Source organism: Myotis myotis, unplaced genomic scaffold (assembly GCF_014108235.1).
Source record: "Myotis myotis isolate mMyoMyo1 unplaced genomic scaffold, mMyoMyo1.p scaffold_m19_p_2, whole genome shotgun sequence".
Lineage (NCBI taxonomy): Eukaryota > Metazoa > Chordata > Mammalia > Chiroptera > Vespertilionidae > Myotis > Myotis myotis.
Window position 1 is genome coordinate 72488556 of NW_023416324.1, and position 288358 is coordinate 72776913.

At 40.8% G+C, this 288358-nt stretch overlaps 2 protein-coding genes, 1 non-coding gene and 2 pseudogenes across 4 annotated transcripts; 2 read left to right on the forward strand and 3 right to left on the reverse strand.

Annotated features, from left to right (window-relative positions):
• Positions 1-37040: 37040 nt before the first annotated feature.
• On the forward strand, positions 37041-231324 carry DCDC2 (doublecortin domain containing 2). The gene is made up of 10 exons (XM_036352857.1): positions 37041-37441; positions 41468-41522; positions 98046-98122; positions 98254-98385; positions 104733-104879; positions 106863-106917; positions 121488-121650; positions 202857-202957; positions 224352-224654; positions 228401-231324. Exons 1-10 carry the CDS (start codon positions 37149-37151, stop codon positions 228503-228505), a joined length of 1431 nt encoding a protein of 476 aa, XP_036208750.1. The 5' UTR covers positions 37041-37148; the 3' UTR covers positions 228506-231324.
• LOC118677504 lies at positions 157208-189719 on the reverse strand (annotated as a pseudogene).
• LOC118677892 lies at positions 225184-225347 on the forward strand. Its single transcript, XR_004974609.1, has one exon. It is a non-coding gene; the product is annotated as a U1 spliceosomal RNA (small nuclear RNA).
• A 16905-nt stretch (positions 231325-248229) lies between the features above and the next one.
• On the reverse strand, positions 248230-267690 carry NRSN1 (neurensin 1). 2 transcript variants are annotated; one of them, XM_036347167.1, is made up of 4 exons: positions 267523-267690; positions 265654-265727; positions 259862-260059; positions 248230-249896 (listed from the first exon to the last, which is right to left on the reverse strand). In XM_036347167.1, the coding sequence occupies exons 3-4, from the start codon at positions 260048-260050 to the stop codon at positions 249498-249500; spliced, it is 588 nt and encodes a 195-aa protein (XP_036203060.1). In that variant the 5' UTR covers positions 260051-260059; positions 265654-265727; positions 267523-267690; the 3' UTR covers positions 248230-249497. The 2 variants fall into 2 exon arrangements, with proteins under 2 accessions (XP_036203060.1, XP_036203062.1); XM_036347169.1 differs by lacking the exon at positions 267523-267690 and adding an exon at positions 267208-267344.
• Positions 267691-282716: 15026 nt separating this feature from the next.
• On the reverse strand, positions 282717-283437 carry LOC118675562 (annotated as a pseudogene).
• Between the last annotated feature and the right edge of the window lie 4921 nt (positions 283438-288358).

The window sequence follows — 288358 nt, forward strand, 5'->3', positions numbered from 1 at the left end:
TAAAGTAGGATCCCACTTTGGTAAATGTGCATTTACGATTATACGGAGGCCATGGAGAGAGAAGTGCACAGACTTGCAGTCACACGGCTGGGCTCCATGTCCTGCTTCTGCCACTTCCCACCTGCATAGACTTGGACAAGAAGCTGAACTTCATCAATGCCATGGGGATAAGTATTGAACTCACCTCAGAAGACTGCTGTGAGATTAACTTGGTTAACACATGTAAAATTCTCCAAGCAGTGCTGAGCACTTGGTAGACACTCAAGAAATGTTGGCTCTACCTATACCAGAGAGAGAATGAGACATTTTACATCATAAATCCCAACTAACAGTGGCCATTCTTTGGGGGCTGGGATTACCAATAAATTTCATTCACTAATTTCTACATTTTGTGTACTTAAGTTTTATAATCAGAAAAGACAATATGGCATAAAAGTATATAATCCTATCTTTGGATTCTAAAATGTCTTCAATTTGATGATTTTAGGCTAAAAAACAAACAGTAACAACATCTTTCAATGAAATTTTGCTGACTTCTTTAAAGAGATAAGGTTTAACAGATCTCTCCACTCCCCCAAATCAGGCAATGAATTCTGCTCTGGAATTCCATTTCCTCGGTTTTGGAATTCTTGTAATTTCTGTGACTGGTACAAAATTCTGCTTCCTCACCATCTTCTCCAAAGGCGTTCTGCCTTCTCTCATTTTCTTAGTCCAAGCAAGGCCATTGCCAGAAATCTGTACTAAATTGCCCCATTATCCAGCCCCCAAAGCCACTCTCCTATCTGAAAGGCAATTGCATTTCTCATGAAATAATGATGACATCCTGTCTAAAGAAAATAGTGCAAACTGAGCTGTCCTTTGTGTTTATTTATGAGTGCTACAGCGACCTCAAATGGCATTGTATGTGTGTGTGTGAGGGGGACAGGGGGGATCATTACTAAAGAAAACGGGGAATTACAGAAACCCATGGAAAAAGGGATTTAAAAAGCATCCCTTGTTTCTCCACTCAAAATCTATTATTAACATGCAAGTATAGTTCCTTCCAGTCTCTTTCTTTATGCATTATCACAGGTTGCTGTAGTCATATTGCAGACATAAGTAAGTAAATTGCCTCTGCCCCCCTGGCATTTTATCATTTTAATAACTGCATAAAGTTTTCTTGAGGAAATAACTTATCATTTCTCTTTTAAAAGTTATTCAGATTATTTTCAAGTTTTAGCTGTTATAAATAATTTTGTAAATGAACTTTTTATGTATGTAAAATTGTTTCAGTATTTTCATGTGAAGAGTAAAAAAAAAAAAAAAGAAATTGCTGTCGTAAAGGTAATAAGCATTTTAAGTCTTGGGATGGATGCTGATATATCACAACCAACCTTACCTACATTGGCACTGACATCATAAAGTGATACAAATCTTTAAGAAGTCACTGTCATGATTATTATTAATTTGTAGGCAACTTTGTTCCAAAAAGAATTTGAAGTGGTTTACAAAAGTAAATACAGCTAAACAAATATTTTTAAGAAAAGGAAAGTTAGGGTGAAGAGCAGAAAAAAGAAAAGCAACAACTAGCACTTATTGAATATTTATTGTGTATCAGGCACTGTGTTAAGTCCATCATCTACAATCTCATTTAATTCCCACAGCAAAGAGGAAGGCATTATTATGCCCATTTTACAGATTAAAAAACACGGAGGTCTAGAAAGCTAGTAGCTTGCCCATATTCAGAAACCCAGTAAGAGACAGGCTAGATAGTCAAACTTCAGAATTTGAACTGGTGATTATTATGCTGTACTTCATTTGAAGCTACGCTGAGGTACCTTTATTAGGGGTGAGCCAAAATAAGAGTCTGCTTTCCAGTGATCTATGCAAAGAGGGAGACAGGTGATATTAGAAGATTCAGAGTGCTGAAAAGGTAATCACAAACCAATTTCTTCCAAGTGTGAGCTACCTATTGCACCACAGTCTCTCTAGCAATGGATCATTTTATTTTTAAGTGTGTATACTTAAAATGCTCACACCAGTGTATGCTATATCTTTTCATTTTCATATCAGAAGTTGGCATCTTTCCATAAGTGTATTTATTTCTTTGTCTTCCTTTGTGAATTGGTTAGTTCTTGCCTTTGCCAATTTTTCTACTGTTTTCCCTTACAATCTTTATGATCATGCCTTAGAATAAAGATATTAAGGTTTCTAGAAACTCTGCAGCAAATATAACCATCTCCTATTTAATTTTGAATTCAGATCATTTTACATCACTTTATGTTCAGTAGTCAAGTATTTTCCATTATAATTTTCTTTCTGTCACATGGAAACTACCCCTTCATCTTCTAGAAATTTGAAAAATATTAGAACTTATGCCATGAAGATTTTCTGTGATACAATGTCTGTTTAATTCATCAGGAATGTATTTGGAGCCATGGTGTGAGATGAGACTCTATATTGATTCTTCCTCTTTATTTATTACCATTATTTATTTATTACTTTATGTTTGTTCACTTCTGTGTAGCCTGTTCCAACAGGGTTACTTTTACTTACTGTTGTTTATTTATTCTTTCTCCTCATAATGCATATTGAATTCATGTGCATGTAATATGCACTGTGGTGAGGCTGTTGATTGTGCTCCAGGGAGCTGGATCCTCTCATTACATTACTGTTTCATCACTGGTTATGTCCTACCAGCTGACAACACCAGTGCTCCCTTAATGGCAGTCTCTTCCCTGCTCTTTAGAATTTGATGTGTTCTTGCCCGAGTTTACATTTAGGTAAAATTTTTGACTGTTTTGCCAAGACTTCTCTTTAGTTTGAAATTGCAATTGGTTTTGAAAGCAATTGCATCTTCACGTGTTTAGTTTTCTCAACACAGTGGGCCTTCTCTTTCTCCCAGCCTTCCCTTGCATCGCACAGTAAAATGTGTGCTTTTATCTCTATCGCCACATTTGGTTCCCCTTCCTCTTATCCCACTTTAGTTGCCCATCCAACCATAACACAATAGGACTTTTATTTACTGCAGAGAGAAATCTCAGATCAGTTTCATTTAATTAAACAATTAGCTAACGAAAGTGTTGCCTACCAGGCCATGGCGGGAACTGGAAGGGTCGAGTTCTCTGAGCCATTTGTTTTATCTGGTTAATAACCACTTAGAACATGAGAGTCATGTGTTCTTTTTCAAGTTACTTGGCTCAGTCTTCAGGGTCAAATATTTGTTAAGTCCCCAGAGCAGGGTCAGGACACGACTGGGGTAGAGGAAATGCAAAACTGAAGGAGGCACTCGCTCTCACACACCCTGGGTGCCTCACTCTACTCACCCTGGTCCTGGCCCTGCCCCAGAGGACTGGCTGTGTGTGCCAGGTGGTATTGGGCAAGCAGGGGGGAGTGGAGGCCACCCCCACAACCCTGCCTCGGAGCCTGAGGGGTGGGGTTCACTGTCCCCAGCTGTGAGGAGCTCTTGGCCCTGCCTGACAGTTGGGCTCCACCTATGCTTATCCAGGTCACTTCTGCATTTTGAAAGCAAGGGATCTGCAAGCCAGAACAGTCTGTCAGCCTGATGCCCATCTGAATGCTCTTACAGGCTCCCGAAAGCCAGTTGACTTCAGTTTGAGAAACACATTGAACTGCTTCATTGATCAATGGAGTTGCGACCTGCACTCTGGTCTTTGCCACCCTTAACTGCCTAAAACAGCGGTCGGCAAACTGCGGCTCGCGAGCCACATGCGGCTCTTTGGCCCCTTGACTGTGGCCACGAAGTTTCAATCGTACTGTACGTGCGTGCCCACACGTGGTATTTTGTGGAAGAGCCACACTCAAGGGGCCGCAGTTTGCCGACCACTGGCCTAGAACAACCACTGACTCAGAAGTACCCAAGGAAGCCTAGAGCACAAGACCCAATTTACAAATCCCAGAAGAGCAGGAGATAAGCAGATGAAAGCAGTTGTAATAAAGTACATTATAAAACCCACACAAGGCAGAGGTAAATGTGAGGCCACTGTGTGCTATTCAAACACATACCGAAAAAATGCTTTTGGTTTTATGTTGTTTATGTTTAGTAGATGTTTCAATATATCTATGTACATTTTTATCTTCAGTTTATGCCTTTTGAAATAAATGCTAATCATTAAATCATCAAAAATGAAGAGGAGGGTGAGGAGAAATTTATTTAACTGTCTTAATTAAAATATAGGGTACATTCTCATTGGTTAGAAATCGTTCTAAATACACATCTAAGATAAAAAAATTCAGAATGAGAGATGAAAGGAAAAAGACGAGAAGGGTGTGAAATGGGTGAAGAAGTGAAAAAGTACAAACTTCCAGTTATAAAAAGTCATGGGATAGAATGTACAGCATGGCGACTATAATTAGTTACTAGTCCTGTTTTGCATATTTGGAAGTTGCTAAGAGAGTAAATCTTAAAAGGTCCAATCATAAGAGAAAACATTCTATAATTACATATTATGACAGATGTTAGCTAGATTTATTATGGTGATTATTTCTGCAATATGTACAAATATTAAATCATGTTGTAGACTGAAGTGAATATAATGTTGTATGTCAGTTATACCTCAATTTACAAAAAGAAATATGTGGAGCTAGTAAGATGGAAGGGAACGTCAGAGAGCATAAAGGAGACAAGAGGAGCAAGAGGCACACTCAGTAGGAGCAGAGCCACGAGGGGCAGAGAGGGCTGGGTTTCTCACATTAATTCTTCAAATGGTCACAATAATTTATGTTTCTAATCCTACCCTATGTCATTAAAAAGTCAAGACACACATATTGCTCCCCATTTTGAAGCAGCCATACTACTCTTTCATCATAATGCCATTTGTTTCTGAAATAATATGCTATGAAATTAAATAGCTATGCCAACCCATACAAGAGACGCTATTCTAGATTTTCCCACGGTCTGAGTGCTGTTGTAAGCCATGTGACAATGACAGCTGTGTTCGCTGGCAGTCGGTATTGACTCACATCTGCAAATGCTCTCAGCCAGAGCCATCTACTGCCCATTCGGAGCTCATATCCAGCACTGTGTGGGGTTCACTCCACTGTGGCCTCATCTCTTGTCATTTAACTTGTGTCCTAGAAAATGATTTTGACCTAGCGTGGTAGACCAAATGTATAGAAGTGATTGACCTGCCACCAAATATACATATACATGTATATATATGCGTATATATACATACATATGTATATATACACATATTTACACATATACACGTTTATAGATATAGACATAGCTGTATATTCAAGCTTTAGGGCACCTTTAGTTGCCTCCAAAGAAAATACTTGAGGAGAAAAAAATTAAGTTCAGCAGGCAACTTGATATTTTGAGGGGCATCAAATATCACTGGAGCCTTGGAAGTCTGATCCACAATTGCATGAGCAGCAGCTGGAAGAGCGCGTGCCCAGACACAAGTCCTGATTGAGGGGATTGGAGGGAGCTGGAGGCCCTCTTCTCAGAAACCTTGCTCTGTGTGGAGAGCTAGCTGGTCCAGCTGCCTCTCCCAGCTCCAAATGCCATACGCTGTCTTCCGTGTGTTCCGTGTACTGAGAAAGAGCCTGAGCCTGGGACCTAGGAAACCATCAACAGTATTTATTGAATAAATAACTTCATCAAAAATTTTAAAATAGTATAGGCATTTAAAAAGTTAAACATCAGTTACCTAGAATGCTCCCTCAACAATCTGGAATTCTCCTTGTTGTCTGACTATTGCACATGAAAGAGATGACACTTTATCACTGGCGTTGCCTTCATGCAAGACCCATTCATTTTTGTAAATATATATTGCATTTTTAATTGAGATACAATTGACATATAACATTGTGTAAATTTACAGTGTACGTACTGATTTGATTCACTTATGCATTGCAATATGATTACCACCATAGCATTAGCTAACACCTCTATCTCGTCACATAATTATTATTTGTTTTTTTGTGGTAAGAACATTTGAGATCTAGTCTCTTAGCAAATTTGAAGTATATAACTCAGTACTGTTGATTTTCTAGTTACAAGTTCAAGACCCACTCATAATATTGGTAGAAACCACTGCAAATGGAATTGACTTTTGAAAGATGAACAACACATTGAAGGGAAGCAGAAAAAAAACAAAACAGAAGGAACCTTAAGTTTTGTCTTTCTACCCAATAAACAAATTAAAATAACTATATCATCCAAGCACTATCAAAATTACGCTAAATTGATATGATCCCAACACTAGTCCATAGGAAACCACAGTGTAGGTCAGTTACCATATTTAATATCTGTACAAACAATATGGAGAACTTGTTTAAAAGATAATCTGTGTCCTTCCTGCAGAGAGTTTAATTTGGTAGGCTTGTTTAAAACACCTCAGGAGATTCTGTTCCAAAAATGTTAGTTTTGGAGATGACAAAGCAGTGCTATCTAGGCCAAATGCTAAGCAAAGCAGGGCCCATACCCACAGCCTCTGAGTCAGCTCGCTCATTGAGTAGCACAGGCGTGTTCTCCCTATTTGTTGTAAATTAACAGGTTTTTCTTTTTGTTGTTGTTAATCCTCACCTGAGGATATTTTTTTCCATTGCTTTTCAGAGAGTGGAAAGGAGGGAGGGGTAGAGAGACAGAGGAGAGAGAAAAACATCGATGTGAGAGAGACACATCGATTGATTGCCTCCTGCAAGCCTCCCAACTGGGGCCCGGGATTGCACCTACAACCCAGGTACGTGCCCTTGACTGGGAATTGAACCCGTAACCCCTCGATGTGCAGGCTGACACTCTAGCTGCTGAGCCACATTGCCAGGGCTTAGTAGGTATTTGTTTTGTCTTTCATTGTTAACTTAAGCTTTTAAAAATTATATAACACTTGCTGGAGGTTGTTGAAAATGTTTTGAGTCAAATTATGGGGTAGACATACAATAACAGTCTTCCAAATTAGCCATTCTTACTGCCACCTTAAAGATGAGGAAACTGAGGCTGATCCATGATAAGAAATATGTCCAAGGCCACAGGGCCGGTAAGTGTCTGAGCCTGGTTTCAAATACAAAAGCTTCAACAACTTGTATACAACTAAACAAGTCATAATTTTCAGCTGTTCAGTAAGAACGTATATGCTCAGTGATTTTGAATATTTGCCGCAGACAATGAATTGATTTCAGATAGTGCTAAGGTTTTTATAATAAAAAAGGCAGTGTTAAGATTTAATAAGAAGCAACATCAATTTAATAACATCTTTCAGGAAGCATACAACTCTACCGTGAATCCACATATTGAGTGTAAAATGACTCACAATTTTGGAAATGTGAAAAAGCAAACAACAGAAACCCCCAAGCAAAAAAACGCGAAGCACATTATCAGGCTGGTCTGACTACATAGCCATTGGCTTACACTGCCACCTGCTGCCAGAAGTGGTAATTGCAGAAACCCTGAATGGCCTGGTTTTTCCAGGACACGCTTCTGAGGGTTAAAACCTCTTTATCACCCCTCAGGTGTCTAACAGAGTGAACACCAGTATCAGATATAATGTGCGGAGATAGAATAAAGGTGGAAACGAGAATAAAAATACAATATAAGAGGATAGAAACTAATGAAGCTGGGAGAGAAAAAGAAGAGCAAAGTAGGGAGGCGGTGTCACGTCACCCACGATTAGTATGTGCCAGCTATTTTGCATATTTTATCTCCAACCTATTTGATCTGTCTTACACAGGCTGGCCTATTTTATCCTATTTTTTTTTTCAAAGAATCTTTTGTTTTTATTAATCTTTTGTTTTAATAAATCATTTAAATGTTATGTTTTAAAATAACAAAATGTGATATTGTTAAAATCACATGCCTATGTCATGTGATTTTAAATAACAGCATTTCGGCCGCGCTGACTGCTTAATAATGCCCGCACAGCACTTAGAGCAGACTCTGGCAGTGCCGCTTCCATGCTCGCCATGGCTGATAGAGCCCCACGGGTCCCCCCCCCCCCCCCCCCACACACACACACACATTCGCCGAGACTTTGTCCTTCCAGCTCATGGCAGTGGCGACCAGCCAGGAGCAGCCGGGGTCCTGGAGGGGACGGCGGGCTGGGCTCAGGACCAGATGGGAACCTCTGCGCTCTAGTCGGAGAAATGGGCATCTAGGACCAAGACAGGGCTCCCCTGGCAGCTGAATGCGACCCGAGGGCCGGTGCACGCCCAGATCAAGGCCGCTCCAGACGCGCTGAGAGCGAAGTGCGTGGCGCTGCGAGGCCACCGCTGGGACGCCTGGCCCTGGCCCTGCGCGGGCTGCAGGCGCTGCGTTGGCTCCTGGAGCGCAGCAGGCAGGGCCTCAGTGCTTAGTGCCGGGCAAGCGCCTACCTGGGGAAGGTACCGAGGGGAAGGAGGCTCAGGCCCCTTCTGCACACACCTGCCAGGTGGGGATGCTCTGCCACCCTCAATCTTCTACTGACTTGTTAATGCAGTCATGTATTTCACAGTATGTGTTGAGCATAAATGATATGCTAAGTATTATTTTAGTTTCTAGGGATGGAAAGATGAATAAAACAAAATCCCTGTCTGTAGTGAGTTGAATAGTGGCCCCCACATTTATGTTCACCAGAACCTATGAATGTGACTTTATTTGCAGGTAGAGTCTTTGCAGATTTAACTGGTGAAGGATCTCAAGATGAAATCATCCTAGATTTAGGGTGCACCCTAAATTCGATGATTAATTTCTTTATCAGGGAAAGGAGAGGGTGCTTTGGACATGGCCCCAAACAGAAGAACACTGTGTGAAGATGAAGGCAGAGATGGGAGTGATGCCGCCACAAGCCAAGGAATACCAGAAGCTACCAGAAGCCAAAAGAGGGGAAGAAGAAGTTTGCAGTAGAGCCTTCAGAGGGAGCATGATCATACTGACCTCTTGATTGGGGTCTTCTGGTCTCCACAACTGTAAAAGGATAATGCTTTGTTTTAAGCCACCCAGTTTGTGGTACTTTGTTATGGCAGCCCTAGGAAATTTATATACTGCCTTATGTAGCTTAAATTCTACTTGATTGGGGCCCATAAAATTTGCGCCCTCAGTCCTGCCTGCTGATTATTTTTCTTGTCCTCTCGCAGTCCCCTCTTATTTTCCCCAACCCCTCCGTTAGATCTTCACCCACATCCTCAAACCTCTTATTCCAGCCACGCTCTATTCTCTTAGCAGATGGTCTATAACTAGCAGTCACTTAGGTATAGAGTTATGTTACAGTGCCAGGAAATACTGTGATACAGACCCCAATGAAATAAGACATGTTATATTTCATGTTTTCCTCTCGCTTAACTTGCTGTAAGTTCTGGCTTTTATGGCTCTTTTACTATTTGGCTTCAGCATTCAGATCGGATCATTGTCCCAAAGTATTTTGAGCCTCAGTCTAGGACAGTGATGGCGAACCTTTTGAGCTCGGCGTGTCAGCATTTTGAAAAACCCTAACTTAACTCTGGTGCTGTGTCACATATAGAGATTTTTTTTTATTTTTTCAACCATAGTAAAACAATGACTTATATTTTTGATATTTATTTTATATATTTAAATGCCATTTAACAAAGAAAAATCAACCAAAAAAATGAGTTCACATGTCACCTCTGATACGTGTGTCATAGGTTCGCCATCACTGGTTTAGGAGAAGGAAATTGTCTTCCTTTGGAGCCTCTGATGCATTGCTTGAAAGTAATCATGTTCTGGTCATTCTTCATCCCTTCAACAGATATGTGCCAGGCACTGTATTTGACTCTAGGAATACAAAAAATAGAGAAGTGATACTTAGCCTTGTTATATTGTAAATCAGAAGACGCCTTAATCAATAAGCCAAATTTATTTGGAATCCTTTTCATTTCGCTAGTGCTAGTGGGCCCAGAGGAAATCTTGCTTCTCAAATTCTGGGGCCCAATATGGTGGACATCTTCCTTATTTATACATTTTTCAGCTCTTTGTCTTCCAAATTTGGAACAAGACTTCCAGACCTTCTGAGAAAGAAGGCCTGTGTGCAAGGACAGGGCTGTGAGACCATATCTCAAGGCCTGGCCTGGCGCCAGCACTGACAACTCTGTCTGGGGCATAGTTTATGGCTTCTCTGGAATGGGAGTAGTCTTATTTTTTCCTATTATTTAAGCAAGCAAACATTTACAGAAGCCAGAATAGCAGGGTTAAAATTTTAAACAGCAGTTTTTACCCAAGATGGAGGTTACTATGCTTCAGCCTCAAGCAGCTTACTAGTACATATCAGACACAGACATTAAAACATGATTATAAAAATACTTGTTTAATTTAACCTGTGAAGAGTACTATGGACGACCAGTGCAGGATTATTTGAGAACTTGTAAGAGGTAAACCAACATGAGAGATCAGGGAGAGCCTTTCTTAGGAAGAGACAATTTGGCTGAGACCAGAGGATGCATAAGCATTGGCCAAATGAAGACGAGGGGCTAGGAAAAATTTCCAACAAAGGAAAAGATGTGTGAAAAGACTGGTATTTTTGGTCATTGGAAGAACTATCAGAGGTGGCTTTGTTTGGGCATAGTAGATGAGGAGCTCAAGTGATTCTAAATGAGGCCAGCGGGGCAGGCAGGGGCTAGATCCTGCTGGGTTTTGTCAGCCACGTTAAGGAGTTTTCCCTTCATTCTTTGAGAAATGGGGAAACTACTGAAGGGTTTTGAACTAGGGGAAAGGATTTCATTTTGGCTTTATAAATGATCACTCTGGCCTCTGTTTGGGGACCGGATCGTAGGGGCTAAAAGTGAAAGCAGGAAGGCCATGGGGAGGCATCTCTAAAAGAGCTAATGGGGCATTGGAGAGGACAGGTGACATGGATGTGGAGAGAATAGAATATTTAGGAAGTAGAGTGGATAGTACTTGGTGACTGATGAGAGGAAGAAGGTGTATTAGTTTTCTGAGGCTGCCATAAAGATTTTTACAGATTAGGAGCCTAAACAACAGAGATTTACTTTCTCACAGTTCTAGAGGCTAGAAGCCCAAGGTCAAGGTGTTGGCAGGTTTCATTTCCCCTAAGGCCTCTGTCCTTGGCTTGCTGTGTCCTTGCATGGCCTTTTTTATTCTGCACATGCACATCCCTGGTGTTTCTCTGCATGGCCTCCTCTTCTTTTCCTCTAAGGACACCTGTTAGGTTGGATTAGGGCCCACTCTAATGACTTCATTTTAAGCTCAATTACCTCTTTAAAGGTCCTATATGAAATACAGAATGGGGGGGGGGCAAAAGTGGGTTTACAGTTTTGAGTACGTGAAACACAGAGTTTATTCTTGTGTTATTATTTATTAATATTGGATTTTTTCCCATGCCAACAATTGTAATCCAACTTTTGCCTCACCCTGTACAGTCACACTCTGAGTTACAGGGGGTTTGGAATTCAAAATATGAGTTTGGGGATATAATTCATTCAATAACAAAAAGCAAAGATGAAACCCATGATTCTAAGAGAAGCAAAATTGTGACTTATGTGCTGAGTTAGGGAAACCTGGAGGAAGAGGTAGTGAAAAGGAAAGTTGGGAATTCCTTTTTGGACCCGGTGAGTTTGAGATTGCTGAGGAAATATCCAACTGAATAAACAGATATGTTGGCTGGAGCTGGGAAGAAAGTCTAGGCTGGAGATACAAATGTGGGGGTTTTCTTATGCCAATAATAAGAGAGGCGGTGGGAGTGCACGAGATTGCCTAGTAGCAGAGTGTGTGAGAGATCACAGGCCCCAAGACAACCAGCCAGCACTGGAGGGTGGAGGAGAGGGCAGTGCAGAGAAGACTGAGGGGTTGGGTCCCTTGTCCGTGTTTAGCCTGTGCTCACCTAAGCAATAGTAACCCCAATGAGATAGTGGAATTACCCCCAAAGCATACTGCTTTTGACTGTAGTGGTGGAGGTAGTGGTGGCTGATGATGAGAGGACTAGAATTCATTCCAGCTCGATTTCCATTAAGCTCCATAAGGAAACAACCCATAGGTCTCCTGAAGAAAATGCAGATTCTTGAGGCTGATGTGGGAGGAGGGTTCTCTGGGATAGGTCTGGCTCACCATCCCTCCATCATTTCCCTTGGGGCTCTCTATTGCTGCCATCACCTCTTATTCCTTTTTAGAGCTCTGGCCTCACCTAGATTATTTATTGAGTTTACCATTATATACTAGTATTGTACTAAGCACTATAAGTAATAAACTGGAAGGAAAATGTGGGTGCAATATTGTATTTTGGTTTCACTTGCCCATATTTATTCTTCTCAACTGCTAGGTTTCCTCAGGGCAATAGTTTCCAACTTTTGTTTAACCACAAAGGACTATTTGTATGATTTTTTCCCCAAAGGATCCAGAAATTTCTACCATATCACATCAGATGAAATGAACTTGTATGCCTGTAATAAATGTCTACACACTGAGTTTCATTTTAGTGAGTCTAACATGTTTTCTTGTAAATAAATGTTCAGTTGTTAGTAGATCATTTCTAAAATGTTGAAAATGGCTTTCAGACTCTTCTATTGTCACAGAGCATAAGCTTCCCAGGCTGGGGATCCTGGTCCTCAAAGAATTGCTTTCCTTTGGTTGCCAGAAGGGGATGACCATGCCACAATCTCTCCTCTGTCTTCTCTCCTGCTCTCAACGTACCTGTCGCCAGCAGGCATGTTTTTCCAATGGAAGTATTTCAGACCCACCTGGAGTTAATTTAAACAACTGCACTCTCTTTGTATTTCCCCAATGGACAAGAAGATCTGAATTTATATCTCAATGGCAGCTAACAAATAAAACACTTACACATATTTTCTATCTTGAAAACAATGATTAAACATTGTAAATACAGCATGTCACATTATATGACAAAGTATATAATCCAAAAGAACATAGTCAGACATGAGACTGAGTTAAGAATCATCCTTCCTGAATTTCCGACTTTATTACTGGAATTTCAGCAAAATGTATTTAGTTTTCATTTAATAAGTACCATTTACAAGTTGAAGGTTTACATATTGGGTATGAATGAAAATGATGATAAAATATTCCTTTTTTGTAATATCTAATGTTTATATTATTTTTAAATGTATTTTTATTGAGTATTACAGATGTCCCCTAATTTTCCCTTTGCCTCCCTTCACCTGGCTCTGCCCCACCCCAGGCCTTCCCCACACTATTGTCTCTGTCCATGGGCCATGCATATATGCATATAAATTCCTTGGTTAATCTCTTCCTGCCCTTCCTCCCCACTTCCTTTCGAGATCTGTCAGTCTGTTCCATGTTTCCATCTCTTTGGACCTCTTTTGTTCATCATTTTATTTTGCTCATTAGATTCCATATATAAGTGAGATCATGTGGAATTTGTCTTTCTCTGACTGGCTTATTTCACTTAGCATAGTGCTCCCCAGGTCCCTCTATGCTGTCTCAAAGGGTAACAGGTCCTTCTTTTTTACTGCTGCATAGCATCCCATTGTGTAGATATACCACAGCTTTTTTATTCACTCATCTGCTGATGGGCACTTGGGCAGTTTCCAGATCTCAGCTATAGTAAACTAGTAGCCCGGTGCACAAAATTCATGCACATGAAAAGGGAATTAATTGCCCTAACAGTTTGGCTCAGTGGATAGAGCCTCGGCCTGCTGACTCAAGGGTCCCGGGTTTGATTCCGGTCAAGGGTTTGTACCTTGGTTGCGGGCACATCCCCAGTGGGGAGTGTGCAGGAGGCAGCTGATCGATGTTTTTCTCTCATTGATGTTTCTAACTCTCTAGCCCTCTCCTTTCCTCTCTGTAAAAAATCAATAAAATATATTTATTTTAAAAAGGGAATTAATTAGCAGAGATATTTTAATATTGCTATTTGCCCTTTCTCTATAATAGAAGTGTGAGAAATGAAAGGAAATTAGTAAAATGTATATGAAAATACTATATAAATTTATTAATGAATAAACAGTAACAAAAGGATATAACAACAGAGGCATGATATAAAGACGACAAAAACATGATATGAAAACAATAAAAACAACAGTGATGCAAACAATGACTGATAAAGTGATTAAACTTATTCTAATATCTCTCTGTACACCACATTAAGAGTGAAAACACTTTCAAAGTGCTTGACTAATTTCCCGCGTGATAAAGTACTTAGAACTTTAACTGTAACATCACATGCTCTTCAAACTCGAGAGAAAGCAACATATAACTGACCATGTGCAAAAATGGGTTCAGATAGGAATATGCCTACTCTGTCTAGAGTTTGTCCTTGTGATTTATTAATAGTCATCACAAATGCTGGCATCAAAGGAAACTGTCATCGAATCAATTTAAATGGGAGGCCAGTGTCAGATGGGGACAAATTAATTCTTGGAATCAGAACAGCCTCTCCCTCTGCAGATCCTGTTAATACTTCAGCTTTGATAAAGTTAGGTTGTAATCTTTTGATAATAAATCTGGCACCATTACAAAGACCCCATTTACTATTGAGATTTCTCAATAGCATGATGATTCTACCCACTTTCAATTTTAATTTATGACATGGCATTCCCAAAGGAGTAATGCTATTAAGAAATTCAATGGGAAAATTTTCTTTTTCAGCATCATCTGTGGAATCAATGGAATCATCACTCAAATGTGTGTGAAAATCTCCATCGAGTATATCCAAATTTTCTTCATTTAATTTTTGAACATACTCATTTTTTGGACAAAGAATTGCATGTTTAGATATATTTTTAATATGATCTATACAATGGTTCTCAACCTTGGCTGCACATTAGAATCACCTGGGAATCTTTTTAAAATCCTGATTTCTGGGCCTCATCCTCCAGAAATTGTTTCTTTGTTATGAGGTGGGGCCACAACATCAGTAACAAAAAAACATAATTAAAACTTTATTGTGGGGAGCCACTACAGTGTTTTGGACAGGTTCAAGCCTTGGACTGAGGAGAGGGCATAGTCCTCTCATTGCCAAGTGCAAGTCCCAGCTTGGAGGGCAGGGCCCTCCCAGCACAATTATAGCTAACAGCTGTAGTTGTAAGCTTGAACCTATGGTCCGAACACATGGCCCCATGTGCCTGAGTGATGTAGGCTTGATAGAGTTCAGGTGCATGTAGTTGAGTAGGATTGAAACCCAGGAGAATGTTGTAAACATTTTGGTCACGCCCTTACTTTGCCTCGAAGGATCTGCTATAAAATAAAGGCATGGCTGTGGGCGTGGTCGCTGTCTCTCAGAGAAGCATCATCCCACGGAGACCAGGCTTTCATTCTCTTGCCTTTCTTTTCTAAGCCTTTCAGCCGCCCCCACTCAGGTTCAACCCGTGCTGGCTCGAGGCTCACTTTAGAAAGATAATCTTTGCCGAAACCGGTTTGGCTCAGTGGGTGGAGCGGCGGCCTGCGGACTGAAGGGTCCGGGGTTCGATTCCGGTCAAGGGCATGTGCCTGGGTTGCGGGCATATCTCCAGTGGGAGATGTGCGGGAGGCAGCTGATTGATGTTTCTCTCTCATTGAAGTTTCTAGCTCTCTCTCTCCCTTCCTCTCTGTAATAAATCATAAAATATATAAAAAAAAAAAAAAAAAAAGAAAGATAATCTTCCACACTCCCAGGGCAGATTCCTGCCTCAAACCCTGCCCTTACAGGAAACAGATCCGGGAAACAGCTTGGGGGAGGGCGAAGCTGTTGCCAAGACAACCCCTGCAGGACTGAGTTCCTTCCGGTTGGTCGAGATTCTGATGGTCATGATGAACACCACCCATGGTTTTTATATAAGTAGATAATGCTGTTATGAACATAGGGGTACATATATTTTTTCTGATTGGTTTTCCGGATTATAATATTCTTATATCAGGATTTTTAAACCTCAGCTCTATTGATATTTTGGACCAGACAATTAGTGGTTGGGAGTGAGGGCTGGCCTGTGCATTGCAGGATGGCTAGTAGCATCCCTAAACTCTGCCTCCTAGGTCCCAGGTGCACCACTTCCCCAAGTTGTGACAACCAAAAACATCTCCAGACATGGCCGCTCTTGTTTGGGGAGTGAACATCACTCCAGATGGAGAACCACTGTATTTTATAAGAAGAAGAAGAATCCATAAACCCCAGGACCACTCTATTGCTTTAGAATAAGCAGTTCTCAACCTGTGGGTCGCGACCCCTTTGGCAGTCGAATGACCCTTTCACAGGGGTCGCCTAAGACCATCCTGCATATCAGATATTTACATTATGGTTCATAACAGTAGCAACATTACAGTTATGAAGTAGCAACAGAAATAATTTTATGGTTGGGGGTCACTACAACATGAGGAACTGTATTTAAAGGGCCTCTGAGAAGGTTGAGAACCATTGCTTTAGATGATATGTTCCTTTATGTGTAGATAGCCATTTTATTTACACATGGTGGATAATAAAAGTGCAAATCCAGTGTTACCAGAGTCCAGTTCTGAATGTCGTTTTATTTTTCTTCATGTTTTTATGACTTAAACGTGTGTCCTGATTTATTTGTGTCAATTATCCAAAACCAAAAGCCCAGCTTTTAAAATGATGTTCCTGTTTACACACAGCACCTGGAGCGGTGAGTGGGCTTCTCTGGAGTCTGGTCCCTGATCCACGGGCGTGCAAGGGATAGCTTTCCCATGTTTGAAAATTTCTAGGAAATGTGGCCACAGGAGGGAGCACTATTCCTCTGCTTGCTTATTTATTTATTTAACTATTTTAATAGATGCTTCTTAGAGTTAAATGATGCAGGAAGTTTCGAATCTGGAAATCAGAAACACCGCTAGTATATTAACCAGGATTTTCTACAGAAACAGAGCAATAGGATAAAAGGAGGTTTATTCCGGGAAAGTGGCCCACATGGTGATTAAGGCTGAGAGGTCCACGACCTGCCATCTGCAAGCTGCAGGCCCAAGGGAGCTGGTGGTGCAATTCAGTCTGAGGGCAGGAGAAGGAGATGAGATGCCCCTGCTCAACAGTGAGCAGTAAAACAAAGTGGTGAATTCCTCTGCCTTTAAAAATTAAATTTATTGAGGTAACATTTTTTATATCAGGCCCTCAAGTGATTAGATGATGTCCATCCACACTGAAGACAACAATTTACTGACTCCACTGATTCAAGTGCAAATTTCATCTGGAAACACCCTCACAGACATCCAGAAATAATGTGTAATCTGGGCACTCTGTGGCTCAGTCAAGATGATAAAATTAACTAACCATCACAACCATACTCCACATTAAGAATCTAACCACATCTCCATTATTATGATCTATGCTCATGCCCACCAGTCACTGCGTTTATTTTTTAGTTCTAATTTTGGAAATCAGTAGTGTAAGATAGCATCCATAGAAGAAGGATGGCTGCACCACACAGGTGTTTTAAAGAACTCGGAAGAGAGGTATTAAAACTAACATCCTCTCCTTTGAAGAAAACACATGGTATACGGTGACATTTGACAACTGGTACAGTTGCATCTGTATACACTATCTGCAGGTATATTGAGAAGGTGTTAAGTCTAAGGCAGCATTTTTTCTTTTTATAAAGATTTAGTGTCTGTCAAAATGTTTAAAATTTTGGCTTGTGAAGGTGGCCTTAAACGTGTACATCTGAATGCTTACAAAATAAACATATACACACTTCTTACTGTGATATGCTTGAATTGGCTCTAGGCAATGGCTAAGAGTGACATAACAAAACGATGAAAATGTACTTTAACTTAGAGTGGGGGAGATAGAGTTAAACACAGTAAAACCTTGTAAGACATGGTGTGGCATGTGTTTAATTGTATCATTTTACTCTTTAAAAAACCCAGCCTGGCCTAGCATAAGCCACTGTGTTTCCTACTCCTTCTGCCACCATAATGGAAGTCAGGTTCAAATAGGGATCATATAGGATCATGCGAGAATTTGATTTCACTTTTCCAAGAGGGTTGGGAATGTTCTAGACCTTCTCGGGTTTACCAAACATTGAAAAAGCTTTGAGACTGACAGACTGCATCCATACATCTTTAACATAACCCTAAAGTCTCAGGAAAGGTCTCACAGGATCCAAATTATAATATAGGATGGCATAACTTAAGCTTACCAGGAAGTGTGGGGAATGGTTCCAGATGTAGGTGATGGGTAGTTAGCTAGACCCCACTTTTGTTTCAACCCTTCTTATGGGGAATGTTTCTAAATGATGTTATTCTTTTCTGCAACAATAAATGAATTTTTGGTAATCTGGGTCATGATTCTAAATGTAGTTGCTTATTGATTAACTAGGGGCCCGGTGCACGAAATTCGTGCACTGGGTGTGTGTGGGGGGGAGTGTCCCTCAGCCCAGCCTGCCCCCTCTCACATACTGGGAGCCCTCAGGCGTTGACCCCCATCACCCTCCAATCACAGGATCGGCCCCTTGCCCAGGCCTGACGCCTCCGCCAGAGGTGTCAGGCTTGGACAGGGGACCCCCATCTCCCCCCGATCACTGGCTCTGGCCCCCGCCCAGGCCTGAGGCCTCTGGCCCAGGAATCATGCCTGGGCAGGGGACCCCCATCTCCCTCTGATCGCTTGCTCCACCCCCTGCCCAAGCCCCGACGCCTCTGACCCAGGCTTCAGGCCTGGGCAAGGGGACCATCATATCCCCCCAATCCCCGGCTCCGCCCCCCACCCAGGCCTGATGCCTCAGCCAGAGGAGTTGACCCTCATCACCCTCCGATCACCAATCACCGGATCGGCCCCTTGACCAGGCCTGAGGCCTCCGGCAGAGGTGTCAGGCCTGGGCAGGGGACCCCCAGCTCCCCGCGGTTGCAGGCTCCGCCCCTGCCCAGGCCTAACGCCTCTGGCCTAGGCGTCCGGCCCAGGCAGCGGGGACCTGCAGTTGCAGCGGGGGGCGCCGCGATCGTGGGCTCCGCTTTAGGCCCAGGCAAGGGACCCCTAGCTCCTGGGACTGCCAGCTTCGACCATGCCCAGCTCCCATTGCTGGCTCCTCCCCTACTTCCTGCTATCACTGGCCAGGGCGGAAAAGGCGCCTGATTCTCCGATCATGGCTGGGGGGCAGGGCAAAGGCGGCCCTGGGGCCGCCTTTGCCCTGCCCCCCAGCTCTTAGCTCCCCCCTGGGTTTCCGATCACTGTCAGTGGCAGGGGGCTTCTTCCTGCTTTCCCTTTCGCCTCCCTGCATTGTGCCTAAATATGCAAATTAACCGCCATCTTGTTGGCAGTTAACTGCCAATCTTAGTTGGCAGTTAACTGCCAATCTTAGTTGGCAGTTAATTTGCATATAGCCCTGATTAGCCAATGAAAAGAGTAGCGCCGTACGCCAATTACCATTTTTCTCTTTTATTAGTGTAGATATACTAGCACTAGGCCAGTGATGGTGAACCTATGGCACGCGTGACAGAGGTAACACGCGAATTCATTTTTTTGGTTGATTTTTCTTTGTTAAATGGCATTTAAATATATAAATAAATATCAAAAATATAAGTCTTTGTTTTACTATGGTTGCAAATATCAAAAAATTTCTATATGTGACACGGCACCAGAGTTAAGTTGGGGTTTTTCAAAATGCTGACATGCCGAGCTCAAAAGGTTCGCCATCACTGCACTAGGCTTTACACCTGGTAAACTTACTTTTGATTTTCATAACATCTCACAATCAAAGTTGGCTGATGAGAGTGAGAGATGATGGCTGGATCCCGAGAAAGCAGCCACTGGCGTGGCCTCCTCCTTGCCAGGGAGGCTGATTTTGGAGGCGGAGAAATGGTGGTGGCAGCCAGGGCATAGACTTGTCGTGAAGATCAAGTGGGGTGTTCCAGCTGTAGATGTAACGCAGTGGCCCGATTTCTGAGTACCGACTCTACAAACTGGAGGGATACTACTTCCAATCCAAGATACCTCTGATTGCATAGGCACCATTATTTTACGTATCATGAACAAAGAAAAATATTTGAAATAAATGATGACACAATGCTTTCTCATAACATACATTTTAAACTTATTGAAAGTATCCTTTTAGACTTTTTAGATGGGTTTTTATCATATGACATTCTTATACATAAGTTGGAATATGTAGACAAAATATTGATTAAGGCATTCCTAAAACGTATCTTTGTTTCAATGTTAAGTCATGGGGTAATCTTAAGAACATTTACTTTAGAAGTCAGTGAAATGAAACTTACCATGTGAGTTACTCATCATGTACATGTCCGGGCTCAGGTGTGGCAATGTGAATGGTATGGCCAGGTGCTTCTCGCTCATGAAATACAAAGTAGTTCAAATTACTCAAATATTTTGTCAGGGACAAGTGTCAGGCTTCTTTGACTACAAGGCACATCCTGATTTCAGAGATTTAAAGATGTGAAGAGAATGTGCATTATGGGATAAATGTAATGTGGTGTTTTGTTTCTTCCTTCCTGTCCTGTTCCTTCGGGCTTGAGCAAATCCTGATATTAACTTGTTTTGTCATTTGTCTCTTTCAGGTTAAAATTACTCATGGGAAAGACCAGTCAGGATACAGGGTGTGCTGGGTTCTTATTAGGTAAGGTTTTAGTGCATTTAAATCTAATTGTTCTTAAAGCCTTTTCATTTGTTCACATAGATTTTTTTTAAAAGAGCTTTTCAAGCCCATATCCGATATGGTTTTACTGCAACATCTGAAAATGTCATTGGGAAATGATCAAATAGGCCATAAAACTGAGGGTTGAAAAATGTTATGTTGTGCAATCATTGACACTTCTGTAGTTTATCATTAAGTTAGAAATCAATATACATGAGTAGAAAACATTAGGGTAACTAGTCTTAATTAGTCTACCTCCTCTGTTGGTCATGGTCTTCTAAGTCTGATAAGAATTTTTTAAAATTAGAATTTCTAAACTTTGAGTGACTTTAGAACATTATAGTTCACTAAAGCAGATCTTTCCATTAATCCAGAAACTGGACTGCGGTTAACCAATAACTTCTGTATCAGTGACATAATTTCCTGCAAAGTGGTGATTTTGTAATGGTTAACTTCTCTCTTAGTTGTTCACAGCAGGGGGTAGTTTACTTTTATCAAAGTCTTCTATTTATTATAATTCACTGTGGCTTAGACATTTTACCTAAAACAAAACAAAAGCCTCCCAGGTACAATGAGCTAGTGCTGTTCCACCTCAGCAATGTTAGTGAACCAAGGAAATCTTCCAGTGACAGTGGAGTCAGAGCCAGCTGTCCAAGCACACTTGTTGCTGTAAAAGGATAGTGACTTGAATTTTGGAATTAAAAAAAGTAAAGACAAGAAATTTTGTTCTGCATTTGTGTAGAATTAAGGTCAGTGGAGATACTTAGTCTGTTATTAGTGTGAAAATATGAAAGCCTCTAAAATATTGGAGACAGGTTAAAATCCAGTTTCATTGCATTGTTCTGTTGCTCCAAGTTAGAATCACAAAGGGATTAGCAGTTTACCAACAAAAATATCATTGCTCTAATTTTTTAGATATGCATTGCTCTATTTTTTTTTAAACTTTATTGATCAAATGTGGGAAGGAGAGAGAGAGAGAGGCATCAATTTGTTGTTCCACTTATTTATGCATTCCTTGGTTGATTCTTGTATGTGCCCTGACCAGGGATCGAACCCATAACCTTGGTGTATTGGGACGATGTTCTCATCAACTGAGCTACTTGGCCAGGGCTCTAATTTTTTACTTTAATAAAATCTGATAATAATTTGGATAGGCAGCACATCCTATTATGGAGCCAGAGTACCTTGAGTTTTCTGGGTGTGGCGGGAAAGGCATTAACTGCTTGCTAAGTTTTGGCTTCATTTTTTTCATAAACACTGCTTCTGGCTTATATAAATAGGATATTATATCTACTTGATTATACAAATAAATAATTGAGAGCTGAAAGATAGGAAAACAAAACTTATTTTCCCATAGTAAAACCTTTCCTAAAATCTTTGGCAGTTTATAGAGTCAAGCCAAAAAAAAAAAAATGAGTAAGTCTTAACTCGGAATCTAAGAAAGTCTTGCTTCTGTTGAGACTGACAAAAATAATTTAATTGTAATGAAGGGGATGGCCTTAAGTGTTGGAAGGATTTTCAGTTTAAGTTGCCTAGTTTCCTAAAAGCTTTTTTCTCCCCATAGCTGGACTGTTAAGTCACCATGCAGGAGAAGTTGCTTTGTTTAAATAGCTTTTCTGTTCAAAGAATCATAACAAACTCCTTGTGAGAGACAGTAAATTGGGTCATAAGTGGAGTCACTCATGAGAAGTTTTAATATTACATCTACTTCCAGCTGTCCTGAGGGCAAGTAGAGTCATTCTAGCAGCTTAGTATAAAAGCCTAAGTGACCATTCGACCATTCAGCCCTTCGACCACTGGACTGGTTGCTATGATGTGCACTGACCACCAGGGGGCAGACGTTCAATGCAGGAGCTGCCCCCTGGTAGACAGTGCACTCCCACAGCGGGAGTGCTGCTCAGCTGACCAATGGGCAACAGACACCAGACTCACAGCTGGTGAGTGCAGCTGCTGTGGCGCAAACCTCTCCTGTGGAAACTCCCCCTGCGCACCCCTCCCCAGTCTGGACTGGGACCAGGGTTGGGACTGGCCCTGGGACTGATTGGGTGTGAGCCTGCGGCTACTTCTCGGTCATGGATGCGCTGGTATTGCCCTAGGACGGGCGTGTGTAGATCACAGAGGAGCAGCAGCGAGCCTACCAAGTGGCAGTGGTGGCAGGCACAGTGAGGCCAGGATGAGCAGGAGTGGCGTGGTACCTGGCCTGGGCTTGGGCTCCTCCTTGGCCACCTGCTGCTTTGCGCACTATTACACCCCTCCCCTGCAGGGATCTGGCCAAAACTGGCAGTCCAACACCCCCAAGAGGTCCTGGATTGCGAGAGGGTGCAGGCCAAGCTGAGGGACCCCACCGGTGCAAGAATCCGTGCACTGGGCCTCTAGTATATGTATGTATATGTGTGTCTGTTCAGAGCAGAAGGGAGAGGGAGAGAGAGATAGAAACATCAATGATGAGAGAGAATCCTGCACGTCCCCTACTGGGGATCAAACCCCCAACATGGGCATGTGCCCTGACCAGAAATCAAACCGTGACCTCCTGGTTCATAGGTCAACAATCAACCACTGAGCCACACCATCCAGGTTCTAGTGCTACTTACACCTCCACAGGGGCAGGAATTATTTAAAAAGCCAAGCTCTTTGCTCTAGTCCTCACTTATCATAACTGATTACCTCTCACAGGTTCTGGTTTTCCGTTAGATAATGTAGTACTTTGTTCTTTGGTTTTCAGAAACTAAAGTGTATAAGAACTAAGCAAATTGATGATACAAATGACGGGTACATTGCAGATCCACTGAAACAAATCAAAGAGTGAACAAATTGATAATTACTTCAGTGAATGATAAGCTTTAATTTTAGCTTCAGTACGTTCTAAGACCTCTAGGTCTATTTGCTTTTCCAGAAAGGAAGTAAATGGGTAAAACTATATAACAAATGTGTAAAATGCAAAGGGTGGTGATTGTCTAGAATTGGCACTACTGAAATTACAGATAAGGGATACTTTGAGCTGAATGTGTACCCCCCTCCCAAATGCATATGTTGCAGTGCTAAGCCCCTTTACTTTGGAATGTGACTATATTTGGAGATAGGTCTTTAGATAGACAATTAAGTCAAAATGAGGTCATTAGGGTAGGCCCTAATCCAATGTGACTGGTGTCCTTATAAGAAGAGGAAATTAGGACATATGTGTGGAGGGAAGACCCTGGGAAGAAATAGGGAAAGGACAGCTTTCTACAAGCCACAAAAAAAGGCCTCAGAAGAAATCAACCCTACGGACACCCTGACCTAGGACTTCTAGCCTCCATAATTGAAAGACAATAAACTTCTGCTGTTGAAGCTACCCAGTCTGATTTACTTTATGGCAGCCCTAGCAAACTAATACAAATAATATATAAAAACTATTCTACAAATAGGAAGAGTCCCTCCACAGCAACTTCTCACTTTAAAAACTCTGATGTTATGCTGTTCTTTAAAAATGTAAATATATAGTATTTTATATATCAGGGCTAAATATTTTAGCTTCAGAACAATATAATCATATATTTATTGTATTTTTTTATTTTTGTTGTATCTTATGATCATACTGAAAAAAAGATGTTTTGTAATACAAAGAATTTGTAATTTGAAGATTTTAAAAGATATAACAATTAGAAAAGAACTAATAGATATTTTTTCAAAATATAACAAGCACTAGAATTTATAGTTAGCTGTCAAATGCTCTACAAGTGTTATCTCATTTAGTTATCACAGGGTAAGGGACAGTGGGTAGATGTGGGGTGGTGGCAGGTGGAAGTACAGGAGAGAAATACATTCTCAGATGCTGGAAGCCGGTCCATCCTTGCTGCTTGACACAGTAGCTGCAGGGAAGAAACATCTACACAGCATATATTTCAAGGGACCTGGGGTATATGGCATACTGTTCTTAATATGTTTGCTCCCCTTCTTAGCACTATGTGTTTTAACCAAGGTCACCTCTCCGAGAAAGGTTGTTTCCCCAGGTGGGGATTTTTCCCTGGAGTTAGGGATTAATAGGACTAAGGAAGGGAATAAAACCCCTTAACTAAGTGCCAGGCGGGTAATTAATCACTTTAACTATGAACAATCATGCTTAAGCTACATAATCTTTACTTAGGATAATTTCCTTCAGTTACTTCCTTGTAGCTTAACAGAACAATAGAGTAGTGACCTTGGAATGGAGATAACAAACGCCCTAACCTTTGGAATAGAATGGATAGGATTAAAATCAACTGGTATAAATACAGATGTAACAGGAGAATAAAGATAGAACCTGGCTGGAGAACCTGGCTAGAACCTGGCTAGTGAACCTGGCTATGCTGGTCAACTGAATGCTGCCTCTGTGCCTTTCCTTCTTCGCCAATTCTGTCCACACCTTTGGGAACTCCTGGACCTGCTGGGGCTGGAACCCAACACTCAGACATTCTTGCTCTGTGCCAGGTCAGACAACCCTCTGCCAGCACCTGAAGGCCATCTATGAAGAAGAGTCATGCATGTGGCACATAGAAGCCAGCGGTGGGACACACAAGGTCCCAGGGCTCCGAGAGGATCTGGGCTGATCACTGACAGTGTCCATCCGCCTCAGGTAGCAACTGGTTTCAAGACTAAACCAAGACGAGGCTGTTCTCTCTCTTTGCTGTATCCTACGAGTCTGGCCATTTGCTTTGTGTGTATTGTTGGGAATTGACCACACTCATCTGCACAAGTGAAGAAGAAAGATTTATCTTACAAAATAAGAGGTAGTATTTATTTGGTGTGTACTATGTGCCAAGAACTTCTCCAAGCACTATACATTCATTAACTCTTTTAAGCCTATACAAACAGGGTTTGTGGCTCAATTTGTAAATGAGGAAACTCAGGCTTAGAATGTTAAGTAACATGCCCTTGGTAGCACAGCTGGTGGAGCCAAGATTCAAAACAGTTTACAGGTTTCATGTATAAATAAAACAACACAATCTATTTTGAAGTACATTGACGTATTCAGTGAAAAGTTAAAATCAATGTTGACACCATCCCTGTGAAATAGATGCAAATCTTTCTAAGTCCAAGAGTTAAATAATTTGATGGATGCAGTGCAACGTGTATGCCTTTTAAAACACAACTCTAGTCAGCAGTTTTCTTAATTTCTTTCCTATAATAAAAGTCTATTCTTAACAAGAAATATTGAGTGAGTCCATTTCAGAGGTCAGATTCATTGTCATCTGGAATATAGGGTTTTGGTCGCATGCACATACTCTCTAGTGTAGGACAGAGCAGTCTTTCTAGATGGAAGCTTTGTGCCTAACTGACCTGTGGCAGCTCCATTGATCTCTGACATGTTTACTGGCTCCCGTGAATTTGACTCTCACTGAAAACCTCAGGCAATCATTCTCTTCCTTGCTGTGAAATAGTTGTCTAGAGACAGGGAGTCCTCCAGGGGGCTGGTTAAATGCCTCCAGAAGGCACGGGGTGCTGCTGAGTGAGTCCCTGTGAGGATTTCTGTGGTTTATAAGAGGCCTTATTGGTCAAAGGCTCTCATTAATCACGCCCCTTAGAGTGGCAGTTCCAGAAGTGTTTGGGAAGGAGTCATGAAGATGCTGCATCTCAGCATCTCTGGATGGAACGCTCTAGTGCAGAGTTGTTTCTCATCCTTAAAAACCCAACTGATATTTAAAATAGCTACTAATAACTTGTCTTTTTTACTCTTACATGGTTCTCTTCATTTTTTTGCATACACCTTTCTCCCTCACTCTCACAGCTCAGAGCCCTCTATTTTCCCAGACATATCAGGCCAGGGGATAAAATTAGTCAGAATTAGTAAGGCACAGCTTGGCAAGCTCCTGCTTCCCATGAAAAGCACATGCGCATCCCATACCCACCCTCAAAGTTCCCCCAGTTATGAGTTCCCAGGGAGAGGACCCTTAAGTCGGCACAGCTTCAGTATGTCCCTCGCCCCCTGCTCTAGCTCCTATGGGTGCTGTAACTACGGAGACCTCCACTGCTTGCGAAGCCAGGTGTGGCCCCTGCACATCTTTCTCACTGTGGGGTGACGCAGTCCTGGCCAGGCACCACAGCATGGTGCCATGTTAGGGTCCTCGGGGTCTAAGGTGGCACTGCCAAGGTGACTCTGCGCCCCCCCCCCCTCTCAAATTATAGTTTACACACGGTGTGAAAGAAAGGCTGCTTATGCTTAATGCTTTAGAGAGCTTGCAGTGAAATATTCAATTCAGGTTTTCCTTATAGCCTGAATGGCTCCACAGGGATGGGAAGCTGACCAATGAGAACTAAACCTGAGTCTGCCCTTCTCCATCCAGGCTTTGTTACTGGGACCAAGTTTATTGCTCTTACTACCTATTACTTCAGGATGAGTATTCCCGCCCCCCGCCCCCCTCAGGAGATGCCCCTGCTTCTCACAAAAGCACATTCCTAGTGGGCCCACCTAACAGCCTGGCAGACATGCTCAGATGTAGGTGAATCCCTGGAGTGGACACAGAGCTGAGGCTCAGGCTAGGCTAGAACATCCTTCCTTGGCCCCCTCCCTCCTTCCCTCCCTCCCTCCCTCCCTCCTCCCCTCCCTCCTTCCCTTCTTCTTTCCCTCCCTCCCTCCCCCTCTTTTTGATCGCTCTCCTTCTACACACATACATACTAGTATATGATATTCATTCACTCAGTGAGCACCAGCTGGATGCCAGGCACTGCTCTAAGCACTTCAGATGGAGCAGTGACAAAATACACATTGTCCCACTTTCCTGGACACTCTGGAGTGGCAAGGCTGCGAACAGGAAATAGAATAGGCTGCTGTGATGGACAGTGACCAGGGGACATTTTACATGGAGACAGTAACTAGGGGCACTTCACGTGGTGTTATTAGAATCCTTTCTGATGAGATAGACATTTGGCTGAGATCTCAGTGACAAGAAAGACCCTACTGTACAAAAACCCATTATCTAAGCATTCCGTGCACACAGAAGATCAGTATTTTTATCTTTATTTATATTATACTAGAGGCCTGGTGCATGAAATTTGTGCACTCAGGGTGTGTGTGTGTGTGGGGGGGGGGGGTTGGGGGAGGAGAGTCGCTCAACCGGGCCTGCACCCTCTTGCAGTCCAGGAGCCTTGTGGGCTGTCTGACTGACGGCTTTTAAGCTGTCAGTCGGACATCCTTAGCACTGCCACAGAGGCAGGAGAGGCTTCCACCACCACTGCTGCACTCGCCAGTCATGAGCCCAGCTTCTGGCTGAGCGGCGCTCCCCCTGTGGGAGCGTATTGACCACTAGGGGGCAGCTCCTGCGTTGAATGGCTGTGCCCTGGTGGCCAGTGCACGTCATAGCGACCAGTCTTTCTGCTGTTCATTCTATTTGCTTATTAGCCCTTTATTATATAGGACTAGAGGCCCAGTGCATGAGTGCAGTCCCTAAGCCTGGCTGGTGATCGAAGTGCGAGCGTCTGGCATGGAAGGGCAGGTACCAGCTGACCTCTGGGCCCTGGGCAGCACCTGGGCTCCAGGGCCCCCGCGTGCTCCCCTCTGCCTGAATCATGGCACCTAAATTCTCATGGGGAGATGCGGTGAATGCAGCTGGATGCCATAGGCTGGGGCTCAGCGTGGGCCTCTGGGCTACCCAGCAGCGCCACACAGAAGCCAGAAGCTGGGTGGGCAGTGCGCTCTCTCCCGGCCGGCCTCACAGACTGGCCCCTGTTGGTCCTGGCGGCTGCAGCCTGGCTCACCCAGAAGAGGCCACAGGGGTGCAGGGCACGCTCCTTGCAGGTGCCTGAGCACAGGGGCTTCCCCTGGTGTCCCGGGGGAGATTAGCAGGGGGAGTGAGAGCGAGCTTAGCGAACAACCCACATTCTCACCACACTTCTGTCCCCATCACCCCCGCCCCCAGGTAGCTAGTGAGAGGTCACATTCCCCCCGCCCCCCAGCCCACACCCCCCTTCCCCACCCAGGAGCCGTGGGAGGTTGGTTGCTGCCAGCCACCCCCAGTTTCCCATCCCAGCCCAGGGCCCGGCCCCGATTGGGCAATCAGGGCCTACCAGCCACTGGTTGCTGTCTGTAGGGTGATTGGCAGGGCAATCTATTGGGCCCTCACTTGCACCCACCTTGGCCTGGTGCCGCCCGCTCACCTGCTCCACCATCCTCACCATCCTGCTGTGGTTTCACTCTCATTGGGGCCCATCAGGGCTGGCAGCACCTCCACTGCCGCCTGCTGCCAGCATTGCATCACTGACTCCCACCATGTTCTGCACTGCCCCCTGGTGGTCAAAACATGTCACAGTGAGTGGTCGAACTCCTGGTCAAGGGGACAATTTGCATATTAGGCTTTTATTATATAGGATATTTAATCTGACTCTAGAGCTTTCCTTGCCCCCAAAAGATGTCAGGAGTGGGAAACCATGCCTGGCTGGCTTATTTTACTCACCCAGGGATGATATTGGAGGCCAACTGGAGTGAGGTCAGAGGAGTGACCCCATCACACAGGACCCTGGGCTGCAGGGATCCTCTGCAGATCCCTCCTGGGCTCAACCACACTCCCAAAGTGCTGCATATGGGGTTTCTTGGCATATGGTTTTCAGGTTTCTAACCTTACCCCACAGGGAGGGGAGCTCCAGGGAAATCCCAGTCCAGGTGCGGAGCCTCAGTGGGGAGAAGGCATGGGAAACCCTCGTGCCCCTTGGTCTCAGGGAATTCCAGATCCCACATAATTAAGCTCTACAAGAGGAAGAACAGGGATTCCTCCAATCACCAGGGGGCATTTCTGATAGAACAGGAGCATAAAACCTGGATTCCCCAAGATGGTCAAGGGACCCAAGGAGCTCTAGCACCCCCATGAGGGCATGAGGGTCAGGGGCCTCACAGGCAGCCTCACTGACCTGTCCTGGGCCTCTGCCATGGAACATCACTGGCCTTCAGCACAGGTTTCCAGCAGGCATAGGCCTTCTCATGTATCCTGAACAGGCCTGGAGAGCTGACTATTTACCTTTGGAGTCTTCCCAGTTTTATTCTTTTACTAGAGGCCTGGTGCACAAAATTCTTACATGGGGGGCGGGGGTGTGCCTCAGCCCTGCCTGCACCCTCTTGCAATCTGGGACCCCTCTGGGGATGTCCGACTGCCAGTTTAGGTCCGAACCCTGCAGTCAGACATCCCTCTCGCAATCTGGGACTGCTGGCTCCTAACCGCTAGCCTGCCTGCCTGATCGCCCCTAACCACCTCTGACTCGGCCCCCGCCCCCGTGGCTTCACCCGGAAGGATGTCAAGACGAACGTCCGAAGGTCATTCGGCTGTCCGGTCTAATTAGCATATTATGCTTTTATTATTATAGATACTGTCTTTCTCATCTTCTTTTCTTCACAAGGATTCCTTTTATTTCCTCTCCCTCTTTACTGTATCACATCTAATCAATTCTTCAAAGCCTATTTGAAGACACCTCCTCTGGGTGGTCCTCCTGATTGTTATTGCTCCCATTAATTTTTTCCTGCTGAATGCCCACAAGCACCTAGAATCTTACTCATACACTCTGGGTGGTTTATCTTTTTCTCCCCCCTTTTCCCTTCTCTTCCACCCTTCCTTCCTTTTAGATAAGAATAAACTTATTTATCTAAACTCTTTTTGAAAAAAAAGAATTATTACTAATTTCTAATATATAACAATAATATTTTAAAATGTATGTGAGGGGTATAAAATATTAACAGTAATATTATGACATGTACAATTCAGTAGTTTTAATATATTCACAATATTATACAATCATCACTGCTATCTAATTCCAAAGCATTTCCATCACCCCCAAAAGGTACCCTTTACCTTCCAATTTCCCCTCCCACTATTTTCTGGCAACTGCCAATCAACTTTATGTCTGTATGGATTTACCTTTCTGGACATTTTATATAAACAGAACCACACAATACAGTATGTGTGACCTTTGCATCTGTCTTGTTTCCCTTAGTGTAGCGTTTTCATATCCATGTTGTTAATGCATCAGTACTTTCAATGAGTGAATAATATTTCATGGTATGGATGTTCCAGTATTTTTGCTTCTTACTGGGTAAATTCCAGTATCTTAAATCTTTGCAGGCCTGTTTTTGTTTTTTGTCTGTTGTGTTTTTGTGCTGACTTTCTCAGCTATCTGAGAGCACTTCCAACCCAGAATCACTTTAAATTTAATTCTCTGCTTCACAGTTTTTTAGATGGTGAACTTAGAGTAATTAGGTTCAATAGCTCCTCTGGAGTCAGCTGTTATAATTATGAATTAACAGGGGGAAATTCCTGATCACTCCCTCTCACCTCTGCCTTTAGCACAAATACAACTCAGGTTCACAAGAGGGTCTCTTCTTAAACTATGCATCTTGGGAAGGACCTACACTCTCTTGTACCTGCCTCCTTGTGCAGCCATCAACACGACAGTCCCAGGGCACCAGGGCATGGACAGGCATATTTAGTGTAAAAGCTGATTTCAGTGCTTGCTTACCCACCAAGGTTTCTGTTTTCACTCAGCTTTCTGCTTTTCTGAATTCTTTTCATTCTTGCCAAATTGGCAATGCATTTTTTAAAATCTGACATTTTTTATTGTTTTAAACAGAGAGTGATTCAGGATATTTAGCTCAGCATGTTGTTGGAAATGGACTTCTATCACTATTCTTTTTAAAGGGTCGCTAAAGGCAGAAACCACATATATTGTAAACACGTATATTCCACAACAGCATCTGAAACAATGCTAGGCATATCATAGTAGCTTTTCAACTCTCCTTAAGGTGCCTTTTTCGTGTCCATACCACCCTTCACTCTCAGATTAATTCATTTAACAAATATTTATTCCATACCTGCCTTTACCATGACACTAAGTGCTGGAAGATTCAGGCAAGGCACTACTGCCTTCTGCAACACAGAGAAAACAGAAGCACTTTATGTGAATTCTCTCAACTTTCTTTCTCTCTACCTCTAAACTTGCCATTTTAATAAGCTGCTACTTTTTTTACTGATATCAAATTTCTTAACGTAAGATTGCATATGTTTTCCAAAAGAATAAAATAGTGACTTAGAGAAATGTGATTTGGTTTATGCAGAATTTAAAGGTAAATAGGTATACATTTCTTTGGGGTTTGCTTTAAGACAGGAAGCAATCCTATATAGTACTAGTAAAAGCCTAATATGCAAATCGACCAAACAGCAGAACAACCCGTGGAATGATGGGCAGGTCCCAAGCCCCCATCATCCCACCAGTCGCTTCCTGCAGAGGGAGGCAATCACCGGGGTAATCTGGAGGTGGAACTGGCGAGTGGGCAGCGCCAGGCTGGCCAAGGCAGGTGCCAGTGGGGATCTCCTAATCGCCCCACCGATTGCCCCGCAGATATGCCCTGATTGCTGGCCAGGCCTAAGGACCGCACCTGTGCATGGTTTCGTGCACCGAGCCTCTAGTATAAAAATAAAGGAAGTTTCAGTAGTTATTGTTTTAGGAGATTGTGATTGCTCATCTCGCTCCAACTGGCAATAAATCAACTAAAGTAGGAAAATATTAGTCTTTATTATTCTTAACTTCTTAGCCAAGTGGCAATGTACAGAACAGCATTTTTGCTAAGCTCTAAACCTAGGTAAGGCTTTCTGACATATTAAAGCAAGTAGAATCTACATGATTTGGTTGTATTGGAGATGAGAATGGTCTCCTTATTACAGTCACTTTTAAGCATTTTAAATAGAACCACCTGGGGAAGGCATCCCAGTTCATGGTTATGAAGAAGTTTAGCCATTTATTACCACATGCAGTGTGTTAACCTCACAGGGGCACTAAGGGATATCAGAAACAGTCACCACTGTCCAAGTGTGCATTCAGGAAACAAAGTCTCCAGAAGCTGAAGTTCTCACCCTTTTGGGGGTTGAGATATGAACCCAATTGTAAAGGTGATGACACTCTTTGGAGAAAACTAGCAGACTATGTCCGTCATTTCATAAATACCTCGATTGCCTTGGGACACTATGGCCATTGAGGCTGGGAAGAGAGCCCGCTGTCCCGTGTAGGTGCTCACCTCTGCACCTGGCCAGGCATTTTCTGTCTAAAACTAGGCCATCAATTTTAGAATCTCTTTGGTTATGAAATATCTTTTTATTTTCTGATATGAAAATATGCTTCCTTCTAGAGGAGCAGTTTCTGATTTTTTTGAAGTTTTTCTTAACTTATAAACTTTACATAGTTTGCATTCATTCACTCATTAAATAATTATTCATCCTCTTTACTAGGCACTGATGAATAATATACATACATTGATGAATAAAACGTCCACAGTCCTTTCTTTTATGGAATTTACACATATAAATACATAATTCTACAAAGATTAAACACATAAGTATACAAAGTCTCAATCAAACATAATTGTACAAGGATTTATAATGACAATTAGTAAGAAGTCTGAGGAAAATATATATAATATGGGCAGGGCTATTCTGATCTGGGGAGAGGGATAGAAAGCTTTCCTGGGGAAATGACATTTAAGTTGGGCTTGAAGTATTATTTGGAAGGAGCCAAAAAAAGATGTCAAAGGGGGAGAAGCAGCCATCATGTATGTCCGAAGGAATATTAAAGGAAGTGGGAGGATAAGTCTTGACTGAAAAGCCAGAGGGAGAGTCCTGTGAGAAGAGATGGGAGTCACAGCAACAAGGGCAGCATCATACCCAGGGCTTTGTAATCAGCGTTGAGGATGTTGGATTTCCTCTTAAGAAAAATGGGAAGGATTTGAAGAGTTTTAAACTTGAAAGTGACTCAAATACATCTGTGTTTTTCACCAATCTTTCAGGCTGGCTGTTCTGTGGAGAATGGATAGTAGGGAAGCAACACTGGAGACAGGGTGACCTTTTAGGGGATGAATTTGCCTGGAATTCAGAAAACGGAAATGGACTTGGAGATAAACAAATAGATTCTTGAAATATTTAAAAATAGAATTGATAAAATTTGGTGATTGACTAAAGAACCCTTATAAACCAAGGGTGCAATGTGGTCTGCTTTCAGTGCAGTATTAGGTTAAAATAATAGTTATTTTGGAAGAAAAATATAACTGGAAGCATTTCAGAGATTTACTCAGGCTCCTGAGGAAATGGCAAATATATTCATGGTATTATTTTTAATGCACAATAAATCTTCTTTAAGGGTCCTCTTTTGCTATCTCTCACTCTCTATGGCTTTCACACACTTAGGAAGGAGCTTAAAAACAAACCTCGCTCTTGCCGCTCATTCCTTTTATGTGTGTTCTCAGAGGTCCCCCAGCATCTATCTGAAAAGGCTTCTCATTGCAGCCCTGCTCTTCATAAGCAGGCCTGACAGCCGCCGTGGAGTGCCTTGTGAGAGTCAATTGTTAAATTTCCAGGAATTTTAAACATGGTCTTTATTAAAAATTAAATCATATATTCTGTTTCAGAGAGAAGTGTGTGTGTGTGTGTGTGTGTGTGTGTGTGTGTGAGAGAGAGAGAGAGAGAGAGAGAGAGAGAGAGAGAGATTAACCAAAGAATTTATATGCATATATGCATAACCCATGGATGGGCAATAGTTTGGTGAAGGCCTGGGGAGGGGGTGGGAACAGAGTGGAGGGGACCGATGGGGAAAAAGGGGACATCTGTAACACTTTCAACAATGAAGATAAAGTAAAAAAAAAAAAAAAAAAAAAAAAAGATAAATTATTTAAATGTACAATTAAATACATTACATTTAAAACATTGAACATTTGCCCAGGCCAGTGTGCTCAATGGTTAGAGCTTTGGTCTGTGCACCAAAGGGTCTCAGGTTCGATTCCAGGTCAAGGGCACATACCTGGGTTGCAGGTTTGATCCCTGTTTCAATTGGGGCCCATTTGGGAGGCAACAAATTTATGTTTCTCTCACATCGATGTTTCCATTTCTCTCTCTTTCTCCCCCCAAACTTCCACTTTTACTAAAAACCAGTGGAAAAAACATCCTCGGGTGAGGATTAACAAAATAAAAAACAAACAAAAAAATTTGAACATTTACCACCACATCCAGGATTTAAACATGGTCTTTATTAAAAATTAAATTGTATAAATGCACAACTAAATACATTACATTAAAACATTAAATGGACACGTAATGAACACTTATCACCATATCACTGTCTATGAGGCAACTGGATAAGTGGGTCTGGGCTCCAGAGACAAATCTGGGATGGAGATGCTGTAGTGGGAGTTAGAACATGGATTTGGGGCAGCTTCATGGACTGGCAACAGGTGCCTCCATATAGAAGGAAGAGGTGCTAGGTTTAATGCTCTGCCTTTGCCTTCTTAAAATTATTAATTTTAAAACAACGTGTTTTCATTTTGCACTGGGCTGATCTAGCTGCCATCCATCCCTCAGAAATCTATTCTGTCTCATTCACCTACTTGGCGGCACTTATGCAAATATTCCCCATTGGTTCCCTCAACACACACATTCTTCCCAACCAGCTCACAAAATTTCCATCTATTGTCCCTCTGTAATGCTTCCTTCTCTTCGCTCTTCTTTGGAAAATTGTTAACTTGCAAGGCATTAACATGTTAAGTAGCTTTTAATACCAATGTTTCTGCCCAGATTGCAATGTTCCACATGCTCACCTTTCAGTTTGGTATTATGTGGTGGTGCAGGTGGTTCTGGAATCAGAGGACTGGGTTTGAATTTTTGCTGTGACCTGAGGTAAGTTTCTTTGGTTTCTCTACATCTCAATTTCCACGTTGGAGAAAAGAATAGTATTTACCTCTGAAGGTTATCAAGAACACTGAATTAGGTAATCTACGTAAAGTGCCTAATAATGCCTGGCACGTGGTGAGTGTTCAGTTAATGGAAGTTATTATAAAGACTATTTTATTCATATATGATGACTTAGGAACACCCAATAATCAAATTTGCACATGACACATAGTAGCCAGGTCTTAGGAGGAATAAATGGAACCCTGGCATTGATGAGCTGGAAGATTCATTTTTTTAAAACGATTTTCCTGATCCCACAATATGTTTGCCCCAGAGAGAACTTCATACTCTCAAAGCTCCTCGTTCTTCCCTATCTCACCCACTCACGGATCTAACCTCCACAACAGCATGTGTGTGGGCCCCTGGGCAGTGTTGGCTACTCCAGGACAGAGAGTGGGTTGGCAAAGTGTACCTGCCCACCAATTGCTCCCAGCTGCAGGCAGCGCCCGGGTCCATCACTAGCAAGTTGCAGGCATTGAAGACTCCTTTCCTCAACTGTCTCTGGCCTCTATGACTGGGTCAACTTGAAAGAGTACCCGGACCCAGGCACATTTGAGGATGAGCTGCTCCTTTATCGTTGCTTTCTGGACAACACGCTGATCTTGTCCCCTGACAAGGCTTGCATGTGTAAGGAGCCTGGCTGGCTCCCCCCGCCTTTTCAGATAAACCCCTCGGCCTAAAAGTGGCCGTGCACCGGTTCTCTCAGGCACGAGCGGACCAGAAGCAGGATTGGATTAGACAAGCAGCTGGAGGATGGACTGAAGGAAGACGTGCTCTCCCTCTCCGCCAGCAGCTTCAGCTCCTCCTCCTCCTTATGCTTTAACACCTGTCAGTTTTTAGGACTTGCTTCTTTTTACTCTTTGCTAGCCACTGTGTGTGGGCAAAACGTAGCCATGCAGCCTTTCTCAGCATAAAGCTATGCGTGTCGTAGGCACTCAAATACCGCAGGTTAGACTCTTCACCAACGCCTGTTTTCCCAACTCCTACCTAGCACAGCGCCTGGCAAGGTAGGCGTCCACTTAGGATGCCACCAGGCCTCCCTTCAGCCCCCAACCTCTCTACTTCTCTAGAGCCTGTGCCCCAGGCGGCAGCAAAACCCAGGGGGAGCCTAGGCCCAGTCCACTAAACCTGCTCCCAGCGCGGCTGCCGTTGCTATGGAAACGGCGGGAACTAACAACTCGGGTCCCAGCGGGGTGAGCGGGGCCCTCGGAGGCGCTGGCAGAGGCAGAGCAGTGTGAGTGACGGCCGCGCCTCCGCGGTCACTGCAGAGCCAGCGGAACCCCCGCCCCGCTCGCTGTCCCAGCCCCACGGGACCTCCGCGTCGCTAGGGACAACCCCATCCCCCAGCCCTGCCTCGGTCTCCCGCGCGCCGCCCGCCGGGTTCAGAAGGTGCCCCTGGGAGCTTTGCCAGAGGGAGGGGAGGCGCCGGCCACGGCGGGGGGTGGGGGTTGGGGTGGGGGTTGGGGTGGGGGCGGCGTGTCCTGGCCGCTCCAGTTTCCTGTGTCTCTTGACGCACCTTTGTCGTTCATTATTCGGCAAAGAAAAAATCTGGGTAATTCCAGCCAGAATCTTAATTGCCGTAAGAGCAAGCAGGAGATTGAGAGGTGAGGGAGCAAGAAGAGAATTAAGCTGTTTGCAAAGAATTACGCAAACAGGATGGGAGAAATTGAGTTTCATCTCTTTCATACCGAGCGCGCCCCCACCTCGCCGCCCTGCGCCCACGCGGCCGCTGTCCCTGGTGGTCACACCTGGGCTCCGCCGCGCGCGTGGGAGCAGGTGCGGCGCGCAGGGCGGCGCTGATTGGCCCGCGGCCCGCGAAGTCCGTGACGGCGCCGGGAGCGCTGCCGCCCGTGGGGCTCCGCGGGGCGCACGCCGGGCGCTCGGCCGTTGCTCGCTCTGACCTGGTTTGTCTGTTTCGCGTCCTTTCAGCCGGCGACCCGGCCAGCGCGGTGCGGTGAGGCCACGGGGCAGCGGGACGCCGGGCTGCAGCCGGGGCGTGGCGGGAGGATGAGCGGCACCGGCGCCAGGGCCAGCCACCGCACGCAGCCGGTGGTCAAGAGCGTGCTGGTGTACCGCAACGGGGACCCCTTCTTCGCGGGCCGCCGCGTCGTCATCCACGAGAAGAAGGTCTCCAGCTTCGACATCTTCCTGAAGGAGGTGACGGGCGGCGTGCAGGCGCCCTTTGGGGCCGTCAGGAACCTGTACACCCCGCGGACCGGGCACCGCATCCGCAAGCTCGACCAGATCCAGAGCGGGGGCAACTACGTGGCCGGGGGCCAGGAGGCCTTCAAGAAGCTCAAGTGAGTCCGCCAGTCCCACCGCCCGCGCTTTCTGGGTGCGGGAAGGTGTGCGGTTGGCACCGGGAAAGGGATGACCCCCGGTTCCCCCAAACCTCAGTGGGTGGAGGGGCTGTGACTGTGCGGGGTTGGTTGGTGCCTCTCAGCTCCTGTGGTTGGGGTTAGGGTTTGAAAACGTGACTGGAAAGGAGTTTCACTTGGGCGTCAATGGGAACATCTTAAAGCTGATGTGTAAGGAACAGGAATCTCAAAAAACAAAAGTGACCAAACGGATACTTGAGCATTTTCTTTCTTTCGTTCTTTTTTCCCCCTCTTTCCTCTTTATTTATTTATTTTTTCCTTCTTTCCCTTTTTCTTGGAACCTGGCTTTTAGTTAAAATCATTTTTAAGTTTTAGATACTATATAGTCACCAGGGGAGAAAATTGCTCTCTGCCTCCCTCCCCTCACCCCGTTTAAATTCTTTCAACCTTTCCTTCCCAGTAGAAGTGACCACACCCCACTGTGACCGTCCTAGGACCGCTCACAAGCTGCACGGTTATGCTATTGGCATCCAACTTGGAAAACTTGACTGGCTTACCGGGTCTACAGGTCTGTCTCTAAGTACCTAATGGCTAGACCCTCAAGGACAGGGATCATTATTGCTGCTCATCCCAAGTTCCTGGCAAGGAGCTCGCTCAGTGACTGAGCAAATTGTGTTTAGGTCTCGGAGGGGAACAAAGATGATCAAAGCATGACTCCTTGTCTTTCTTTAGGAGTTTACAGTAGCAGGAGAGATCCTACACGCACACCAAGAACTTCCTGTAGAGCATAAAGGAAAAGTGCAAATAGAAAAACAACTCAAGTTATGTGGGAGTTCAGAGTTGAGAGAGATTATTGCTGGTGTAGGTGGGTATTGTAGGGAGAATTTAATATGCCATAGGTTGTTTTCTTTTTTACAGCTTTATGGAGATTCAGTTCATGTCACATGAATCTCACCCATTTAAGTGGGTCTTAGTATATTTATGGAGCTGTGCAGACATCGCCACAAATTAATGTTACAACATTTCTATCACTCCCAAAAGAAACCCTGTATTTCCTAATTCACCTTCACCCCATACTCGGGTAACAACTAATCTGCTCTGTGTCTTTATGGATATGTCTGTTCTGGATGTTTCATATAAAAGGAATCATACTATATGTGCCCTCTTATGTTTCTGGATTCTTTCACTTCACATAATGTTTTTCAAGGCTCATCTATGTTGTAGTATGTATCAGTTCTTCATTTTTTTTATCATTGTATAGCATTCTATGGTATGGATATGCCACATTTTGTTTATATCCATTAATCAGTTGGTGGATACTTGGATTGTTTCACTTTTGGCTAGTATGAATAATGCTTTATGAACAATCATGTACAAGTTGTCATTTCTCTTGTGTATATACGTAGGAGTAGAATGGCTGGATCGTAAGGAAACTCTATATTCCATAGTTTTTAATATAATATTTTAATTAAAATTCAGCTTGCGCCTCAGGATAGCAAAAAAAAAAAAAATCTTCATCATAAAATCTGTGCTTGTGATCTCTGATTTTAACTGTATATAAATATTTCCTGAATATCGCTGAAGTTGTCTACGGTAATGTCAACCTTTCTTTCCTAAGTTTGTTTAAATTGAGTTCTAGGTGTTCTGCTTTTGTTATGCCAGACAATCTTTTTATGGGAGGTGAGGGATCCATTTGGATATAGTTTTCTGTTCCCTGAAACCTCCTTTAGTAGATTTGTCTAACTTTGTAGAAAAGAACTAAACGAAATTGCGTGTTTCAGAGAAAGTTAGAACTTAAAACTGAAAATCAGAAGACTTGAGGATGAGCTGTTTATCAGCTCCTTGGTCGGCCACTTGACTCGGCTCATCAATTTCCTCACACAGAGAGGGAACATCATCATATCTGCCTCACAGTGTTATGATAAAATGTAAATGCTATGGATGTGAATGTGTTTTGTAAAGACCAAAATGTTACATAAATATAAAGCATCACTGTGTCCAGTTTCTTTCATCAGATACTTTGGTTATTTTCATTAAATAATTTCCACATAAAGCAATGTCATGGGATTGGACATCTGCTTCAGAATCTACTAACAGTTCAAAATTGCAGACTCACTTTAGTAGTTCATATTCTCTTTTGTTTATGTGGCACCAGTTCAAAAAAAAACAGGTACAGTTTCAAACCAAATAGAAGGTGCACTTCAAAATTACTCTTCATATAGAGGAGATTTGCATGGTTATTCTTGCTTTTAATTCATACACACATGAAACTGAGCTTGTTATGACAGTTTCCATGGTTAGTTTTCCATGCTGACAGGTGAATAGCTAATTTATTTGTGTTAAAGTAGTGGTATCCTTGGTTATACTAATGGAAGCCAAGAAGATAGCTGAAACCAGTTTGGCTCAGTGGATAGAGCGTCGCCCTGCAGACTGAAAGGTCCCAGGTTCGGTTCCGGTCAAGGGCATGTACTTGGGTTGCGGGCACATCCCCAATAGGAGATGTGCAGAAGGCAGCTGATCGATGTTTCTAACTCTCTATCTCTCTCCCTTCCTCTCTGTAAAAAATCAATAAAATACATATATATTTTTTAAAAAAGATTTAAATGCTGAATATATTGAAAGCTTAGCAGTTGTAAGTTTATATAACAGATGAACTACCTGGCAGAACAAAAGAAAGTCCAAAAGATATCAAAGTGTAATTATATCATTTAGAGCCTAAATGATGATGGGGAAGATAGCAATGGTGGGAAAATATTTTTCAAATGAAAATGATCAACTTGCTTCTTCAATTACTTTACTCAGATATTTTTCTAATATTTTTGAAACCATAATAAAACCTTTGTTTTATAGAAGAGAATTCTAGAAATTGTTATTTTCTGTGCATTTTTGGGAGTTGACTCTACTAGATTAATCTTGTGGATCTGAGATTACTTTCTTGCGCGTGACAGACTTTTTATTTTATGTCAGAAATCAGCCTGCAGATTTGCAAAAGAGCCATTTATTGCTAAACAGAGGGAGTATTTACAATGCCTTAGGTAAATACTGTTATGTGAGGGAAACATATGATAATCTCCAGAGGTATAGATTAACTAAATCATTCTACCCAAACAAGCAAACAACAACAACAATGAAACTTAGCCAAAATTAATTATAATATAAACATTTTGGGGGAATTCAGCAATTATGGTAATTGAAGTAGAGAATCTACCTATCTATCTTTCTATCTGAGGTTATAAATTAAATGTTAGATTTATACTTATTTTTATATTGAAGCATTTATTTAGCACCTTCTATGTATGAAGCACAGTGGAACCAGAGCACAGTGATGGACTTACAGCTTGAAGTTGACACAGATATAAAATTTTCAGGTTGTGCTTATGCTATAGCTAAAGAATGATTACGATACTTAATGTCTGTAGCAAATTGTAATGGAATAACAGGGGTCTCCAAAGGTTAACTAGTCCACCCATTTGTCTGTCAGCTGAACCAATTACTAAACCATCCCATGTGGCTGAGCATTTCTGTATCATTAAAGTGCTCTCTTAGGGAAAAAGATTTCCCAGACTTTCACAGTTGTTACTCTATTGCATGCTATCTGTACTTTTTTTAAAAAACCTAAATTCTGTGATTACTGGAACTATTAAGCAGCTTTACAGACAAACTATTCTTTATATCTAAATTACCATAAGAATTAGAAATACCATATACATAATAAGTAGCTAACCATTGCGAGGGAGAGTGGGGAAGTTCCCCAATGGAAGTATGTATTTCTAAGACTTCAGTTACATTGAAGTTTAGAGTACACATCTGTCAGCTCTGGTTGATGATGCTGAAATAATTTTCCACTACTATAATTACTTTTAATTAGTAGCTATTATTTTTTTGCTGTAGGTTTAAGTATTTCCTGTAGTTTGCTTTATTACTTAATAATTTTAAAAAAAGAAATGTGTATAACTGACTCAAACTCAATAAAAAAAACCCTTATTGTTTGTTTGTTTTTCCCTGCAGTTACTTGGACATTGGAGACATCAAGAAAAGACCAATGGAAATTGTTAACACAGAGGTAAAACTAGTAATATTTTGAAGCTTTAAGCAAATAGCAGTGCCACTTTTGTGTTTCTTATGATGTGTGCAGAGACTTAGATGCTATTCTAATCATAACAGATTAGTTGTCTAATGTTTATAAATGGGATGTTATATATTTTAGGACAAAGCTCACTCTTTCTTTGGAGCATTATCAGAAGTGAAGAGACTGAGTAGGTATCCTAAACATGTATGATTAGACACAACATGTTCTTGTGTTTAGCTAAGTGTTTTAGCTATGTGTTCTCTGATTGAAATCCAAAGAAACTTTCCTGGCAAGTGAGAGGAGATTCTGAACACCGTTATGCCAGTCTTTACTAAATCTACAGCCCTGTCTTCAATTGCTTCTGCCACCCTGTGTCTGAGATTGCCATGATCACCTGACTGCCTCAAGGCTTCCAAAAGACCCTGTTGATTTTCCCATGATGTCAGGAGAACACCTCCATTTTCATTGGCATTGACGTTCACTTGAGCGTAACTACCAGAAGCTTGCATGGAGGTTGGAAACGAGTCTTGTGAAACAGATTTTTAAAACACTACTTTCTATTTAGCTTCTGAATCCCTAGTGGAATTTTCAGATATCCTGTAGGATGTATTCTATAGTTTGTGGGTGAAAAATAGATGAAAACAAAGTTAGGACAACAGCCTTCAATGTCCCAGTGAGACAGGGAAAATTATAGGTCAACCCAGACTGTTATTCTGTTCCCCAGCCCAGCCTTCCCCTCTTCCCATTTTGACCCATGTAGACAAGTGCTTCCAAGGTGTGTGGTGCCAGGCAAGAAATGGCTGGTAGAAAAAGCATTTCTCTCATTTGTAGTGCAGAGCCCTATAGAGACTCCTCAACTCTTGCCGTTTCCTCTTGAATCATGTTTATACCCAACATAGGTCTCTCTAGAAAACACACACACAAAACTTAATAAGCAAAAATTCTAATTCTGCAATATTTGAAGAATGTGAAGTTAATTTCATTATTCAAATAAATTGTAGAAAGAGGTGCTAATCCCAGACATTGTTAAATATAATTAATGGCCCTAGCTGATTTGGCTCAATGGATAGAGCCTCAGCCTGCGGACTGAAGGGTCCCGGGTTCGATTCTGGCCAAGGGCACATGCCTGGGTTGCAGACTCGATCCCCACTAGGTGGCCTGCAGAAGGCAGCCGATCAATGATTCCCTCTCATCATTGATGTTTCTATCTCTCGCTCCCTCTCCCTTCCTCTCCAAAATCAATAAAATATATATAAAAAAATAAATAAATATAATTAATGTTTATAAGTTAGGTTTACAATGTGTGTTAAACTGCTTATTAGTGAACGTGATAAGCTTTTGACTTAAAGTAGACAAAGGTATATGTTTTTTTTTTTTTTTTTATTAAGCTTATGTTGCCACTAAAGAATGAGCACTAGTTAATATCTATTCAAGTAGTAAAAAAAAAAAGAAAAAAGGAGAGATTAGTGAATTATTTCTGGATATAATTTTGTTTGAAGGATACACAACTATTTGAAGTAGGCTATCTTGCATGAAATTGGTGACTGTACACGAATATCTGCAATGGGATTTGAGATGTGTGACTTCTCCCAAAATGTGAGCATATATTTACTCTGGATTCCAGTGTCTTTGATGAAGAGATTGTGCCGGGCAAAGCACAACAGGTGTGCAATACATTTTTTGGATATACTTTTTTAAAAAAGATTATGATTAACAATGGAAGCATTCACAAGGACTTGTGTTAATTTGCTAAGTCTCCTTACACTCTGGTGTAGTAGCTATTGTTTTCTCTTTACTTTGGACCTATGCATGAGCCACACAGACAAGCTTCTGATTTATGAACAGACGTCACAGTGAAAAACCCACTGCTTATCTCCAACTAGAAGACTGTATCTCTTCTACTTTATTTCTTCCTGGTAATTCCCTCCCCTTCTCCTTCTCTCTCACTGCACCAGCACTGCTGTAGCCTTTCATTTCTTCTCAGTCCTTCCCCATAAAGCCTTCCAAAGGGGAGAAAAACAAAGAAGTAGAAGAAATTTGGGGATGCAAGGGGAATGGGAAGAGGTGGTGAAAAACTCCTTGTTCATGCTCTTCAGCACCTTCCCTCACCGCCCCAAGCCCCATGCTCCCACTTGCTCCCTGGGGCCCTCTCTCCCACTGTTGTCTGCCCAGACTTTCCTCCCAGTCTAGACAAGCAGTATGTCCTCTTGGCACTTTGCATTCCCAGTCTTGATGGTCAAAGCAGAGATTCTCCTCCACACCATGGATATTCCCAAAGCTTGCTTGAGCAAGGGGACCCCTGACTTTCATTGCCCAAAAGGGAGAGTTTTGGGTTTCTGGCATCTCAGAATGGAACTCTGAATGCATTTTCTCATAGAGATACTACTTTAACTGATGGTTCTACAGTATTATTATGGCTGTTTTAGGATAGAGCACAAATTAAAAAAGGCTTTTGTGGGCTGCTCTGAGAACCTAACTATTGTGTGTGTAATTCTTTGTTGTGTGTAATTCTTACTGTGGAGAGATACCTCTCTCTTTTCCTCAACTTATTTATATTCCAACTTTAGAATTCAGTAAATTTTTAAGTTAGAAGGTATCTGTATTCAACATTTGAGAACAGACTTGGTCAACACTGGACTTCCACAAAAGTTTTAGATTCTGTTTTATTATTATTATTATTTAAGATGGTGATTTCTTTTCAACGTTTGTGTCTACTGAGAAAAGATTACACACCTTGTTAAATACTGTGGATAACCACTATTCTTTGGAGTAAGATAACATATTCTACTCCCAGTCACAGGGAAGGATTCACAGAATCACCTTTGAAGTGGGTTTAGGACATAAGCTATAGATTTGGAGGGTTTAGAGTTGTTTCAGTGCAATAGTAGCACAAACAGTATTTATTCCAAGATGCTTCAGTACGAAGGTGAGTAAAAGTACTTATCAAAATTGGGGGAATTTCTCTCAAACCTGAGGTAATCTAGTCCTGTTTGAATTTTCAGTGCCAGGCTGCATAATAAAACCCACCATACCAGTATACATGATGCAGTTATCCTAACTGCTTAAAGCACAGTAACTCTAATGCTTTCCAGAACATGTTACTGTAGAAAGGCCTTTACAGTTAGATGGGATATCGTACAACATGTGGCATCAGGTCCTGGCCACCGTGGCCAAGGTGGCAGGCAATGCAGCAGTGAGGACTAGGAGTTGGCAGCATTCCTTCCCTCCCAGAGCACTCTCCCCCAAGTGTATACCGCATTCTGGTTGCTGTTTAGTTAATAATTTAGACACGATGTTTATCCACTTGCTGACTGCAGGTCACTGTCACTAGAATGTGCATGTCACCTTGACATGTGAAGGTCTTTTTGTGGTTCCTTCCTTGCGTTTCTGTCCCATGAAGATCATCTTTGAAGACACACCGGCAGTACAGCCAGTGCCCTTCCTCTTCCTCCTGGAGAGTGGTGCATACAGAGGAAGGCAGGACTCCAATGGGCTTCTTCCACTAACTCAGGAGAAGCTCAGGGGCTTCTTTGGCCAACGCGCCTGGCAGTGGGAGGAAAAGGAAGAGATGGATAAAAAGAGGGAGAAGAAAAAGGTGACAGGAATAAGACAAATGGGAGATGACTCTGTGGGGGTTTGTCCTGGCTCTGGAGACAGCAGTGTGTGCTCAGAGCAGACTTCCCTTGCCTCTCTCCACACCTGGCTTGGTTCTACTAACATTCAGATAAAGAGATCTTCCAGAGACCCCTGCATGCTCGCCTCTGCTCCTCAGTCATTTTGTACAGCTATCTTCCTGCTTCCCCTGCACCACAGAGATACTTTTCTCATCTTCTGACCTTGGTAGCTCATCCCTTCTGTACGTCTTTCCAGTCCTCTCTTTGCCTCTCATTCTCTGATTGCATGATGTATAACAACTATTACAGGGCACAGATGCTGGGCTAGAGGTATTCTCAGAGGACTGAGAAGGTACAAATGTGATAGGCGGTGTGTGTCAGCTGGTTTGAAATGGTTTTAAATATAACTGAATTTATTTTTGGCCTGTTTCTTTTAAAGTTTTGAGAGTGTTCTTTTCTACACCTTGACTAAGGGGGATTACTTAATACTTTTATGTGTGAGTGAGTCGAAGCCTATCTCTGACTAAAAGAGTGAAAATTGACTTGGAAGGGAAGAGACAAAGGCTGTTTTGCCATCATCGAGTTCGGACGATAGACACCGAGCAAGCCAGCTGCAGAGTTAGCAGAGAGCAGTGCTTCTCCCACAGTCGGGCAACAGCTGCACAAGGCCTCGAGGGCCCCCTGTTGAAGGGATTATTGCTTTTTTACTGCTGACACTCACAGCCCTGCTTTGCTGTAACCATATTTTACTGGGGATCTTTAAGTGCTGAACTGCCCTCACTTCATCACAACCCCTACTTAGCCCCATTTCTCCTAATCTCACCTCAAACCTAAAGCAGTCCAGAACTGCTCTCTGCTTCCCTTGCCCTCCACAGCTCCCGTCAATGAGAACCCAAACCTCACTGAAGGTGATCCCTGCCTCCCTCTTCTCAGCATCATCCGGTGGTTTCCCCAGTGCCACCCTTGCTGTAGTGAGGCAGCAAATCTGATTTTGGTGGGCTGCGAACGGCGGGTTTGCTCCTGTTCCTGGTGGCCTGACGATCAGGCGTTAACATATGCAGCAGAGCTGCCAGGTAGACTGTAAGTCTCCAGGAGGTCTGTTCACTCTGGATAGTACCTAGCACGAATAGGCTGGTGATCATTTTAATTCTCTAGTTTTGAATATTTCTTATCACACAGTTAAGGGAGATGCCTGTCTGCCTCGTGCATGCCTGATTATTCTGTAGTTCATATATGGGTGGGGTGTCTCAAATAACTCTATAATTATCATGGCCACTACCTGTTCAGATTTTGTTTTAGGGATAAAATCAGTTGTAGTTAAACCTCTGTGTGATACATTTATTGTCGTGTTAGTATAATTTGGAGCTATATCACAGGACTGCTGTTCACTCAACAAGGATTGATTGTGTACCTGCTGTATTCCAGGCACTGGGCTTGTCCTTGGGAACCAGACAACGTGGCCCTGATTGCATGGAGCTTGTACTGTTTAGTCTTCCTCGCCTGCTGTGCTTCGATTTTAACTCTTCCAACATTGATCTTTGTAGCAGAACTTGGTATAAAGTAGACTTCTTTGATTGAGGAGTCATATTTTGAGGGCTAAACAGTTTTTGAACTTTACTATTAATGGGTCAGGGAATCATGGGACTAATTTTTGAGGAGTAATAATCACCTAATTTCTGGAAAAGTAGTTCCATTTTCCTGGAGTTATAAACACCTAAACCAATTATAACTTGAATTAACAGCTGTGGTTGTCCATCTCCTTATGATCAGGATAAAATTAGCTTAAACCTGCATTACCTAGCCTTTGCAACGTCTAACATTTCCCCCAGGATTTCTGTGAATTTCTGCAGGGATTCTTATCTCATTCATGCTCACACCTCATGAGCTTCTGTTTCTAAAATATTAGCTGAGTTTATGGACTGAATTGTTCCCCTACAGGCTCTGTCTGTCTAAGACCCCACCAACTCAGAGGTAAAATCTTTCCATTGATGTCCACACAAATACTTTATTCACACAGGTTTGTGTGTGGTGAAATTTACCTGTGGTTTGTCAAAATGGAGTAGGTTTTGTAGGTTGTACAGTGGTGTCAACAACTCAAAACTTAATATCAGACTTTTTCATTCTTAAAAATACCTTGGTCTTATTTGTCAATTCAGTTTTCAGCTTTTGGTCTATTTCTTGCCCTCCTCTCTCTTCTTCTCCTCTGTTCCCCCAACCCCAGCCACTCCACCTAAAGTTTCTATTGATTTCTAGTACAGAACAATTTTATTTTGTTAATTTTTCTCAGGGTCAGCAGAAAGGGGTAATTTTTACCCCTTTCCTCACATTTATATTTAAACTAGTGGCCTGGTGCACAAAATCTGTGCACATTAAAAGGGAGTTAATTAGAGGAACTATTTTAATATTCCTATTTGCCCTTTCTCTATAATAGAAATGTCAAAGATGAAAGAAAATTAGTAAAATGTATATGAAAATCTTCCTCCTGTCAGAGTCTGGGGCATGCTGTGGGACCCAGAGTCAAGTCCCCACCCACCCGTGTGCACCTCGCAATCACATGAGACCCAGACCTGGCCGACCCCACCCCCATTGGGTGAGATTCAGACCAGGCCATCCCCACCCTCGTCAAGCCCTGCTGGGCAGGGAGCACAGCCTCAGGTTCCCCATCAAGCCCCACTGGGTGTGTGTGTGGGGGGGGAGCGCAGCCTCAGGTCGCCCGGCCTGGTCCTGGGGTTGGGGGGCACAGCCTGAGGTCCCCTGTCAAGCCCTGCCGGGAAGGGTGGGGCACAGTCTCAGATGCCCTGCTCTGGCCTGGTGCCACACAGCCTCAGGTCCCTGCTGATCACTCGTTATGGCTCCTTACGTGAACCCCGCCTCTGCTGTGGGCGCAGCCACCTTTTGTTATGGGAACCCTGCTTCCACTGTGGGCGCAGCCATCTTGTGATGGAGTGAGGGAGTGAGGGTCAATTTGCATATTAAATCTTTATTATATAGGATATGCCAGTCATAAACACAATGCCAGGCAAGAAGAGAGAACAGAAGGTCATGCTCACCTTATTCTAAGTGATCCATACACAGATAAGTGTGCTGTATATAGTTTCGAGAAGTGCTGCCTTGAAGAGGAACCTGCACAATGAAATCTGAAGTAATACCCCAATGAAGGCCTTCTCAAGGAGGGGGAGCCTCCTTGTTGGAGAAGCCTTCAATAGAATACTTTTTAATACTTACCCCTCACTTTAGATTTTCATTTATGGAGAACATTGTTTCTTAGTGGGTTGGAACACTGCTGGAATACCTTGGAGAAGAGGAAAGAGAGGGAGAGTTTTTTGAAACCTCAAAACTTTGCCTTGTCAGCATGGGTTTACTTCTGTTTGGTTACTCCAGTGAATGTCTGTAAGGTTTTGAATATCGTTATTAAAACTCCACATTTCAGTTTAATCATTAGGCATAATCTCTAATGAAACATACTATCAGATATGCTACTTAAAGGCTTTTGGTTGGGAATGGGATTCTAGACATTAAATTGGGTGTTAATTATTAACTTTATTGCAGAAAGGTATGGGGCTGTGTGGTTTAACTCACTAATCTTTAGCCTGGGAATTCTAGGTTCAAAGGGGGAACTACTAAATAGTTAAACTCATAAGTATTTTTTTCTTTAACTTGGGAAAAGATTTCCAGATTATGTTAGTCAGGTTTGCTAATTTCTTGAAAAATCAAAGAAATAAAACCCACTTTTGTGAGTTCTTTCAATAATAACCGAAGCCCCTCTCCACTTGTTTATTTTACACCTTTCCCCCACCTCTCTAATGTAACAGCTAAGGAAACTCCCCTCTTTAAAAAAAAAATCTGGTGAAGACTACTAAACACTCATTAAAAGAGTTACATCTTCTTTCTATTATAAATTATAAATATATTTTTCTGTCTTGCATAATTCAGTTATATACCAAGATGATGGAGATCAATGGAGATTGATTGAACTTACAAAATACCCTCTAATATAAGGTTTTGTGAGTTAGATTTTCTGCCAGAACCTTCCTGGGGAGCCCAGAAGGACCAACACCCAGGTTGTTAACCCTCTTCCCTGGAGGAAGCAGTGTGTGGGAGAAAACTGGGGGAGTGAACGGCAGCAGTCCATGTTGGCCCCTTCCATGTTGCTTTCTCAAGTTTCAGTGTCAGTAATAAGCATGTAGTGCTGTGATTTGCTGGTACTTCTAGCCAGAATGTTGTGTGTGTGTGTGTGTGTGTGTGTGTGTGTGTGTGTGTGTGTGTGTGTGTGTTGATTGAAGCAACACCATGAGAATAAAGGGTTTGGAGAATATTCCTGGTCTGGAGTCTGGATTCTGCATTTAGAACTGAAGGCCACTTAGCATCCTTCACAGATGTAGCAGCCATCCAAAGGGATGTTTTAATTTTTTTCCACATGTGGTGCATCCAGAAAGGGAAAATCCAAGAAAGGGATATATTATAGGATAAGAAAAGTGAAACTCAGAGGAACCAGTAGTAAGAAACAAGTACCTAGCCCTAACTGGTTTGGCTCAGTGGGTAGAGCGTTGGCCTGTGGACTGAAGGGTCCCAGGTTCGATTCCAGCCAAGGGCATGTACCTTGGTCGCAGGCACATCCCCAGTAGGGGGTGTGCAGGAGGCAGCTGATCGATGTTTCTTTCTCATCAATGTTTCTAGCTCTCTATCCCTTTCCCTTCCTCTCTGTAAAAAAAATCAATAAAATATATATTTTTTAAAAAAACGAAAAAAAAGTACCTAGATTCATCTGTGGTAATACATTGAATTTTCACTAGAATATAGGAACTGACCAGTTTAGGCAATTTAAATTTTATTTCTCTCTAATTTAGAATAAATTATCTCTCTCTGTGTTGTGTTTCAAATTAAATCCTTGGGCTTTTTTTCTGGTGGAGTAGCATTGTGAGAACACTGTGCTAATGAAACCAAGGTCTGGGCTTAGACCTCACAGGACTCAGTCTCTGGCCCCAGACTAGCCCCCAACAGTCTACAGAATGTTGTTCTTTCAGGGGTGGCATTGGTTAAGGCATGCACAAGAGTGTATGTGTAGTTTAGCTCTCAGCGATCACCATACTGGAAAAACATATTGGATAGTCTTATCTTTGTGTACAAAATAATATTTCAATGTCCTTCAGAATGGCTGGATGGAGGCATTTGTTAAAGCCAGGGCTATTTATTTGCCTTTGGTTGATTTCATCATGAAGGATGAAGGTGGTGTGCCTCAGTGTTTAGCTTGGTCAACAATGAAAATTCCCATTTGTCATTGTGAAAGGCTCCTTTTTAAGCAGCCAGCCAGATCCAGCTCAGATGTCACCCATGATTACATAGTTTGGATGTTTGGTTTGTTGAAATAAGGTTGATTTCAGCCCATCTGTTAGCTGGGGGCAAAACTGAGTGGTAAGGGGATTGTGGGAAAGAGAAAACTAAATTGACTTGTTATATTTGCAATGTCTAATGTTTAACTGGAACATTTCTCTCTAGGAAATTTCTAAAGGCAGTCTATGCTGCTTTGTGTGTGTATCTGTGCTTTCTCACCTCCTGGCAGTAAGTATTTTTTTTGAGCTTCAAAGATTTATGGACCTCCATGGCCATCTTTGCTATTTCAAATGATATAACTAATATCACCCAAGTTGCATTTTGTAAATTTTGTGCTAATTGATAAAACTCCTCATTCACAGCCTGTTTTCCTAGAAGTGAGCAGATAACACATATTCCAGTACTACCAATTTTGCATTAGCTAGTATGGGGTTTTCCACAGCTGGTTTTCAAAAACTAGATTTAAAAAACAATCTGAAATACAGTTTTTAAATTACATATATATATTTTACTATAGCAAAGACATTATTTTAGTATGGTTTTTGCAAATGTATAGCTTGTTTCTCATGAATGCTCAATTGGCTGATATTTAATTTAGTCAGGTGGTATATGAAAATTGGATTAAATTACCTTTCTCCCAGCTGGCATTTCTCCTAATCAGATTGCTAGTCTCTTGTGTTATTCTTTGTTTCAAATATTTAATCAATGATATTGATTAACTTTGTCTTTGTCAAATAGGTTGTTCTCACCTATTTGTCAATCTAAACACAACCATGTGTGTATGTAATGAAATGTAGGCAATGAAATTTGTTGCTGGGAATTTTCAGCAGTTTTACTTAATGACTCATATTTATTTCTAAACTCTTCCCCTTTCCCACTTCCCTAATTCATTGCTTATAGTATTTATCTGTATTCAAATTGTAATTCTCCATCTTTTTAGGGATTGAGTTCCCTTTGTTATTTATTATAATACTAGAGGCCCAATGCATAAAATTCGTGCAAGGGGCTCAGCCCTCAAAGCCCCAGCTTCATCTGGAAGGTCACCAAGAAGGACGTCCAGAAGGTCATTCAGCTGTCTTGTCTAATTAGCATATTATGCTTTTATTATTATAGATCAAGTTAGTGGAGTCCTATGCATCAAATTTGATGTCAAGAGGATCTGTCCGATGCTTATTAAAATGTATTCATTCATAGAAAGACAATCTTGGTTAGACTTCTGCATTTTAATCTGCAGCAATGTTCCCCAGACACCATCTGATAAGTCTGAATTATAAAATCATAATGGCTGCCTTCCAATGATTCTAATGGATTATAGAAGATGACTCTGCAATAGCTTGGGAAGGGGAATCTGGAGATGGATTGCTTTATGCCACTGCTATTATTTTAGGCTTCCTTGCATGTGTTTGAAGCTCAAGAGAATGACACTAATCACATATGTACAGTTCCTTTTGGTAGTAAAAAAATAATATCACAAATTATTTCATTAAAAATATTTAAGTACTTATTTATGTTCCAGGCATCATGCTAATTGAATTTACAGTGGTGAGGAAGTCAGACAAAGTCACAGCCTTAATGAAGCTTGCTGTCTGTTGGAGAAGTGTGCTGTATCGGAGAGTACAGAGGCACGTGGTGCTAGGGGGCACTACCACAAATCAGGGGAGTCCTCACAAGCTTCCTGGAAGAAATAATGTTTAAGTTAAGACTTAGAGGGGATGAGTAGATGCCAGCCAGGGCAACGGGGCAGCAGGGGTGGGGGTGGGGGGTTGTGTCCCAGGCAAAGAGAACAGCATGTATGGATGTTTGCAGATGAGCGAGCAGATGGCACATTAAAAAAATGTACACTGAGTTCTGTTTGGCTGAGTATGGGAAGGTTTTGGGATGGAAGAGTGTGGTAGAGATATGCAAGAGATGAGACTTGGAAAAGAGAAAGGGACCAAGCCATAAAGGGTTTTAAAAAAGAGTTTTACCTTTTTCTGCAAACCAATTGAAAATTATTTAAGAACTTTCAGCAATGGATTGATGTGATCACTCTTGCTGCCACAGCAAGGTTGGAGGCTAGGAGACCACTTAATGGAGGCTGATATGGTACTCCTGATGGGAGAGGCTGTGGAGGTGGTAGAAGGATCAGATTTGAGAGACAGGACTTAGTACTTGGCAGGATGTTAGTGATGAGTGAGCAGTTGGGTGAGTCTTGGATTTCTGGCCTGAGACACTAGATAGATGAGACAGGAGGAAGTTGTTTTTTGATAACAGTGACAGTCATATCAAGTTAGTGGGGTCCTGTGAATCAAATTTGATGTCAAGAGGATCTGTCCGATGCTTTGATGTGTTAACTGTTTGAACATCAAGCCAGTCCAAAGGTTGAAAGATGTACAGAACCAGAACTCGTTGTGTGTGTGTTTCTGTACTGTGTGCTTGGTAGGGTTTTAGGCACTTTATAAAGATTATCTAATTTAACCCTCACAGCAACCTTATGAAGTAGGATTGGTTATTCCCATTTTATGGAGGAGGAAGTTGGTGACTTAAAACATGGTCCTGCAGAGCTCATAGTCCAGACAGACTGTGTGTTAACGTATGTGTGTTAGTGTTTAAAGAATTAAATAAAGTTGATCATTGAATATTTTCTTGTTCTTGAATGAGCATGTGGAGGTGAAGGGACTTATTTATTATACTTTAATTTAATGATGATAGGAAGGATAATGAATATATATATATATATATATATATATATATATATATGAACTGAACCCAAAAAAGGGTCACTGTTTCCTAATTTCCTTTGTTAAAAAGTCACCATTAATCACAAAATCTTGCCTAGAAAATTTTTTAGTTGTATTATTCTCAATTTACTACATTGTTTTTACCTTTGCTACTATTCCCTGTAGGATGGGATATTTATGCTGAATGTTTCCAATACAGCACCTCTAATGGTTTTGGCATGTCTGCTTATAAGAGGGCTCCCACAGGAAACCAAAAATATTTTTACATGGAAATTTACTATAGAGTGTGAAGAGATTAGAGAAAGAGATATTGAGCCAAGAATCATGAATTATTTTTTGTTTATTTTTATCATGTTTACTCTCAAAGGACTATTTGGTTTCTTTAGTTATTCTGACCAGAGGGTTTGAGTAACATATAGCAAGTTACCAGACAAGCAAAACAACTTGCAGAATTGGAGGAAGGGAATAGGAAAGGCATCATGTGTTGGAGACAAACTGAATTTTTTCACCAAGATCTCAAGGAATAAGTCACTTGACCTCTGAGTCTCACTTTCTTCATTTCAAATATGGAAATAATAATATTTTCTTTAAATAATTGTTGTGAAGATTAGAAATACTGAGACATGTACTAAGCCCCTAGCCTTATGCCCGACATATAGTTAGAACTCAGTAATTGGAAATTATGCTATGCTGTGCTGATGCTCATAAGAGTCATGTGACTTGAGTAGCTGTAAGTAGAATAAAACACCATTTATTAGCTTTTACAGCCTTTGGTCAAAGGATAAAATGTACATGTAAGTGCTAGTTCAACTATAAAACCCTCTGTGATGCTAGGTGATACTTAGTACTCCTTCTGACTGGAGTGACCATAGAGTAGTACTTTGATAAATGGTTGAGATTATTATTATATAAATGAGGAAATATACTAGTAAATAAATAGCATGCAATAAACTTCCATGTGTGACTGAATCTTGGAGTTTTTTTTTAAATATCGAGGATTTACATAATTTTACAAAGACGAGATATAGAGAGATTAAAAAATATACATGTGAATTAGCCAGTATATTTTCAGTAATCAAAAGAAAATTTCTGTGTCTTATTTTAGCAGAAAAGAGATTTTTGAAAAATACGTTAGATATCCTTTATAACCTCTGATGGAGGAGGAAAACTCAGTTCAGCGAATGAGCCAGAACCCCGAACACATTTTGTTGTTAAGGACAGTACTGCCACCAACATCAAACAATGGAAACATTCAGTTTCTTAGATCACTGCCCCAACTTTTCACAGTGGATGCTGTAGGCAGTACGTGTAAAAATTGGACTTCGTTGCTATCAAGGGCACAACTTTTACCTTCTCTGCTTTGTTGCATTACTAGTACTGGTGTAAAAGCTCTGAGTTGGACAACTGAGCCAACCAACAGTCATGTTTTGAAGGCTTAACTGCATTAGGGCTAATATGGTAAACGTCAACCTTTTTACCTTCTGTGGGTGATGGTGGGATCTGCTTCCCTCCAAGTTTCTTGTGGTGGGAACTCTATTCTAGCATCGTGCAGATGCTAGAAAGCCAACATATGACAAATATGTACTACCCTTCCTTGATGGTCCAACATTAGCATATATTTTCTTTCTGCCAAATCAATGCTGATGTTTCTCAGACCTCTGAAAACTTCCTATCCTCTTCTTCTAAAGGAGGTTAATCACATTCTCCTTAGTTACTGCATCCTGTTCCAAGTCAGGATCTCTGAAAGACGTTTGTTTCCTAGTTCTTCTAGTTCATCTCAATATTTTGCAACCTATATGCTGAATTGTAAATGTAACTATTATTACCTATATAAGTCAGTGGGGTATAGGGAGAGGGAAAAAAGAATATTTACATGACACTACAAGAAAGGAATTAAGAATCATGAGACTGGAGATTGTACTCATGACTTCCTTTTCTACTATGTTTTCATCTTTCCTTTTTACCTTTAAGTAGTACATCTGTTTAGGATTCTTAACTGGTGGGTGGGGTGGCCCATGTATTTATTCTGGAGGTATCTGAGCTCATAGGATTCCTGATATCTTCCATAACTTTATTATTTTTTAAAAAAACTATGATTCCATATGACATACAAAAGAGAAACTATATCTACAGTTTTTAGAACAATAAAATTAATTCAGCTTCAGAAATAGAACAGAACAAATACAGTTAGAGTTCCTTGTGTCTCTCCTCAGTCTCATTTCCTTCTTCTTCCCAACATCTAAACACAATCTTGAATTTTATATTTATCCCTTTGCCTTTCTTTATACTTTTATTCCAAATCCTAAACAGTATGCAGCTAGGTTTGTAAATTTATGTAAATGTAATCACATTCTATGTATTCTTTTACAACATGTTTTTGTGTTTTTTTGCTTATACAACATTATATTTTGTAATATTCGCCCATGTTGTGGGGAGCTGTGCTTCTTCCTTCTCCTTGCAGGGCTGTATTCCACTTTATGCACATAACACCATTCATTCTCCAATTGATGACATTTGAATTTTTTTTCTAATCATTTCTTCCCCTTTCTTTTTCTGTATTACTACTGTGAATATTTTGTACATATCTCAGTTCACAGGCACAAGAGTTTCTGTCTAAGAAATATATACCTATGCATGGAAGCAACAGTCTAGGTGAGATTTTGTGTCTCTGAGCCAATGTCTATTCATTCCTCAGTGGGCTGAGTATTTCACTCCCCCCAGGGCATATTTTTCTCTGGTGAATATTTGCAGTTCTCATTGAAAATATTTTGAGCAATACTCAAAAGTATTTATTTGTGACATTATAGGATTCTTCAACAAGAGTACCAGTCCTCCTGGTACCAGGGGCTGTTAGGTCTGGTAATTGGCTTGGGGTTTGACAACTGGTAGTTTAAGCCCAGCCTTTTTTTTTTTACAAAATCTGGATATTTTTGTTATAAAAATCAAGTAGTGGGTTGTACAGTTCTTTTAATCTTAGAAATACCATGATCATTTAGTCAACATCATAGGTCCTTGCAGATAAGTTCATTGTGGTTACCACATTGACTGCTCCCTCCTATGGTTACTGTGCCTGCTTTATTTTTAGGGAATAAGTACTGCCTCTTCTACTGCCACCCCAGAATCCTGATACCTCATTGAAACCAGAGAACCCATTTCAAATGCAGCATCTTCCATCAACATGCCTGGTCTAGAGAGAAAATGCTAGAACACTTTCAGTGTTGTTGAAATAGCATTCCTCACCAACGTGTTTCTCAGGGCCTCATGAAATGGAATGTGTTTGGGATCCTTACTTGAGTTCCATCGAGAGGAAATTAGTGGGTAGAACAATCATAAAAATATATGCTCCAATTTCTATCTTAAATCTTTGGATCCCTTCCTCTGAGTCAGCTGTCAACTAACTTCTAAAGGACCAGACAGTAAATATTGTAGGCTTCACAGGCCATGTAGTGACAGTTGTAATTGCTTAACTCTGCTGTTATAGAATGAAAGCAGCTATTGATAATTTGTGAATGAATGGGAATAGCTGTGTTCCCATAAAACCTTATTGGAAAAGAGAACACAGGCAGAAATTGGCTTATGGACCATAATTTGCCAAATTGCTCTACTTTGTTTCATTAGGCTCATCACTAAGTTCCAGTTTTAATCAACTAGCTAAGCAAAAATTTAGGGCTTTTCTTAGTGACTCAAGAGAGTATATTATGCCCAGAATCTCTAGTAATTACACCCATGGTGATAAAAGAATGATACCTCATCTAATTTTAGTCTCAAGTAAAGAGGTAAGTGAATACATTACCAGGGACTGTGGAATTATTTTTTTAAAAATTCCACTAAACATGGTTCAGACTTCCCCAATGAGCAGTAACCATAAGCAAGAAGGAAGTTTTGTTTGCAGGAGCTGCTCCATGCTTGGTTTCTGTCCTGTGTCTCTTCCACAGAAGGTTACTGCTGCCCATCCAGTTTTGAGAGTAAAAACCTACCTCATCTTCAGTGTGTAATTAATCACTCCCATCAGGTATAACTCCTGAGTATCTGAAATTCATCCATTTCTTTCTACCTCTACCACTACTACCATCATAATTCAAGCTATTTTCATATGCCTGATCCACCTCAACAGTCTCCCACCTATTCTCCAGTACCCATTCTGCCTCTTCTGCATACTGTTTTCTATTTGTGGAAACAAAAATTAAAATTCTTCAGTGATTTCTGTAGAGATAAATACCTTAACCTGTAAGACCTTACATCAATGTTTCTCAAACTTCAGGCCATGACCCTTTAGTACATTGAAAATCAATTTAGTTGTGATAAATCTATAATAATAAAAGTGTAATATGCTCATTCAACTGGACATCCTCCTGGACGTCCTTCTTCCAGACAAAGCCGCACGGGGTGGGGGCCGAGGCAGAGGCAGCAGAGGCCCCTTGGCTGCGGCCGGTGGCAGCAGGCGGGGCTGGAGCCAAGGCCCTTGCACAAATTTCATGCATCGGGCCTCTAGTATAAATATAAACATAAATATAAACAAAATGAGTTTGAAAGATACTGTCCTATGTGTTCTTGGATCTTCATATTCTTCAAGATCCATTCTTCTAACCCTTCCTTTTGCTCCATTTTCACATGACATTCCCTTTCAAGAGGTAGAGTCTATTTTTCCTTCCCATGAACCTGGATTGAATTTTGGGCCACCTGGAAGAATAAAATGCAATGGAAGTGACATTCCATGACTACCAGCCTTCCTTCTGTCCATAGTGTATCCAGCATACCTCTTACCTCAAGGTCTTCGTGCATTTCTGTTCTCTCAGTTTGGAATATTTCCCCCCATTCCTTCCTTTTCCTCATTAGCTCATACTTAACCCAGCTCAAATGTCATTTCCTCAGGGAAGCCCTCTCTGCTGGATCTTTCTAACTGGATCACACTCCCCTTGGTAGGCATTGAGCCTTTCTGCTTTGTAGCACTTGTGACAGCTGAATATACCTTTGTGGGGTTGAATAGTTGATTGCAAACAAGAATGTGTCAGTTTCATTTGTTCTTTAAAGCACATAAGAATTCTTTCCTAATTGATCTGAAGTATATTTTCTTCTTCAGAAGCAAATACCTGTCAATTGTTACTTAACTAAATTAATCAAAACTTCACATGGAATTATAAAATAAAGCTGTTTATGTCAAGTCATTTGCACTGTACGAGGGCACGTCTGCTTCTTTCTTGTGATGTTCCAAAGTCCTTACGACACTGTGCTAGGTTGCTTATCAAGAAGAAAGTGGCAGTTATTTTGGAATTTGTGATGTAAGACAGGTAGGAAGTGCTGATAAAAGTATAAGGCCAATTAAAACACTGGACTGGGACTTGTTCGACTTATTGACATTGTGTAGAAGCAGTGGTGTGATACATATTGTAAGGCTGTGTGTAAAGGGAAAGCTGTGGGAATTACATGTCACCAGAGGGAATTCTCTTCCTGTCTTTAGTTATATATGAAAGATTTTATAGAGCAGGTGAGACCACAGTAGTTGTTTGAGTAAAAGAAAGAAGAGCCGGGAACACAATAAGGCAAGCTGATATATGTATCACTGGAAAGGATAAAGAATGGGCATTCGATTTTTGCCTTTTATTTCAGAATACCTTTTCTCCCCAAATATTGTATTTGCAGAGTAGAGAGAATGGTCCAGTGGTTTTCAGTGTAACTCACTTTAATAATGAAAATTCCTAGTTTCTAAAACTGTAATTTAGGTCTTTTGGGAACACAACTGGGCACCTCTGCGCTACAGAAGGGTTCATCACAGGATGAAAATAGATGTATTAAACCACAGCCCAGCCTTCTCTTATACAGAATGAATAGTGTCCGTTTAAAACCTTATTCCTTGTGGATGCTACTTCCCGCCCCACAGTGGCTGTGGCTCTCCACTGTTTCCTTCCAAATCCCCTCCATCCCTTTTGAGCTGTGGGATCCCATCTGCCCACAATAATCAAGAAAGAGATGGACTAGCATAGAATCAAGAAGGTAGCCTGCTTTCCAAATTAGCAAAGCAAATTTGCATGATAAAAATTCTTAAGTGTTCGTGGTGGTCTGTTTTAAAAGGCCAAGTTCTCAGATAGGTTAGGAGGCCAAATTCCTCCTCTTTCGAAGCTGGACAGAATGACTTTTCAGTGTGAGGTTGCCCAACCAATACTGTTTACAAAGGGTGACCCTTTCCTTCGATTATTCTGCTCCCCCTGGGTGTGAAGATTGCCGTTTATCTCTTGATGCCTATGTCAAGTTTTAGAGTCTTCAGAATGGTATGTCTGGAAGTTACTTTCAGCTCAGGGTTGTTTGGTAGTTGGTAACCTAGAAACCTAATTGCAACAACAAGCCATCCAAACAGTTATTCTTCTGAGTACTCATAATGAAAGTAATACCAGGAGGGATCAGCCAGGAATTGACTAGATAGCCCTTGCAAACAAAATTGGCTGCTAGTTTATAGTTATTGCTAATTAGGGTACAGTAATTCTGAAGCATGTTTAGTGGAACTTTAAAGAAAATAATTACACAGTCCCCGGGAATGTGTCACGGAAGATTTCAGTGGGAAGGAACACTGCATGAAGTATCATTCTTTTACGTTTAAAGGTTTAAGTAGCTGTTTTCCCCTGTCTCCATATCTAAGAAAGTGAGAGAGACTGGCTTTCATAAATAAATATGCTTTTTATCTTTTAGTATTTCGTATTATGTAAGTACTGTAATTAAATGGAAAGGAATAGCATGGGAACTTGAACACACGTAAGCCCCTTTCCCCACTGTATTCATATGTTTCTTCATTATACCAGGTAAATGCAATGTTGATGGAATAGAAAATAGTTCAGGGAAGACAGTGTTTCACGTGGGACTGATTTTGTGTCAGCTCATGGATCCCTTAAATTATTTGTATTGAATAAATACAATTAAGGCACAAAGTAAGCTAGGCCTCTTATTGGAAAACATAGGTTAATCATGGGAATAGGTTGATTCCAATTTTGGGTTGATAGAAGCAATCCCTCTCTAGCTCCCCTCTCTGTTTGGAACATTAGATGGCTAATGTTAACTTTTGCCCCAGTTGTCTGTCTCCATAGTAATTCTTAGTTCTGAGTTATCACCATTCTTCCTTACCTCACCTTTATAATTTTGGGATTGCAGGATAAAAATAAGGAGTTGAAATGCAGTGGTATTTTTTCCAACTAATCCTTCAATGCATCTATAAGTCTGTAAAAGATTTAATTGAACTTGTTTTTCTTTTTAATATGATACTTTATGCTCAGGCAAACAAGCAAACAAACTTGATAAAGACTTTCCAAGAAGTCTGTCTTATGTGCAGAGTGAATGAGAGTAAACTTTCTCCTTTAATTGTGTTATTTTTTATTTTGCATATGCCTCTCTGCTTACTACACAAGTATATATATTCTGGGTAACTAAACTTATTTAGCCTGAATGATCTTTCCAAACCTTGATTCATATGTTTCCATCAGTAGGGAACATTATTATTTGAATGCTTCAGTTTAGCGTTGTTTCATTGAGATGGTATGGCAGAGTGGAAAGAACATGGATTTAGGGACCAAATAGGCCTGAGTTTTAATCCTAATCTTGGGACATAAAGTATAGTTTTCTCCTTGGAAACTGGAAAAAAACTTATATCTGTCTTGACACTCTAGTCATCAAGAAATACTAAATGAATATGTGTCAGATACTGAACTGGGTGATTGGGGTGAAAAATGAGAAATATGTGGCTCCTACTTTCCAGGCATCAGCTTGTTGTCCAGGCAGAATGACAGATGTGCACAGACACAACAGTAGTGCAATGTGAACATGTACCAGAGTGTTTAAGGCCAGTGTGGATGAGCATCCCAAGGGGAATGCAGTTAGTATTACCTGCCAAGGGGATCCGGAAAGGAGTCTCCAGAGAGGAGCTGGGTCTTGGAAAATCAGTAGTTCACTAAATTTACTGAGGATGAGATGAGAAGGCCAGGAGCAAGGGCACAGAGCATAACATTTCATTGGTGTGCTGGCCACTAGTTTGGGCAAAAGACCTCGCTCACGGAGCCACATGTGGCTCTTTGGCCCCTTGAGTGTGGCTCTTCCACAAAATACTACGTGCGGGCATGCACGTACAGTGCGATTGAAACTGCCTGGCCCATGTGCAGAAGTCGGTTTTCGGCCTGGGCAAGTCTATTTTGAAGAAGTGGCGTTAGAAGAAGTGGGGGGTGTGGGTCGGGCGACAGGAGACTCCGAGCAGGCAGGCCCGCGGGATACGCAGCATGGGGGAGCTACATTGTTTTGAGGTACGTTTGCTGAGGTCGACCCCTTCCAACTCTCCCATCCACACTCATCTATCTGAAACAAGTATACAAGACGAGTGTGGATGGGAGAATTGGAAGGGGTCGACCTCAGCGAACGTACCTTAATCAGATTGAGGACGTTTTTAGCAAAGGCCAGCTTAGGAGTACCCTAATTAAGTTAATAACAATGTACCTATCTATATAGTTTAAGTTTAAAAAATTTGGCTCGTACAAGAAATTTCAATCATTGCACTGTTGATATTTGGCTCTGTTGACTAATGAGTTTGCCGACCACTGTGATAGGCCATGCACCACAAACTTGACAGGAATGCACTTGGGCTTTAACAAGTCATCAAAGTAGTGATTCTCAACTATTCTCCCTCTGCCCAAAGATATTTATGTCAGTTGTGGCCTTTGTTAGTGGAATTCATAAGCATTGCAGGCATAGTCAGGTGTCCAAAGCACTGCCAGTTCAAATACCCCTTTTAGCATATTTTACAGAAATCTAAGCTCTTTATTGCCTGGAGATCTAAGAACCCCTAAAGGTAAATCTACACAGGGGAATCCACTTTGAAATCTTCAGTTGTTGACAAGTCATTGCCAATGGACAGGAGATTAAGCATTACTTTGCTACCTGAGCAGGGGAGTTTATTGAGTTTCTGTATATACAGAGGAGAAAGTATTCTTCTTTTGGTTCTTGAACAAATAACATTTATAGACAGCTGTGACACACATACCCTTCTTGTTCAGTTTTCAGGGACTATATGCTTCATCAGAAAGTAGTGAAACTAGAACCATTTTCCTTGAAAATGGAAGAACATTAATCTAGATCTCATTTTATTGTGCTTGCCATTTTAGCCATCTATTGAGGAGTAACAAATGTTGGACATTAAAGTGTAAATGAAGCAAAATATATATTAAGCAGAAACCAATATATGCAAGGGGAAAGACTAATTAGCACATTGATTAGTCTTTTTTTTTAAAAAAATATATTTTATTTATTTTTTACAGAGAGGAAGGGAGAGAGAGAATTAGAAACATCGATGAGAGAGAAACACCGATCAGCTGCCTCCTGCACATCTCCCACTGGGGATGTGCCCGCAACCCAGGTACATGCCCTTGACTGGAATCGAACCTGGGACCTTTCAGTCCGCAGGCCGACGCTCTATCCACTGAGCCAAACCGGTTTCGGCACATTGATTAGTCTTTTAAAAATGCTTTTACTTAAAGAATATTTATTTTGCTTATTAGTAACATCCTATATCTTCATCATTAGTTTATAGTGTTAATAGATTGATTAAAAGTGAATTGCTACAGTGAAAACTAATTATATACCAGTATATGAAATTCAGACATATCAAATACTGCCAGTTCCTAAAGACCCTTAAGATATTTGAAGAGATTACTTTGAAGTAAGCAGTTTAACAAAGCAGGTCACCATAGACATTAATACAAAATGCTGGGGTTATGTTGCTTTATGGACTCAGTTTCCTTGACTGTGAATTGGTTATGACAACACCTGTATTAATGTAGGTTTTCTTGTAATTCTCTTCAACTCAAGTCATCAAACACACACTGTCCAGTTAATTGTCAGCTCTGAGAGTCCAGGAGCCCTGACTGACCTGTTCATGGTCATAGGGAGGACTCCATAGATGTTTGCTGTGGTTGCTCGCAATGTGCCAGGTCCCAGGCTACACTGGAGGGGTGATGATATTATAAAAAGAATCCCTTGATGCACATAGGGAACCGTATCTCTGGGGAGAGAGCAGTCAACAAATACTACTAGCAGAGCGCTGTATGGCATGTGTTAAATAAATAAGGATGTAAGTGAAGGTTCTTTCGGCATTCTTGTTTTTTTCTGTTCGTGGTTTCTATAGATATGAATGATGGTGGGATATTTTTTCTTATGCTAGATAAACTTTGGTTTCTTTTCTATTCCTTTATAGCTAAAATATGTCAGTCATCTCTTAATAATATTTGTGCAAATTTCAATTTTAAGGATTATTTATAGAGAACTTTAAAATTTGTATTTTTTGTTTACTGTCCTGGGAGCTGTGAGAGGATGTCCTTTTATTGGTTGATATGTTCTACAATTGAAGACTTATTTTAACATTAGCTTGATTCAAGATTGTAAATATATTGGCAAAATGAAAAAAAGCTGATTTAATGAATTTTAATTTTGAATGATGTTTGGAGTAGCTAGCACTTTGATTATCCATATCCTTTCTCTTCTCCATCAATAGGGAGCATTATAAGTTTTGTGTAGGTGTGTTTGCTAACAAAATTACAAATTATGCATAAATACATATGCTTCTTCAATTACCTCAGTTGAGCAGAACAGAAATTCTTCCATTCTGACTGCTAAATGTACCTTGGAATTACAGAACATTTTGTGGAACACATTTGTTGAAAACTTCTGGTCTAGAACATGGTGATAATATAACTGAAATTTTTCATTCATTCTTTGTGCAACAACCTGTGGAGATGAGGGTACTAGGACTCTCTGGTGGTGTCCTCAGGATATTGTTACCATACTGAACTGGGTCCAATTACTCAGTAGTTGCCAGCCAAAAAGACAACTTTAAGAAGATTTTATGATAAGGAACGTACTTTATTGCATGCCAGCAGACAAGGATACACTGGGTGGGGGGCGGGGAGGGGCGTAGGGGGTGGTGGCAGGAGGGTCATTTCCTCAAAGTGGTATGTCCCCAAACAAAAGATTGGATCCGTCTTTATTCAGGGAAATCATGTGTAAACATCAAGGTGAGCTTCATCATCACATGTATAGGTGGGGACATTCCTGTTCACTTGCGTTCTAAAACATGCCTGTACATACATTGTATGTTCAAAAATGGTGGTAAATCTTCACCTCTGGAAGAGATTTTAGTATTATAATGAGGGCATAATGGAAAAATTCATGAGGAGGTTAGTAGAGGGTCCTTCGGGCCGCTTGGCCAGCCCCAGGAATTTGAGCCAGATTAGCCCCTAGGTCTGCAAATCATCCTGGCACCTCCCTGAGAAGGCAGGTGTGGACACTGTCAATGTCAGGAATGGCCTAGGTATGGGAGAAAGTTGAATCCAATCCCAGCCCTTTTGTTAAACTCTTAGCAAATTACAGGATGTGGTTATGTCAACTTTATAACATTTAGGGTGACTAAGTGGGTTTACAGGTTAATCTAAGTAAAGCTGTGAATTCTAAATAAAAGTCAGTCTGTGCTCGGCTACCTGCAAGGCCGTGTGTGTGTGTGTGTGTGTGTGTGTGTGTGTGTGTGTACACATTAGGTTACAATATGAGGGACATCTGTCTCACAGAGTAGATGGCAAAAACCCCAACTGCATTTGCAGATAGGAGCCCAGGTCTAAGCTATCCTTCCAAGGTGGCAGTTGAGTTGATTGAGGTTTTAAGACTTTTCAAGTTCCTCCACGGGACATCATAACATACCTTCCATGCTGATTCTCCTATCACCAGGAAGACTTTATTATTTGCTAGTGGCCCGGTGCACGAAATTCATGCACATTAAAAGGGGATTAATTAGAGGAAATATTTTAATATTGCTATTTGCCCTTTCTCTATAATAGAAGTGTCAGAGATGAAAGAAAATTAGTAAAATATATATGAAAATCAGAGTCTGGGGCACACCACGGGACCCAGAGTCAAGTCCCCACCTACCCACGTGCATCTCAAAATTGCATGAGACCCAGACCCGGCCGGCCTCACCTCACTGGGCTAGATCCAGACCCGGCTGGTCCCACCCTTGTCAAGCCATGCCGGGTAGGGGGGCGCAGCCTGAGGTCCCCCAGTCTGGGCCGGGGCAGGGGGCGTGCCTTGAGGTCCTCTCTCAAGCCTTGCCGGGTAGAGGACACGGCCTGAAATTCCCTGTCAAGCCCCACCAGGAGGGGGGCACAGCCTCAGGTCCCCCACCAAGCCCGTCTGGAAGGGGGGACGCAGCCTCAGGTCCCCCGTCTAGCCCCATTGGGTGGGGGCTCAGCCTGAAGTCCCCTGGCCCTTCACTGGGGTGGGAGGTGTACCTTGAGGTCCCTTGTCAAGCCCTGCCAGGCGGGGGGGGGGGGGGGGCATGGCCTGAGGTCCCCTGGCCTGGTGCTGTGGTGGGGGGCATGGCCTGAGGTCCCCTGTCAAGCCCTGCTGGGCGGGGGGTGCGGCCTCAGGTCCCACGGCCTGGCGCCAGGATGGGGGGGCATGGCCTCAAGTCCCCTGACCCGGTGCCAGGGCGGGCAGCACGGCCTGAGGTCTCCGTGCCTGGCACCAGGGCAGGGGGCACGGCCTGAGGTTCCCCAGCCTGGTTCTGGGGCAGGGGGAACAGCTGAGGTCCCCCAGCCTGGCGCTGGAATCGGGGGTATGTGGCCTGAGGTTCCCCATCCTGGTGCTGGGGCAGGGGGAGCAGCCTGAGGTTCCCCCAGCCCAGCACTGGGGTGGAGGGGGGGGGCACACCTTGAGGTCCTCTGTCAAACCCTGCCAGGTGGGGAGTGCAGCCCAGGTCCCCTGGCCTGGGGCCAAGGTTGGGGGCACAGTCTGAGGTCCCCTGTCAAGCACCATAGAGCGGGGGGCGTGCAGCCTCAGGTCCCTGCTGATTGCTCCTTAAGGCTTGTTACGGGAACTCAGCCTCCACTGTGTTACAAAAACTCTGCCTCCACTGTGGGCACAGCCATTTTGTGTTATGGAAACCCCTGCCTCCGCTGTGGGTGCTGCCATCTTTGTGGCGGAGTGACTGTCAATTTGCACATTCCCTCTTTATTATATAGGATTGTAATGAAAAATTTTTTCACGGAGTAATTAAAGATGGTGGCCTGCAAATTTGAGGAGAAAAAGGGGCAGAGTGTGAGGAAATGGACGTCTTGCTCCCTCACTCCTAGATTTGGAGTATTTGAGTTTGGACCTGGTGGCTCTGGAGATTCTGGTTTGGGATTATTCCAAGAAGCGAGGTTCACTTCAGAGACCTCCTGATTCCAAGACTTTCCCTGCAAAAAGCAGATTGGGAGTAAAATGAACTTGGCCTTACTTAATTGCTTTCGATGTGAAATCCTTCTCTTTCTTGCGTGATTTTTTGGAAATATTTTAATTACCAAATGTCAAGGCTCTTTAATGAACTATACTCACCTAAACAATCCAGATAGAAAAGGAAGCAAATTACGAGAAGGATGGGACAAAAGACGAAACAAACTTTGATGTTCTTGCTAACAATTCCAAGTGAGACACCCAGTATCAAGCTTTTTTTTTCCAGGTCTTAGTGAGCCAAATACAAATTTAATTTCTTCATGTGGTTTCCCTTAAAAGAGTTGCCCTCGCCTTCATTTTCTGTTCTCGGGTGAATGTATTTCATGGGGGGCAGGCTGGAGATAAGCTCACAGTGGGCTAATTACCTAAGGAGGGTAGTGATGCCATTGCTAGTCTTGAACTGTTCCTTTTTTGAGGTTTTCTTATGCTTTTAATTAAGAAAACCCCTCACTGACCCTTGTGCATTCTTCTTTATCTATCTACATCACAGGCTTTGACCTTCTGGTTGGTGAGGTTTTGATGTGGAAGAAAGGTTCTTTTGACCTAGTTCTACCATAAGGAAATGCAAATATTTTCCCAATTAAGCTAGGGTTCACTGGTTAACAATGAACCATTGTTCCTGCTTGTTCTGAGCTGGTAAGCCTGTTATGTGAAAAAAAGACCTCCCTCCTTTTGCATATTAGTAACAAAACCCGTGACTGATCTGCAGGAGATAACTGTGTTTTCTTCTCTGTTAGAGTGGCTCAAGAAATCATTTAGTGTAAAATTTAGCTTGTCTTTTGTTGTTCTTTTTAACCTGTCTCTTGGATTCATAAAGCAATATAGGGTCAGGTTTCTTTGAAACTAAACCCAAAGTCAAATGCAATCACAGTGTGTAAATTTATTCTAGTTACAAATAAAAACTATTGTTGGGTGTCTCAGGAGGTATTTTTTATTACATTTTAAATGGAGAGTTGGTTGTGGCTGATTATTGGGAGAAAACAAGGTGAGGGAGGTGAAAACAGGACAAGGGAGGCCTCCTATGTTTCAGATGTTTAGTTAATGATAAACATTACATTTGTTTGACTTTTTATTTTGAAATAATTGAGACAAAAGTGCCAAATAGTAGTAGTCTGTGCTACTGTTTGAGAATTCCTTATATACCCACTTTACCCAGCTTCCTCTGTTGACATCGTATATAACCATAGAGTAGTTATTGAAAGCAGGAAATTAAAATTGATGCGATCACCTAATGTACAAAATTTAGTAGAATTTTGCATATATATATATATATATATATATATATATATATATATCCTGGATCCAATATCCAATCTGGGTTCTCACACTGCATTTAATTGCCATGATGCCTTAGTTTCTACCTATGTTACTGTTCCTCTGTTTTTCGTGACCTCAGGAACTTTGAGGGTCAGTTATTTTGTAGAATATCCTTCGATATGGGTTTATCTGGTGTTTTCTTGTGATTGGGTTTATTTTTTGGCAAGAATACAGATAAATGATGTTGTGCTCTGCTCAGTCCATCATATCAGGGAGTACAGTGGGAAAAATATAATTACAAACAAAATCTTCTCTCAATCCAAAAATCCTCTTTGGTGTGAATTCTCTGACTTTTCTCCACTTTTCTCCAGGTTTTTGGTCCATTGTCATTCAATTTGTTCGAGTTCTTTATATATTAAGGCTATTAGTTTTCTATGGTTATATGTTGCAAATATTTTCTCCTACTTTGCTGTGTTTTGACTTTGCTTATGGTGTTTTTTTGGTCATGGAAAATTATTTTTTATTTTTATGTTGTAAAATTCATGTCTTTATTGGAGTCATAATTAGAAATCCTTTTCATACCAATGGTAAAGAGAAATTCACCCATGTTTTCTTTTGGTACTTGTATCGTTTTATTTTTTACTTTTATATCACTATTCTGTTTAGAGTTTGCTCCTGTCTATGGTGTGAGATGTAGGTCCAATCTTATCTTTTGCCAAAGATATCTAGGCTGCCCATCTGCCTTGACATCAGTTATTAAAGGCCCATTTTGTCCCAGTGATTTAAGATGCCAACTTTATCATATACTAAATTGGCAATGTACCTAATTTGGTCTATTTCTAGGTTTTCTATTCCACTGGTCTATTGGTCTACTCATGCACAAGTACCATTCTGCTAAAATTAATTTTTAAAATTATATTTTTAAAATTATATTTTTAAAATTAATAATCAAAATAGTAGTTTAGAATAAGTAAAAAAACACATTAGAGTGAAGACTGTATTGCCCCTAAGTAAAAGCATTCAAACAATTGGATTTTATTTTTTAAAATTATTTTCCAGGGTTTCTCCATATAGATCTGTCTTTCTGTATGTATATATGTAGAAATTTTTATTTTTCATTTAGTTAAATTTGTGGATACATAAATCCACAAATGTGGATAGATATGTACAGAGTTGTTATAGAATACACATTTTATTCAAAGTTTTTATTATATTTCACTTATATTGTTGCTCATATTTTCACATTTATGTAGCATTTGTTGTCATTTTTATAGTAATGTATACTGTTTTATTGAGTTGTTGTTATAAGTTACTTAGTACAATTATATTTAGATAATTTCCCTTGTTTTCACTATGTAATATTCTAATCAACATCTTTATGTATATAGTTATTTCTACTTCTGAATTATTTTATCAGGGTAAATTGGTGAGACGTTCAGTGTCAAAAAGCACATATGGCACATTTTATGCTTCCAGTTACATAATTTGACAGAGTTTTGAAAAACTATTATATTAATTTAAAATGTTATCAGTAATGTAGTTTTGCCCTAAATTTTCTAGCATCGGAAGTATGTTTTTAATTATTTTAAAGAATATGTAGACGTTTACATTTTCTTAAGACATTTGAATTTGGGAGTATGTTGGCATGTGCTTCTCTTACTTGTTTGTTAAAAATGGTTCAAGCAATCTCTTTGGAAACAGAAGAGTAGGATAGTAATTTAGTAGGAAATTATCAGGGTGCCAGTTACACTGGTGCAAATGTGCCGATTTGCTGTCCGTGGTTCATTCTTTCTTCTCCTTTGACAAGCAAACCTACTCTGTGCCTCACCTGGTCCACAAAGTCACACTTGAATCCCCTCCTGGTTGGGTTCCACTCACTCATTTATGCCCCATACATGTGACCTCAAAGTCCTGCCCTTGCTTAGTTCCTTGAGTAGAGCTGCTTCTCTGCTTCCAGGGAGGCTGGAAATCCTTTTTCTCCCTGTCCTGAACGCTTCCTACATATCCTGGCTGTTACATATGCACAGTAGGAAGCTTGTCCTGAACTTATTCTCTGTCTCCTCCAATGACTAGTAATACTAAGCAGAAAGAGTCCTCTCTACTTCTTTACCTCCATTTTCAAGTCCTTAACTCACTTCGGTAGGGTTTTTTCCTGCATTCCTCTCATCATGCTCTTGTCAAGCTCTCCAAAGGTGTCTGTGTTGACCAACTCAGTGTCCTCACCTTTATCTTCTAGCAGCTGATCCTTCTTTCTTAGCTTCTGGAACATTGCATTCTTTTGGTTCACTTCTTACTCCTCTGTCCACTTTTATTTTATCTCCTTTGAAATTTTTTCTCTTGTATTGTCCAACTTCAAGGCTTGGTCCTAAGCCCCTCCTTTTGCTTTTGACTCCCTTTCTTGGTGAGCCCATTCAATCTCATGGCTTCACATACCACTATATGCTGACTGCACCCAAATTTATATCTCTAGCCCTGACTTCTGTGAGCTCTAGCCTGCCTACATGGATGACAACTCTACTTAGAGGTCTCATAGACACCTCAAATGTAATGTCCAAAACTAAACTCTTTTTTTTTTTTTTTTTTTAAAAAGATCTAATTGGCTTTCTTGAGTGACTCATGAATTAGGCAGCATTTCATCTAGCAGTTAGCCAAAACTAAACTCTTGATTTGACAACTAGTGCAAATTTTTCTTCTGTTTCATAAGTAGCAGCTACTTTGTACCTGACTGCTTAGGCTCTCTTGCCCTCACTATCCAGATGCTTTTTCCAGCAAGTTCTAATTTCTACCTCTAATACATATTTCAGCTCTTCCTACTTTTCTCTTTCTCCTTAGTCATCCCCTATGAAAAGCCACCACTATTTCTCACTTGTATAACTCAATGGCTTTCTTTTTGGTTTCCTTGCTTCCAATCTTGCTTTCTCCAATCTGTTCTCCATATAGCATCCAGAATGATCTTTGAAAGTATCTGCAGTGGAATCTAATTGCATTTAAGCTAAAACCAAGCCTTCTTCCCTTGGCTTATGAGGCCCTGCACTGTGCCTGCCAGCTTGCCCTTCTCTCTCTTACCTACTACAGTCCAGGTGCTACAGCTTCCATTTTGTTTCTAAACATGCTCAGCTTTCTTTCTTTATAGATTTTGCACATCTGTCCTATCTCATGACTGCTTCATTTTCTTCAGAACCCTTTTCATAATTAGTGATTACATATAATTTTAATTTCTTATGCTTTCTTTTTGTTACTGATGCCCTCTACTATTCTATGGGCTTCGTGAGGGCAGGGATCTTGACTGATTTACCAACTAGGGGCCCAGTGCATAAATTCACGCACCTTCAAAGGAACTGTGGGCTGTGAGGCTGCAGTGGACACAGGGGTGGGTCTCAGGCCATCCTCCGTGCCCCTGCCTGGCCCCTCCTGCCACGGGCCCCTGTCCTTTTTCTGCTGGCAGCCCCGCTCCTGCTGCCACCGCTCCCGTGCACTGACAGTGCCAGCCCTGCTCACACCCACTGATGGTGCAGAGTGAGTGGGGCCAGCGCCAGCAGCGGGTGTGAGTGGGGCCAGCGCTGTCAGTGGATGTGAGTGGCAGCTGCTGCCCTGATCACCCCTCAGGAGCAGGGGGAGGTAGAGAAGCCTTCAGGGGCGATCAGGGCCGGCAGCTGCTACTCGCACCCACTGGCAGTGCCGAGTGATTGGGACTTGTGCCAGGTGCCAGTAGTGGGTGTGAGTGGAGGCTCCAGCACCGGCTGTGGTGTGAGCAGTGGTTCTGGCGCTGGCAGTGGGTGCGAGTGGGGCCATCGCCGGCAGCAGGTGCGAGAGGCGACTGCCAGCCCTGATTGCCTCTGAGGAGACGGGGAGGTGGAGAAGCTCTGAGGGGCGATTTGGGCTGCCAGCTGCCGCTTGCACCCGCTGACAGTGCTGAGCGATTGGGACTGGTGCCGGACGCTGGCAGCAGGTGCAAGCGGTAGCTCCGGCACTGGCTGTGGGTGCGAGCAGGGCTGGCGCTGGCAGTGGGTGTGAGTGCCGGGCGGGATTGTGGTGCACGGGAGCAAAGAATTTTCAGTAACCACCAGAGGCTTGCCCCAATGACAGCGACTGGCACCCTGTCTTGATCTGGTGCCCCTGCTCACCTGCTCCACCATCCCACCACAGCCGATGCCCGCCATGTTCTGTGCACACCTCCTGGTGGTCAGTGCACGTCATAGCAACCAGTTGTTTGGTTGTTTCAGTTCTGCCGTTCAGTCTATTTGCATATTAGCCTTTTATTATATGGGATGAGCACTCAACACTTGCCCCAGTGCCTGGCACAGAGTAGGTAACTTTGACAAGTGATAGATGTCATTGAATGAATGGACACTTTATGCTGACAGTAGGTAAACTATGAGATGCTCAGATAATTGTACTGCAGACAGCTTCAGCTTTCAGGATGTGGGGTGCCTCTTAGTACTTGCCTCTTCCTTTGAAAAAAGAGTGTCACTCATGGACAGCTTTCTTTCTTCTTGGCATTGGGTGCTTCGTGTGTCCTCAACTATGGCAGTAGTGGCAGGTGGTTGATGTCAGTGACTTGATTCCTGAGAGGTTCCTTCATTCGAAAGTGCTTACTAAGAAGTGACAGAAACACACATTATCTGTGATGATTTATGGAGCAGGGCATGTGAAAAAAATCATAGGTAGATATGTATCATTTTATAGCCTGAAATCCTGTCCTTAAAGCATATTCCTGGAAGACAAAGTGTATTTCATCACTATTTCTATTAGATAAGTAAAGTAATTAAACAAAGATGGGAAAGGAAGACATGAACTTTTGAGGCTGGATTAATTTGAGAGGGAAATGTGCCTAAATTCTAAAATTCAGGTTGTAGTCCTAGTCCAAGAAAAACAAAGTATTTTTAAAAAGTCTCAAGCATGCAGCACTGGAACATCAGATAGTTTTGGTTAAGATAGTGATATAGGGAACTACCTTTAAACCAGTTAGAACAATGGAGTCAGTGGTCTCATGGATCTGCTGTAAATAGCATGAAGTATTACAGCCATGTTAGGGAGCCTTTGAAAGATTGACTCTTGTTAATTCCAATTTAATTACGGTCATATTTGCCTTGGGAAGCATATGGTTCTTTATGTGGTTTCTAGTCAGCAGTTGAAACTGAAGTTTGTAAATGATTTTTATCAAAAACCTAGTTAGCCTAGTCAATTTTACTATAGTAGTTATGAGAGGATATGTATATCAGGTGTAAATAATGATGTTCTGTTCCAAATCATAGAGATACCAATTACTGTTAGTAATTCTTTGACACTTAGGATTAGCCAGGTCATAATTTTCACAGTTTAATTTTAAAACCTCTGACTCAAAATTCTGCATGCCAACCCTAATTTTTTGAGAACATGTTATGCCTACTTAATATTTCTTAAGGTGTAGGTATGTGAAGAACCTTGAAGAAATAATAAAATTCATTCAAGTGACAAAAACACAGTATTTGATGATGAAAAATACATTTATTTTTTAATGTATACATGTACACTGATAGTCCGACAGAAAACTTTATGTCTCTGTTTGATATTATCAGTGGGACTTTGCTGCTGCATCACTGATGACAGAGATTTTACATCAGGTTTATATTTTGTGACCTTCAGAGATATGCACGAGCTACTACTTTCATCCGTCAGGCTACTCCTATTATGAGACTTAACAAAATTCATCACTGAGAACAAAGATTCACAAGCGTATGTGGATGAAACCAAAACACTGGTCGGATCTAGGGAGAGTTAAGGCAGGGAGAGTTAAGGCAGAGGCATAGAAATTGCTCTTCCTCCTCTCTCGTCAATCCATGTCTATGGTCTTTAAGATAACTTGTTATGTAAAATTATTTATCTAAGATGCGCCTACACTGAATTTACCTGAAAAATAAAAAAGTCAATATTAAGAAAAAAGTTGTAAATGGAAGATTATAAGAGAGGGTTTCGCGTGCCAGCAAAAGTTACTGGTGTGCCATGTTTGGCACTCGTGCCAGGGGTTGCCCACCCTTGTGCTAGGGCTTGAAGCTGCTTCCCAGTCCAGTGCCAGTGAATAATGCTATGCCACTTATTCATTCCTTTACTCCTTTACTGTCTCTCATGCTCACATTCCACCCCACACATAAGCTCAGTGAGAGTAGAGGCCCCTGTCTGCCCTCTTCAGTACTGAGTCCTCAGCATGGGGCACAGAGCCAGTGCAATGTGGGTGAAAAACTAATAGTTGCTAAAAATGTTAGTGGCACTTTCCTTGCTATCAGTTGCTGGGTTAATAGTGTTCTTGGTATTTATGAAGGACTGGATGTAGATCATGTACAGTTGGCACATTCTTCCGTGGGAGTGCTGGGGGCCAAATGACTTATTTAAATGCAGGTGGAGGCTGCATTCCACCCACATGGACTGCCCCTGCATACTCAACATTGCTAACTTTCATCTTGCGTTGTTATGTAGACACTTCCGGCGGCTCTGCATCTTTAGTGGAAATTTTACATTCCATTGCCTAAGTTGGTTTGGTAACCCAAATCCTGTTTGGGAAAACAAAACAAACAAAAATGACAATGGTGAAAAGTAAACATAGCTAGTGCATTAAGAAGGAATACAAAAGAAGAGAGACAATTAAAAAACTTATTTTTTAATGCTTGGTTAGTGGTATTTCCTGTAATTTCTCCGAAGAATTCTCCTGGGTTAATGGGTTATTTTTTAACTTAATGGGGGTCATATTGTTCTTTTAGCATAGCATTACGGAAGCTCATGTAGGCTTCACTTATGAATGCCTTAAAAATGACTCAAGTCCTGTTCAGTTTTTCTATAAGATAAAGCAGCTATTGTAAATAATTACTTTGGAATAAAGTTAAGCTTAGGATTAACTGATTTTAAAAAAGCAGCCCACAAAGTACAATTAAGAGGAAATTAAACCAGAATGCCAATAGTTTTTAAAAATGTGGTATGCTGGAAAATTGATTTGATGGTTCAAAACTGATGAAAATAGATGGTCATTTTTTAAAGAGAAGAAGATTTAGCAATATGGACATTTTATTTAAATATATGCTTCTACTTAAGAATTCCCAAGAAGGATGTTTCTTATCACGGGCATCTTATTTTGGGGGTCACATTTTTTGGTAGATGCTATTTTTCAGAGCAGTTTTAGGTTCACAGCAAAACTGAGAGGAAGATACAGATTTTCCATGTGCCCCCACATGCACAGCCTCCTCCATTATCGCCATCCTCTGCCAGAGTGGTACATTTGTTACAACTGATGGACCCACATTCAGCATTTGTTTTGAATTGTTTTCCTGGTTTAATTTAGAGAATAGTTCAAAAGACAGATCTGCAGGCTGATGCTAATGTACCCCGTATTGGCAGACAAATAACCCTCTGAGTAAGATGAAAATACTCACCTGGCAGGTGAATCCTAACCCTTCCTGAGGGAATCAGGCCCTGGACTGGGTACAACAAACATGGGGACCTGCAGGGGACCCAGGTACAGAAAAGCAGTTTCATCAGCTCAGAGAAACTAATTGGACCCTTCTGGGAATGTCCTGAACAGCTTGTTCATTATAATTAGAGACGTCTTTTATAACTAGGTTCTCACTGAAGTTTGAGTAGTTGGGATTTTTTATTATTATATAACACTGTTGATGAAAATATTCTCTCCATAATATTTAAGTGGCTATACTGATTTTGTCACCTTGCCTATCTGGAATTTCTACGAGTTTGGGGGGTTAAATGATTTCAATTTTAATTAAATTGGGGTTCCATAAATTATGCTGGTATAATCATGTAAAGAATACTTGACAGGTACTAGCCAAGGGGAGAGAAGCTTGAGTAGTCTTGAAAAGACACTGAGATCACTGAATAAGAGGGCAGTCTAGATATGCCAACATACAAATGTTTGTATATCTTCATTGATGTATAACTCAAGAAATGTCTTATTAAATGGGTGCAAATATGTGTCTACGATGCCAGTTTCTGTCTCGAGCAACATTAACAGTAGGAATGAACCCTGGACTGGGAATCAGGAGTGGCTTCATGTGACTGCTTCTTTGTTCATTGTGTGCCCTTGAAGGATAAAGAGGCTCAGCTTTTCCAACCTAAACAGCTGGAATAATACTAACCTCATAATGTTATTTTGATGAACAAATGTCACTATAAATAAAAACATTTTATAAATTTTGATGTGTTTTGCAGTGGAAACTTATTTGAAAATAGACTGACAATGTATTATGAAAGTCAAGGTAACATTTGGAAAATATTTGATACAGTTCTGGGCATGATCTATGTTCAAAAAACTGGTTCTAATTTTGTTTAATTAAAATATTAACTGAGTGAATTCTGTGTCTAAAGCACCACAAATAGATCTTTGAGTTATAGATGGGGCTCTTTACTAAAATAACAAAAAAGAGGCGGTCCACATAAATACTGATACTATAAGGCAGGGGTCCTCAATCTTTTTAAACAGGGGGCCAGTTCACTGTCATTCAGACCGTTGGAGGGCCGGACTATAGTTTAAAAAAAAACTATGAACGAATTCCTATGCACACTGCACATATCTTATTTTGAAGTAAAAAAAACAAAACGGGAACAAATACAATATTTGTATTTGCATGTGGCCCGTGGGCCGTAGTTTGAGGACCCCTGCTATAAGGGAATATGTTATGAGAAATGTTGCATGAGATATTTAGACAAATGGTATGGAATTTCTGAGGAAAGAGTTATATCCAGCTGAGTGAAGAATTTTGAGAAATGAGGTCTGAGTGTGGTAGAATGGCCCCAACTCAAATATGATCTCAAATATTCAGCTGTAAGACATGTTAACTTTATATGAAGGCAGTGGCAGCCTTCGAAGGTGTTAATATAGGGAAGTCACATGTTTTCACCTGTGCTTCAGGAAGGCTGATTCAGAAGTAGGTAGATGAAGGAGGAAAGGTGCTGGAGGTAGAAATACAGGTTCGAGCATGCTGGATGTAGGTTATGGCAGGATTTTTAAGGACCTTGACCCTGGGCCATGGGGTGTGTAGAGGAGGAGACAGATGAAGCAATTTTGAGGAGGGAGAAGCTATTGGACTTCATTATTGTCTGGATGTAGGAGTAGTGTTGTGTCTTGTGTTATATATTTTTCAAGTGCCTTAAAATTGCATACTTATGCAAATTTTTAATAATGCAAAAGAATTCTTGTATTATAGAGACTGCTGAATTGAAGAGTGCTTAGGTATAAAATATTTTACAAATCTTTGTCTTAACTGTCTTTTTAAAAATATATGTATACTAGAGGCCTGGAGCACGAAATTCGTGCACTCAGGGAGGGGGTCCCTCAGCTTGGATTGCAAGAGGGTGCTGGCCAGGCTGAGGGACCCCACCAGTGCTCAGTCGAGACCAGGGAAGGGATGCAGGAGGTAGGTCAGCCAGGGAGGAACCGCAGGAAGGCTCCAGGGTGTGTCCAGCCTGTCTGGCTCAGTCCCGATTGGCCAGACCCCAACAGCAAGCTAACTTACTGGTTGGAGTGTCTGCCCCCTGGTGGTCAGTGCACATCATAGTGAGTGGTTGAGCTGCCTTAGCATATCATGAGCATATTACACTTTCATTGGTTGAATGGCCAACTGGACAACCAGACACTTAGCATAGTAGGTTTTTATTATATAGGATTTGTATTGATTTCAGAGAGAAAGGGGGAGGGAGAAAGAGTAGAAACATCAATGATGAGAGAGAATCATTGATTGGCTGCCTCCTGCATGCCCCACACTGGGAATCAAGCCTGCAACCTGGGCATGTGCCCTGACCGGGAATTGAACTTTGACCTCCAGGTTCATAGGCCAACACTCAACCACTGAGCCATGCCAGCCAGGTTTAGCTGTCTTTTAACAGTTGCAAAGTATTAGACATATCTAGTTGGTTATATAGGTTTAGTGTCAGGAGAAAGATCTGGACTAAAGAGAGATTTGATGGTAATCAGGAAAAAGAGCTCACTAAAGATATAAAGATTTGATCATTATTAGCAAAATGATGTTGATAATAAATAACATTGGGTTAGATAAATTTGACCAGGGGGAGAGTTTATTTAAGTTACAAAGAGATGGAACCCTGGGTGAAGTATTGACATTTAGGCTTGACAGAAAAGCAGTCCTTAATATAGGAATCTGAGAATGGTCACAGAATGATAGAATTCAGACATTTTGCCGAACTATGATGGAGTTTGTAGTTACATTCCTTATTTGTTCTTTATTCCATATCATAGAAGATCATATGTCCAAAACATTTGGGAGCTATACTATTTCAGATTAATGGTATTTCTGGAACTTAATTTTCCTTAGTCTAAGAGCATAATACTAGAAAAAGATATTTTAGTATGCCAGATAGTATATAGAATATATTTTTTAGAAGTATCCAACTTTAAAAATACATGTTTGATTAAAAACCCTTTATTATAAATCTGTTATGAAAATTAATAGAGAGAAAATGGGCATTATGTATCTCTTGTAATCTTGCATTGATCAGAAAATCTGGATTTCCTTGATTAATATTTGCATGGTATATATATATATATATATATATATATATATATATTTAAATATATTTTATTGATTTTTTACAGAGAGGAAGAGAGAGGAATAGAGAGTTAGAAACATCGATGAGAGAGAAACATTGATCAACCGCCTCTTGCACACCCCCTACTGGGGATGTGCCCACAACCAAGGTACATGCACTTGACCGGAATTGAACCCAGGACCCTTCAGTCCGCAAGCCAATGCTCCATCCACTGAGCCAAACTGGTTAGGGCTGCATGGTATATTTTTCATCCTTTTAGTTTCAATCTACTCTTGTCATTATATTAAGGTATAGCTTTTGTAAACAGTATATATTTGGATCTTTTTTCTTTATCCAATCTGACCATCTCTCTACTTTAATTGAAGTTTTTTGTTTATTTACATATACTAAATTACTGGCATGATTTGTTTTGAGTCTACCATATTATTATTGCAGTTCACATTTGTTTTTTGTTCCTTTTTTTGGTGCCTTCTTTAGATTCATGAAATGTTTTAAAAATTAATTCATTTTATCTTCTTATTGGCTTTTTAACTATGCTTCTTCATGATTTATTTAGTGACTAGAGGTCCAATGCATGAAATTCGTATAAGAGTAGGCCTTCCTTTCCCTGGCTGCCGGCACTGGCTCCCCTCTGGCACCTGGGACTTGGGCGTCCCTTGCAGCCCTGGCTTCCTGCGGAAGGTGGTCTGGTCTAATTAGCATATTACGCTTTTATTATTATAGATTACTCTAGAGTTTACAGTGTGTGTTCTTAACTTATTTTAGTTTGCTTTCAAATATTTTACCAGTTCATAAAGATGAAGAACTTTATCCTATCTAATAAAGAGGGAATATGCAAATTAACTGCCACACCATCACAAAGATGGCAGTGCCCATAGCCACAAGATGGCGGTGCCCAGTTCCCTCAGCCCTGCCAGAGTCCCACAGTCCTCTCAGCACAGCCGGGGTGGCAGCAGGCGCAGGGTTTGGCCAGACCTGCCCTCAGCCCCCCAGCTGCCCAGGGTCACCTGAGGCGCAGGCAAGCCTTGGATGGTGGCTGCCCAGCCACCCAGGGCCACCTGAGGCTCAGGTAACCAGGGCTGGCCGTGGCTTGTGCTGCCAGCAGTGGCAGCAACAGAGGTGTGATGGAGGCGTCGCCTTCCCCTGATCACTGGGTCGCCTCCCGCCCTTGAGGGCTCCCAGACTGTGAGGGGGGTCAGGCTGAGCATGAATTTTAATGTCCCGGGCCTCTAGTTACAGTATAATTTTATTTACCTTCATTTGTACCTTTGCATTCTTGTGAAATGTTTTGCTTCTACATGTTACAAATCTCATGAGTCATTACTATTTTTTTTTGCTTTAAAATAGTCTTTAAGATTAAAACTTTTAAGTCTTTAAAATTGCTCATATATTTTCTTTAAATGTTTTTCATTCTTCTGTGCAGATCCAGACATTCATTTGATATTATTTCCCATCAGTATGAAGAGCTTTCTTTACATATTTTTGGTAGTGTGTGTCTGCTAACAAAATTCTCTGGAAAAGAAAATGTTTTTAGTTTACCTCCCATTTGGAAAGATGTTTGCTCAGGGTATAGAATTCCAGGTTAACATTTTTTTCTTTCAGCACTTTAAAGATATCCTTACATTGTGTTTTGGCTTACATTGTTTCCTAGAGAAGCCAGTCATAATTCTTATTGTTGGTACTCTGACTTAAATGTACATATTTTCTCTGATTGCAGTTTGACTGTAGTGGGACTAGGTGTGATTCTCTTTGTATTTGTCCTGATTGGGGCTTAATTTTTGTATCTGTTAATTGACACCATTCATCAGTTTTAGAAAACTCTTGGCCATTTTCTCTGTAAATACTTCTTTTGGCTCATTCTCTCTCTCTTCTCCTTGACTTCATTACACATGCTAGATCACTTGTTTTACATATCTCTGAGGCACTGACCATTTTTTACTTTTTTGTGCTTTATCTTGGATAATCTTTGTCTTTGAGTTGACTCTTCTTTTCTTCAATTGTATCTAATCTACTATTAAGACCATCTAATGAATTCTTCATTTCACATATACTGTTTTCTAGTTCTAGAATATTCATTTGTGTGTTTTTTTAGTTCTGGACTAAAATTTCTCATCTTTTGCCCTAGCTGGTTTGGCTCAGTGGATAGAGTATTGGCCTGCAGACTTAAGGGTTCCAGGTTCAATTCTGGTCAAGGGCACATGCCCAGGTTGTGGGCTCGATCCCCAGGAGGGAGCATGCAGGAGGAAGCCGATTGATGGTTCTCTCTCATCATTGATGTTTCTGTCTCTCTCTCCCTCTTCCTTTCTCTCTGAAATAAAAATATATTTTAAAAAATTTCCCATCTTTCATCTATTTTGTCTACCCTTTCTATTGATTTCTGTAACATAATAACTATTTAAAAATCCTAATTTTCTAATTTCAATATCACAATCATTTGTGAGTTTGACTGTATTTTTTCCTCTTGATAATGAGTCATATTGTCTTTACTTACATGTTTTATAGTTTCATTGTATACTGGTATTTTGTATACAATTTTGTATAAAATTTGCAGAGATTGAAGGTAGGTTATGTTTACCCACAGGAAAAAACTACACCCCTTTTTCTGTTGAGCTGCTAGTGTGAGGGCCTGATCTCAGTATAATCCATTGTTGAGCTAAATTGTAGCTTTAGTTTCCGTTTACAAGTGGTTTCAAACATTCATTGGGTGAATCAGGCCTTGACCCCTCTCCAGCAGGGCTTTGGGTTTAATACTGGTGAAATTCTAGAGAGATATCACTACTTTTATTTCAACTGCTAGCTATTTACATCCTTGGACATCTCTCTTTCTCTCTCTTGCCGGGGTCCAACCCCAGCAGGTCCAGGGGTTCCCAAAGGTGTAGACGGAGTCGGCGAAGAAGGAATGACACGGAGACAGCGTTCAGTTGATCAGCAGCCTAGCCAGGATCTCCAGCCAGGATCTCCAGCCAAGTTCTGGTCTGGATCTCCAGAGAGGTTCTGCTTAGGATCTCCAGCCAGGTTCTGTGTCCATGTTTTCTTGCTAGGTTCTCCAGGTTCTCCAGCCAGGTTCTGTAGCCATGTTCCCTCGCTAGATTCTCCAGCCAGGTTCTGTCCTGGTTCTCCAGCCAGGTTCAGTCACCAGGTTCTAGTCAGGTTCTCTTGCCAATTTCTGTAGTCAGGTTCAGTCCAGGATCTTTTGCCATGTTCTCTCGCTAGGTTCTGTCTCTAGGTTCTGAGGCCAGTTTCTGTCCAGGAACTTTTGCCATGTTCTCTCCAACGAAGTTCTTCTGTCTCTAGAGAACGTTCTGTGTAGGTTCTGTGCCTAGGTTCCGTCTCTCCTAGTTCTGTGTTCTAAGTTCTGTATTCTAAGTTCTGTGTCTTGCTGTCTTATTACATCTGTATTTATACCAGTTGATTCAATCCTATCAATCTCTATTACAAAGGTTAGGGCGTTTCTTATCTCCATTCCAGGGAGTAAAGATTATGTAGCTTAAGCATGATTGTTCATAGTTAAAGTGATTAATTACCCGCCTGGCACTTAGTTAAGAGGTTTTATTCCCTCCCTAACTTCAGGGGAAAATCCCTACCTGGGGAAACACCCTTTCTCAGAGACCTTGGTTAAAACACATAGTGCCAAGAAGGTGAGCAAACATATTAAGAACAGTATGCCATATATGCCAGGTCCCTTGAAACAGCAAGCATGGACCAGCTCCCGGCACTCTCTATCCCCCTCTCTCTCTCCCTCCCTCCTTACCTGCCTCTCTCCCTCCTTCCCTCCTAGTTCCACCCCCACCTTTCCACACCATGGGGCTTTTCCCCCTGCTCTTTTACCCTGCTCTTAGCTTTGTTGCACTTATGTGCACTTAAAGACGATCTCATGGGGGAGAATTGGTGGGCAGTGTAGACTTGCGCTTGGGTCTCTCTGTCTTGCCAGCTCACACACTGGCTGGCCATTTGTGGGAAGGTTTGTTCCTCTGCCTGCTGTGCCCCTGGGTATGAAAGCAGCTGTAGGTTTCCTCTCTCTTAGAGAGGTTCATCCCTTTCTGGAATTTAGTTCATTCAGACTTCTTTGCATTTTAAGCTCTTTGATGCATTTTTAAAAATTATGATTTCTAGCTTGTTTCTCAGTTTTTGTTGTAATGTTGGGAACAGTAGTCTCCTACAACCTTCTACCTCCAAAAGTGGAACTATTTCTTAGTTTACTTGAAAATGGAAAGAAAAACACTGACATACCGGTATTTAGTAATGGAAATGACATAAGCCCAACTGATGCATTTTTTTTTTTTTATTGCTTAAAGTATTACAAAGGGTATTACATATGTGTCCATTTTATCCCCCCGCCCTAGACAGTCCCCTAGCCTCCCCTATCCCCCAATGTCTTATGTCCACTGGTTATGCTTATATGCATGCATACAAGTCCTTTAGTTGATCTCTTACCCCCCTACCTCCTGCTCCGCAACCCTCCCCGGCCTGCCTGCTGCAGTTTGACAATCTGTTTGAGGCAGCTCCGCAACCCTCCCCGGCCTTCCTGCTGCAGTTTGACAATCTGTTTGAGGCAGCTCTGCCTCTGTATCTATTATTGTTCAAAAGTTTATAATGGTCTCTATTATCCATGAATGAGTGAGATCATGTGGTATTTTTCCTTCATTGACTGGCTTATTTCACTTAGCATAATGCTCTCCAGTTCCATCCATGACGTTGCAAATGGTAAGAGTTCCTTCCTTTTTACAGCAGCATAGTATTCCATCGTGTAGATGTACCACAGTTTTCTGATCCATTCATCTACTGATGGGCACTTAGGCTGTTTCCAGATCTTAGCTATGGTGAATTGTGCTGCTATGAACATAGGGGTGCATATATCCTTTCTGATTGGTGTTTCTGGTTTCTTGGGATATATTCCTAGAAGTGGGATCACAGGGTCAAATGGGAGTTCCATTTGTAGTTTTTTGAGGAAACTCCATACTGTCTTCCATAGTGGCTGCACCAGTCTGCATTCCCACCAGCAGTGCACAAGTGTTCCTTTTTCTCCACATCCTCTCCAGCACTTGTCGTTTGTTGATTTGTTGATGATAGCCAGTCTGACAGGTGTGAGATGGTACCTCATTGTTGTTTTGATTTGCATCTCTCGGATGATTAGTGACTTTGAGCATGTTTTCATATGTCTCTTGGCTTTCTGAATGTCCTCTTTTGAAAGGTGTCTATTTAGGTCCTTTGCCCATTTTTTGATTGGATTGTTTGTCTTCCTTTTGTTAAGTTGTATGAGTTCCCTATAAATTTTGGAGATTAGGCCCTTATCAGATATGACATTGGCAAATATGTTTTCCCACACAGTGGGTTTTCTCGTTGTTTTGTTGATGGTTTCTTTTGCTGTGCAGAAGCTTTTTATTTTGATGTAGTCCCATTTGTTCATTTTCTCTTTCGTTTCAAGTGCCCTAGGAGCTGTATCAATGAAGAAATTGCTTCGGCATATGTCTGAGATTTTGTTGCCTTTGGATTCTTCTAGAATTTTTATGGTTTCCTGTCGTACATTTAAGTCCTTTATCCATTTTGAGTTTATTTTTGTGTATGGTGTAAGTTGGTGGTCTAGTTTCATTTTCTTGCATATATCTGTCCAATTTTCCCAGCACCATTTATTGAAGAGACTATCTTGGCTCCATTGTATGTTCTTGCCTCCTTTGTCAAATATTAATTGAGCATATTGGTTCAGGCCGATTTCTGGGTTCTCTATTCTATTCCATTGATCTATATGCCTATTCTTGTGCCAGTACCAGGCAGTTTTGAGAACAGTGGCTTTGTAATACATCTTGATATCTGGTATTGAGATCCCACCTACTTTGGTCTTTTTCAGGATTGCTGCAGCTATTCGGGGTCTTTTTTTATTCCAGATGAATTTTTGGAGAGTTCGTTCTAGATCTCTGAAGTATGCCGTTGGTATTTTAATGGGAAGTGCGTTGAATTTATAGATTGCTTTGGGTAGTATGGACATTTTAATGATGTTGATTCTACCAATCCATGAACACGGTATGTTCTTCCATCTGTTTATGTCTTCCTCTATATCTTTTTTCAACGTCCTGTAGTTTTCTGAGTAGAGGTCTTTTACCTCTTTAGTTAAGTTTATTCCTAGGTAGCTTAATTTTTTTGGTGCGATGGTAAACGGGATTGTTTTTATAATCTCTCTTTCTGAAAGTTCACTATTGGTGTATAGAAATGCCTCGGATTTCTTGGGGTTAATTTTGTATCCTGCTACATTGCCAAATTCATGTATTAAGTCCAGTAGCTTTTGGATGGAGTCTCTAGGGTTTTGTATGTATAATATCATGTCGTCTGCAAATAAGGACAGTTTTACTTCCTCTTTTCCAATTTGGATGCCTTTTATTTCTTCTTCTTGCCGAATTGCAATGGCTAACACTTCCAGTACTATGTTGAACAGGAGTGGTGAGAGGGGGCATCCCTGTCTTGTTCCTGTTCTTAGGGGAAATGGTGTTAGTTTTTGTCCATTGAGTATGATGTTGGCTGTGGGCCTGTCATATATGGCTTTTATTATGTTGAGGTATGATCCTTCTACTCCCACCTTGCTGAGAGCTTTTATCAAAAATGGGTGTTGAATTTTGTCAAATGCTTTTTCTGCATCAATTGATATGACCATGTGGTTTTTTTCTTTCAATTTGTTTATGTGATGTATCACGTTTATTGATTTGCGGATATTGTACCATCCTTGCATCCCTGGGATAAATCCTACTTGGTCATGGTGTATGATCTTTCTGATGTACTGCTGGATCCGATTTGCTAAGATTTTGTTGAGGATTTTGGCATCTATGTTCATGAGGGATATTGGCCTGTAATTCTCTTTCATTGTGTTGTCTTTACCTGGTTTTGGTATTAGGGTGATGCTGGCTTCATAGAATGAGCTTGGAAGTGTTCCTTCCTCTTGAATTTTTTGTAGTAGTCTGAGGAGGATAGGTTTTAGTTCTTCCTTGAATGTTTGGTAAAACTCCCCTGTGAAGCCGTCTGGTCCTGGGCTTTTGTTTGCTGGAAGCTTTTTGATGACTGCTTCAATTTCTTCCATAGTTATTGGCCTGTTGAGATTTTTAGATTCTTCCTGATTGAGTTTTGGAATGTTGTATTTTTCTAGGAATTTGTCCATTTCCTCCAGGTTGTCTAGTTTGTTGGAGTAGAGCTGTCCATAGTATTTTTTAACAATCATTTGTATTTCTGTGGGGTCTGTTGTTATTTCGCCTCTATCGTTTCTGATTTTGTTTATTTGGGTCCTCTCTCTTTGCTTCTTGGTGAGTCTGGCTAGAGGTTTGTCAATCTTGTTTATCCTTTCAAAGAACCAGCTCTTGGTTTCATTGATTTTCTGTATTGTTTTTTTGGTCTCTATGTCATTTATTTCTGCTCTAATCTTTATTATCTCCTTCCTTCTGCTCACTCTGGGGTTTTCTTGTTGCTCTCTTTCTAATTCTTTGAGTTGTAGAGTTAGATGATTTACTACCATTTTTTCTTGTTTGTTGAGATAGGCCTGTAGAGCTATAAACTTCCCTCTCAGGACTGCTTTCATTGTGTCCCATAGGTTTTGGATTGTTGTGTTTTCATTGTCATTAGTTTCCAGGATATTTCGAATTTCTTCTTTGATTTCATTGGTAACCCAATCAATATTTAATAGCATGCTATTCAGCTTCCAGGTGTTTGAGTATTTTGGGTTGTTTTTATTGTAGTTTATTTCTAATATTATGCCATCGTGGTCTGCGAAGACGCTTTTTATGATTTCAATTTTCTTGAATTTGGGGATACTTTGCTTGTGACCCAATATATGGTCTATTTTTGAATATGTCCTATGAGCATTTGAGTAGAATGTATATTCCCTGGCTTTCGGGTGAAGTGTTCTGAAGATGTCTATTAAGTCCATCTGATCTAGTGAGTCATTTAGGATTGCTGTATCTTTGCTGATTATTTGTCTAGAGGACTTATCCAGTGCAGTCAGTGGTGTATTAAAGTCCCCTACTATGATTGTATTGTTGTCGATCTCTCCTTTGATATCTTCCAGGAGTTTTTTTATGAATTTGGGTGCTCCTGCATTGGGTGCGTATATGTTTACCAGGGTTATATCTTCTTGTTGTATTGATCCCTTTAGTATTATGAAGTGGCCTTCCTTATCTCTTGTTATGGCCTTCACTTTGAGGTCTATTTTGTCCGATATAAGTATTGCTACCCCAGCTTTCTTTTCCTTTCCATTTGCCTGAAAGATATTTTAACATCCTTTCACTTTCAGTCTGTGTGAGTCTCTTCTAATGAGGTGGGTTTCTTGTAGACAGCAGATGTATGGGTCATGTTTTTTTATCCATTCAGCCACTCGATGTCTTTTGTTTGGAGCATTTAGTCCGTTTACGTTTAAAGTTATTATTGAAAGGTACTTGTTTGTAGGCATTTCTGTTTTTGTGTGGCTGTTTTCTTTCTGAGCTTTTTATTTCTTCTTTTTATACCAGTCCCTTTAGCATTCCTTGCATTGCTGGCTTGGTGGTGATAAACTCCCTTAGCCTTTTTTTGTCTGTGAAGCTTCTTATTTCCCCTTCAAGTTTGAATGATAGCCTTGCTGGATAGAGTATTCTTGGATTCAGTCCTTTGCTTTGCATCACTTTGTAAATTTCCGTCCATTCTTTTCTGGCCTGATGTGTTTCTGTTGAGAAATCATTTGACAATCTAATGGGAGATCCCTTGTATGTAACTTTCCGTCTCTCTCTTGCAGCCTGTAAGATTCTCTCTTTGTCCTGAACATTTGCCATGGTAATTATGATGTGTCTTGGTGTGGGTCTTTTTGGATTCACCTTGTTTGGGACTCTCTGGGCTTGTGTGACTTTTTTCTTCCCCACCTCAGGGAAGTTTTCTGATATTATTTCTTCTAATAGGATTTCTAATCCTTGTTCATCCTTCTGTTGTTCTGGTACCCCTATTATTCGTATGTTGTTTCGTTTCATGTTGTCCCAAAGCTCCCTTAGGCTCTCCTCCTGTCTTTTCATTTTTTTCTCCAATTGCAGTACGTTTTGGGTGTGTTTTGCTTCCTTGTCTTCTAAATCACTAATTCGGTCCTCTGCTTCTCCTAGTCTACTGTTGATACTTTCAATGGAGTTTTTCATTGCAGCTATATCACTCTTCATATCTTCTTGGGTCTTACTTAAGTTGTTGATTTTTTCATCTGTTTCTTCTAGCTTCTTGGAGAGGTTGTCGATTTTTTCCTCCATCCGGTTTATGCACTCTAGGACCCTTATTCTGAATTCTTTTTCTGTCATGTTGCATGCCTCTGTATTACTTAGCTGCTTTTCTGGAGAGTCCTCCTTCTCTTTCCTTTGGGGGTTTCTTTGTCTACCCATGTTTGATCTCGCTGACATATCTAGACGTTGAGTCGTTCAGTGGCTGCTCCCTTGGTGGCAGTGACTCCTTGGTCTGTGGTTGCTCTTCGGGCGGTTGCGGTAGCAGCTGCTCTTCAGTTGGCAGCAGCTCCTCTGGTGGGTGCTGTTCACAGCTGTGGTGGCTCTTCTGGCTGGTGGGGCAAGGTTTCATGTACAGCTGCTGTTCCTCAGCAGAGGGTGTGGTGCTCAGGAGGTTGCTGTTGCTTGGGTCTGCTGCGTTGTTTTAAAGGCACAAAATACAACACAACAAGGCACCACGTACCAGGCACTATACACAAATATATTCACGATATTAATAACCCCAAATAAAGGTGACCACCTGAATTAAGAGAATTAGGGGATAAGGAAGAAGGAAGAGAAAAAGAGAAAAGAGAAAAAAGAAAAGAAAATTAGGGACCAAAAAAAGGAGTGCAAAAATGAAATTGGGAAAAAGGAGGGGGGGAAATAAAAGTGAGACAAGAAAAGAAAAGAAAAAAAAAGAGCGAAAAGAGAGAATGAAGTGGAAGAGGGGAGGAGACTTTTTTATATGAGGAGAATACTCCTATAGAACAGCCATTAATCCCAACAAATTCCAGCAACAGCTCCCTGGAGATGAATGCAAACTAGAAACAACCAATAATATAACGATGAAAATAGAATGGAGAACACTAATCCCAAAATGAAATAAAGAAAAAATAAAATGGCACTTTAAAAAAAAATGATAAAATGGTAGCAGTAATAATGCTGGTTAAAAATAAGAAGGTAGTAATTAAAAGGGTAAAATCAGGTGATGGAAAAAAGAAGAGGAAAAAAAAAAAAAAGAAGAAGAAGAAAAAAAAAAGAAAAGAAAAAAAATTGGTTTCTTAGTTAAAAGGTGAAAAAAGAAAAAAAAATATTGCAGTAGTGAAGGTCCTTTGGTTCTTCTATTCTTCAGTGTGGCTCGCCTTAGACCTGCCAGGTATTCAGGAGAGTGTTGAGTTTCCCTGCGATACCCTGTTCCTCTGTGTTGTAAACCACAGTCCTTATTTTAAAGCAAGCCGCATTTGTTTCCCAGACTGCCTTATTTTGTGTTTAGCAAAGAGTCAGTTTGTGGGTCAGCCTCTGGGTGGCAGTGTTCTGGGGTTGGCCTCTGAGGCTATAGGGCCTCTCTGTCCAGTGGAAGTTTACTGCCCAGAGCTGGCTGCGTAAGAGTTACCAGTGCTGTGTTGTTGCTGGGATTGAAAATCCCTCTATAGGCCAGACCCTGTTAACTCCCAGGGACTGATCAGGTTATTTTAATCCTTGATCTCCTACAGGGTGGAATCTGGGTGTGGCTGTGCTCCTTGCCTGGGGGCTGGGGGGAGGAGTCTCACTCTCCGGAGAGAATGGCTGCCTCAGTCCTGGGCTCAGGGGTGACTCAGCACTCAATTCGCTGCCACCTCTCCCGGCCCCCCTTCTCTCCTCAGTCTCTCCCCAGATTCCACTCCTCCGCACACTCTCCCTCTCTTCAGCACAGGTGAGTGTCTGTATCTGAAATGTCCCACGAACAGGATTCAGTGAGAACAAACAAACAAACGCAGGCCACGGAAACGGGGAAGGCTTGGTTTCTGTAAGCTTCTTCTCTTACCGGGACTGCATGGTCTGGTCAGCTCTTCAGGCTGCTCCCTTTAGGCTCAGTCCTCCGTGATCACAGAACCCAGCTCTCAATTCCCCCGGCAGCGCCAGGAATCCCTCGGTTCTCCTTTCCCCTGTCAGGGGCTGTGCCTGTCCCAAGGGACGCGGCTGTCTGCCACGCGGTCTCCCTCCGACTCTCTGGGCTCAGAGGTCTGGCAAACTTTCCTGCCCAAATCCCTGGTTTTTTTACCTTTCCAGGGGAGTTCTGCTCTTCCCGGCTGCAAACCGTCTCGCCAGCTGAGGAATTTCGCCAATTCGGGGTGGATGTTACTAGTTTCAGCTGCTCACTCCATTTGCTCAGGGACACGACCTGGGACGCGTCTGCCTATACCGCCGCCATCTTTCTTCTCCAACTGATGCATTTTGTTTATTAAATTTTGTACCAATTATCAGAATTTATTTCTTGAGATTTGAAAAAGTGACAGATAATGATAGTTAAACTCTGTAATTTTTGTGTCTCAGAAGATCTGTGTTAATCTGCAGATTAGGGTAAGGCAAAACTTATAATTATTAAGATTTGATGTAACGCCATCAGTAGAAATCCGAGGAGAAGGTGAATCAACTCTCCTTTGGAAAGCTTCAGTTACTGTCCTCACCTCTTCCTATATAGCTTTTCCTTTTTTCAGTTTCTCTTTCAGTCCATGCATCTGGAGTATCTTCATGATAAATGGTTCCATTCCATGAAGTCTAGGAGATGTTCCTGGCATAATCTATCCTCTGATAGAGGCACTTTCTAATTGTTAGTTATGATACATAACATCAACACAGGACATGCTCAGCCTGGTGGGTCATATCATAACCATGCATCAGGCATTTTAGCCGATCTTTCTTCTATATAAAAAATAGTAATGTTGAAAAAATATAGGTGGTTATTTAAGGAAGCTCCTTAGAATAAACAGTAGTTTGTATTCACCAGTTATATTATCCCTAGGGTAAGTTATTTTCTTACTCTGTTGTCTTTTAAAAATTGTTAACCCTTTTCATTTATCAAAAAAGTGGTAGAAAATGATTACATATTTTGTGAAGGACTTTATTCTTTTCTATGCTATTAGAGGCCCATTGCAGGAAGATTCCTGCAAGAATAGGGCTTCCTGCAGCCGGAGCGAAGCAGAGAAGGGAGCAAAGCCCGCCCTTCTCCACTGCCTTGCTCCCTCCCGTCTCCACTGCCTCTGCTCCGCGCCCATGTCCACTGCCTCGCTCCCTCCCATGTCTGTTGCCTTGGGACACTTCATTGGCGGCAGAGTGGCGAGGCTGGATCGGCCGCTGGAGTGGGCGGATCATGCCTTGCTGCTTGCCCCCGTGGCCCCCAGCCAGGTGACAGGCCCAGCCACCCCAGCCCTCTGGGGGAAGATCCAGCCTCGCCACTTGGCTCCCCCGCCCTCATCTCCCCCACCACCTGCCTGGCCAACAAGCCTGGACATTTCAGTGGTGGGGCTGAGGGGACTGGGCCCTGCCATCTTTGTGGCAGAGTGATGGTTAATTTGCATATTGCTCTTTTATTAGATAGGATGTGCTATCTTTTTAGAGTAGTAAAAAAAGTTTCCTCAAGTTTACCATTTTGAGAACTCACTTTTTCTTAAATCTATAGAATAAGAGTCAAACTGTCTTTGTGTAGGTTGGCCTATATTTTGCAAATATATAACTTTAGTACTTAAGTTTTTCCTTAATGTTTAAGTCTGTTTTATGGACAGTTACAAAATCCTGATATGTTCTTTAAAATTGAGTTTTTTTTTTTTTTTTTTTTTTTTTTTTTTTTTTTTTTTTTTTATATATTTTATTTATTTTTTACAGAGAGGAAGGGAGAGAGATAGAGAGGTAGAAACATCGATGAGAGAGAAACATCGATCAGCTGCCTTCTGCACACCCCCCACTGGGGATGTGCCCGCAACCCAGGTACATGCCCTTGACCGGAATCGAACCTGGGACCCCTCAGTCCACAGGCCGACGCTCTATCCACTGAGCCAAACCGGTCTCGGCTAAAATTGAGTTTTTGTATATAATTCAGATTTGAGTTTTCAAATTGTATGATGAGCTTTTACAAGAAGTCAGTGGTCACTAGGCTTTTGTGATGGTGTTCATTTAATAGCATCATTTCCTCAGGTCTTTAGACTGAGTTTGGTTTTCTTGGCTTAGGGTTTCTGGAGATGGTGAGTGCTGAGATTTGAGGCAGATGGATCCTCTGAAGCATGCAGCCTAACAGCCTCAGGGGGTTGTATTGCCACTTCATTAATTAGTTCATGGAGCATCCCTTTGGGCTAATTTAGTAGGATTATCCCTATTTTTACAGATCAAGAAAATAAGAAAGGAGGTATTGAATTGGCAATTAGTCCTGGAATTTGGAACTAGTTACTCAGTTTGTAGATTTTGATCTTATTATTTCAAATATATATTTTCACAGCAACACTTTTAGTTTTGTTGAGTTTTGTTTTTTTTTTTATAACAGATTCATATTTTTGAGTCATGAAGGTTTTAACTTGAATTTTACACAGCCACTGTGATGTCCTGCTATGTATCATGTGGAATTTGTGAACTTAAGGTAAATTACATACTTAGACTAGTCAGTTTCACATGAAGCCTTGGTGGGTTTTTATTTTTGTTTTAGGAATGGCCACTTGTGACATAAATACACTCTAAGATACCAGAGACAGAGTGATATGTTGGAAAGCACATGAGATTTGTTATCAAAGATCTGTGCTAGAGCCCTGGCTTACCTCATTCTAGCCGAGTGAACCTGGTTAAGTCATTTGTGCCACCTTTGACTTTGAAAATATTTCCAAGAAGCATCTTAGCCAAATATGTGGTCAGTCTATCATCTGTCTATCTATCTATCTATCTATCTATCTATCTATCTATCTATCTATCTATTGATCGTACTCAAGGAATGACCCCTCTCTCTGGTTCTCCAGGCTAACCTACTTCTCAATATCCAAGTAAACTGGGTTTTCTAAGGTAATGTTGGCCCAGTGCAGACTAAAGGCAGAAGTCAGCTATAAGCATATCCTACTTTTGTCCATTGGTGGTGATTCCCTCACCAACAGACAAAACCAAACAGGAGTATGAGCTCTGCTGGACCCAAAGTCTGAGTTTTGCCTTGATATATTTTCATGGTCACAGATTACACAACGCCATTCCTGGGATCCAGTGGTCTGAGTGGGAGTACCTCCTAGTCCATCCCTATGTGTCTATCCTCTGTAACTAGATGTGTTGACACTTAACATTATTCTCATATTTTAAATGCTATTTATTTTCGAAGGGCTAGGGAAAGTATATGGGTTACTAAGAAAATTTAAAAATTTAAAAAACATTCTAGTTTAATATGTTTCCCTTTAACCCTTTGATATCACTAGATTAGCACCAAGTGACCAATACTTAATCCCTGATAAGGACTCTGGAAAGCTCCTTATATGCAGTAGATTTAACTTAGAATTTTTATTATTTAAGATGTCAATAAAAAAATTATTTTTAAAGGAAAAATTTTCCAAAAAGTTTCAGTTATTTTATACAGTGGTGTTGCATTTTTTTTCCAATTCAGATATATTACTTGGATTATTTCTTAAGATTATTTTATTAGTATATCTGAAGACAGAGTATTTCCATTATTTTTACTATAATGACTCAAATAAATATATATTTAAGATTAAGCTTAGTTCAGCTGGTCAATCATGAACATTTGGGAAGTATTTGTCTTATGAATAAATAAAAAAACTTGTCCAAGCAGATGGTTTGCTTTAATTCAAGCAACAATTTATAGACTCAGAATGAAGTTATGTAATTATTTTTAAAATCATGTTTATTTATGAAATTCTATATATTATAAATACGTATGCTCTAAAAAAGAGTAGCATATTTTAGCCAACTCAAAAGTCTTTAAGTTATTTATTTATATAACTTATTCATCTTCATCTTGAATTCAATAATCCAGCAAAGTATTGAACAATTAAGGTTGGTAGGCAAGACTTTTGAAAAATTAACAACTGACTATGAAGTGTGCACTCAGTACATTAGTAGTTAATATTGAGAGTAACTAAAAAGTAACAATAGGGACCAGAAAATAGACACCAAATAAATAAAATATACTATGTGTCAGATGATGGTGATATGGAAAAAAATATCACCATCAGCAGTGAAAGGCAACAGAGAACCAGGGATGTGGCAGCAGCTTTAAGTCAAGTGAGCAGGGAGCCAGTGTAGCTATATTTAAAAAGTGGATTTCAAGAGGAAGACACTGTTACACAATCAGAGTCAGAAAGTGCCGGAAGCCGGTCCATCCTTGCTGCTTGACACAGTCGCTGCAGGAAAGAAACATCTGCACAGCATATGTTTCAAGGGACCTGGCGTATATAGCATACTGTTCTTAATATGTTTGCTCCCCTTAGCGCTGTGTGTTTTAACCAAGGTCACCTCTCCGAGAAAGGTTGTTTCCCCAGGTAGGAATTTTTCCCTGAAGTCAGGGAGGGGATGAAACTCCTTAACTAAGTGCCAGGCGGGCAGTTAATCACTACAAACAATCATGCTTAAGCTACATAATCTTTACTCCCTGGAATGGAGATAAGAAACGCCCTAACCTTTGTAATAGAAATTGACAGGATTAAAATCAACTGGGATAAATACGGATGTAACAAGACAATAAACAGCAGAGCTTCTCTAGAGATCCAGACCAGAACTTGGCTAGAGATCCTGGCTGGAGATGCTGGCTAGGCTGCTGATCAACTGAACACTGTCTCCGTGTCCATCCTTCTTCGCCGACTCCGTCTACGCCTTTGGGAACCCCTGGACCTGCTGGGGTTGGACCCCGGCAAGAAAGGCCTGTCCTTCACACAGTTAAAAGTTACATGCAGTTAAACATGCTGACCTTATGAGGAAGCAATCTGATTGATGGGAGAGGGATTTGTAGTCACCTAAAGACATTGTAAACCACACCTGGCCATATAACAGCATTCCTTATAAATGGATTTATTGTCTGTGCTATAGTATGAACTTAAATAAATCAAGGGACTCTTGAGATTGATCAATAGACTAAGCTTTCAATAAATTCCATTAAACAAAAAATGCTTATTTATTTAGCAAGTTCTCAATTTTAATAGTTTATTCTACAGACATACTAACATATTTGTGCAAATGAGTATCTCCAAGGAAACATGTCATGGCACTATTTGCAATAGCAAAAGTTTGGAAACAAAGTCTGCAAAGGTTTGGAAACCATTATTAAGGGACAGGTTAATTAAACTATGGAGTGTCCACAGAGTGGGATATACACAGCTGCTATAAAGAATGAAGCAACCCTTCCCCTAAGCTCCATAGTGGTCTCCATGGTACATTGCTACGTGAAAAAGGGAGGTGCAGAAGAAGGGATATAGCAGGATATACTTGTGTTTAAAAATTATATGTTCATAAGATGATATGCTTATGTCTGTGTAGACTGATGTTTGAAGGGACATTGTTGACTCTGGTTGCAACGTGGTGGTGGGGAGCAGGAGTAGGAAGGGCATTTGTTTTTCACCATTTGCCTCATTTTACTATTTGAATTTTGTGTAGGTGCCTGCCTTACCTATTAAACATCTTTTTTTAAACAAGTCACCATCACCATTAATGTTGGTATAGGTGCAAGAGTCTCGGGTTTAAAATGTGAAATTATTTTGATTGAATTGAAATGTTCTGTTCTGTATTGGAGTATCTTTTTTTCTTCCATGTTGTACGTTGAATCCTCAGACCTTATTCATCTTCTAGCTCAGCGGTTCTCAACCTGTGGGTCGCCACCCCTTTGGCAGTCGAACAACCCTTTCTCAGAGGTCGCCTAAGACCATCCTGCATATCAGATATTTACATTATGATTCATAACAGTAGCAACATTACAGTTATGAAGTAGCAACGAAAATAATTTTATGGTTGGGTCACAACCTGAGGAACTGTATTTAAAGGGCCAGAAGGTTGAGAACCACTGTTCTAGCTGAACGTTTGTATCTGGTTACTCTCCCCATTTCCCCACCCTCTCTGGCAACCACTTTTCTACTCTCCTTTTCTATGAGTTTGACTTTTTTTTTTGTTTCCAGATTCTATGTGTAAGTGATATCATGCAATTTTTTTTTCTTTGTCTGGTTTATTTCAGTTAGCATAATGCCCTTAAGGTCCATCCGTGTTGTCACAAGTGGCAGGACTTCCTTATTTCTCAGAGCTGAATAATATTCCACTGTGTATGTGCATGTGTGTGCGTGCGTGTGTGTGTGTGTGTGATATCATATTTTCTTTATCCATTTTTCATGAGCAGACACTTAAATTGTTTCTGTGTCTTGACTATTGTGAATAATGCTACAATGAACATGGGAGTACCGATATCTCTTCAAATGTCCTATGTCCATTACCTTAAATCAATGCTCAGAAGTGGGATTTTTGGATCATTTGGTAGTTCTATTTTTAATTTTTTGAGGAACCTCCGTAGTGTCTGAACCAATTTGCATTTTTACCAACAGTACACAAGGGTTTACTTTTCTCCACATCTTAACCAACACTTGTTATCTCTTGTTAAGGAGCTCACTCCCTATGTTTCATTTCAGGACTTATGGTTTTAGGTCTTATATTTATGTCTTTAATTGGTTTTGAATTGATTTTTGTATACGGTATAATATAGGGGTCCAGTTTCATTCATTTTTATGAGGCTGTTTAGTTTGCATGAAGAGATTGTCCTTTTCATATTGTACATATATTCTTGGCTTCTTTATTGTAAATTAACTGACCATAAATGTGTGGGTTTATTTCCTGGCTCTCTATTTTGTTTCATTGATCCATGTGCCTTAGATCAGTGTATCTTTTAATTAAATTTTAACAAACATTTATTATACAACTAACAGGCATTGCAAGTATTTTTTTAGTCACCAGTGAGAGGCAGGAAAATTCATGCATTTTGTTCCACTCAAAAAAGCATATTTTGAAAAAAGGAGAGAATACTATAAATTATTCAGGGTTAATATTTGATCTTGAAATAGCTAGTAAAGTGTATAACCAATAGTTAGAATTCATATATATGGGCTCACTAACTACTCGGCTCCTTATTATGTGTGATATTTTAGACAAATTAATTAAGCCCTAGTTTGTTCACTTGTAAAATGGGGCAATAGTAATTGTACTTCAGGATAAGGCTTTGATGATTAAATGATATATAACGCATGTAAATTACTTAGCACAGTGCTTTCCATTAAATCTAGTGCAATAAGTGTTAGCTGTTTTTATTAGTTCACTTTGCTTATAAGTTTTCTTTTCAAATTGGGGAGTGGAAGCCCTCAAAAGTGCTGTCATCGACTATACACTATAGTAGCAGTAGCAGTTTGAGACAGAAAGCGAAGGAAGAATGAATAGAGGAAGACCAGTGATTAATGAGCTAGGCCCAGCGAATGGAGAAATTAGGGCATTGTATGCAGAGGGGCATGATGCACAAAGGCACAGAGGTGGATGCATGGCGTGTTTTGGGAATGGAGGGGAGTGTGCTAGTTTGTGTAAAGTGTATTACCAGAGGTCTGCATGGAAGGAATATTGGTAGGAGGCAAGGAAACTGAGCAAGCAATGGTTGGCCATGGGGTTCTTACAGGCAATGCCTAAGAGTTGGGCATTATCTTTCAGTGGTAGAGATGGAAACTGGATAAGAGAAGGTCAGAGATAGGATGTGGGCAGGAGGAAGTGGGAATGTGAAGGAGGAGGAGGATATATAGGGATGGGGTAGTGCTTAATAGGGCCAAAGGGCTAAGGGAGAAATTGAAGATCCCACATGGCGGTGGAGGGGCCTAGATAATTAATGGGACAAATAGAGCCATCGGGGGACAAATTCCAAGTGGGGGTGAGCTTTGTAAAGGGATGAAGATCCTCCTTATGAGACAGGCAGAAAGGTGAGAAGCAGTGAAGGTGCAGAGGCGGTGGGATGGGCAGGATACAGAGCTTGAAAGGCTGTAGGCCTTTCAGCTTCTTTTCTTGAAGTTTGATCTGCTGAGAATGATCAGTTGGAAGGAAATGATCTGCTGAGTATGTGGGGTGGGATTTTAGGGTTTAAGATGAGAGGTCGGGATTTGGATTATCCACCATAGGAAATGTAAGAAGTAATGGACTTGGGAGGAGGATGAGTCTGGCTGATGCAAACGCTTGGTGAGAAGGTCCCAAGGAGCCATGTAGTTCTCGCTAACAGCAGCCTGGATTCTAGAAGCAACAAGGATGGAAAGATGACCAGACCCACCTAGATGCAAAGAGTTCAGAAACAGAGGGCATTGGTTCAAGGGCAGCTGATAAATTGGAAAGAAGGAAATTTGAGAAAAAGTGACAGAGTTAGTTTGAAGAGAATAGAATGAGGTCAAGATGCATGGTGTCTAGATTCAGGGAGTAGGTGAAATGAAGGTGGAAGAGGAGAGGTGACAAGACAGACTGTAGCTGGAGGGGGGCTTCAGGGTTCAGTATTTTATAGGGTTATTTTATTGTTGTTTTCTAGAAAGCACTGTTTTAAAAAGTTGCCCTGAAATTCTTCTAACAGCCCAACAGTGTCTGTATTGGTATAGATCAGGGGCAGAAATTTTTCTTGAGAGCTTTGTTAAGGCCACATAATATTGATAGAGGATGAGCCCAGAGTGTCTTTACAAAGCGAGATGTTAACACAGGCATCACAGGTCTCAGCGAGTTCCCTGGAAACCTGTAGTTTTTCCTCAATAAGAAACAACTAACATAAGCTCAGTGATTTGTATTTCTTTGCCTTTAAAGGTAAAACCAGTAATCCACAGCAGGATCAACGTGTCAGCTCGATTTAGAAAACCACTTCAGGAACCCTGTACTATCTTGTAAGTTGGAGGCCTTTACAGTTCAAGTTGAAATTGGCTGGTGGTTTCCTTCTGGTTTGGGGTTTGCACTATAATTATAGTGGCATTACTCTGTCAAATGGTATGGCTCACTGGCTTTGCTTTTTGTCCAGCTTGATTGCAAATGGAGACCTCATAAGCCCAGCATCTCGCCTCCTCATCCCTAGAAAAGCCTTGAACCAGTGGGATCATGTGCTACAGATGGTCACGGAAAAAATAACTCTGAGGAGTGGGGCTGTTCACAGGTATGTCAAAATCATCTTGCGAGTGGATGGTTTTCAGAACTGTTGAAAATATTCCCAGGAGGTTCTCAAGTCACTTGTCCCAAATTTGAATTTTGGCTCACCAGTTAGGCTCTATATGCCTTAGTTTCTTTATCTGTAAAATGGGTATATAATAATACTTACCTTATAGGATTGTTTTAAGGAATAAGACAAGCCACATATGGAGCTGAAAACAGTTCTTGGCACAAATATTAACTATTTTTTATTCCTTTAATTTAGAGCAGTTAGGCAACATTCATTTTGTTGAGAACTTTTTTTGAATGAGCCAGGTTCTTGACTTTTAGTTAACTGTCTTTTTATTCAAGAGATATTTATGATTCTTTGATGGTCAAACTATTTGCCTAGCATAAAGAATCAGACATCAGGAGCTGTTAGTGGATCTAAGGAAGAGGCAGGTAAGGGAGGATAATTAAGTGGGGTTGTTTAAACTTGAGAAATCAAAAGCATTTTTCTCAAGTTCTGAAATTTAAGTGAAGATTAAAGTCATAACTTTTAAATTGCGAAGCCTATTAAATTATCCCTTGATGTAGGCTCCCTAGTTTAGTTCCCTATAGGTGGGAGGGCTACAAATAATATATACAAGCACAGAACATATTAAGAATATACACAAAGACTTGGAACCTAATCAAGAGTTTTCTGGTTGTTCTTGAGTCCTATCTTTATCCCAAACTCTCTAACATACTCCACTGGTAGAACATACTCCTGCTTTCAAGAAGTTATGCCCTGCCCATTTTCATTTCTATATATCTACCTATAGACACATATGATAAGATAATTATGTCTCTCAGTTTAATGTATGTACATATTTGTATATATATATGTGTATATATATATATCTCCTATATAATAAAAGGCTAATATGCAAATTGACTGAACAGTGGAACGAACGATTGCTATGATGTGCATTGACCACCAGGGGGAAGACACTCAATGCAGGAGCTGCCCCCTGATGGTCAGTGCACTCCCACAGGGGGAGCACTGCTCAACCAGAAGCCGGGCTCACAGCTGGCGAGTGCAGTGGTGGTAGCAGGAGCCTCTCCCGCCTCCACTGCAGTCAGACATCCCCCGAGGGCTCCTGGACTGTGAGAGGGTGCAGGCCAGGCTGAGGGATCCACTCCACCCCAGTGCATGAGTTTTGTGCACCGGGCCTCCCTCTCTCTCTCTCTCTCTCTCTCTCTCTCTCTCTCTCTCTCTCTCTATATATATATATATATATATAGTTTCATAGCCACTTAGATTTTAAATATAGTTAGGAATATATAAATATATATTTACTATCCTATCTAATAATAGAGAAACATGGTAATTAACCGTAACTTCGCTACCCTTCCCATCGGCTAATCAGGGCGATATGCAAATTAACTGCCAACCAAGATGGCAGCCGGCAGCCAGGCAGCTGAAGCGAACATGAGGCTTGGTTGCTCCAGTGACGGAGGAAGCCAAGGTTCCCCACCTGCCCTCTGAGCTCCAGTCTATGCAACAAAGTTGCAATTATAGAAGCTAAACAAGCTCCAGTTACCTGCTTTCAGCCAGCTTCGGCCTCAGAGCTTAGAGCGGCAGTGATGGCAACAATGTTTCAATTATAGACACTAAACAAACCCAGATACCTGCTTCAGCCAGCCGCAGCCTCAGAGCTGGAGCCGGGCCTCAGAGCTGGAGCCAGCTCTCAGCTCCAGTGACAGCTATAGAAGGTAAATAAACCCCAGAATTAAAAAAACAAACAAACAAAAAAAAACAGAAACAGAAAAAAAGGAGATGCTGGGAGCTTCAGTTGCCTGCCAGCCTGAAAACGGCCCTCAGCCCCTCACCCAGAATGGCCAGGCACCCCAGTGGGGACCCCCACCCTTAAGGGGGTGTGACCAGCTGCAAACACCCATCAGCCCCTCATCCAGGCTGGCCAGGCACCCAAGCGGGACCCCCCACCCTGATCCGGGACACCCTTCAGGGCAAAGCAGCCGGCCCCCACCCGGGCACCAGGCCTCTATCCTATATAGTAACAGGGTAATATGCAAACTGACCCTAACAGCAGAAAGACTGGGAATGACTGGCCACTATGACACACACTGACCACCAGGGGGCAGACGCTCAATGCAGGAGCTGCCCTCTGGTGGTCAGTGAGCTCTCACATGGAGGAGCTCTGCTCAGCCACAAGCCAGGCTGACGGCTGCCCAGTACATCAGTGGAGGTGGGAGCCTCTCTCCTCAGCAGTGCTAAGGATATTCGACTGCAGCTTAGTTCTGCTCCCCGCTGGCAAGTGGACATCCCCTGAGGGCTGCCGGGCTGCCAGAGGGATGTCTGATTGCCATCCTGGCCCAATCCCCCGGGGAGCAGGCCTAAGCCAGCAGGTGGTCACCCCCGAGGGGTCCCAGACTGCGAAAGGGCACAGGCTGGGCTGAGGGACTCCCTACCCCCAAGTGCACAAATTTTTGTGCACCAGGCCTCTAGTATAAATATAATTGAAAGCAAAACTTCACCTATGGTAAAAAGTATTTCAAACAGGACAAAAGATATAAATAAAAACCATTTATCTTCCTTCTGGCTCCCCAGTTGCTCTTTCCAGCATTATTCCAGAAATATTCTATGTATACAGAAGCCTATGAATCTTTTATTTTTAAAAAAACACAAATGGTAACTCACATACACAGATGAATAAATATATAAATACATCTTATTTTTTAAGACTATTTTATTGTTAACTGTATTATAGATATTCCCCATTTTACTGTAACAACAAATCTTGGAGATTTTTATTAGCACAAATAGCTCTATCGTATTATATCATATTATTTTTAATGACTACAAAATATTTTATTTTATGAGTGTGCCCTAATCTATTTTAATAGTCTACTCTTGATGGAAACTGAGATCATTTCCAACCTTTCACTATTACATGTTCATGTCTTTGCATATAAATAGAGTTTATCAGCAGAATAAAGTCTAGAAGTGGAATTGTTGTGTCTATTGTTAAATGCATTTTAGATTTTGATAGATACTGCCAACTGTCTTCCAAAGAGTTTGTACTGACTTGCATTCTCACTAAAAGTGCTTGAGGGCCTGTTTTACATATTCTCATCTGTGCTGTGAAATTAATATTTTGTCTTTTCATTCATGTTGGGTAAAAGTATTATTTTATTTTTGTTGATTTTTATTTATTTAATGTACAATAATGACATCTATTGAGCATTTCTTTTGTGCAATGCATTATTCTAAGTGCTTTATGTTAACTTAATTTAGCAATCCTATGAGATAGTGTTGTTATTCTCTTTTCATGAAACAGAAGACACAGAGGGGGTAATTTACTTGCCCAAGATTATGTAGATAGTGGCTAACAGGACTGGATTCAGCCAAGATAGAGGGTTGTATGACTCCAGAGCCTGTGCTCTTCATTGCTAAGTTATAATCTGAATAACTGCCAATATTTATCTTCTATTACATATGAACTATCTGTCATGGCCTTTGCATAGTTGTCTTATTGATTTGTAGGCACTCTTTACACATTTGGGAAATTGGCCCTTTGTCATATGTTTTAAATATATTTACAGTCTGTATTTTTTATACTGTTTATGTTTCTTATTGCATACAGACATATTGAGTTTTGATGCAGTTGAATTTTCAATCTTTTCTTTTGATCATTAAGTTTTATTACTAGTTTAGGTCTTTCTCACTCCAAGATTATAAAAATATTTTTCTGTTTTTGTCTCATACTTTTAAATTTCATTTGAAACTTTGATCCTCCTGGGTTTCATTTTGGGATCAAGAGTGAAGACAGATCTCAATCCTATATAATAAAAGCCTAATATGCTAAGTGTCTGGTCTTGTGGTCAGTTGTTCAACCAATCAATGTGTAAGTAATATGCTAATAATATGCTAAGACCACTCAATAGCATGCTATGATGTGCACTGACCACCAGGGGGCAGACAATGCAGGAGCTGCCCTCTGATGGTCAGTGCGCTCCCACTGGGCGAGCACTGCTCAGCCAGAAGCCTTGAGCTGGGCTCATGGCTGGCGAGCGCAGCAGTGGTGGCGGGAACCTCTCCTGCCTCCGCAGCAGTGCTAAGGATATCCGACTGTTGGACATCCCCCGAGGGCTCCTGGACTGCGAGAGTGACCACCCTCCCGAGTGCACGAATTTTGTGCACTAGGCCTCTAGTTATATATTGATTTTTATTAGATATAATTGCATCTTTTTTTAAAAATATATTTTATTGATTTTTTTACAGAGAGGAAGGGAGAGGGATAGAGAGTTAGAAACATCGATGAGAGAGAAACATCGATCAGCTGCCTCCTGCACACCCCCTCCTGGGGATGTGCCCTCAACCAAGGTACATGCCCTTGACCGGAATCGAACCCAGGACCCTTGAGTCTGCAGACTGATGCTCTATCCACTGAGCCAAACCGGCTAGGGCTATAATTGCATCTTTTGACATATACATAAATATAAACCCACTAAATAAAAAATATAAAGCATAAAAAATATATATATACACAACTGCATGCCCAAGATACACCTATTCATACATATATTGATATGAATAAATTTATACATAGAAATAAAATTTATGAAAGTACAAATACAGGAAAGAAAATATACTTATATGTCCCTGAACATTTGAATACTTAGAGAAAGTCTATTCTTAATATAATGCCAGATATGAGTGAGATTTGGTTGCTGTTGACTTGGGATATGCCCATTTTTCCTTAATGAAACATTAAAAAATTTTATGGTTGGATCCTACACTGCACATCAATACATTTATATATGAAAAGCATTCCATAAAAATTGGCTCAACTTCCTATTTATATTTCTTGTCTTTGTAGCAAAGGAAGAAAGCAGGTCAACAAGAGTCACATAAAGAAAAGCTAAAATCATGGGCTAGGACTTATGCAGGGCCTCTTTCCCACCTGTAGAGGAAACCAGTCATATCTTAGCTATTTCCAGATCCACAGCTATGCTGCCTTTTCATTTCTTTCTATAAAAGTTAATTACGAATTTTGATCTTCCTATTTTGAAGGAAAATGAAAGAAGAATGTCCGGGTCTAAACCAGTACTTCTCAACCAGGGGAAGTTTTCCCCCTCGAGGATATTTGGCAGTGTCTGGAGTCATTTCTGGTGGTCCCAGCTGGGGATGGGCCAGCTACTACCACCGAGGGGGTAGAAGCCAAAGGTGCTGTTATCTACAGTCCACAGGACAGCCTGCCCACCTCTCCAAAAGAGCATAGTCTTGTCCAAACAGCGTTCAGAAACCCTGGTTTAGGTCCAGGCAGGAAAACCAGAACCCTGGGTGAAGTGTTGACTTGTAGGGAGAGGAGTACAATGTTATAAAAGAAAAGGTCTTGATACTAACTCAACACAAACATATTCCAGGATTTTGGTGGCTATTTTCTTTTTACATAACCAGTAAACAAGCAGACAGGTCAATGGACTTTTCATTTCCTTTGCAAATGTTACTAACATTTATTATACAGTATAGGAAGCCTGATAATTTTTGAATGATTTTCTTGAAATCTACCTAGTTGCTCTTGTTTATAACCTTCAAATATCTGCATTGTCTTTTTGTGTAGTTTTCTAGTAGGCCCCCCTTTCCCTCCCCTCCCCCCCGCTCTTTAAAGAAATTCTCTGGATACTTTAAATGGTCTACAAAATTATCACTGTTCTTTGAATAAGTAACATATTAATTGTAGTTTGCAGCAGCAGTTTTACAGTAAAGGGAGGTTCTTGTGAAATCTATTCTGGGAAGATGAGGGAAGGAAGGGGAAAAAAAGAAAGAAGCAGGAATGTTATGTGGTTCTGCATCATTAATACTGGCAATGGGTTCTTTCACCTCCTGCCCTCTCAACCTCTTGTTTTCTGACCCAGTTTTGTGTGTTTAGATGTAATCTTTTGACTGATGGCTGCTCATATACAGAATGCTTTAGGAGGCAAATCATTCTGACAAGTATATTAAGAAAATAAACTTTAAAAGTACTTACCAAATGTAAATAGAACAAACTTCAACAGAAGCTGGGCTTTATTTAAGGCACCGCTCTCTGTACCAGTTAAATCTTCCCCTCTAAAATCTTAATATGGCAGCCACAGGGGATATCATGTTAGATTGTCAGTGCATGTGCAGCTAGTTAGTAACTGTGTCTGCATTATAACGTTGGCATTTAGTTGAATCTAATGGCTTTGAGGCATTTGCAATTCAATAATTGGGATAGTAACAGATGAGCCAAATTAAGAACAGAATGTCTTTATTTACTTTGTAATTTTAAGCAGTTTTTTCAATGCTTGTTAAAATTTTAATTGTTGGCATTCATATTTTGGCAGACTTTATACTTTAGAAGGAAAACTGGTTGAAAGTGGGACAGAGTTGGAGAATGGACAGTTTTATGTGGCTGTTGGCAGAGATAAGTTTAAGAAATTGCCTTACAGTGAATTACTTTTTGACAAGTCAACCATGAGAAGGTCTTACGGGTAAGTTTTCATCCTTATTTACTTCTCATATGTTAGTTATCACTTGAAATAGCATTGAGTCTTTTGCTGACCATTGGTGTATTTTATATAATCTTGTTTATCAGTTAGACTGCAAAGCATATATGATATACATTGACCTTTGTTTTTTTGCCATGATTGGAGATTGAAGTCTATTGCACAATAATTTTTGGAAATCTATGGAAAACTAAATAGTATATTTTTTTTACTATATTTTTATTTTTTTCTATTCATTTATGATTTTATAACAAATATAAAGATTTACTCTTGTGAAGAAGATACAGGGAAATTAGCTTCTTTTAAAAAAATATAAATTTTCATTGATTGCAGAGAAGAAGGGAGAGGAAAAGAGAGAGACATCAATAATGAGAGAGAATCACTGATTGGTTGCCTCCTGCACGCTCCACATTGGGGATTGAGCAGGAGCATGTACATACCCAGGCACGTACCCTGACCAGGAATCAAACCTTGACTTCCTGGTTCATAGGTCGATGCTCAACCACTGAGCCTCAATGGCAGGCCAATTAGCTTCTTTAAAGCATACATTATTAGAAGTTTTAAGAATGTCTTAACTGTTTAGCTGGATCAAGTAATTTTCCAGCTGGTGCATTCAAAACATCTAAAGGTGTTTAAAAAAACCCATAATATTTTATACACCGTTTAATAATAACTGTAAAATATAAAAACAATAAAATTCCACTTGTGCAAAATAAATAGATTAACTGCTTTTGTAGTTAATATATGCAAAATTTTATAGATAACAGTTTTAATTACTCATGATACACTGTGGACCATTTTTCTCTATGCAATGTCATATATTGGTGAAAGATGCCTTATTTCAGCAAAGTAGCTGGACCTCATAGGCATGACTGAGGAGCCCCTGGCTCCTGGCCCATGCTGGGACCCTCCCTTCAGCTTGCTCACGGTGCCCAGGGATCAACCTCTACTGCAATTTATGGATATTCTGTGACCATTTTGCTATTGGAAACAGAACTTTTTGGTGGTTCTCTGCTAGGGTGGGTGATACTTGTAGAGACAGAGCAGAATGTCACCAATATGCTGTCCATTAATTCACAGTTTGTGAAGCCTGATGGAGAGCTCAGTTGAGGGTCTCTAGATAAGTATTAGATGAAACCAAATTTCAGGGATGTTGTTTAATGTATGCAAGAGCACATGGTTTCCCAGCACTTTAGAATTACTCACCAGCGGACTTATTGCTAACCATCCTTACCCATCCATGAAATCAAATCCTTCCACAGCCTGCCAGGCAACCCTGGATTAGCCTGTTGTTAGCGTCAGTGTGTAATTGATGGCAGTGGGAAAACCCTAACTCATGGTGACCTTTCTCAGGCAAATCAGTAAGATGACATTTATCTCTGTATCCTCTTATTTACAGAGTTTCGGTTGAGTTCCAGAATAGGTCTTTTCCTAATAATATAGACATCCATGAGACAACATTCCTATAGTTGAAGAGAGTTTTTATTTTTTGACAAGAGGGACTGGTTTAGAAAGTTCCTGAATATAAATGTCCATGTGCTACCATTCTGAGCTCCTATCAGAGGCAGACAGCATAGGAGTTTAAAGAGAGAGAGAGATAAATTTATTGTTTTAAACTCAATTTGGCAAAGTCATTACTCAGCTTGAGAAATGATCTTTTGAAATTCATATGGAAAATTCAGGGAATTAAATAAAAATGCTGTAAAAGAATATAATGTGGTGCTAAAGGTTTGTGGTATCAATTACAATAGTATGCAGAAAAATAGTAAACATCTTTTGGAATGGAATTTTGAAATTTTATGGTGGTCCTCGTGAAATTGGGAAAGTATGTTTCACTTTTGTGAAACACTGATATCAGTAAACAGTTGACTTCCAGGTTGGGATGACAAATTGGGATGACAATTGTCTTGCATTGTATATTATTTATAAATAACACTCGTATTTCTAAATTGCAATTTGTTTTCGCAGTCAGAAAGCTTCTTCACTGCCTCCTATTGTGGGATCCAGAAAGTGTAAAGGGAGTGTAAGTATCAGATGGTTTACTCATTAATATTCTATATTTCTGTACAATACATTGAGACTGTCCTTTGCATTTCAATTAAATTTGAAGAAATAAAAGCAAGCTGGTATATAAGCAATTGTGTGAAACAACACTAAGACATCAATGTTACAATTAAGGTCTTACACGAGAGCTAACATTTTTAGAATATAAATTTTGAAATAGATATCCTTTTCCTTGTTATAGACCTGATACAATTTATATCACAGTTGAAATCTAGGCAATCTACACTAATAAAAGAGAAACATGGTAATTGGCGTACGACCACTACACTTTTCATTGGCTAATCAGCGAGATATGCAAATTAACTGTCAGCCAAGATGGCGGCCGGCAGCCAGGCAGCTTGAAACTAACATGAGGCTTGCTTGCCTCAGTGACGGAGGATCGTTGGAGGAAACCAAAGTTCCCCGCCTGCGGCTACAGGCCTCTGAGCGGGCAGTTTAAGAAACATTGTAACAAATACCGCCGGACTTCAGCCAGCATATTCACAACATTGTAAGCAAAGGCCAGAAACCTACTTTCAGCCGCGGAGGCCTAAGAGCTGGAGCCAAGCCTCAAGGTAAAGCTGGCCCAGAATAAAAAACAAAAAAAAGAAAAAAAGGAGCGGTTGGGAACTTCAGTCACTCCCAGCCTGAAAACAGCCCTCAGCCCCTCACCCAGACTGGCCAGGCACCCCAGTGGGGACCCCCACCCTGATCCAGGACACCCTTCAGGGCAAACCAGCTGGCCCCACCCATGCACCAGGCCTCTACCCTATATAGTAAAAGGGTAATATACCTCCCGGCACCGGGATCAGCGTGACAGGGGGCAGTGCCCAAACCCCCTGAGCAGCCCTGCTCTGTGCCTGATGGGGGGGAGCTCCCCAACCCCCCCCCCCACGGGCCCTGCTCTGTGTGTGACGGGGTAGAGCCATAACCTCCGCATTGGCCCTGCCCTGAGTGTGAGAGTGGCGGCGCCCCAACCCCCTGATGGGCCCTGCTCTGTGGGTGATAGAGGGCGGTGCCCCAACCCCCTGATGGGCCCTGCTCTGTGTGTGACGGGGGCAGCGCCCCAACCCCCTGATTGGCCCTGCTCTGTGCATGACAGGGAGTGGCGCCGCAACCTCCCCATCGACTCTGCCTTGAGTGTGACAGAGGACGGTGCCCCAACCCCCCAATTGGCCCTACCCTGAGCGTGACTGAGGGTGGCATCGCAACCTCCCGATCCACCCTGCACTGTTCATGACAGGGGGCAGCGCCCCAACTCCCCAATCGGCCCTGCTCTGAGCCCGACCAGGGGCTGCACCTAGGGATTGGGCCTGCCCTCTGCCACCCGGGAGCAGGCCTAAGCCAGCAGGTCGTTATCTCCCGAGGGGTCCCAGACTGCGAGAGGGCACAGGCCAGGCTGAGGGGTCCCCCCTTCCCCCCGAGTGCACAAATTTTTGTGCACCGGGCCTCTAGTAATACATAAAACTAGAAGAAATGCTCGTGTAGGTCACATTAGTGGTCCACCCAGTCCTATTTCCTATCTCTGACAAAGACTAAAAAAGAAGTTTTTGTAAGAAAATGGTGATCCTCACATATAGTTCTTTAAATGATTGAGAATCATTTCAAATATGTATTCCCTATCAGAATCTTTTCCATTCATCATTCATTCGTTAATTCAGCAAAGTTTATTAAATGCCTGTTATGTGGGAACTGTGACACGCAGTAGTAGGTGATTCCTTAACTTCTTTGTATTTTTTGTCTGTAGTTCTCATGGAGATGTGTTTTATGTCATGCCACACTGTTGCTTTGACAGAGTTCTTCTAGCTAAGGCTTCTCTTCCCACCCTTTTGAATGAATTTCCAGACCGGTAGTGGTCAGGACTGATTTGCTATTTCCCCCTCTGAATTAAGGAAGCAAAATGCTTATTATGGTGTTTTGTGAAATAAATGGCTGTTTGGCAAAGATACTGCTTTCTAGTGATGGTTTAGATGTCTCTCCATCCTTTTGTTTATATCATGTGAAATTCTTGAAAAAAAGAAAAATAATTTTGTGTGAAGAAGCAGTGCTGAACTCAGCATAACAAACAGCAGACCTTTATTAGCCACTCATTCACTGGGACTCATACAGCTTATGACAAAGCACTTGCCCCGCAAGAAATGTACAATCTCATTGAAATAGAGAAGATAGCTTGAAAAGGTAACCAACAAGCTAAACACCAAATTTGTGATGGGACTGGTAAACATGAGAGAGACAGAAGGCATCAATGTGCATTGGTCAAAGTACATGGAGAAAGTTGAATTAGAGTTATACCTTTGAGGACTCTTTAAGATTAAGGCAAAGTCAATGAGGGAGGAAGGGCTTCAGATGGAAGGAACAGTGTGAGGAAAGGAGAAGCAATAATACTGGCTGATATTTAGTGAACACTTGAGGGCTCAACACTATGACCGTCTTTACAGGTGTGACTTACTTAATCTTCACCCCATGAGGCAGGTGCTATTATTACTGCATTTAAACATGAGAAAAGGAAGCAGACCATAGGAGTACCACTTCTAAAGGCTTCTGTTGAGCAACTGGTAGGGGAGGGATTGCGACCAGAGGGCCTTCCTGAAGGAATCTTGTGCTTCTGACCTCAGGGAACAATGAGTTGCTCAGGCTGACTGGAACAGAAGGTCTTTCTTCTGTGGTGTGGAGGCTGATGTGCTCAAAATGGTAGGTGATGGCAGTGTTAGATGACTTGGAATATCAGAATGAGGAGTCTAATCTTTATCTTTAAGTAGAGGGCAGTCATGAGGCTTCTGAGAGGTGAACATGTTAATCCAAATCAATTCTAGGAAGGCCAGATCTTTTATGTGCAGAAAGACTTAACATGATGAGAGGCCATAGATGAGAAGTCAGTTATGCTACAATTATAAGCAATGGCCTTGGTATCCTATCTAATAAAAGGGAAACATGGTAATTAGCCGTACATCTGCTACCCTTCCCATTGGCTAATCAGGGCGATATGCAAATTAACTGCCAGCCAAGGTGGCGGCCGGCAGCCAGGCAGCTTGAAGCGAACATGAGGCTTGCTTGCTTCAGTGACAGAGGAAGCTAACGTTCCCCGCCTGCCACTGAAGGCCTCTGAGCTTGCAGTTTGAAACATTGTTACAAATATAGAAGCTAAACAAAACCCCAGAAACCTTTCAGCCAGCCGGGCTTCAGCCAGCAGGACCGCAACATTGTTTCAATTATAGAACAAACGCAGATCGCTGCTTTCAGCCAGCCGGGATCTCAGAGCTGGAGTTGAAACAGTGTTTTGATTATAGAACCCAAAGCTAAAGCTGGCCCAGAATAAAAAAAAAAAGGAAAAAAAGAGCGGTTGGGAGCTTCAGTCACCTGACAGCCTGAAAACAGCCCTCAGCCCCTCACCCAGACTGGCCAGGCACCCAAGCGGGACCCCACCCTGATCCAGGACACCCTTCAGGGCAAACCAGCCGGCCCCCACCCGTGCACCAGACCTCTATCCTATATAGTAAAAGGGTAATATGCCTCCCAGCACCGGGATGAGCAGAGCCGTGAGGCCTCCCAGCACCAAGATGAGTGTGACAGGGGGCAGCGCCCAAACCCCCTGATCGCCCTGCAGCTCTGTGTGTGACAGGGGGCGGGGCTACAACCTACCTATCCGCCCTGCTCTGTGCATGACAGGGGGCAGTGCCCCAACTCCCCAATCAGCCCTGCTCTGAGCCCGGCCAGGGGCTGCACCTAGAGATTGGGCCTGCCCTCTACTACCCAGGAGCAGGCCTAAGCCAACAGGCTGTTATCTCCCTAGGGGCCCCAGACTGCGAGAGGGCACAGGCCAGGCTGAGGGACCCCCCTTCCCCCCGAGTGCACAAATTTTTGTGCACCGGGCCTCTAGTCTATACTAATAAAAGAGTAATATGCTAATTAGACCCGGAGACCTTCCAGACATCCTTCTGGACAAAGCTGGGGGCTTGGCTAGCCTTCAAGCTGACCCCAAACAGCCCTCAGCCCCTCACCCAGGCTGGCCATGCCCCCTAGTGTGAACCCCCACTCCAAGGGGGGTGTGGCCAGCCTGCAAATGGCCATCAGCCCCTTGCTCGGGCCCACCCTGCCCCCAGTGGGGACCCTCAGCCCAATGAGGATGTGGCTGGCCTGCAAACGGCCCTCAGCCCCTCTCCCACGCCAGCCATGTCCCCCAGTAGGGACCCTCACCCTGAAGGGGGTGTGGCCAGCCTGAAAATGGTCTCAGCCCCTCACCCAGGCTGGCCACACCCCCAGTGGGGACCCTTACCCTGATGGGGGCATGGCCAGCCTGAAAATGGCCCTCAGCCCCTTGCCCAGGCTGGCCATGACAGCCAGTGGGGACCCTCACCCCGATGGGGGCGTGGCTGGCCTGAAAACCACTCCAGGCCCCTTGCCCAGGCCAACCCCACCCCCCAAGTGGACCCCCATCCTGATCTAGGACCCCCTTCAGGGCAGACCAGCCAGTCCCCACCTGTGCACCTGGCCTCTATTTTATAGTAATAAAAGGGTAATATGCTAATTAGACTGGGAGACCTTCCAGATGTCCTTACAGACAAAGCCATGGTGGTGGGGCCGAGGCAGAGGTGGTTAGGAGCGATCAGGCCAGCAAGGGAGGGCTGTTGGGGGCAAGCAGGCTGTTGGGGGAAAGCAGTTGGGGGTAATCAGTCCAGCAGGGGCGGGCAGTTAGGGGTGATCAGGCTGCAAGGAGGGGCAGTTGGGGTTGATCAGGCCAGCAGCAGAGTGGTTAGGGGTGATCAGGTAAGCAGGCAGGTGAGCGGTTAGGAGCCAGTGGTCCCAGATTGCAAGAGGGATGTTTGACTGCTGGGTTAGACCTGATCCCTGTGAGACCCCTTGTGGGATCAGGCCTAAACTGGCAGTCAGACATCTCCCGAGGGGTCCCAGATTGGTACCAGATGGGACACCCTTCCATGCATGAATTTTGTGTACCGGGCCACTAGTCCTATATAATAAAAGCCTAATATGCAAATTATCCCCTCAACCGGGAGTTCGGCCAGGGGGCAGGGCCAGCTGGCCAACTGCCAGTGGCTCCTGCCCCCGCTGTCCCTGCCCCAGTCGGCTGCAGCGACAGGCAGCCAGGGAAGGGAGGCCCTGGCTGGCAGCCGGAAGCCGGCAGCCACTAGGGACCCTACCTGTGCATGAATTTTGTGCACTGAGCCTGTAGTGATAAGAGTCTAGACTGGGTAGGTGGTAGAAGTAGCAGGAGGTGATTACTACTTAGGAACAAATGAAAGATTTGCTTGGTGATTGATGGGGTTATTGGAGAGGTTGGAGCCAAAGATAACTGCAAGTTTTTGAGCTTGGTTGCCTGAGAAAATGGTAGTACAATGGCCAAGGAGAAGGCAGTCAGGAAAAATAATGACCTGCTTAAGTTGGAAGTGTGATCATGAAATCTAGTAGATATGTTCAGCAAGCAATTATAAATGATGGAGTCTGAGACCTGATGTGGTCATCAGATGTAGATTTGCAAGTTCATCCACATTATGGTCATAGCTGAAGAACAGACCCCTGTCACTGTAGTGTTCTTTCCTAGCACCCAGCACAGCCTGGCAAGGAGCAGGCCTCACCATGCTGTTCAGTGAGAGGATGGGTGAGTGGCACCTGGAGAGAAAGTGCAGTGAGAACCACAGAGGACCCAGGTTTGAGACAACTAATAAGGGTATAGAGAGAAAGAAGATGGAGAATATTCTAATAGTTGAAAAATACGTTAGCCACTATAAAGCTAAATAAACCCATGAATTTAGGGTTTGGAAATTTTGTCCTCTTGTTCTTCACAACTTTGGGGTGGAATCTCTTCTGTGTGCCAGGCAAATATGAGCTCATTCATTCTCCCATTATAACTGGAAGAGTGATGACTAAACAGAGACTCAGTGTAGTTGAATAAGTGACCCTAGGTCACAGGGAAAGTTGATGTCAGAACCAAGATATGGCTCAACTCTTTGCATTCACAATAAAAATGAACTTTGGAATTACTAGTATGTGCTTACTATTCTGTAATTTGGAATGTCTAAAATATTTATTAAAAATGCGTTTTCTGCTTTAAAATTCATGTGCAAGAGGCACTCACATGCAATTTAGAATCTGTGCTATGAATACTGTGTCATCTAATAATGATTGATTAGGTTTTCCATGTATTTGGGTGGAACTAAGCCCCAGGGAGACAGTGATGAGCAAAGAGACATGGTGCTTTCTCTTAGTTTGTGGACTAATTGGGGAGACAAAGGTTAAATGATTTCACAAATACGCAGATAATAACATGATGAAAATGAAAGAACAGTGCTGAGGAATATGAGAGGCAATGACAGACTATTTCCATCTCATAGAAAGAAAAGACTCAGAATTATATTTCCATGCTCTGACTTAGAAAAATAACATGATAGCAGAGTTTGTTCCTCTTTCCCCAATACTCCCAAGGCAGGCTGCACATTTGTCCATCCACTCATCTGCTCACTCAGTTATCCACTCAACACATTTATTGAGCACTTACTAAGTGCCAGGAACTACTCTAGGTACCAGGCATATAATGGTGAACAGATAGTCAGGTTTCAGACCTGATGGAACTTACATTATCAGATGGTATAGGTGCAATGTGTAAAATAAAATGTGGCAGGGCACCTACAGATGAAAGTTCTCTGAGACAGAGAGTTTAATGATAGAGCTTGTTATACAAAGCTGGGGCAGGGGAGAAAAGAGTCTTTACAGCAAAGAAAAAATTACAAAGGCCCTTGGTAATGAGCTTGGCAAATGAGGAGGGCAGGAAGAAGGCCAATGTGGTCTGAGATTAAATTGGCAGGCAGTGCCTGAACCTGAGTTTGGGTTTTATTCCTTGATAGGATAGCATCTGAGGGTTAGACAAAGAGGGTGATACCATTTGATTTACATTTTGAAAAGACCATTCTGGCCATGGTGTCTACAGAAAGTGAGTTGGGGCAAGAATAGGAGCAGGAGGCTGTGGGACAGCTGGTGCCCAGGCATGTGATGCAGGTGACTTGGACAGGTGGCAGCAGGTGAAATGGGCCTCTATGATAATTCTTCTTTGAATATGTTGTAATGGTCTGTTGTTATTGGTTGATACATTCATCATAGGCATTTATTGAGTACGTATTAGTGCTTGGTGGGTAGGGGGAGGCAGATATTACTGAGAAAAGACTGAACATATGGAGGAGGAAAAAGAGAAAAAAATAAACAATATATTTGGTATTAGTTAGTGAGAAGCTTGATGAAAAATGCATTAAGACACAGGAAGAGCCCAGCTGGTGTGGCTCAGTGGTTGAGTGTGGACCTTGAACCAGGAGGTCATTGTTTGATTCTTGGTCAGGGCACAGGTCTGGTTTGCAGGCTCGATCCCCAATTGGGGACATCAAGGAGGTAGCCGATCAATGATTCGCTCATCATTGATGTTTCTATCTCTGTTTCGCTTCCTCTCTGAAATCAATAAAAATATATTTTTAAAAAAAGACATGGGGATGCCCTGGCCTGTTTGGCTCGGTGGATAGAGCGTTGGCCTGCAGTCTGAAGGGTCCCAGGTTCGATTCCGGTCAAGGGCATGTACCTTGGTTGCGGGCACATCCCCAGTAGGGGGCGTGCCGAAGGCAGCTGATTGATGTTTCTCTCTCATCGACGTTTCTAACTCTCTATCCCTTTCCCTTCCTCTCTGTAAAAAAAAAAAAAAATCAATAAAATATATTAAAAAAAAAAGACATGGGGAGAGAAAGTGCCATAACATCCTGGTGTGTGAAGTGACCCATGTCCCGCGTGGTTCAGGGTTTGGGCTCTGGAGAAGGGGCCGCATGCAAATGAAAGAGATGAGACAAGAAATAATAATTTGGAAATTGGGGGGCCACGCGGGAGCCCATCCCAAGAGGAAGGACTCCGCCTGGGCTCAGGCCTTGCCACCCTTTTATTCAGTGTGGGATACACCCATAGCCCTTAGGCAGGAAATTTCTAGCAACAGACAGACTAGCTTATCAGTAAGGATTTACATGACTATCTGGTGGAGAAGTTGCTTCAGCTACCATTGTCTCCACTGAACAGTGGGTGCATAGCTCTGACCTTTGCCAGGGCTCAAGGATCACCAGCATCCCGGGCTCCTTGTCCACACCTCTCTGCTAGAGAAGACAATAGGCAGCTCCCCACACTGGTGGGTGGGGTAGGCCTCTTTTATGAGGCCGTATTTGAACAGTGAGGAACACCTCACCTGGCACATGGTAGGTTCTCAAAACCTGGCTAGTGGATGTGTGCATGACTGGCAGTGAACCCCACAGAGAGAACATCTCAGGTCAGAATTCCAGAGTCACAAACTCTATTTTTAACAGAAGGATTCATTTACTCCTTTCCTTTAATCAATTGGTTCCCTGGAGCATGCATGTGTTTTTAAGAGCATTAAGGGTGTGGCACTGAATTGGGGGGTTGAGTGAACTGGACTCTGAGAAAGTTGGCTTTAAACTTGGGGATCCACCGCCAAATCAGGGGGAAAGCATCCCTGAACTCATGGTGCACATCAAAGGGGACACAGACCTGGATCTTAGGAATTCATTTTCCACAGAGCTTTCTAGGGATTGCTCTATTGCATAATGAAGGGGAGTGTGGTTAGGGCTTGATAGAACTTTAAAGAGAGAGAGAGAAAGCTGCCACAGTTTGTACAGTTTGCTGGTACATCAGTGACTTGGTCAGCAGAGTTCCACCCTTGTGGTAGGAATGTGAGGAGTGAGGGGTTCTGGGCTCAAGCAGATCCTTTCAAATCAGCCAGGGAATGCCCTGTGCAAAGCAGGACAAGACCAGAAGCCACCCTGATACAGACTCCAAGTGCTGGGGAAGTCACAGAAATGAGCAAATTGGGATGATTTTTATTATATACTAGAGGCCAGGTGCACGAAATTCGGCCTGCACCCTTAGCCCAGCCTGCACCCTCTCGCAATCCGGGACCCCTTGGGGGATGTCCAACTGCCAGCTTAGGCCCAATCCCAGCAGTTGAACATCCCTCTCACAATCTGGGACCGCTGGCTCCTAACTGCTCACCTGCCTGCCTGCCTGATCACCCCTAACCACTTGCCTGCCTGCCTGATCACCCCAACCGCCTCTGCCTCAGCCCCCCTGCCACCACAGCTTCATCCAGAAGGACATCGGGAATGACGTCTGGAAGGTCGTTTGGCTGTCTGGTCTAATTAGCATATTACGCTTTTATTATTATACATTTTTTAATCCTCCTGAGGATATGTTTTATTTTGTTTGTTTTGTGTTTTTTTAAACTATGTTTTTATAGAGAGAAAGGAAGGGAGACAGATAGTGAGATAGAAATATCGATGAGAGAGAAACATCAATTGGCTGCCTTCCACACATCCCCTCCTGGGAATCGAGCCTGTATCCTGGGCATTCCCTGACCAGGAATTGACCCTGCCACCTTTTGGTGTATGGGACAACACTCCTACCAACTAAGCAACTCAGCCAGGGAAATTGTGAATATTTTTAAGTTGTGGCCCTAACCTTGAAAACAAAAGGAAGATTTAAGTGAATTGTCGTAAGTTTTTTATAAAGTTTGAAAAATAAACCCATCAGCAGAAGTCTGTTCTCGAGCTGTGAGGCAACTTCGTGTAGAATCAGAGCGCCCTCTAGTGGGAGAGGTGCAAAATCAGAGAAGTATTTGAAAGTTACAGCCGAAGACTCTTTTTCTTATGACCATATGGTTAATACATCTTGTGATCAATAATTTACAGATTAAGACATTATACTTGTTAAGATTTTGATTTAAAAGACATCCACATGATTATCCACATATCACAAAGTCACTGTGAAGCAAGAAAAGTTCCACATGCTCCTCAAACTCCATTTACCTGGTGGAGAAACTGAGTCCAGTGTGAATGGGAGGGCTTCTCACACTTGCTCTCACCAGACGCTCACGTGAGAGCAGCACCACCTGAGTCCTGTCCAGTTTCTGCTCTTCAAGTCCTCCTCCTGGGTGCGTCCCTGAGACACAGGTGGCGGCTCCAATAGGCAAAACCCTCACAGAATTATTTTAAACTTGATGTTTTATGACAGGTTTTCCTGGGGGCTGGGAATGAGTTTCTAATGAAATAAACCTGAGCTGCTTGGGTTTTGTTGGACATTGCTTTGGGAACTACTTAAAAATCCAAGTTTCAGTAGAGTGAGGGTGATGGAAGGGCTCTTGTAAGGCTTTTTCCCCCAAAAAATATGTTTTTTTGATTTCAGAGAGAGGAAGGGAGAGGGAGAGAGTTAGAAACATCAATGCTGAGAGAGAATCATTGATGGATTGCCTCCTGCACACCCTCCACTGGGGGTGAAGCCCGCAACCCAGACATGTGTCCTGACTGGGTATGGAACCACCTCCTAGTTCATGGGTCAACACTCAACCACTGAGCCACACCAGCCGGGCTCTTGATAGTTTTTTGCTAGTTTGAGCTAGAACTCTGCTATTCCTGTCAGATAAGCTAAGATGTGTGTGAGGCAAAAGGCAGGACAGTGGTTTAAGTATCACTGAGGTCAAGCTTTTGCATAGGACATGCTGTAAAATAGGCTGCTTCTAGATCCCTTCCACTGTGTCACTTCCCACTAGCGTTTTTAAGAGAGCCAGACAGCATAATAGCTGTTTCTAGTGCCTTGGCATCAAGCAGCTCCTGTGTAACGGAAAAATCAGACCTGGGTAATCTTGAGAAATTGAGTTCCTTTATTATCTATAAAGTGATGACAATGATATCTATCTATAAATATTTGTGTTAATGGGTATTTAGCACATAAGAGCTACTCGATAACATTGTTTCATCAACTGGCACAGCTGTGTGAGATGGCAAAACTCCCCTATTCACTCTGCTCCCCAAATAGCAATGACTGTCTATGTGCCCAAGTAATTAGCCACAGGTGGACGTCCCCAAAAGAAGGAAAATTTCCTTCTTCATTCTCCTTCTTCATTCCTTTCTCTCTCTCTCTCTTTCTCTCTCTCTTCTCTCTCCATATATATATCTCTCCATATGTATGTATATAATTTCTTATATATTTTTTATATTAACACTTTAGGTCAATCAACATTTTTAAAAGGATAAGCATTTAAATTATTAACCAGTCTTCTAATTACAAAACAATTTTTCCCTTGTTCTCAGTTTTTGTTCTTACAAAGTGCCTGGTGATTAGTCATTACTCAGTAATGAATGCATGAGCAACAGTGTCCAAAGTCGTGCCCTATATATTTATTGGAATCAACTAGTCTCTCTTGATGATCCACAATCACCCTTCTGAGTGTCACTACCAGAAATGTGGTAAGGCAGAATTTTCAGAACATTCAACAAGAGAATTTTTAAAATTATATAACCCCTAGGCATTCCATTCTAGGATAGGGCTCTGCTTCTCCGTTGTTATACCTGTCTGTGAACAAGACTGTTCCCAGAGAGCTGTAGAACCTGTTGTGCCAAGATCCAAAGTTTCTCATTCACAAGGCTTCGTTTTAGTCCCTGAAAGTTCCACAGCTTCTCTGAATGTTCCCATAGGCTTGCTAGAGGGGTTACTCCTTTCATTCAAGGCTTTTATAGTTTTTAAATCTTGGGATGAATAGATATCGTTGGAAATAGACTGGAATATGAGACCTGGCTGATAGTTTCAGAATATCCTCTATAATCATATTATCTGTTTCATCTGCCAGGCAATTTATGGCCTTTTGAGAGAGAATCATTGAAGAAAAGAAAAGGAATAAAAACACACCACAACTCTGGTAGCAGTTAATTCAATGATTAAATGGAAACTGTATGTTTAAATTGCAGTTTGAATAGGAAATTAAATTATGCAAAAAAGTGTTATAGATTCAGACAAATTTTATACTGTTAATAAATCTATGCATAATTCATTTTCTTGTAGGCTGTGACAAAATAGCATAAATAACTTCATTTATAAGGCTGTGAATTTTGCTGTTCTTAATTGGGTGATGGCTAAAACTATTTAAATACTTTTGAATGACTGAATATATAAATGTTTAAAATGAGCAGTTATAATAGGTTTCCAGGCAGATTTGTTTATTTAATATTGCTATATTTATTTTTAGATACTAGCATAGTACAAATATTGCATAAAGATTGCACCCAATATGTGTGTTTGATAGGATTTTAAGAAAAATATATGATCTCTTTGCTCTTATAGAAAGCACTCTGATGCTCATTGAATGAATACTATGTCAGGCACAGTACCAGTTACTTTATAAACTGGACCACTTCATTCTTATTATAGACCTAAAGGCAGGTACATTAACCCCATTTAACTGATGAGGAGACAGGCCAAACAAGGGAGGAACTAGCCCAAGTTCACATAGGTGATCACTGGCAGAGCAGTGGCTCTGAGCCAGGTATTTTGGATTTCTAAAACTTACATTTTTTTTTTTCTGTTACCTGCAGCTTCACACTCTACACACTCAGGTAAGTTTAGCACCTGAGCATCTGAGAGTCAAGGCTGTCTTGTTAGGAGGGAGTCTCTTGCTGTAGCAGTGGCCACGCAGTAGCTGAGATCAGCACAGCTGCCCCTTGAACACTCACAGTAACCACCACTGTCGTGGCTATTACGTGGCTCCACAGGAGCCATACTTGGGCCAGTGACAGGAGCCGCTGAAACTCAACCCCACCTTTCTGCTGAGGAGCCCACTTTGCAGATGCAAGGTCTTCATTTCCAGAAGTATTCGGGGACTAGAGGGAACCACTGGAGGTGTGATCATCGGTGCTGCCTTTCAGAAATGTGGACGTGTGGTCTTGAACTGCTGGGGTCTATGTTGCACTGGATTTGCAATTCATAGAGACCATGGCAGTCACCAACAGATGAGTGAATATTGGAGATTTCTACAAGCTCAGTGTATGTCTCTTCAAATGACTATCTCTATACATTCACAGTGACAACTAGTTAAGAAGGTATTTCTTTGACTTGATTCTTGGGATCCTCTAGTCTGCTGTTGGAGCTCTGTATATTATTCTTTATTTCAGTCAGTGTATGCTTAATTTCTAATTGGTCCTTTTTCATATCCTTGAGGGTCTCACTATATTTCTCGGAGGTTTCTAGAAGATTCTTGAGTAACCTTATAATCGTGGTTTTGAACTCTATATCCAGTAGTTTGCTTTCCTCCGTTTCTTTCATTTGTGGCGTTCCTTTCTCTCCCCGTTTTGGCTGCTTCCCTGTGTTGATAGAGTGGCTTTGTGTGCCAGGTGTCCTATAGGGCCCAGTGGCTCAGCCCCCCTAATCACCTGAGGTAGACACTCTTGGTGCACCCCTTTATGGGCTTTGTGCAGTCTTGTTGTAGTTAAGCCTTGATTGCTGTTGGTATCACTGGAATTGACCTACCAGCCAGTTGGCTGTGAGGACCGGTTATGTTTACAATGGGAGAACTTCTGTGCTGGAGATACCCTTATGGGGTAGGAGTTGCTTCAATGGGGCTTTGGCACTCACTGTGTCTGCCCAGGTTTTTAGGCGAAGAAAGGCCAGGCCATTCATATGCAAAAGCCTCTGCGAAAAGCTTGGGTGGGGTTGTAAATTGGGTGGGGCCGGATCTCAGGGAATCACCAGGGTGGAGCAAACCACAATGGCTGCCAGTCTGCTCTGCCTCGGAGAGGTCCCGGGGTCTGTGTCCATGTAGAAATAATGACCGCTGTAAGCACCTCTGTGAGAAAGCCGCCCTCACATTCCGGCCCGATGTCAGACAGTCCAGTTTCCCTCTGTATGAGTCTGGGTCCCCAAATTCTCACCCAGAACTGGAGTTCAGAGCAGTCGGGAGCTTATATCTCCTTCCTGATTGAAAAAGACAACAGCGTACCCAGCTGCCAGCCCCTTTTCCGTGTGCTTCTGTACCTCTGCACTTCCACACCTCTCCACCTCCTACCGGACTCAATGCGCTTTGCTGTTTCCTTCTAGTTGTAGAATTTCCACTCAGCCAGCCTTCCTGTGGTTCTGGATGATATTCGTTTTGTCTTTTAGTTGTAGTTGTCTTTTAGTTGTGGTTGTGCACGGCAGCAAGTTCAGGTGTTTACCTATGCCACCATCTTGGTTCTCAAGAAGGTATTTCTTGATTAACTGATCAAACTGAGGATTGTCCCTATTCAGCATTTAATAGGTAGCTGCTGATTCTTCAGAAAGCACAGGAGGGAGGGGATGGTTAGGGCAGAGGGCCTGCTGTGCTCTTTGCTGGGGGCGTAACCTTGGACAAGGCTTACTTCCTAAGCCTCCTTTTTCCTCTTTACAATGGGGTGACAATAGTACCTGTTTCATAGGGGTATGAAGATTGAGTGACTTAATTTTATAGAATACATGGTAATATTAACTAATCAACAATCATTATTTTTATTCTTCTTCCTCTCCCAGACCCTTCTTTTGCCACTGGAAAGAGTTAATTATAGGTATTAAAATGGACTGAAGCAGAATCAGCACAATGCATCCATCTCTGGCCCCTGCCCTATTTACCTAATGCCTACTTAATGACTTCTTTTTTCTTCACTAGGAATCACTTTGGGAGTTCATTAGCCAATAATAAGGGTCTAATCTTTTGCCACTTAGGGAAATGATCGCCAATCTAAGTCAACTGTGGGATCCAGTGACAACTCATCTCCTCAGCCCCCAAAGAGGAAAGGGAAAAAAGAGGATGTGAATTTAGAAAAACCCACAAAAGGAAAACAAAATCTAAAGTTAAAGAACTCACCACAACCAGTTCCAGACAGTGGTAAGTTTGTTGTTGTTATTATATTGTTGCTATTGATTATTTTTATGTTAAGGCTGGATATAATTTTAATGCTTAAATAGGTCTATTTGTTCCTCTGGGCACACAGAAGATATTCCTACTTGTCATACATGAGTTTTTACAGAAGACCATGTGTATGTGAGAGATGCTGCTTTTCAGGATTAATTCCTGTTTGTAATTAGAGGTTGTGCTACAAAGGAATGTGTTTTGAGATGAAACATTTCTATTGCGATCTTACAAAATGAAGTAAGTTGTAACATCCTGTGTTCCTACTGAAAGTGCTTAATTCACATTTTTTTTTTTTACCAACTGACGTTGGTGTCTCTTGTGTGTCTACAACCTTTGTTCACAATCATTATGAATTACCTTTTAATCACAGATCACTCCCCCCCCCAAAAAAAAAGTTTTACTAATTTTGCTGATACCCAAGAGAACACACAAAACTTTACCAATAAACAATATATACCAAAATTAGTTATGTATCTTACATTACCAGGCAAGAGCTTGTCTAAATAATTTTTTAAAAATTTGTATTAGGACAAAATTTCAGGATAAAAGTGTGATGAACTAAGGACATATGCCATCAGAATTGTGGATTTTCCCATTAGGTTTTTGTGACAACAGGCTGTTACGGGTTTCATTACAGCCGCGTTCTCAGTGGGGTGAGCACATGACAGTGAAATGATGCTGTGGCAGAGGGCTTCTGGGACACAGCCCAGCAGAGTGACTGCTTCTCCTTCCTCCTGGGATCCATCCACACACACCTCAGGGGGACACACTGGGGCGCCTAGGAAGAGGATGGATGCGATAAGGTTTCAGATGTGTGGCCAGAGCTTTATTTTCTTGCCTAAGAGCTCCAACTCATTTCTGAGTCTATATGAAGATTCACGTTGAAGTTACAGCTAAAGTGGGCTTCACAATTGAAGAGACAGCATGAAATCCTGTGAGGGTTTAGAGAATACTGCACAGATGAGTACAGAGTTAAAAGGAAGATGTGTTGAGACTAAGTTAAACGAACAGGCTAAATGAATGAGCTAATTACAGAGAGAAGAAAGAGTAGAGGGTGTTTAAATCTTCAAAGGTTGAAATGATGGAGATTAGCTGGAAGCCGAGTGTTCTAAATTCTTGTTCTACTTCTGCTGTTGACCCTGGACAAGTCACTTAACATTTCTGTGCCCCATTAGCCATCTACAAAGTGTGGGTTCATATTAAATTTAACCTTAAAGTTTTGCTTATCTTTAAGTTTGTGAAATCCTTTTCAGTGACCATGAAACAGGGATGTCAGGGTGAAATTCAGCCAACAAATGTTTATTGAATGCTTATTGTATTAGCAGACACTAAAGGAAAAAAAGCTAGCCATACCTTGAGCACTAAAAGTATTTTAGTTTAATCAATGTATACTAGATAATGAAGCTCCCAAGGCCATGGGCTGTGTCTTTTTTTAAAATGTATTTTTATTGATTCCAGAGGAGAAGGGAGAGGGAGAGAGAGAAATAGAAACATCAATGATGAGAGAGAATCATTGATCGTCTGCCTCTTGCATGCCCCCTATGGGGGATCAAGCCCACAACCCAGGCATGTGCCCTTGGCCGGAATCGAACCTGGGAACCTTCAGTCCACAGGCCAACTCTCTATCCACTGAGCCAAACCGACTAGGGCTGGGTTGTCTTACTAGTTTATTTTTTTAATCCCCAACAACTTGCACATATCTTATGGATATGAGACACTTAATAAATACTGAGAAATGAGTGATGGAAGTTACAAAATAAAGAAATCTTTGTAATACTTTAAAACTCACTAAGGAACAGGACCCATTTTAAACTTTTCATGAATTATTTTATATTAAAGGCTTTTTAATAAAATGTTATTTGCTTATTTCCTGTGAGGCTCTTATTAGTTCTTGAAGATCCCAACTCCTACTTCCAATATGTTTTTTAAAGTCTTTAGATTTAGTAGTTGTCCCTCAGAAGAAAGGGAAACATCATCTTATCAGGTATTTCATTTGTAGAAATTTGGGGACACAAGATGCTGTATCAATAGTTCCCTCTTTCACAGGAAAGTAACTTTTATTAAAAAGTTGAATTATCAGTACTTTTGCTTTTGTGAAAATCCACAAACAGTTTTCAACAAAAATTGTATCTTTGGGGATGAAAATAACAAAAATATATTGAATATTGAAGCAAGTCATATTTTAAATGTGCTAAGAAATGATAGAATCAATGAAAAAAATGAGTACTTTACCTAAAAGATTAAAACTTTTGAAAAGAACCAAAAAGAAATTCTGGACATGAAGGACTCAATAAAAGAAATCAAGAATGAACTAGTGAGCACAGGAAATAGAGCTGACCAGATGGAGGAAAGAATTAGTGATATCTAAGATAGAAACCTAAAAATGACATAGAGGGAAGAAGAGTGAAACTTGAGTATACAGAAAATGAAAGAACTCTCTAAGAACTATGACTCCATCAGAAAGAGCAATCTATATTAATAAAAGGGAAATGTGCTAATTAGACCGGGAGACCTTCTGGATGTCATTCCGGACAAAGTCATGGTGGTGGGCCAAGGCAGAGGTGATTAGGGGTGATCAGGCCAAAAGGGGAGGGCAGTTGGGGGTGATCAAGCTGGTGGGGGGCAATTGGGGATGAGCAGGCCAGCGGGGGGGCAGTTGGGGGTGATCAGGCTGGCAGGGTGGCAGTTGGGAGAGAGCAGGCCAGCAGGCAAAGTGGTTAGGGGTGGCCAGGCTGGCAGGCAGGTGAGTTGTTAGTAGCCAGCGGTCCCAGATTGCAAGAGGGATGTCCGACTGCCAGTTTAGAATGCCCTAAACCGGCAGTCGGACATCCCCTGAGGGGTCCCAGATTGGAGAGGGTGCAGGTCAGGCTGAGGGATTACCAACCCCCCCCCCCATGCATGAATTTCATGCACCAGGCTACTAGTCTATTTATATAAAAACCCTGGGTGTAACATCACGACCCAAGGCTCGACCAACCAGAAGGAAGTCAGTCCTGTAGAGGTTGTCTTGGAAATGGCTACACCCTCCCTGAGCTGTTTCCCAGAACTATTTCCGGTAAGGGCGAGGTTTGAGGCAGGAACCCGCCCTCGGAGCATGGAGGCATATCTTTATAAAGTGTGCCACGCCAGCACGGCCAAGGGTGAACCCGAGTGGGGGCGGCTGAAAGGCTTAGAAAAGACAGACAAGTGAATGAAAGCTGGGTCTTGGTGGGACACTGCTTCTCTGAGAGACAGTGACCACTGCCACAGCTGTGTCTTTATTTTATAGCAGATGCCATGAGGCAAAGTAAGGGCATGATCAAGATGTTTACAACATTCTCCTGGGTTTCAATCCTACTCAACTACATGCACCTGAACTCTATCAAGCCTACATCACTTAGGCATGTGGGGCCATGTGTTTGGACCATAGGTTCAAGCTTACAACTATAGCTGTTGGCTATAATTGTGCTGGGAGGGCCCTGCCCTCCAAGATGGGACTTGCATGTGGCAATGAGAGGACTGAGCCCTCTCATCAGTCCAAGGCTTGAACCTGTCCAAAACACTGTAGTGGCTCCCCACAATAAATTTTGATACATTATATTAGAGGTTGTGAGGGTACTGTTTTACCCACAGTGTCTACAGGAATTGCTGAAAATTTACTTCTCAGTGGAAGAACCTTTCATTCCCAATATAAATGACCAATTCCATTAAATGAAACTTCAATTTCTAGACTTGATATAAACAGTGAAGTTGCTAAAACTATTAAAAAGGCCCAACTTTTCATTATTGATGAATGCATCATGGCATCCAGTCATTCTATAAACACCATAGACAGATTACTAAGAGAAATTATGAATTTGAATGTTGTATTTGGTGGCAAAGTTATCCTTCTTGGAGGAGATTTTCGACAATGTTTCAGTATTGTACCACATGCTATGGGATCGGCCATAGTACAAATGAGTTTAAAGTACTGTAATGTTTGGGAATGTTTCAGAAAGTTGTCTCTTACAACAAATATGAGATCAGAGGATTCTGCTTATAGTGAATCGTTAGTAAAACTTGGAGATGGCAAACTTGATAGCGGTTTTCATTTAGGAATGGATATTATTGAAATCCCCTGTGAAATGATTTGTAATGGATCTATTATTGAAGTTACCTTTGGAAATACTATATCTATAGATAATATTAAAAATATATTTAAACATGCAATTCTTTGTCCAAAAAATGAGCAAGTTTAAAAATTAAATGAAGAAATTTTGAATATACTCGAAGGAGATTTTCACACATATTTGAGTAATGACTCCATTGATTCCACAGATGATGCTGAAAAGGAAAATTTTCCCACCGAATTTCTTAATAGTATTACTCCTTCAGGAATGCTGTGTCATAAATTAAAATTGAAAGTGGTGCAATCATCATGCCATTGAGAAATCTTAATAGTAAATGGGGTCTTTGAAATGGTACCAGATTTATTATCAAAAGATTATGACCTAACATTATCAAAGCTGAAGTATTAACAGGATCTGCAGAGGGAGAGGTTGTTCTGATTCCAAGAATTGATTTGTCCCCATCTGACACTGGCCTCCCATTTAAATTAATTCGATGATAGTTTCCCATGATGCCAGCATTTGTGATGACTATTAATAAATCACAAGGGCAAACTTGAGACAGAGTAGGAATATTCCTACCTGAACCCGTTTTCGCACATGGTCAGTTATATGTTGCTTTCTCTCGAGTTTGAAGATCATGTGACATTAAAGTTGTAAATATTTCATCACAAGGGAAATTAGTCAAGCACTCTGAAAGTGTTTTCACTCTTAATGTTGTGTACAGGGAGATATTAGAATAAGTTTAATCAATTCATCAGTCGTTTGCATCGCTGTTGTTTTTATATCATGTTTTTGTTGTTTTTATATCATGTTTTTGTTGTTTTTATATCATGCCTCTGTTGTCATTATACCCTTTTGTTACTGTTTATTTATTAATAAATTTATATATTTTTTCATATACATTTTACTAATTTCCTTTCATCTCTCACACTTCTATTATAGAGAAAGGGCAAATAGCAATATTAAAATATTTCTGCTAATTAATTTCCTTTTAATGTGCACGAATTTCATGCACCGGGCTACTAGTATAAGAATAATAGGCATACCGGAAGATGAAGAGAGGTAGAAAGGAATGGAGAGCCTATGCTGGCTCTTTCCTTGTTTTTAGAGAATCCTGCTGGATATATTATTCTTGCCTGGCAATTCTTCTCTTTCAGTAGTTTGAATATTTGATTTCACTCTCTTCAGCTTGTAGAGTTTCTGCTGAGAAGTTCGTTGATAAGCTAATGGGCTTTCCTTTAGAGGTTACTTTCTTCTTTTCCCTGGCTGCCTTGAATATTCTTTCTTTGTCATTAATTTTTGATAGTTTTAATACAGTGTGCCTTGGAGAAGGCCTTTTTGGATTGAGGTAATTAGGTGATCTGATTGTTTCTTGGATTCAAGGATCCAGCTCTTCGCATAGGTTTGGTAAGGTCTCGTCAACTATCTGTTTGAATAGGCTCTCCGTTCCCTTCTACCTCTCTTCATCTTCTGGTATGCCTATTATTCTTATATTGCTCTTTCTGATGGAGTCATAGTTCTTGGAGAGTTCTTTCATTTTCTTTATACTCAAGTTTTATTTTTCTGTCCAGGCATCTTTGTATAAGTGGTACTTCTCTAATAGATTGATAATTACAAATCTTTCTATTGTTTTCCAGTAGGTGGTGCTGAATCACAAAGTTTTTGTTTGTTTGCTTGTTTGTTTAGTTCTCTTGCACTTCTCTGGCTTTTCAGATCTCCCTGGGATGGTGGAAAGTGGCCTGTGCTCCCTGGGAATATGGGTGCCTCTCCTGTGATCTGGTGACCCCAGGCTCAGAGGACTAACCTGCAGGGGAATATGGTGGGTGATGTGGCTCAAATTTGTGAAATCCCATTGCTGCCTCTTGCAGACACAGATGCCGCAGGCAGTGTAGCTGCAATACATAGGGGTAGAGTGAGCTGGGGGAACCCAGCTGCCTCTTCTGTTGCTTTACCCTCCTGACAGTGGCGACCAGTGGACCTCCATGGCATCCCCCCCTCCACCCCACTTGAACCTGGGATTATTAACAAAGTCCACCCTTTACTCAGGGAAAAAGTGATTCTGTAGTACCAGTCCTAAGATTTTCAGATAATGTGCTCTGCTACCAGACACCAAGGGTGAAGGGAGGCATGTTTTGGGAGGTTAAGAGGCAGCCAGGCTCTGTGGCTTTATTTTTGTGTCTTGAATGCTGACAGACACTCGAGACTGCACCTCTGTGCTTTGTCCCTGCCCAGGTCACTGAGCTCAGCCATAGCTTGAACTGTCCCTTCCTACAGGAATTCTCACTGAATCTCTTCATTCCTCTGAGCTGAAGGGAGTACCAGCCACAACCTGATTCCTCCCCTCTACCCGCTGTGAGCTCTCTGCTTCAGGGCTGCGTCTGTGTGGCTCCCTTAACTTTTCTCCCTTCTCACCTCCCAGGTTTGGTCCCACTTGCCCACCTTTACCTGTTTCAATGCATGGATCTCTCAGATGTGTTTGTGCATTGAGCAGGGAATCTTTTGTTGAATTATAGCTATTTAAGTGGTTGAAACCTCATAGGAAGAGATCAAGTGGATCTCCTACCCACCGTTCCTCTTTTCCCCAGTAAGAGGCTTATACCATTGATCAGGAAGCACATAAAATAGTTTAGATGAAGCATTTTGTACCTTTTTATCTTGATAAAGAGAATATATAATCTGGAAAATGAATCTTGGATTCTTAAATTTTTTTCCTATTCACTAGATTAAATCATTGTTTGGTGAGTTAAGGATATTAGCTTAAATCTATACTTTTAAAACAGAGCTGTTTCTCCTTATCAGATCTTTCTCCAGATGTTTTTGTTTACCGAAATTTTCCAGGTTATAATATTAAAAGTATCTGTCTCTCTTTCCATATTTCTTATTTCAGCCTTCATATTTATTATTGCAGTTGCTTTCTGTTTTAAGGTCATCTATTTTAGTAATTAGAACCAAGTGTGTGCTTTTGGATATTCATATTTCAAAAGGCTCTTCTTTACAAAAGTAAAAGCAGTAATGACTTGCAGCAAAGTGAAAGGATGTGGTGAGACAAGAGAATGAGTAAAAAATGTAAGAATTTAATACTGTATTGTGTATTTGAAAGTTTCTGAGAGAATAAATCTTAAAAGGTCTCATCATAAGAAAAAGTTTTATAATTATGTAGGGGACAGATGTTAACTAGATTTATTGTAATGATCATTTCACAATGTATATAAATATTAAATTAAAAATGCAAACATTTGATTTTAGAGATGAAACAGTTTGTTCTGTTGAAAGTATTTTTAATTTGGAATTTAAAAGTAGTTGGTTTTATCTCCAACTAGTTAAATTTTATGGTTAAAATGAATAGCTATGATTATTTCATACATATGTTAAATTGTGCCAATTTTTGACCAAATGCTCTTACCTATATACTATTCTCAGGTTAATTAGAAAAAAAAGGCTTTTTTTGTTGGCTTTTTAAGGTTTTTGTAGGCTTCCTTATTTTTTATAATTGAGATTGTAGTCATAAATGTTGCTCTTTTCTTTATTTCTGCTTACTGATATCCCCACATCTAATGCTGTAGGAATGAGCAGTGCTGATATCAGTCTGTAGATGGCAACCTGGTCTAATTTTATTGCTTTTTCTTTCTTTTTTCTCTCTCCCTATTTCTGTCTGTAATAGTAAAGCTTAATAATTCAAGCAAAGCAGTGACATATTTCTTCAGGGAGACAAATCCCATTTTCCTTTGGTAGCCAAGATGCAAAGTAAGATTGGTTGGTGATTGATGAAGTTGGGTGTGAAATGCATTTTTAGTGCTGCATTTAAATACCAGCTTAACTGGCCAGCGTATGTTTTTGTTACACTTTGCACTCGAGTTGCTGTGCCTTGGGATATGTTTTAGAAGCTGTTAACTAGCTACACTCTCCACTGTGAGTGAAGTAGTGATGATAATTGTTTTGAAATAGTCACATTTTCTACATGAAAAAATTTAGTGTTTTTCATACGCTTAGGACACAGGAAGCATAGTGAATACAGGGTCCATAGAAATACTGGAAAAACTACATAGAAAATAGGCTGGTTTGTACTGCTATGGCTTATTTGATATTGATAATTATAAATACTTTTAAAAATCAGAGTATTGAAATGTGAGCGAAACCAAGACTTGTTTTCTTTCAAAGGATGTGATTCTCTGCATGTGTGGGTGTGCTTCTGGGCGCACGCGCGCGCGCGCGCGCACACACACACACACACACACACACACACACACACTAGTACTCTTCTTGATGCAGTGCCTGGCTCATTCCCAGCCTCGTTCCCTGACAGTTCACAAGGAACTTGTGTTGTTTATATGCCTGATGAATGATAGGGAGCAGGTGCCTGGAAAAGATGTCGGAATATTATGACCTTGCTGGGTGACTGCCCTTGAGCAGTCATGCTCTTGAATTTTCTAATAGCTACAACCTGCACACGGCTTGCTGTGTCGCCCCAAGCATGAAGCATTACTGCAATCCATCCTCAGAGTCAGATCACGGCCACTGAAACTGGAGCGTCTTTGGTTCGACTGATGAACCAGCTCAGGCAGTTGCATGGTTCCCAGTCACAAGGGATTCTCAAGATAAAACAGGCAGCACATTTTGCCACTGTGCTCTCCCCAAGTCTCACCCTCTGAGGGGGATTATGCACTGGAAAAATATGTATAAGAGAAGGCACAAAGGCAGTGCCTGGTTTTGTTTAACAAGCTAACATAAGATTTATAATTCATTGGTGTCTGTTGCCACCATGTCACCATAGGACAGAGAAATGCAGATTTTCTATTCCTTTGTTGATTGTAACTGCCCATCACAATGATAGTGTCTATTGTGGGATATGGGTCAAATTTAGTGCTAGTATGTTAAAAATGTGTAAGCTGAGCATTTTTCCATGCCTCGATGACCCTTGTTGGAATCACATATTGTACAACAAAATTCCAGTACTGTGAGGAGTTTTAGTAATTTCTTGAAGTTTTATTATGGTATTCCAATCCTATTGATAAAAATTAGAATAGGAGTGTATACTTTGCTGTTCACTTTAGTGCGGGGAGGTTGAAAAATTAGAGGTTGGCTGAATACCACTAAGATGTTTACCTCAGTTTGAGAGGAGTATAATACTAGCCCTTTTTAGAAAAGATTCTTTTCATATTCTGCCCTCTTATCTTATCCACGTTGTACACTGGACAGAGAAGTACTGTGAGAAAAGCATCTTTTTAAAACCACTGATATAGGGTTGAGGCCGCTGTAGTAAACTTCTTTTGGGGGATATATATATATATATATATATATATATATATATATATATATATATTTTATTGATTTATTTTACAGAGATGAAGGGAGAGGGACAGAGAGTTAGAAACATCGATAAGAGAGAAACATCGATCAGCTGCCTCCTGCACACCCCCTACTGGGGATGTGCCCGCAACCCAAGTATATGCCCTTGGCTGGAATCGAACTGAGCCAAAACGGTTAAGGCTTGGGGGCTATATTTTTAATGTAACCTATGGTTGGGTATTAAGATACTTTTTTTTTCAAAAGGAAATGTTTGTTAGCTGTTGAATTACATAGGTATTTCTAAACCTTTGGGAAGTTTTATTCCAGAAATGTATTTAATTTTTTATAAAAAATTTTTAATGTTGACATTATTGCAGGTGTCCTCCTTCTTTCCCTCCTCCTTAGCCCACCTCCACCCATCCCTGCCTTCCTCTCCTTTGGCCTTAACCAAATTACTGTCCCTGTCCCTGGGGTATGCATATATGTGCTTTAGCTAATCCCTTCACCTTCTTTATGCAGTCACCTCCATTCCCCTCCCTTCAGATATGTTGGTACTCATATGACATTTTCCCATGTAGCCCATGAAGCTCTGTATAACCCACAATGCATCTTAATTCTTGCACTGTACTCATAATGTCATGTAAGGCACCTGCAGTGTGCAACGTTGCTTCTAGTGGGAGAGTTAACTACAAGTTCCATTTCAGAATGCCAGGAGCTCACATGACCTTGCTGCCAAATGATGCAGAACTGCCTTCCATCAAATTACTGGTGTAGATCAGGCCACAAGGTGAAGGATCCATGTGGGTTTGGGTTTGAGGAGGAATGTGAAGGATGAGGGGCCAGACCTAGAGTTACAGGGGTGGGGACACTGAGGTCTGGGCCCAGGTTCTTTTATTAGTTCACCCTCTGCAAGAGGATAATGTTGGGATTTTCTCATTTTTATTTTTGCCCCCTAGCTTTAGGCTTTGGTTTGCAACCCATTACTTCTAAGCAAGCCTCTTTCCTTCTTGGCCCATCTAGGACCCAGACAAAGTTCATAGCATTTCCTTGATTCTGCCTCCAAAGTTATCTCTGAAGTTTTCTGTAGCTTAGTACAGAGAAAATTTTATTCCAGAAATGTATGTTGGACACAGCAAAGACTGAAATATGATTCACCTACTTTTCAGGAGCAAACTAAACTTGATTACTGTGCCCTAACCAGTTTGGCTCAGTGGATAGAGCGTCTGCCTGCAGTCTAAAGGGTCCCAGGTTCGATTTCGGTCAAGGGCATGTACCTTGGTTGCAGGCACATCCCCAGTAGAGGGTGTGCAGGAGGCAGCTGATCGATGTTTCTCATCGATGTTTCTAACTTTCTATTCCTCTCCCTTCCTCTCTGTAAAAAAATCAATAAAATATATTTTAAAAAAATAAAGTTGATTACTGTGGCTGGGCATTTCATCATGGGATCTGAGGTAGGGCCCAGACTGAGGCTTGGTTAGGGAGGGGTCTGATGTTAGGAATGTCTATGAGATGCTGATCCTGATGGTCACAGGTAGAGGGAGGAAGAAGTAGCCGTGGGATTTATTATTCTTCCTCTTTCTTCTGCCAGTCCTGTGGTGAAATAAAACCAGGATGGGGGCCTGACCCATTGGAGTATCAGAGGCTCCTCAGTTCATTCACATGGGAGACACAGATAAGCACCCAGCAGAGAATCCTGCTCAGAGTAGCACTTAGCCATAGGGTGGGGGTGAGGGGTGTTTGTGCACACACATGCCTGCACATGTGTTTGCAGGTCTATTATGCCTACATTTGTGGTGACAATTGAAATGAAGGGCTACAAATTTTAAACACTGAACAATGGTACAATTCTGATGTCAATGTTTTAGAACATCTTAATTGTGGATTTTAATCTGATATTTTGTCAGTTTCATCTACAAATCCTTAGAATTAGATAAAGAACATTTCCCTAGTTTTACAAATGGAGGAAAAAGAGATGCTAGTTTTCTGAGGGCATATCAATAGCTAGTGATTTCTGGAAATTTCTCCTCTGACCGACAGCTGACTAAGAGGTGGACATATACTAGTATATGTTCTATTTGTATGGCACTGATGCCTGAGAGTCCAGAAGGAGTGGGGAGGCCTTGATGTGTGTGTGCTCTGACTGTCTTCCTTCAGTGCTAAGTGTTGATATATCACAGTCAACCCTGAAGCTTATCTGAGAGATCGTGAGAAGTTCACATTTTTCTCCTATTTTTCAGTATTTCATATGCCCTTTGTAAATGGGGATGATTGAGTTGAGCTGTTTCTGTTTTGTAGGTGGTAGGAGTGAGTTATTACTATCAAGGAGATTTCCTCTTCAGCAATACGGTACAATATAGGGTCTTCTCTGCCCTCACACAGACCAGGCTGGGAATGAGGCTAAGTCTTCAGCATTTATTGGTTGCTTCTTGTATGTGCCCTGACCAGGGATCAAACCCACAACCTTCGCATACTGGGACAACACTAACAAGCTGAGCTACCTGGGCAGGGCCCCTGTACATATAATTTTACAGTTGTTTGAATATCCTAGGACTTAAATTCTTATAGCCCAAACTCCTCTCTGTATCTGGATTTCCTTCCCATGTGTCATGAATCTTCAGACTTATGAACTCCACTCCTAGAACAGCACTTATTTCTCCCACGGACATTTACCACGTGCTCACTGTGTACCACACACCTTGCTGATAGCCCCATTTCCTCTCTTTTGTACTAAATGCTCAGCACTTACACATTTTCTTCCAGAAGTCACAATTTTCTCCTTATCAAGAAATTTTCCCAATTAAAGTAAAAGCAATTTCTTTTTCCATTTCAATGACCAAACTCCATTCACTACTCATAAATGCAAACATGTGTTTGTGTTGTAAGCCTTGATATGTCTTCCCTTCTTGGTAGTTAGCCATCTCCTAGGCCTCTGTCTCAATTTTGTTCATGTAGAGAGTACCAACATAGAGCCAGATGACAAGGACATTTCTGCTTAACTGTGTTTAGTGTGGCGTCTGGAACAATTACTGAATACTACTTGGTACTAAACACAGGAGAAGGATATCTCCCCACCCTTGTAGCATGCTGGGCCTCCTTTGTAGACTGTGACCTATTTTATATATGAACTCTATTTTTAATCCTTCTCAGTTACCCTAGTTGTTTTTGAAATGAGACATAACCTTTATTGCAAATAAGCATGCAGTGTTCTATCACAATGGGAATAAAGATAAAATATCTATAAAGTGCTTTTGAGCTTTGCAGGTTTAAAGCTATCTATTTATTCTTATTTTATGCAGTTGGATGATAATAACCAAATTGTTTCTGTGAAATCAGGCAAGGTTTCCATTCCCTATAAAATGTCATAATAAAAACCATTTACATTGGGAAGTCAGCAGGTCTGACAGGCCCCCTGCTGCTGCACAGGTTCAGCGCGTGTGTCTGTCACCTTTGCACTGATGGTAGCTGGCTTTCTCCCAGGCTTTGTTTTGTTTAATGGTAAGGGTTCCAACACAAAGCGGTAGTGATTTTGGCTGGAGGGTGCTGTGGTATACTAACAAACAGCAAGCCTCCACCTAAAGCATGGAGGACGACTCCTAAGCCTAGGTTGGCACTGCTCCATGGCCTGTTGGGATGGCATTGAGCTTCTGAGTGAGCTTAAGGGGGAGGCTCTTACCCAGGAAACTTATTGTCATTTCCCAAAGTGGGTTCCATGGAACAGTATTTTTATGGGCTTCTGATAGCTGTTTCTTGTAATAAGAGTCCATGCTCGCCGAAACCGGTTTGGCTCAGTGGATAGAGCGTCGGCCTGCGGACTGAAAGGTCCCAGGTTCGATTCCGGTCAAGGGCATGTACCTGGGTTGCGGGCATATCCCCAGTAGGAGATGTGCAAGAGGCAGCTAATCGATGTTTCTCTCTCATCGATGTTTCTAACTCTCTATCTCTCTCCCTTCCTCTCTGTGAAAAATCAATAAAATATATTTAAAAAAAAAAAAGAGTCCATGCTCAAACATAAATTTGGGAAATGTTGTATTATACAGTGAAGCCATTTTCTCTGCTAATGGATTTCTCAGAGCCTTTCATATGGACTCTGGATCCCTGTTACTAAGGAGTCTGTGGTGGGATTATTGTTCTCTAGAGGACAATTTGAAAAGCCCGGGGCACGCACATTGGCAGTGTTCCCATACATTACTGCTTCCTTGAACATTGTAGGGCATGGGGAATTTCTGATGAAAATTAAATGATACACCTTCTTTTTGTGTGGTTCTGACCAGATTAACAGCTCACAGTTTCTGAGTGTTTACTATGTGCTAAGAATTAGACTTTAGGTATACAATCTCATTAATCTTCATATCAGCCCTATGAGACATGTATCATTATTGCTATCATCATCCCCATTTCAGTGATAAAGGAACTAAAGCACTGAGGGGTTCCGAAGTTTCATGTGATCAGACATGCAGTCTACGTGAACTCAGATCCAGGCAGGGAAACTCTGGGTCCTCTGCTCTCAGGGCTCTAGTCTACTGTCCCCTTGACCAACAAACAGTATCAGGACTCACAGTGGCGTGTGCATTTAGGGACCAATATTCATGTTCATTAGGGATGAAAAACTTAAACTAACAACATGCTCTAAAAGGCCCTCGTTGAGCAATTATAGCAAGAGGCATGGCTACTGTTTGTTTTGTACCCTGCCTACCCAGGTTTGGTTCCCTCACTGGTTATAAATAATTTCATAAGATTTCATGGCGGTGGGAGAGAAGGTATAAAACCCTTATGAATAAGATGGTGGATCCAGGGTCAAGGTGAGGACATCTCTTCCGCTTGACCCCTGCCTTAGGTGTGGTACCCTGTCTACTGAGTACGCGTCCTCTACCCCTTTTAGTCACACACATTCACCCCACCCCACACCACACCACACCACACACACACATTTAGCCTGCACTCTTACACCATCTTACTCAGCACTTTGCATTCCTCTAAGTTGCATTTATACAGAGAGACCACCCAGCCAGTTGCAGACATTTTAAATTCTGGGTTTCTAGGACAGGATTTCAGAAAGAGTTGTCTTATGCTTGGTGAGTGGCCAATTCAAGCCCGCTCTGAAAAAAACCAAAGAGTGGATCTTCTTTCTAAAGGCCATCTTGAGGTGCAGAGGCTGGAAAAGGGAGTGTTGCTGTTGACACTTTACAAAATACATAGAGCAAAACATACATAGGGCAGCCCACCAGTTTCATTCATTTATTTATTTTTTCTTTAAGTGCTGCCTCGTGGAGCCCTCATCTGTTGGTTTTCAGTCTGCAAAGGCTGCTTTCCAGGCCTGTAGCACGTGGTGTCTCAGATTTCCCTTTACCATCACTGAGGAATTCCTTGTGCTTGTCTCCCGTGTGGATCTCAGTGCTAGGGTCTTATGCCTCCCTGTTTCTCAGTTGACTCCGTTTTGGCAGAACACACCTTCCCTTCCCGTAGTTTCCTGAGAAAGGGTAGATGGGCGGTCATTAGGTTCTGAGACTCAGGGAAAGGAAAATCTCTCTCTCTCCCTGTTTCTCTACTCACCACTCTACTCTCAAAACTCACCAGAACACTGCTGACACCATATGCGTGTGTTGTTGTTTTTTCACACCAAGCAATTCTGCAATTTTTGCAGAAAACAACTGGGTGTCCTTCAATTTAATTCAATGCAGACACTTTCTGCCTGGGGTTAGCGAAGACCCCAGAGGTTTAGGGCTCAGTCCCCTTCCCCTCCGCTTCTGATGTCAGTCTCAAGTCCAGGTTGTTTCCTGTGCTTCTGGCTGACCAGCTGTAACTCATGTTCTCATAACCCTCTCTTTGTGTTTGACAATTTGCTAGAGCAGCTCATAGAACTCAGGAAAACTGTTTACCTGCCAGATTACTGGTTTATTATAAGGATTCAACTCAGGAGCAGACAGATGGAAAAGATGCATAGGCAGGGTATGGGGAGTGATGTGGAGCTTCCAGCCCTTCTAGCACCACCACGTGTTCACCGACATGGAAGCTCTCCAACCCCTCCGCATAGTTTTTATATATTATTAGTATGTAATTATGATTGATCAAATCATTGGTCATTAGGGATTAACTCATCCTCCAGCCCCTCTGCCCTCCCCAGAGGTAGAGCTAGGTGGTGGAAGGGACAGTTTTAATCCTCTAGTCACGTTATTGGCTCCCTTGGCAACCAGCCCCATCCTTAGGAGCTTTCTGAAAGTCACCTCATTAACGTAAACTCAGATGTGGTTGAAAGGGCTTGTAATGAATAATACGACATTCCTGCCACCTTAGCTTTGGAGCTGTTTCAGAAACTGGAGTTATTTGAGTTATTGAGCTATTTGAGGACAAAAGACCAAATATTATAACAAGATGCTCCCATTTCTCTTTATCACTTAGGAAATTAGAAGGGTTTTAGGAACTGTGTGCCAGGAACCATGGACAGGTCAAAATATATTTCATATTATGTCACAATATCATATTCAGCATGTATGAAACTGTCTTCATCATACTCTCACACTTAATTTTTAGTTGGGGTTGACATGGAATTCTTGGTAGAAAATACTTTTCACTCAGAATTTGAATGTATTATTTCAATGCCTTTTTACATTGTTTCTATTAAGAAATCCAATAATAATCTTATTCCTGTTCATCCTAATGTTTCCTCAAGGCTTTGCTTAATAGGTGAGGGTCTGAGAAAAGGAGTTGGGTGCAAGTGGTTCCAGTAGGTCCCAGAAAGCATGGGCAGGTAAGACACGGAGGGCAAGTAGCTAATAAGAACGGTATTGTGAAACAGGGGACCCTGTGGGCAACTGGGGCTCAATCCTGCTGGAGCCCTGTACCGGTATGAAACACACCTCAGAATTGTCCCATGCAGCAGTGAGGAAACGGGATCTCTGTTCACCAATTTCTGTGCTTCATTGGTTAAAAATTGTTCTTGGCATGTTAATTTCCTGGTACTGTGGCCTGTTCCACACCAAAGCTGAACATGCTTCTGTGGCCAGAGAAAGTCCTGAGGCAGAGAGGGACTCAGGAACTTGAGGTAGGAAGGCCTGAAAGTATACAGGAACTATCTACCACAGTTGCAGCCGACCTCTAGACTGGGAGAAGGGGATAAGGGTAGAGCATTAAAGAAGGGGATAAGGGTAGAGCATTAAGATTTCCTAGAATAGAAGTCTGGAAGGCCTGCTGTTGATAAGGAGAGGGACATTGATGAACTTGACAGTCTTTGAAAGTGGGATATAGAGGAGAAGACAGATTGGAGAAATATGTAGAGACAGAATGAATACAACCTGAGATTCTGTGGAATTGTGTGAAACAATGAGTGGGAACCAAGGAAACAGTACGCATTTTAGCTTGGGTAACAAGGGAGATGATTAGTGTCACTAATTTAGGGAATGTGTGCATGAGGAGAGAAAAACTGTACAGCTTGAGTCAATGGGACCTGTGTTGCATCCATGGAGGTACACATGGGTCAACTGAAAGTGGAAAGATTCCACTTGCAGATGTAGACCTGGGGGGTCTTTAGTCAGTAGGTGAGACTTGATGCCAAGATGAGGTATAAGATGCCTGAGGTAGGTCCATAGTCTTAGAAAAGAAAGGGCAACCTTGACAGGAACAAGTACATGAAGAGGACACCAAGATGTAGAAATGAAAAAACACTTGTACAGAATAGCACTCAGACCTCAGTTTAACTCGCTTGTTTTATGAAACAAACACTCAGGGGTAGGTATTACTCATCAGTGGAAATTGTAGTTGTAAGTGGAAATCACAACTTCCATTTCATAGATCTGAAGACTAAGAGAGCATTATTGTCTTGCAAGCTGCAGCAAGCCAGAAGGCATTTAATAAATGGCAGCTATTTATTTCCAAGGTATCATAATATCTAAATGCACCCCCCCCCCCAATTTAGAGCTTTTCCCATTATTATGGTGGCTTAAACCAGACTACAGTTGTTTATAGTCTAAATGTGTTGGAGAGATTTTGTGTGTATTTTATGTAAAACTACAACCAAACGCAAGGCCCTAAACCCCAAGTCATATAAATGCAGTGATCTTCCATATATTCGACCTAGTTCAGTGTTGTAAACCTTGTGTGCATAGCATCAGTAAAAGTAAAAAAGCATTGACATCTCAGGTCAAAAACAGAGGCGAATCATTCTGAAGAGTAATTGAACACTAAGAAATAAAAGCAAGAAAATTGATTTAAACTGTACTTAATGAGGGATCTGAAGAAAATGATGGCTCAGAATTCTAAAATTGCTTTTGTATGAGGTGAACATTTTGCAATCTGAAAACGAATGACTGTAAAATCAGAAATAAAGTCCAATTGAAAGAATAAATAGCTTCTGTATAAGACTAGCCCAAGAACATATTAGGAGCAAAGGGGAACAATGGCTGTTTTTCTTAATTAAATGAAAGAATACTGATATTTATCCCTCATTGGTACCAAAATTCTCAATAACTTTGTCTAATTTTGTAACAAGTGGTATGAACGGTCTTTGTTCTGAGAGGCAGGATGAGCAGCCAGCAGGATAAAAGCTTAAAGGAACCAGTGCACATCACGATGGACAAATGGACTCCATATTTTCTCCGGCGCTGTCAATCATAGCAGATTTGAGATTTTACGTTTTCAGTTTGGTAAGGTTTGCTAACTAAAACCGAGTTACAGATCTAATTAGTCCAGCACTCAACAAGTTTAGATGGATGAGTCCGCCCCTTAGAAATTTTTTCTTTTCTGAGCAAGTCTCTGACAGAAGGGACAAGGAACAAAAAGTTTCTTTAATAGACAGATGGATATAAGGCAGTTTTTTTTATTTTTGAGGCAGGTTTCCTGTTTAATTTTTAGAAATTAGTTGGGTGGATAATCAAATTCTCTTTAGACCTTATTCCCAGGTTCACCCTGAGGCTATCATTTTAGAAGCACAATCACTCCGCATTTTTACAATAATGGAACATTAATGCAAATGAACAAGAAAACACTTTTATAAAGGAGAAAGTGCCTAAAGAGGCTATTGGTCAACAGTATCTATGAAAGGAGCTATAGGTAACTTTGGACTAGTCTCCAAGCCAGAAAGGAGGACCTTGAGGACCTGGAATTGCCTGTTATTAATTCTCGGTCCCCTAGGTAGCTGCCTTTATATTGTGCACCAGCCTCTCCCTTCCAAAGCTCAGTTGCCACTCTTTACTGAAGCCCAAAGGTGAAGAAGTCTTTGAAGAACAATGAGAAAGTTAAAGAAGGTCAGCAGGGTTAGAAAGGAGTAGAGATAGAGAAGAAAAAGGTCAACTGGGAAGACAAAGGCATTCCTTCTAATAAAAATTTTAAAAATAACCAGATGCATTCATTCTTTCACTCTAGTTAGCTTCCAAGTTAATCTCCCCACTCTATCCTGCCCCATAGCATTTTATTATCAGCATGGGGAGTGCTCTCCTTGGTGTACAGGCATAAAAATGGGGAAAAACATGGGTTTCTTCTCATGAAGATAAAAACTGAATTGGAGACTCAACGGTGCCTCTAAGTTAAGGTAGGATATGGCAAATAGCAGAATCCAGTACATGTAAAGGCTTGGACAGAGAGGAGAGAGGTTAAATTTGACTGCTGAAATTGTGAATGGCAGTTTGTTTGTGAGAGGAAGTTCTGGGTCTAGAATTTGGTGGTGGGGAGAGGGAACACAGAAAAAACAGGACTATTTCATCATTTAATTCTCTAATGCATCTTAAACCAAGAGTAGTTAAATGTTAATTAATCCTCCAAATTAGAGCAGGGAAAGGGAGGGATTGTTCAGAAATGTGTTTATTGGACAATGGAGAATTGCTGTAATTTTTCTGTGTATGTGTTGGTGGGAAAGCTTTTCCTGGGTGGCTTAATCTTATGTTATTTAATACTTTCTCAGATTAGCTCAAAATTTCCTATTGTACTCTTCTTAAGAATTATAATAGTAACAATGAACATCACTGTTGACACCAAAGGCCATTGCCCATAAGAACAACAAAGAAGTGTGACTTTGCCTTAAAGTGACTAATAGGCTTTTATTTTTTATTATGTAACCCTCACTAAAAGGCCCTTTACATTCCCATCAGCCTCCTTATAGACATGACGTTAGAATTTGTATCTAGGCTCAATCACTTTTCTTAGATTAAGGCCCATATTTCTTTTTAAAAAATATTTTTATTGATTTTAGAGAGGAAGGGAAAGGGGGAGTGATAGAAACATCAATGATAAAAGAGAATCATGGATCAGCTGCCTCCTGCACACTCCCCACAGCGGACTGAGCCTAGAACCTGGGCAGGATCAGGAATCCACGGTGACCTCCTGGTTCATAGGTCAAAGCTCAACCATTGAGCTACACCAGTTAGGTAAGCCCATATTTCTAACTACTTGAAATTTCTACCTTGATTTCTCACAGACATCCTGCATTTATATGGTAAAAAAATAAGTAAAAATTCTCCAAACCTTGAATTATCTCCATCCACTTAGTTTTCTTCACATACTTCCTGCCTCAGGGTACCATCAAGCCAGACACTGTGTTGGTGGATGGGAGTCAGAGGAAAAGTGTATCGTTTCTGTCAGTTTACAGCCATAAAATGGGACATGAGTAGACCCAGTCTCATTCCTATTTAATTCTCTCCATTGTCACCCCTTTCACCCTTTTTTAAAAAAATTATTTTTCAATTACAGTTTTTATTCAATATTATTTTGTATTAGTTTTGGCTGTACATCATAGTGGTTTGACAATCATATACTTTACAAAGTGTTCTCCCTAATATTTTTAGTACCCACCTGGCACCATACATAGTTATTAAGATATTATTGACTATATATATATATAGTTAATCCTCACTAGAGGATTTTTTCCCATTGATTTCCAGAGAGAGTGAAAGGGAAGGAGGGAGCAGGAGAGAGAGAGAGAGAGAGAGAGAGAGAGAGAGAGAGAGAGAGAGAGAAAGAGAGAAACAAATATGTGAGAGAGACACATCAATTGGTTGCCTCCTGCATGTGCCCCAACTGGGGCTGGGGATTGAACCTACAACTCAGGTATGTGCCCCTGACTGGGAATTGAACCTGAGACTCTTGGGTCACAAGCCAATGCTCTAACTGCTGAGCAGCACCAGCTCAGGGCTCCATGACTGTTTTGTGACAACTAACTTGTACTTCTTAATCCCTTCACCTTTTCCACCTAGTCCCCAAACGCCCTTCCTTCTGGCAACCATCAGTCTGTTTTCTGTATCTATGAGTCTGTTTCTACTGTGTTTATTCATTTATTTTGCTCTTTCAAGTCCACATATAAGTGAAATCATATGGTATTTGTTTTTGTCTGTCTGGCCTATTTCACTTTGCATCATACTTTTTAGGTCTATTCATGCTGTTGCAAAAGGTAAGATTTCATTCTTTTTTATAGCTGAGTAATATTCCATTGTATATATCTACCACAACTTTTGTATCCACCCTTCTATCGATGGGCAGTTGGGTCGCTCCCATCTCTTCCATCCTTTTAATCCTACTAAATTTGGAGTTGGCCTAGATTTTTCTTGTTCCTCATTCTTCACACCAAGCAGAGCTAATTTGCATTGGTTTTACCATCTCTTGAATATGGCCTTTCCTCCTCCCCTTCCTGATTTAAGCCCTGTTTTTTTGTTGTTGTTGTTTGTTTGTTTGTTTTTCCCACACAGACTACTACAGCCTTCTAGACAGTCTTCTGAGTGCCTCCCCATCTATCCTTCACAGCTCTGCCAGAACGGGGCCCTGAAAATGAAATCCTCTTCTAATGAAATTCATTCAGGGATTTCTCATTCCCATGGCCTTTCTGTCCAATCTCAACTTCCACCGGCCTCCTTCATGCACATTTGGCATGCACGACTTTTCCGAGTTTCTTGATTGCATGAGCCTTTTCAATGTCCCTTTGCATGTGCCCTGAATATCCTCTCAGTCCCCACCAACTTTGTTCTCTTTGGGACTCGCAGTGGCATCATCTGTTCTATAAACTGTGCCGACACTGTCTACCTCCATAGCAGCCCCGGACGTCATAATAGTGTGTGTTGTTCTCATACAATTCTCCACTGGTTTATGAGCAGTTTTAGAGCCAGGACTCCTCCTTGTTGTTACCGTACTTACCTCTATAGGCCCATCATCTGGCTCCCTTTCTAACATGCCGTTAGCTCTCTGTAAAATTTGATGAAAGAATGACTGAATTTGTCCAAACAGTTTATGGGTGTTATTGTTGTTTGTTGCTGTTGTTTTTTCTGTGCTTTTATTTGAATTTAGTCATTGCAGTTATTTATGATGATATTTCTTAATCAGTGTTAGCTTGATTAAATCAGATTTGCTAACCAGACACCTCCCAGTGGCATAGAGATTAACAGGGTCTCTGCCTGCCACAGACTTGAGGCAAAGTAGATATAGATCATGTAAGCAGAGACATTTAATTTAAATTCAAGGAGAAGTGATGGGTTAGAGAAAAGATAGCTTACTTGACTTAAGGAATCGTTATTAGAGCTGCGGTGCGATATATGGCTATATGTGGGGAAAACTGTAAAATTAATCTTGTAATTTCAAAAAAAGACCAACAACAACAAAACGTGGTCAAATGGCCCCTGAATTGGTGCATTGTGCTGCCAAGATAACAGCCTGAAGAAGACACCACTAATAAATGGAGGCTATTAAAACCACACTGAGTTGATGAATTTTCCTCAATTTATAATGTGAAAATATTCTTTGTGTAGAACTGTCTACATGACATCGGATTTTCCATTATCAAAGGATTTAAAAGCCATTTTGGACAAGAGATTATTTATATTCTAATTCCTTACATTAAATGGTGGTGCATAACTTTAAATTGTCCCCCCACCCCTCTTCCAAAACAAAATTTTACAAAGGCTCAATCCTCAGGCTCCTGATGGATTTCTCTTCTGTTCACATAGGCCTCTCACTCTCTGTTTATTTTTCTCTTGGGCTCTGTTCTCTTAAACTCCAACTGGCAGAAATATCCCAATTTTTGGAGGTTCTTTTCTTTACCTGAACATTCAACTCTTTGCCATAGAGCAAATGACTACACACACACACACCCACATACACACACACACACATTTTTTTAAATGAGCTTTTTACTGGCATATGACATATATACAGAAGAGTGCTCAGATCGTGAGTGGACATCTTGATGACGCTTCACAAAGTTCGTAGACTTATGTCAGCAGCAGCCAGGTCAAGGAATCAAAGAACACCAGCAGTGTGAGGATTTTTTTCTTCCTGACACAAAATAAGTTGTGTAATTTCCACAGCTTTTTTTCCAACTCTCTAACACCAACTAGGTGTTGTATAGTTCAATTCAATTATGACACTAACTCTCTGGAAAGTTTGCTGTTTTAAATTGCAGTGAGATTTGAATCATAGTAAGTGACTTTTCTATATCTGTTGAAATGGTTTTTATGATTTTTCCCCTTTTTTTTCTTATAATGTGGTGAATTACATTGATTTTGGGTATCAAACTAACTGAATTCATGAAGCAAATCCAAATTGGCTGTGATGCTCCATCGTTTTGATATCTCACTGCTGCAGTCACTTATGCCTGGAGTTTCCTTTATGTGAAGTTTTTTACTTCAGGTTCAATGTCTTTTAAAAGTGCATTTCACTTGAATTTCTTTTATTGGTGTAACGTTATGTCTTATATCCTCTTTAAAAACATTTATAGGATCTATATTAATGTACTATTTTTCATTTCTCTGTATTGGTAAATCTCACTTTCTCTTTTTTATTATTAGGCTTGCTAATGGTTCATCAATTTTATCAGGCTTTAGAATAATCAATTTGGACTGTCAATTTTTCTCTGTTTTTCTCTCTACAGCTGTATCCAACATGTTTTAATTTGTCTGGTTTTCAGTATTTATATAAATATTTTAAAATTTTTATTGTCATTATATTTTTTTACCCTGGGCTATTTAAAATTATATTACTTATTTTAAAAATAGTAATTTGGGGGATTTTCTAGTTATCCCCTTGATTTCTAGCTTGATTCCAACATGGTCAAAGAAGGTACTTAAATAATTTTAATCTCTTTAAATTGTTGAGACTTACTTTATGGCTCAGCACAGGGTCAAATTTGCTAGCAATTCCAGAGGTACTTGAACAATTTTTGTGTGCAGTCACTGCTGAGAGCTATGTCCTGTATTTGTCAGGTCAAGTTTCTGAATTTCGCACTTTTGCTTTGGAATGTCTCCAGACTGATCCTCCCTTACCATTTGCTTTTCACTTTCTTGCTCATGTTTTTTTTTTTGTTTTTTTTTTTTTAAGGTGTAATCGATAGTTAACATTAGTTTCAGGTGTACAATATAATGATTCAATATTTGCATACATTGTGAAATGGTCACCATTATACCCCCTTTTTTGCTCATTAATGCCCTTGCTTTTACCATCGCTTCCTCTTTTGGTTTAGCTGTATTTGAATTTGTATCTGTTTTTCACATGGTTTTATTTGGTTCTGACCTTTCCTCAGCTTAAAATTCTGTTTTCAGTCATTGCCCTTATCCCTTTGGGTCTGTGGCTCTGCTCAGCAGGCCATCATGGCATTCTTCCTTTCTTCTAGACTCTACTTTGTATAGGAGCTGATCAGGCAGCTCTTGTCAGCAGGAGTTCATTGAGCACAGGTTATGGGGTTCTAAAAATATTTGATATAGTCTGTGCCCTTAAGGGGCGTGTGATCTGGCTAGAATCAGGACCCCCACATACAGAGATTTAACAATACAGGGAAGTATGTAATACCAACTATATGGGTATAGTAAGAGGAAGAAGGCAGTCATTATGGGCTAAAATGGTTTTGTAGAGAACTTGATATTTGATCTAAACAAAAAGCTGGGAAAACAAAGATGTGAGTTGCAGGGAGTTTGCCTGAGTGAAAATCCAGAGGCAAGAAAGCTTAACTACTCTGTGTTTGTATTTCCTGGGTGACACCAGCTAGAGGGGACAATATTAGCAAAATGATAGTTGCCTTGCCCATGGAGGTCAGTTCATAAAGGGCCTTAAATGTCAAGCTAATGCATTTAAAAATTGTCCTGCAGTTCCAGAGTCAGGGCATTGGCAGTTATGAAGTGGTCGGGTGTGGTGAAACTATTTTAGGGAGAATGATCTGGTAGCTGGGTACAGAATGGAATCAGGAGTCCAGAAAGATTCTGGGACAATTGTATGATTTGAGATTGCAATGTTTGTTGCAATGGTAACAAATTAATAAGGAGTTTTAAGGGAAGGGATAAAGTGGATTCAATGATAACTCAATAAATCCAGCTGATGTTTTTAAAAGACTAGTAGTGCTATTGGCCATAAGGATGTGGAGGAGAATTTAGGCATGGGGTGTCAGAACAGTGCCCGAGGTGAGAGACTTGGAAGCAGCGCTGGGCAGGTGAAGGGTAGCTTAGGCGGCTCTGAGAGGGGAAAAAGCATGGGTGTTGATATAGGTTTTGGGAGGTGATGATGACAGTGGGTGAAGGTGCTCACCTTGAGTTCTCTTGAAGATGGCAAGCAGAGTTTCATGACTGTGGTAACTTATGTTCAGTCACATCAGCTGTGGAAGGCAGTGTAACCTAGCATTGCTGTCCAAATTCCTAATCTCTGAAGTAGCAGGTCGAAATCAATTAACAGTAATCGTCACGCTAACAGTAATAAGGCAAGAGCACGGCCCTCCGAAACCACACGTGAAATGCATTTGACCACTGGGGCTCCGTTGTAAGGAGTAACTTATTCTGCGTGTATGCTCCTGTGCTGAAGGTTCCCGCAACCATCCAGGTTTGCCTTAACAAAGATGATTTCAAAGGAAATGGCAGAATTCTCAATTCCAATTAGCCAGTGCGATCAGAGATTAATAACTCTTTAGACCTGCTGGAAGGGACTTCACATTTGAGCCTCTTCCCACTGTGTCATGGCAGCAATTTCAGAATTTTAATAATAGATGTCCTCTTTGAGAAATTGCCTTTCCTTGTGCTATGGGAGTTTTTATGATTAGAACTATAGCTCTTTCCTTGCAGTTGTTTTCAAGGCATTTGTAACCATTTTTGCTTATCAGTAATGGTTCAAAAATTTTGTAACACAGAGCAATTAATATCTGTCAGTAGAAATAAATTACGTTTTTCATCGCTTGTGACATGCTCTCAAATGCTCTTTGAGAGTGCCATAATTATGCATCATCATACTATGTAATTTTGGTGCCTGGTGTTGTGCTTTAGGCGTATGATTTATATTTTCTGTGTGTGTGTGTATGTGTGTGTGTGTGTGTTTGAGTACTGAATTAATAGGATAGGTGTAAGGATTGGAATGTAAGTTGGGAAATGACACTTTTCAAAATAATTTGTATTATATCCATTTTTCTAAAGCAGTCTGTTTTTTTAAGAATTGTTCTCATATTTTATATATATTTGTGTATTCAAATAGTGCATATAATGATTGCACCACGAATAACTTTTGCCCGATAGCACTAGAAGGCATAATATGTTTTTAAAATTTGAATGTATAGAATGTATGTATGTTCAGGACATATTTTTTATTACCCTAAGGAAGAAGTATATAATATTTGCAAAATCATTACTTCTGAAATGTCCCTTTGTTCCTTGCCCTTTGAGCACAGTGGGGCCATCCTGATGCTATGCATTCATCAGCCATGATTACTGGCAACAGACAGTGCCTAGGATCCAGGCATCTGCGTACCCTTGGCTCTCTTCTCTTCTCCTTAATAACAGGGACTTGACATCTGAGTTTGGCCTCTTCACTTCTGATTACTATTTGCACTCACCTCTTGCTTAATGGACTCCAACTTGCCTGAAGGTTTTCTGGCCAAAACTTGTCTTCCACCACTCACTCTCCACCTCTTGCTCTCTTAGCAGAGAGATTTATCAGATGAGGTTAAGAGGGTGGGAGAGGGAGGCTGTCAGGAACTAGGGCAAAACCCAACAAATCACAAAGGACTTGAGCCTAATAATTAAGCCTTTCAAATTATAGTTGTGCTTAAGGCACATACCACGGTTAATGAATGAGCCTGCTGCTGCCCTCACTCATGGCTACATCCTGGTTATTTTTACAGTGAGTGAAAGAGATCAGAATATGCCGCCCCAAAATATGCCACTTTGGCATAAGAATTATTTTGAGCTAACAACCATTGAGAAACAGTAGACATTGGAGGGACATTTTGTCCTCCCCTTTCTGCTTAAAAGCAGAGTATACATTTCCATTTGGAAAGTTGTCTCCTTTCCCATACGGGAAAAGAAGAGCAGCTCTTCATCACCAGGGAGGGCTCTCACTGGAGATGGCATTGACTTAAAGCTACATAAGTAAAGCTTTCAAAATAACCTTTATATTCTATTAGTTTTCCTTGTGTATTTACCATCTCATAATTAACACTCCCAGAAAGTCCCCAAATCATTTTCCTTTGTTAGTCACTACTCCATAATTTATCTCCCTTTGTTAAATTGGTATATAGCCTTCCCTCTGCCCCCACCCTAACCACATGTTTGAGTTTTCACTTCTTTTCTGTGAAGTCCACATGTGCATGTGAAATGGAACTTTTCTCCTGTTAATTTTTTTGTTCAGTTGAGTTTACACACCTCAGGCACTAAACCTTAGGGGGCAGAGGGAAAGTCATTTTTCCTCCTCTATATAATGTCTTTCATCCTGTTAGACTATAATCATTGATCCCAGTCTGAAGCAGAAAATAAGAGCTCTAACTCATATATTTACAATTCAAAGAATATTGAAACTTAAACGTAGATAATGTAAAGGGAAATATGGTCTGGGAGGGACCAGAATCATCACTCACTCAACAAGTCTATGTGGAGTATCTACTGTGTTCAGGCACTGAGCTAAGGGTGCAATATTCCTGAGGAATGTGGTTCTCAAAGAAATCTACAGTCATACAATGAAATCTCTTCTCACTTTCTATCCCTTAACAATTTTGTTTTTTAATTTAACACTTTTGGTTGGGTTTATTTAGGTTTGGATAAAATACACACAAGGGTATAATGAAGATAGAAACTTAAGCTATAGGCACTTTGCAACTACCAAATCCACTTCTGAAATTATTCCCTCAGGAAAGGCTACATTAGTCATAGCAGCACAGTCGTGGGCCAAGCTAGAGCTTTATTATTTGAAAATTTTAAAAGGGAAGCTCTATTGAATTTTTCAGTTGAATAGAAAGAAAGTATCTTAGTGAATAGAGAATTGTCTTCCTACATGGAACTCAAGCTATCAGATTCCTAAGTAGAATTTTAGCAATTTGTACTAGTTAAATAGGTTTCAGCAATTCAAACCCATCTCCATGAAGCTGTGTTGGTAATATATTTTTAATTACAGTGGAATTGAAAGCAATCAGCTCACATTAACTTTCTTTTTCAATAGAATCATAAAGCAGAGCCTTTCACTCTGCTAATCCCTTTGTTTATGGAGTCGCCAAATATTCTTAAGTGAGTCACTTCAGAATGAATGGCTTATTGTAGGACTGAGTTTTAACATATTGAATAAGAATCACAAAAACCTAAGTATAAGGGACCGTTGAGATTATGGTCACTTCATTTTACATCTTTCTATTTCATTCCTAAAAACAAATACCTAAAATGATTAAATGCAAAAACCAAACGAAAGGTTTTCACTGGATGGTATATTGGTAATTGGCAGTTACAGTTTTAAAAGGAGTAAGGGCATTAGGTTAATTGGTATAATGTGAAGACAGATGCTTTATATTTTCAAACATCTTAGTAGTTATTCCCTGTTGAGCTTCCATTTTAAATTAACATTTATGCAGAAGCTCATATTTTGAAAATGTTTGTAGTCATTTTTATTTATTGTGTTTTTTTAAATCCTTATGTTTTTTTCTTAAATATATTTTTATTTCAGAGAGGAAGGGAGAGGGAGAGAGAGATAGAAAGATCAGTGATGCAAGAGAACCATTGATTGGCTTCCTAATGCATGGCCCACACTGGGGATTGAACCCACTATCTGGGCATGTGCCCTGACCAGGAATCGAACCGTGACTTCCTGGTTCATAGGTCAACGCTCAACCACTGAGCAACACTGGCGGGACTAGGATATATTTTATTTTTATTTTATTATTTATTTGAGAGAGAGAGAGAGAGAGAGAGAGAGAGAGAGAGAGAGAGAGAGACTGAGAGGGAGAGGGAGAGGGACAGAAACATTGATGTGAGAGAGAAACATTGGCTGCCTCCTGGCATGTGCCCGGACCAGGAATTGAACTCACAACCTTTTGGTGTATGGGATGACCCTCCAACCAACTGAGCCACCTGGCCAGGGCTATTTGTTGTGTCATTTTTTGTGTTGTTGTTTTTTTTTTGGTTTTTGGTTTTGTGAAGGATCAGCACATCTCTTTATATGGGTTAGCCATCAATATGTGAAGTAGCTGCCATGTGGCAGACAGATTTTTCTGCCCTTGAGGGAATTACAAATTAAATTTTGCCTTTTTGTGTCTTACTATTCCAAAGGTCATACAGTGACATTTGCTTAATCGCATATTCCCTGCCAGTTATATAGCAAATTGTGCCTAAAAATAATAATAATACCTACTGTTAATTAAGGAGTTCCTATGTGCCAGGTGCTATTCTATGTTCTTTATACAGGCCATATAATTTAATTTTCATAACAGTGCAACAAAGCATCTACTGTCTCAGTTTTATAGAGAAGGAACCTGAGACTGGAAGATGTTCAGACCATGTGTCTCTGTGTGAATTCTGGATCTGGTCAGGGAAGGGGTTGGTGTTTGCATTCTAAGCCCTGCTCCCCAGAGCTGCAGGATGCCGTTTCTGAAGGTAACAAGGGTGACTAAATTTCTTGAGCAGCTACACAGTACTGGTGTTCTACGAAGCACTTTACATGATTTTATTTAATACCCACAAAAACGGAAAGTATTTTTTTCCCCAATCTATCAACGCAGAAACTGAGCTGGAGACACATTAAAGAATATATTAAGACTAGAGGCCCAGTGCACGAAATTTATGCAGAGGGAGGGGAGGTTGTCCCTCAGCCAAGCCTGCACCCTCTTCAATATGGGACCCCTCAAGGGATGTCCAACTGCCCATTTAGGCCCAATCCCACCTGGGATCCCACCCCCTTTATGTATATTAACACCAGCCTGAGACTCAATCCAGGACTGCTGGCTCCCAGCCATTCTCCTGCCTGCCTGCCTGATCACCCCCTAACCACTCCCATGCCAGCCTGATTGATGCCTAACTGCTCCCCTGCTGGCCTGATTGCCCCCAACTGCCCTCCCCTACCAGCCTGGTTTGCTCCTAACTGCCCTCCCTTGCCAGCCTGGCCCCCCAACTGCCTTCCCCTGCTGGCCTGGTTCCCCCCAACTTCCCTCCCCTGCAGGGCTGGTCCCCCACAACTGCCCTCTCCTGCCGGCCATCTTATGTCCACATGGGGGTGGCCATCTTGTGTGTTGGAGTGATGGTCAATTTGCATATTACTCTTTTATTAGATAGGATCACACAGCTATTAAAGAAGATAGCTGAATTTCTACACAGCTCACTCTGTGGTCCAAACTGGCCTTCTTAAAACAATTGTTTTTCATGTGTGATAATGATATGTAATCACTTATTTGTGTTGAAGAGAGCCCAGCATGTGTTTGTGAGTGACTAAATGGAGTTTTATTTTGGAAGTTTGGAGCATTCTCCTTTCTCTTTTTCAGTGTCTCTTTCCCTTCTTTGGCATATCCATCTGTAGTATACCCATCTTTAGGTATCTGGGGCCTCAAACCATCTCTGGTTCCTTCCCCTCCCCAATAAAATGACATGTTGAAAAGACTACAGTAAGCTCAGCTGCATCAAGTTACAAATAATAATGTCTTATTGTTTGGCTCTTCCAAGAATTATGCACATTTATTAGGGTAATTAGTGGAATTCCAGCCAATAGACACTGTTTTTTTGTGTGTTTATTTTAGGATTCTTCAAAACATAACAGTAGTTGACCCCCTTTATGTATGTTAACACCAGCCTGAGCCTCAATAAGCTGTTTTACAGGATGTTTTAATTTTGGGGAGGGTTACCCTTTTTCTATGGGTATACACTTGTGATTTCATAATCAAAATTAGTGAGAAAATGGGACTCATTTCATAACAGTTGCTTTTTTTTGTTGTTGTTGTTAATTCTCACCTGAAGATATTTTTCCATTGGATTTTAGGGAGAGTGGAAGAGAGAGGGAAAGACAGAGAGAAACATTGATGTGAGAGAAACACATTGATCAGTTGCCTCCTGCATGAGCCCTGACCAGGGCCTGGGCCAGGGAGGAGCCTGCAAACAAAGTACATGCCCTTGACCAGAATCAAACCTGGGACCCTTTGGTCAACAGGCAGAAGCTCTATTCACTGAGCAAAACTGGCTAGGGCTCATAACAGTTCCTCTTCACTTCAGTATATATGCTTCATGAAGCAAAGCCAGAGAAAGCATATATATGGATATAGGAAAGACAGTTAAAAACAAAAACAAAAAACTGGTTTTTCTCCCACTTGCCAAGACTCATTGTCATTATCTATGTCAGATCTGATAAACAGGTTCATTAAACAGAATGCCTATAAGATGGCATTGATTTAAATGGGTTAGAGAAGTTTGGGTTTTTTTTGACATTTCACCACTAAAAATGTAGTGATTTGGAATAATAAATTTTTTTAAAGAACTATAAATAATCCTTGGAGAGTAAACATTATATCATTTCATGATATATAATTATTTTATGGAAAAGTATTCAACTTGCTTTCTTTGAATTTGGCTAGATGGAGTTTGATCTCATGATTTTTATTGTTTTGTCTGTTGTATTCTGGTAATTTCCTTAGATCTATCTTACAGATCACTAATACTCTCTTCAGTTGGGACAATCTGTATAATCTATTTGATATATAATCTGTCCATTGAGTTTTAAATTTTAGTGACATTGTTTTTTATTGCTATAAATTCTATTTGACCCTTTTCCAAATCTTCCAGTTTTTGTTTATATTGATTTTTTTCTTTTTTTTCTTTTTTTAAATAATGTCTTGCATTCTTTTTTTTTATTTTTATTTTTATTTCCCCCCCCCCATAACTCCCCTCCTCCCAGTTCCCGCCCCACCCTCCGCCCTCACTCCCCACCCACTGTCCTCATCCATAGGTGCACGATTTTTGTCCAGTCTCTTCCCGCATCTCCCACACCCCTTTACCCCCCAAGAATAATCAGTCCATTCCCTTTCTATGTCCCTGATTCTATTATAATCACCAGTTCATTCTGTTCATCAGATTATTTATTCACTTGATTCTTAGATTCACTTGTTGATAGATGCATATTTGTTGTTCATAATTTGTATCTTTACCTTTTTCTTCCTCTTCCTCTTCTTAAAGGATACCTTTCAGCATTTCATATAATCCTGGTTTGGTGGTGATGAACTCCTTTAGCTTTTCCTTATCTGTGAAGCTCTTTATCTGACCTTCAATTCTGAATGATAGCTTTGCTGTATAAAGTAATCTTGGTTGTAGGTTCTTGGTATTCATCACTTTGAATATTTCTTGCCACTTCCTTCTGGCCTGCAAAGTTTCTGTTGAGAAATCAGCTGACAGTCGTATGGGTATTCCCTTGTAGGTAACTGAGTTTCTTTCTCTTGCTGCTTTTAAGATTCTCTCTTTGTCTTTTGCTCTTGGCATTTTAATTATGATGTGTCTTGGAGTGGTCCTCTTTGGATTCCTTTTGTTTGGAATTCTCCGCGCTTTGGGGTTCTCCGCACTTCTTGGACCTGTAAGTCCATTTCTTTCACCAGGTGGGGGAAGTTTTCTGTCATTATTTCTTCAAATAGGTTTTCAATATCTTGGTCTCTCTCATCTTCTGGCACCCCTATAATTCTGATGTTGGTACGCTTGAAGCTGTCCCAGAGGCTCCTTACACTATCCTCGCATTTTCAGATTCTTTTTTCATTTTGCTTTCCCGGTTGGGTGTTTTTTGCTTCTTCGCATTTCAAATCATTGACTTGATTCTTGCACTCCTCTGATCTGCTGTCAGGAGTCTTTATAATATTCGTTATTTCAGTCCGTGTATGCTTAATTTCTAGTTGGTTCCCCAATATAACATCGAGGGTCTCATTAGTTTTCTTGTAGATCTCATTAAGTTTATCGGCGGCTTCTAAACAGTTCTTGAGAGACCTTAAAAGTGTGGTTCTGAACTCTATATCTTCCATTGACAATTTTGTCCTGTTTCTTTGTCTCTGCATTTTGTTATGCTTCCTTGGTGCACCCCCTAGTGGTCTTTGTGCGCAGTCTTGTAGTTAAACCTTGATTGTTGTAGCTAATACCAGGGAGGGTTTGACCTCCAGGCCAAGTGGCTACGAGAATCAGCTGTGTCTGCAGTGATAGAACTTCTGTCCTCTAGGGAGGTGCTAATCTAGCCTTTGCCTGAGGCTGTCCGGCAAATGCCTCTGTGCAGGCCTTGGGCGGGGTGGGTCGCACAGGATCAACAGGGTGGGCCGGAGAGAGCAGTTATGGCGGCTCTCAGTCCTGTCCCCAGGGGCTCTGCCTCTCTGAGTCCCAGCACCCGCTGCAAAGCTGGGAGAGAAAGTTGCACTCGCTCTGACCGAAGCCAGACAGTCCCGCTTCTCCCGTTTGAGTCTGGGTCCCTAAAGACTCCCCTGTATCTGGAGCTCAGAGTCTGCGACTCCCTCCTGATTGGAAACGCCAACCGCGCCCTCCGCCGCCAGCCCGCTCCGTGCACTCCGCACCTCAGAATTTGACTTCAGCACTGCGCCTCCTCTGAGTATCCGTATGCGTTTCTCTTTCCTCCTAGTTGTAGGACTTCCACTCAGCCAGCGTTCCAGTGGTTCTGGGTGATGTCCCTTCCGTTTTTTAGTTTCACCTTTGAAGTAGTTGTTCAAGGCAGCAAACTCCGGCGTTAACCTATGCCGTCATCTTGGTTCCCTATCTGTTTATATTGATTTTTTCAGCATTGCTTCTATTCTCTTTTTATTTCACTAATCATTTTAATGTACTTTTATTTTTAATTTTATTGAGTTAATATTGGTTTATAAAATTATATAAGTTTCAGGTGTACATCATAATTTAACATCTGTACATCATGCTCACCACCAGAAGTCTAGTTTCTATCTATTGCCATTCCTCCTACATCTCAACAACAACAACAAAACAACCAGATTAAAAAATAGGCAAAGGATTTGAATAGACATTTTTTCAAAGAAGACCTCTCTCCAAAGACAGAGAACAGGCACCTGAAAAGATCTTTAGCATCACTGATTGTTAGGGAAATGCAAGTGGAAACCACAATCAGATTTCACCTACTACTGTTAGCATCGCTGTCACCCAACAGGCAAGAGCAAAGTGTTTGGGAGGATGTGAAGAAAAGGGAACTCTGGTGCACTGTTGGTGAGAATGCAAACTAATGCACTTTTAAATAGTCTTTTTAAAAATTGTTTTATTATCTCCTGCACTTGGGGGTGCTAATTCTCTATTTTGCCTATTGACTCTCCCCCGTGTTGGTTAGTTTCTGCACTATATTTGTAAGTTTCCATGGTGAACTAATATTCACAGTGCTCTTTCTTTTCAGCTTAACCATGACTAAAACTTCTGCATTCACACTGTGTGATTTTGTGCGTTTGTAGCAGGAGAGAACCTGTGTCACTTCGGTCCCTTGTGTTACTTTCAGTTGCATGAGTTTGCACTGAGGGATTCCATTGGGGTTTGGGACATGGAGCGCTGGCAAGGACTCACAGGAGCTGGGGAAGAGTACAGGAGCATCGTTCTGCCGCGTGGGGAATGGAGAGTAAAAAAAGAGGAGAGTGTACAGAAGGGAGATAGGGAGGCTGGGGAGACGAGCTTCATACTCTTACAGAGGGCAATGCTGTCCTCACCTTCCAGATGCAGAATTCATGGTTCTCATTGAACACAGTGACATTTACTCAGCCAGATCAAGCGAAGGAGAGAGTCTTGGGCATCAGAGGCAGCCGTGTGATGAAAGGTCAATTTCTACTCATCACATGTAATTTTTCAGTGGGTGAGTTTTCTGCCCTTTTCCCACCTCTCCTGATTCATTTTTAAACCAACCTCATACACTCTGTTTTAAGAAAAGTCTTTTGATTGGGAGTCTTGATTTCAAATAATTGTGTACTTACTAGTTTTTCTCATCTGGACTGTTAGAAGCAAACTCAGGAGGTCACCATTTCTGAATTTTCTTTAAGAAACATTAGAAACAGAAGCAGATTTCGATTGTAGCAGTAATATGTTGATTAGAAGGTGAGTTCTCTTTAGTAGGAGGCTGCAATAATAACCATTGTTAATGTTCATTATAGGTGTAGGTTCTGAAAAGAAAAACAGGCATTGCAATTGAAGTAAAAATTAACTCAAATTATAAAACAAGAGGTGAGGACATACTGAGTTTTATCTCTGGACTCTTGTTTGTCTGTGTCTTTCCCGAGCTCTCTTCACTGTCCACTCATCCCCTCCACTCCCATCCCTGTGTTTTTTGGGTTGCTTCTGTTTGTCTGACCCTGCAGGCCAGAACTGGACTTACTGCAGAAGTTGGGGTCCTGCTGTGAAGGGTCTCCAGTGCATGGTGGCATCAGTCACGGATCAGTGACAGCTTGGTTCCCCTATGGTCACAGGCCATGCCTGGGCCTTCCTTCCAAAGGAGCCCCTCAGCCCCTTTATTAGCCTCACCAATGAGGAAACTGAGGCACAGGTAGGCTTGGTAACTTGCCCAGAATCACGCAGCTAGCTGGTGGAAGAACATGGATGAAGCATAGTCTGCTTGACTCTCTAAAGGGCACAGCTTCATGCGAGGCCTGGTGTTGGTTCCATCTGTGGGCGACACTCTGTTGCCCTGCAGGTGAGGAGCTTCCGGCACTATTCCCTCTTCCCCTCTCTCCAGACCAGAGACTCAGATGCCCAGGGTTTCAGCCTCCCTCACCACTTTGATTCTCATCTGTTATTTTTGTGTGTTTTTTAAGCATAAAGAAAGATATTTATTTACTAACCAAAAGGTTGATCCTAATTAAACCAACACTCGGAAATAGTTGCATGCAAAATGTTTGTGATAAAGAGAACTAAACGTAGTAATGAAAACAACAACAACAAAAAACATGAAGAGAGATTTATTTGCTCATTGAGCTTATTCATTCTCATAGCTAGTTCCTGTCCAGGAGGAGGGTGGAATTTTTACTCTACTGTTTCGTAGATCTGAGGACAGGTGACATTGCTCATGACGCTCTAACTTCCCTTCCCACCTCCCAGTCTTCTCGAAATGGTGGTTACGGTGCTTCCCTTCCCGTCCCATTCCTGATGCTGAACCTATGCGCTGTTTCAAGGCTGCAGGCAGCCTGAGTTTTTCTGCCATCAGCTGTATCTCTGCACACTTCGCTCCCAGGTTAAGCAAGAACTGCCTTGTTTCCAATGTGCTCTCAGTTTTTACGGTGAGGCTTTGGCCTTCAGAAGGGGTGAGAGTCTGGTGTGGCCATGGCTCCCATTTGCCGCAGAGCCGTTCCTGCGCCTAGTGCCTTCATGTGCTCCTCCAGGCCTTTGCTGTCTGTGAAGCGCCACCTTCCTTCCAGCTGCTGAATGAGGCCTGTGGTGGGTGTGGGAAGTATGCTGGTGACCTGTATCGAGCTGGGTAGGGGTAGTACCAGGAGCCTGGTGGGGTCTCCATTCTGTTTTTAACCAGCGAAAGGTTTATCTTGTTCTGAGTCTGGCTCTGTCTTTTCAGATTTTCTCATCTGTTTTCTTTTGCATTGCTATGGAGGCTCATTGCTATGTGTTTGGACAGAGGAGATGCCTCAGAGGATAGGCTCCTAGGCTGTCTTGACTGGAAGTGTCCAGTGCCTTCTCAGCGGAATATATTCATTCATACACACATTCTCTCATTCGCTCATTCATTCATTCATTCATTCATTCAGCATTTATGGACCTCCTGCCCCTGTCAGGCTCTGTGCTGGGTGGACAGAGTGCAGAGTCTGTCCTCAGGCAGCTCAGGGTCTTCTGTGAGGAATTAGGTGTCACTTCTGTGAGGTGGTCAGTGCTGTAGCAGAGGCTCGGTTCTGCCTGGGGGTGGTTGAAGCAGGGAAAGGTTGGGGGAGACTCTGGAGCTGAGGCTGAAATGAAGGTAAATAAACCCTCTCCAACAGAGGAAAGATGCTCCAGGGGGAGGACCAGCATGTACCCTGGCTCAGAGGCCTGGGGAATAGTGAACGAGGCTGGGGATGAGGTGGGATGACAGGAAGCCACACATGGAACTTGAAAGGCCTGGGACTAAGGAGTCAGGTTTTATTTTATGGATGATATGGATGCCACTCAATAACAGACTATTAATTTGATATTTGGGTCACTTCTTTTTATGAGAAAATTGTATTTTCCATTTAAGTCCATAAAATATGAAGTATACTCATATAGCCTACTGTCCTTCAGGAATAAGGCATTAAAACACAGACAAAGAGTAAACAGTCCCAGGTGTGAAGGACTTGGGAGTGGGTGGCCTATTTAAATAAGCTCTTTGGAAATTACTGTCCAAGTACTTTGTATATCTTTGAAAACATGGCCAAAAGACATATAAGTATCTCCCAAGTGAACTTTTCATGAAAATGGAAAAATTATCTTTTGGTTTTATTTGCTCTAGAGTTTTTGTAGTTCAGGAATATTTTAGAAATTATTTTAAAATTCCAAATGATATATGTATTTCAAAAATGTGGTCCACTGCCTATTTTTATTTCAGATCTTTTAATTTTGATTTCTTTATTGAAACCTTCCCATAAAATACAAAGAAAGCTAGTAATTGTACCTTTTGTTGGAACCTGTAAATGAGACCTCATCGTGAGACATAGTCAAGTGTTAGTGTACGATGACATGACATACATTTTGTCAATATCCTGTCCTTCTGGAGGCTCCATGGAGAAAATGCAGCGTTGTAGAAGTTCAGGTCTCACAGTTCATCATTGTGGAAAGGGCTGTAAGAGAACTGCGGAGTAAAACACATGAGCCATTCTTTCTTCCTTAAATATTTGTTTTGGTTAATCATACCCTATGCATGGCTATAATGGACCATCAGCTGGCTGAAGGTCACTGGTCTTCTCAACCAATGGTAAAACCTCACTCAGCCTGTACTCTACCGCAGGGGTTGACAAGTCCTTGAATCCCACAACTAGCAGAAAATGATTTCACTGGAGGAAGCATTTACCAATTCCTTTCATTGTTACTGGTTGTTTGATACCAATATCAGGCACTTTGTAAACAGACATTCTGACTTCACAAACAGTTGTGCCCATGCAGGAGCCCATTATCTTATTATAATATTCAATTTCCTTCTCATTCTCTTAATTGAAATGAAGCTGCTCCTGCTGCGTCTGGGCAGTGGAAACTTCCATAATACCCTGAACTCTCAGCTGCAGCAGATCGATTCTTTGTCTTCCTGGCTTTCTCTGGAACTTCGTTCTGTGGGGGGTCTTGTTGCTGACCGTGACAGGATGCTATCAGTCCAGCCTGGGATGGCAGAGCACTGATTAGACTCTTTTGATTGCTTTGATTTTGAAATTGACTAGTCCCGTAGTCTGTAAGCCCTTTATTCCAAAATGCCAGCTAATCAAAATAACAACATTAATGATTTTCCACTACATGGGTCCACTATGTAAATTAGCTAGTGAAAATAGCTTGAAAAGCAATATGACTGAATAGGTCTATTCTTAACTTGTTGACCGAATGATTTTGTGAAAGTCCACCAATTTCATATTTAGCCCAAAACTCCCATGGAAAAACTTTACAGTTCAATCCACAGGAGATAAATTGCGTGATACCCGTAATCAGAAACACTGGCATAAACTCCATGTTCAATTGCTACCTCTAACCTCTTCCTGCTTTCTGATGCATCCCCTTAAAGTCACTGAAGATTCAAGGATGATAATTAATTTTTAGGGTGAATTAAAAGAAGTAATATGATTGTAATCAGGGCTGATTTTCAGCTGGCACTTATCACTGTGGCCAACAGCCACACTAGTTGTTTATGGCTTTCAAACTGGTCAGGACTGCCATTCATGGGTTCTAAAATATTTCAACTTTTATACCTACAAATAATGCCATGCATGATTCCAATGTGTATTTTAACTACATTTCATCAATATTCAAATCTGTATGCACTTACATTATACAAACCTGTCCTTGCTGGTTTGCATACCTGTTGTCTCTACTCTGTCCCCAGCACCTACACAGGGCCTGTCACATTGTTAGTGCTCAAAAATGTTCTGAGTTGCACAAATGAAAGCACATAATCCCTTTTGTTTCTATCTTTTGCACATTGTGCACCAGCTTATATTGGCATGTTATTTTCTAGAGTGACCTCATTATATGTATATTTTTGTTGAATAGAGAATATTTAAATAGATAATTTACCAAATTGGGAAAGAAAAAAAAAGAACTTTAAAGACTAGGGCAAAGCCAAGGACCTCAGAAAGTGGAACCAGGGACATAAGCATCCACACTATTGTGTTTGTGTCTTTCGGGTCTGATTCTTCTGGGCCAGGTTTCATTTTCCTTATTGCACACAAGCTTCCCTCACATGAGGGGAAGGTGGCTGGAGGCAGTTCCTGGATTATATCCTTTTAGCCCAGGAACATAAGAGTAAAGATAACTTTTTTCCTAAATTCAGATTGAAAAAATAAAATCACAGGAAAGGATTCTGATTGGCTGGTTTAATATCATGTGTCTCCCCTTGGACCTGTCCTGTGGGGAATAATGATTTATGATTAGCTGGGTCACATGACCACCTCAGTGTTTAGAGGGGTAATGCTTGTTGCAAGAAGAAAAGAGGATTGTCTGTCAATCAGGCAGTCATCCAAATGTATGCCTACAACAGCTAGAGCCAGCATGTCAAACTCCAAGGCTAACACGGGCCAAATAAACAAGGTTTAAGTTTATGTGGGCCGCAAAAAAAACCAAAAGCTTCAATTTTCATAGAAATGTAGGTTTATTTCGATAGAGACATGCTGAATACAAAGGGCTGAAATACATGAGTAATTGTTAACATAAAATAATAGACATTTTAATAAAAATATTTTTTTTCTTGAACATTAACTTACTAGACACTGAATAACTGCACAAATTAATAAGCGTAACACAAATAAACCTATTTTTCTTGTTCTCCGAAAGCAAAATATTTCCTGTTGCGCACACCAAACAAGTCAGTCCAAGACTAAGGATGTAGCAATCAGCTGCTAAAACATTCGCTGCTAGTATTAGTGGAAAGAAATGGTGCGCCTGCGTGTAAGGGAAATGCATGCAACACGATTATAGTAATCGGTCATTAGTGAATGTTGTAGTTCGTTATTAATAATTATGTATAACAGGATATTGTAAAAATTAAGTTATGAAATTTTTATTAAAACGTTTCTTACATACCGTTATATTGGCTGGGCCACAAAAATATTCGTTGTGGGCTGCATGCGCCCCAGGGCCGGGAGTTTGACATGCTTGAGCGAGAGTGAACAGATATACAGAGTAAGTGAGAAAACACTTTGAACTAAGGGGTTCACCTAGGATTGAAAAATAAGATAACGGTGGCTGGGAAACATGTGTTTCTAAAGGGACTTGGGTCTAGCAGGAGGATGGTATCCTGTGACTCTTCTTTTTGGCCTGAAGGGAATGCCATTCATGTTATTCCTTCTTCGGGTTTGTACTGTAGCATGTACTGTAAGAATTTGTTCACAAAGCTGCCTCCTCCACTGCACTGTGAGCTGCGTAAAGGCTGAGACCATGTCTGCTTCATGCTTGAAAGTATTCATGTTCTGACATGAATGCGTGGTACTTGCTGAATGAATGAATTTGGGAAGTATAGCAGGCTATCTTAGAGTTGAGGCCCCAAATGAGAATATAGTTGGGATTATGCATGTCTTATATTCTAGAAATGCAAAACAAAGCTGTTAAAGCTAGCAAACTTTTCCCTAGCAGATAGAATGGCCTGTATACCTTCAGGGAGCCCATGTCCTCACAGAGCAACCATTTCTATTCCTCTGAATGGGTCTGATCCCTTCCTGTGTTAGCCCAAAATCTCCATTCTTTGCCCCTGCTGAAGCCTCATCAGAAGGACTGTGTGGAGAATATGACTCTTCTGTTTGACAGCCCTTTAAATACTTGGAGTTGGATGCCAATATTTACTTCAGTCTTCCTCCAGCTAAAACATCCTGGTTCTTTCAGGTATTCCTCAATGAGAAGGATTTCTGGATTTTCCCATCCTGGTTACATTCCACCTATAAACTTTTGGGCGTTTCAGTGGCCACCTAAATATGAGATGCCTGGAACTGAACACAAACATCCAAGATATGGTTTGACTTGAGCAGAATTTAGAATGTGATGATTACACCTGAGGATCACAATCAGTGGTTTAGGAAGTAGAAACCATTAGTTAAAGGAAAATTTCCACAAAATCCACTTTATATATTTAAGTAAAGGGAGGTGGTTTCTGGGTGGAGGGAATTTTCTGGACAGGTGGGAGGTTTACCTGCCCATACTGTTCCTGTGGTGGCCAGTGAAACATTTGGGTGGAACTCTCAGAGTTTGGTGGCCCACCTCAGTTGGAAAAATGTATTGTTAAAAAATGTAGTGCATTTTCCATAAATGGAGTCCCAAGTTTTCAGACTCAGTAGAGGATATATTCAGTTTAAGTGCTACTAAAATTTCCATTTATTTTTACATGAAGAGCTGTCAAGTCACATCTTGCCATCCTGCAATACAGGATTTTTCATATTTTCTTATTAAATTTAATGTTGTTGTTCTATATTTCAGCTTGTCAGGATTATTTCAGGTCTTGATTTTGTTACTCATTTATCTTTTTTATCTTATCATAATTTAGATATTTGACAGTGTGCTATGGATATGGTATTCAGTTATTTTATAAGTTTATTGACACAAATAGAGGTCGGTGAGAGAGATTGTTCTTCAGACACCTGGACACTGATGAGCATGTTGGGGAATTCAAAACCCTTGTATCCAACATTGCTAAAACTTACCTAACCACCCTCCACCCCCAAACTTTCTATTTTGGTCAATGTCATCAATATCTACCTATGTCTGAAATCTAGGCACAATCTTGATGCTTTGCATCATCTTTCAACACTTCCTAAACTGGGCCTGATACTTGCACAACACTAAATGCCTTGTAATTTCCTCCTTGCTCCATACTCTCTCTTGGTTTTTACAGTCTTCTTTTTCTGAAAAATTCCCCACTCATACTGCCACCCAAACTTCTTTTGTCAAAACTTGTTTTAAGATTCAACTTAGGTGTGCCCTCCCCCTAAGATATTCATAAACCTTCTCCTGGATCTTGAATCCTGTTCCCACCTAAGACTGACTTAGTCTTTATTGCTATACCTTTGTGCAGAACTCTAGCCACATTTTACCTTTATCTCTTACTAGATTAGATAGAGGCTGGTTAAAGGCTGGTCCATGGGTCACTCCTCTTGATATAACTTGCATTTAATCTGTTTTTTATCAGATACTCAGTAAATAGATGGTAAGTAAAATAATGGGCAAATAAACCTACTTAAATGCATATAATTATCTTATTTCCCAGCCCAATTATACAACCATATATGCAAATATATGTGGACTAGTTACATCCATTAACTACTATGTTGAAATGCAAATATTTTGTTTGATGGTTTCTTCATTTATCAAACTAGCAATCCTGTTTCACAAAAAGAAAGAAATATTCTATTTAATGATGTGCTAAATGAACTTATTATGGACTTCTTTTCATTATTGTGTCCTTTCCTAAATTCACAAACAATTCTAGAAGGAGTGGACTTTTAATTGAACTTGCCTGATTGGAGAGCACTTTTTACAGGGTTCTTTCTATCCAGTGGCTTTAAAAAATTAAATCTGGGGAGAACCAAGATGGCGGCATAGGTTAACGCAGGAGATTGCTGCCTCGAACAACCAATTCAAGGGTACACCTAAAAGACGGAACGGACAGCATCCAGAACCACAGGAAGGCTGGCTGAGTGGAAATTCTACAACTAGGAGGAAAGAGAATATCATACCCAGACTCAGAGGAGGCGCAGTGCTGAAGTGAAATACTAAGGTGCGGAGTGTGCGCGGTGCGGGCTGGCGGCGGAGGGCGCGGTTGGTGCTTTCAATCAGGAGGGAGTTTCAGACTCTGAGCTCCAGATCCGGGCGAGTCTCTAGGGACCCAGACTCAAACGGGAGAAGCGGGACTGTCTGGCTTCGGTCGGAACTCGAAGGCAGCTTTCTCTCTGAGGTTTGCAGTGGTTGCTGGGTTTCTGTGAGGCAGAGCCCCTAGGGACGGAACTGAGAGCAGCCATAACTGCTCGCTCCGCCCACCCTGTTTGATCCTGGGTGACCCGCCCTGCCCAAGCCCTGCACAGAGCCATTTGCCAGATAGCCTCAGGCAAAGGCTAGATTAGCACCTCCCCAGAGGACAGAAGTTTTCCCACTGCAGACACAGCTGACTCTCACAGCCAGTTGGCCTGGAGGTCAAATCCCCCCAGTATTAACTACAACAATCAAGGCTTAACTACAACAAGACTGCGCACAAAGACCACTAGGGGGTGCACCAAGAAAGCATAACAAAATGTGGAGACAAAGAAACAGGACAAAATTGTCAATGGAAGATATAGAGTTCAGAACCACACTTTTAAGGTCTCTCAAGAACTGTCTAGGAGCTGCCGATAAACTTAATGAGATCTACAAGAAATCTAATGAGACCCTCGATGTTATGATAAAGAACCAACTAGAAATTAAGCATACACTGACTGAAATAAAGAATACTATACAGACTCCCAACAGCAGACCAGAGGAGCGCAAGAATCAAGTCAAAGATTTGAAATGCGAAGAAGCAAAAAACACCCAACCAGAAAAGCAAAATGAAAAAAGAATCTGAAAATACGAAGATAGTGTAAGGAGCCTCTGAGACAGCTTTAAGCGTACCAACATCAGAATTATAGGGGTGCCAGAAGATGAGAGAGACCAAGATATTGAAAACCTATTTGAAGAAATAATGACAGAAAACTTCCCCCACCTGGTGAAAGAAATAGACTTACAGGTCCAGGAAGTGCAGAGAACCCCAAACAAAAGGAATCCAAAGAGGACCACACCAAGACACATCATAATTAAAATGCCAAGAGCAAAAGACAAAGAGAGAATCTTAAAAGCAGCAAGAGAAAGAAACTCAGTTACCTACAAGGGAATACCCATACGACTGTCAGCTGATTTCTCAACAGAAACTTTGCAGGCCAGAAGGGAATGGCAAGAAATATTCAAAGTGATGAATACCAAGAACCTACACCCAAGATTACTTTATCCAGCAAAGCTATCATTCAGAATTGAAGGTCAGATAAAGAGCTTCACAGATAAGGAAAAGCTAAAGGAGTTCATCATCACCAAACCAGTATTGTATGAAATGCTGAAAGGTATCCTTTAAGAAGAGGAAGAAGAAGAAAAAGGTAAAGATACAAATTATGAACAACAAACATGCATCTATCAACAAGTGAATCTAAGAATCAAGTGAACAAATAATCTGGTGATCATAATAGAATCAGGGACATAGAAAGGGAATGGACTGACTATTCTTGGGGGGGAAAGGAGTGTGGGAGATACGGGAAGAGACTGGACAAAAATCGTGCACCTATGGATGAGGACAGTGGGTGGGGAGTGAGGGCGGAGGGTGGGGTGGGAACAGGGAGGAGGGGAGTTATGGGGGGAAAAAAGAGGAACAAATGTAATAATCTGAACAATAAAGATTTAATTAAAAAAATAAAATAAAATAAAAATAAAAAAAAATAAAAAATTAAATCTGAATTTATTGAATACCCCCTGTGATGTTGTAAGATGTGCCTCCTGACACTAAACAGTGTATAATCTCACTGTAGGAAGGAGACATATGCATGAATAGGTAACAGTAACTTCAGCAAGTGGTCAAGTATCAAAAACAATGGCAAGATGATAAGCGTTTGGCATTTTTATGAAATGGTGGTGTTTTAAACAGTCTAAAAGCAAACACTAACCACACCACATATGAATGGGTGGAGGCTTAATTTATAAAAATTATAAACTGCAGGCCCGGTGCATGAAATTTGTGCACTTGGGGGGGGGTCCCCTCAGCCCAGCATGTACCCTCTTGTAGTCCAGGAGCCCTCAGGGGATGTCCTTAGCGCTGCTGCCGAGGCGGGAGAAGCTCCCGCCACTGCTGCTGTGCTCGCCAGCCATGAGCCAAGCTTCTGGCTGAGCAGTGCTCCCCCTGTGGGAGTGCACTGACCACCAGGGGGCAACTCCTGCACTGAGCATCTGTCTCTGGTGGTCAGTGCATGTTATAGCAACCGGTCTTTCTGCTGTTCGATTTGCATATTAGCCTTTTATTATATAGGATAATTTATGAGGGGAATTGAGTAAAGGTGCAGGAAACAGAACTGCTCTTCATTTTATGTTGAGCTAATTATGAAGCTTATAGGATTATTCTAGAAATAGACATAATAGTAAACCTAAATTTAAAATTACATAATGTTTGGAAATAGGGGTAGATGATTTTACCAGAACTTTCTCACGAAGCCTGATAGCATTATAATCAGGAAATATTATCTACTGGGTGGGTATCCACTTGGAAACACATTAAAATAGGGGGGAAAAAAGAGAAGAATTCAGCATAGGGACCCCCAGTGCTTCCCAAGATAGGCATGCTCTGCTATGCTTCAGACTGGGAAAACTGTCTTCCAGGCTGCTCCTATGCAGACACAGAGAAGAAAGTCTGCTAGGTTTTCTCATGGCCAGAAGCAAGTATAATTTGAAGCAACTATACCTTTTCAAGAACTTCATTCATTCATTCATTGATTCATTCATTCTATTCATTACCATTTAGCAATTATTTATTGAGCACCAACTCTCCGGAAGGCGCTGTGTTAAACTATGGAGACAATTCTATGGTTGCTAAAGCAGCATTATAAATTGATTTCCCATGTTCAACCCCTCTTCCCCCACAAATAACATTTTGTCTATCAGTCAGATGTAGTGTACTGTAAATTAAAGAGCATTGCTTGTGTGAGAAATATAGGTCTAGTCATGCCTTCGGCAAATTATCCCACAATTCTGTTCTCAATTGGAAAATGAGAGGGTTGAACCATTTGCTTTCTAGAGTCCTCTGAGGCTGTAAAATATAATGATCTAATTAATTTTGATGGCTGCCTGGCTTACACTTTAGTGTTTGTGAGTTTGTGTAGTGCCTGGCCATGCTGGTTGTGTTGACTTTGTGAACTTGTACAGAAGACAAAGTTCTGAAATACAACAGAATGCTTACTTACACCAGAAGTAGGGAAGAGCTATAAACTTTTATTGCTTAGGTGTTTGAAAACTTAATGAGTTAATATTTATTCTGCTGTAAGAAAATAGTTAAAATATTTCTGTGCCTAGTTAATTGAGATGGGATACTTTGATTTCATGACATTTTATATAAATAAATGTTTAAATGTACTGCTTAACTGCATGGATATTACTATTTCTGATGTGGCATAGACATATATCATTTTATATTTGTTACAGTAGATAAAATTGCTATATAAAGTTTAAACTGTTCCATCAACAAAATTGAACATTTTAGTAAATTTATGTATATATCTGTGTATCTAAATATATATCTGTATATATAAATATATATTTAAAATTACCAAAGTCACATAAATATTATCTCAGAGTCATTTTTGAAAAGGAGTATTTTAATGTTCTCAGTGAATAATTTCTCTCTGCCTGAGACCTCGCTACTGCTGTACCCTGGGAAATATTCAGAGGGGAAGATAAAATTATTTAGATTTGCAGCTTCTTGTCATGGGAGGTGAAGGCCCTTTTTATTATTATTATTAATGTGATGGGAATAGTTCTATCACATCGTGTCTCTGCACAGCATCCTGAGATCAACCTTTTCATCACATAAATAATTACGGTTGTGTTTTTTCAAAGCCTCCTGCCGTTACTTCCCTCTGCCTCTCAACCACTTTGCATTTGAGTGAGGAAGGTAGGGCTGCACTCAGATAAAGGTTTCCCCAAGTACTGACAAAAGGTAGATGCTTGGTAGTCGTGGCTGGTAGTAGGGGGAGGGTTGTTTCTTTGCCCCAACAAGACCCAGGTCTGTGCTGGCTGGACACAGGTGCGTGTTCTTTTAAAAGTATACTCTCCTTGCGTGTGGCAATTGCAGTATTTTTCCCCGAGAAAGAATCAGCTTCTGGCCTTGTATCTTTTCTTTGCTCATGGATCTGCTTTTGTAACCAGGACACCTAACCTGGCCCCAGAAAGGACATCCCACATAGAATGTACCGAGGGCTAGACTAGGCCTGAGTCCTCTTGTTGATATGGGGTGAGCAAGTCAGGCAAGACTCTTGCTTTTAGGGAGGGGACATTCTCATGAAGGAGATAGACAACAAACTCGGAAACATACAGAAGTAAGTCGGGTCAGATAGCAGTGAAGCTGTGAGGGAAACATGGGGGGAGGAGGAACTGTGCCCTGAGCACATACCTGCTCATTGTTCCCACACCTGTATTTGGAATTCTTTCTGAATGAGGGGCAAGTTATGGGTCAGGCAGTGTGGTTTCCATAAATCCCCCTTTTCTGTGTCACCCTTGCTCCTCAATGATGACTTCCAGTTTCCCTGAATTCCCTGGTACTGGCCCCCTACTGTGACTGAGTAGAGCGTGGCCTGTGCAGAATGTTTGATGGAGTCTCAAGGTAAAAAATGAAGGCAGTTGTAGAGAATTTTTTTAAAAGATCAGATCTTTTGTTTTTGGATGCAAACAAATTTTAGGAGTGGCTTTTGTACTGAAAAATGTATAACCCTGTTACTTGGTAACTTTTTCTCTCTTTGCTCCCTACTCAGGAACTTTGTACCATCCATCCCCTCTGCTTGGAACATTCATCCTTCACATATTCTTATCTCATGCTTTTCAAGCTTTTAGTTACATGTTATTTTTTTTTAATGAGACCATCTTTATTACTCTAGTTAAATTGTACTCTCTTTCTACCACTTATATGATATATTCTTGCGTATTGTGTTTATTGTCTCTCTTTTCATTGCCTCTCCTGTCTCCAACCTCCATGAGGCCAAATATTTCAGCTCATGTATTCTCCCAGGGAAGAAGTCTGTGACAGCCAAACCTGGCAGTGGTCACCGTGGAACCATTAGGGAAGCAGACCTGTCTCTAGGAATTGGGATCCATGACCCCGTTTCACCCCATTGCCAAGTCTGCCCTTGGAGTTTCACCCTCGCTTTGGGGCAGAAGCTCTCAAAATTAGACCCATGCTGTGCAGGCCCCTAGCCTTCCACCAGGGGCTGGGTCAGGGTAAGCGGTGTATCTGGGAAATGTTAAAAATGAGTGCACAGAGCTGCTCTTGGAATTCTTCATTAGCAGATGTTTAAAAGTCAGCACTCTAAAATTACTCGCAGAAGCTTATAAATATGAATTTCCTGTAATTCACATTTTATAAGAATTTCTATCAGCTGTGTCACAGCTTGAAAAATACCAAAAACGCATTAGAAAAATCTTTCTGTTTAAAACTAGATTGATCCCACATTTACATGGCAAAAGAAGGCCATTACGCGGCAGGCAGTAAAAGCTTCATTTCAGAGAGCCTGAGAAAAAACTCAAAATAATTCACTTCAGCCCAGGCCATTTGACAACTGTTAGACTTTTTCTTACAAAATAAAATGAAATCCTACCACCTGCTGCTTATAATCTCCAATTAATGCTATAAAAAGTGCCTTCATTAAAAAAGCCGATGTGTAATTTCTGCAAGCTGGGTGCAGACATTTCTTCAAAACTGCTGTAACCTTTTGCTCCTGTCTGCAGCAGGGAGCTCCTTCCAGATTCCAAAAAGAAGCCAGAACTGATTTTCACTTAATTATTTAAGAGGTAAACCTCTTTCCGTTCACTGGGTTTAGTTATTTAAAATCATGATAATTCACATATAATCTGCTGCCATATGAGTTCGGTAGGAATTGTGAAAGAAGATTACCGAAGCTTGCCAACATTCCACCTGTGACTGAGAACAAGGGTATTTTTTGCAGGAAGCACAGAAGAAAAAGGAGGGGGAGGGAGAAAAAGAGAACAGTGTTCTTTCTTACCTTGTCAGGCTCTTTTAAGACAGAATCAGCAGGTGTGAGAATCACCACCTTTGAGTGGTTTTAAAGGAGTGAGAAAGTCCAGGTCTTTTATCACTTCCTTCCCACCCTGATAGTCAGATTAATGAGAATTTTCGAGAGGAAAAACCACTGGACATCTCTGACATGCCCCCTTCTGTTTGCCGAATTAATCTGGGGCAGTCGGGGTCATTTGCAACATGTGCGGACAGCAGACCCAACAGGCCAATTCTTCCGTCATTCTGTCTTCCTGCCCAGCCAGTTATCAGGGCAGGAGCTCATATGAAAAGAGTTGCCAGGATAATTTGGGAGCTATTGTGGTCGGTTATCAGAAGAGAGCAGGGAAGTCCTGGCACATGGGTACCATGGCGCAGCTATGAGCCCAGTGTTTCTGCTTGACCCTCAAGGCTCTAAACCAGTGATGGCGAACCTATGACACGCGTGTCAGAGGTGACACTCGAACTCATTTTTTTGGTTGATTTTTCTTTGTTAAATGGCATTTAAATTATATAAAATAAATATAAAAAATATAAGTCTTTGTTTTACTATGGTTGCAAATATCAAAAAATGTCTATATGTGACATGGCACCAGAGTTAAGTTAGGGTTTTTCAAAATGCTGGCACGCCGAGCTCAAAAGGTTCGCCATCACTGCTCTACACAGTAGCCCTTTTGGTGGGCCTCTCTTCATCTCCCACACCCATCAGCACAAATCTAAGAAACTGGTCTCTTTCGTTAGGTCCCTGGATGATCCCTGATTCTCCAATGCTCTGCTCCTATTTTTAATTTTTGTCTAGAATGTCCTGCTCCTCCATTTATTTCTCTTTTTCATGTCTACATACTTAAAATCGGAGGAAGCACAGCTGGGCCTATAATACCTGTAATCTTAACCTCTTAATCTTAATCTCTGTAATCTTAACCTCTCACATTTGCTCACTGAGTCCCAAAACTGGCATCATATATAGAGGTTTGTTTTAAAAAATGTACATGTTGCTTAATTAAAACAGTGGTTACCCTGCCATCTTCTAAATGCCCCACCCCATGATTTTTGTGATATTTCTGATGGCTTCTTTCCCCTCTACCTTTCTGTTCCTTCTCATTCTGAGAAGAAAAGTCCACCCCTTTCTCTGTTTAGGTGTGGTGCCCCTCAGAGTTCTGTCATAGGTGCTTCCTTCTGTATCTCTGGATTCGTTCTCCCTGGAGCACCAGTCCTGCCTCCCAGCTACTTCCTGCAAACCTTGTCTGATGCCTCGGGATTTTAAAACTTAAAAGATTCTAAATCAAACCCATTCTTTGTGGGTCCCCTCCAATTACATCTTCCTGGTATATTCTACTCAGATGCCTAAGTAAGAAATCTCAGAGTCATCCGTCATTTGTGTTTCTTCCCTGCTACTTCCCCCAGGAAGCTGTTTGATCTGTTTTCAGTATTATCATTGGGATTGCTTCTACCTCCAGACCCAACTGCCATCGCCTTGGTCATATCCTCTCTGCCCATGAGCAGTCCTACCTTGGGGGTTCTCAGCTTCCTGTCTTGTCCCCCTTAAATCTATTGTTTCTTTTAAAACTGTTTTTTAAAATATATTTTTATTAATGATTTCAGAGAGAAAGGGAGAAAGGAGAGAGAGATAGAAACACCAATGATGAAAGAGAATCATTGATCAGCTGCTTCCTACATGCCACACACTGGGGATGGAGCCCATAACCTGGGCATGTGCCCTGACCGGGAATCAAATTGTGACCTCCTGGTGTACAAGTCGATGCTCAAACACTGAGCCACCCCAGCTGAGCAATCTATTCTTGATGGTCACAAATTATTATCTGAAACACAAATATGATCATGACTCTGTCCTAGCAACTTTGGTGGCTTCTTGTTCACCAGAGCAGGTCCTGCCTCTCTCGCATAGCTTATGAGTCTTACCTGCTTGCTCTAGTCCTCTTACAGGGGGTGGTCCTGCCACTGGGCTTGTGAATGTATTGCAAGAGCCTGCTCAGATTTCAGTTTCTTTGTGAGATCTTCATTGAGACCTCAGTCAGAAGTCATCACTCTTTTTTTTCAGGGTACCATTAACCCTTCCTATAGGCCTTCATTGTGCTGTTATGTAAATGTTATTTATTATGACCATGATCTATGTGAAGCCCCTTTCTGTGTATTTTGTTCATCTTATATCCTGAACGCTAGCATAATACCTGGATCACGGAGGGGGAAGAGGGGCTGGGTATCGATGACAGTGTGTGAATCAATGGATATTTGTTTTCAATTAGCATACAAATCCACTATTGGGAACATATGACTTGATAAACTTCTTTTATCCTTCCTTATACAATGCTGAACATACATGTGACAAAGAATAAATACTTGTTGACTCATTTGTGGTTAAGACTGTAAGAGAAAGTGGAACAGTAGGAGACAGGTGTATGGCTGAAATATTAGATGTAAATGTTTCAAAGTGTTGTGAGGGCACATATGGAGACTTGGCTGCATTAGGATTTGGTAGAATGTGCTGTTTTTACCGCTCTGGTATTAATGGAAGCACATGATTTTAAAGCAAGAAATCAATTGCCAGGGTTTAGGGGAAATGTTAATTTAGGTTATATAGTCAAACTAAAAAAGAAAAAGGAGTTTCAGACCTACCCAAGATCTATAGTCTCATGAGTATTCTTGTGTACATGCATGCATGGATCTGTAATGGTATAGGCAACACTCTGAGCTAAGACTCTCTTTGTGTCGTGCACGGAATATAAGTAAATCATGGGCTTGCCAGGGTTAGAAGTTCCATACCATGTAAATGAAGAGTCAAACAATCTGACTCGCTGTGTTGGGGATTGATTGTGAAGGGAAGCCAGTTAATATATTCAGTGTAGTTAACTGACTTAGTAAACATGTTAACACTTTCTAGTGCTCCTCTGTGAACTTTCTATCCATCTTCAGATGGATGTGTCTTTATCTGTCTATCTATCTATCTATCTATCTATCTATCTATCTATCATCTATCTATCTGCACACACATTTATGTGTGTGTATTTATGCAGTTAACTTGCTTGGTTTTCTATATCAGGGACAGACTTGCTTATTTATTTCTCACTACTGACTAGTCTACAGCAATCACACCTAATAAATTGCTCAACAGGTACCAGATGCTCAAAAATTACCAACAACACAATTATCTTTGTATATCTAATTGACATGTTACTAACATTTAATTCAATTAAAAAATTTTTTAAAAAAATACATTTTATTGATTTTTTACAGAGAGGAAGGGAGAGGGATAGAGAGTTAGAAACATCGATGAGAGATAAACATCGATTCAGCTGCCTCCTGCACACCCCCTACTGGGGATGTGCCCGCAACCAAGGTACATGCCCTTGACCGGAATTGAACCTGGGACCTTTCAGTCCTCAGGCCGACGCTCTATCCACTGAGCCAAACTGTCTAGGGCCAATTTAAAAAAAAAAAAAATTGTAAAAAGCACCCAGAGTCCACAGCAGCTATATATTTCTAAATTTTTCCTAAGATACAGACTCAGCAACCATTTTTTTTTTTTTTTAAATCTGGGAGGGAACCCGTAATTGGAGCAAGAGACCTGAGAGTAGGAAAGGTATTTATTACTTAAAAGAATTGTCTTCATTTCCAATGCCATGTCCTTCATAGCTCCAAGAGGAATATTTCTAAAGCAAGCGCATATCTGGTGAAATGCCCACTCATTTTTTTATTGGTTTTCATAACTCTTTAGATGCTAAGGATACAAAGATGAACAAGATGTGGTCTCTTCCCTCAAGGCATTCATAGTCAGATGAGGTAATTAGTCTGTTGTCCAGTGGTGAGTGCTACCAGTGATGGAGGCAGGCCCAGGGCGCTGTGGGCGCAGAAGAGAGATAGCTGAAACCAGACTGAGAGGCCACACGAGTCCCTGGAGGGGAGAGCCAGGCTGTGTGAGTGGTTCCCTGTCATCCTCAGGACAACTTTCCTGAGAGGGGCTTCCATGATCTTTCTCACCTGGTTTCTACCACCTCCTTAGTTTCAAGCATTGACACATACTACATGGGTGTACATACAAACATGTGCGTGTGCTTACACACACACTCACCAAATGTTTTAGCCAAAGACATCTGAGCAGGTCATATTAGTAAAGACAACTCTCACTGGTTTCTATAAAAAAGTACTTTAACCTCAGTATCCCTAGTTTTTCACCTACAACTCCTACTTCAGCATATTACAATCATTTTTTAGTTCTCGACTCTCCAGTGAAAATGTGCTACCAAAGATTGCTTCTTGACCTCCCAAATTTTGAGTCCAATGGTGTCTGCAGCTTCATCTTACTTGGCCTCATTGTCCTATGTAGGTGACTCTGTCCCTTAACACTTGTGTAAGGTACTTAAATGATCTCTTCCTCGATTTCCTCAATTACAAAACAAGATAGTACGGTTATTATCATCATCACAACCCTATGAGTATTAATTGAGTTAACATATGCAAAGTGCCTGGTTCAAAGCAAGCAAAATAAGGTGTTTTTTATATTTAACTAGAGGCCCGGTGCACAAAAATTTGTGCACTCGGGGGGGGGGGTCCCTCATCCTGGCCTGTGCCCTCTCGCAGTCTGGGACCCCTCGGGAGATAACGACCTGCTGGCTTAGGCCTGCTCCTAGGTGGCAGAGGGCAGGCCCAATCCCTAGGTGCAGCCCCTGGTCGGGCTCAGAGCAGGGCTGATTGGGGAGTTGGGGTGCCGCCCCATCATGCACAGAGCAGGGCAGATTGGGAGGTTGTGATGCCACCCTCAGTCATGCTCAGGGTAGGGCCAATTGGGGGGTTGGGGCACCACCCCCTGTCACACTCAAGGCAGGGTCGATGGGGAGGTTGCGGCGCCACCCCCTGTCACTCACAGAGCAGGGCCCATCAGGGGGTTGGGGCGCTGCCCCCGTCACACACAGAGCAGGGCCCATCAGGGGGTTGGGGTGCCGCCACTCTCACACTCAGGGCAGGGCCTATGGGGAGGTTATGGCTCTACCCCATCACACACAGAGCAGGGCCCGTGGGGGGTGGGGGTGGGGAGCTCTCCCCTATCAGGCACAGAGCAGGGCTGCTCAGGGGGTTGGGGCCCCGCCCCCTGTCACACACAGAGCCGCAGGGCAATCAGGGGGTTTGGGCGCTGCCCCCTGTCATGCTGATCCCAGTGCCGGGAAGCATATTACCCTTTTACTATATAGGCTAGAGGCCTGGTGCATGGGTGGGGCCGGCTGGTTTGCACAGAAGGGTGTCCTGGATCAGGGTGGGGGTCCCCACTGGGGTGCCTGGCCAGTCTGGGTGAGGGGCTGAGGGCTGTTTTCAGGCTGGGAGTGACTGAAGTTCCCAACCACTCTTTTTTTTCTTTTTTTTTTTTATTCTGGGCTAGCTTTACCTTGAGGCTTAGCTCCAGCTCTTAGGCCTCCACAGCTGAAAGTAGGTTTCTGGCCTTTGCTTACAATGTTGCGAATCTGCTGGCTGAAGTCTGGCGGTATTTGTTACAATGTTTCTTAAACTGCCTGCTCAGAGGCCTGCAGCCGCAGGCGGGGAACGTTGGTTTCCTCCGTCACTGAGGCAAGCAAGCCTCATGTTAGTTTCAAGCTGCCTGGCTGCCGGCCGCCATCTTGGCTGACAGTTAATTTGCATATCTCGCTGATTAGCCAATGAAAAATGTAGTGGTCGTATGCCAATTACCATGTTTCTCTTTTATTAGTGTAGATTCTTCTTTTCTTAAAAAAGTATGTTTATTGATTTCAGAGAGGAAGGGAGAGGGAGAGAGATAGAAACATCAATGATGAGAGAGAATCATTGATTGGCTGCCTCCTGCACACCCCACAATGAGAATCAAGCCCACAATCTGGGCATGTGCCCTGACTGGGAATTGAACCATGACCTCCTACTTCATATGTTGATGCTCAACCACTGAGCCATGCTGGCAGGCAATTTAATTCTTCCAATCACTCTTTTGTTTTTTAATCTCTGTGTTGGTAACTTTGACAGCCCTCTTTGTTTCACCCCTATCTTTCTGTGTCTTGCAGGCTTCTTCATTGACCCCTCTTATTTATTCTGCCTCTCCTTATATGTTAAGATTTGAGAGTATGCACCTGCAATCCCCAGTCAACACACTTATTCTCCCCCAGGCCTCTCCTCCCTCCCCTTTCCCTAAGTACAGCTCAAATATAAACTGCTTGAAAAGACTGTTTTGACTCCATTGTATGCTCTTGGCTCCTTTGTCAAATATTAATTGAGCATAATGGCTTGGGTAGATTTGTGGGTTCTCTGTTCTGTTCCATTGGTCTATGTGTCTGTTCTTGTGCCAGTAACAGGCAGTTTTGAGAACAGTGGCTTTGTAATACAGCTTGATATCTGGTATTGTGATCCCTCCAACTTTGTTGTTCTTTTTCAGGATTGCTGCGACTATTCGGGGTCATTTTTATTCCATATGATTTTTTGGAGAGTTTGTCCTAAGTCTGTGAAATATGCCATTGGTACTTTAATGGGGATTGCATCGACTTTATAGATTGTTTTGGGTAGTATGGATATTTTAATAATGTTGATTCTACCAATCCATGAACACGGTATATTCTCCCCTTTGTTTATGTCTTCCTCTATCTCTTTTTTTCAATGTCTTGTAATTTTCTGAGTACAGGTCTTTCACCTCCTTTGTTAAGTTTATTCCTAGGTATCTTACTATTTTTTGTTGCAATGGTAAATGGGATTGTTTTTATAGTTTCTCTTTCTGTGAGTTCATTATTGGTGTATAAAAAGGCCATAGATTTCTGGATGTTAATTTTGTATACTACTACATTGCCAATTCATTTATTAAGTCTAGTAGTTTTTTTTTTATGGAGTCTTTAGGGTTTTCTATGTACAGAATCATGTCATGTGTGAATAATGACAGTTTTACTTCTTCTTTTCCAATTTGGATGCCTTTTATTTTTTCTTCTTATCTGATCGCTATGGCTAGCACTTCCAGTACTATATCGAACAGCAGTGGTGAAAGTGGGCAGTCCTGTCTGGTTCTTGTTCTTAGGGGAAATGGTTTTAGTTTTTGCCCATTGAGTATGATATTGGCTGTAGGTTTGTCATATAAGGCTTTTATTATGTTGAGGTATGATCCCTCTATTCCCACTTTGCTGAGAGTTTTTATCAGGGAAGGGTGTTGCATTTTGTCAAATGCCTTTTCTGCATCGATTGATATGATTATGTGATTTTTGTCTCTCAATTTGATATATCTCAATAAATGATATGTCACATTTATTGATTTGTGAATATTGTACCATCCTTCATCCCCAGAATAAATCCCACTTGGTCATAGTGTATGATCTTTCTAATGTTATGCTGGATCTGATTTACTAAAATTTTGTTGAGGATTTTAGCATCTGTGTTCATCAGATATTGGCCTGTAATTCTCTTTCTTTGTAGTGTCTTTATCTGGTTTTGGGATTAGTGTAATGCTAGCTTCATAGAAAGAGCTTGGAAATGTGCCTTCCTCTTGAATTTTTTGGAATAGTCTGAGAAGGGTAGGTTTTTAGCTCTTCTTTGAATGTTTGGTAAAACTCCCCTGTGAGGCCGTTCAGTCCAGGGCTTTTGTTTGCTGGAAGTTTTTTGATTACTGTTTCAATTTCATCAGTAGTTATCGGCCTATTCAGGTTTTTTTATTCTTCCTGATTGAGTTTTGGGAGCTTGTATTTTTCTAGGAATATCTCCATTTCATCTAAGTTGTCCAGTTTGTTGGAGTAGAGTTATTTGCAGTATTTTTAAAAATAATTCTTCATATGTCTGGGGTCTGTTGTTACTTCACCTCTTTCATTTATGATTTTGTTTATTTGGGTCCTCTCTCTTTGTTTCTTGGTGAGCCTGGCTAGAGGTTCATCAATCTTGTTTATCCTTTCAAAGAACCAGCTTTTGGTTTTATTGATCTTTTGTATTTTTCTTTTTTTTTTTTTTTGGTCTCTATGTTGTTTATTTTGGCTCTGATCTTTATTATTTCCTTCCTTCTACATACGCTGGGCTTTTCTTATTTCTCTCTTTCTAATTCTTTAAGTTGCAGGGTTAGATAATTTATTGCCATTTTTTCTTGCTTTTTGATGTAGGCCTGTAGAGCTATGAACTTCCCTCTCAGGACTGCTTTCACTGTGTCCCATAGATTTCAGAGTGGTCTTTCTAAAATGCAAATCTCAGCCTATTCCTTCTCTGCTTAAAAGCCCTCCAGAGGCTCCCTTTTAAAGCATCACCACCTTTACTTGGCTTCCAAAGCTTTTTTCACTGGCTGTCCCCAGCCCATCCTGCACGTCTTCTTGGTCACCACTCAATCCCTCACTGCTAGAGCATCACCCATAAGGCATCCTTTGCAGTTCCTCAAATGATCCTGATCAAGTGGGCTTTACAGCTTGCATGGCTTTGTTTATGCTGCTCTTTCTTTCCTCCATGCCTCTCACCTTGGATTCTCAGCTACTCTATCCTCTGTGCACCATCATACCCCAAGTAGGTGTCCATAAAACATCTGGATCGCCTGGTGTGCTGACTTGTGAACATTTCCATTTTCTTGAAGAGTCCCCCTAAAGAGCAGCTGAAGTGGTTGGTATAAAGTTGGTGCTCAGTTAACAAACGAGTGAATGGACAAACCACTGGAAATGTTTATAAACTGTGAAGCTGGATCTAGAGCCCATTCCCAGTGAACACTGCTGATGCTAGTTCCATGCTGCCTCTGCCTCTCACAGCCTTTCTTTTTCTCTTTCCTGAGAGGGTTAAGAATTTATATATGGGGCAGACATCTGCAGAGGATCCAGATTGTCTCACTGTTCTGTGTTAAGAGGAAGGTCAAGGTCATTGAATGCATTAGCTAAAGTAACTTCTTACTTTTATTTCCCACTGATGGGAAAACTTAGTACAATGAAGTTTAAGTAATTTTTACTATTAAACTCTTTAAAATGAATAGTAGTATTAACCATTTTCTTTTCTGTCCATTTCGCTTTCCTTTGTAAGTACCAGTTTGGTGGTTACACAGGCAAGTATGACCACTATTGCTGGCTACAAATCCTCAGACTCAGGATAATTTATAAACAGCCTGGTTGGCACAATCCCTGTGCAATGCAATTTATTGCTTCTTTTTGTAAGCTAATAAATTCAAGGACATTTGTTAGATGTGCAAAACATTTACATGGATTCTTTATTTAACATAAAAAACCTTTATGCATTTATAGCTTTAGTTATTAGTTTGCCAGTGTGTACCTTCTCTTACAATTCAAAGGCCTTTCCAAAATTAACGTAAAATTACTACGATCTGCATGAATTTTGTAAGATAGATAATTTTGAAAAGTGAGAGAAGATACTTGATACATAAAAGGTGGTTTTGTGGTTGTGGAGTTAAGCAGGAGCAATGACCTGCTCTCTATGTTGGCACTGAGTTAAGCTCTGCTCACATATGTACAGAAATGTCAACCTTTGCTTCCTTTGTGACCATGCCACACCATGGCATATGGTTTTATCATCTAGTTATAAAATGTGCAGCTTAAAATGTATTTAAGGACATGTAATACATTTAAATATAAAATTGGACTGTGTGAATGTTCTTAGAATAGCATCTGTAATGAACTCAATTCACTTTGACACCATTTCAATATTATGAGCTCCCTCTTTGCTTAAAAGCTTTTCTGAAAGTTTTTTTGATAGAGGTTTGCCAGATCCCATTTAAACCCAGCTGTGGAATTCATTAATGTGTGCTAAATTCATTTGGCCAATGACTTTTTGAAAATGTATGTATTGATTTTTCTTATACACACACCCATATGAAAATATATGCTTTAATCAGTCCCTTTTTCCCCCCCAAAAATTCAGCTTTTGCTCCCCAAACAGGAAAATATATTCAAATAAGCAAATATGATTAGACATAAACATAGCTTTGATTATGATGGAACTCTGTGACTTCACTTATTAATGTTTTTATTTTGTTTTCTAGTTTATTCTACTGCCCTATGGATATACTATTATTATATATGTAGCTCAACTCATTCTTTCCTTATTTTTAACTCTTTTTTTCAGTGAAAAAGAATATAGGTAATCTTAGGAATATCTAAGGAAAACAGATGGTTTTTCAGAATTTCCTTCCCCTGACATTAAATCTCTTGCTTTCCAATTTTGAGCTATAAGTAAAATTGTTATGGATGGTTTCTACTGTGTATTAGTGCATGTTACACTCATATCCTATATTAGCATTTTTATTTCCACTGGGATTTCTGATATAATCAGGTATTAAAACTGCAGTTATTTTGGCAATTATGCCTTTTATGGAAGGATTTTAACAGTTAAATCCTAACTTATGAAAAATATACTTTTACTTCATCTGGAAGAAGAATTATCCTAAAAAATGGTTAGGAGATTTAGTAATAGGTTAAAATTGTTAAAGAAAAACTCACAGAGTTCTCAACTTTCCATTCATTAAGCAAAAAAACAGACAAAACGTTTTCTTTCTCCAATTCCATCTAAAGCCCATGCCATACTCAGACTCATGCTTTGTGTTCTATGCCTGAGCTGCCAAAAATATTTTTAATTGATAGCTCTCTGTTCTCTATTGTTCCTGCAAAGTTTGATTTCTTACACTGTACTAAAATTTTGATTTATTTTTAAGAGTATTCTCTTTTTTTTTCTTATTTGTTGTCCCAAGATAATCTCAAAACTACTTCCCTTTCCCCACATGCTTCTCCACCTCCCTACCCAGGCCTGGTATTTTTATTTTTACTTTTGAACTTACTTCTTCTCATCCATAACTTAGAAGGCAACCTGAAAATTCAAAGTAAAATAGATGTCCTCCGTGACTCTTAAAACATTTTGTTCAGGTTTGATCTAATTGGTATAAGTTGCAATTGATTACCTTAATAGTAGTGTTGCTTTTCCCAAGGTTCTTCCAAGGTGGGTGTCATGTATAAGGCGTAGTGATGGGGAAGCTTAGCCTTAGTCCTAGCTCTGTGCAAGTTATTTAATCCTCAGTTTCTTTATTAATAAAGTAGAATAAAAATACTTACGGCATATCGTATTGTGAGGGACGTGCTTAGCATAGTACTCAGCATCTAGTAAGCATTAAAAAAAAAAAAAACACACACACACACTAGGTGTTGCCCTAGCTGGTTTGCCTCAGTGGATAGAGCATCAGCCTGTGGACTGAATGGTCCCAGGTTCGATTCCGGTCAAGGGCCCGAGGTTGTGAGCTCAATCTGCAGTAGGGGGAGTGCAGGAGGCAGCCAATCAATGATTCTCTCTCATCATTGATGTTTCTATTTCTTTATCCCTCTTCTTTCCTCTCTGAAATCAATTAAAAACAACAACAACAAAAAAGACCCCAGAAAAAACTAGGTCCCTTCTCCATCTCATGACCCCTTATTGAGTGCTGTGCGTAACCCAGCCATGTCAGATGTGGGCTTTGGGAGGATTGAGTAGGAAACAATTCCTATCCTTTTTGTGTCAATATCTAAATTATATATAATGTGGTACTAATAGGGTACAGAGAGTAAGTATAAAAATTTCAGAGAAGTGAAAGCCTTCTGGGGGATTGGCCTTGGAGTTGCATCTTGAAGGAAGAATGGACAGGCTCCAGGACTGTAAGGAAGTTGCTTGAGTAAAGACACAGAAGTGAGGAGGAGTTAGGCCCCCTAAAGGGAGACAGGTGGGGAAGGACAGGGAAGTGAGAGCCAGCATGGTTTCTCAGGGTTGAGGTGTCTAGTTGCAGAGCTGTGGGACAGGTCAGATCAAATTACGAAAGTCTGGAGTTTAGCATATAACAGGGAGCAGGAATTCAAGTAACTAGGTTGCTCTTTTCTTAAAAAAATATGTTTTTAACAATTTCAGAGAGAGGAAAGGAGAGGGAGAAACATCATTGAGAAACATTGATTGGCTGCCTCCTGCACGCCTCCTACGGGGGATTGAGCCACAATGCAGCATGTGCTCTGACTAGGAATCCAACCACTGACCTCCTGATGCATGAGGCAAGGCTCAACCAACTGAGCCAAACTGGCTGGGCTGTGTTGCCCTCTTAAGTGAATCCTCTTTCAGGGTAGCAAGGAGACAAGGTTCTTATGCCTTTTTATCCAGTATCGTCAAGTGGCTTTTACTTTCTGTAACCCATAGTATGGAAAAATTTATGTAATGATTCACTATTCCTACATATGCTTATATATATTTGTTTTATGAAATGAAAGTTTTGTGAAATAACAGTCTTACTGTATGTACTGCCCAAGACAGACTATATGATTTGTAGGGTCCAGTGCTAAATGAAATGTGGGACCTTGTGAAAACACACACACACACACACACACACACACACACACACACACACACACACAAAGAAGCAGCAACAACAACAACAGGGGAAAGTGCTGTTAAAGCTATTTAAATATATACTCTTTCCTTTCTTCCATGGTCTCTCTCTTTCTTGACTTGTCATAGTGTTTTTTTGATTTGCTATTATTGTCATTTTAAGTAAGGAAAATGAAATGTTAACATTTTTATATTGTGCAATGCCAGTTTTAAGTGCAAAATATAAGAGCATTTAACTCACAGGCAGAATTACACAATTTGTGTATCCTAGGTCATACTTGCATATCCACTTTTTTTCTTATCAGAAAAATGGAAATACTATCTAAAACTAAATCAACTGTTTATTCCACTTCTTGATATGGACACATTCTACCAACATTTGCTACCTTCGGATACTGACAAGAAGGGGAGTTCTGAGAAGAGAAGGAGCCACAGGTGCTTTATGTTCCCCTTTTCTTCTAGGTCCTTGTTTGATTGATTACTACAGGAAGTAACACGAGTAGAGAGAGTACAGGATTATCCTTGGTCTTTCTTATTTCTTAGAATGCCATTGCCTTCTTTCTCCCTTGGGAGCAAGTTCATTTTTTCATAGAAAGTGTGTCCCCTAAGGGGCAGTCTGCAACCCTACTATTACTTACTCAGATGCAGACATAACATGCTTATCTCATGCTCACTTTGAGTCTCAGCACACTGTCTTGCATTGTGAGTCCACCTGAATTCTATACTCATGGAACATTGCAAACTCTAGACATGAATGGGGACAAGGAACCACGGCCACATTTATTGTTTATATAGCCTCTCCTTATGAACATGCTCCCTTGTCTCCATGGCCTTCACTGATAAAACACAAGTTCAAAGATATAACATTATTAACAAACTCAAGATGGTGACAGCTGAGCATTAAGCCAAGTGAGGGTCCCTTCATAGAATGGGGCCTGTGCAACTGCTCAGGTCACATGACCAAGAAGCTGACTCTGGTACCATGAACTATCTTCTGTTTTCTTATATTTCATTCAAAAACACTCGTTGCAACCTATTAGGTTGATGTCATAATTCACCAATGGGTCATGACTGGCTGATTAGAGAACCTGCCGTTAAAAGTATATATGGTAAGGCCATTAGAAGTCTGGACTCCAGAGTCAGATTGCTGTACTAGAATCCTGCTTCTGCCACTCTTTCTATTAACATTAGAATTCTTCTGTTTTTCATATGTAAAATGTTGCTAGTAGTAATTACTTCATAAAGTTGCTATGGGCATTGAATGAGTTAATACGTATAATATGCATAGACTGAAGTTTGTCATATAATAGGTATCCAATAAATATTAGTTAACTGTCATCATTATTAATATTGTTATCATTAGTTACATCTTGCTCTAGGTAAATGCTGAAGAAAAATATTTCTTTACTGAACAGTAAGCATTTCCACTTACTCTACAAAAGATATTTTCTTAGGTTTACCAATCCTTGTGTTTTATCTTGACTAGAAAGAAGTATGTGAATTATTATAATGATGCAGTGAAAATTAATTCATTATCAAATTTAATATCATGGAAATACTTAAAAATTTTAACTTAATGAAAAAATCCAATAAAGATTACTTATTTCTGTTCCCCCTCCCCAGATTAACACAAGTAAATTATTACTATTTCTCAGTTATCAGTTAAGGAAGAAGCAAGAATATCTGAAATATATCATTTCTTGAGGTTCAGGAGCCAGAATTATTCCTTTTGGAATGAAATTATTAGATGGAATAATGATATTATTTCAACCATAGGTTAAAATGCTCGACGAGGATGTTTTCTATTTTTTCAAAAAGCTAGCATACATAGATTTTTGTTATAGGAACCGACTAAATCCCTTAGTCATAACACTAAATGAAGAGTCCAGAATCTGGTAGAATCTCAGTTAATACCTGTTGTTGGATCAACATTAAATCAAAGTGAGCAAAATGTTGGCTGATTGTCTTGATTTGTTTGAATATTTTTCCTTGATAGTTTCATAAAAAAATAATATTTTTGTACCTAAGTTGCATATTTCTCATCACCAACTGAGGCTATTGAGATGGTTTTCCTACTGATGGTTTGGCATTTTACATTTACTTGGCTCCCTCAAATTTAGCACTACATTGATATATGTTCATTTTGTAATGAATGTTTATATCAACTGCTGTTTTGTGATCAGGTAATCTTAAAATGGAGTTCAATAGAATCATTTAAATGGATTTATCTCAGACCATTTTAATAAAAAGTGGAACACAGTAGACATTGCAGATAAAATATAAGAATATTTGTTTTTATCTATCATTATTGACAGTAGTTCCTTGAATTGTAGGATTCATGCATAGTCAAAGAAGATAGGGTAAACTGAGTATAATTGTAGCTTCTATTTTATGTTAAGATGGAAGCTTAGCTGCCAATCAAAGCTAAGTTATATCTTTAGCAAAACATCAACTCCGATAAAAATTTATCATCCTCTTAAAAAAGTACTATGGAGCCTATATAAACACCTGAATTGCTAAGCATTCAAGAGATCTCACTTTGATTGTCTAAAGCAAATAGAAGCATACTAATCTATAAAATGCTGAAACAGTTAAATTGAAAACACACTCAAGCAGATTTAACGAACAGTTCAGGGATATTTCCTGTGCCAATTAGATTAGAAGAAAAACAGTTCAATCCCTTCATTCAGGATGACTGATTGGGACTGATTTTTACATTTGCACTTCATGTCACTTTACCCTGAGTGAGGACCACAATTCACAGAATCACTAGCATCTGTCTCACCATTAGATTAGCTTTGAAAGTGGTGATACTTGCTTTATACTTATAGTAGTATTGGCATCGTTAAGCTTATTATTTTACAGCATATTTTTGCTAATAGCTGAAAATTAATGTTGGAACCTTAGAGTACTAAAGCTGTAATTTAGTAATAATTGGGATTAATAACCAAGTTTTGAAAATGCATATTCAGTTCATTTTTATATTCATATTTGAGCTAGGTACTTAATTCCTTATGTATATTCTCTATATATAATTTATAAACAGATATTTAGAGAATTAGTTTAGTCTTCCATCTCAAGTTTATCAATTGCAGATAGAATTTGAAAATATATAATCCTGCTTTCTCTTTAGCCTTTGGTTTATTAGATTCCTCATATGAATTCTTAGTAGTCTTCTGAAGCTAAGGAATCTTTTATTTCTTTATCTGAAGTGATTATTCATTACCATACTATATAGAATAGTTTAACTGAGGTGGACAAGTTAAAGGAGCCTTGTTTCCTAGAATGGGTGCTGCCCTGTAGGTTTCTCTTCTTCTTGCCCTGTCTCCTCCCACTGTTACTTCCAGCAGCCAGATTACCACGTTGTAATTCATTTAAGTATTTTAGCTAAAGTTCAAACTCCAATAAATGTCGGTGTAGCAAGAATGATTGGTATTTTTATGAAATGCAGTTCTGGTTACTTTGGTATTATAAAGATGAAGATGAACTGTTTTGGTTAAACTTGACCATGAGTGAATAGGAATTGCTTGAGTTTCTACAAGAATGCTAAGATTCTTCTAGACATGTTTGTGCATTAAGGATGGGTTTAGCAACAGCTTTAGGCTGCTGACATCTGTGACAAATTCATTGGCAGGCAGGAGTCAGAAGACATGGGATTTAACTATCTTTTATCCCTTATGAACTCTATAGCCTCACATCTCTGACTTTGTTTGTTTTTAGGGCTATGGTCTTTCTTCTCCACTTCACAGCCAAATCATCTTGAAAGAGTGGTCTATACTGCTTGTCTGTCACCCCAAAATATAATCTGATTTTCATGCTCTATTAAAGTTACCTTCACCTAGTTGACCAGATCACTGGGATGCCAAAGCTAGAGGACACTTTTTCATACTGATGACTCCTTATTGTTGACTTTCACTTTTCCCATACCTTCCTTGACAGCTCACTCTCTTATTTTTTTTTCTCATACCTTTATTTTCAATCTTTGCTTCTCTTCTGCCATCCCTTAAATACTATTTCCTAGAAGTCTGTCCCCAACCACCTTCTGTTCTCATCCAGACCTATTATTTTATCTACCAACTGTATTCTGATGGTTCCCAAATCTGTATCCTTATCTTAGAACTTTATCCTAGTTAACAGATTTACATTTCCAGCTACTTTCTTGACATTTCTATCATGGTGCTCCCAGGTGATCCAAACCATAAGATCAAAAATAAATGTATCATTTCACTTCTTATATCTCTATTCTCTTCTTTCCCTGGTCTTGGCAAATAACACTACTACCCACTTAGACACCCGGACCATAAACCTTAGAGTCCCCCTTTGCATCTTTCATCTCTCTCACCTCCTACATCCAGGCATTTATAGAGTTCTCTCATATGCCCCCTTCTGTCGATCGCACTGTCACTGCTTTCATTCAGGATATCCATGTCTACTGTAGTGCCAGAATCAAACAGAGCAGTGCTTGTCCCACCACCACAGAATCGTGTGCTTCAGAACCTCCTGGCTCCTATTTCCATGCTTTCTTTCCCATTCCATTGCTTTGCATTCTCCAGGCTACGAGCCTTTTGGCACTTCAGCCTGACCTATATTCCGAGCTTCAGCTAATCTTCACTCTGACTTGGTATCTTCACCTCAACAGTATGGTCCTAGAGTGATACCATCCATGTCTGCCTCTCCACACACACCCTGACATGAATCCTCACCCCTGTTTCCAAGACACTCCCCCAGTCCTGTGTGCCCTGCTTCCAACTTAAAGTCCTTCACTTGCTCTTCATTATCTTCAGGATCACGTTCAAATTCTTGGTCCTATCAGGCAGTGTGGTCTGACTATTTCCCTCCTCACCTGCCAGTCTCCAGCCTTGCAGCCTTGCGGCAGCCAAGCTTATCTGCCTGCAGTTCCTGAATCATACCATGCATTTTAGTCCCTCCAAGACCTTGCATACACTGATCTTTCTGTCTAGAACATCCTCCCTCTGCTCTTTAGTGATTAATTCTGTTTGCCTTCTAATTCCCAGCCTCTGTCTCTCAGAAGCCTTCTTTTCTGCCACTCCATTCCCCTTCAACACCCTTTCCTGTGCACCCTTTACAGCCGGTGTACCACTTGTTACATTTACCATTCTGTGCTGTTGACTTTTGCTTTTAAATTCCCCAGCAGACAATTAGCATCTTGAGGCCAGCACCTTGTTCATCTTTCTATAGCTGGTATCCACCGCATGTCTGACCTTGAGGAGACTCAGAGTAAATATTTACATATAAATGAATGAATGAATGAATGAATGAACAAAATTTTGAGGAATTTAAGAATACTGTATTTTCTCTATTCTACTCCATTTGTTATCATGATACAGTTGATAGAGTAGAGAAGTATTTGAAGTATGGCTAGCTCTTTTATAGACTTGAATATGCAACACAGGTCATTTGGAGGTAGTTGGATCAGTCAGAATTAAGAACAGGAATTGTGAGTGTTAGGCCACTTATTAAATAACTCAAAGTCACTGGGGTACAAAAACCAATTCAATTATTCTGATGAACTAAAAATAATTTGCAGTATACTTTTTTATAAGATTATAAAATAAAAAATAAAAAGAAAAGCTGTATATACTTGTTAGTTTAGGTAAACATAATCAGAGGTACTTTATTATTCTCAGTCCTACCTGTCTAGTATAAACTTTGGAAATTATACCAAAATGTATACAGGTTATAAACAAGTTTAAAGTAATGAATTATATATATTTCAAATACTCTGAATATTTCTGATTTTGATGAAAATCAAAAACATCTGTGTCTAAAAAGATTAAAATAGAAATGTAGGGATAAGAGCTGAATTACCTGTGATCTGGGGAAATCAATGATAATAATCCTATTTATGCTTTCTGTGTACACTTTGAAAACTTACTACACCCATTTAAAGTCAAGGTAAAATAACCATGGTGGTTAAGATAAACTCTATGCAAAGAGTTAATAGTCAAATTTAAACAGCAATTGCATAATAGGTGATACTTAATATCGTAGAGTGGGAGTCAGGGAATAGAAAGAAGCCAAATATTTCAAACTGCAGTCAAGAAAACCCAGCCCTTGTAAGTATATAAAGTTATTTTAATGTAATATTCTAAATTGCCAAAAAAAACCACTTGTGATATTTTTGTTTCTGTAAAGTGTTCCCACTTGCATTTATGGGCCATAATGAGACATATGGAGAAAATTAGTGATTAAAAATCATTTTGGTTATATTGCTGTACTAAGTTAGATGCACTGAGAACATTAGCTGTTATTTGGTTAGTTTTCATTCTTCCTAATGATAATATACTTTAGTTCAGAGGAGGTGTGTGGGAGGATAATATACAAGTTATGGTAAGGATTAAAAAAGGATTGGCTGATAGCCTCATCTCTACCTCTACCTTTGCTGAACTTCATAAAGACTGCTTCACATTGGCTCAGCTTTCAGAAGTGCTTTTGTACAATTTCACTAAGATGTTGTGATGACAACAATCTGTATCTATGAAGAGTTATATATTAGAAATTCAATGCATTCCATATGTGAATGTAGTTTACATTACCATTAGCTAATGAAAATCATTTTTATGTCACATTCTTACCAATTTTAATTTTAATCCTACCTCTGATAACATGTGATACTTATAAAGAGGGCATGATTTTCCTTGTTAATAGGTCTAAATATTTTTTTTCTGCTTAGAGTATTATCTTATACTAGGGGCCCAGTGCACAAATTTATGCACCTTGAAAGGAACTGTGGGCTGCGAGGCTGTGGTAGGCACAGGGGCAGGTCTTGGCCCATCCTCTGCACCCCTGCTTGGCCCCTCCCTCTGCGGCCTCTAGTCCCCTGTCTGCTGGCAGTCCCACTCCCGCCACCACAGCTCCCATGCACTAATGGTGCTGGCCCTGTTCCTGCTCGTACCTGCTGAAGGCACAGAATAATTGGTGCTGGCACTGTCAGCAGGTGCGAGTGGCAGCTGCTGCCCTGATTGCCCCTCAGGAGCAAGGGGAGGTGAAGAAGCCTGCAGGGGTGATCGGGGCTGGCAGCCGCTGCTTATACCCACTGATGGCGCCGAGCAATCAGGACTAGTGCCAGGCACTGGCAGCAGGCGCAAATGCTGGGCGGGACCACAGCATGTGGGAGCAAAGGATTTTCAGTAACCACAAGAGTCTTGCCCTGATGATAGCTACCGGTGCCCTGCCTTGATTTGGCACCCCGCTCACCTGCTCCACTATCCTACTGCAGCCGACGTCCGCCATGTTTCGTGAACGCCCCCTGGTCATCAGCGCATGTCATATTGACTGGTTGTTCAGTTGTTCCAGTTGTTCTGCAGTTTGGTCTATTTGCATATTAGCCTTTTATTATATAGGATACCAAAAGCCATAAACTTCTTGTTTCCCACATTTTTCTCAGTTATCTATTGATGAGCTTAATGAGTTGCTTGTTAAAATTAAAATATTTTTTGTTTTATTAATCCTCACCCAAGGATATTTTTTCTATTGATTTTTAGAGAGTGTGGAGAGGAGGAGAGAGAGATAGAGAGAAACATCGATGTGAGAGAGACACATCGATTGGTTGCCTCCTACAGGAGCCCCAAGCCCTGACTGGGCCTGGGATTAAACCTACAACCCAGGTACATGCCCTTGACTGGGAATGGGACCCAGATACCCTTTGGTGCACAGGCCAATGCTCTAACCTCTGACCCACACAAACCAGGGTGACATTTTGTTTTTTAATTTAACATTTTTATGAGGCAATCTCAATTGTAAACCATAGTAAAATGTTTATAGTCACACTAAACTTTCTTGTTTACATATAGTTTTCATTTAATAAAGTAATCAGAACTGGGTATTATTTTGTTATTTTTTATCATATTTATCCTGATGAATTTCAACTAGTTTAAAACACTGAACATATTAAAATATGGTTTATAATAATACTTAAAATAATTTTTAGTAATTTTGGTAAGAAGGTGCTCTTTAAGTAAGATTATTGGGCCTAAATAACTGATTATCATCAATTACATGAAAATAATTCATTAATTATTTGGTACCTTTTCTTATTTGGGAACATTGAAGTATTGTAATATTAATAAGCTACAAAACCAATGCACTGCAACTAGGAAATTCTTTCATTTCAGTGGTTCTAGTTGCAGAAAAGCTGAAAAAGTGCAATCATCTGTTTCCCATTTCTGTAGGGAAAACAGATTCATATTTATTAGGAACTACACAGTAATGATATGACTGCCTTACCTCAACAGCTCTGCTTTCCATTTTTAGGCAATAAAATTCATAAGGGATAAGTGAGAAATAATCGAGGAGCATTTTTATTTTCACTAGAGTGTTTGTTATTGCTTTACTGTGTAATATACACTAAAGTATCTATTCATGATTCAAAGAGAAAAGATTTGAGCTGAATTTGAGTGCAGTGTGCATTCAAGCATTGAATTTGATCCTTGGTGTAGTAATTGAATGAGAGCGTATTGTGTATCAAATTTATCCTTGCTCTTTAGTTTGTTAGCAAATAGCTTTTATTACAGAGGTTTTAGAGTAGGGGAAGACTTTTTAAAAGTCTAATTCCTTTTCTCCAGGAAGATATGTGGGTACCTGGATGTGGGGATGGTTTTTGTATCTTGTAGGGGAATGAGAAAGAGAAGTAACAACAGAGAAGGAGATCCAAAGGCAGCAGACTCCCAGGAGGAGGGAGCAGAGAGTGTCTAGCTATCTGCCCTTGCCCATCAGGTATCTGCAGGGGTCAGAAAGAGGATTTGCAGTGGCTATTGCCCCCACTATTCTTTGTAGACCATAATTTTTGGATACATGCTGTTTCTTATTGCGGATATAACAAATGACCACAAACTTGGTGGCTTAAAACAACACACAGATTTATTCTCTTCAGTTCTGGAGATCAGAATTCCAACGTGGTCCTTGCTGAGCTATAATCAAGATGCTGGCCAGACTGTGTTCCTTCTAGAATCTCTGTGGGGAACATCTGTGTCCTTGACTTCTTCCAGTGTGTGGAAGTTGTCTACCATTCTCTGGTTTATGGCCTCCTCCTGTCTTCAAAGCCAGCAATGGCCAGACAGGTCTTTCTCATAGTGCATCACTCAGACACTGATTCTCCTGCCTTCCCTTTAACTTCTAACGACCTTTGTGATTCTTGGTCCCCACAAATAATCCAGGAGAACCTCCCCATCTCGAGGTCAGTTAATTAACAACCTTAATTTCATCTGCAACCTGAACTCACCTCTCCCATGCATTGTAACATATTCACATTTTTGAGAATTAGGATGGAGACATCTTTGGGTGGGGAGTGCTACTACTTTTCCCACCACACAGGTTCATTTGTTGATAGTGTGTAGGGTGTACTCCAGTCTTCTTTCTCATCAACCCTCTCAATCCCCCCTACTCATCCAAATGTTATACTGCCAAGCGTGGCCAGATTGGGGCAAAACCACCATACCAACACAGATAATTAATGGACTGGTCTAGTGGTTTTCAAATTCTATGCTCCTTATACGCTACTTCAATGCAGAAAATATTTTTGAGTTTCTGTTATTCATTCTTTTTTTTTTAAATATATTTTATTGATTTTTTACAGAGAGGAAGGGAGAGAGATAGAGAGTTAGAAACATCGATGAGAGAGAAACATCGATCAGCTGTCTCCTGCACATCTCCTACTGGGGATGTGCCTGCAACCCAGGTACATGCCCTTGACCGGAATCGAACCCGGGACCCTTCAGTCCGCAGGCCGACGCTCTATCCACTGAGCCAAACCGGTTTTGGCTGTTATTCATTCTTTTAACAGGTACCTTTTGAACACCTCTCTGTTGAGCTCTGTTGCACATGGGGGAATAGAACATTGAGCTCATGCTTTGGTGGAGACTAGCAAACACTAAAACACCAAATAAACAAGAAAAATATCAGCTACTAAGAAATGCTAGACAGATAATTAAAACAGAGCAATGGGAATGACTGGGTGGCTACTGGAATTGGACCCAGGTGGGATTTGAAGGACAAGGAGCAGACAATTGTAATGGGGGCGGGGGGAGGGAGAAGGGGATGGAGAATATTCCAGGCAGAGGGTATAAGAAGCATAAGATAGGAATGCATTTTCTGTTGGAGAAACAGAAGGTAGCTGGAGTTTAATGGATCAAGGGAAAGTGTAATGAAATGTGATCCAAGAGGGAGTTACCTGCCAGATCACATGTCTATAAATCATGGGAAAGAACTTGGATTCTGTGTTTGAAGAATGACATTAGAGACTTTCTAAATAATTTTTAAAATCTTTAAGTTCACTTGGCTATTGTATAGCGGATGAATTACAGGATAGCAAGAGTAGAAGTGAGACAATAATTTGTAAGCGATTGCAATTGCAGGCCAAAAGATAATGGTGATTAGACCAAGCTGATAGAGGAGATGGAAATGATAATTAAGGATTTGGGATATATTTAAAAAGAGGTTGACTTGACAAGACACCAATCAAATGTATATAGGGAATGAGAGCAAAATGGAAATAAGGATAATTCCCAGATTTCAGGATTGAGTAGTGGTGCCATTTCCTGGGATGGGGAATACAGAGGATGAATGAGGCTTAGGGTGGAGAATCAAAGTTCTGTTTTGATCATATTGAAGTTGAAATGCCCAAGGTAAGATGTCAAATTAGGCAATTGGATATCAGTTTTGGAGTCTATGAAGAGTGTGATATAGAATACAATATCATTAGCATTTTGATGGTGTTCAAACCAAGACCTTAATAAGATTATTTAATACTAGAGGCCTGGTGCACAAAATTCATGTACTGGGGTAGGAGGGTCCCTCAGCCTTTCCTGTGCCCTCTCGCAGTCTCTGGAACACCTTGGGGGATGTCCGACTGCCTAAACAAACTGGTAGTCAGACATCCCCCGAGGGATTTAGCAGTGAGCCAAGCAGTAGTAGGCCAGGGAGGAGCCTGAATTGGGGCTGGGTACTGCTTGTGCTCCTCCCTGCCCACTGTGCATGCTGCTACGGCATCAGGAGGGCCTCCCAATGCCATGGCAGCCGTGAGACCAACTTCTGGCTGAGCAGTGATCCCCTTGTGGGAGTGCATTGACCACCAGGGGGCAGCTCCTGGTATTGAGCATCTGTCCCCTGGTGGTCAGTGCACTTCATAGCGACCGGTTGTTCCAGTCATTCCACCGTAATGGTTGCTTAGGCTTTTATTATATAGGCTAGAGGTCCGGTGCACAAATTCATGTACCAGTGGGGTCCCTCAGCCTGGCCTGAGGGATCGGGCCGAAACTGACTCTCTGACATCCCCTGAGGGGTCCTGGATTGTGAGAGGGCACAGGACAGGCCGAGAGACCCCACTGGTGCACAGTTGGGGCTGGGGATGGATGTGGGAAGTTGGCCAGCCAGGGAGGGACCACAAGAGGGCTCCAGGGCATGTCTGGCCCATCTTGCTCAGTCCCAATCTGCCAGACCCCAGCAGCAAACTAACTTACCAGTAGGAACATCTGCCCCCTGGTGGTCAGTGCACATAATAGCAACTGGTCAACCAATCGACTGCCTGCCCCCTGGTGGTCAGTGCAAGTCATAGCGATTGGTCGACAGGTAACTGTCTGCCCCTTGGTGGTCAGTGTACATCATAGCAAGCAGTTGAGCGGCCTTAGCATATCATTAGCATATTACGCTTTGATTGATTGAATGGCCGACCGGATGGACACTGAGCATATTAGGCTTTTATTATATAGGAAGAGTATATAAATAGTGAAGTAGACTCACAATGCAGCTCTAGGGTGGTCCAACACTTAGAAGTTGAACAGAGAAGGATGGCTCCACCAAGGAGACTGAGAAGAAGCACTGCTAAAACCAGAAGAATGAAATGGACAGACAGACACACACACACAGAAAGAGAGAGAGGGAGAGGGAGAGGGAGAGAGAGAGAGAGAGAGAGAGAGAGAGAGAGAGAGAGAGAGAGAGAGAGAGAGATTGCTTGTATTAAAAGAGCAATTGAGAGATTGAGATGTGAACATAAAGATGACCGTTGTGTCACTGATAATTTTGACAAGAGTAGTCCTTATGGCGTGCTGCTGCAGAAGTTGAATTAGAAAGTATGGAGGGAAGTGTGTGGGTGAAGGATGGAGACAGTGATGCTAAAACGAATTCTATGTTCCATTGGAGGTACCTACCCTTAGTGAGTTGTTGGGATGTCTGAGGTATCTATAGCAATAACCATACAACCATTGCTATAACAATTTCCATTATGATCTAAATTCACCAATTTACTGTGTAAGTTTATTAACAGTAATAATAAAGGGAAAGTGGTAAGGTTTTGAAGTGCTTGAATAATATTGCCCTTGAAAAACTTAATATTTTTGCAAATTTCTTGTGGAAACTATCCTGGCAACAGGGGTTTTAAATTGGTAATGTTTTATCTTTGCCTTCTTCCTTGGAGTGTGTCTTTAATTGCTTTTTACTGTGGCACTGATAGAAGGGGAACATACTCTCATTGTATAATTCAAATTCTTTTCCATTGTAGTTTGACCTTTTTAACAATTCTCTGCTGTTAATAATTTTAATTTTGTGGTGTTAAGGCATGCCTTTGAACTTTCATATTGAATATTCACATAATTTTGAACATTTATGTTGGCTCACTGATCTTGGCCCTAGATGAAGAATATACACATACAAGTTCTATTACAAACAATACTTTTAGACAATGCCAAAAATTTGGTGTTTACATAATGTTTTGTATATTATGTATTTTTTAACACATCTTTTCACAACCTGTTTTGTGGCTGACATTATGCTCAAGGCACAGGACTTGAAAAGACAAAAGTTATGTTTGGTGCTTGAAGGAGCTTGTGGTAAAAGGGTCAGAACTGGTAAAAGAAATAATTAAAAGTAAGCGTGATTCATGAATAAAAGAAGTATGTATGCCCTGGCTGGTGTGGCTCAGTTGGTTTGAGCGTTTTCCCAAAATGTTGTGGGTTTGATCCCTGGTCAGGGCACATACCTGGGTTACAGGTTCAATCCAGGTTGGGCTGCATACAGGAGGCAACTAATCAATGTTTATCTCATATCAACCTTTCTTTTTCTCTCTCACATCAATGTTTCTCTCTCTCTCTCCCTTCTTCTCTCTCTAAAATCAATAAGCATGTCCTCTGGTGAGGATTTAAAAAGAAAAAGAAAGAAGAAGTATGTATGATAGGAAGTCATGCAGGGAAAGCTAATGATTCTTTTTAGTTGTTCAGTGAGGGGATATCTGAGGCGACTTTGTGGAGCTAAACAGGATTTGAACCATGAGTAAGACTCCAGCAGTCAGCCACGCAAGGACAAAGGTGAAGCAGTAAACGGGATGTTGAGGGCAGAGGCGTGGGACACAAAACTAGCATAGCAGTGCTGTGACCTTTGGGTTCTTTGTTCATGATTGCACTTGACTGAAGGCTCCCCACATGCTGGAAAGGATACATGATGAGGCAGAGGTGACGGGATTTTCAGTGCAGCAGAACAGCTCATCATGTGGGCTTTGAAGTTACTGAGATGGTAGGATACAGGATGGGGAGAAACCTGGGCTGGTGAGGCTTCATGTAAGGAGAGGTAGAAAGGGCATTCAGTGAAAAGGCCAAGGACTTATAGGAGTTAATTGTCAGCATGCTTGAGGGAAGGCTATGGAAGGAAGAGTTAAATGCTGCCAAAGTGTGTGAGGTGGAGGGTTGTAGAGGGCATTGAGCAGGAAGGGAGTTAATCTGTATGTGAGGAAGGGATTAAACCAGGCACTTGTCTCTTGTCTCATTTCAATAAATACTTATTGAGGTCTATATGTGTTCCATGGACCATGCTTACCCTTGGGAAACAGGACTCATCAGGCAGGAAAAAGCTGTAGGGTGTGTTCATGGAAAGAGAAATAATGTGTGTCTCTCTGATCTCAACTCAAGATGCTAAGCCTATAAAGATCGGCTCTCAGGTTTCCCAGAGTGACTTTTGTGCAGTAGATCATGATATATATACAGTAAGTCCTCGCTTAACATCGTCCATAGGGTCTTGGAACGTGCAACTTTAAGCAAAATGACATACAATAAAATCAATTTTATCATAGTTTAAATTGATAAATATAAGAGTTAGGTTCCTATGGCATATTTCTGGTCACAAAAACATCACCAAACTCCTAAATAAAGACTCAGAACACTTGTAATATTAAACACTGAAATACATGTGAGCGCTACATACTTTTAAGAAAGATGAATGTAAACAAATCAGGTAGCCCTAACCAGTTTGGTTCAGAGGATAGAGCGTCGGCCTGTGGACTGAAGGGTCCCGGGTTCGATTCCGGTCAAGGGCATATACTTTGGTTGCAGGCACATCCCCAGTGGAGGGTGTGCAGGAGGCAGCTGATCGATGTTTCTCTCTCATCGGTGTTTCTGATTCTCTATCCCTCTCCCTTCCTCTCTGTAAAAATCAATAAAATATATTAAAAAAAACCACACAAAACAAAACAAAAAAAACCAAACAAACAAATCAGGTAATGATTTTCCTCCCTTCTGATTCCAGTTCAGGGTCGAGGTTTGGCCAGAGCCTCTCCCAGCAGGTCAGGATGCAAGGCAGCCCACATTGGACAGGACCCCCTCCCATCACAGGGCCACTCACACCCACACTCACTCAGACTGGGATCATTGAGACAGGCCAACCCATCTCACCTGCAGTTCTCTGGGATGTGGGAGGAAACCAGAGTCCATTGAGAAAACCTACACAGACCTCGAGAGCATGTGCGCACGCCATGTAGACAGTGGCCCTGGCCTGGAATCTGTATTTTTTCTCATCAACATTATAATAAAATGATATTGAATGAAGCTATGTTATTTAAGGACCCACTGTATTTACCAGTCAGTTGAATGAATGAAATCTACACTATTAATTTAAAAACTTAAGTTTTTTATTATTCAGTACCATTCATTAATTACCACCACATGTGGCTATTTATTATGTGTTAAAAGAATATTAACATGGGAAATGTTCACAATATGAATTTAAAGTAAAAAAAACTTTTTAAAAATCTATATAATAAAGAGCCAGGGTCGTAACGACCAAAGGCTTGACCAGACTGGAAGTCAGTGCTAGGTTGCCCTGGTGACCCAGCACTGACTGGGGCCACTGTGGGCGTTCCGACCCCGACCCAGCACTGACTGCCTAGGGGGCTGCAGATCAGGCCAGGAAAGAGGCCTGCAGAGAGAGAGGCAGGGTCTGAGCCAAAGCCTCTGTGGCAGCCGTTGATCAGAACTTGCCTCTCTTTCTCTCCCAGCCTGGCCAATAGCCCCACCTCCATTTCTCTTTAGGCCTCCACAGGGGCTGCTGATCAGCCCCACCTTTCTGATCAGGCCCCGTTGATAGGCCCAGAGATGCTGAATGGCATGGAACCTGAAAATCAGAACAAACTTGGGTTAATGTAAGGAGCCAATGGCTGCCTAGGAGGTGGAGCTTTTGACACTGACTGGCATAGAAACTGACCAGTCAGAACCAAATCTGGGTCTACTGTGAGGAGCCAATGGCTGCCTAGGAGGCAGAGCTTTTGATGCTGACTGGCATAGAAACTGACCAATCAGAACCAAATTGGCGGGCAGAGAAGGGCAGTTGGGAGCGAGATCAGGCTGGCAGGTAGGGCAGTTAGGGGCAATCAGGCAGGCAGAGGCAGTTAGGAGTGATCAGGCCAGCAGGGGAGAGCAGTTAGGGGCTCTATCAGGCTGGCAAGGGGGGGGGGCATTGGGGGCGAGATCACACTGGCAGGGGAGGGCAGTCGGGGGTAACCAGGCTGTCAGGGGAGGGAAATTGGGGGCAAGATCAGGACAGCAGAGGAGAACAGTTGGGGGCGAGATCAGCTGGCAGGGGAGGGCAGTTAGGGGTGATCAGGCAGGCAGGCAGAGGGGTTAGGGGGCAATCAGGCAGGCAGGCAAAGGGGTTAGGGGCAATCAGGCAGGCAGGCAGGTGAGTGGTTAGGAGTCAGCAGTCCCAGATTGTGAGAGGGGTGTCCGATTGCCTAAACCGGCAGTTGGACATCCCCTGAAGGGTTTCTGATTAGAATGGGTGCAGGCTGGGCTGAGTGAACCCCCCTCCATGCATGAATTTCATGCACCGGGCCTCTAATATATACACTGAGTGGCCAGATTATTATGACCACCCCATCGGTACTTTGTTGGGCCACTTTTTGCCTTCAATACTGCAGTGATTCTTCTTGGCATTGACGCCACAAGATGTTGAAAGGTGATGTGAGGAATCTGACACCGTGCCTGATGAATAGCACTGTCCAGTTCTGTGAGATTTGATGGTTTTGGAACCAGCTGCCTGATGGCTCTTTTAATTTATTCCCACAAATGCTCAATTGGATTGAGATCTGGTGATTGTAGGGGCCACCTAAGCAAGGTAAAGTCTCCCTCATGTTCTTGAAACCACTCCTGCACAATACAAACACCGTGGCATAACGCATTGTCTTGTTGGAAAAAGCCATTTCCATTGGGATACACCATCAACATGATAGGATGAACCTGATCAGCAACGATACTTAGGTATGTTGTGCTATTCAGACGTTCTTCCACATGAATTCAAGGGCCCAAATCATGCCAGGAAAACATGCCCCAAACCATAACACTGCCCCCACCAGCTTGAAGGGTTGTACTCATACATGTGGGGGTACATGCTTTCATGCTGTTTCCGCCAAATTCTCACTCTGCCATCTGCATGATGCAACTGGAAATGTGATTCATCGGACCACATGAGTTTTCCAACGCTCGACTGTCCAATCCTTGTGTTCCTGTGTGAATTGGAGACGTTTTATCTCGGTAACTGCAGACAGCAAAGGTGTTCGAACAGGCCTTCGGCTTCCATATCCCATACAATGCAGTGTATGGCTAATTTGCCTACAAACATCAGGTGGTCATAATAATCTGGCCACTCACATTCAAATATATCCCATGTTCAAAGGCTGTTAAATCGCGTTGTTTACCCATATCTTCAGAAAAAAATCACTTCTACTGTTGTGGTAAACAACCTGCTTCCCTATTTATAATGGTATGGCCCTTTAGCAACTTCAGCACGAAATTATAGCTAATTTGCCTACAAACGTCAGATGGTCATAATAATCTGGCCACTCAGTGTATATAATATGGTCCCAGTTTTATGAATGTGTGTGTGTGTGTGGGGGGGGAGAATGTCTGTTTTAAAAATATTAGTGATTATCTCTGGGTCATAAGATTAAAAGAAGATTATCTTCTTCATCTTCCAAGTTTTCTAAAATGCATATGTATTATATAAACATATTTATAGTCATAAAATGCTATTTAAAATATTTAACTATATATAACATTTATAGTTAAATATTAAATCCCAAGAGGCTTTCTTCTATCACAGTAACTTTCTAGCTGATATTCCTTTTTTCCTCACCATTTATTCTTACGGATTTCTTTCTGACCTCATTTCTGTGTCTGTGCTCACACCTCTCAGTCTCCCCCCCCCACCCCCCCTTAGCCAGACCCTTTTACCTCTGTATTCTCTCTGTGCTCCTGTACACAGGGTGAGCTTTGCTCTCTGCTCTTTATTTCCTTATGGTTGCCATTTTCCATTCCAGTGCACTTTCAATTCTATTTTATTCGTGATTATTGATCTTGTTCTTCTTTTCTGGTGAAATTTTTATTCTAAAACACATCTGCAAGCCATTCATAGCACTGCTTGGATACAGTTAAACATTTCATCGACTGTGAGTTTTTAAGAATATATTTCTGTTGTATCTGTAGCTTCTCTTTGTGGTCTCTTTGAAAGCAAGTGCAAAACTTGGATACAAAAATATCATCCAAAAAAGTCATGCACAGAGGTCATAGCTATAGTCTAATGAATCCCATATCTGCCTCTGAAGGTTAACTCAAGGCACATTTTGTGGGTGAGAGTGAGTGTTATCTCCTAAGGTAATTGAGAAGGTAGGAAGTCAAACATACCTCATTTTCCTTCTTAAACCCTTTTGAAGGTAACAGTTAACAAATTGTATAACCCTTTTCTGAAATTAGTTTCTTCTGCTTCTGCGCATCTCTAAGTTATGAACTCCACATGTGAATAGAGCAGATTTTTTATTTTATTGTTTCTATTTTTATTTCCTTGAGTTCCAAGTTCCAGAATTTGACATGTATCTCCTTACCCTGTTCCTTTGATTCCAATTTTGTAGGCTTGGATTCCTCCCTTTCACTTTCCGCCTTTAGGACACAGTGATTGAAAGTTGTTTTACTAGTCCCTCAGAATGTCCCACCCTGTGCTTTGTTGAGTGCACGGCAAGCTCAGCATTTACTCCAGGCCTGCATGTGTGAGAGCACCACCACAGCCTCTGTTTTATTTTCTGCTTTCTTTCTTCTGGTATCACTGAACTTTTGGCTGCAGTGTCATTTTGGATCCATGTCCTCAGTTGTGAGAAACATCAGAGTCAGGACATAATCCTTGACATGCTGTGTGGGCCTTGTCCTAGGGGGGAAGGGGGCGTTAGTTGTAGAGATAATCCAAAATAGCTGCCAATGCTGAAGTCATCCCTGGGTAATGATTTTGTAGTGTATCCTGTTATGTATGTCTATTTGCAGTTTACATATACATGTAGGGTGATTTAACTGAGACCATTCTAGTGAGTGAAGCATTGCTCTGCTTTGCGAAAGCATACAAGACCTGATGGAAGGAAAGAGAGTGAAACTATTTTGTTGGAGGATAGGAAAATCCAGTCTGGGGTTAAATTATTGTTGTAGATAATCTTCTAAATGAATTAATCCATGTGAATTAATTTAACATGTAGAATCAGCTGTGAGTGGAGCTCTGCTATCCCCAGTTTTTAAAAAAGGAGAGTAGAGAAGCCATCATTCACTCAAGTTACAAAAGAAGTAATTAAAAAGCAACATGGTTTCTTTAGGAGGAACCAAAAGGAGCTGAGCTGGGTTTTATCTCCCTCCCTCTTTCTCTCCCACTCTCTTTCCCCTCCCTCCCTCCCTCCCTCCTTCCTTTCCTCACCTGGCTATATCTTCTAAGCTCCATAGGGCTCTGCCCCATAGGGCTCTGCTGTAGCCCTGCTCTATTACAGCACTCTGTTGTGTTTATATCTCTGTTTCTGCACTGGTCTGTAGTCGTCTTCAGGGAACACTCTACATCCCACTCACATCTTAGAGCAGTGGTTCTCAACCTGTGGGTCACGACCATCGGAAAACACATATAGCATATCAGATATTTACATTACTATTCACAACAGTAGCAAAATTACAGTTATGAAGTAGCAATGAAAATAATTTTATGGTTGGGGGTCACCACAACATGAGGAAGGTTGAGAACCACTGTCTTAGTGTGTCACATTGTGCCTTACATATAATTAGCCCCTAACGTATATAAAACATATTTTTATATGTTAAATATAAAAATATATTTTTATATTTTAAGAATGATTTCATTATTTAACAACATGAAATATTATGATGGAAAGATGTTAAATAATTGTGCTCTAAGAAATAAGCATTCTTTGGAGAAATAGAGGTGGTTTTAATAAAAAAGATAAAAACATTTTCTAGACCTTATGGGTAGCACATGGTGAAATAGATTACCAACAAGGAAGGGAACTCTCCATCCCTGGAGATCCTTAAAAATTGGACAGAGAGACATCTGTGAGTGAGGCAAATAGGCAGACATAATGACCCATGGTTCTGTGATTTTTTTGCCTGAAGAGAAGACTGAGGGGTAAGACGTTAAAACTCTTTCAAATATGGAAAATAGCTCCTTTTGCTTCCACAGGAAAACAAGTCAAAGATGCTTAACCTAAAGTCTTAGAGATTTAGGTTACATTAATAATTAGGGATTTTAAAAATAGATTGTAAAAATCCTGTGGAAATCTTCAAAACAAAAGATTGATTTGTGTGCGATACAGAGTCAGCTCTATGATTCTGTTACAGTAAAAATACTTTTTATATATTATTTTGAACAGAGATAATTATTCAAGTATGTTATATTCAGTGCATAACGTTCTCTTGGGAAAGAAAAGCGTATAAAATAGTATCTTAAAGCATTAAGCATCATACTGTTTTGTGAACAGGAGGGTAGAACAGAGATAGTAAGTGTGAAGTTCTTCCATCTAAATACCTTTACAGTGTTGTGCTATTATATCTGAGCCAACCTATGAGGGGGAGTCTGGGGCAGATCTCTATTCTGCTGGGTGAGCCTTATTTTGGCCATTACAGCTTTTCCCAATGAAAATGGAGAGGAATTGCGGGGGAGGGGAGCTACAGAAATCCTGTCCAGACAAAGGGAACCAAAATACCTATGTCAAAACAGTCTTCTCAGGTATTTGGTGTAATTTCTACCTGCAGCCACATGATGTCACAATTGGATTTTGATTTCACTGTGTATTTGTCTCAACAGATGAAGGCATTTTCAAAGCTGGAGAAGAAAGATCTGAAACTCGGGGGGCAGCAGAAGTCCAAGAAGATGAAGACACTCAGGTTGAGATTCCAGTTGATCAGGTAATCTCCGTGCCTATAAAAATATGTATAAACCAATTGCTACTATTTTTTATTTCAAATTTTTCATATGTTAGTTAAACCCTCTCAGGTACAGTGTGGCTGAAAACCTTAAAAACAAAACAAAACACCTTCATTTCTTTTTAGTTTTCCCACAAAGAATAGCCCTTTGGACGGAGGCTTTTATTATGATGATGATGATGGAAAATGGTATATCTTTAAAAAGCAGCATTGAAGAATGTGGTGGATTGGAGTTAAGAATGAGATATAAAGAGGGAGAAACTTGACACAGGAAAAAAGAGTGTTGGCTTTGGGTTTTATCGACAAAAATAGTCCTCCTCTTAGAAAAGCAGGGTGTTGTTGTTTGGTTTTGTTTTTAAAAAACAAAAATGTTTTCTCCTTTCGGGTCCTTGAAGTTGTTGTGATTGGAATTTTTGTCATAAATTAGGTACTTGTATAAATGCAACTCAAATATTTGCTATGTGTGTATTGATTTTATTTCTTAGGCCAGTGGAACACGGAAGTGTGTGTGTGTGTGTGTGTGTGTGTGTGTGTGTGTGTGTATGTGTGTGTTTACACACATGTGCTTACAGAAGGGATTAAGCAATGTTAATTCTAGCTAAATGATACCAGAAATAGACTTTTTAACACAATTCAACCAGGTTTCTTACAATTCCATGTGGAGGAGGAGAATTTAGGTGAGGGAATGAGGCTCAAGGGAATGAGAAATCACTAGGTATAGCCACTTGCCCTCTGACTATTATGTGATATTTCCCTTTTAAAAAGCAAATTTCACAATCCAGCAAATTCCACAGATGATCTTCTCAATGGTATTCGCCTTCACAGTGAGGCAGTGCAGTTTCTGCTTGGTTATTGCACAGGCATTTTCTATAAGTATCACCTTCCCAATGAAAAGCCCAATGTGTTAAAAAACCACAGATTTCAAAAATCCAATTTATTATCTAGGTTTAGTTACAACTAATAATTTTTTTAAATATATTTTATTGATTTTTTACAGAGAGAAAGGGAGAGAGATAGAGAGTTAGAAACATCGATGAGAGAGAAACATCGATCAGCTGCCTCTTGCACATCTCCCACCGGGGACGTGCCCGCAACACAGGTACATGCCCCTGACCGGAATCGAACCTAGGACCCTTCAGTCTGCAGGCCGACGCTCTATCCACTGAGCCAAACCGGTCTCGGCTACAACTAATAATTTTTCATAAACTCCAGCGATAGGTATTTTTTTTTCTGAGGTTAAATGGAATTTTAAGTCTTCTGTGAAGCTGCTATTAAATATTATAAGACAGAGAAGGGTAATCATCATGAATATACAACACCTATTAGCTGCTAAAACCAAGACTAATTTATATTCCAAAGTCAGAATGCCAGATATCAAGAAAAGAATCGCAGCATTATTTCCAGAAGAGAAATCTCTTTGTTAAGCACCTAATGAGTTACGAAATTTGTGATAGGTATTTTTTACACATAAGTTTAAGGATCAGGGGGCATAGATCAGCGCCGGAACCTGAGCGGCCTTGGGTAAGTGTTCATCCGCAGAGCTTGATTTCTTATTTGACTGGAGAGTGCTAACTTATTAAAATACAAGTATGCAAAAGAGACTGATCAGACAGCTTGGTAAAGCTGAGCAATTTCAACTAATTTATATCAGTTTGAAGAAAATAAAACCAGGTAAACAAAGGCCAGAATTATTTTCTCCTTTGACCCTATGATTTAATAGAGTTGGGATTATCTGGCCCATGTGGTTGGCATGAGCTGCTATTCAGGTCAGGGTGTAGAGTCATTCTCTCTATGATTTAGTGACCTTTAGCTCTATATCCTAAGCAGCTATGTTATAAATATTGTCAAAAACCAAGTGAGAGTGTGGAGAAATTAGCGTAAAGATTCATTATAGCAATATTCGTTACAGTAAGAACAGCTCTGAGGATGTGCCCTAGTGGTGGTCCTCATGGAACAATAGGTACTGTTCATTAAGTACCTATGAGTGCCAGGCACTGTAGTAGGCACTTTTATCTCATGTAATTGTGATAACCACCCTGTGAGACAGGTCTTATTATTCCCACTTTATATAGAGGAAGAAAGGGAGCTCACATAGGTGGAATTACTTGTCCAAGATGGTATTGTCAAAGGAGTTGGGATTTGGATGCAAGTCTATCAAACTTCAAAGCACAGGAGTGATCTAGAAGAAGAGTAGTAAATGCAAACAAACAAACAAACAAATAAAAAACAGTGATTAACCCAGGGATTGAAAACATTCTTGCATCAGAAAGGAAATGTAGTCATCCTATATGATTTGGCTTAGCTATAAATGATACTTACACACACTCCCTTTCAGGCCAATCCTAGTTAACTACTTTGAATTGGTTTCCTGTCATCTAAATGGTTCATGTTGTAACTTTAGTCAAAGGTCCAATGAGAAGGGTGTGTGTGTGTGTGTGTGTGTGTGTGTGAATATCATGTGCCAAGTAATTTATTGATGCCTGAAAAGCAAATCAATTTTTAGAAGTAAATATTAAGACCTCTGTTGGGAGCCAATGCTCTGTAGAGCTCTTGTGTTTCCCCACATCTTGTGAGTAGAGGCACTAGACTACCTTTTTAAGGATGTTTGTAGAGTGAACAGGCCTGAAAAACAGGGATAGTGACTTTCATGGGAGCAGTCACTCTCAACTGGAGGTGATTTTGACAATTTCTGAGGACATTTTTTGATTGTTATAGCTGAGAGAATCTATGGCTAGGAGCCAGGGATGCTGCTAAAATATCTTGTTACATAACAGCCCCCCCCCCCCCCACATACACACAAGATTATTCAGTTCAAAGTGTCAGTAGGGCTGAGATTGAGAAACCCTGCTGTAGAACAAAGGCAAGGTTTGTTTATTGTCTAGTATAATAAAGATAATGTCTCCATATGGTGTAAAAGTCTGGCAGGTTTATTATCCAACATAGAAGATTTGGTGCCATTGAATTGTATACTCAAACCGAGTTAAAATGGCAAATTTTATGTTATGTGTATTTTACCACAATAAAAATATTTTGAAATAAAAGATTTGGGTTCTCTAAGCTTTGGGTTCTTCCCTTGAAAAGCAGACTACTATGTAGATCACCTAACCCTATTCACATTGCCCCGGGGAGTGGGGCTTTGGGGAGTGAGTACAAGTGGTGATTTAGCTACTGACATTGCTGTGAGCAGTCGAGTCAGCTATCTCTGACCCAGGAGTCTCATGGCCTCTGCCAGCATCCATGAAACTGGCAGGCTGATGTGTTAGCTGGCAAGTGGGGTAACATTTCAGATCTTGATAGCCTGGCATCAACTAGTGTGTGTGTGTGTGTGTGTGTGTGTGTGTGTGTGTATGTGTGTGTGTGTGTGTGGGTGTGTGTGTGTGTGTTTGTATGTTGTTGTTGTTGTTGTTGTGTGTGTGTAATGGGGCATCATGGTTAAATTCTAGCCAAGAAAGAGTCTGAACTCTGTCCCAAGATCCAGACTCTTCATTTTTTAGAGACAAGTTAATGATACTTCTGAACTCATGGAAAAGTGAAGAATGTCACATTCTGTTACATATTCCAGAAGGCCAGAACAAACATATTTTCTTAGGGGAGAGTTTAGGTCTAATAAGAATCTGGTACCCTTACTAGAGTACCATGCACATTCCAAATCAATCGGTTGTCCACAAGCAGTGGGACAGGTGCCTGAGGAGCTAATACCTATGGCTGTACCCTGGCACCAATGACTCAGGCGACAATGTGCTCTATTTATAAAGTGATGCTTTTCCAGGCCAAGGAGTCAAGAAATGAGCTTGTTTCATTATATTTAAGTAAACTGCACCTAGTAAGTGAGGATTAGGAAGGAGAAATCACCGTATCAGAAACACAGGCAAAGAAGTACCTATAAAACAGGAAAATAAGCAATTATGTTTCAGATTTTGTTCCATATGACAGAAGGGAGCACAAGATGGAGACAGTAACTTTAGAGTGATTTGGGGTTGTTATATAGCATTCTCCCCTCAGTTTGTAGTTGATTCTGAGTAATAAAATAATGATAATTTCAAAATGTTTTTATGCTAAATAGTTTCATTAAGTATCATTTAAGCCAGCATCATGAGCACTGGAGCAATGAAAGCTTTTTGCTTCTTTTAATTGTAGGTTGTGATTGAATTTATTTGTTCATTTGTGTGTTTGTTTATTTGTCTAAAACTTCTTAATTAAAATTACACATAAGCTATTTTTAAAAGATGATAACAGAAATGGCGACCTCTGGTTTCACTTTTCCCCACCTTGATGCCTTCTCTACAGAGAAAACCTGTTTGAACTAGTTTGTTGTTTCTCATGGAATACACTGCTATATTTCTACATCACCCCTCCCTTTTTCCCTCCCCTCCATTTTAGTACCTCTGCGACATTTGGGTCTTACAATGTCAAACTATGTCATAGTTTAATTAGCTTTTTTCCCCCATTCTAAGCGGTACACAGAATCCTTTTAACTGGTGACATATCAAATTTGATAAACTACATTAACTGATTTTATTTTTCAACTTTAGATAGTATTTACTAACTTTATCTCTAATGGCTATGGAAGATGATTATTTAAATCTCTTACCAACTCTGTCCCGCTCTTCCTCCCCAAATAAGGCCATATGTGCACAAAACCTCACATGCATGCCCTTTCCCTTCTTCCTCTCCATTATAATTTTACTGTTGGCTTGGTACATGGATTTGTGCACACTGAAAGGAAATTAATTAGAAGGTGGCTGCCGGGGCGGGACTGGGCGAGACAGGCCGGACACGCCTGGAGCCAACCTCCCGTGGTCCCTCCCTAGCCAGCCGCACCTGGGGTGGTGCTGTGGGAAGGGCATCTGGGGAGTGAGCGGGGTCCCTCCAGAAGGTGGGGTCCCTTGGCCTGGCCTGTGGGAATTGGGCTGAAACCGGCTCTCCAACTGTCCCTAAGACAGCGGTTCTCAACCTGTGGGTCGCGACCCCTTTGGTGGTCGAACAACCCTTTCACAGGGGTCGCCTAAGACCATTCTGCATATCAGATATTTACATTACAATTCATAACAGTAGCAAAATTACAGTTATGAAGTAACAATAAAAATAATTTTATGGTTGGGGGTAACAACATTAGGAACTGTATTTAAAGGACCAGAAGGTTGAGAACCACTGCCCTAAGGGGTCCCAGAGTGTGATAGCGCACTCTGCAAAGTTGCTGTCATACAGGGTGGTGAATGCAAACGCAAGTGTGCAGCAAACCAGATTCGGGGCCAAAAGTGCCCCAGCAACAACATAACCCATGGCCAAAGGTGGAATTGTGGGGCCCCGTGAGGAATCGGGCTCCCTCCTCTCCGGTTCTGGGGTGTGTCGCCTGAGAACTGCTGCTGCCAAGTCACCAAAGCTCAGCAGGCCCTGTGTTGAGTGTCTGCCCCCTGGTGGTCAGTGCACGTCATACCTACCACCTTGTCTGACGGTCAGATGGTCGATTAGCCTTTTATAGCTTATTTAATAAGAGCCTAATGTGTTAAGTGTCTGGCCGATCGTTCGACTGTTCGACCAGTTACTGTGACGCACACTGACCACCAAGGGGCAGGTGCTCTGATTAGTAGGTTAGCTTGCTGCTCGTGCCCAGCTGATTGGGACTGGGTGAGATAGGCCGGGCACGCCCCTGGAGCCCTCCCGTGGTCCCTCTCCGGCCCTGATCATGCACCGGTGGGGTCCTAGGCCTGGCCTGTGCCCTGTTACAATCTGGGATCCCTCGGAAGATGTCAGAGAGCCGTTTTCAGCCCGATCCCCAAAGGCCAGGCTGAGGGACCCCACCAGTGCACGAATTTGTGCACTGGGCCTCTAGTATGTAGACAATAATTTTTGCTAAGTCAATATTTAATCTGTATGTTATTTTTGCTTATCTGTATTATTTTGCTTATCTCTATCCTAGATATGTACCCTATGTACTCTGGGTACATATCCTTTGTTGTGTTACCCTTTATTCCTCCTCCCTATTTTAGTAATTGCCTTTTTTGTTGTTTGTTTAGTTTTTGTGTGTAGTTATTAGCAAGCCATATTCAAATTCTGCCAGAACTGTTCATCTCCTCTTGGTATACTCAAACATATGTAGTGACACTGAAATCTCAGTTTCATCTTTTCAGCCTTTCAATCATCTGCCTCAAGCTGTCAGCTGTTCTATAGGTATGCTTTTCAGGGTTTCCCTGGTATTTGTCTTCACCATTATTTTGGAAATTTCCTTTGCTTCTCCAGTGTGTAGATCCTCCATTTCTTGGATTCTGTATCTTCCTCTTTCTTGGCCACACCTTCATTTTTGTGTGGAACTCACCTCTAGGAGCCCACTGAGGAAAGTGCCATGGAAGACACTTTTGAAAAAAAAACAAAAAACACTTTACATGTCTGAAATGTCTTTTTTTCTCTATCCTAGCTTGACTAAGTATGACTAGGTATAAAATTATACCTAGTTAGATATAATTTCTCTCAAAATTTTGAAAGCATTGCTCTATTGTCCTTCCTATTCAGAATGGCATTTGGGAAAGTTCAGTGCCATTGTATCTCCTGGGCCTTCATGAAATAGCCCTTTTTCACTATCTGGAAGCTTTCAGGCTCTTGTCTTTGTTCCTGCTGTTCTGAAGATTTCCAATTCTGTGCCTTTGTGCAGGTCTTTTTGCGTATTGGACTGGACACTTAATGGGCTTTTTTATTATGTAAATGTTTGTTTTTTAGTCTTGAAAAATATATTGAATTATTTTTTTTGATAACTTTCTTCTCTTCATTTCTCTCCTCTCTTTCTGGAATAACAAGTATTTGGATATAGGCCCTCCTAGACTCATCCTATACTTGCTTCTCCTACTTTCCATCCCTATGGCTTTTTTCTATTTTCTCAATCTTTTTTAAAATAAAAAGATTTTAAGTGTTTTCTTCCATCTGTTGAATTTTTTTTCCAGTCATATATTTTGAAGTTTTAGGAGCTCTTTCAGATTCTCTGAATATTCCTTTTTATAGCATCCTATTCCTGCTTAATGGATATGATATCATACTTTATCTTCCCAAGGATAGACCTATTACTTTAACCTTTCTTTTTTATACTATTTTTGTTTCTTCTGAGATTCTTTTTCTTTCTATGTTTTTATCTCTGTCTATATGTCTGAAGCTTTTCTTGCCTGTCTGGTTAATTGATTGTGGATTTTTTTTTTTAAGATTGAAATATGTTTGACATAAAATATTATATAAATTTGAGATGTATATCTGGTTAGATTTTAGAGTAAAGCAATAGAGACACTGTGCATAGGCAGGGCTCATCAGGTTGGGGGAGTTGCACTGTAGGGTGATTGGTTTTTGCCATTGTATTGGTTAGACCTCCAATTTCAGAATTTAGCGGGTTATCAGAAGGGAGTGAGAAAAACCACATTTGCTCAGTCTTCTGTGTTCAACCAGAAATCACTTTCACACTAATTCATCTTTATAGAACCGGCAGGAGGGATGGCAGCCTGGCAGCCTGTGACCAGCCCTGTGAGAGATACTTCTTTGGCTAGCACCGAGCTTACAGAACCTGAATCTCTTCAGCAGGCCATGCGTTCTGCAGTCCGCCACAGGCCACAGCACTTCCTATTATCAAGCACCTGTCCTGACTTCACATTTATGTTATTTTCCCAGCTCCTGGGGGCCCTTGAGTTTGTGATTCTTGGTCTACACGTAGAGAACATAGTGCTATTTAAAAAATAATCTGCAGCCTAGAGACCATACCCAGAAGCAGGAGGTTTGAAATCCAAATATGCCCATCGACATACTTTTGTTCTCCATGCCCTGGCCTCATCACTTACCCTACCAGCTACTTATGAAGAGTCAGCAGTCTCTCGTGAAAGGCAAACTGAATGGAGAGCTTATTTGTATTAGTTCTTCATAGGTAACAAAATACACAAAAGGGTAAAGGAAGCTGCTTCCTCTGTCAGACCCCTAAATCTGCTTCAATGAAATATATTTATTAAAATAATAATTATAAAGCCTTTAGAACCAGAAAGGAAGCTGGTCCTAACTCCTTATTTGGCCAGTGAAGAAACAAAGCTCCCTAGTGGGGAAAGCCGTTTTCCCACAAAGACACAGCTGCTGGTCGGGAGTCTAGTAGGCGCCCAGGGCTCCTGGCCTCCCGTCTGGTACTCATTTCTAAGTACCGCAAGGAGGGGAAGTGGGAGATGAGGGACTTCTTATTATCTCACAAACAGCAACATGTTCCATCTGTGTAGGAGGCCACTCGGCCTTTACTGCCTTCCCTGGGCTGAAAGGAATAATGCACTAACAGTCTTTTCATCATTCTTTATTTTTAAGTCGCAGCCTCTTGGTGAATCCTATTCATGTTTGGTGATATAAGCATCACACACAGCTGGAAGAGTGAAGGTGAAGGTGATCTGGCTTCTTAATTTCCGTGTTCATCGTCAGTGCTTTTTGTGACATTGTGGTTGTAGATTTGTGTTTAATTGATAAAAATGGTGTTAATCATTAAAGTGTAGCCTTCCGGGATTTCTGATGTAAGTGAAAGAAAGTTAATGTTTACTTCTAAAGTGAGAAAACTTAATGTGGAAATTTTTTCTAATGACTAAATATTCCCTTGCTACCTAGTTTAAGTTTTCAATGTACCATATCTTTTCATATGGGTGTTGCAGGAACTTGTGAAGCTTGAATGGACATGAGTGAGCTGGCTTCAGCAGGTGGCTGGCCAAAGCTTCATGCTTTCTGTAGGTCTTTGTACTTCGAACCATATATAAACGTTTTCTCCCCCTGTGTGAAAGTAAGCCTCTGAAAGCTAAGAGCAGGAAGCAGCACTTTGCTGTCATGAAAAATTGAAATTGATTATTTCAAAGCACCTCATTGAAATTGGATAGGAAATGATTTTAGTTTCCATAGGGACAGAAATATAAAACAAGTGCAGTTACTTCTATACTTTCAACATCTATGCCTGAACTCTGCCGTAAAATCCACATCTACACTTCCTGCCCAAACCTTGTAAAGAATCCTCACTCTTATCAAATTTCAGATGTAGCAAATGTTACATTGAGAAGTGGACATCTGAAGTAGTCCCTTCCTTCCTTCCTCCCTTCCTCCTCCCTTCCTTCCTCCCTCCTCCTTCCTTCCTTCCTTCCTTCCTTCCTTCCTTCCTTCCTTCCTTCCTTCTTCCTTCCTTCCTTCCTTCTTCCTTCCTTCTTCCTTCCTTCTTCCTTCCTTCCTTCCTTCCTTCCTTCCTTCCTTCCTTCTTCCTTCCTTCCTTCCTTCCTTCCTTCCTTCCTTCCTTCCTTCCTTCCTTCCTTCCTTCTTCCTTCCTTCCTTCCTTCCTTCCTTCCTTCCTTCCTTCCTTCTTTCCTTCCTTCTTCCTTCCTTCCTTCCTTCCTTCTTCCTTCCTCTCCTCTCTCTCTCTCTCTCTCTCTCTCTCTCTCTCTCTCTCTCTCTCTCTCTCTCTCCTCTCTTTATTCTTTTATTTTTCTTTTTAAAATATATTTTATTGATTTTTTAAATTGTTTTATTGCTTAAAGTATTACAGAGTATTACATATGTCTCCATTTTTTCCCCGCCCTTGACAATCCCCTGGCCTCTTCTTATTTGTTTTGTTTTGTTCTAATCTCCAGCTTCTAGGCCTAGTCTATTTCAGAAAGGAAGACCAGATATGTGGGAATTGGAGTGGGTGGGAGAGGGTGGTTAAGTAGGGTATCTTGACTAGAAAGTTCTAACTTGTGCTGTTATTTCAGATAGAAAGGTCTTAAATATTAACATACATTCCTCAGGGAATTGTGATGTAAATATAAGAAACATGAACATTTACTTTAACATTAGCTGTAGACTGTGTTTGTATGCCTTTTCCATTGTTAGTTTTGGGGGCTGCTGTTACTGTCAGAGTTTAAAGTGTAAATCATTTGAGCAGCTCCATCTGTCTGTGGAAATAGCTTCAAATAATTGATGCTTTTGATATTTTGTGGCTTATTTCCATATAATTTCCATATTCCATCTTATTTTTTCTTATCACTCAGGAATCCTGAGTTAATCTCAGTAACTACATGCATATTCTCTAGGAAACCTGAATACGTATGGTTTCCCCTGAGCCATCTCTGCAAGGAGGTAGCCAGCGATAATAGCTACCAGACCTTTTCTATCTTGCCATACCAATCAACCATTTTCTCAAAATGCTCATCACAAAATAAATAGTAAGATACACATGTAAGCAAACTCAGGCAAAGACACCTGAAATGCTAATGTTGATGTCACGTGAAAGAGAAAATCTGCTGTCACTTTTCTAATAAATGTTAACAGCAATTGCTTACAATAATGTGGTTTTTAAAAGATAAAAGTCTCATAAAGGGAAAAGACCTCACAGAGATCTTACAAACCCCTCTATACTAAAGGGCACACAGAGTCTGTAATTGCACCTATGCGTGTACTATGGCTGTTAATCTGGTTGTGCTCTGATGTCCTGGGTGGTAGAGAGGCTGCGAGGCTGGAATCACCTGGGTGACTCCTGAGATCACGGTTTCACATTATGTACTTGAGCTTAGTGAGCATATATGCTAGAGTAGAATATAATGAACACCCTTCCTTGTCTCCAGTGAGGCACAAGAATTGTGCTTTCTAAAGAATATAGTATTCCATAATTACTTGTGGGCATGAGCTACTCCTGAAGCTTCAGGATGGATGTACTCTTCAGAGAAACAATTTCTACCTTAAAATTGGTTCTCTTTAAATTTTAGTCACAAACTGACCAAAATTTGATGTGTCAGGGCAAAAGACTTTAAGCATAGGTAAAAGTACCTTCCTAATGTATTGCGTTTCTGTTTTATAACATGACTCTTAATAAACAGTGGCATGGGGATGAACTTAGAATAAATCTAGCAACCCTGTCTTCTTTATATCTAAACATCATTCTGTCAACAATCAATCCTACTTTTCTCCAGCTTTCAATAAAATCGATGTTTTTTTAAGATAAAAGTACAATCTTTATTTAAAGAGAGGTTATTTCAAGGCATTACTATAGTTAGAAATTTTAACCAAAAATGCTGTTTTGAAGTTGTGTATTTATGAACGTCTTATTTTATACGTGGTGCAGAGGCTTACCATGGTCATCTGGGGATCTGTTAGAAACACAGAGCCTCCGAACTGCTGACTTAGCATATGCATTTAACAAGATCCCAGGTGATGGAGAAGCACTGGCTTAGACACTGGAAGGAACTATTAGCATCATACTGAGTTTGGTGTATTGCTCTATACCTTATCTTGGGAAATAATTTAACAATCTAGTGGTCAAAAAAGATTTCCTATCCCTCTGTCAATTTTGGATAAGTCTGTGGGATTTTAGACAAGTTTACCTAAATCTTTATGCTTTTTTTTTTTATCTGCAAATTTTGATAATAGTGTTTACCTCAGGTGATTGTAAGGTTAGTTTAAATATAATTATGTATATGAGGTGCATGGGGCATAATACCAGGTATCTGTAGAATATCCAATAAATGTGAGCCTCTCATTATCATCTACTTTCCTGAGGGCACATAGGATGCTGGCTTTTATCTGTGGGAGACACATTTGTGTTTAATTTAAGACAACTGATAATACAATATTACAGTAAATGTGGTGATGGGCATGAAGATGAATAAGAAAGAGCCCTTGTCTCTTGCCCTGGCAGGTGTGGCCCAGTGAGTTGAATGTTGTCCCATGCACCAAAAGGTCCCTGGTTTGATTCCCGTTGAGGACACGTGTCCAGGTTTCAGGCTTGATCCCCAGTGTGGGAAATGCAGGAGGCAGCTGATAGATGTTTCTCTCTCCCTCCCTCTCTAAATTCAATAAAAACAAAAATTTCTCTAGAAACTTCCATTGAGCCAAGGCTGATTTTCCTCATTATTTCAGAATTATTCCAAACATTGTTTGAGGTTCTACTTGATAGAAATTCATGTACCCTATTTTCATATCACACCTAAATAGAGAAGAAGAGCACACTGTGATTAGAGTGTGCTAAAGAAATTCGATAGGCGTGATGATGGCACAATTGACTGAGGGAGCCAGGAAGCCTGGGAGGGTAAGGTGTCTAACAGAGAGGAGGAGAGCATTCTGGGCCATGTATAAGGAACAGAATGAGTAATACAGCATGGTACAAGGGGAACGGCCAGGACTCTTTTCCACTTCCTCCACAGAGGACATGCCCTCTCTCTGAAGACTGCTCACTCAGAAGGCAGGGCTGGGTTGGCCTTCCTGCTCTGTCACACCAGTCAGCCCTCTTTCCTTTATGAGGAACCTGATTTCCCTAGACTGGGCCAAAGGGCTTTTCAAGGAAAGGAAATGGGCGAGAGAAGACAGAGGGAGAGAGAGGGGAAAGAATATGCACATAAATGTGAATGTGCGGGAAGGAGAAGATAATGGTGTTTGAAGGCCTGCCATAACAACATACCTCAGACTGGATAGCTTAAACATGGAAATTTATTTTCTCATAGTTCTGGAGGCTAGAAGTCTGAGCTTAAGATGTCGTCAGAGTGGGTTTCTTCTAAGATCTGTCTCTGGCTTATAGATGGTATCTTCTTCCCGTGTCTTCACATAGTCTTTACTCCATATGTGTCTGTGCTGTAATCTCTCTTTCTTATAAGGACACTAGAAGTCTGGTGCATAAAAATTTGGGCACTTGGGGGGGGGGGCGTCCCTCAGCCCAGCCTGTGCCCTCTCGCAGTCTGGGACCCCTCAGGGGATGACCACCTGCTGGCTTAGGCCTGCTTCCCGGGGGATTGGGCCTAAGCTGGCAATCAGATATCCCTCTGGCAGCCCAGCAGCCCTTGGGGGATGTCCACTTGCCAGCGGGTAGCAGACCTAAGCTGCAGTCAGACATCCTTAGCGCTGCTGAGGAGGCAGGAGAGGCTCCCACCACCACCGCTGTACTGGCAGCCATCAGCCTGGCTTGTGGCTGAGAAGAGCTCCCCCATGTTGGAGTGCACTCACCACCAGAAGGCAGCTCCTGCATTGAGCGTCTGCCCCCTGGTGGTCAGTGTGTGCCATAGTGACCAGTCATTCCCAGTCTTTCTGCTGTTAGGGTCAGTTTGCATACTACCCTTTTACTATATAGGATAGGGGCCTGATGCACAGGTGGGGGCCGGCCGATTTGCCCTGAAGGGTGTCCTGGATCAGGGTGGGGGCCCTGCTGGGGTGCCTGGCCAGCCTGGGTGAGGGGCTGATGGCTGTTTGAAGCTGGTCACACCCCCTTCAGGGTGGGGGTCCCCACTGGGGTGTCTGGCCAGACTGGATGAGGGGCTGATGGCTTTTTTCAGGCTGGCCACACCCCCTTTAGGGTGGGGATCCCCACTGGGGTGCCTGACCAGTCTGGGTGAGGGACTGAGGGCCATTTTCAGGCTGGCCGGTGACTGAAGCTCCCAGCCTCTCCTTTTTCTCTTTTTTTATTCTGGGATTTATTTACCTTCTATAATTGAAACTTTGTTGCTGTCACTGGAGGTAAGAGCCGGGCTCCTGCTCGCTCCAGCTCTGTGGCCACAGCCTGCTGAAAGCAGATATCTGGAGTTTGTTTAGCTTCTATAATTGAAACTTTGTTGCTTTCGGAGCTCAGAGCTGGGCCGCGGCAGGCGGGGAACCTTGGCTTCCTCCATCACTGGAGCAAGCAAGCCTCCTGCTCGCTTCAGTTGCGTGGCTGCCGGCCGCCATCTTGGTTGGGTTAATTTGCATATCTCCTGATTTACCCAATGGGAGGCGTAGCGAAGGTATGGTCAATTACCATGTTTGTCTATTATTAGATAGGATTAGTCACATTGGATTGGGGCTCCCTCCAAGAACCTCATTCTTGATGTAATTGCCTCTTTAAAATCACATACTGAGGTCCTTACTAGGAGTCAGGACTTCAACATATAAACTTTGAGATGACACAGTTAAGCCCTAAACAGTGAGAAAAAGGGGTTCATCTCTGATTTGATGCTGCCTAATAAGCCAAAAAATAATAGTCAGGGAACAGAGTCAGCTTTTAAGTCTAAGTCTGTAAGAAAGATGATCCATCATTAGTAGAAAGGAGAAAAACAAGACATGGAACCCAGCCCAGTTCAGCCAGGCCCTTTGCATCATTAGCCCATTAGTCATATATTAGGGGTGGGGCTGATTAGGTGAGTGGTTTCCATGGTGACCAGATTATAAACTACTACCAGCACCACTGTGTTTCAATTGGAACTTTTATTTTATTTTCTATGATGTAAATGAAAGATATTGTCACCCACTGGTCATATTGGCACATTGCTTGACTTTTCTTCAGGCTCAGTTTCCCACTCTGCAAATTTGGGCCCATCATGCTTGGGAATATATAAGAGCAAATAGAAATGAATGTGCTTTCAGGAGCATAATGTGCTATCTAAGTGTCTGTCATTATTATACCCCTAACTGGATGCTGCCAACCTCTCATTCCAACTGAAGGCAGTCGTGTTTTATTTAAGTCCCTGTACTAATTTATGTAAATCATCCTTGTTTGGTGTCTCTCTCTGGCACATTTGTATTAGTTTTAAGCGTGGAAAGCAGTTTAGAAACAAAAAGAAAAAGCTATTGTATGGTGAATTTGTTGTGAAAAATGCATGCCAGAGAAATCAGAAGCCAAGACTAAATGTAAGACCAGTGATGATTAGTTTTGATAATTAGTTTATGTGAATCACACCTAACAGTCTAATGAACCAGGAATTGAACATCAACCTGCCTTTAACTGTATTAATTGATAAGGACAAGACAATTATTAAGTGTCTTAATATCACTTTTTGTTTGTTTTCAAGAAATTTAGAAGAGATATGTTCTATGTGGCCCACTAGTTTACAATTTCATTAGTGTAAATACTGTATTTACAACTATTCTCAACTCCTTCCATTCAATAGCAAGAAAAGTGGAGTGAAAACAATAATAAATAGATAGATAGATAGATAGATAGATAGATAGATAGATAGATGATAGACTAGAGTCCCGATGCATGAAATTTGTGCAAGAGTAAGCCCTTGCAGCCCCAGCTTCATTCCGAAGGTCATCCAGATGGTCATTCCGCTGTTCAGCCGTTCAGTCGATTTGCATTATGCTTTTATTATTATAGATAGATATGGCTTGTTCAGCTTATAATGGTCTTTTATGTGTATGGTATCATTGGGGCCTTACTATAGCCCTATAAGGTCATTATTATCATCCTCAAATTCCAAAGGGGACTCTGAGACCAGATGAGGTGGATTCTGGCCTGAAGCTGTAACCACCAGACCATATGTGCCTCATCCTGTGCAGTATATATTTTGCATTGCCAGTTGATGTCCCCATTGAAGAAAACCTCAGAAGATATAAATCTTTTTCAGAGCACCCCTCCCCCACCAAGGGATCTTCTTCGGATATGAACACAATCTCTTGGGATCACATGAGGACTAGACTCTACGGGGAGGAGAGGTGAAGTAATGCAAGGGAGCTCTGCTTCCTTTTACTGCAAGGGTTTTTCCTCCTTCTCTCCATCCTTCCTCACTCCCTCAAGCTTAATTTGCAATTTCTTGCTCTTACCCTGCTCCTTTCTCCTTGTACTCGCCAACTAACTCCTCCCTTTTGGTCGCTGTGGTTACTTTTCTCTGTCTAAACTATTAGCATTATCAGAATATTCCTAAGGTTCCTTGAGGTGGAGTGGAACAGGGGCTGCTGGCACAGGACATTTCTTGCTTGATGAGCTAAGACTGGTGTCTGCCCAGCTGTGACTGTCACCACTTTGCCAGGCAATCAGGCAGGTTCACCTAAATGGGAGGAGGCTGAGAACTATCTGGGGATTTTGAAGAAATTAAATAAAAAGGTGTTTTTTTGGGGGGGCGGGCAGGGAAGGGGAGTGGGAACACATTATTAAAATAGAATGTGGCTCTCAAATAAACATTTTTCAGGCACTTTCTATATTTTAATTCTAAGTAAGCTGCAGTTCTCAGATTTCTTTATTAGTTTCTGCAGCCTTCTAATTCATGTAATATCATCATTGACCTACTACCAAGAATCACCAGATATTTTGTGAAGGGAAACTTTATATACCTGAGGCAAGGAAGGTGGCTGTCAATAAATAGTCCAATTGTGGAGTAAAGCAGGAGAATAATTTGAGGTTGGTCCCTAAGTTAAATGGCATATTCTTTGGGTATCTTAGTAGACACAGAAATGTGGCCAGGTAAATGGGTACCTGGTGGGGAAGAGTTGGGGTATATAGCTTTTTTTAAAAGAATGAAGTAGTATTTTTATAACATAAAAATGAGCCATTACTCATTTTAAATTATATAATTCTGTGACATTCAGTATACTCACAATGATGTGCAAGTATTACCTCTATCTCATTCTAAGAGACATTTTCATCACCGAAAAGGAAACCTCAGATCTATTAAGCTGTCAATCCCCTGCCCCCTCTACCCAGGCCTGGCAATCACTAATCTGCTTTTTGTCTTTATAGATTTACCTATTAATATTTTATATAAATTAAATCATACAATATGTGACTATCTGTGTCTGGCTTTGCGCATAGCTCTTTAGCCGATGGCCCGACTCTCAGGACAGAGCTGTTCTAGCGATGAGATAAGAGCAGCTTAGTTTTGCTGGTGGCCTCCAAAGAATCCCATTCACCTGAGTAAATTCTCCTATGTGAGAGTCCCACTGTCAGGGTTGGATGTCACTTCTGGGTGGTGGGAGGGGTACTAGGTTAAAAGTTTTTCTATAGCAAGAGAAGGAGGGAAGGGGATTGAGGAAGTGTGCAACTCACTCACTTTGCCTCTTGTATTTTTCTTTACCCTAAAGAATAGCTCCCTCCCACCATGGGCACCCTTCCTCTTGTAGGAGGGCTCTTTTTCTTCTTTGCAGGCCCTCATGATGGTATAGATTTTATCTATGTGTATGTGTGCATGCGTGTAAAAACCAGTGTTCCTTCTGGGGATGGTTTGATTGATGTATACACTGGAAACACCTTTAATAATTTAATGCCTACTTCAAAGGAGATAACACCAAAAAGCACATTGCTTTTCATTTATTCATTACAGATCTGTCATAGAAGCATTTTTTTTTTTTGCCCTGAATTGTAGTGTCATAGTAATAATAAATTTTGTTTTACACTCAGGATATTTTAAAGAATTATAAGCCTTTTAACTAATGTTACTGTCTTATTTAAATTGATCAAAATGGTATTTCAGCACCATAATCTTGCATTTCTTAAAGTTGAGCTAACCAGATGTGGATTCATTTGATGACTACTGAAATAGCTATGCTGGGGAAGTTTAATACAAATAATAGGATGAAAGCATAATCCTGCTTGTTAGTGGTGGTGGTTATAATAGTGAAGGGAACAGAGCTGGAATTTGGGGCTCGGCGTCTCCTTCTCCTTAAAAAGAGATTAGGGTGTTTACCAGCCCTTTGAATTAAATGGAGAAAAAGGGTATGTGTGTTTGGGAATTGGGAGTGAAGAAAAGGGTAAGATGGAAAATACAAAATTAAAAATCAACACACAATTGTTTTGCAACTTACAGGCATAGATTCAGATGTCAAGAAAGGAAAACAGACTTTCCCCCAATTAGGCAGAAGGTAGTCACCTGAACAGACTTTAGCAAGCCCATGTAATATATTCCCAGAGAGTCTTGGAACATATCCAGATTCCTAATGGTTACAGTACATTTTGAGGATCTTTTTCTGTTATTATTACTGAATTTTTTATTGAGAACATAATATATAACTTCTCTTTAAATCAAAACCCAAATTTGCTCTGGTAGGGAACTTTAGGCACAGTAAGGATGATAACAATTTTAGGAGAGTGATTTATAATTATCCAATTCTCAGAGATAACTTAAAATGAAATCTCTGATTGGCCATTAGTGCAGTAGTGTTTCTGGATTTTTTAAATGTACTGCTTCAGGTACTCTGCCAACAAACTTTACAGTGTTTTCTCCCTAGATCATGCCATGAGTCTTTAACAGAAGTCCAGAGATGTTTTGTTCTCAGGTTGGAAATTCTTTAAACAGGAAAAGTAATGTTGCCTACTGCAGATGTCATATTTCTGACCATTGCAAGTACAGTCAGACCTTGTTTCTCAAATGTCTCCCATTTCTAACAATTCGGTTCCCAACCAAGTTGTTCACAGAAAAAATGTCTTGGTTGTCCAACCAAAGGTCAGTTCTCTAACTGACAACCCTTTCATGCTGATACCTCAGCATGACAAAAAGCATCTCTCAGGCAACAAACAAAGGAGAGAACACTTTTGTTCCCTGGGTCAAGGATTAGCACAATCTGAAAGCATAAAGAGGCCATCAAAAGTGCTAATGTTGCTAAGGGTGTGAAAGAAGCAAGGATCACAGGCAATTGAAGAGGTAGAAAATCTGTGTTGATTTGGATAAAGGAAAGCAGTTAGCCAGTGACAGCCTCTGGGAGGCAGTGATATGTGAACAAGCAAAGATGCTGCATGCTGACCTGAAGGACACCCTGGAACAAGTGCTGAAAGTGATTCGTTTAAGGCTAGTAGGGGACTGGTTCCATAAATTTAAAAAAATGAGCATTTATTTATAGATTAAACGGTACATTAGACATGTACTATATATAAGAAAGGTTAAAACAGAATCATTTGGGGATCTGGAACAGATTAATTCAATTTACATTATTTCTAGTGGGAAAAAATGATTCGGTTTTCAAACAAATCCTTCTTGAACAGCCTTCTGGAATGAATTAAGTTTGAGAGCTGAGGTTCCACTGTACACTTGAGTGTGCTTGCAGTGGCGACAAGGTAAAGTAGCATTATCGGTGTGGTTTGTTTAAGGGAGAATAAATACCAGAACTTTGGGGCAAGAACACCTTGGGGTCAAATTCTAGTCCCACTTGCTTACCCGGGTGTGATGTTAGAAGTGGTGTGTGATTCCTTATAATAAAATGGGTATAAGAAGTGTGCTTAGTAGGGTTACTGTGAAGGTTATATAGAATGATGAATGCATAAGCACTGAACATGTCCTTTGGCACAGACAGGTGATGGGTGTGCCTCTTGTCTGTTATCTTTACCCACAAACACCACTGACACCAGGTTTTGGAAGTCTCAGTGACCAGCCATGTGACACCTGGCAGCAGCTGCCACACCCCACCTTGGATATCCCTTTCCTGCCATGCACTCTTATTGCTTCTCTCCTCATGCCCTCTCATAGCAAGATTGTTTCTGCACTGCTCTGAGCTCTTTGCTGTCACAGACTCTGCGCTTGTCTCTGAATGCCCAGCATCTGCAGTACTGCTTAGTGAACACCAATGCTCTAGGCCCACTTGCTCGAGTCATTTTGATGAGAGCCCCCCAAATGCCTGCCAAGGTCCCATGGTATCTCCCTAAATCCCCCAGAGCCATCAGGAAAGGAATGTGCTGCCCCCGGGCCTTGTCCTGGCCTCCTCTGACAGGTGAGTGGAGAGCCACCAGAGTGTTTCTCTGACTTGGTCCTCATTCCAGCTCTTCCCAGTCGGAAGGCCCCTCTCCGACTTAGTGTCTTACTGGGGAAGGCCCCGACTTCCTGCACTTCAGGTGTGTCCGCCTCAAAGCTTTGCCACGTTTGTTCTAGAGAGAGGGCGGGACATGGGTGTGGAGATGGGAATGTACTGTTTTCTCTTTTGGAACTTGGGGTTTTTCCTCACCTTTATTTATTTTGGTCTTAATACATAAAACCCAGAATCCTTAGCAAAGCCCTATGGTTACATTTCATGAACCTCTTGCTTTTCCAAGCCACCTGGCCGATCTACTCCCTTCCATCCCAGTTTCTGCTTTCGGCCCTGCCCTGAGCAGCATGCTTAGGCCTGGCTAGGGCCCCACCGATGCTGGTTCACATTCGGCATCTGAATGAAAATTTGAAAGACACAGCCTCAGTGTACTATTAGTTACTCTGCATGATGAGAAATACTGTTTTCTGGACTACCTTAAAATCAACTATTTTCCCCCTTCATTTAAAAAGTGCATCTTTGATATCATGTAATCAAATTTGAGACTTTATTTTTTATAGAATATAGGAATTCATGGTTCAACTCTTTCTTCTTCAAAATAATGTAGTATGGAATTTTTCCTGAACGTTAATCTACTTGTCCTCATTTACTGCTGTCTTTACTTCAGAAACTGAAAGCTTGTGTTCACTCATTGTGTAAATTGTCCCATAACAAGTCTTTGGGCACTGAGAGGAGAACGGACTTCCAGAGCTGGAAGGGAGGTCAGGGTTCATTGTGCCTCAAACCTGCAATTTACAGATGGCAGAGGATTTAGTGCCCTGTACAACCCTACACAGCTAAAAAGAGGCAGGTCTGAGGTCCTAACATTCTATTTTTTTCTACTTATCCTTCAAAAAAAAAAAAAAAAAAAAAAACCACACATTTTAATGGAGGCAGTGCAGAAATATGATAGCTTCAGGAAAGAATGTATTATAACAAATGGGAAGGAATTTGGGATTTAATTTTTTTTTTTTAGGATTTGTGATGTGCCAGGCACTGTATATAACTTATTTCATTTGATCCCCATGGAAGTGTTATTGTATTTCCATTTTATAAGTGGGAATCTGAAACTCACAGAAGTTAGGTAAAGCCAGTAAGAGCCTGGCCAGGACTTTATCCCAAGTCTTTCTCTCTCCAAAGTCTTGGCTCTAGAATTCAGCCTCCTGCTCTCTTTTAGAGCAGGTTTACATGTATCCAAATAACAGTAAAAATGCCTAACTAGACTTTATAAAATACTTGAGCGTTTATTACTTTTTACAGAAGGGACTAAAGCTTCTTGGTCTCATATCTACTTAACAGTCATTGTTGGTATTTGGAGGTATACTGTCAACTTTCTTGGGCATTGTGTAGAAAGGGCCCACATCTGGGGTTAGAAAACCTGGTAGATTCACATTCTGGTACCATAAACTTTGCCCTTTTTGTATTTAGAGATATGAACGCACACTAGGCACTAGTGGTGAGTATGATATGATCTCCACAAATAATTTCTCTTACCTCCTCCTCAGGGCCAGACACTCCACTGGACATTGGCCACAGACCCTGCAGTATAGTTTCCTCTCTGCCCTGGGCATTAAGAGCATTGGTTCTGGAATCACATGCTTAGATCTATTTCTGGCCCTTCCATTTATAAACAGTGGGATCTTGGGCTAGATATTGATCTCTCTTTACCTTAGTTTTCTCACCTGTGAAATAGGACTAAGACAAATCTCACAGGATTATCATGAGAATTAAATGAGAAGATACTTGTGAAGAGTGACATTCAGTAGGCAGCCAATAAAGGTTAACACATTATATAAATTAAAGCACTATGCAAATGTAAGGAAGTATTACTTGACTGTAACACAACTATTAATTATTATAATGTGTAGCAAATAACTGTTGAACTTCTTACTGTTACCCATTATTTCTTTTGATCCATCAGAGGCCAGCAGAAATTGTAGATGAGGAAGAAGACGGAGAGAAGGAAAGCAAGGAGGCAGAAGAGAAAGAAGAGTTTTCAGGAATGAATGGTGAAGTTGAAGAGGAAGGAGCTGGGGAGGCTACAGCTGCCTCTGAGCAAGCAGAGGAGATGCCGGGGCACAGGGAAGAGCAGGGAAGAACCACTCGTGTTAATGGAGGCACTGATGAAGAAAATGGTGAGGAAATGGATCCTGTCAGTAACGAGCTTCAGGAGGCAGTGGATGAGGAAACAAAGTCTCAAGGAGCTGGCAGTGAACAAGAGGAGGTATTTCTATTGCTTTTGCTCTCTTGTGTGCTTGCATGAATGTGTGTGTGTGTGTGTGTGTGTGTGTTGTGTGTGTGCGTACGCACTTAGGGAATTATTCATGCACTTAAGACTTGCATTGAAACCACTTGTTGAGTAGGGAAAGATCCAATACTATTTAGTTGACTATATTATTTCAATAAGTTAAGAAGGACTGTTGCCCACCCAGTGTGGCTCAGTTGGTTGAGCATCATCCCGTGCACCGAGAGATCAGCAGTTTGATTCCAGGTCAGGGCACATGGCCGGGTTGTGGCTTGATCCCCAGCAGGGGGTGTGCAGGAGACAACTCATCAATGTTTCTCTCACTGATATTTCTATCTCTCTCTCCCTCTCCCTTCCCCTCTTTCAAATAAATAAATAAATAAATAACAAATAAATAAGTAAAAACATATTAAAAAAGGACTGTCAACCACTTATCTGACAGTTTATATGTCCATCCGTCCTTGTCATCCATCCATTTCCTCCCTTATTCTACAAAAAATTTATAGAGATACTTACCTAGCAAGGGAGATACCATGATCACGAAGGTGGTTTTCCCAGGGCGAGGCTTATCCATTGCACTCCGGATGTGTTGTCCCTTGCGATGTCCCCAAATGTGGGAAAATTGACTCCACAATTTGAGGTAGTGGGGGACTGCATTCACGCTGTCCCTGTAATAAAAATTTTTTTTACAGAGGCTCCTAGGAACATATAAAACAAAAGAAATACATATAAGTAAGAACTACAAGTGAGTTAAGACCAGGGAAGATACAAATCAGCAAATAATATCAAGATCAGTGAGGCATAGATATGATTTAAAGCAGCGGTCACCAACCGGTGGTGCATGGACCATTGGTGGTCTGTGAGGTCTGAAAGGTTGGCGACTGCCGGTTTAAGGAAACCAAGAACATCATCTCTGTTATACCTACCTTACTTCTTTGCTCTATAGGAATATTAAACTTTAATTTGTTTAGCCCACTTTAATGGATTGATTGAATTAAGTGCACAATAAGCCAGGCACTTAATAATAATATATATTTCTATTCATTATACAGCGAAGGTGAAAGAATATGTGTCGAAGCCTCCTTCCCAGCCTGTTTTCCCACCATAGCCCTGGAGCAGGATATTCTCAAGTCCTGGCATTCTTCCATAGGATCAGATGAAATTTGATAGGATAGACTAAGTTAGATGCTGATGAACAGGCTAAAGTCTCATAGTATGAGAGGCTATGTATTCCACAGCATTCTCGCCATCTGCTGGTCTGCTTGTGTCCTTCTTTCCTGTCTGCCCATCAGCTCAGGGCCCACCTCCCTCAAGGCTGTAGCCTCTAGCATAGGCCTTGGTCTGCTCATCCCTGACAACCCAGTATGATGAATGGGGTCATCTTAATTACTTATTAGTGATTTATCTGTTTGATCTTTCTTAGAGAGACCAAGCTTAGTCATGGTAAAATGCAAAATGTTTTTGTGGCCAGGTTTCAGGAACCAGTACAAAGTTGCCTGTAATCTACTGTATGGCTTATGCAAAAACATTCTTAAAAAAAAATTATATATATATATATATATATATATATATATATATATATATATATATATATATATTGATTTCAGAATGAAAGGGAGAGGGAAAGAGATAGAAACATCAATGATGAGAAAAAATCATTGATCAGTTGCCTCCTGCATGTCCCCGGAACTCCCAAATCATGTAATTGACTGAATTATTTTTTTAAATTTGGCTACAAACAACCTCAGAATAGAAATTTTAGCTAAATTTCTATTGGGCATGTGCCTTGACCAGGAAACGAACCGTGACCTCCTGGGTCATAGGTCAATGCTTAATCACTGAGCCACACCTGCCAGGCTGCAAATACATTCTTAGCAACCAAATGAAAACAATGTGTCTCTCATCTTGACTCAGCATGAGGTACTCATGGCCCTATTCTATAAGAAATTTCCCATATGTAGTTCTACATGGTTATTAAAATTTAGCTAAAATTTCTATTCTGAGGTTGTTTGTAGCTAAATTTAAAAAAATAATTCAGTCAATTACATGATTCCCTTTATCTCCATAAGGAAACAAAACTAATTTCTCTAGGAAGGCAAAAGAAAAAAAATGTTTCTCAAAGGAAGCAAAATCTCTTGTCTGGGGACTCATATAGGAAACACAATAATGCAAACTGTCATGAAGTTCTTTGTTATTATAGTAGCCTTTGATGAATGCTTATAGCATAAAATCAAAGTATAAATTCTATGTGGGACAAAGATAGTAAAATCCAAGTATGCATTTTTCCAGTAGCCTAGCTTCATTTAATGTTATTACCCAAATAGGTTTTTATAAAAGTGAAACCTATAAAACCATCCCATAAAATTAATTTTTAAAAATAGGCCTTTCATAGGAATTGAGTATCAGTCAAAATCAAGGTTATATAATTTGAAGAACAAGTATTAGAAGTATATTTCGAGGGTATGTATTGGGAATCAAATGAACAAGTGCCTGATATGTGACTAGTTAGGGATTTTAAGGACTATACACATGCCTAAGACAGAGCAGTTACACTCAAGAAATTTGATCTTTTTTGACTCATCTCTCTTAAAATGATATTTTGTTTTTATACTATTTGTATTAGTATAGGTACTCTAAGCAAACCAATTACATGAAAAGCCAGATTTATATGAATTATAAAATATACATTAATAATTAGAATTTTCAAAAGAATTCTTTATTTATAAAATGACTAAAAATTTAGTTCACCATGTAACATTTTGTTCCACATAACAGTTCTTAAGCAAAGTGTGGTAAGATTGTAGGAAACAGCAGGAAATATATAACAAATACACAATAACTAACTGAGATTTTTTGTTCTTGCACTGTGTTCAAGATGCTATTTGAGACACTTCATGAGAGTTATTTGAGAATGTGAAATAAGAGATAGTTCTGGTAACATTTTTTTTTCCTTTTTTAGAACATAAATCATGGCCGGTAGGGGTGGGGAACTTGGAGCTGGTCCTGTTCTCCCCACACAGGTGGCCACTGGGGACTGTGGAGCCTCCAGGATTCCATGGAACAGAGATTGAGAACCTCCTAATTCTAATCTCACCCCCTTGGTTTTCAGACTAGTGGGGAAAGACAGACTAAATAAGACAATATCATTAATGACATAGGAGAAGTCCAAGTGGCAAAGACAAAGGCTGCTGTGGGAGCAATGCTGCCTCTGTGTTTTCGTATCCTGTCCTGCTTTTATCTGCTTGATATTTTATGCTACTTGGTACCATATTCACAAAGAATTTGTAAGCTCTTGTAGAAAACTAACAGAAGAACAGCTAGTATGGGAATGGATTAATGAGACATGAGGGTAGAATTGCTACATGCTTCTCTTCCCTTTTCTCTGAAAATGTGAAAATGAAAAGTATAAATATGCTGTTGAAAAACTCAAAGGGAAATAAAAGAAAACATCAAGAAAAATAAAGCCTGTAGCACAGGAAATGAGTATATGCCCTCCTTAAGGCACAGAGTGGGTTATGGTTTCAGAAAGGGCTTCTGTACAAGTGGTGTTGAGACTGGTGTGTTCACTGGGTGATGATAGACTAAAACACAAAGGAACCCGAGGAACTGGTCTTAGTTGAATATTTATATAGCTAAATGGAATATTGAGTAATTTTTTCCTTGTAAGTTTTATTATCTTTGTAACTAAAGAGCTAAATATCTTGTTTTGATCTGTTTTCCTCCAGGCTGACTTAGACCCTCAAAGACCACCAAGGCCAGAAGTAAAAATCACTGGTCCACAAGAAAATGAGGACAATGAACAAAACAAAGACTATGCTGTCGTAGCATAGATGATTTTTAAAAAGAGAGTGTATTGATTATAAGAAAAATGAAGGGCTATAATACTTGAATAATAAGGATATAGTCCTTGTAAAACATGATGTGACAATACAGTTGAAAACTACCTACTGAATTTTTAAAATTAGAGATTTATTGGAAAGACCAGATAACTTTGAATAGCTACTAAAGGAGAGTGACTTCTCATTATGGGATGTGTTTTTAGAAGTCATTTAGAAAATTAAGAGATCTAGATGGAGGAGAATTTGACCTGGAAGACAGTTGGGTACTTGTTTTTGTAAAGGATGAAAAAGAATGGAATTACTCCTATTGTATACTTTTAAAAAAATTTAGAAGTGAGATTATTAGATGGCAGCCTATGAGAAAGCACTTATCTAAAAAGGCATAGAATTTTAAATGATAATAAGAAAGCAGCTTAACAATAACCCACAACCGTCGGAGGAAAGCATGTACTATTTTTAAAGCAATAAACTATTGAATAAACAATTTATAATTTAGTTTCAGAGATAATTTGGAAATGGCAGTAGATTAAAGTGTTTCCATGACTGTTGTATTCCATTCTTTCTTCCTCCTTAGCCAAAATCCACCTTAAAAGAATTAAAAAGAAGGCAAGATACTCATTTTGGAAGGGGGAAATATTCATTCAGTGTATTAGTGATTAATATTGTTCCTCCCTTAAGAGCTTCAGGTTTTAATCCTTGTGGCTTTCATAACACATAACTCAGGAAGGAATTATAAAAGAACATCCAGTTATAGAACTGAGCCTAGATTGATGGTTTGCAAATTCTGGCATTCTATGGATTTTCAGTGACCCAATCTACCTTTACCAATAATATACCTCTATTCTTCCTTATGTTAGGGAACTCAATATTGGCTATTCCAAAGATTGGATTTGCTCCCATTTATTACAAAAGGAAAATGTAGGCTTATGAAGAATCTGTCACTGCTCAATTTCACTTGCTTTTTGCCTTATTTCTATTAGGACTGCCTTGTCATATTTTGTCCCTAAGGGTATCAGCAAATATTTATTTTCAAGCCAGTTATATTTAGACTTTCTAGCAGATTCCTTTCTGTATAATTAGAAGTAATCTGATAGAAATTGTTGAAAAAAAGTTTTAAAATTATCATAATGAAACCAGTTCCAATTACTAGTTTGTGGACTGATTATATTTACTTACAATTGCCTTGTTAGGTATATATGGAGAAAAGCATAGTTGTATTAGTTTGTTTTTTAATTCTCAAGAGATAAGGCAGTTTTTCCTTAAATATAGAATTAATATATTTTTGTAATATTAAAGAATATTTTTATGTAGAAATTATAAATTTGAAATTTAAATTGCTAGAGCTTTCATATAATTCATTATCAATCATAAATTTAAAATATTTTCCCTGCGAGATTATATAATAAACCATTTGGAGTCAGAGTAGTTATATAAAGTACTGAATAATGCTATAGAAAATGGATGTATTTTTTTCTAGCAGCTATTTTAATACTTTCCACAAATAGGAAGTAGAAGGAGACACCATAATGTATGTAACAGTATTGGAAAGAGACAATGATATAAGAGTATATTAATCTGGGAAAATAAATTATAAATGGGGCACTATATTTCTAGTTTAAAATCTAGACTGTGCTGTCTAGTAATAGGCGTATTTTTCAGATGGGACAATACAGCACCATAGGCTACACGCAATAATCTTGTGCTGCTAGGGAAATGGACTACGTGTTTTTTTAATGTTAAATTCCCAAACTAATACTGGGCCTGGGGTTAATTATTTTAAGTCATTTATGAAAATAATAGATTAAATATAATAAATTATAACTATTTGTCAAGGTTATTCCTTCTCTTTTCTTTAATGAGTTTTTTCTTTCTCTTTTCTTTTTTTAATATCAATATTCTGTGTCTCTTTTTTTTCCTTTCCATCATACTATAAAGCTTAGATTTGCAGGAACCTTTTAGAATCATCTTAATGGAAAACAATGTTATTTTACATTAAAACCCAAGTTTGGCATTTTAAATATATTTCAAGAAGGTGATAGTCCACAATAACTGGAGAAAAAAAATTGAAAAGTGGGGATGTGGTACTTCTCTTGTATATGCGTATATACTAGAGGGGATGAACAATTAATCACTTTTAAAAAAAGATTGAAATATGCTGTCTAACCATGGAAGAAATCATTCACAGAGAATGAAAATTGTGGACACGATTTTGGAGATGACTTTAACATAAATAATGAAAGTTAATTCACCTTCCAAATGTTGAAATTTGTGTGTATGTGTGGGTATGGTGCTCTCGGTGACCTCAGAGTAGTTCCACAAATTGAGCCACTGACAGATTTGAGGCCATTATGCGAATGAGCAATAGAGATGTTTATTTGGCTTTGGGTATTGTTTTATAGAGAGAGGGTGCTATGAATATTCATATAGCTTTTATGTGATAACCAATAAAAGGCTTTAAGATATTTGTTTTTAATGATAGATTTATTTTAATTTTATGGAACTCTTATTAATCTTAATTTGGTTTATGACATTCATAAACAAGTGGTTTGTTGGTTGAATTGGAACATTAGGAGTTCTTCAGATTAAATAAAGGAGATGTTAACTGAAATCATTTTCATAGTAAGGATGTTTCACCTGTCTTAGGGTCTTTTAAAATAACTATTGAGAATTCATGGCCTTCTAGTTATAAAACACAATACTATGACCATAAGGTAATTTTGTTACTCATTTTTTTCCTATGGCCATAGGGTCACTTTTTATTCATTAAAAACAAAGTTTGTAGCCGAAACCGGTTTGGTTCAGTGGATAGAGCGTCGGCCTGCAGACTGAGAGGTCCCAGGTTCGATTCCGGTCAAGGGCATGTACCTGGGTTGCGGGCATATCCCCAGTAGGAGATGTGCAGGAGGCAGCTGATCGATGATTCTCTCTCATCGATGTTTCTGACTCTCTATCTCTCTCCCTTCCTCCCTGTAAAAAATCAATAAAATATATATTTAAAAAAACAAGCAAACAAAGTTTGTAATTTTAAACATTTAGTTAAATTTATTAAAACATTTTTGGTTATGTTTTTGGGGAATATTTGAATGCCACACTCATATGATACTCCGTGCATTCTGTCTAATTCTGTGTGTGAGTTCCTGCTCTCGTCTATAAAAGACAGAACTAGCCCATACATGTGTGTGTGGCTGGCAGTCAGCTCTCTCTGTAGGCTCACAGTTGTGAAGCCATACTAATAAAATTATTCCTACTGATTCTTCCAACTTATAGCTCATAGGCCAGTATCCTAGAAAATTTCACTAAATGACCTATGCTCTTCACAAACGATGAAGTTAATTCAACCAGGAAACATTTGTGTTTTTAAATTGTGGCTGCAGAACAACAGGAGGGCATTTCATCTTATTTACTGACTCTTCTACAGAATTAGCTCTATATGTTCATTATTTTATTTTTTTTTTTTTTGCTCAGTATATAGCAAAAACAAAATTTCAGAAAGTTGAATAGATTAGTTGCTAAACAGAAAGCATGACATCTGAACTTGTGCCAATCTGAATAGAAATAGACTGTATAGATATACACATATAAATAACACATACTTGTACAGACGCACTCACACACTTTAAAATATTGCAAAGCCCTCTTCAGGCACAGCGTTGTTAATAGAGGAAGTCTCTTTTGAGAGAAGCAATGCATACAAACACATGGGGAAGAAATGCTAAGAAATGACGTATATCATGGTGCTTTAAGACTTGGTTCCCAAAGACTTTCAGAGATATGAAGATCTTCTCAAAATAAGAAAGTTATCAGCGTTTTAATGAAAAATTTATTCCAAGGGAGGGCTAAGTAGATGTATAGTCCCATTTTCCTGAAATAACTGCAGCATATAGTTCTTTAGTTATTTTGTCATCACTCTTATGTACCATACACGTTAGGCACAGAATGTTTCATACCAACACAGGTTCTGTCTGAAGGTAATTACTGTTTGTGTGTGATTTACATAAATGTATAGAGGACTCTTTGCCAACAAGCAGCCAGTTCATTACAAATAGAACACAACTAGACCACTGGCTGTCTAGTGTTGAAGTTCAGAGCAGAAGCTTTGTAGCTTCCTTGTGTACATGTGGTGTCCTTGAATAGACCCATTTTTTTAAAAAAACGGTTAGTCTATTTATTTAGTTTTTGTTATTAATATCATATTTTTTTTGGTAAATACAATAAGATTTTTGCTTTGCAGAAAATATCCTGATATATGGATGGGTCTGATTTTTGTTCTTACCACATGAAATTAGTATATTTCCTACCATGAAGTCTAAGTGACTTGGATGGAGAATGAAAGTGTGTCCCCACAAGTTGATAAGGAAGAAAAATACTGTTTATGAAGAAGTATACCATCCTGTACAATGTGAGGAATCAGGACAGACTTTTAAAATGTCTGGATAACCATAAAGCATCTATCAAATCAGGAGGTAATTAATGGAGCTAGTTTCATTGATTAAACTTAGCTTAAATCCATGACTAGTACCAAATGAATTATCTGTAGTTTCATCAGCTTAAACCACATAGTATAATTGAGTGTTTGAGTTGTGTCACAAATGTAATGGCATATGAGAAAAGGGAATGCCTACAGTCAATTTTAGAAGAAGTTTGGAGAAAATCTAGTCTGTGTTTTTGCTTCAATGTTTTTCTTGTGCTTTAAATCTTTAATATGTACAATGATAATGGGTGATTATCAATGTAAGTAAAGATTAAGTTGAGCTCATGGTTTTATATGATTTATCTTTAGAATTTCTCTTTGTAAAGAAACCTGTTGGTTTTGATCAAGTTATGAGCATTTAGGTTTTTACTTCTATGTCAGTGCTCACTCTAAACCATTAAAGTTCATTGTATAAGTAAATATATCTGTGTTTTTAAAATTTAATGTTTCTGGATGGTATATTGTTTATGATGTGTTGCTAATAGTTAATGTATTAATTCTTTGTATGACATTTTTCACAAATGCTATAGAAACTTTTGATTTAAACCATGTAGAAATTTAGCACATTAAAAGATTATTCTGTTTCTATTTGGCATGGATATTAAACTTCATTATATAAAGAAAGCAATTTGTATATCTTCATATACATGTTTAGTTGGTAAACATTTTAGATATATATTTAAAAATCATTGGTTTTTCTTTTATGAAATGGCATTAGAGTGACACAGGTCCAGAAATTCTGTTATAATAAATATATCTTTAAAAACAAAGAATAACTTATACACATTACACATTATATATAGATAGCTATAGGAATAAATTTACAATTTATGAAGATATTGGCTAAAATTTTGCTTCAGTTTGTGGAATATTCATTGCTTTCATTCCATTGAATTAAACTATTTTTGATTTTCCCCCCTTCATGTTTGAGAAACAAAAGCCATTAAATACAAGTTTTTTGATATGTAATAACAAAATAATTGTGATTTAGGATACTAACTAAAGAGAAGACACTACTGCACCTCTCGTGCAGTTGACCTTCCTGTGTTTGTTAAATAAGACTGAAAAAGCAAACCTCCACAGTGAAGGAGGCATCTATATTGCCAAAGTCAAATCTCTTTAGACTGTGTGGCTAATCAACATTAGAAACTTCCCATAATCAACAATGACTGTATTGGAATTTCTCCAAGGTATAGTAAAATAGCTAGCATGCATTGGTTATAAAATTCTTGCTTATGAAAATAAACGTATAGTTTTGCAGGTTTCCAAGTGTTTCTTTTCCCCCTAATGGGACTTTAATCTGTTGACTCATTGCACAGGTCTCTCAAATGCCAACACAAACTCATCTTCCATTAAAGAGACAAATGAGGCAGGAATGCCCTGCACTTCAAATGCATTTGTTTAGTAATAACAAAGTTGGCTTAAAAAACAAACAAACCCCCCCCCCCCCACACACACACACACACAAAAGACCAATAAGGCATCTCCCCTTGACTTGATTGTATTTGTTCTTTTTGGCTATAGCCCTCTCCCATCTCCATGAGCAATCTCAAACACAGTTGTAATCTTAACAACTACCTACATGCTCATGACTCTGAAATCTGGGCCAAACTTCTCTTCCCTGACCACTCCAGACCTGGGTATGGTATATAAATCTCAGTTGGATATTCCTTAGTTACCTCAAACTCAAATGTTTTATTTTTTGATAATATGTTTCTATTCTTACATTAGAATAGAAACATATTAGAATAGAAACATGTCCTGGTTAATGGTGCATCTTACTGCTCAGCTAGAAACCTGGGAGTCATCTTAAAGTATTGCCATTCTCTCTATGTCAAATTAGTCATTAAGTTTTATGTTGTTTATTTATGTAGCACTTAGAAATGTTATTTCATTGTTTATTAATAGGCCTTTCCCTCATCTTGTCTTTTTGCCTGAGGGTTTTCCATTTATTCACATGCTTACCTCATTTTTCTACTCGGTTTTGGGCTTTTTGTTATTGCTTTGAGGAGCTTTTTCTATATCCTTCATAACCGTAGCTGGTCATGTGCTTTACCAACATCTCTATCAGCTTATGGGTTTACCTTGTTTGCTTTTATAAAAATGATATTACCTAGAGAAATGTTTTCATATTGATGTAGTCAAATATATTAATCTTTTTATAATTTGGGGGGGGTTTGGAGTTTACTTAAAAAATTTGTCTATATGTGTAATCTAATGGACAAAATAAACTGATGAACAAAAAAAAAAAAAAAAAAAATTTGTCTGAATCTCAATGTCAATTATATTCTGTAGTACTTTCTAATTTTTTTTTTAAAGTTTTGCTTTTCACATTTAGGACTTTATCTGTCCAGGCTGGCATTTTTGTGTGCACTAGAGTTAGGGGCCTAATTTTCTTATACTTTTTCATATGGATAACAAAATATCTTAGCACTATTTATTGAACATGCTGTTTTTCCCCCCATTGATTTGTAGTCAGAAATAAATTTTCATTTGTATTTGGGGAAGTTCTTGACTCAAGATTGGAGGAGAGTCCTATTATGGACTGAGTTGTGTTCCCCCAAATTTTTATGTTGAATTACCCAATCCCCCATGTAACTATATTTGGGGACAGGGCCTTTGTGGAGGCAATTACGGGTAAATGAGGTCATAAGGGTGGAGCCCTAATTCTACAGGACTCATGTCTTCATAAGAAGAGGAAGAGACACCCAAGCTCTTGGAGGAAAGGCCATGTGAGGACACAGCCAAAAGACATCCATCCATAAGCCAGGAAGAGAGACATCACCAGCCACCGAATCTGCCAGCACCTGATTATGGACTCCTACCTCCAGAATTATGAGAAAAATAAATATCTGTTGTTTAAACCACTCAGTTTGTGATATTGTGTTATGGTAGCCAGAGCAGATTAAACCAAATCTTCTTGCTGAGCCCTAAATTATATAATAGGGATTTATTTATTTATTATTTTTTGGTCAGTGAATATAAAAGAGAAAATAGTAGTTTAGAATTGCTCCCCCCCGCCCCCCTCCCGCCAAAACTTCTCTTTGTTTTACTCTCAAGATAACATTAAGTTTTTATCCACATTGGTTTCTTGGTCTTCTGCTAATGAGCTGCTTCCCTTTGAAGGGGATTAGATTGGAGGCTGTATTAGTGGAGAAGTGGATCCAAAGAGGGCTGCTTAGGGTCCAGCTCTTCAAATGTAATCTGGACACTGCTTCTTCCCCTATGTGGTGACTATTCTTTTATATCCAGGACTAGAGGCCCAATGCATGAAATTCATACAAGGGGCTCGGCCCTCACAGCTGCAGCGGCTTGCCTCTGCCCTTAGAGCCCCGGCTTGGTCCGGAAGGTCGCCCAGAAGGTTGTCCGGAAGGTCATTCAGCTGTCTGGTCTAATTAGCATATTGCACTTTTATTATTATAGATAGCTGACAATAGTGAGATACAATGGGAAACATGTCCCATCTAAAGTATTGAAAGGCAGGGTTCCTCTCAAAAATTAAATAAATAACTAAATAACTAAATAACTAAATAAATAAATAAATAAATAAAAGCATGCAAAATGATCATTACAACGTGCAATATGAACAGGCATGTTGTACTCCCATGTTTTATCCCTTCATTTTTTTTTTTTGTAACTTTTAGATAATGAGCTTTGGGGATGGGAATGACCCAAGTCTAGAGGTACTAGCTCTCCTTGTGATAGCCTATTTAGTTTTTGTATTCATAGTGAAGGAAACATTGTTCATAAAAAATGGTCTATAGAATGTTTATCCGTAGATTCCCTGGCCTGATACTCTGTTTCCATTTTGTTTTACTAGGCTCCTTTACCAAAACTTCACTAAATTTTTAATGATGATAGCTTTATGATAAGAAGTGATGCCTGGTTGAGTGAAACTCCCTACTCAATTAAAAATATTTGTCTCACCCAGCCAGTGTGGCTCAATGGTTGAACATCAACTCATGGACCAGGAGGTCAAGGTTCAATTCCTGGTCGTGGCACATGCCCAGGTTGCAGGCTTGACACCCAGTAGGGAACATGCAAAAGACAGCCGATCAATGATTCTCATCATTGATGTTTCTATCTCACTCTTTCTCTTTGAAAATCAATAAAAATATATTAAAAATATTTTGTCTTTTTACTCATAAAAATTTAAGATCAACTTGTTAGGTTCTGTGAAAAAGCCTGTTGACATTTTTACTAGAACTGCATAGGTCTTTATAATATTGAGATATCCCATCTATAAATTTGAAGCACCCATTTACTCAAGCCTTTAAAAAAGTCCTTCCAAAAATTGGTATAATTTTTAAAGTAAAGATCTTAAACATTTACTTCCAGATATTTTTAGTTCTGTGGCTATCATGGATGGAATAATTTTTTAAATTGTTTTGTTTTTGGATTATTTATTGATATGTAGGGTTGGCATTGATTTCTATAAATTGCTTTTCTATTTAGCACCTTGCTAAACTGTTGTTATTACAAGTGTTTTGTAAATTTCTGTAGGATTTTTATGAAGACTATATTACCTGCAAATATAACATCTTTTTCTGTTTCCATCTTAAAATATTTTTTCTTATTGAACTAGCCAAAACAAATTGAATGGAAGCAGTAGTACATATTTTTGTCTTCCCCTGACATTAAGAGAATGCTTCCAGTATTTAACATTAAATGTGATATTTAGTTATATTTTTGGTAGATACTTTATAACAAGTTAAATTGCTCTTTTATTCCTAGTTTTCTAAGAGTGTTTTATTTGAAAATTCTGAAAGGATGAATGGTTCTGAATACATTAAGGTTTTTATTATTTTCTTTAGTTTTTTTTAAATGTTGTGAATTACATTAATTTTTTCCAAATGTTCAACCATTCTTACATTCTTAGATAACTATGCTCATAGGCTCCTAGAAATATCATGGGCCTTTTGGTACCACCTTAGCTTCTTGGTGGAAAAAACAAAACAAAACCTATGCAAAATAAAAATCCAGTCTTGCAACATTCATAGAGTCTCAAATTTATGTTATCCATATAGTATGGGACTCCTAAAACAAAGGATGTACATAAAAGAACCATGAGACCTCTAGGGCAGTGGGAAAGGAAATGTAAAACCTCTACAGAGACACTTCCACACCCTGGAATATAATCATCTCACACAAAATAATCCACAAATGGCTCCCTCCCCAAAATGCTATGCAAGCCACATAAGGAAAGGACCTTCATGAGGTCAAGGCAACAGACACAAGTGGGGAAACAGACACCCAAGGAAGCATAAATAATAACTTTTAAAGTCTTATGGGTCTTTAATGAATATTTAAATTTAAGTATGTTCAAAATTATTAAAATTATAAAATGGATAGAAAACATAATAAAAGAGCAGGACCTCATAATAGACAAAAGATCAAATTTGAAAAACTAAGTAGAGCTTCTAAAAATGAACACCAGTCATTTTCTTTTCAGCTTTACTGGGGTACCATTGACAAATGATAACTGTATATGTTTAAGGCATGTAATGTGATGATTTGAATATATATATATATATATATATTCCTATTAATTCTCCTACCAGAATCAAGCTAATTATTTTCTCACTTCTGCAGAGGAGAAAATAATAGTAGTTACTTTGTTGACCTGGAGGATGTAAAGAGAGAATGCAATTACAACACTCAGCATAGAGCAAGCACAACGCAGCTGTTAGATATTATGGTTATTAGCTTTCTGACTTGATTTTTGGCACCTTCTTATTAAAGCTCTGCCAACTTTCCCTGGCTTCTTACTGCTTCTTTACTATCCACCTTGGAGCCAGAATTGATTTTTCTTGGGGCTTTGCCATTATTGATAAAAATACTCCCCAAAGCACTATTCATCTCTACCTATATTACCTTGGGCTGGCTAGGTTCACAACCTATTTCTAAAGCTGCTATTAATTTTCAGGATGTGTCATGTAAAGATGGGAAAGATGGTTTGATGGCGATGATGGTGTATGAGTGTGTGGATGTATGAGAGTAGGATGGGTCAAGCTCTTATTGCTTGATGTTCTTCATGCTGGCATTGACTTTTGGTAAGCTTCACAATATTGAACACACAAGCTGTTTTACGTGTGAAATTCAGGGGTTTTGTCTTTGTATTTACCTGGGAGACTTAAGTACTGTTGATTCCATCCCACGTGGAATAGCCGTCGATGAATGCATATTGGAAAGTTTCTATTATGCAATATGGTTATCAGCATTAGGCTTCCTCTGAAATACTATTGGGTAACCAGATACCTGTTTGGACATCATGTTAGTGTGAAGTCTTAAAAATTATCATCTTTGTGTTTAATAAAATATTTGTTGCGCTCCCTGCAATGTACAGCACTCCGCCCCCAAGCTCCGCCTCCCCATCTCTCTGCATCTGCGCGGTAAGTGGCTCCGCACAGTGAGGCGCTCACCAGGGAGCCGCCTGCTTTCTGGTCCTTCTGTGTGTCTCTGAAAGGCAAAGGAAAGGAAATCAAATCAATGATGATGGCTTGGGCTATTCAGATGAAGAAATGCAACTTTGCCCTTCATTTCTAGGAGTGAAATTTTTAAGTCCACTGAGATTATTTCAAGCTCCGTGTTCTAATATTTATTTTCTGAAGAAAATTTCCTCAGAAGAGTATCTGGTTACTAGCCACGGAAATTGCTTTCCTCTCTTTGGCTGGAGACCATCATCCTCAAACTAATTTCCTGTTTAGTGTTCAATATTTGAAAGCAGGAAATTGTCATAATAAATAGGAAGCTTGAGATGATGGTAGAAGCATATTCAGAAATTTGGTTGCTCAGGAAATCATTTTTGCCTACTTTATTAAAAACCTAGCCCTTATTTAGCATTTTGCCCCTCATTCTTATTCTCATCAATAGCCATTATCAGAAGCGCTTTATTAAACATTGAGCTCTGCTTGGCACTATGAGGAAGCGATTGGGCCCCTGTCCACTAGCAGCTTGTAACAACTGTAAGAACAAAAATGACAGTGTTAACTTGATACTTAACTCTTGCTAGATACGCTGCTAAGCATCTTAGTTGGTTTTAAAATTTAATTCTCATAACAGACATATGAGGAAGGTACTATTATTCCATTTTATTGAAGTGCATGAGACACGAAGTCAATAATTTGCTCAAAGTCACACGACTGGTGCATCAGAGTCTGGATTCACCCCTTCCCAGCTTATGTTATCAATGTTCTACTGCTTCAATGATCTAACCCGAAAAACTGGAAAGCCGAGAGAGTGTGCACATACAGACCAAAAATATCCGTGTGGATGTATTATCGCACGCAAGACGTAAGCACATGTTGCAGGATGAGGGTGAGGAGGAAATTGGGGGACTGCATTTTGAGTAGCATTTCTGCCATCTTCAAAAGAGTGAACTTCTACAAGGAGACTATGCATTTGCAACTTGATTGAAGGAATAGGGTGAGGCAGACAGGGAAGCAGCCTAGGTTCTGTTTTAGAAAAGGACACAGTTGGCTGGGCCACCTGGAGAGGTCGGGGACCCAGTCAGCTGGTCTGCACGAAGCCAGGTCAGCACATGGAGGAGACCCAGCTCCTGGAACGGGCTTGCTCAGCCAACCCAGCCAGCTGCACTGTGTATGTGACACCAGCCTGGCAGGGCCTCATCATGACACGTCCATAGCCTTTTGCATGTCACCAGAGGCAGGTGAATGTCAGTCAACCATCGCACTTGTTTAAGCTTTTTATCCTAATGTTGGAACAACATAATCTAGTGACGCAAATGCCAGCCTAGGATGTCAATAAAGTCAGATTCTATTCTGGTCTTTTCTGGGATAAGTCGCTGGTTGGAAGGAGCAGTCATTCTGAGTAGCTGAAAATAACCAACAAGACATTTTAATGAGTTAATAAATCTTTCTCACTGAACTACATGGAAAGACATGAAACATTACACTCTAGCTACTCACCAGCCTTAATTAACTTGATGTTGAAAAGGTCACTGCCCTGTCTGGAGGGTTCCAAATCACTTCAGACCTGTCAGAAGGGATAACTGTAGGGTTGACAGAAAATGTGTACACAGGCAAATGTGAGCCTTATGCCTTCCCCTGAGCCTTACATGGGCGCATTTTAAATGAGCCACACCCTAGGTAATAGCAGCTGGCACTTATTAAGGGCTCTCTGTAAGTCTTTCTTCCAAGTGCTTTAGATGCATTAACTCATTTAACCCTTATCAGAAATCCTGGTAGGTACAAGCTGTTGTAATTATTGATAACTGAGGAAACTGAGTCACAGAAGGTTATAATGATTTGGCCAAACTTTTACAGTCTGCAAAGTGGTAGAGCTAAGTTTTGAACGTATAGAGTCTGAGTGGAGAGTCTGCACGCTTAACCTCAAGGTCTTGATGCCTCCCTCAGTCAGGTTGGGCTGTGCTCCCATAGTTAAAAATGCAGAAGCACCTGGCCAGTGCGGTTCAGTGGTTGAGCATCGACCTATGAACTAGAAGGTCATGGTTCGATTCCCGGTCAGAGCACATGCCCGGATTGCGGACTCTATCCCCAGTGGTGGGTGTGAAGGAGGCAGCCAATCCATGATTCTCTCTCATCATTGATGTTTCTATCTCTCCCTCTCCCTTCCTCTCTGAAATCAATAACACACTATTTCAAAAAAATAAAAATTTTTTAGGCAACAGCATGGATGGATCTGGAGATAACTATGCTGAGTGAAATGAGCCCGTCAGAGGAAGACAAGTACTATACGATCCCTCTTATATGTGGAATCTCATGAACAAAATAAACTGATGAACAAAATAAAACCAGAGGCATGGATTTTTGGAACAGACTGACGGCTGTCAGAGGGGAGGGGTGTGGTAGGTGGTGAAGGGGACTGGGTAAAAGAAGGTGAGAGATGAGCTAAAGAGTATATATGTATAACCCATAGATACAGACAATGGTGTGGTGATGGCCAGGGGGTAGTGGGGGCAGAGGCTGGGTGGAGGTGGGCAAAGCAGGGAGAAGAGCGGGGACATCTGCAATAGTGTCAACAATAAAAATAAAGTTTAAAAAAGTGCACAAGCCACCCATGGGTTTCAAGGCACTAAAACCATCCAGGAATTCCCTAAATGCATTTTAGTCTAGGTCAAAGCATGCAAGGCCCTCAGATGCTGCATGGGAAATATGATTCTTACCCATGTCACACAAAGTGGTGGAGGTCACCAGGAGGTTGGGTGGGTGAGAAAAATTATTGCCATTTTTTTGAGCTAAAACACCTCACTTCAGCAAGCATTTGTTGAGCTTCTCCTGTGAACTAGATAAAGTGTTAAGTGTTGAACAGAAATACGAGTAAGACACAGTATCGACTTTCAAGGACCTCACTGATGAGCAGGTTTGTCTTTTATAAAATTTCTGGGGAAACAAGAATAGCAGTTTGGACTGATCTGTAAACTCAGCACTAGGGAGTCGCACCTTCATTACTTGTGCTGATTCCCGTGTAGAAGTAATGTGTGTATTTCCTGCTGGCTTTTTACGCTCTGTAAAAGTGCAGAGCTCTGTGATAAAGGACATGTTTAAACTAGGACGTTTTGAATGGAGATGAGATGCAGCTACTTTCTCATCCTTTCCAGAACAATCTATTCATGGGGGGTGGGGGTGGGGGTGGGGGGGGAGGGCTCTGAGAGTCAGCCCACCTCAGTGTAAATGCTAGTTTGGTCACTTCTGGCTGCATGTTCTTGGCTGAACCTAGACTCCCTTATGTATAAAATGGAGAAAATAAAAGTAGTCACCCTCTGAATGCTTTCAAGAATAAATTAAATGCAAAACTGCATGGCGATGTTTATCACATTGCATGCAATGAGAAAGCTCTCAATACGCACAGGCTCTTCTGATTGTTTTCTTGGCATTGTTCCTTTTCTGAGTTCCATCTCCTCAAGCAGTACTGGAAAGAGACTCTCCAGCAAAACAAGGATTATAGATCCTCCCCTCTCCGCCTGCCCCCCAAACCCCCAAGAGCAGATAGTAAATTGGCCCAGGGGAAAGATATAGAAAGAACAGGCTCAGCATTTCTTGCTGTTATCTCCATTTATGAGAAAGCAAAGGAGGTAACAAGGGAGCAATTCCTCTGGAATAGACTCTGCAGTTGATGCTGTACTGTAGACAGAAACCTTGAGAGAAAGCCAAGGCCACCTTAAGCACTAGGGCACAGAGCACTCCCTCTCCTGTCAGCTCCCTTCTCTAGGGTTCGGGCCCTGCAGCTCTTCCCACGGGGGGCTGCTATGAGCTGTCTCCTACTATCCTCAAGCTTTCCTTCTCTGGCCTGATCTAGGTCTTCTGTAGGAAACCTCAGCGTCCACCATGACTCAGCCTCATCCTCCCGTCTGGCCCGTTGCACAGCCCTAGAGGGAGCTGTTCACATTGCAGCTGGGCAGCTTTGAGACCTTGTCACTACAGATGCCTGTTCTCCCCAGGGCTCCCAGCTGCTTCAGTAACAAAGCACTGAATACAATTCTTTCAGGTGATGCGCCCACCCCGCTCTGGGAGTTTGTAGGTGCTGTTGTCTCTGCCTTGAAAGCTCCTCTCTCTCTCTTCCCATAGTCCACTGCCCACCCCCAACCCCCAAAGGACCACATTCCTCCTGAGGCCAGGATCACTCTGCTTCATTTCTACTCATATTTCAAGATGAAGTTTAAATTCCATGTCCTCAGGGAGGCCTGTCTGGAATCTTATCTAGAATAAATCCCTTCGTGTAAACAAAATCCCTTGATGCTTTTTATTTTATTTTTTAAGCCTCTAATACAACAGTGATTTGCTTCAAGTCTATATAAAGGTCACGGGGTCAGACACTGTCTGTCCTGGTCTGCACTTTGTGAATATAAACAGTTCTGCCTTCCCCGGCCTCCCCAGCCTCTCTCAGAGGAAACCTTTTAATATTTCCTATTTGAAACTCTTCCAATGGCTTCTTCCATAACTGTAAATAACGTATTTATTATTTCCTGATTTATAACTGAGACAAGAATGACTGATTTCCTACCATGAAAGATGAGGGTTTAATTTAATTTCTCTACATCTCATCCTCCCTCTCTTCTTTCCAAAGTTTGCAATGTCTCGTTTTTCGTTCTTTCATTGGGTTATGTTTATAACTGCACACTGTAACGGAGGCCATTATTTCTCTTCGTAAATGTGAGACAATTCCCCTTGACTCCTCACTAAATTAGATGAGGGTATTAGTATTTCTACCATAATCTCCTCTTAATCCTTTTCCCCATCTGCTTTCCAAATTTTGCTACTTCTCCCTTTATTTTAATATCTTCAGATTTATCACATATGCAGCCTATTTATAATCATTGTTTAGATTTTACTTTTGTCCATAGTTTGATTTTGAAAGTTGGAAAGAAGTAAACAATTGGTTGGACTTTGTAAAATGTTTGTCTCTGCAGAGCTCCTGGGGCACAGCGTGCCCTTCGTCCTCTGCGGGGTCAGCTCCAGCTCCTCTTCTACTAGAAATGAATGTGCCCAATAGGAAGGTCAAAGTTCAAATGGCTCCTTTGTTCTAACACTCTATCAACTCTTCCCCGTGACTCCACAATCATGCTTAATATTTGGACCATAATTTCCTTGTGCAGTTTATTTGAAATTTTTATTTTTGGAGTTTCTGTGGTTTTTATCTTTTCTATTTCATAGAGCATATCTATCTCCTGTAGACTAAAAGTTACCTTACCATCAGTTGCATGGGATCACAGTTTTCCCCTTTTCCCAATCTAAGTTTTATTGCTTTGTTCATATTGGTTGTTCTTTCTGGAACCTTGTTAGATCCTTTTTATCTTTTGTGTTCTCAAAATTCACAGGAATACTTCATTTTTTTATTTGGATTTAAAAAAATTGTTATTAAATTTATTGGGGTGAGATTGGTTAATAAAATTCTATAAGTTTCAAGTGCACAGTTCTATAATACATCATCTGCATATTGTCAAAAATGACTTTTTTAAACCATTCGCATTGCTGAATATTCAGCAGGCACTTCCAATGTTAAGATTTCTATATTCTACAGCCTGGAGAAATTTTCTTCTATTATTTTATTAATAATTTCTTCTTTACTTTTTTTCTGTTATCTTTTTCTCTTTGATGCTCTGTCTTTTACTTTTCTTTGCTTCATAATTTTATTTTTATGGGAGGTATTTTACTTTTTGGAAAATACCTTCAACTTATTCTCTTATGAATGTGTAAACTATTTGATATTCCTTTTCATAATACTCTATATTTATCTAACTTACGCAATTTTTTCCTGAAGACTAATTAGACATTTTAGAGTTGTCTTATGGTTTCTGAAATACTTATATTTCCCACAGAGTCTATTATTTTCTACGTATATCCTCTTTCATGATGCTGGTTTTCTTCAGATGTCGTGGTTCCGGTTGTACGTTCCTATTTAAGAATGAAGGGTCAGGTGCTTGTTCAGGGCTGCTGGAGACAATGGACTCTGCTCTCACTAAGCAGGTGCAGCTCTCCCATCAGTCTCCCCCAGGAATGAGAGGTAAGACTGGTAGCTCTGTCAGCGAGCAGGGCTCATTGGCTGGAGGATTTTGCGTTTAGATGGGATATGGCAAGATAGCCATTAGACTGGACTCCCCCAAGCCCCAGAGTTAGATTGAGGAGAAGTTCTGTTCTGGGGTACTCATAGCCATATTCTCAGTCTTAGTCCAAATGCGCGTGTGCACACACACACACACACACACACACACATCCATTAAATATAAAAAATCTTTTAGTCTCCCTATTAAACATCTCTTTTGTTTTCTGTAGTTCCAGCACAATGTCTAGCTCTAGGTTAAAAAAATGCAATAATTGTTTTAAATGACCCTGTAATAGTAGCACATAGCTTTTATGTATTTGCTCTTGAGGGTTCACCACTCATTAAGTCATGCTCCCTGTACGCAAGCAACTAACAGTCTAGCTTCTAATGGAAGAAACAGATGTGTAAACAAATCACTGTAATAAAGGGAGATAAGTGCGACAGAATGTGTTTGTACAAAATGCTGGCACTTGAGGAAGAGACATTAAGTCTGAACTGGGAGATGGAGCGGGAGTGAGAGAGGAAGATACACAGAGAAGGTGACATTTCCAGAGGCAGAACTGATAATGAACGAAAGTGCAGCTGCAGCCTGTGAACCAGGCTGCTCAGATTTGAATCTCAAAACCGTCGTCACTTACTGCTTCTCCTTAGACATGTTATCTCTGCCTATTTCCAACTGTGTCAAATGGGCAAATGATAATAGCTCCAACTTCCTAGGGTTTTAGTGAGGGTTAAATTAATTACTATACATTAAATGCTTCAGTGGTGCCTTCCATTCAATACATATTAGCTCATTATTATTGCTATTACTGTATTTCTTGATGTGGCCTTGAATGAGAAGTTCAGTAGCCAGAAGAGGGGCCCATGGTTATTGCTGGGAAAGTAAGCTTTGTGAGTGCAGGCACAGTGGCAAGAAAATGCAGGCACATTTAGGGGAGAGTGTGGCTGAGTATCACTAGGCTCCAGGACATGTGCCAGAACGAAACTGGGAAGGGATGGGACAGGTCACAGGAGGACAAGGAAGTGCACAGAGGAGCTGCTTAAACATCTGTCATCAGTTTTCTGGCTTGTGGCCCCATGTGCTTATACATTGCATAAATAAGGTAATTCATGAAGTTAGGGAATCTATAACCTATATAAATTAAAAAACATCTAGGGACCCCATTCAATAGGTGGCATGGACAATTAGGAATGTTGAGGACATATAGGACCATTTCCCTGAAGATGACAGGCAGGAAGTGTCAGGATTAAAAATAATTGAATGAAAAGAATTCATAGCCTGGGGTGGGTGGTGGGTTAGGTGGCCCTTTGTAAAAGGGGTTAGACTTGTAGGTAACTTTAAATTCTAGAACTTGGTCCAATGTGCAGAAGGGTTAGAAAGGTGGGTTTTGGAAAGACATGAGGGTAATCTTTCTAGAGATATAGAGCCATCATAAGATGTGGTGGCTTGCCCTCTGAGGCAGTAGGGTCCAGACACTGAGGTGCCCAAACAGATAGAAGTTGCTGGATCAGTGCTGACATGAGGTGGGCGGGGCCTCCTGCCTAGGGCGGGCCCACATAAGGTTTCTACCAACTCCATGTGCCTCTGCTTACATATCTACCGGCCAGACCTCCTGTCTCAGTTTCAGCGCCTTCTCTCCCACCTCTGTCCCCATCCGTAGGTATGTAGTTTCACTTTCCTCCAGAAGTTTCAGTACAGACAGAAGGCTTGGCTCAGTGCAAGCAAACAGGCTGAGGCCAATGCTCTAAGAACATCTGGTACGTCATACCATTAAGGTCTCCCCTACCAGGCCTGAAAATCACTTTAAAAAGCATTTGGTCTGCTACTCCCTGCCCTCAGATTACCCAGGGCCTGTACTTTTTTCAAAAATCAAGTTATATTTTCTATACCAATCAGCCTCTTCTGCTTTCCTACAATATCCCTCAATCCCTCTTCCTTACAAGTCCCCACTCTCTCAAAGCCCAGGCAGGACAGGAAAGACAGGCTAGGCTGAGCTACTCTTTCAGACCCAGCTCCTACTGTATCCATCTCGATTTATTTTAGGCCTTTGAGGAATAGAGCTTCTTTTTAGTGGCTGCCAGCATGCCTGTACCTAAAAGCTCTTGTGCCATACAGCTATTATTTCTCATTTTAAAGGCTTTTAAAAGTCATCTCGCCCTGGCCGGGTAGCTCAGTCGGTTAGAGCATCATCCTGATATGCCAAGGTTGCAGGTTTGATCCCAGGTCAGGGCACATACAAGAATCAACCAATGGATGCATAAATAACTGGAACAATAAGTCCATTTCTCTCTCTCTCTCTCTCTCTCTCTCTCTCTCTCTCTCTCTCTCTCTCAAATCAATCAATTTTTTTTTAAAAGTCAAGTCTCATCCTCAGAGACTCATTGGTACCCAACACAGAAGCACGCCTGGGAGGCTTCAAATGCTATTGCCTTAAACAGGTGCTCAGGGGCTGGAAGAAGGCTTCAAAGAATAAAAGTAAAATGATATTTCCACAGGGAGGTAGAGAACGTGAGGAACTGGAAGGATTTCTCCGGAATCTGGCCAGTGGTCCTTGCAGAGGGGCTGATTTGCCCTGTGTTTTACGCTAGACTAGGCAAAATAAACAGTGCGCACAAAAGAGCACTAATTGCTTCATTTATTCCTCCATTTAGCCAGGGAACAGCAGGGCTCACTCAGTCTCAGGATGGAAAATTACATGATGGAGAGAAAATAGCCGCACTGAAGGAATGACAATGCAATTCAGGTTCTGCTGGTTCACATATTTTATTTATCCAGTGAAGGAAGGGAAGGGGGGGGGGAGAACATGAAGGGGCACAAATTCTGAGAGAATAAATACCAAGGTCACATCGTCCATTTTCCTCAGTCCATTTAAATCCACATATTAAATAAAAGTCAAAGGGATGAGACAAATATCTTGCTGGAGAATAAAATGTCTTATTGGAGAAAGAAAACCCCTTTCGAGGTTAATATCTACTCTGGTTTCTTATTTGAGGATGGCTTACTATCGTCTTTATAAAAATATGGCAGCCTCCTATAAACTGCTGGGGTTGGGTATTGAAGGGTTGATGGATGGAGGCCACCGATTTGGCGGCTTTCTTGGAGTCCACGTTTCAAAGAACCTTACTTCACCATGGTGGGAACCACAGGACATTGTAAACATACTTGGAGGAGACCTGATGACAGATGGCAGAAAAGGAACCTCAGACATCACAGCTCAGGACCCCCATTATACAGATGGGGAAACTGAGGCCTGGGAAATTAAATTATCGCCCTAAGGCCTCTCAGCTATTTAGCAGTAGGAAGTCAAATTTCTTGGTTTCTAATTATGTGCTTTTGGATATTGTGTAAATAGATTCTCCCAACATAAACTTCTCCTGAAGATTGTAGAGTTGGCAATTTCAGCTTGAGTGAAAAACAAACAAACAAAAAACCTAAACAGAAAGGATTTGTGAAGGTCTCTGATAAATGTATCCAATCTCAAGAACCTCATATTAAGATATAGTTAAGAGACTAATAATGTTTGGGTCAAAATCAGGAAACTCGATTTTTCTACGAACACATATGACAATATCTTACATGGAATGAGATGGGAACAGAGGGCAGCACCACACAGGAAAGATAGAAAAACTAATATTAGAAAATGAAGCGGGCCACGGTAGTGACTGGTAGGCTGGTCTAAACTGTTCAGGGCTTCCCAATAACACGGAAAATGACACTGAGCCACAATCTAGGAGAGGGGAGTTTCAGGGGGCTCCTGGGGGCACACGGAGGCACCCTCTAAGCAGCCGGTGCCTATGCTCAGGTCCACCCATGGCATCCACCCTCACCAGGGCCGCTGAGCGAGAGAGTGTGAACTCCTGCCCTATGGGGCCCACAGCCTAGGACAGCCACGGGGCAAAGCAAGGCCAAATGCTTTGTCTTCTCAAATGCTGGCCTGCTCCATTGTAGCCGTGTGTGTCAGTTAGAGAAGAGAGGATGGGGGAAAGGGTTCAGGTTGCCAATACAGGCTGGACACTTTGAACCCTGGACAAAGTGACTGGTATCTTCGTTTCCCCAGGGCCTGGAGCTTTTGTAATGGGTTGGGTGTGAGCCTTGATGTCTGCGATTCGCTCTTTAAACTTTTGCTGCAGGAATTTTTCTTCTTTGGAGTAGCTTTTCGCAAACACTGACATCAGCAGGCACCCTGCCATGGACGTGCCCCCTATGCAGAAGAGCACGGCTCCCGCCAGCTTGCACATGTCAAGGGCTCCGTTAAACTTCACAGCGTGTGTGTCGACCACCATGAAATCGGCTTCACCAAAAGCTTCAATCTTAGGGGGCACAAGAAAGCCCACTGCCAGAACAGTCAGTCCGAGAACCACAAAGATGGTGCCGGAGATGAGTCCGACCTAGAGAAAAACACAATGACGCGAGACAGGTAAGCACAGAACCTCAGCTCTCCCTGAGCCGTCCAGGACAGACCTTGTTTTTTGTTTTGTTTTGTTTTTGTTTTGGGGGTCGGGGGGCGGGGAGTAGATTTTCCCAGCCAGTCCTAAATACATATAAGAAGCCTATATAGTTTTCTGGTTAAAGAAGACAGTGAAAGGAGCACCTTTTTGACTTTAATGTCAATCAGAAACGGTAGTACTGTCTTAATTTTTCCTTTGAGCTTTTGGTGTGCACATGCTTTGTTGTTGGCAAAGCTCCCTTTTGCTGACATTGTCTCACTTGGTCTCGAGGAAGAGAAAAGCAGCCCTGATATCCAGGAGCTGGCCTGACTCTACCCCGGCCTTGATGTTGTTAGCAGCTGCCTGGAGCTCACAGCGAGGCCAAGTTGTCCTCCTGTTGGCACAGTCAGTTTCACAGAACATCAACAGACAAGTGCTTTCTGCCCCGCAATGAAGTAAGACTACTTCACAGTTTTCTCTAAGCACAGACCAAAACAAGGTCAAATACCCAACCCCTCCTCTCCTCTCCGCCAATATGAATGACTGCTGCTTCTAGACCAATTACAGCTTTAGTCTCTCCCTATAGATAAGACTCATTAAGAAATTCAATCATAGAATTGCCCCTATCTAGGGGGAACTCCTATTCCCTTAGGCCCTCCCCCAAATCACTCAACTACAGCCCACATCCTATATGTCCTTCCTCAAACTCCCTTACTGAAATACTCCAGGAGCCCTTACGGTGTCATCTCTCTCACTATGATGCGTAATAAACTTAATTCGTTCAATATATAGTTATGTCCTGGTGATTTTGGCTGGAAGACAGTGACAGTCTGTATAACTAACTACTTACCCCTTCCGCAAGTAAGCAGGGATGGAACCATAACCATTTAAAGCTGAGGAAATATAACCTTGCAGAGGGTAGGTCAGTGGCCCAGGATGAACAGCTAGCAAGTTGCAGAGGCAGGGCTGGAAGCCACAAATCTGACCCCAGGCCAGCACTCTTTCTCTAACAGGGAGCTATTTGGTTGGGCTTGTGCAGATGCTGAGAAGTGGTAGGAATAGCAGATGGAAATTACACCACATCAGCTCAAGTTCTAATAAAATGTAACATGCTGAAGATGGAAAGTAATATACCATTTGGTGGTTTAAACTCAGAGGTTTGGAATTAACAGACACAGACTTGGATTCTAGCACTGCCAACTAGCAATGAATCATATAAGGAAAGTTACTTAAACACTGTTATTAATGTCCTCACCTAAAAAATGATAAATGATAATAGTACCCACCTCATAGAGCTGTTATGAGGACTAAGAGACATTCATGAATGGCTTAGTCCTTTGCCTGACTAAGTTATACATGGTAATAAGTATTTGTTATTATTTGGAAATGTACCTCTTTTAAAATTATGCTACATTGGCAACCGCATTACAATTGCTCAGTACTTAGAATAAAGAACAGCTAATATAGCTATTTATTTTTTAAACACATTTCTCATTTCCTCCTGTTTCTAATTGCTTTTAGTTAGAATAACAAGGTTGGAAAAATAACCAAATACATAACACCATTTAATCGTGAACATTTAAAGTATGTTTACTTAACTCATTTATTAATTAAACCCCATGGTAATACACTAATAAGGAAGGTTTATATACTAGAAGGAAAACATATTTGTAAACCCATCACCTTAGCAAAGGGGCAAAAGGAAAATTAGAATTATTAAGCACTGTGAACCTCAAGAAGAAATATATCTGCAAAAAAGAAGATCTGATGATTAATTGGACTCAAATTCATAATCAGAGTCTAAGAACTGTTGCTGGCAGAGATCTCACATGCATGCTGAGAGTCAAGAGATAGCCACAGGTTGAACTGTGAGTCACCTGAATTGTACTCCTGCTCAGAGTGAGCTCTTATAAAGGAGTTCCTGGCATCATATTTCAACCAATAGGCTGAGACCTGCCTCATCTAATCAGAACTACACAGCTATACCTTCATTTGCATGTTTACTGACCAATCAGAGCATCTCCATAATAACCAATCAGAATAGACAATTCCAGCCCATCAAGACAGTGTTATTTGGACCAATCAAACTGTGCAAATTTGGATTCCTGATTTACATAAAAATAGACCAATCTGGGACCAAGGTGGAAGTTTTTCCTATGTAAGGCAAACTTGGTCTTTGGGGAGCTGACTTGGTCTTTGGGGAGCTGACTTTCAGTTTCTCCTGGAGGCTGAGTTTCTCCAGTTTGCAAATTGTTTTAACTGAATAAAGTTTCTACTTTTACCACACTTGAGATTGGGGACTCTTGTTGGCATTGGATTGGTGGCAGTGACCTTCTGCTGAGAGCATCCTATCTAATAAAGAGGTAATATGCAAATTGACCATCACTCCCAGCACACAGGATGGCCACCCCCATGTGGTCAAAGATGGCCACCCCCATGTGGACACAAGATGGCCAGCAGGGGAGGGCAGTTGTGAGGGACAAGACCTGCAGGGGAGGACAGTTAGGGGTAACCAGGCTGGCAGGGGAGGGCAGTTAGGGGTGATCAGGCCAGCAGGGTAGGGCATTAAGGGCAATCAGGCTGGCAGGGGAGCAGTTAGGTGTTAATCAGGCTGGCAGGGGAGTGGTTAGGGGGTGATGAGGTTGGCAGTTAGGGGCAATCAGGCAGGCAGGCAGGCGAACAGTTGGGAGCCAGCAGTCCTGGATTGTGAGAGGGATATCCGACTGCCTGTTTAGGCCTGATCACACCGGGATCAGGCCTAAACGGGTAGTCAAACATCCCTCGAGGGGTCCCAGATTTGAGAGGGTGTAGCCTGGGCTGAGGGACACCCTTCCCCCCCCCCCCCCTACCCCCCCCCCTCCGTTCAGGAATTTTGTGCACTGGGCCTCTAGTCTATTATAACTTAGGCCTAGTGCTAGATGTGTTTTTCACATTATCCTCACCAGCCTTATGAGAGGTAGATATTTTTATTCCTATTTCATCTATAAAACACTGTGGTTTTTAGGGTTGAAGAAGCATAGTTCAAGGTCCTATAATTAGCAAGTGCTTTGATTGGACTCTATCCCAGGTCTTCTAAGCCCTCCACCCCTTTTATTCTCCCATGATACTTCACCAGTTATGATTTTGTATATTGCCTGATATTATTTTCTTTTATTGCAACAAAGTTTTTGTTACCATAGATGGACAAAATTCCATTATGTAATAGTGTGAGGAAACTGAAAAACAAAAAAAGTCAATATGTAGTACAGAAGAAATTGGGTTGTAAAATATAACATTTCAAATAGCTTTCTACATTTTTCTAAAAATGGTGGTGAATAAATTCACCATCAAAGACTAACCATTATTTAAACATAACTTAAAAAATGACTCACATTGGAAAATTTTGAATGTACAAACTAAATTAACTTAAATATCCATGGTGACTTGCTTCATATGTCACTAAATTACCTTTCTCCCTAAGAACTGGCAATAATTCTCAAAAATTGAGGACAGCAAAAATGTATCCATCTTAGCTTCTAAAGTTCTTAAGAGTAACTGAGGCCAATGCTCTCCATCTTCTATTTCTGTCTTGTCTCTCCACAGCTCTGATTCCAGCTTGTGCTCAATAAATATTCCTGACTGGCCAACCTGAACCACCAGGCTGCTGAATATGGAGCCAGGTGATTGATTCTCAGAGCAGTCTGCTCTTCAACTGAGCAGTGTTCTATAGTTCAAAATTCATGCTTGGAATAGCAGTCAAAAGCTAAAAGGCAAACCATGATTTTCAGATGGCAGAATTTCTGCTCACTTCAAGAACTGGAAAGTGGCTGGCCTCCCTGAGCCTTCTCCCTTTTCCTTGTGATATCCATGTATCAGAGAGATAGCAGATGCCTACCGTCTGTGGGGTGGAACACAATGTAATGAAAAGCTAACTCCAAAGAGTCTGAAGGTACCATAAATGTAAGTCTAATAAGAATTTTCAAGAGATGTTCCCAGAGAGGCACTCTAAATCTGTTAAAACATATCAGGGAGAACTTGGGATGGTAGGCATGAAGGAGCAATGATGGGATCAAACTTCCCTGCATCTTAACTTCCCTCAGCATATAATGGAGGTGAGGAGGGATGCTGGCATACATCAGCTTACTTCTGGTACCATTTTGGAATACTGGAGAGAATAAAAAATCTTGAGAGTGATGCTCTACAGTATCACAGTTGCAGTGGTCCTCGATCTAAGAAGATAAGGGCTCTATTAAATAGAGTTTTTAAAAATGAGATATTTTAAGGGTTGAAGAGAGCAAAGCAGCCCTGTTTAGGGCCACGCAGAAGAGTTGAAATGCTTTCCAGCAAAGGGCCTCCCTCAGGCACACCAGAGCAGCCCAGGGCTGTGGGGTGCTTAGATCAATACCAATAGTGAGAGAGGAAGACCTTCCCAGGCTGTGACAAAGCTTAAAGACAGCAGCAAGGACAGCTCTTGAGCTGTAGTTTCTGATGATTCCCCTGGCTATTGGGAGCATGTGTGAAAACCCAGACCTTGCTGTTGGAAGAGAGGACTGGATAGGGAGGAGAACTTGGATCCCAGAAATTCTGCTGCTGGGGGCAACAAGCCAGAGAATGCTGTTATTTTGACCAACATCCCCTTCGATGTAGCTCCGTGAGCTGATGAGTTCTGAAAATGCAGTTTACTCCAATGAGCAGATTTGGCAGCAGTAGCAACGCAGCTGTTCTGGCAGCGAGGAGGCAGTAATGACTGTTGGAAGCAAGAACTAGTATGGCAGGGAAGAGCAGCATGTGGGGGGAAATGCTGGATGGAGCTAAATGTGAAAGGAGCCATGTGGGTTAGAGGTAATGCAGGGGAAGCACATCAAGAGTGAAGACTGGCTTTTCTTCTTCATTAGCCCCGAGGGCTGCTGCTGACCTCTCCTTAGCAGGATCTGAGTTATGAGTAGTGTCAGCTTGCCAGCAGAGATAACAAACTCTAGCTTATGTCCCGACCTTCTTGTCTGACCTGCCTGTAAGGACATTGAGCTTTACAAAGTCGAAAACCTATGCCAGACTATGATCTAGGTCCTTTCACATGCCTTACCTCCTACAGCATTCAAGCTCCCTTCACCTGGGTGGTGGTACCCATTATCTTGCATTAGTTCTTCTACTTTATAGAGGCTCTGTCCCTCTCTCGCACATGAGCACATTCAGCTGCTTCAATCTTCAATATCTGTTCTAAAATCCTGCGTTCCTCACTAGCTACTGCTTGAAGTCATTCCTACTTTTGACAGCCAACTTTGGTTCGCCTTAATTCCACTGAAATTGCTCTCTCCGAAGTCACTGATGACCTCCTGATTTTCAAACCCCATGTGATTTTTCTTATCTCATTTGAATGTTCTGCAGTCATTGTGTTAAACACTCATGCTTTCTTAAAACCCTCACCTATTGTTATCCCTGATACAACTCTCTTCTCCTTTTACATCTTCCCCTTTAACAACCCACTCTCAACCTGCTTTGCCAGATATTGTTCTTAATTATTGGTGTTTTCAAGGGTTCCACCTTGACTCATATCCTTTGTTCAGTATGTTCTCTCTAAGGTTTAATCTGCTGCTGACATTTCAAATACCACCTATATACCAATGACTTCCAAATCTCCAACTTGAGCCTTAATAATTACCCTGGACTCTAGCCTCATATTTATAACAGTCAATAGGAGGATTGTTACAGTCCAATATGATAAACACTCCCCTAAAAGTAGTCATAGTAGTTACTGGGAGCACTCAGTGAGGAGGACAATAGGATGTCCCAAAGGCTCATCAAACCCAAGTATTCAAAATGGTACTCCTTCCTTCCTTTCCATTTTTCCTGTCTGTGTTCCTGCCAGCCACCCATTCCCTGACTCTTTCCTCACATCAATAGTTAAGAGTGAGTTGAATCATAGATTCTATCTCATAAAGTTCTCTTGAACCTTGAATCTCCTCTCCATTACCACAGCTATTCTAATGGCGCAGACCATTACTATATCTTGCCCTGATAATCACAATAGCATTCTGATGGTTTCCATTGGTAGTCTTATCCTTCTTTATACATTCTTCAAGTCCTATCTAAGAAAAACATTTAAAAATACAATGAATATCACGTGAATTCTCTCTTAAGAGGCTTCCATAGCTCCTCTCATTTCTTGTGTGAAACCATCTCCTTAATATCTAGTGATACTTTGAAGAGAAATAAAAAAAAGCAGGTTTAAATTCTAACTTAGCTTAGGGGGGAAACTGGAGAGATTGGGACAGGTAGGAGGAAGGTCTTGAGAGAAAAGAGGGGGAGCAGGCTGCATCAGGTTCTCCCCATCTTGTGCTTCTAGTAACTACTTTGACTACTTTTAAGCGAATGTTTAGAATGTAGGATTGTAACCATCTGTGTATGTGTCTATCTTTTCCATTTTCTATAGTTAGGACTATACCTTATTCACAAGTAAAGAATAGCATTTTATTAACTGAACCCCAAAGTCTAACACATATTTTGTGCACAGTGGACATATAAACATCTGTAGAAAGAATAGCACTGTGAGATGGATGCTATGTAGATCCATATGGCAGAGCAAATAATCTATCTCAGCCCCATTTGATTCCAATCTCCATTCTCATTAATCCCTCCACGCTGCCCACTGCCAGGGAGCTGGTTTGAGGGCAGAGTCCCGTTGAGACACTATGAGCAGAGTACCCAGGGAAATATCAACATGATCATGGCAACACTATAGTGGAAGAGGGGAAGGGGAAGCTCAGAGCTTAAACCACCTACAAATGCAATTTGAAAGGAAAAAAATGAAATAAAAAAGAATCATAATAGAAACATGTGCATAGCCGGTTCCTTTCCCTGTAATGGTAGAGAGCACTTCAAAAACCTACTGAGCCATAACCGGTTTGGCTCAGCGGATAGATAGAGCGTTGGCCTGCGGACTGAAGGGTCCCAGGTTCGATTCCGGTCAAGGGCATGTACCTGGGTTGCGGGCACATCCCCAGTAAGGGGCGTGCAAGAGGCAGCTGATCGATGTTTCTCTCTCATGGATGTTTCTAACCCTGTATCCCTCTCCCTTCCTCTCTGTAGAAAATCAATAAAATATATTTTTAAAAAACCTACTGAAATGAATTCACTTGTATTTCCAAGGAGGAAAGGCAAGAGTAGTTAGTTTATTCCATTTGTAGGGTTGAGGTCTTTAAGACAGTGATTCCTAGGTTATTCAGGTTGATTGAAGGGTTCTGAATGCCCAGTCCAGTGTTATGGATTAGAATATAAGTCTAAGATTTGGATTTTGCTGTAATATAATCTCTACAAGGCTATGGATTTTGCCTGTTTTTCTTCTCTGCAAGAATACTTTTGGATCCTGTTTGTATATAAAATAAAAGGGAGAAGATATTGAATATTGAAATCTGAAATCTGGAGTTGGTAATTTACTATGAGTTCTTTATTTTAAATACACACTTTTATATTATTTGGTGAACTCACAGCAGCACAAATCACATAACCACCAGTGCTTTGGATCCACATTAATGCTGACAATATTCTGTATGGCAGTGGCATTTTAGGCTCTTGGCACAACAGATCTGTGAGGCAAATATTTGTTTTTTGACACATACTGAAGCAACCACCCACTTATATGGGTAAATACAGTATGTGCCAAACTTGGCTATTTATTTCATCGATCCAGGCCAGCAAGGATTTATCAGAGGTGACAGTGCAAGGATGATAGCTTGACCAATTCTAACACAGAGCACATGACTGTAGTGAGATTTTTAATTAATACAGGTCTTGAGTAATCTATGTTAACAACTGTTATCCAATATTTTGTTTATTAACTAGATTTACAGTTTTATTTCCACTTCAGGATTTAATGTTTCATATGGCATCTGGTAATAGTAGCTACTACATTGAATGCTTATTGAGTGTGTACAAGACATTGTTCTAAGCACTAGGTAAATATTATCTTATTTAATTCTCACAACTTTATCTAGTTGGTACTATAAGTATCACCATAAGAGTACCATTAAGGTCAATTACTCTCCAAAGTTGCAGAGCTATTAAATGGAAGAGCTGAGATTTGAACCATGCAGTCTGAAGACAGAGTCCATCTTCATAATCATGTTACACTGTCTCTTGTTACACTATTGTCAATAAATTGCAAGTTTATGTCAATATCAATGTCTACAATTGTGAGATACTTTGGGAGAAAGTCAGAATGATTGGAAATCCCTGAGGTGCAGAATGTTATACCTGGAGGGGTATAACAGAAACATCATCCAAGACTGTATCTTCCCAAATCCTCAGCCTTTTCTTTATTTCTAAATGTTGGTATGTCCCAATGACCCTTCTGTTCTATGTCCCTACTGTCTTCCTAGGTGATCTCATCTAGTCTGGTGCTTTATATACATTCTTTATACCACTGACTCCCAATCCATGAACTGCAGATCAGTATTTAAATTGCTACTAAGGATTTCCATTTGTGTGTCTAACAGGCATCATCAATACAGCATAGCTGGAATAAAACTCTTAGTTCCCCACTCATCCCACTGCTCTCCCTGTGTTCACCATCCTGGTAAATGATAACACCATTCACTAAATAGTTCAGGCTGCAAGCCTTGGAGTCATGCTTGACTCCACTTAGCCTTTTATCTAGTTCATCAGCATGTCCTGAAGCTTGGCCTTCAAACTTTATGCTAAATTTGACTACTTATCACCATCTCCACTAACATCACCTTAACTTAAGTCACCATTATGTCTTACTGGGGTAGTTTAATAGCCCCTATACTAGCTGCTTTTGTACTTTTCCTTCTATAATCTCTTTTCTGTACACTAGCCAGAATTATCCTGTTAAAACATTAATTAGATCACATAATTCTTCTGCATAAAATGTTCACATGGCTTCTCATGGCTCTCCAGGTAAGAGTCAAAGTCCTCACTATCATCTAAAAGGCTCAACATCCATCATCTGAGCTCTATTGTTTTCCTGAATGCATCACCTTTCCTTTTCCCCATTTCATTCCACTCCACAAAGACTGTACCTCTTGTTATTTTTTCAAACACATCAAACTTATTCCCTTTTCAGAGCTTTAGATTTGCTGTTTTCCCAACCTGGAATGACTTTCAGCTAGATCCTTTTATGGTCTGCTCCCTCAGCTCATCCTCATATTTGCTCAGCTATCTCCCGTGGAAACCTTTCTATGATCAGCACATCCACGTACCTGTCCTCCACTCCTGGGCCTCTTCTCTGGGTTCATTGCTCTTCATTGTACTTGTCATGACCTGACATTCTATTATGTGGTTTGTTTCTTTATGGTCTGTTTACCATGATAGATGGTAAGTTCCACGAGGGCAAGGGCTTTTACGCTTCCTGCTTACCACTTTAGTCTCCAGCATTTTGCAATTTTGGGGCACAGAATAGGTGCTCACTAATTATATGTTGAATAACTGAATACACTGTCTAGGGAGGCTCCTTCATTAGAGGAAGTTGATGATCATATATCTGGTAGAGCTTGAGCTGGAATACAGACCACTTTATTATGTCCCAGCATTAACCCTCTCTACATACCCAATTATTTCCTTTTTAATAATTATTATAATTTGTCAAATGATACTCACCAAGACTGTAAGGGATGCTGGATACATATAGTATTTTTCCCATGGTTGGCTTCACAATTGGTGAATTTAGTGGCACATTAATAACAGTAGCAAAAATAATAATTAGTGAGGGCAATTTTACTTATTAATGTTTAATTTGAAAATCAACAATAATGCTGTCTAGAGACTTCCTTCAGCCCAAGGTTTATACTCTAGTTTCCTAAGGGGAGAAAACTGTATTTACTCTCACCAGGAGGGATGCACACACAAAGTTCCGTTCCTACAGCTTTACAGTACTTACCATACCCAATAGCTGTTGCATTTCCTAAGTTAAACACATGCTTCTGACTTACCTTCCAGAATACTGAGCTCCACTTGTTAGGTGATCTCTGGATCTGGAAATCATCCTCATACTCCCAGATTGAGGTGGTACAGTCCTCATAAAACTGGTGCAGATAAGACCGGACTCCGTAGCGCTGGTACCCGCCCTCAGCAGCAGCTGGTGCCTGCTTGGACCCACAGACATTGCTGCAAGAACTCATCCTTCCCAGCTGGAAAGACAATATCCATGTGCATCAGCCTCATGGGCTCTGGCCTCAGGATCAAAAGGCATACTAAAGATGAGAACCAGGCTGAGTAGTGTCAGCTTATTTGAACAATGAGTTTTCATTGTCTTGGCAAGTAATCTTTAATCTCTTGGGATCCCATAGTCTTCATATTTACTTGTAAAGAAATAGGTAGGCACTCACTTTCTACAGACGGAATTTGTCTTGGGCTGTCCTCTCAGATGCTTAATGGCGTTCCCTTGTGGAAACTACATGGTGTTACTCTTAGTAGTTTGAAATTCTGCCTTTGGATCTAGTGTATCTTGCTCTAACATTTTAACTAACTGTCAAGTTGTACAGAAGCTTTATTAAAAAGCTTCCGAGCAACTTGTGCTTCCTGCTTTATTAATCACAAATGACTTGGGCAATAATTTACACCTCACTAACTATAACACCAGGTAGTTCAGTAATTATTTGTGGTTACGTCTGTCCATGTGAGATGCTAAAGCATAATGTAGAGAGTAGACCCAGCTTTCATTATTTTCCATGAAGTGTCTAGTATGAATAAGAATTCAGATAATTGTTAAGTGAAACTATATTCCAGATAGGTTGTTTGGGACTCTGCCTTCTTCTTCATTGACCTAATCATTACCCATAGAGAGAAGCATTTTATTATTAATCCCTGGAGGGTGGGAATTACTGAGGGATAGCAATTTTAGTGAGTAAGAGAATTTGCAGTTATTCTCTGTTTGTTCTTTGGTTTTCTGATCTCCATATAAACAGAGTATTGTGTAGCTGGAGGTGTGAAATATTATTTAGATTTTTCGATTATCCTCTAGATTGTTTTCTTTGTGTGGACATAGTCTCAGAATGACAAAGCAAGGAACAATATAGAAGGGCATTTTCCCAATTGAACCAGGGCTTGTGCTATAATTCAAGCTAACAGAAGACATATTAAATGTTTCCAATTACTTATCAAGAAGCCAAGTAGTCATTCATATCTACAAGGAAAAATAATCTAAATTTGTGGCCAGTGCCCCTGTGTGGCCACTTAGTTTGGTTGGATAGACTCACGGGCTAACAGCAAAGCTGAGGCCAGGGGTATTTAACATTTTCCATCCCATGGCCACAAAGTGAACCCATAAGAATATCTTGTAAATATTTGCCGTTGACCATAAATGGGTTATAGTTAGAAAATTTAGTCAAATTCAGGAAAATATGGCCCTCATCTTTAAAAAATGATGCAATCAGGTACTAAAGATGGTAACCAATAATCTCATCCTTATAAGTGTTGGTTAATATTTCATTTAGTGCCTAACTCCCTGTGCCTGTGCCTTCTTCCTGCTTCAGGTGGAGCTACCATTTAAAGAACTCATCCAGGAGGTGAGATCAAAGGAGGCATTTTTTTTTCTTTTTTAGCTTTTAAACATTTCAAATCAAGAGTTTAGAATGTACTTTGCCTGATTAGAACAGCAAAGTCTGATGGATCAGATTTTGTAAATCTAGTTGTTTATCCAACAAAAATCATTGACTCAGTCTGTGGATTCATGGCCAACGTCTTCTTTTGTTAACCTAGTTTTCATATTTTAAATGCCAGGATGACTTCTTCAGTACTATTTACTTATTGCGTGTACAATGAAGATGATTAATAAGGGCTATGACTAGTGATCTACAAGTAGAACACTTTTAAAGGCACTTTCTTTTAAGACATTCTAACAAAATCTCAGTCAAAAGGAGATAGGATTATTATTACCAATTCTGCTTTGCCACTGAAGAAACTGAGGCATAGAAGAATCATCTGCTAAATGTTATACCATGAGTCAGGGAGCAGATGAAACATGACAATACATGCACTGAGTCACATACTTAGATTATTATTACCAACTCATTCAAATATATATTTTCAGATTTTCTATAAAGTATCAGGGACTTTAACATAAAAAGGACAAAAATAGATGTTATGGGATAAAAAGAATCCCTCATAGCAACAGTAAGACTTATTTATCTGAGACGCTGAAGTCATTCTTTCTCAGGATTGAGCTTTCATGCAGAGCAGCACTGGGTGATATATTTTAGTCATTCCCTGCACAGCTTGTCTCCAGCACACTAGGTTAACTGTTTCTGTTTTATAGGATGAGCCTCAGCAATCCAACTTTGTTAAACACAACATGGGTAAAATCATAAGAGAGACAGGAAGTGTGATAAAACAAATGTTTTTGAGGCTGAGTGACGGAATGCTATACTCTAAGTCAGAATTGGCTTTAGTGATGCTAGATGCATTCCAGAAAAGGAATCCTAATAAGCCTCTCTCCTCTCTCCAAGCACAACAACATGGCCTGCGCTGTGCTAACCCCTCAGAGCAGAGAATAGACTTTAATGCTAGTTCTTGATCTGCAATTTACTGGTCATGCCATCTCAGGCAAACTTATTAACTTCTCTGGTCTCTGGTTTTAAACCTTAAAATAAGATGGTTGCACTCTCATTCCTTCTAGATATAGTTGTCCAGGAGTCTTTGGCCATGAACCTACAGACTGGGTCAGTTATTTCTGTTGGATACAGAACTGGGTTTACTAATTTCCCACCTCCTTCTTAACTCTCATTGATTGTCATTGTCCCAAAGTTTGCTTTACTATTATATGTAGGAAACTTCAGTTCAAAAGAGCATATAAGCTACTAATTGGGTTAGTTACTTGGTATTTAGTAGAATGAGTGGTTGTGTATAGTTTGTTTAATAAGTTAACTTCAGTATCATGTATGTGACCTATAATAGTAGTTCCTGAGGCCTTAGAGGTTCATACATCTTCCCATACATATATCTTGGGATTAACTCCAAGAGAATGATCACTTGGAAGAACATGAATGTTAAAATATAACAAAATGGAATGAGAATGTGGCACCTACAAAATCTCAACAAAGAGTTACATTCCTCATAGGTAAGCCAATAACTTTTTGTCCCAATATAGCAAATGTTACAGTAATTTGGAATCCATCTGGTTAATTAACACCTCCAGTATCATAAATAGGATACACAGGGCGCATTATAAAGCCACTTTAAGAGCTGAGTAATTAGAGAAGAAATGGAAGGTATATAAAAGGCTTTTTAGCTTGGCTCATCATTTACTTAATGAGCAAGTTCCATGAGAATTCTGATATTTGTATTTCAATAGCTATAGCAATATCAAGAGCAAAAACACTAATGTTAAATCTATGACTGTTGCCCTAACCGGTTTGGCTCGGTGGGTAAAGCGTCGGCCTACGGAATGAAAGGTCCCAGGTTCGATTCTGGCTAAGGGCATGTACCTTGGTTGCGGGCACATCCCCAGTAGGAGGTGTGCAGGAGGCAGCTGATCGATGTTCCTCTCTCATTGATGTTTCTAACTCTCTATCCCTCTCCCTTCTGCTCTGTGAAAAATCAATAAAATATAAAAAAAAAAATCTATGACTGTTGTTAAGTGACAGATCCTAGAGGGCTCCCCGTTTTTTGAGAAATCCTTCATACCCCAAGAAATGCATGAATGGGGGTGAAGAGGTGAGTGAAAATATTTCCAGTATTGTATTTAAATGAATTCTGTGACTATTCATTTTTATAAACACTGCTTGTGTAGCCTGTTGCATCCTCATTGCCAGCATAGCCATCTTTTTTTTATTTTTTAAATATATTTTTATTGATTTCAGAGAGGAAGGGAGAGGGAGGGAGAGAGAGAGAGAGAGAGAGAGAGAGAGAGAGAGAGAGAGAAACATCAATGATGAGAGAGAATCATTGAGCATCTGCCTTCTGCACACCCTCACTGGGGATCAAGCCCACAACCCAGGCATGTGCCCTGCTAAGGAATCGAACCATGACCTTCCGGTTCATAGGTCAGTGCTCAACCGCTGAGTCATGCCTGCTGGACCAACATGGCCATCTTGTTGGAGCACAGGCAACTCTGGTTTCTTGGTCTTCTAGGAAGAGGCAGTTGTTTTCATTCTCCCTGAAGGAAAATCTAGGTGCTGATTTGTGAGGACCCATCCACATTTTTTATTTTATTTTATTTTTATTTTTATTTTTGTAGTCTGTCTATCTCAATTGCATGTACAGTTATACATTAAATGGATATTCAATTCTTAGCAACACGGCATACCTATCATATCCCAGAAACCCATAGAAGGAGAAAATCATGCCTTAACTTCCCTTCCAAACTCTTTTGAGAGGTTTTCTGCAATCAGCATATTAAACATCAGCCCTCTATCACTCTCTATCTCCTTGTCCAAATTTGTTTGTCTTCATAGTACTTGTTACTACCTGATACTCCAGTATGTATGGTATGAAAGACCAGGGACATGATAGACTGTGAGCTTTGCAGGGGCAGGGACTTCTTCTGTCCTGTTTACCACTTTGATCTCAAGCACTTTGAAACTTCTTGGCACTGAGTTCTGCCTGGGTTGGCATGGGTGATGGCCTGAGTGGTCCTTCATTTTTCATTCCTCTGTTCCTTCAGTGTTTTTAAAGCCCTAATTATGTGCTAGATTATGTGAGATAATGTTACAAAGATGAGCAGGGCACAGTCTGTTCTCAACAGATTCCTGATTAGAAGGAGAAGTACTCATAAGGCAATAATTGCAATGAAACAAGCACCAAAATGAGATATTTGCAGCAGAAGTACAAATACTGAGAATCCCTTGAACAATTCCTCTATTTGGCAAACAAACCCATACATGTGTTATTTTGATCTCTATGTGTGCCAATATACTATAGTATCGATTTGTTGGAAATTTGAATTTGTCTAATATATGCAGTTACTTTTTATTTTACTTAAAAATGTTCATAGCCATGAAAACAGAAATAAATATTTATGCCTCATGAAATTCTAAGAATATCACAGACTTTATACTACTTGTCTTCATGGTCTCCTTGAGAGAAGACTGACAGAAAATTGAGGCATAAAAAGGATGAGTGTTTTCCCATGGCTCTGTGTGTGAGTCAGTTGTTGAGTCCAGGCGCAGGCCTTGTTCTATTTATTCTACTTGAAATATCATTCCATTTTCATACTGCTTTTCTCTCCCATAAAATAATTCTGAGATAATGAGAGTGAGGTTCCCATTAGAGCCACTTTTCCACAGGGCCAGTTCTGCAAGGTATAGGCACATGGCTGATTTAGACCATTTACCCAGCACCAAACCAAAAGGTCAATTAATTCACTTAAAAGACTCAGACTCACAGTAGATGCAGGAAGACATGAAAGCCTGTTCACAGTTTTTTCACTTTTTAAGCAGGCATTCTAGAATTATATAAGCATGACCTTGAAACTTGAAAATGTGTTTCTAGATCATTTCAAAGGTATTTCATTCTCCTGTAATAGTGGTAGAGATTGTGGCCCTATCTTAGAGCTTTTTATGCCCTCGAAATCAATGGCTATGCATCCACCATGTAATTTTTAAAGGAAGGGTGATGCTATGCAATTATCTTATTATTTTACCTTTTCAAGATGTATTTTTAAGAAAACTATATAAAGTCTAAAACCAAAATGAAAAGAACCCATATTCTCTTTAAATCTCTTATTTGTCTACATGCAAATGACAAGGTGCTCATAAATCAACATGTGACAAGGTTTGAGTCTTACCTTTGAAGTTCTCCTCTTCCTCTTTTTGTTATTTACTCTTTGACCCTTTCTTCTTAATGGCACATTCTTCAAGCCTATTTAAAAAAAAAATCTCTGAAGAATGTGATCTAGATAAAAACCTAAATTTTATAAGCCATTTGTATAAGTTATAAAGAATCATTTTAATGTCAACAAAAAACATTAGTAAAGAACCTCTTGTTCAAGAACAGAGATAGCTTTTTTTTTTTTAACAAAAGTATAACATTTTGTAACTTTTCAATGGGCTCTTGTGAGTTTATAGACTAATTAAGACAACACAAATGAAAAGGACCCTGTAAACTATAACAACTATGCAAACACTATTATGATTTTGATATAAATTATATCCCATGCAGTAAATAATACCCCTTAGACTGATCCATTTGTACTTTACAAATTATAAGTAAAAAGATTATATGCTTCCTGGATACTCCAAAATTAATCTATTTGGTGCCTGTTCCCTTATATTATAAAATGAATGAGTTTTATAGCCATTGAACTTTCTAATCTATTACATACACTTTAGACTTATTAAAACTCTTTGGTTGATTTACCCATTATGTTGGTTTTCACTCCTATATCTGTTTTCTTCCTATCCTGATAATTTTACTTTTCATCTGACTAAGAAAACCAGGTGCCCATGCAAAATTTAATTAAAAAGTCATTGCCAGCAATAGAGCTAGTGGTTTCATGCATTACTCTAGTCATGCAAAATAAAATAATAACTGGGGGCATATTTTTCAAGAGGTCATTAAGAATTCTTTCTGATGAACAATTCCGATTCCATTCACAGGAGAACCCCAAATACTGGAGGTGAATAAACCTAGTTGAGAACTGTTTAACTGTTTTCAGTATTTTGCAAATTCAGTGCATATGAATCATAGCCAAATCTTCTCCAAGATTTGTTTCTTTGCTCCAAAATTTTATTTTGTGGGTATCTTGAATCTGATAAGCAAAAGAAAACAAGCCACTAGTCTCTCCCCCCCCTTCCCTCCCCTCCCCTCCTCAGTCCCCTGCCCTCTCCCTCCCCTCCCTTCTCCCTCCCTCCCTCCCCTCTTTATCTCTCTCTTCTCCCTAAGCGCCCACCCACCCACTCTCTCTCATCTGTGCCTGTATCAATTAAACCTCCATTCTTTATCTGTCCCTGCACCCCCCCCCCCCCCCCTCCCTTTTCTTTGCAGGAATTGACTCTACACTTGCCCTTCACCAAAGGCTGGCCTGGAGCCAAGGAGCTCTCCAAGGTTCTGAAAACATTTCTGCCAGGAAGGAAACAAAAAAACAAACAGAAAACCAGCTGTTTAACTCCAGCTCTGTTTTCTTTGAGGCCATCAGCCTCAGTCCGACCCCCACCCAACCCCCCTTTCTAACCACACAAGAATTAGGTCCTGAGATAATATTAAAATACTTAAATATTTTTAGAGGTGGCAAAAGAGTGGGGAGAGCAAGTGGGGGTTAAATTCAGCCTGGAAAACAAATCAAACCAGCTTTCCAAACTCCAAATACCTAACATTTACTCTTACCTAACATACAACTTACCTTGTCTCACAGTTCAGAAACTTAAGTTTCCTCCGTACACCTTCCAAATTCTTACATAACAAATCGTCAAAGCATGGAGTTCGCAAACCCTTGTTTATGGTTTTTGTAGATTTATGCACATAAAGTAAACGTGAGGAGAAATGAGAGGGAGGGATGAGGGGAGGAGAGAGAGACGAGGGGGAGGGAGGGAGAGAGGGAGAGAGAGAGAGAGAGAGAGAGAGAGAGAGAGAGAGAGAGAGAGAGAGAGAAGAGAAAGGGAGGAGAGGGAGAACTGGAGGACAAACCGAGTATAGATCACCGCACCCTGGGCTTTACCTGTCCCCTCCAATCCCCTGACCCGTGGAGCAAGTGCAGCCTGCTAGCCGCAGATCTCTCGCTGGGGTCCCATCGCCACCGCCGCCACCGCTGCTCCCCCTGCACCGAGCTCACCCCGGGCCTGATTGACAGCTGACTGCCCGCGTGCTTGTGCCTCCGAGTCCTGCGCAGCCGCTGTTGCTGCCGCCGAAGGGGCGGGATCCGAGCTGCGCTGGCTCGCTTCCAGTGGGCGGGGCCCAGTGGTGAGTGGGCGGGGTCCCGAGCTCGGAGGTGCCTGGGCCATCTTCTTGCCTGCACTCAGGGCCTGTGCTTCCCTAGAGAGCATCTGCCAGCTGAAAGTATGGTCGCTGTGCCCTGAAGAAGCTCAAGGTGCTAGGGTCGGCACCTAGTCTGCTTTTCTGCTTGTCCACCCTTTTCTTCTCTTGCCCAGCACATTGGCTGGCCATAGCAGGCTCAGTACACCTACATTTTTTTTAATGAATGGAGAAGGTAGACAGATGTCTGATTCTCCACCACCACCCCATTTAGGATGTGTAGAGGCTTCCCACCCTGTTTTTGTCCCTCAGGAGACGTGGGTGAAGAGCTTCTCTGACTCCCAGGGCGCTGCCCAGCTGAAAGAACCTGCTCACCTCTGTCTGCATTGGGTGCCTTCAGGTCCTCAACTTGCCCTTGACCACAACATCAAGAAGTCTCAAAAAAAAAAAAAAAAAAAAAGCCGAACCGGTTTGGCTCAGTGGATAGAGCTTAGGCCTGCGGACTGAAGGGTCCCAGGTTAAGGGCATGTACCTTGGTTGCAGGCACATCCCCACTGGGAGGCGTGCAGGAGGCAGCTGATTGATCTCTCTCATCGATGTTTCTAACTCTCTATCCCTCTCCCTTCTTCTCTGTAAAAAATCAATAAAATATATTAAAAAAAAAAAGAAGTCTCAGTAGGTGAGATGGAAGAACAATGAAGAAAAGGGATTAGATGATGATATTCAGGAAAACACACAAACACACACACACACACACACACACACACACACACACACACACAGACACGCATGAAGACAAGAACACACCAGAAAAATAAAATACCTGTCAATATTTCAGAAAACTTGTGTGGGTATAGACAAGAGAGTATATAAATGACCCTTGGTTCATGAGACATTCTGCAGCCACTGGTAAGTGGCATTTAATGAAAATGATTCCTAAGGTAGTTAACATTTGCACAGCCATTTTACATATAAATGACCTAACATTTACATCAGGGGTAGGGAAAGTCCAGCACATGAAATCCTTTGGTCTGTCCCTGCCAAGGTGTTAGGGGTGAGTTAATGAAATGTTTGACCAAATATAGCAGGCTAATTTTTAAGCTGATAATTTTGTATGGCCCATGAATGACGTTATAAATATCCAAATGGCCCTTGACATAAAAGGTTTCCCCATGCCTGATTTACATAGTGCTTACTTTGTGCCAGTTATTGTTTTAAGCACATTACCCATACATTAATTACACACATATTATGTCATTAAATCCTCAGGTCAGCCCTAAGTAGTGTTCTTTTTTTATCCCGGTTTTACAGATGAAGGGGCAGAGGTAGAGAGAGAAGTGACTTGTATCCATGATGATACAAGCTGGCAATTACTTGTTGCAGGCCACCACTAAATGGGAGAGGTGGGCTGGAATCTACAGGGTTATATCCTGGAGACGATTTAGGGTATAAGTGATATTTTGCCAAAAAATCACAAGAAACAATTATTTTTATTAAACAGTGGACAGACCAAAGCAACTATTGAGCAAATGTTTCAAGGGGAACCAAGGATAAGGATGGCTGTGGCTTTGTTCCACTGGTTCACAAGTTTTACCCCAGTTTCAACACTACAGTAGACCCCCTTATTCATGGGGCATATGGTCCATGGCCCCAAATAGTTGCCTGATACTATGGATAGTACTGAACCCTGTGGTATATACAGGGTTCAGTACTATCCATAGTATCAGGAACTATATCTATATCTATATCTATATCTATATCTATATCTATATCTATATCTATATCTATATATATATATATATATATATATATATATATATATATATATATACACACACACACACACACACACACACACACACACACACGCATACTGAGTGGCCAGATTATTATGACCACCTGACGTTTGTAGGTAAATAAGCTATAATTTCGTGCTGAAGTTGCTAGAGGGCCAGACCACCATTATAAATAGGGAAGCAAGTTGTTTACCACAACAGTAGAAGTGATTTTTTTCTGAAGATATGGGTAAACAACGCAATTTAACAGCCTTTGAACGTGGGATATATTTGAACGTGAGTGGCCAGATTATTATGACCACCTGATGTTTGTAGGCAAATTAGCCATACACTGCATCGTATGGGATATGGAAGCCGAAGGCCTGTTCGAACACCATTGCTGTTTGCAGTTATCAAGATAAAACATCTCCAATTCTCACAGGAACACAAGGATTGGACAGTTGAGCATTGGAAAAAAGTCATGTGGTCCGATGAATCACGTTTCCAGTTGCATCATGCAGATGGCAGAGTGAGAATTTGGCAGAAACAGCATGAAAGCATGCACCCCACATGCATGAGTGCAACCCTTCAAGCTGGTGGGGGCAGTGTTATGGTTTGGGGCATGTTTTCCTGGCATGATTTGGGCCCTTTAATTCATGTAGAACAACGTCTGAATAGCACAACATACCTAAGTATCTTTGCTGATCAGGTTCATCCTATCATGTTGATGGCATATCCCAATGGAGATGGCTTCTTCCAACAAGACAATGCGCCATGCCACGGTGCTCCTATTGTGCAGGAGCGGTTTCAAGAACATGAGGGAGACTTTACCTTGCTTAGGTAGCCCCACAATCACCAGATCTCAATCCAATTGAGCATTTGTGAGACAAAGTTAAAAGAGCCATCAGGCAGCTGGTTCCACAACCATCAAATCTCACAGAACTGGACAGTGCTATTCATCAGGCATGGTGTCAGATTCCTCACATCACCTTTCAACATCTCGTGGAGTCAATGCCAAAAAGAATCGCTGCAGTATTGAAGGCAAAAGGTGGCCCAATGAAGTACTGATGGGGTGGTCATAATAATCTGGCCAATCATGTTCATGAATATCCCATGTTCAAAGGCTGTTAAATCACGTTGTTTACCCATATCTTCAGGGAAAAAAAAATCATTTCTACTGTCATGGTAAACAATCTGCTTCCCTATTTATAATGGTCTGGCCCTCTAGCAAATTCAGCACGAAATTATAGCTACTTTGCCTACAAACGTCAGGTGGTCATAATAATCTGGCCGCTCAGTGTGTGTGTGTGTATATATATATATATATATATATATATATATATATATATATAATCTGTGACAAAGTTCAATTTATAATTTAAGATATTTTATTTCATTATTAAGTCAAGGACTTTTACCTTTCACTTAAAGGGAACACTTTACAGCTTTCCTGAAGCATAGTCGAATTGCCAGCATCACAGCATCACTATTCTTGCACTTTCAGACCATAATTGAGTAAAGTAAGGATTACTTTGGCACAAGCATTGTGAAATCTCAGCAGTAGATGTGATAACCAAGGTGGTTACTAACTGACTAACAGGCAGGAGCACCTATAGTGTGAAGATGCTGGACAAAGAGATGATTCATGTCCAGGGTTGGACAGAATGGGACGGTGTGAGATTCTGTCATGCTACGCAGAACAGTGTACAACATAAAACTTCTGAATTGTTTATTTCTGGAACTTTTCACTAAATATTTTCAGGCTGCGGTTGAGTGCAGGTAACTGAAACCTCACAAAGGAAAACCGTGGATGGGGAGGGAGTATTACTATACTTTTCAACACTACTTAAGTCTGTAGGTGCCATTTTTTTTCTCCCTTCTCAGTATTCATGCAAGTGCATCTTTTGGAAGCTTTGACAAGTTGCTTGTTAAATTCTCATATTTAATGTGTGGATCTTTCAAAAAAATTATATATATACATTTCTTATATAATGACATGACCCATGTGTTTTCCCAGTCTTGAAAGCCCATAAGAATCAGCACACATGCAAACATCTGGGGGTTCTGAGTGATGCTTTTATCAGAGATTGGGCTGCAAGAAGGGCAGAGCTGACTTCCCAGTGTCTACCTTGCTGGTTTCTGCTAAGCATCTGGTCTCTTTTGGCAACACATGAAGAATCCATCATCCATTAATCCAGAAAGGTAGTTCAAATAAGGATGTGACATTAGATAGACATGGGTTTTAATCCTGACTCTGCTAATTCCTACTATTCAATCTGGTCAAGTTTCTTCTCCAATCTGTACCACGTTTTTTTTTCATCTATAAAATGGTTATAATAATATATAGTTCTTATAATAGAATTAAGTGAAGTTATTTTTATAAAGTATTTATTATAACAAATAATTCAATAAATACTGAAACATAATACTCAGTAAATTATAACTATTACTAGAGGCCCGATGCACAAATTTGTGCATGGGGGGGGGGGCACCGATGGCCAGCCCGGTGGGGGGGGGGAGGGACTGAGGGAGGTTAGCTGCTGGCCCCAAGGAGGGAGCTGGCCCTCAGCCCTGTGGGAAAGGGGCCATGTCTGCCACCACCCAACCCCGGTTCCCTGTCCCAGCCCAGGGCCTGAGGCCCCAGCGAGGTCAGGAGAGGAGTCAATGGTCACCAGGCTAGGCACAGAAGGAATGGATGCCCTGCTACCCCATCATTTCTGGCCTCCCCTCTTCTTCCTTCCCTCACTGTTATGCTGCCACCACAGCAGTTGGGCGGCCCCCAGGGAAGGCAGAGAACAGGAATGAGACAAACCCTTGTGTTGAGGGCTGACTTTCAATAGATCACAGTAAGGAAGCTGCTCTGCTACGTACAAAACCCTAACCCAGAAGCAGGTCTCCACTAATGGCTTAACACCAGGGGCCGATGGGGGCCGGCCAGCGGGGGGGAGGGGGGGGGGAGGGGTCTCGGGAGGTTGGCTGTGGGAGCACACTGATGACAGGGTGCAGCTCCTGCATTGAGCGTCTGTCCCCTGGTGGTCAGTGTGCGTCATAGTGACTGGTCGACCAGTAGCTCCAGTTGTTTGGTCATAATGGTGGCTTAGGCATATATATATATATATATATATATATATAATTTGTCTAAATGTTGTGGGAGTCTATGAAAATTTTCAGCCTGGAGTCTCAAGTCTTCTAAGTTTAGTTTTCTAGCACTCTCCATTTGCCTCATCTCTTCTTTTACCACATCTACTTCCAACTTGTAACATCACTGCCCTCTCTGAGGAAGTTTTTGATGAGATGGCACAGAAGTGGACATGCCTATCCAGGAGCCTTGTGGGAGCACAGGTGTACCACATTCCACTAGCACATCTACCTTTGCTTCTCTCTCAACCTAAAGTTCTTGAATTAGTAAGATAAGATTTACACATTCCAAGATAACCTTAAAATGTACATTACCACCATTATCTCACCTTTCACAAACCACAGTTTTATTTATTAGGTTTGCAAACATTAGGGAACAAAGATGACCACTTGAAACAACTAAGTTTTCATTTACAACATATTGCACAATTTCCCTGTTGTATGGAGATTCATTCAAGAAACATTAACCAGGGAATGTCTCAATTCATTATTCAACACACATTTACTGAATGTCTGCCGTGTAGAGCACAAAGGGTGAGATCCAAACAAGCATTACGGAAAGTCACAGAGAAGAGGTTTCAGCAGAGGTTGTAGATTCCTGGGTGGTTTTCTGAAGGGATGCTGAGATTAAGCTTTAACCTGCCCTTGTCATCTTACATTTCATGATTTCCCTTAAAAGTTCATTTCTTATCATACTGAGTATATTCTGTGTTTTTCAAAAACACTTGTATTTTCTTCCTTCCCTTTATTTACTTTGGTGGTTCTCTATGCATCTTCCCCCATATATGTGTGTCTATGAGTACCACCCATTCTTCAAGTCCTAGCATGAACACCCCCTTTTCAATAAAGCCTTCTTTGAATATGCTTGAATATGATTCATTGTTCGTTACTTTGAACCCCTAAAGCATCTGGTTATACTTGTCATATGTGCCACTTTGTGTGTTTTTTTGTTTTGTTTTGTTTTTGCTCTGGATTGGCATTTGAATATCTATTTACTCTCCCTTGTTAGGCCAATAAACATCATAAAGGAAGGAATTACCCACAATTCACTTGGCATTCTCCAAAGACTAATACATCACTTTGTGCAAATTAAGTACTCATTTTTGGTGAATGGACAAATTAGTGAATGAATGATGTAGATCTAGAGATGAGCCTTGACAGGTGGGTAAATTTGGGGAAAAAGCAGGAGAGAAGAGAGTATTATGATAGGGTTAGGGAATGAAAAGCACAATTCATCATGCAGGCTCAGTTCAGAGATTTGTTCCTGAAATTCAGGGTCCAAAAGAGGAGGATGGGGCAGTGATGGAGGAGTGCCATACAATTCATTCACTTGTTGGTGAGAGGCAGTCTCAAGTCACCAGACACTTCAATGGTAGCCTGCAATGCTCCTGAGATGACTGCAGCCTCCTCGGCCTCTGTCTTCCTGGCGGACAGCCTGTCCAAGCTGAGGCTACCATGTTCTAATGAGGCAGTAGCTTGTAATTAGTATGCTCTCTGTGTTCCCGGACAGAACAGATGTCTGTCTGCTTTTTCTGCTTAATGATGATGGCAGATTCCCAATGATCAAGATCCAATTTCACATTTTCTGAAACACTGTTGCTGAGAAATTCTGTTTGACTATTGTGAGGCCCAGCCTCCCCTTCTGCAGGGAATCTTTGCTTTTCAGATCAATATTGACAGAAGGTTTAGTCACTAAACTGTAGTGGATATGAGTGGTGGCAGCACTTAGCCTTGCTCAGGTGCACCAGGTGATAGAAGGAGTACTAGGCATGCTCTTCACCCAAACATATTTGCTTTTTTTTTTTTTTTTTTTTTTTTTTTTTTTTTTTTTTTTTTTGCATTTCTTTCTCTCCTACTAACAATAGGGCCTTTGCTGATCTTGTAAACCCAGTGCTAGAAGAAAATATTTGGCATTTGAAGTAGTTTCTTCTTATAAGTTTCTCTTTGGAAGGGAAAATATATTAGCTTTTCTTTAGTTAGTAGGAAAGGAGTGGATCAAGTCCTTTCTTAAAATAGAATTAGAGGCCCAATGCACAAAATTCGTGCAAGGGGCTCGGCTCTTGCAGCCCCAGCTGCCTCAGCCAGCCCTCACAGCCCCTCGCAGCCTTGGCCAGCCCTCGAAGCCCCTCACAGCCTTGGCTGGCCCTCACAGACCCAGCTTGTTCTGGAGGGTCGTCCCGATGGTCATTCTGCTGTTTGGTATAATTAGCATATTAACTCTTTATTATATAGGATGATTTGGGGATGGAGAAGGGATACATTAAGGTTAGAGTGGAAATACATGTTCAGAGCCTGAAGAGCTGTCCCAGGATCTCAGAGTGGTACATCTGCATAGCAGTTTTTTTTTTTTTCTGTGTTTCTCCTCCATTTTTATTGAGAAATAATTGACATATAACATTGTATAAGTTTGAGGCTTACTGTGTTGATTTGATTCACATATATTGCAAAATGATTACTCCATAGTGTTATTTAACACCTCCCTTACATTACCTACCTAATTACTGTTTCTCCTTCTGGTGAAAACATTTAAGATTTACTCTCAGCAACTTTGAAGTATATAATATAGCATTATGAACTAGAATCACCATATAGTGTATTAGAACTTATTCATCTTAGCACTGAAAGTTTGCAGCTTTTGACCAACATCTATCTACTTTCTTCATTCTCCAGACCCTGGCAACCTATTCTTCTCTCTGTGTCTATGAATTTGACTTCTTTAGATTCCACATGTAAGTGAGATCATATAGTATTTGTCTTTCTCTGTCTGACTTATTTACTTAGCATAATGCCCCCAAGATCCATCCATGTTGTCACAAATGGCAGGATTTCCTTCCTTTTTTAGTAGGTGAATAATATTTCATTCTGTATATATGTGGGGAGGGCAAGAGACTTGGTTGGAAAGTTGTAAGGAGGACATTCTGAGAAAAGGGAAGTGTGTGGAAGGCCACCTGCCCTGTTTATCAGAATTCTGACTTAGGGGAGACTTAGGGGAGAGTCAAAGGCGGCGCCCCTGATTATTCCTTGACCTTTCCAAACAAGCCTGTGCACCTACAGACCCGGGTGTTTACTGGAATCCTATGCTTAATCCCTGGATGCCCTTGCCTAGAGGACAATGTAAACACATGTGTCCTCCCAAGATTACTCACCCTACTGATTGTATCTAAAGATAAGAATTCCAATAAAGGCCTAACAAGGCAGGCAATCAAGGCTAGATATCTCTGTGAGATCCTGTTTTTATTTTCTTTGGACATACCCTAAATGTGGAATTTCTGGATCATACAGAAGTACTCTTTCTAATTTTCCATACTGTTTTCCATAGTGGGTACCCCAATTTACATTCCCATCAAGAGTGCACAAGGGTACCCTGTCTTCCACATGCTGCCAACACTTATCTCTCTGTCTTTGCTTTTCTTTATGACAGCCATTCTAACAAGTGTGAGATGATCTCATTGTGATTTTGATTTGCATTTTTCTTATGATTAGTGAAGTTAAGCACCTTTTCATGTATCTGTTAGACATTTGAAGGTCTTTAGAAAAAATTGTCTACTTAGGACCTTTGTCTATTGTTTATTTACTAGTGGCCCGGTGCACAAAATTCATGCATGGGGGTGGGGGATGTCCCTCAGCCTGGCCTGCACCCTCTCCAATCTGGGACCCCTCGAAGGGTGTCCTACTGCCGGTTTACAGGGATCAGGCCTAAACTGGCAGTGGGACATCCCTCTCACAATCTGGGACTGCTGGCTCCTAGCCACTCACCTGCTTGCCTGCCTGATTGCCCCTAACCACTCTGCCTGCCGGCCTGCTCGCCCCAAACTGCCCCCCGACAGCCTGATCACCCCCAACTGCCCCCCGTGCCAGTGTGCTCGCCCCCAACTGCCCCCCCTGCCAGCCTGCTATCCCCCAACCGCCCCCCCTGCTGGCCTGCTGACACCCACCTTCCCTCCCCACTGGCCTGCTCACCCCCAACTGCCCCCCTGCTGGCCTGCTCACTCCAAATTGTACCCCCCTGCTGTCCTGATCACCTCCAACTGACCCCCACTGGTGGCCTGCTCACCTCCAACTGGCCCCTCTGCTGGTCTGCTTACCCCCAACGGCCCTGCCCCCTATCAGCCTGATCACCCACAACTGCCCTCCCCTCTTGGCCTTTAACTGCCTCTACCTCGGCCTCGCCACCATGGCTTTGTCCAGAAGAATGTCTGGAAGGTCTCCTGGAAGGTTTCTCAGTCTAATTAGCATATTACCCTTTTATTAATATAGATTATTTTTTAAAATTATTGCTATTTAGAGAAAGAGAAAAAGACAGGGAGAGAGAGATAGAAACATCAAAGATGAGAGAGAATCATTGATCTGCTGCCTCCTGCGCACCCCCAACTGGAGATCAAGTCCACAACCTGGGCATGTGCCCTGACTGGGAATAGAACCCTGACCTCCTGGTTCATAGGTCGATGATCAACTTCTCAGCCACACAGGACAGGCCTTTGTCTAATTTTTAATCAAATTGTTTGTTTTACTATTTAGTTGTAAGAGTTCTTTATATATTTTGGATATTAACTCTTTATCAGATATATGACTTGTAAATATTCTCTCCCTTTTTGTAAATTGCTTTTCATTTTGTTAATTGTCTCTTTTGCTGTGCAGAAGCTTTTTAGTTTGATTTACTCCCACTTGTTTATATTTGCTTTTGTACTTTTGGTGTCATATAAAAAAATCATTGCTAAGACCAATGGTAAGGAAACTTTCTACTAGGGGATTTATAATTTTAGGTCTTATGTTTAAATCTTTAATCAATTTTGAGTTAATTTTTATAAGTGGTATAAGATAAGGCTCCAGTTTCATTCTTTTGCATCTACTAGTAAATACCCAATTTTCTCAGGTCTATTTATTGAAGAGACTGTCTTTTCTCCATTGAGTATTCTTGCCTCCCTTGTGAAATATTAGTTGACTATATTTGTGAGGCTTTATATTCGGGCTTTCAATTATGTTCCATTGGTCTATGTGTCTCTTTTTATGCCAGCATCATACTGTTTTACTATACCTTTGTAATATTGTTTGAAGTCAGGAATTGTGATGGCTAAAGCTTTGTTCTTCTTTCTCAGTATTGCCTTGGCTATTTGGGATCTTCTGTGGTTCCATACAAGTATTAGAATTACTATTTTTTTCAGTAAAAAATGTCATTGGAATCTTGATAGTGATTGCATTGAATCTATAGATTACTTTAGAGAGTATGAATATTTTAACAATATTAATTCTTCCAATACATCAACATGAGATATCTTTAAATTTGTTTGCATCTTCCTCAGTTTCTTTTATCAAAGACTTATAGGTTTCAGTGTATAGGTCTTTTAACTCCTGGGTTACATTTATTCCTAAATATTTCATTATTTTTTATGCTATTGTAAGTGGGATTTTTTCTCTTTCAAAGATTTTATCATTAGTGTATAGAAACACAACTAATTTTTGTATGTTGATTTTGTAACTTTACTGAATTCATTTTTTTGTAACATCTTTTTTTGGGGGGTCTTTAGGATTTTTTTATATATGAGATCATATAATCTGCAAGCAAATACAGTTTTACTTTTTTCTTTGGAGGGAAAAGCTTTTACAACCAGTTGGATGCCCTTTATTTCTTTTCCTTTCCTGATTGTTCTGGCTAAACTTCTAATGCCATGTTAAGTAGAAATAGTGAGTAGGCACCTTTATGTTGTTCTGGAAATTAGAGGGAAAGCTTTTAAGCTGATGAGTATGATGCTATCTGTGGTTTGTTCTGTATGGTCTTCATTGTGTTGAGGTATATTTTTTCTATGCCCAATTTGTTGGCCATTTTTATTATGAAAGAATTTTGTATTTTGTCAATTTTTTTTTCTGTATCTATTAAAATCATTGTATGATTTTATCTTGCATTATATTAATGTGGTATATCACATTTATTGATGTGTGCATCTCAGTGATAAATCCCACTTGTATGATCCTTTGGCTGCTTTGGTAATATTTTGCTGAGAATTTTTGCATCTATATTCATCAGAGATATTGGTCTATAGCTTTTTAAAAAAAATCTTGCTTATCCTTATTTTGCTTTGGTATCAGGGTAATGCTGGTACCATAAAATGAATTTGGGAGTTCTCTCCTATTCAATTTTTTGGAAGAATCTGAGGAAGATTGGTGTTAGTTTTTTAAATGTTTGGTAGACTTCACCAGTGAAACCATCTAGTTCTAGTATTTTCTTAGTGGATTTTGATTTCTGATTCCTTACTTATATTAGTTTGTTCAGAGTTCCAATTTCTTCATGATTCAAGCTTGGTTGTTTGTATATTTCTAAGAATTTATCTGTTTCTTCTGGTCTTTCCAATTTGTTGGCTTATAATTGTTCATAGAGTCTTTTAAGATTCTTTATGTTTCTGTGGTATTAGTTGCAATGTCTCCTTTTTCAATTCTGATTTTATTTGATCTCTCTCTCTCTCCTTATTTAGCTAAAGGTTTGACCATTGTGTTTATTTTTTAAAAAAACAGCTTTCAGTTTGATCTTTTCTATTGTTTTCCTGGTCACTATTCCATTTATTACTGCTTTGATCTTTGCTATTTCCTTCCCTATGCAATCTTTGAGCTTTTTTCCTTGTTTTCCCCCCTGGCTCCTTGAGGTATAAAATTAGGTTGTTTATTTGAGATTTTTCTTTGTTCTTGTTGTGAGTGTTTGTTTCTATAAACTTCTCTGTTAGAACTGTTTTTGCTGAATCCATAGGTTTTGGTGTGTTGTATTTCCATTCTCATTTGCTTCAAGATATTTTTTTAAAATTTCCCTTTGATTTCTTCTTTGACCCATTCACTAGTTGTTCATAAATGTGCTATTGAATTTCCACATATTTGTCTACTTTTTATCTTTCCTCCTATTATTGATTTCTAGTTTCATACATTTTAGTCAAAAAGATACTTGGTATGATTTTAATGTTTGTCATTTTTTAAGACTTTTTGGAGGCCTAACATATGATCTATCCTGGAGAATGTTCTATGTGCATTTGAGAAAAATGTGCAGCCTGCTGCTGTTGGATGGAACATTTTGTATATTTCTGTTAGGTTCATTTGGTCTAAAATATAGTTCAAATCTACTGTCTTTTTATTGATTTTCTGTTTGGATGATCTATACATTGTTGAAAGGAGGGTATTGAAGTTCCCTACCATTATTATATTGTTGTCTATACTACCATCATACCTGTTCATATTTGGAAGTTCTCAGATATTAATTCCTTAAATAATCTCTAGGAGAGAAACATAAGCTGCTCTTGGAGCAGAAGGAACTAGGAAATTACTTCTTTGGGGGGGATAAATCAGATAAATCTGGGAAGACTTTTGCAACAAGTATGATCCCTGATCTGGATCTTAAACCATAAGTGAGATTTTTGAACTTACGACTGTAGAAAGGAAATTCAGAGATGGGGCTGGGGAAATACCCACTATGGACCCCTATAACTCTGGCTATCTATGAGTGTTTACCTCCAGGTTCTTTCTTTTCCCCATGTTTATGTCCTACCTCTTCTGATTAGATTTGAAACTTCTCAAGTATTTCTAATTCTTGTTCCTAACACTTGCTCAATAAACATTTGTAATCATAATGGCTGTTTCCTTCTGCAGTTTTATGATGTGTCATAGAAATATGATGTGTCAATATTTAATCTGTGTCATATCTAACCTTTGGAGGGAAAAGCTTTTATAACCAGTTGGTATCACATGAGAATGGATGGGGATATATTTGTTTATGTGATAACAAGGATTGAGGGTTTTAAATATAGGTTTCAGGTATGCTTTGTGGTTGTTGCTTACAGAGAGGTAGTTATACTATGGCTTCAGTGTCAAGGATAAGGTTATTAGTTGGGACAGAAGTTTAAATATATGCATATGTTGGTTAAGCACCACAGTATATGGATATTGGCATGTAAAAGATGTTTGGGTATAGGACCAGAATATCTCTCAAATATAGTCAAGAGTTTTTGGTTGTTTCTCAAAAAGCTAAAATCCATTCAGTTGCTTTCTGGGGTAGGTCATAGCTAGGCCTGTTGCAATGAAGCCTTGAAAGTATAGTAAGAAATAAAAAAAGGAAGGATGTGACTGGTGAAGCATGAAGTTCCTCCTATAATCATAAAGAAGAGTGCAGACTTGGCCTTCCTACTCCTGCCAAGTTGAATGTTGCGTAAAGGGCAATATGCCCACAGATCTTAGCTTCTCTGACTTGGTGAATTCCTCACCTCACCCTGGCTGCTGAGGCCACCAAACTTTGGATAGGCCTCTGGAGAAATGAGGTATGACCGAAAGTCGACATATACTTACCACCAGGGGTGTTTGATCACATGCATATTTGCTGCATGGCATATTAACTGGTTCAGTGGTTAAATGGAGTGACATAGCAACTCACCTGATTCTGAGTTGCCATTCTCTGTCTACCTTTATACTTGGACTAGTCTTTGAGTATTGTCCTAACTCATTTCACTATTACTCAATTCATAACTCTGGGGTAATATCAGGAGTGAGAGGGGAAATGTAAACATGGAGTCAAAGAGTTACAATATGTTAGATTATCTCCAGCTCTGCTCTTGGCAGAGGTCCTCTCATGATTTCATTCAAAAATCATTGCTTGGTGGATGGAAGGAAAGTGTTGATGCCCTTTCTTTTAAACCTTTGCTAACCAGGAAAGCTCCTGACTTGTTATATAGGGTAACCTGGGCTAGGTACATATTTCTCAGACTCACTTTTACAGCCTTAGGCAGTTTTGAAAATCATTTCAGATTTAGGTGTTCAGTTTTGAACCATAAGAAAAGTTGGTGAGCCATGAACTGACTTATAGATAATTGGTTCATGTTCAAAGTTGATGGTGATCCATAAAATTATGCTTGGTTGATATCATGTCTGCTGAAGGAATTCTATGTGACAGGACACAAAATTGGCTGTGATTTCCAGGGCTCTAGGGAAGCTCATTGCTTAAAAAAGTCCTTTCCGCCAAAACCGGTTTGGCTCAGTGGATAGAGCGTCGGCCTGCGGACTGAAAGGTCCCAGGTTCGATTCCGGTCAAGGGCATGTACCTGGGTTGCGGGCATATCCCCAGTAGGAGATGTGCAGGAGGCAGCTGATCGGTGTTTCTCTCTCATCGATGTTTCTAACTCTCTATCTCTCTCCCTTCCTCTCTGTAAAAAATCAATAAAATATATTAAAAAAAAAAAAAAAAAGTCCTTTCCCACCTTCCAATCATTTTCTAAAATATTCCAAAACATCCCCATTCTAGTGTATATTTTTATCCAGTTAAATTTATTCCTAAAAGGTTGGAAATTTTTTATATCTATTGGTCAATAAAGGGCCTGAGAGCATCAAAGGAAATGGCTACAATAGCAATGGGACCAAAGAAGAAATTCTGGGTTATAGGTGGACAATTTCCCTTTTTCTTTTTTTGTGGCAAATATAAACACTATCAGTACCAATATTAGTATATTTATGCTACTTTACAATATAAACGAGGTAGCTCAAAAAGTTTGAAATGTCCCTACTTCTTGGGAAGCTAGTGACTAAGACTTTGTTTCATTCTGTTGAATGATAAATTTTTGGAGGAGAAAATGACTATGTGCTATAGCTTCTTCTTATTATTATTTTTTTATAATACAGCCAATTTTATTAATTCTCCAAAATACACCGAGTGGCCAGATTATTATGACCACCTGACGTTTGTAGGCAAGTTAGCTATAATTTCACGCTGAAGTTGCTAGAGGGCCAGACCATTATAAATAGGGAAGCAGGTTGTTTACCAAGACAGTAGAAGTGATTTTTTTCTGAAGATATGGGTAAACAATGCGATTTATACTAAGCATATATATCCCACATTCAAAGGCTGTTAAATCACGTTGTTTACCTATATCTTCAGAAAAAATCACTTCTACTGTTGTGGCAAACAACCTGCTTCCCTATTTATAATGGTCTGGCTCTCTAGCAACTTCAGCGAGAAATTATAGCTAACTTGCCTACAAACGTCAGGTGGTCATAATAATCTGGCCACTCAGTGTATAAACTCAATACAGAAGCCAAAGTCTGGAGTTGTCCAGTTAGGAGCCTCTGATCTACTATGCTGATTAAGCTCCTTCTCAATATCCATGGCCAACATCTGGCTTCCAAAAGGAAGGCTTTTGGTCCTTTCAATCACTTGCTGATATGGTGAAACTGCATTGTTATCAACAATGACATGGCCTATTTTGGAATCAAACTTGACATCCAGTCTTGCATTTCTAATCAAATTTACAATCTGTCTTTCAGCTTCTTCTGAAATCATGTTCAACTTATCTGCCAACATGTTAATGCTGATACACTGGTGGATGTGACAAAAATCTCAAATATGAAGAGACAAGCCACCAAGAAGTCGTTTGCAAGCACAGATTCACATTCCCTCAGCTTTTTCTGAACCCCATCAAAGTCGAAGTTAACATAAGCATTAAATAAACTCTGTAATGGGGTCTTTATATGTGTAAGGTTCCTATTGAATAAGTTTGCCCAGACCTCTTAGCACCCACTGGCGCTTTTGAGCATCTCTTTGTTGAGACTGCTCTAGTCAAATAGTGAAGAATATGGACGCATCATATGAATTGCAGAGACCATGAATGAGACGTGTTCACTACTGAAGACACTGGAGTGGCGAACTCAGAGTTATTATCTATGGTCTCTTTTAACTGTGTGAGGACTTCTGTGGCTGCATCCCGATTCTGCATTAAGATTTCAGAGGCCAGTTATCTGTGCTGTAACTTTTTTCTCAGCTTACCTTGGCTCCAACTTTGCCAGCTGTATGCAAATGCCCTAAAAATGTTCATGTAACAAAATGGCCTGTATAAAGTAGCTTCTCTCCTTTGTGGAGGAACCAGTGCTAAAGGCTTCCTCTGTTTTAAATTGCTGCCATGGAGACAAATCTTATGCATCAGCTTGGTGTTTTAATCACCAGGTGTTTAAATACCTGGATAGAGTACTTTGTCCTCCAAAATATTTAGACAGTAAAAATATAAAAACCATTTCATAATAAATAGCAATGCAATTAGATTTGGAGGGGGATAACTAATGGGGACACATTTTATAAATGAGCTCATCAATGATGCCTAGTGAGACTTTTGCAAGATTATATCACTAGTTAGAGATAAAACTTTAAATAAGGTACCTGATTCATATTTTCACTGCTTCCTGGTGTGGTGTTTGATTCATTTGCCCCTCACTGAAGGAGGAGGAGGAGGGGGTGTTGTTAGTCATCTTTTGCCTAAGGTCCACTCAAACCTGATGCTACAAAAACATTATAGGAGATTATGTGTCATTGCTATGACAACCATATGACCACCAAGACTATAAAGGAGAAATGAAAATTTGAAGGATTGCTTCTTCTCTCAGGGAGCAGCAAATTTGAGAAGCAGTGTGATTTGCCCAAGTTAGAAACAGTGGGCTAACTTTGCTTGTCAGAAATAATGAATGTGGGTACATAACACAATCTAGTCAGGATCCTCTGGCCCAGAACCTGGACACTGTCTTTGGAAATAGAGAAGAATGAGTATTGTGATTCTTTTCATGCTTTGAATTCATTCTATTAACCTAATTCACCCAGTATTTTGAAGTTAGTTCAGGTGCTGTAATTTCCATCACTTTTTGCCACATGGCTCAGAGCTTGGGCATCAGGGCCACAAGTTGGGGCTATTTAAATAGTCCTACAGTTGCTTAGTCAAATCTGAGTAGAAGTAATATTGCTGTGTGAATCCTGGAACCTTAGCAATAGAAAGAACAGAGAATCCTTTTTCCTAATTTGGGTGTCCTTAAGTAGTGGCTTCTAGAAATGCATCTAAACCTAAGATTTATCCCTTCAAAACCTAAGATTCTATGCTTTTTAACATCCTCTAAGTAAGCCATGACTCTGAATTTATGATCAAATGGTTTAGTGTGGAAATCTATACACATACATAAAACAACACAGAGTGATAATGGCTATGATACAATCAAGGTTTATGTTTGAACTGCTTTGCATATTCCTAATTTGAAAGTCATTAATTTAAGATTAAAACAGATGAAGATTTATTGTGAAAAATTATATCTACAGATTATGTTTAGCAGTCCCTACATATGAGAAGGGTGTATAGTTTGAAGCTACTCAGTATGTAACTGGTGCCATAGTGTGTCTCCTGTAACATGACCATGCCCTACTCCCTCCTCATCAGCCTGGCCCTGTGGCCAGCTTCCTCTGCGGGAAGGGGCGGAGGGAGGAAGGGCTGTGGGTGACTATAGATGGGGAAGAGGGCTGTAGAAGGAGACCAAGTCTGTAGATTCTCATTCCTATAAATTCCCACTCCAAAGTGTTGGGGCTGTGAGGAGGGCTTGGCTGAGGAAGGGATGGGGTAGAAAAGAAGTACACATCCAGCCCAGTTGGACCCATCTTCAATTCCAGTCATACTCAGCCAAGAACCTGACAATAGTGAGAGCCAGTCAGGCAATTTATGCAATGTTTAATTTTCTTAAGCTATTGTATTTGTGTCCATTCTATATTCTGGAACAGGAAATATGTTCAAAACATTGGAAGCAATTTAAGCTAAATAATTTTGCAATAAATATGTTATATGCCAAAGACAAAGCTTAGGTCAGTGGCCAGACCTTGGAAGGAAATTAAGGAACAATGGAGGGGATCAGATTTTAACTCTCAGAACATTGGGTTCCTACTCAGATTCGAGCAAAGAGCCTTGGGGCTGGCCAAGTGGTCATCCCTAAAGCCCCAGAGCTCTGTGCTGGCGTGCGGACTAATTTTCAATCTCAAGAGTTTCCTTTCCTGGAAGTGTGTGAACAGAACATTCATGTAGGAAATCAAGAGGGCCAGTAAACATATGATAGCAAATATGAACTCATTAGGTACCAAGTAAGAATTTGTGTCCTTTTTGTAAAAAACAGTATATGGTAAGTGTATAAATTTCTTAGTACTAAAAACTGGGCAGCATAAAACAACATAAATGTATTCCCTTATAATTCTGTAGGCCAGAGTCCAAAATCAAGGTGTTGGGAGGACCATGTTCCATTTATGACTGGGTAGAACCCTTCCTTGCCTCTTGCTAGCATCTGGAGGTGGCATTCATCCTTGATGCTCTTTGGCTGGCAGCTGCGTTTTGCCAATCTCTGCCTCTGTCGTCTCATGGCATTTTCCCCATGTGTCTCTGTTTTCACTGGCATTTTCCCTTTCTTATAAGGACACTGGTCATATTGGACTAGGGTCTGCCTTAATTTAACTGATCTGAACTTAATTACATCTGTAATGGCCTCATTTTCAATAAAGTCACATTCACAGGTACTGAAGGTTAGGATTTCAACATATCTTTTCTGGGGAACACAATTCAAGCCATGACAAAGGGTATCCTATTTTGTCATTGTTTGTTCTTTTAAATTTGATTTTTACTGGCTATATACTATTTCATTTAAATTAAAATATCTATCAACATTAAAAATTATATGATTGTGCTTAGTTTAAGCCAAGGTTTGGAGAACTGAGCACATTTTTATTTTCATGCTACTAGCATATAATTACTTGATACAATTCTCCTTGACTGAGTAATCCTACTTTCAACCAAAGAAGTGGCTTGAGGGACAGGGCTGAGGGCTGATGTCCTTCCATAGGGATGAGTAAAGGCTCATTTTGCAAACTAGGCAGGCCCTGAGCCTCTGACATCTGTAGAGTTTTATAGTCTTTGGGACAGAAAATAGAGTTAATATCATCTAAGTAATAAGCAGGGTAAATGCGGTCCTCCTGTTCATTCCATTTCAGAGAACCTTAGGCCTGAAGAAGATGGTCCCTCTTGTAGGTACTGCCAGCCCCTCTGTGTGCTCTCTGCCCACTCCATTCCATGTGCCCTGAGAACTCAGACCAGCAACTGCATTGACACTGGGTGTTGCACACTTCTGGGACTTTGGAACCCAGCCTAAACCAGGTAAGCAGCACATATGTAGGCAAAGCTTCTAACCTGAGCTTCTGAGCTCCTCAAGGGCCAGACCAGTGCTGTGCTCATTTTTATATACTCAGGATTAGGGCAATGATCTACGTATGTTGGTGGAACCAAACAAACTTTGTGTGGCCCTTTCAGACTTATTCTTGCAAGACTCTGGTTATAGACAGCTCATTGTAGAGACCACTGGAAGGGGCCACCTTTTTACCTTAGCAACACTCAAAGCCGACTCCTTTCCTTCTCACCTCCCACGACCACCCTGTGTTTTCTGTGTTCCTGCTGTGTGTTATGACTCAAAGGCCTTCGGTGCCCTTAAAATAGGCAAATGGGCACCTGAGCTCACATCCAAGCTGAGCCATCCCTGGTAAGGACTGGACAGCCTCCACTTGTCAGTGCAGGCTGTGCCCAGTTGAGCTCACCAGAATTTTGACAGGCTGGTGAGGAGTATACCTCTGCTTTTCTCTCTCTTCTGGAAAGAAACAGAAAGCACAGGCAATTTTGCTGGGGAACCGCTCAATTTTTGAGAAAGGGCTGGTGCAGAGTTGGAGAGACACCAGAATGTTCTGGAAAATTGTTCCTTCCTCTTTGTTTTCTGTGCCATTCCATGACATTTTTAATGATGTTGTGGTAGATGGTTTTAGTGAGAAAGCCGGCCCTGCCCAGGCTCTGCCCTGTTGGTGCAGCTTACTTAGAGTATCATGGTAACATTGCCGATGGGAAAAATACAGCTGAGCTCCTGTGATTGGTGCTGCTCTTCTAATAGCAGGCCTGTGAGCAGACTCCAGTGGGAGATGAAAGTGATAACAGAAATGATGCTTCCTTTCATTTGCCCGGTGTTTATAGGCTCTGGGCAAAATTGCTAAAGGCACATCTCCAATTTGAAGGAATAACTCTGGTACCATGTTGGAATAGAGATGCTTGATTAATAAATGTATTGAGATGCAAATGAACAGGAAACTGTGCCTTCACTCTCATTTTTTTACAATAATCAGGTAGCAAAACATCAGTACTTAGGTGCTGAAAGATGAAACAGCAAGCCTTCAATTAGAATACATTCTTCTTACAGGGCCCCCAGTTGTACCCATGTGTGTGAAAGGATGTTAGAAAGGCTGCTGAGGCAGGGGAGGGAGGCCTGGGGTGACTCCAGTGTTTGGTTTGGACCTTGGAATTGTCTCTTTTTAAATTTGCTTTTTATTGATTGATTGATTGATTGATTTTAGAGGAAGAGAGAAAGGGGGAGAGAGATGAGGAGAGAGAGGAGAGAGAGAGAGAGAGAGAGAGAGAGAGAGATATTTTTTTGAGAGAGATTTGTTGTTCCATTTACTTATGTATTCATTGGTTATTTCTTGTATGTGCCTTGATTGAGGATAAAACCCACAACCTTGGTGTATCTGGATGATGCTCTAACCAACTGAGCTACCCCAGGGCAGGCCTGGGAATTGTCTTAATGGTTTTCCTAAAGGGCAGTAATAGTTTGCGAACCTGGCTCTTTGGAGAGCTTCTTTGAAATAGACCTGTTATCAAAACACTAACCTACTTCTGCTCAGGACCGGGCTCCCTGCTCTCTTTACACACACACGCGCGCGCGCGCGCGCACACACACACACACACACACACACATGCGCACACACATACACACATACCTTTGCTTGATGTGCTCTCTGTAGATTTTCTATGGCCATTCTTTTGATGTTTATGT

Bases quoted from the DNA above. Each gene is read 5' to 3' on its own strand.
- DCDC2 (XM_036352857.1), top strand. From the start codon at position 37,149: ATGAGCGGCACCGGCGCCAGGGCCAGCCACCGCACGCAGCCGGTGGTC. The intron at 98,123-98,253 runs GTAAGTTGGAGG...CTTTTTGTCCAG, and splicing joins CAGGAACCCTGTACTATCTT to CTTGATTGCAAATGGAGACC. The intron at 104,880-106,862 runs GTAAGTTTTCAT...TTGTTTTCGCAG, and splicing joins ACCATGAGAAGGTCTTACGG to TCAGAAAGCTTCTTCACTGC.
- NRSN1 (XM_036347167.1), bottom strand. From the start codon at position 260,050: ATGAGTTCTTGCAGCAATGTCTGTGGGTCCAAGCAGGCACCAGCTGCT. The intron at 249,897-259,861 runs GTAAGTCAGAAG...GTTTTTCTCTAG, and splicing joins GGAGCTCAGTATTCTGGAAG to GTCGGACTCATCTCCGGCAC.